Genomic DNA, 277,431 nt, shown 5'->3' on the forward strand with positions numbered 1-277,431 from the left:
TTATGGTAGAGAAATTAACATTAATTTATCTGGCAACAACTCTGGTGGACAGTCCTGCAGTCAGAATGCCAATTGCATGCTCCCTCAAAACTTGAGAAATCTGTGGCATTGTGTTGTGTGACACAACTGCACATTTTAGTGTCATTTTATTGTCCCCAGCACAAGGTGCACCTGTGTAATGATCAAGCTGTTTAATCAGCTTCTTGATATGACACACCTGTCAGGTGAATGGATTATCTTGGCAAAGGAGAAATGCTCACTAACAGTGATGTAAACACATTTGTGCATTTTTTTGGGGAGAAATAATGTCTAGGATCTTTTATTTCAGCTCATGAAACATAGGACCAGCACTTTACATGTTGCACTTATATTTTTGGTTAGTGTATATTATTTGTTTTTCGGCCGTGGCTGCGGATCTGTCGGTAACCGCCCCGTTTCTTTACACACGCATTGTTGTGGTCACCCTCCCTTCCCATCTTCTTTGTTATGTACAGTGTTTTGAATTATGCAGGTTAGAGTGAGCAAATGTTTGAGCTGTGTTTTGTTTCAATCAAAGCACATATTTTCCCCAGTGGCGTGCTGTTGAGTTGTGGAAGTATGCACAATCATCCTAAAATCTCATAAGATATTGTGTTTGACTTACAGTAACGTTATGCTATTATATTGGGTTCTGTTATGTACAATACTATCATTATGTGATCTTGCAGACATTGATTCAGCTTTGATCTAACTTTATTAGACGAGCAGCATTCACCAGAGTAGCCTGTTCTCTAGAGCACAGACTGCGTAAGTAGAGAATCCCACACATGCGCAAAAGATTTGGGACCTTAAGACCCCAGGAAGAAAGGTCCAGAAAAGTCAGATCCGCAGCCATTCTGTTTTTTTGGGGTCGGGTGCCCCCTAGCAGCCCTAAACCGGTCACTTATGCCCAGGGCCAGCCCCGCCCTAGGCTTACAAACATCAATTTCCACAAAACACACCACTGTTACTGAATTCACAATAATGAACATAGACATTTACTCAAACTGACAAACACAAATCACAAAACAACTCCATGCTAAGTACACAACTTGAAAGTCATCCATCATGTTGAGTGATTTTCATAATCAGTACCCTCTAGTCCCTTACAGCAGAGGACACAAAAACACAAGTAAGCCAACCAATGGTGCCAGATGCCACCTGTCTGTTTATTAGGGACGTTGCATTCTTTCTCTCTCACACACACACACACACGTTCAGAGTTCATATGAGAAATTTTATAGCCCTGGGATATTGTACATTTAATATATATTTCATAGTTGTTGCCAAAATTTCAATTTGTACATGTTTAATGTTGGCTACATTTCAATGAAGTTGATACAGCAAGGCATGCACACAGCACCAGTGGTTATAGTTTTAATGGGAGACTTTGGCGAATGCATTTCCAGTAGACTCAATGGGAAAACAATCAGTACAACCACAACACAGGCTTTGGCAGACCTCTAGACCTGCTGCGTTCCTCATAAAGAGAACAGTCTTTTCCTTAACCTCTCCACTACTGGTCATTTGGAAACATTTTTGTTTTTAAGACAAGACTGATTTATTTAATCATCAAGAACCAGAATATACAAAGCAGTGGTTGAAGCAGCCAAATAGCAATCATGAAATATAACTGCACAAGAAGAGACTAAGAACACCAGGGTGGGAATGTTGATAAAGACCGTTGTCGACACAATTTCTGAGTCACCGACATAACATAACCTAAAATAAAAACTAAAAAACAAACCGTATCTTGGGTACAAATGGTACAAACTTGTGTGAAATGCATACGGAACATGACCAAAGCCTTAAGATTTAAGAGGGGGTAATTAACATTGCAGAAGCCAGCCCCCCAAATGGGGTCAAGCGTCTTTAATCATAGAGGCGTGGAGGCGTTTTATCATGAAGGCCATCTGTTGTGTATGGTAGCAAAATTACAAAATTATGTTATAATACTGTTTATGCACCCGAATGGTTGTTTTATGCAATAGAGTAAGGTTCTTCGAACTCTCTCTCCCTTTCTGAGTGAACTGAGAGGAGTCTCTGAAGCTTGGGCTGGCATCTGATTAAGTGATGGCTATAAAACCAACAGCCACATTCCATTCTGATTAGTGGTGCAGGAGAGGGAGATGTCTCCGGCCTGACTGAGCCTGCATTCCAAAGATAAGATGTGGTGGTTGTGTCTTGCGATAGAGATACCCTGGAGGAGTAGAGCAAACATTTTATTGTGTTAACAGATCAGCCTGGCAAAGGATTAACTACTAGCAGCAGTAAACAAAAAGGATTTAAAAAAGACCAAATTAATAATGCTAACAATAGTCCATTAGCCCTGCTTAAAACTTATATTTGGTCTTCATTGAGTCTGAGATGTCACCCTGAACATGTGGAGAAGGGTAGAGCTGTCTGCCTCGGAATCAGCTGGTCAGCAGTTAACTATGTAGAGAATGTGCTCAACTCATACAAAATAACAAAACTGATAAAAATAGCACGGATTCTATTTACAAAGGTTTTAATTTTTTATTTTGCGTAAGAAACCAATAAATAACAGTTTATAAAAAGAGAGGACGGGCCTCTATGTTTTAGCACTCTGGTGCAATGTAATATCTTGGGGACAAACAAAATCAAATAAAATTTTATTTGTCACATGCTCCGAATACAACAGGTGAAATGCTTACTTACAAGCCCTTAATAACCAACAATGCAGTTCATGAAAGAGTTAAGAAAATATTTACTAAATAAACTAAAGTAAAAATAGTAAAATAAAAAGTAACATAATAAAAATAACAAGGCTATATAGAGGGGGTACCGGTACCGAGTCAATGTGCTGGGGGGTACAGGTTAGTTTTAGTTATTTTGTACATGTAGGTAGGGGTGAAGTGACCATGCATAGATAATAATAATAAACAGCGAGTAGCAGCAGTGTAAAACAAAGGGAGGGGGTGGTCAATGTAAATAGTCCGGGTGGCCATTTGATTAATTGTTCAGTAGTCTTATGGCTTGGGGGTAGAAGCTGTTAAAGGAGCCTTTTGGTCCTAGACTTGGCGCTTTTCAGTCTCCTGAGGGGGAGAAGGTGCTGCCGTGCCCTCTTCACGACTGTCTTGGTGTGTTTGGACCATGGTAGTTTGTTAGTGATCTGGACACCAGGGAACTTGAAACTCTGGACCCGCTTCGCTACAGCCCCATCGATGTTAATGGGGGCCTGTTCTTTGATGTCCTCTCTATAGACTGTCTCATTGTTGTCAGTGATCAGGCCTACCACTGTTGTGTCTAGAGGTCGACCGATTAATCGGAATGGCCGATTAAAAGTTTTCATAACAATCGGTAATCTGTATTTTTGGACAACGATTTGCAGATTATTTTCTACACCTTTATTTAACTAGGCAAGTCAGTTAAGAACACATTCTTATTTTCAATGACGGCCTAGGAACGGTAGGTTAACTGCCTTGTTCAGGGGCAGAACGACAGATTTTTACCTTGTCAGCTTGGGGATTCGTTTTTGCAACCTTCCGGTTACTAGTCCAACGCTCTACCCACCTGCCGTACATTGCACTCCACGAGGAGCCTGCATGGCAGGCTGACTACCTGTTACGTGAGGGCAGCAAGAAGCAAAGGTAAGTTGCTAGCTAGCATTAAACTTATCTTATAAAAAACAATCAAACTAAACATGGTTGATGATATTACTAGTTTATCGAGCGTGTCCTGCGTTGCATATAATCGATGCGGTGCCTGTTAATTTCTCATTGAATCACAGCCTACTTCGACAAACGGATGATGATTTAACAAGCGCATTTGCGAAAAAAGCACTGTCGTTGCACCAATGTACCTAACCATAAACATCAATGTCTTTCTTTAAAATCAATACACAAGTATATATTTTTAAACCTGCATATGTAGATAATATTGCCTGCTAACATGAATTTCTTATAACTAGGGAAATTGTGTAATTTCTCTTGCGTTCCGTGCAAGCAGTCAGGGTATATGCAGCAGTTTGGGCCGCCTGGCTCATTGCGAACTGTGCGAAGTCCATTTATTCCTAACAAAGGTTGTAGTTAATTTGCCAGAATTGTACATAATTATGACATAACATTGAATGTTGTACAATGTAACAGCAATATTTAGACTTAGGGATGCCATCCGTTAGATAAAATACGGAACAGTTCCGTATTTCACTGAAAGAATAAACGTTTTGTTTTCGAGATGATAGTTTCCGGATTCGACCATTTTAATGACCAAAGGCTCGTATTTCTGTGTGTTATTATGTTATAATTAAGTCTATGATTGATTTGATAGAGCAGTCTGACTGAGCGATGGTAGGCACCAGCAGGCTCGTAAGCATTCATTCAAACAGCACTTTCGTGCGTTTTGCCAGCAGCTCGTCGCTGTGCTTCAAGCCTTGAGCTGTTTATGACTTCAAGCCTATCAACTCCCGAGATTAGGCTGGTGTAACCGATGTGAAATGGCTAGCTAGATAGCGGGGTGCGCGCTAATAGCGTTTCAAACGCCACTCGCTCTGAGACTTGGGGTAGTTGTTCCCCTTGCTCTGCAGGGGTAACGCTGCTTCGAGGGTGGCTGTTGTCGATGTGTTCCTGGTTCGAGCCCAGGTAGGGGCGAGGAGAGGGATGGAAGCTATACTGTTACACTGGCAATACTAAAGTGCCTATAAGAACATCCAATAGGCAAAGGTATATGACATACAAATCGTAGAGAGAAATAGTCCTATAATTCCTATAATAACTACAACCTAAAACTTCTTACCTGGGAATATTGAAGACTCATGTTAAAAGGAACCACCAGCTTTCATATGTTCTCATGTTCTGAGCAAGGAACTTAAACGTTAAACGTTAGCTTTTTTACATGGCACATATTGCACTTTTACTTTCTTCTCCAACACTTTGTTTTTGCATTATTTAAACCAAATTGAACATGTTTCATTATTTATTTGAGGCTAAATTGATTTGATTGATGTATTATATTAAGTTAAAATAAGTGTTCATTCAGTATTGTTGTAATTGTCATTATTACAAATAAATGAATAAATAATTTTTTATTTATTTTTTAATCGGACGATTAATCGGTATCGGCTTTTTTTGGTCCTCCAATAATCGGTATCGGCGTTGAAAAATCATAATCGGCCGACCTCTAGTTGTGTCATCAGCAAACTTAAATGAGGGTGTTGGAGTCGTGTTTGGCCACGCAGTCGTGGGTGAACAGGGAGTACAGGAGGGGACGAAGCGCGCACCCCGAGGGGCCCCAGTGTTGAGGATCAGCAGTCTTGCTCACATGTGCTACCGAGAGTGTGATCACACAGTCGTCCGGAATGGCTGGCGATCTAAGGCATGCTTCAGTGTTGCTTGCCTCGAAGTGAGTATTAAAAGGCATTTAGCTCGTCTGGTAGGCTCGTCTGGTAGGCTCGCGTCACTGGGCAGCTCGTGGCTGGGTTTCCTTTTGTAGTTTGTAATAGTTTTCAAGCCCTGCCACATCCGACGAGCGTCAGAGCCGGTGTAGTAGGATTCAATCTTAGTCCTGTATTGACACTGCCTGTTTGATGGTTCTTCTGAGGGCGTAGCGGGATTTCTTATAAGCGTCCGGATTAGTGTCCCGATCCTTGAAAGCGGCAGCTCTAGCCTTTAGCTATCCATGGCTTCTGGTTGGGATATGTACGTACGGTCACTGTGGGGACGATGTCGTCGATGCACTTATTGATGAAGCGGTATACTCCTCAATGCCATTGGATGAATCCCGGAACATGTTCCAGTCTGTGCTAGCAAAACAGTCCTGTAGCGTAGCATCCATGTCATCTGACCACTTCCATATTGAGCGAGTCACTGGTACTTCCTGCTTTAGTTTTTGCTTGTAAGCAGGAATCAGGAGGATAGAATTATGGTCAGATTTGCCAAATGGACGGTGAGGGAGAGCTTTGTATGTATCCCTCTGGTTGCACATGTGACATGCTGGTCAAAATTAGGTCAAACGGATTTAAGTTTGCCTGCATTTAAAGTCCCCGGCCACTACGAGCGGCGCTTCTGGATGAGCATTTTTTTCTTTACTTATGGCCTTATATAGATCGTTGAGTGCGGTCTTAGTGCCAGCATCGGTTTGGGGTGGTAAATAGATATAGATGAGAACTCTCTTGGTAGATAGTGTGGTTTACAGCTTATCATGAGGTATTCTATCTCAGGCGAGCAGTACCTCGAGACTTCTTTAATATTAGAAATTGTGCACCAGATGTTATTTACAAACCTCCCCGCCCCTTGTCTTACCAGACGTAGCTTCTCTGTCCTGCCGATGCACGGAATACCCAGCCAGCTCTATAGTATCCTTGTCGTCGTTCAGCCACGACTTGGTGAAACATAAGATAGTACAGTTTTTAATGTCACGTTGGTAGGATATTCTTAAATCGTAGATCATCCACTTTATTTTCCAGTGATTGCACGTTGGCCAATAGTACGAATGGTAGTGGAAGTTTACTCACTCGCCTACGAATTCTCAGAAGGAAGCCCGACCTCCACCCCCTTTATCTCCGTCTTTTCTTCTCGCAAATGACAGGGTTTGGGCCTGGTCTCGAGAATGCAGTATATCCTCTGCGTCGGATTCGTTAAAGAAAAAGTCTTTGTCCAGTTCGAGGTGAGTAATCACTGTTCTAGAAGCTGTTTTCGGTCAAAAAAGACGGTAGCAGCAACAATATGTACAAAATAAGTAAAAAAATAAGTTAGAAACAACAAAATAGCACAGTTGGTTAGGAGCCCGTAAAATGGCAGCCACCCCCCCGGTGCCATTATTTAAAGCATACATAAAGCACAAGCTCTTCAAGGTGAAGTTGAACACGCCATGTAGACAGCGTTGCGGAGGAGTACATACTCCGCACATTATGTCTTCACTTCAGCTTCCTTTGATTCACCGTTTTCTGTTTTTTTCTTTCCACTTGTTCCTCCTCATCAGCTGGGCGCTTCACAGGGTGGTTAACCTCCTCATCAGCTGGGCGCTTCACAGGGTGGTTAACCTCATCAGCTGGGCGCTTCACAGGGTGGTTAACCTCATCAGCTGGGTGCTTCACAGGCTGGGCAACCTCATCAGTTGGGCGCTTCACAGGGTGGTCAACCTCCTCATCAGCTGGACGCTTCACAGGGTGGTCAACCTCCTCATCACAGCTTATTCTGCATCCTTAGCTGCATCCAGTCCCTCTCCATCCTCCTCTTCCTTCTCACCCTCAGGGGTTTCTTCAGAATCATCTGCACAATTGGTCTTCTTCTCTGCACCATTTGTGTGTGTTCCATTGCTGTTGGCTGGTGCGTCCCGACTGCCATTCTCCTTCTACTCCACCTCCTCTTTCCTCTCTTTGAGCTCCTTTTCTGAAATCTCGGTGGTTGTGGTCGTGTCTACTGCGGTATCAGCCATATTTAGTTTAATATAAGGGTATAATATGTTTCAGAAATAAATAGTGTTTGATGCCTCTTCTTAGTCTTCTTCTCTGCTTCTTCAACATCTTCCTCTTCTCTGCTTCTTCAACAACAGCTTCCTCTTCTCTGCTTCTTCAACAACAGCTTCCTCTTCTCTGCTTCTTCAACAACAGCCTCCTCTTCTCTGCTTCTTCAACAACAGCCTCCTCTTCTCTGCTTCTTCAACAACAGCTTCCTCTTCTCTGCTTCTTCAACAACAGCTTCCTATTCTTCTGTTGCTCTTTTCTTCGCCTTCTCTTTTATCATCCCCATTGTGTTCCACACCTCATCCAGTTCTCCTCCATCTTCTTTTACTTCCTCCACATCTCCGTTCACTCCTGTACTGCAGCATAATGCAGGAAAATCACATTTAAAAAAAAATATTAACAGCAAATGACAGTTAACATTGTTGTTTGACATTATTGTTATGTCAATTTAAATGAACTACTCTATCATAGTGTATAATAGTGTAATAAATAAGTAAATATATGCATGTCAGATGTTATAAAAACCCTCTAACAGCTCTGTAATATCACAACATTAAAAACTAGCAAGTCTCAATTTGAAAGTCAAACAGATGACAAAGTATTGCACTTCACAAAGTCTAAAACATAGGCTGATTCATTGCACTTAATTCTCCCCTACCTCGAGATCTCTGTTGGACAGAAGCACACAGTTGAGTCGTGACTTCATATACACCTGAAAGGGAGACGAAGAGAAAGAACCTCAAACTTTTACTGAACACAATTATTCAAAACTGTGTAGGAGGCTTCACTAATGATGGATTATGTAGCTGGCTTCAAGTGTGCGGAGAGTGTAAGTGTGTGTGTGTGTGTGTACCTTGTTCCGTAGAGAGCGGTCCTCCAGGCTGTGTACCCTCAAAGTGATCCAAACCACAAGAACCCACCAGAGGGAGAGAAGGGTGGGACTGAAGCCCCCACACCCCTCCTGCCAGCCCCTTTAAAACACCCACACACTCTAGGCCTGCAGCGAATGGAGAGGAGAAGAGGAGGAGGAGGGGTTAGAGAAAAAAGAGACTGTAGTCAAGGGGAGAGGATCTCACAGAACACAAAGGCATGCAACATGCACTCACATACACAAAAAGCTTAATCGGACTATCAGAAGATAATTATTGCTGCTCCAGGCAAAACAATTCAGTTAAACAGAAGCTTCAAAGAGCACATATAGCAAATGCATCTCTAATGTAGCACAATGGCAAATACAGTTGAAGTCAGAAGTTTACATACACTTAGGTTGGAGTCATTAAAACTCGTTTTCAACCACTCCACAAATTTCTTGTTAACAAACTATAGTTTTGGCAAGTTGGTTAGGACATCTACTTTGTGCATGACACAAGTAATGTTTCCAACATTTTTTTTACGGACAGATTATTTCACTGTATCACAATTCCAGTGTGTCAGAAGTTTACATACACTAAGTTGACTGTGCCTTTAAACAGCTTAGAAAATTCCAGAAAATGATGTCATGGCTTTCGAAGCTTCTGATAGGCTTATTGACATAATTTGAGTCAATTGGAGATGTACCTGTGGATGTATTTCAAGGCCTACCTTCAAACTCAGTGCCTCTTTGCTTGATATCATGGGGAAATCAAAAGATATCAGCCAAGACCTCAGAAAACAAATTGTAGACCTCCACAAGTCTGGTTCATCCTTGGGAGCAATTTCCAAACGCCTGAAGGTACCACGTTCAGCTGTACAAACAATAGTACGCAAGTATTAACACCATGAGATCCCGCAGCCGTCATACCGCTCAGGAAGGAGACGAGATTAACGTATTTTGGTGCGAAAAGTGCAAAATCAATCCCAGAAAAACAGCAAAGGACCTTGTGAAGATGCTGGAGGAAACCGGTACAAAAGTATCTATATCCACAGTAAAACGAGTCCTTTATTAACATAACCTGAAAAGCCACTCAGCAAGGAAGAAGCCACTGCTCCAAAACCGCCAGAAAAAAGCCAGACTACAGTTTGCAACTGCACATGGGGACAAAGATTGTACTTTTCGGAGAAATGTCCTCTGGTCTGATGAAACAAATATAGAACTGTTTGGCCATAATGACCATCGTTATGATTGGAGGAAAAAGGGGGATGCTTGCAAGCCGAAGAACACCATCCCAACCGTGAAGCACGGGGGTGGCAGCATCATGTTGTGGGGGTGCTTTGCTGCAGGAGGGACTGGTGCACTTCACAAAATAGATGGCATCATGAGGAAGAAACATTATGTGGATATATTGAAGCAACATCTCAAGACATCAGTCAGGAAGTTAAAGCTTGGTCGCAAATGGGTCTTCCAAATGGACAATGACCCCAAGCATACTTCCAAAGTTGTGGCAAAATGGCTTAAGGACAACAAAGTCAAGGTATTGGAGTGGCCATCACAAAGCCCTGACGTCAATCCTATAAAACATTTGTGGGCAGAACTGAAAAAGCGTGTGCGAGCAAGGAGGCCTACAAACCTGACTCAGTTACACCAGCTCTGTCAGGAGGAATGGGCCAAAATTCACCCAACAATATTGTGGGAAGCTTGTGGAAGGCTACCCGAAACGTTTGACCCAAGTTAAACAATTTAAAGGCAATGCTACCAAATACTAATTGAGTGTATGTAAACTTGGGTCACTGGGAATGTGATGAAAGAAATAAAAGCTGAAATAAATCATTCTCTCTACTATTATTCTGACATTTCACATTCTTAAAATAAAGTGGTGATCCTAACTGACCTAAGACAGGACATTTTTACTAGGATTAAATGTCAGGAATTGTGAAAAACTGAGTTTAAATGTATTTGGCTAAGGTGTATGTAAACTTCCGACTTCAACTGTACATACATGGACAAAAAGATAAAGAAGCTGACATGGAAAAGTACTGAAGCAGGTCACTAAGCAACTGCACAATCATTACAACAAGTGGAAAGAGACATCGACTCCCACATTCCCCTTTCCGCAGACCTGCGGAAGATGGCGAGTTGGTCATGCGTGTTGCCCACTGTAACACTGTCTTGGCTGGCAGGGAGGGAGAGGGCTGTGGGGGGGGTACTCCCCAAACTGCCTCTAGAACAGGACGCCTCTGGGGAGAGGCTGGATCATACTCACACCTAACAGCGGGGAAAAAACAATTAAATCAGTAAAACATAGGTTGCTTTTGTTACGTTGTTAGATAGATGAATAAGGCAAAGAGACACGAGTCAAATTAAGATGTTGAATGGTTTGCTTATGTAGCAGTGATACAAACCATATATCAGGGTACTTGAACTTGACCAATTAAGTGATAATGCCCGAGAAGACGGTGTTTGGAGGATATATTGGCACGGTTGTTGTTAAGCTCAAGACAAAGTCCTGGGCATTATCACTTTTATACAATGGTTTACCAACATACTCAAATTATGACTGACATATTTTCATTAAAAACATTATTTTGGGGCCTCCCGGGTGGCGCAGTGGTCTAGGGCACTGCATCGCAGTGCTAGCTGCGCCACCAGAGTCTCTGGGTTCGCGCCCAGGCTCTGTCGCAGCCGGCCGCGACCGGGAGGTCCGTGGGGCGACGCACAATTGGCATAGCGTCGTCCGGGTTAGGGAGGGTTTGGCCGGTAGGGATATCCTTGTCTCATCGCGCTCCAGCGACTCCTGTGGCGGGCCGGGCGCAGTGCGCGCTAACCAAGGGGGCCAGGTACACGGTGTTTCCTCCGACACATTGGTGCGGCTGGCTTCCGGGTTGGAGGCGCGCTGTGTTAAGAAGCAGTGCGGCTTGGTTGGGTTGTGCTTCGGAGGACGCATGGCTTTCGACCTTCGTCTCTCCCGAGCCCGTACGGGAGTTGTAGCGATGAGACAAGATAGTAATTACTAGCGATTGGATACCACGAAAATTGGGGAGAAAATGGGATAAAATGTATTTAAAAAATAAAAATAAAAAATAACATTATTTTGATGAATTTATTCATACTATTTCATCCTTCCACAAGACAGAGTCCCGGGTTGCTACCCAAGCCGGCTGGTCGTTCGTTCTGTCGGTTGCTAGAGACTCGAACCAGTCGTTCAGCCTTTTTGTTCTGTATCTATGGATGTGACCCTGTCGTTCGTTCCATTTCCATACATGGCTGGCAACGTTCTGCTTGCTAGCTAGCCAACTACGGCTAACTTACAGTCACGTCAAACAGTGAAGCCAGAATAATAACAGTAGCTGCATTTGCATAAGCTGTTTTCTAGTAACATTTATTTGGATACATCCATAACAATGAGCTAATGAGGCGCAATTTCGCCTGGCATAGAAAATGTGCTCTCTCCTCAGGACACTGTTGTTCAGAGGAGCTAGTCAACAACACAGCTAACACAATCACTTCAAAAAGGAGATGCTTTTTATAGTGGAGATCAAGTTTATACATTGCCTGGCTGGGCTGATGAGACAGTGGATTGCGCAGTCAGATGGAACAGAGTAAATAGACTTCATAGATTTAGCTGGTGGTAACTTGTGGAATAGACACCGTCTGGAATGCGGTTTTAACCAATCAACATTCAGGATTAGAACCACCCGTTGTATAATATGAATTAACCTTTAAAAGGACAGTTTCATCCCCCAAAAATGTACTGAGCTGAGCCAAACCCAGTGTGCCAAAATGTACTGCGCTGGCCTGGTTGCGTATCTAACAAAATGCGTCAAACTCCTGGCGAATGTATCGTTTGAGTACGGGGAAAGACTCCAAGGCTGGCTGAGAAGACCAGCAGACCCAGTCTAAGAACAGGGCTTGTACAGGGAAAGACAGACAGACAGACCTGGTGTTGACCTGTGCAGGTGTCTATCTTGTCTGAGTCTGCGATGAAGGCCATGTCTCGAACCCACTCTGGCACCCGCAGGTCCAGCCAGTCATTACGCACCTGCAGCATAAAGAAGCTGTGTCAACGCACCCAACACCGAAACATAACATACTATGTAGACATTCCCACTGTAATTCCTTGAAATGTAGTTGTTAGACTCTTACATTCTTGGATGTGAAGACCGGTGTTCCAGGTCTCTCCGGATCCCAGGCCTTCAGGCCGTTCTCTTTCCCTCCTGCAGCCACTTGGTTGCACTGCGAGGGATTCTGTCGCATCCAACAAACATTTTTCCCAACATTTATTCCAACCTAGATATAGGGACAGGGGTTATGTTCAAGAAAATGTCAGTCAACGTCAATCATTCATAAGTATATAGTATCCATCTGCAATGTAACAACCTCTAGGAAGCCTGAGTGGTATTCTGGCAAAAATCAATCAAAGGTTATTTATAAAGCCTTTTCTACACCAGCAGATGTCACAAAGTGCTGTACAGAAACCCAGCCTAAAACCCCAAACAGCAAGCAATGCAGATGTAGAAGCACAGTACAGGAGTTGTTGTTCATTCACTGTGTCTGTATTGCCCTCCTGCCAGACCCTCAGCAGTCCTGTCTCCACACACGTGATCAGAGCACTGCAGAGACACAGGGAGAGAGTCGTCCAGTGTCTACATCAGTATCCACAACACATGACCACAGAGCTGCTGGTGTGTAATGACAGTGTGCATGAACAACAGCTCCTGTACCGTGTTATGACCAGTGTCTTTATCTACACAACTATACCGGTCTGTGACGGCGAGTCCTGTGAACCTGCCCTGGTTGCTCTCCCCACACTGTCTGGTCTCAGTAATGATGTCCTTCTCTGTGCTGAACCTCTTCACTGTGCCATTCACAGACCCCACCAGCACCTAGAACAGACAAAACAGGTAAGTAACACAATGACCCAACCACAACGCAAGCATTCAGACCTATGTGCACTCTAAACACATCAATGACCAACAGATCAGACATCATCAAGGGCTCCATTACTCTCTATAGCCCCCACACACACACCTCAGTCTCCTGTGGATCTCCCCAGCCCAGGACACACACTTCCTGGTCCCGACTGAGGCAGTTCATCTCACAGAAGTTGAATGCCTGTTTTTTGGATAGGCTCACACCTAATGAAACAAACACACAGTGTAAATGATAGCCATTTAAATATCCTGATAGTGTACATGGCCATCATTCCTAAAACAATCTGTGATGCATTAGGGAAAAGTACTGTCAAGCTAGGGAAGTTAGCTAGCAAACACGTGGGTTGCTAGATAGCTAGCTCCAACAAATTGCACACACAACAAAATGACAGCATGGCTAATTTACCGAGTTACATAATTTTTTACCTTTCAATATCCCTGTTTCTGATCCAACCCATACTGAACAAACTTGACTTATGTCTTCCATGAACAAGAAAGATTGTCAAGAAAACAACAACAAATGTTCTAACACGCTATGACGTGTCCAAAATGTCCTCCGTAGGGATACACTACTCACCGGAATTCTGTTACGACCTACATTTTCATATATAAAATATGCAGCAGATGGTGCTCTTGAGCTTTACATTTTATATCAGTCCAAGCTATCCAAAATCCACAGGCATTAATGCACACAAATAATATTAGTCAGACTGATATTTAAGAGCCATACAGTACATACATACCGTGCACAGAAAAACCCCACAAGACACCAACAAAGAACAAATTCATTTTGTTGTTGTTTCTACATTATGTAAGATTCCATTACTTCATTTTCAAAATGTGTTTTTGTTTAATTTCCTTGTTGTATGATTTTTTTTCACATTTTCACATTTGTAATCATTGAGGTAGAGTAGGGGACAGGCAGAGGAGAAGGTGGCTAATCAATCAGAGGAGAGTTTATGAGTCTTCAGGTCACCCTGGGGGATTTACCAGAGATTAGCTGTTGGGACGGATTTAGTGGGTGACAAAAGACGGGCCAGGGATGGGGATTACGGGGAAACAGCATGGGCACTTTAAAATCAAAAGCCAAAGATTTGTGGGAATTAAAAAAGTGTTGAAATCCTCTCAAGAGAAGCGTGCCAGAGAGACTGACAATGTCAGGGTAGAAAGGGATGAGAGTGAAAACAGCAGGACCACAGAAAGAGAGAGGTAGCTTGGAGAGAACAGAGAAGGGAGGGAAAGAAAGTAACAGAAATAATCCCATAATTACAAGAAAAGAGTGAAAGCCTTTTCATCTTTCTCAAAATGACTGAAGAATAGGACACCAGTGTCATGACAAAGGGGAAGAAGGAGTGAGAGTGAGAGAGAGCAAGAGATGAAGAGAGAGAAGGAGACATAAAGAGAGAGCGAGCGAGAAAGAGAGAGAGAGAGAGGAGACAAAGGGAGAGCGAGCGAGAAAGGGAGCAGAGGGAGGGATAGATAGAGACAAACAAGGGAAGCTGACAAAAAAAGATTCAAAGCTTTCCCTGCCCCCTCGTCCATATCTGGGGAACAAGGGAATACGGCAACAGATAAAAGCCAGGGAGAGAGGGACCTAGAGAGAGAGAGACTGTTGAATGAACTTGGCCATTATATTCTGGGGAGATACAAACATTTCTTTATATCAGACAGTCAGAAAGAGAAGAAGAAGAAACTGAGGAGAACAGAAGATGAGGAAGATTCTTTCTTCAAAATCGTTCCATTCTTTTTTTAGAGGAAGAAAAGAGAAAGCATAAGGGGGAGTTTTGGAGAGAGAGAAGCAAAAGAGGAGGGGGGGGACGAGATAAATAATTAATTAACTTCGACTTCAAGGGCTGTGGAGATGTTTTCCCTTTCTTGAGAAAAATAATCGTACCAAAATAACAAAAAACGTCTTAACATCTGACATTGTTGATTCTCTAAATGTAGTTTTTTCACCCTGCAAGTGAGCAATGGAAAGCATATGCGTGAAGAAATCTCATGGACGCGACTGAGATGGATAGAGAAAGGCAAGACAGAAAATTCTGACATGGTGTCAACCCATATTGACAGAGACAAAGTGTGGAGAGGAAGAAGTGGGATATTCAGTGACAGACGCATCTACCCCCAGACACAGGTACACTCTGATCAATATTAAGATCAATCGAAATATCCATTGTTATCATCACAGATGATATTTATCCTGATACATCATTCATCAGTCTTTATTTCTTCTAGACTTCAGCATGGAGTGCCTAACAATGATATCGTATTTCAGTTTGTTTATATTCTACTCTACACATTACAACACCATTTATCAAATCATTTCAAGCTATTATTGTTAAAGTGATCATTTGATTGTAAGCTAATAATCTTTGCTCATTTTGTTATTATAAATTATCACTAATAGCTATCATTGTACGAATATTTGTTTAATTGTACTTGTATGAATTGCTGTTATTGGATGAAAAGCAAAATCCTTCCTCTTTACATGTGTGGAAAATTATTATATGACTCTAAAAGTATAAACAGTCATCGCTTGAAATATCAGAATAGAATAAAAAACATCTCTTTTGAATAATATCTAATACCATTTACCACCATTTTTCCTATTACAGATGTTTAATAACAATTACATTGTTCTTGAAATATGTGCCATCTTCAGTGGCAAAGTGGACATTATAAAAGGGAGTGGGGACAGACACGTTAAGTGCACAAAAATCCCTGTCTGTCAGAATCAGAGGAGGCTGGGACCAGAGGAGAGAGCATTGCTCAACTGTAGCTGTTCTCCCTGAACAAATGTGCCTGTCGACCGCTTTACAAAGTCTATGTGTGAAAAGCCTTTGCACAGACACATGAAAAGGGAAGAGGAACTCAAGAAGAAGGACCAACTGTGTAACCTAGATAAGCTGAAATAGAAAGACCACAGCAGACTGGAGAGCGGAGTAGGATTTCTTTCTTCCAGAACTTCTGCTCCTCACTTGGACAATAAGGGCTCTCAATACAAGGAGGGAGGGCAGTAGAAAGACCACAGCAGACTGGAGAGCGGAGTAGGATTTCTTTCTTCCAGAACTTCTGCTCCTCACTTGGACAATAAGGGCTCTCAATACAAGAGGGAGGGCAGTCAGAGAGTCAGGGGGAGGGAGAGAGGAAGAACAGACAATAACCTCCTGAGAGAAAGGAGGGATAGTGCGCAATAGAGAGAGGAGGGGAAAGTTCCCACTCTCTCGACCCATCTCATCGTCAGGCTGGCTGGTGCAGCCACGGCTTTCACCTTCGCGGCCTTCTGCTACATGCTCACCTTAGTGCTGTGTGCTGCACTCATCTTCTTCGTCATCTGGCAGGTGAGTTGAGCTCACACACACACTCATCTAAACCATGTTTTTAGACTCTGGGTGATCGTGATTCTCACCTAAACCATGTTTTTAGACTCTGGGTGATCGTGATTCTCACCTAAACCATGTTTTTAGACTGGGTGATCGTGATTCTCACCTAAACCATGTTTTTAGACTGGGTGATCGTGATTCTCACCTAAACCATGTTTTTAGACTCTGGGTGATCGTGATTATCACCTAAACCATGTTTTTAGACTGGGTGATGGTGATTCTCACCTAAACCATGTTTTTAGACTGGGTGATGGTGATTCTCACCTAAACCATGTTTTTAGACTGGGTGATCGTGGTTCGGCAACATTCTCTTGTGTGCATTGTGACTCATACCTTAAATAAAGAATTGGTTGGTCTGTAACCAAGGTGAAATACTCTAAGAAATATATATAATTCCAGGTGATGACTAATAGTAGAATGAGACAATACAATAAGTGTAGCGTAGCCATTGGTTGGTGTGAATGTGTGTCCATGTGCCCATGTGTGACTCATTATTTTTGTTATTTATATCAGTACTGTAAGTCTGTGTGTGTGTGTGACACCCAAAACCGGAAGTCTATTATTAATATGAGCTAGTCTCCCGATGGGCTCCCGAATGGCGCAGCGGTCTAAGGCACTGCACCTCAGTGCTAGAGGAGTCACTACAGACCCTGGTTCCATTCCTGGCTGTATCACAACCGGCCATGATTGGGAGTACCGTAGGGCGGTGCACAATTGGCCCAGCGTTGTCTGGGTTTGGCCGGGACAGGCAGTCATTGTTAATTTAAAAAAATTCTTAACTGGCTTGACTAGTTAAATAAAAGGTTAAATAAATAAACAAATATAAAATAAAATAGTCAAAGCTAGTCATAAAGTGTCTCAGTAGAGCATTGGGCCACCAGAACAGCTTCAATGCGCCTTGTCATAGATTCTAGAACACTACTGGAAGGATGCAACACCATTCTTCCACAAGAAATTCCATAATTTTGTGTTGTGGTGGCGCAGTGGTCTAGGGCACTGCATCGCAGTGCTAGCTGCGCCACCAGAGTCTCTGGGTTCGCGCCCAGGCTGGGCTGGGTTCGCGCCCAGGCTCTGTCGCAGCCGGCCGCAACCGGGAGGTCCGTGGGGCGACGCACAATTGGCATAGCGTCGTCCGGGTTAGGGAGGGTTTGGCCGGTAGGGATATCCTTGTCTCAGTATGTAAAAATGTAATATGTAAAAATGTAAAATGTAATAAAATGTATGCACTCTACTGTAAGTCGCTCTGGATAAGAGCGTCTGCTAAATGACTAAAATGTAAAATGTTGTGTTGATGGTGGTGGAAAACGCTGTCTCAGGCTCCGCTCCAGAAACTCCCGTAAGTGTTGGGTTGAGATCTGGTGACACACACACACACACACATGTTCCTGTGAGTCCCCTCTTTTATAGTCACTGAGATCTCTTTTTCTAGCCATGGTATCCAAAATAATGGGCAACTGGGCATCTTTATACACCGGGCATTTAAAAAGAAAGCAGGAACCACACCTGTGTGGAAGCACCTGCTTTCACTATACTTTGTATCCCTCATTAACTCAAGTGTTTCCTTTATTTTGGCAGTTACCTGTATATTTGTGTACCAGCTTACTGACTGCAGAATGATTAATGGAATTTGTACAGGCGTCACTGGAGACCTCTGCACAATCAGTATTCTACATGTCTAAAGAATCAGACACAGACTGCACAATAGCCAGAGCCCATCTATCTCAGCTGTAGCCTTCTGTCTAGGGCAGGGATAGGCAACCCTGTACCTGGAGAGCCGCAGGTACTACAGGATTTTGTTCCAACTAGGCACCACACCTGACCAACTGAGCTAACTGATCAGTTCAGTGATTGCCTAAATTCAACACACCTGGTTTTCCAGGTTGGTTAAATAAAACAAACATGAAGTGCCTGCGTCTCTCCAGGACTAGGTTTGCCTACCTCCCTAGACGGAGACATTGTTCATTTGAAATTCAACACAGCATTATCAGATCAATACAAAAGACTGGCTTGAAATAACTAAAGTATTGACTAATGAATTGACTAGTGGGTGAGAATGCACTACATATGAGTCAGTCAATGTGTGAGTCTGTGTTTGTGAGAGAGATGGGGGAGGGAAAGAGTCTGTCTGTCTCTCTCTCTGTGTGTGTGTGTGTGTGTGTGTGTGTGTGTGTGTGTGTGTGTGTGTGTGTGTGTGTGTGTGTGTGTGTGTGTGTGTGTGTGTGAAGAGAAGGTGAAAAGGGGGAGAGAGAGTGTGTGTATGTGTCAGCAACAAACCATGTTATTGAGAATGCTTATCAAATTATAATTTTGTTCCACCCCTTCCCCCCATCTGCCTCCATCCATGGTCCCCCCCCCCCCCCCCCCCCATTTCTGTGTGGCTCTCAACCAATGACACGGCTTGTTCACTTTTATAGTAACCATGGTGCCCACTAAGGGATCATCGGATCACCATGGAAACTGCATCTGTTTACAACAGAGAAGAGCATGAAACAGAGAAGGGGGGGTGACATAGATCGATAAAGGTATTGTTGAGAGTAAAAGACAGATGTGGAGATGGAGATTGGTCTCTGAAAGGGAAAGATGGATGTCACAGGGAGAGAAGAATGTTGAGAGGTGGAAAGGGATGCTTAGATGGAGATCTCAGAGAGAGAGAAAGAGAGAGTCAGAGTATGCGAAAGGTGCAAAAGGATGATTGGAGGTATGGGGATGGAAAACTGAAGATGATAAGAAATATTGAGAAAAAAAATAAGCTAAAAGGTATGTGATTGGATTGAATGAGAATAACACAGTGAAAGAACACATTTAGATATATCCAATGGCAGAAAGTTTACCCATATACACTGTACATGTCTTTTTAGATTATTGCGTTTGACGAGCTGCGCACAGACTTCAAGAACCCAATCGATCAGAGCAACCCTACCAGAGCGGTAAGGCCCCATGGCTTATGAGAGGGATTGGAGTTCTGTGAAGTGTGACCCAGTTCTGTCCGTGTCCACCTACAGTCACTTCCACTCAGCTGTGAAGAGCAGAGCACCGTAGACAGACAGGCACACATGGACCATGGACACTTATTCAAATAGAACATTTTTGTTTATTTTGATTGGTTTATTTATCATTTTTGATCTAAAGCATTTACTCAATGTAACGTACCTTCTATTTTGCCAAGTATATTTTTGCTATACTGTACACAAGAACATTCTCAAACAGAGCCAACACTAGGGAAGTGTGGTTATTACTTTTGTGAGGGTGTTTGGCAAAACTATTAGCTAGATATCTGACTCTCCTTTCTCTCTGTTCACTTTTCAGAGGGAAAGAATTCTGAATATTGAAAGAATCTGCAACTTGCTGCGGAAGGTGAGTGAGTGGCTCCCAGCCCACGTATACACACACACACACACACACACACACACACTGCTCACCTAGTGGTGGAGTGGAGGATGAGAGTGACAGAAGGGCATCAGAGAACCTTGAAAAAATATATATGCATCTAGTTTGAGGACTGAGATCGATTGATTCACATCTCCCCTCCTTCCTGTAGTCCACCTCAATCTCGCTCATTCTCTCAAACTCACAACAATCACATACCACACACCAGCCTGGTCTCATAGACTAGATGTAACATAATAATGTAAATCCGGGACACTCAAATTAGTATGATATGTTGCGTTTGGTATGGTAAGTGATGGAAAAGTACCCAATTCTCATACTTGAGAAAGTATAAATACCTCAATAGAAAAAAATTCCTTATATTAAGCAAAGCAGATGGCACCATTTTCTTGTTTTTAAAATGTATGGACAGCCAGGGGCACACTCCCACACTCAGACATTATTTACAAAATACGCATTTGTGTTTAGTGAGTCCACCAGGCCAGAGGCAGTAGGGATGACCACGTGTTTCTTGATATGTGCTTGAATTTGACAATTTTCCTGTCCTGCTAAGCATTCAAAATGTAACTTTTGGTTTTCAGGGAAAATGTATGAAGTAAAAAGTACAATATTTTCTTTAGGAATGTAGTGAAGTAAAAGTAAAGATATAAATAGTTTAAAAAAAAAGTAAAGTACAGATACCCCAAACATCAACTTAAGTAAAAAAAATACTTTATAGTACTACTTAAGTATTTTACACCATTAGGTATGGTTACATAAGACAGATGGGAACTTGTAACGTGAACATATAACGCAAACGTCTAGCACTAGGGAACCCGAATGTCTAGCAACCCAAATATTGCGAGTTCGAATCTCATCACGGCAGTTGAGGCTGCTGAGGGGAACACGGCTCATAATAATAGCTGGAACAGAGCTAATGGAATGGCATCAAACACATGTATTTTATGTATTTGATATCATTCCACCGATTTAGCAACTTTAACTACTTAATACTTTTGAGCTACTTTGCAATTACTTAGCATTTTATCTAACCCTTCACATAACCATAACCTTTTTAGCTAACCCATCCCCTAACCTTAACCCTTTAACCTAACTCCCAACCTTAACCCTAACCCTAACACCTAGCCTAGCTAACATTAGCCAGCTAGCTAATGTTAGCCACTTAGCCACCTAGCTAGAATTAGTAACATATCATACATTTTGCAAATTCGTAACGTACTGTACGAAATGGGTGATGGAAATCCACAAATGAATACATACCATACGAAACGTAACATATCATAGTAAAGGTAGTGTCTCGGATTTACGTACAGAATAATACGAAATGCTCTGAGACCAGGTTGCACACACACTATAATTAACTGGCTTTCCATACTGCCACCCCACCCTCATTTCCTCTGTCAGTGTTAATGGGCAAGCTATAGAGCCAATGAGGGGAGATTGAAGGAGGGAACACCTGGAGGTCTGCAGGCCTGCATTCTTTTAAGAAAATCATAACTAAACTCTATCACTCTCATTCATATGAAAATTGCAGCTTTTTCAAAGCATTTTGTCGTGAAGTGTTTATGATAATGACAGAGTTTGCATTTGTGTGGCCATGTGCACCCTAACGGTCTGTATTATTCCTAGCTGGTGGTGCCAGAATACTCCATCCATGGGCTGTTCTGCCTGATGTTCATGTGTGCTGGAGAGTGGGTCACCCTGGGCCTAAACATCCCCCTGCTCTTCTACCATCTTTGGAGGTACACAACACAACCAACTTCCAGCATTCTATCTCAAGGCTTTTTAGTTGTATCTGTTGTAAGAACGCTCTCTCTCGTCAGGTTTTTCCATCGGCCAGCAGATGGGTCAGAGGTCATGTATGATCCTGTCAGTGTGATGAATGCTGACATCCTGAACTACTGTCAGAAGGAGTCTTGGTGTAAGCTGGGCTTCTACCTGCTCTCCTTCTTCTACTACCTGTACAGGTGAGGTCCTATTAATAAAGCCATCTCTCATCAGTCCAGCCGGTTCATTGGTGAACGTTGATCTGTATGAATGGGAGCCTCCTCTTCTTGCTGCACAATAACCGCTGTCAGTTGTTATTGCTTGGCAATGTCACATTCCTTCTAACACTGGTGTCCTCCTGTTCTCTCTTCTGCCTCTCTCTCTGTCCTTGACAGTATGGTCTATGCCTTGGTGAGTTTCTAAAACACAGAATAGAAGACCAAGAGGAGATTGAAAGACAGAAAAAGAGAACGAGCAGGACCAAGACCGGGTGATGTCACTCACCCCTCTTTCTCACCACCCATTACGCCATCATCACAGACCATGATTTGCTCTCCTCAAATCTTTGGATGGAGGGACGAACCTTGGAGGACATTGTGAGGAAATAAGGCAAAGAGACGTTGTTGAGCTCAAGACTGCAATCCATCTAGAAGAGGAGGAGACATGGAAGAGCCACAAAGGAGGAGGAATGAAATAAAGAAGGGAAAGAGAGAACACATCTCAACTAGTATACGTGTTGCCTTGATCTGACCACATCACTTCGCAGGTCGCCTCTGCTATTCTTAGTGATAGTCACTCAACTGTGAATTTATAAACTTTGTGTTGCCTAAATCCTAACGTAGATGTTGCAGATTCATATCCTTCCATTCCAATAAACTATTTTAGAAAAGAAAGTACAAAATGCACAAAACGTATTTAGTTCTTCTACCGACTTGGTATTTCGATAATTCAGTAGTTGTGGTAGATCATTTTCTGAGGATAGGAAAAGTTGTTTCATCAGATAAATACACCATTCAATGCTACTATTTCAAACCAGAGTGATAGTAATTGTGTTATTCACAAATATAAAATGTATGAACTCATAAATTACATGCGATGGGCATAAGCTTCTGTAAAGGATCGTGGACACCCTGGAGCAGTGTTTGAGTCTAGGTCCATCCCAGTCAAGGCACTATCTCCCAGACCCCAGTCCCCACCCAGGGAAAACAGGCATTCCAACACATAATTATTCAGGGTTGAAGGGGATGTTTTGGCTCTGGGTGACTTGGTACTTGGGTGTTTAAGTATTCTGTGTTTGTCTGTTCTGTTCTAGGCAGGAAGGGCTGATTTCACCTAGACTTTCCAAAGAGCTCTGCGCTCCATGATTCTAGATCATGGGAACCTCATTCAAGAAAAGCCATTTTAAATTCACAACAACAGCAATGTGATCATAGCCTAGGAGAGATGACTGTACATGGGATCGTATTTCCTCTGTGGAATAATACTGTGTGACACAAGTAGCAGACAAGGCTGCTGAAGATGACGTTGATAGATCGGTTTGCTGTGATGACTATGTCAAGCGCAGTAAACCGTCTCACATAGAACACTATGGTTGGACTTACATAACTGTTCTCACTCAAGTGTTACAGTGAATGTTGGCAGACACTTGACTCTTGGTTCATTTCAAAGCCGTGACTTAGCTGGTGCTGCCCTCATCATCATGTAACCATAGCTCTGTGTGTAGCTCATTGATAATGATCACACTGTGTGATTTTAAAATCATTAGAGAAATGGGTAATACTGGAACTTGAAAAATACTGTGTGATCATGTGTTAACCATAAACTGACCATAATTGTAGTAATTAATTGTTTACGACAAGTCCGATAGGTTTCATGTTGGCATCTGAAAACAGCGCCCTGCATTATAGTGGAGCCACTCACATTTGAGTAATGTGTCAATGTTGTTCAGCTAGGTTTCTTGTGTCAAGACATACAGTGTGTTCTGTTCATCATGACAGTTCCCTCCAAAACATGACTTCAACCCTGACAACAATGTGAGTAAATCACAGACAATCACTAAAGCACAAAACGGGGGGTCACAAAGGAGAGGAAATATAGCTAGGTTGACCATTAATGAATGTCATAATGCAATTTATCAGAATGAATTAATTAATATACAGTATATTGAAGAATAACTATTTGATACTGTCTTTTACACATCTCTCATCACTGTATGCTATATTTGTTGGTGTGCTAGTTTGTATTCATTATAATACAATATGATATACAGTACACAAACAGCAATTCACATATTCTAATAAAATAGCAATGTGTTGCAATATTATGTGGTACAACTATTATGTTACTATATACAGTACCAGTCAAAAGTTTGGACACACCTACTCATTCAAGGGTTTTTATTTTGACTATTTTCTACATTGTGGAATAATAGTGAAGACATCAAAACTATGAAATAACACATTTAATCATGTAGTAAGCAAAACAGTGTTATACAAATGAAAATAGATTTTATATTTGAGATTCTTCAAAATAGCCACCTTTTGCCTTGATGACAGTTTTGCACACTCTTGGTATTCTCTCAACCAGCTTCATGAGGTAGTCACCTGGAATGCATTTCAATTAACAGGTGTGCATTGTTAATAGTTAATTTGTGGAATTTCTTTCCTTCTTAATGCATTTGAGCTAATCAGTTGTCTTGTGACAAGGTAGGGGTGGTATACAGAAGATAGCCCTATTTGGTAAAAGACCAAGTCCATATTATGGCAAGAACAGCTCAAATAAGAAAAGAGAAACGACAGTCCATCATGACTTTGAGACATGAAGGTCAGTCAATACTGAAAGTTTCAAGAACTTTGAAAGTTTCTTCAAGTGCAGTCGCAAAAACCATCAAGCGCTATGATGAAACTGGCTCTCATGAGGACCCGCCACAGGAAAGGAAGACCCAGAGTTACCTCTGCTGCAGAGGATAAGTTCATTAGAGTTACCAGCCTCAGAAATTGCAGCCCAAATAACTGCTTCACAGAGTTTAAGTAACAGACACATCTCAACATCAACTGTTCAGAGGAGACTGCGTGAATCAGGCCTTCATCAAATCAAATCAAAGTTTATTTGTCACGTGCTCCGAATACAACAGGTGTAGACCTTACAGTGAAATGATTACTTACTGGCTCTAACCAATAGTGCAAAAAAGGTATTAGGTGAACAATAGGTAAGTAAAGAAATAAAACAGTAAAAAGACAGGCTAGAAAACAGTAGCGAGGCTATAAAAGTAGTGAGGCTACATACAGACACCGGTTAGTCAGGCTGATTGAGGTAGTATGTACATGTAGATATGGTTAAAGTGACTATGCAAATATGATGAACAGAGAGTAGCAGTAGCGTAAAAGAGGGGGTGGTGGGTGGTGGGTGGCGGGACACAATGCAGATAGCCCAGTTAGCCAATGTGCGGGAGCACTGGTTGGTCGGCCTAATTGAGGTAGTATGTACATGAATGTATAGTTAAAGTGACTATGCATATATGATAAACAGAGAGTAGCAGCAGTGTAGAAAGAGGGGTTGGGGGGGACACACAATGCAAATAGTCCGGGTAGCCATGTGATTACCTGTTCAGGAGTCTTATGGCGTGGGGGTAAAAACTGTTGAGAAGCCTTTTTGTCCTAGACTTGGCACTCCGGTACCGCTTGCCATGCGGTAGTAGAGAGAATAGTCTATGACTGGGGTGGCTGGGGTTTTTGACAATTTTTATGGCCTTCCTGACACCGCCTGGTGTAGAGGTCCTGGATGGCAGGCAGCTTAGCCCCAGTGATGTACTGGGCCGTACGCACTACCCTCTGTAGTGCCTTCATGGTCGAATTGCTGCAAAGAAACCACTACTAAAAGGACACCAATAATAAGAAGAGACTTGCTTGGGCCAAGAAACACGAGTAATGGACATTAGACCGGTGGAAATCTGTCCTTTGATCTGATGAGTCCACATTTTAGATTTTTGTTTCCAACCGGCATATCTTTGTGAGACACAGAGTAGGTGAACGGATGATTTCTGCATGTGTAGTTCTCACTGTGAAGCATGGAGGAGGAGGTGTGGGGGTATGGAGGTGCTTTGCTGGTGAGACTGTCAGTGATTTATTTAGAATTCAAGGCACACTAAACCAGCATGGCTACCACAGCATTTTGCAGTGATATGCCATCCCATCTGGTTTGCGCTTAGTGGGACAATCATTTGTTTTTCAACAGGACAATGACCCAACACACCTCCAGGCTGTGTAAGGGCTATTTGACCAAGAAGGAGAGTGATGGAGTGCTGCATCAGATGACCTGTCCTCCACAATCACCCGACCTCAACCCAATTGAGATGGTTTGGGATGAGTTGGACCGCAGAGTGAAGGAAAAGCAGCCAACAAGTGCTCAGCATATGTGGGACATCTTCAAGACTGTTGGGAAAGCATTCCAGATGAAGCTGGTTGAGAGAATGCCAAGAGTGTGCTAAGCTGTCATCAAGGCAAAGGGTGGCTACTTTGAAGAATCTCAAATATATTTTGATTTGTTAAACACTTTTTTGGTCACTTCATGTCTCAAAGTAATGATGGACTGTCGTTTCTCTTTGCTTATTTGAGCTGTTCTTGCCATAATATGGACTTGGTCTTTTACCAAATAGGGCTATCTTCTGCATACCACACCTACCTTGTCACAACACAACTGATTGGCTCAAATGCATTAAGAAGGAAAGAAATTCCACAAATTAACTTTTAACAAGGCACACCTGTTAATTGAAATGCATTCCAGGTGACTACCTCATGAATCTGGTTGAGAGAATGCCAAGAGTGCGCAAAGCTGTCATCAAGGCAAAAGGTGGCTACTTTGAAGAATCTCAATAGTAAAAATGAAGAAAAACCTTTGAATGAATAGGTGTGTCCAAACTTTTGACTGGTACTGTATATTTGTTAATAATTTGATTCGGTGATCCGGTAGTGGTGCACTGGGTGTGCATAGTTAAAAATGCAAGTGATGGAAATTCAAGGTTTGATTTTGTCTCAGCTGTAAGTAACAGGTGATCAAGAGAAAATTGGAAGAAGGGAAAGGGAAAGTATAGTGCAGCGGAAGCAGCCAATACATTGTGTGTAGTTAAAGGTTACACAGGTTTGAATTCTGAAGGCCATACCTTTGTTATGTCTCTATCCCAAGAAATTCCATCTGCTATGGACTGGAGGGAACATAGAGTGCAGGGCACACACCATGAGAAGAATACAATATACAACAGCTCAGGATTGTACATCTACAAAAGAGCCAGTATGGTGGAGGAAGTGAGTGTGTTAATTATGGGGGTTGGAGGGGCTGGGGGCAGAGTGGGTGAGGGAGAGTTGGAGCGGTAGAGACAGACAACCTGACATAGAGTGAATCTCATTCTCCGGTGTCACCATGGCAACCAAATTGAGTTAGGGTGAGTCAGTAGGAAACTATCTTTTCCTCACTCTATTGCTCTTACTCAAAACTCTGCTAAGTGTGTGCTAAAGCTTGGAGAATAAATTCACTATGGAAACACATAGAACACTTAAATGGAATGGTAGAAGTAGAGGTATATACACGATATAGCAAATAGATTATCAAATCGTATCCTTATCAAACTCAGACACACAGCAAAACATCTCTCTACATCACACACACAAGTCGTATTATATACACAACACATGTGTACGTAAGGATTCACATAAATGCACCCCCCCTTCTCAGATACTAATACCACATCTTTAATTCATTCTATGGCTCTTCCTTTTTTGCCCCCTCTAAAATAATAATTTTCTCAACTCTGTCACTGCACTCTCTCCCTTCTCTCTGCCTCCAGGGAGATGTTTCCATGGAAACTGGTTACAATAAATATGTTTGAAACATAAAGTACGTGATTGGCATATGCACATGCATGCATGCACGCACGCACGCACACACACACACACACACACACACACACACACACACACACACACACACACACACACACACACACACACACACACACACACACACACACACACACACACACACACACACACACACACACACACACACACACACACACACACACACACACACACACACACAATAATATCTAGAACAAATTAAAAATACTCTGTTCGTTTATGCACTAGGATGTCTACTTGGTGCCTATACTGTACTCGCCTCCTTATAAAGTGTAAGCAAGACATCAAGCAATGTTAGGACTCAGACATAGTGTGTCCACGCATGCAGGGAATAGTGCAAGTAATTGGTGGTATGTAACGCCCACTGATGTATAGTTGACAAAGAGGCTAATTAATACTTTACAAAATTCTTGGGTTTCTAGAAGTGAACCCATCACCTATATTTGGAAGTCATTTCCACGAGCTAAGGTAGAGAGTCAGAGAGCAGGGAGGGGCATTGGAGAGAGATATGAATTATACATTAGAGAAGATTTCAGATAATTATACCTGGCCAGAAATAAGAAAATACCTTAGCTGGAAGGGAAGGAGAGATGGGGAAATGGATAGAGTGATGAAATACTGGGGATTAGGAAAAAAGAGGGTGATGTGGAGATAGCTGGGTGAGCGAGACAGGGGAGTCTGGATGGGATTATTAAACAACTGGGCATGGACTGCAAAGACAAACGAGAGTATTAAATACTGTCCATTTGGGTTGTGTCAGTTGAGGATCTGTCATGACGTGACAGCCTATATTTAGACTGCATGCAATCTACGAGCATGCATGTGTGAGATGAATGGACTGAACTGGTGGATACAAGACTCAGTAAACTGAATATGTACGTATGTCATGTAGTATGTTCCCAGTGAGTCCATATGGCTAGAGACAAGCCTGGCTCTCTGAATAAGAAACACAGCCTATGCATAACATCTGCGTATCATCCTTTTTTTGGGCAGCGGTAAGGCTATGGCTAACTCACAAATAGATTTCCCCAATCTGCAGCCAAATCTGCAACATACAGTTGAAGAAGCAAGACTTCTACACTGGAGCTTATTTTCTACTAAATCTCACAGTAAAAGGCACATGCACACTAATATGTCAATAAAGGTATAAGCGAATGAACACAATGTATACCCTCCCCCCTTCTCTCTCTCCAAGGTTACTCTCTCTCTCTATTTCTCTCTCACTCTATTGCTCTCTCTCTCTCAAACACACACACCTGCTTTGTTTTGATGGCCAACTTGCACCCTAAAATGCATTCTGAATAGAGCCCAGATCCATAAATGAACATGTTGTATGTGTCGCAGATCATGACAAACATAGTTGAAAACAAGTAAAGACATGTCTTCCCTCGCTCTTAGTCTCATCTCTTTGCTGCTGTGTCAAGCTGTGAAATATAACACTGAAACAGCTGGGGAATAGGGACCACATGTTGGTGTGAAGAATGCTACAGATTCTATTTTTTGAGTGATGCACAAACACATGATGATTAATATTCAAGAATACTATAACACTTTCTGACAAAAAATGTACTAGAACAAAATTAACCATGCAAACAGAGTGGTACGGGATTTAAGCCCCAAGCAAACAAAGAATGTACACATGGATGTTCACGCTGAAGCACATAGCACCTTCGGGAAACACGGTGTCATGGCAACGGGAACGGGCATCTGCAAGCGTTACTGTTGCAATCTGAAAGGAAACGGATGGAGGATAGGACAGGGTGGGGCTAGGGGTGGATAGAAGTGTCGTTATTGACTGAGCTATCAATGAGAAAGGGAAGGGGGGAGAAAGAAAGAGGGGAAAATGGGATGTGCTGTTGTGTTACACGTCCCACTGGGCACACCGGTCGAATCTACGTCGTTTCCACATCATTAAAATGAAATTACGTTGAACCAACATCGAATAGACGTTGAATTGACATTTGTGGACAGTGGGATAATTCTTAAAGGTCAGAGTGTTATGCATAGGGCTAACAAATATTTAGGAAAAGAACGACAAAGTAAAAAGGACTGGGTCTAGAAAACTGTCTTGAGACATACATTTGTTTAATTTAATTATCTTAGAAAGCACTGAAGCACATGGCCTCATCATTTACAGCAAAATATCTTTTTAATAAAAATGTATTTATATTTTACTCAATCAAGGAAAAGCAGATCTGTAAGACATCAGATATCTTAGATTTTATACACAATTTACACATATAAGACAAAGTGTATTATCAGTGAATCACCTTCAAACAGTAGCTAACTAAAAATGTTTCAGGGTGGTCTCTGGTTTTACAATTGCCCAATGTCATCCATTCTAGCAGAGTTAGGTGCCTATTTTGGTGCATAATATCACAGTAGGACTGAGTTCCACTATATAATTAGCTGGCACTCAACCCTGACAATGCTCTCTCTTTGCACTCTACATAATATGAATACATATTATCAGCACTTACAGAATCAACACTTAATACACACCCACACACTGTGACTCTCTCTCACACACACACACACACACTGTGACTCTCACACACACACACACACACACACACACACACACACACACACACACACACACACACACACACACACACACACACACACACACACACACACACACACACACACACACACTGTGACTCTCTCTCTCTCTCACACACACTCACACACACTGTGACTCTCACACACACACACCCACACACTGTGACTCTCTCACACACACACACACACACACACACACACACACACACACACACACACACACACACACACACACACACACACACACACACACACACACACACACACACACACACACACTGTGACTCACACACACACTGTGACTCACACACACACACACACACACACACACACACACACACACACACACACACACACACACACACACACACACACACACACACACACACACACTGTGACTCTCTCTCTCACACACACCCACACACACACACACACTTTCTGCCAATGTGCACACAGGAGATTTTCTATAGAAATAGTGAACTAGAACAATAGTATATGACAATGAAGACGCTACTTGACTGACACCTGGTGGTAAAAACTGCACAATTAAGCGCATAGTACGTGGTTTCTAATACGCATCGACAAATCAGTGTTAATCGTAATAATACACAGTATTAAATTGAAGTTAAAATAACATTAATATAAATATGGTCCACTTTTGGAATTAAAATAGAAAAACTTGCTTTGACGTCACATTACTCACCTAAAAAAAAGCTGCACAAGGAAAAGTAGATTCAGGGTTGCCATGTTCGCAGCTTTCAAAAAATGTTATACTTGGAAAACAATGTCGTTTTTCAGCTACTACTATATTGTACCACGGCCAACATGGCATTTCTCATATATATACACACTACCGTTCAAAAGGTTAGGGTCACTTAGAAATGTCCTTGTTTTTGAAAGAAAAACACATTTTTTATTCATTAAAATAACATAAAATTGATCAGTAAAACGTTTGGAAACGCCCAATCATTCAATCATTTATTTCTAAAGTGTAGAATAATAGTGAAGACATCAAAACTATGACAAAAACACACATGGAATCATGTAGTAAGCAAAAAAGTGTTAAACAAATCAAAATATTTTTCATTTTAGATTCAGCAAAAATAGCCAGCCTTTGCCTTGATGACAGCTTTGCACACTTTTGGCATTCACTCAACAAGCTTCACCTAGAATGCTTTTCCAACAGTCTTGAAAGAGTTATTCTGAGTTATCCACATATTCTGAGCACTTGTTGGCTGCTTTTCCTTCACTCTGCGGGCCAGCTCATCCCAAACCCTCTCAATTGGATTGAGGTCGGGTAATTGTGGAGGCCGGTCATCTGATGCAACACTCCATCACTCTCCTTCTTGGTCAAATAGCCTTTACACAGCCTAGAGGTGTGTTGGGTCATTGTCCTGTTGAAAAACAAATGATAGCCCCACTGTGCGCAAACCAGATGGGATGGCCTACTGCTGCAGAATCTTGTGGTATCCATGCTGGTTAAGTGTGCCTTGAATTCTAAATAAATGACTGACAGTCTCACCAGCAAAGCACCCACACCTCCTCCTCCCGTGCTTCACGGTGGGAACCACACATGCGGAGATCATCCGTTCACCTACTCTGCATCTCAAAAAGACACTGCGGTTGGAACCAAAAATCTCAAATTTGACACATCAGACCAAAGGACAGACTTTCATTGCAGTTCCAGCCGCCGTGTGTCTTTGTGAGACGCAGAGTGGGTGAACCGATGATCACCGCATGTGTGGTTCCCACTGTGAAGCATGGAGGAGGAGGTGTGATGGCGTGTGGGTGCTTTGCTGGTGACACTGTCAGTGATTTATTTAGAATTCAAGGCACACTTAACCAGCATGGCTACCACAGCATTCTGCAGCGATACACCTCCCATCTGGTTTGCTCTTAGTGGGACTATCATTTGTTTTTCAACAGGACAATGACCCAACACACCCTCAGGCTGTGTAAGGGCTATTTGACCAAGAAGGAGAGTGATGGAGTGTTGCAGCGGATGACCTGGCCTCCACAATCACCCGACCACCCTCTCAGGACCCAGAGCCTGAGCAGGGAATTTGAGGTTTCGAATGACTGAAGGAGCGGGAATATACAGTACCAGTCAAAAGTTTGGACACACCTACTCATTCAAGAGTGTGCAAAGCTGTAGGGTGGCTACTTTGAGGAATCTAAAATATATTTTGATTTGTTTTAACACTTTTTTGGTTAATACGTGATTCCATATGTGTTATTTCATATGTGATATTTCATAGTTTTGATGTCTTCGCTATTATTTTACAATGTAGAAAATAGTACAAATAAAGAAAAACCCTTGAATGAGTACGAGTCCAAACTTTTGACTGGTACTGCACATTATTATTTTTTAATTACATTATTTTGTAGTTTGTGTTGATTATTGTAACCTTTTTCTTCCCCCTTTTGGAAGTGACTTTATCTTCTTTTTTTTATTTTTTTTTATTTTATCCCATTTTCTCCCCAATTTTCGTGGTATCCAATCGCTAGTAATTACTATCTTGTCTCATCGCTACAACTCCCGTATGGGCTCGGGAGAGACGAAGGTCGAAAGCCATGCGTCCTCCGAAGCACAACCCAACCAAGCCGCACTGCTTCTTAACACAGCGCGCCTCCAACCCGGAAGCCAGCCACACCAATGTGTCGGAGGAAACACCGTGTACCTGGCCCCCTTTGGTTAGCGCGCACTGCGCCCGGCCCGCCACAGGAGTCGCTGGAGCGCGATGAGACAAGGATATCCCTACCGGCCAAACCCTCCCTAACCCGGACGACGCTATGCCAATTGTGCGTCGCCCCACGGACCTCCCGGTCGCGGCCGGCTGCGACAGAGCCTGGGCGCGAACCCAGAGACTCTGGTGGCGCAGTTAGCACTGCGATGCAGTGCCCTAGACCACTGCGCCACCCGGGAGGCCCGACTTTATCTTTTTTAAATGTTTCACCCCCGTCCAGTGGGTGGCGACTATACACATTTTTGGTGTGTAGTTCGCCATAAAACTTGAAGAAAAATGGGTCCGTTTTACCGGTTGCATCCATTTCCGGTTTGAGAAACGTTTCAAAACTCTGGTCGAAGAGGTTTGGTCGTCACTATTTACCACAGCCACAAATAAACCCCGCCTATTAACCCTCCTGCTGTGTTCCGGTCGAATTGGACCGATTTCCAAATTTTCTCTCTGAAAACTGTAGTTCATTTAATCTGATTGTCATAAGGTTCCATGACTTTGTCCACACTGGGCATCTGAACACACAACATACATTTTGATGATTTTCATAACATTTTGGGTGTTTTATTTAACTTTTGTACACCTGCGGTGTTCCTGGTCAAAAATGACAAGTCATTATAAATTAATGAGTGAGACTACAATTAGTGTATAAAATTGAGTTCAGGCACATTCCCATTCATCAGATGGACACACTTCCTCTCCCGGACCTGCACATGCATGTGTGTTTGAGCACACACACACACAAACACACCTCACTCCCTTCTTGGCTTCCATTGCAACCCCCACAGGAACCTTTCCCCAATATAATCTTTCCCCCACGGGAATCACACCTGTCGGCATTCTCACAAACAATCGCCACATTGTTTCAATAATACATAAACACTTTTCTCTTTGAGGCCTTGCTCACAATTCATTCTGTGGCAGCACAATGACCAAACGATATACTGTATGTGAGGCTCGTGGTCATATCTTTGATCATGACACTGGTGAGGAGGAGAGAGTCCTTGTTAAACTTTGACACAAAGTAGTCTGTGATAAATAGCACAATATGTTTCATCTGAGTATTTGTTATTGTCAAAATAATCCATACATTATGCTTTTTTTTAAACTCAAAAACGAGTTGTATGAGCTCAGGTCAATGAGGCCTACAGGCCATAAATATCAAATAGAAGTTCAAAACTTGTAATGTTCATGATAACTTAAGTTGATAAAAAGATCTAAACACAACATTAGGTGATAATATATGTATTATTATGAATTTATAATCAGCAATAATGGGGTGGTCATTTTGGACCGGGAACACAGAATGAATTAACATGAAACAAACACAACAGGAGGGTTAAACAAATGACACATTTTTATGATATAAACTATTTTGTGGCTGTGCGATCTAGTCAAAACCAAGAGGTTGCAGCAGTTAAATTTTTAAGCACAACACGTGCAGTGCCCGTGGAATAATGATATCTAAGTTATAACTGTCGCAGGTATAATGTAAGTTTTAGGAAAGAGCAGTTATAGTTATTTGTCAAGTTAGCTGCTTGGTAGTAATCATCACATCAAGCAAGCTAGCATAACGATACGTCCATAGACTTTGGCAACGTCAACACCAGAGCCAGTATCCGCACCACCGGGCCCAGTATCACCGGCTGCGGGTCAAATGTTTGGGAGCTGCTGGAGTTGTCGGATACTCTCGGGTGGAGGTTTGCTGTTAGTAGCTGGATACAGTGCCTTGCAAAAGTATTCATCCCCCTTGGCGTTTTTCCTATTTTGTTGCATTACAACCTGTAGTTTAAATTGATTTTGATTTTGATTTCATGTAATTGACATACACAAAATTATCCAAATTGGTGAAGTGAAATTCAAAAAAATTACTTGTTTCAAAAAATTCTAAGCGGAAAAGTGGTGCGTGCATATGTATTCACCCCCTTTGCTATGACGCCCCTAAATAAGATCTGGTGCAACCAATTACCTTCGGAAGTCACATAATTTGTTAAATTAAGTCTACCTGTGTGCAATCTAAGTGTCACATGATCGGTCACATGATCTCAGTATATATACACCTGTTCTGAAAGGCCCCAGAGTCTGCAACACCACTAAGCAAGGGGCATCACAAAGCAAGCGGCACTATGAAGACCAAGGAGCTCTCCAAACAGGTCAGGGACAAAGTTGTGGAGAAGTACAGATCAGGGTTGAGCTATAAAAAAAAATATCAGAAACTTTGAACATTCCACGGAGCACCATTAAATCCATTACTAAAAAATGGAAAGAATATGCCACCACAACAAACCTGCCAAGAGAGGGCCGCCCACCAAAACTCACAGACCAGGCAAGGAGGGCATTCATCAGAGAGGCAACAAAGAGACCAAAGATAACCCTGAAGGAGCTGCAAAGCTCCACAGCGGAGATTGGAGTATCTGTCCATAGGACCACTTTAAGCCGTACACTCCACAGAGCTGGGCTCGGAGTGGCCAGAAAGAGGGGCCAGAAAAAAATAAGCAAACATGTTTGGTGTTCACCAAAAGGCATGTGGGAGACTCCCCAAACATATGGAAGAAGGTACTCTGGTCAGATGAGACTAAGATGAGACTAAAATTGAGCTTTTTGGCCATCAAGGAAAACGCTATGTCTGGCGCAAACCCAACACCTCTCATAACCCTAAGAACTCCATGCCTACAGTGAAGCATGGTGGTGGCAGCATCATGCTGTGGGGATGTTTTTCATCGGCAGGGACTGGGAAACTAGTCAGAATTGAAGGAATGGGCCTCCCGGGTGGCGCAGTGGTCTAGGGCACTGCATCGCAGTGCTAGCTGCGCCACCAGAGTCTCTGGGTTCGCGCCCAGGCTCTGTCGCAGCCGGCCGCGACCGGGAGCTCCGTGGGGCGACGCACAATTGGCATAGCGTCGTCCGGGTTAGGGAGGGTTTGGCCGGTAGGGATATCCTTGTCTCATCGCGCTCCAGCGACTCCTGTGGCGGGCCGGGCGCAGTGCGCGCTAACCAAGGGGGCCAGGTACACGGTGTTTCCTCCGACACATTGGTGCGGCTGGCTTCCGGGTTGGAGGAGCGCTGTGTTAAGAAGCAGTGCTGCTTGGTTGGGTTGTGCTTCGGAGGACGCATGGCTTTCGACCTTTGTCTCTCCCGAGCCCGTACGGGAGTTGTAGCGATGAGACAAGATAGTAATTACTAGCGATTGGATACCACGAAAATTGGGGAGAAAATGGGATAAAAAATATAAAATAAAAAAAAGAATTGAAGGAATGATGGATGGCGCTAAATACAGGGAGATTCTTGAGGGAAACCTGTTTTAGTCTTCCAGAGATTTGAGACTGGGACGGAGGTTCACCTTCCAGCAGGACAATGACCCTAAGCATACTGCTAAAGCAACACTCGAATGGTTTAAGGGGAAACATTTAAATGTCTTGGAATGGCCTAGTCAAAGCCCACACATCAATCCAATTAAGAATCTGTGGTATGACTTAAAGATTGCTGTACACCAGCGGAACCCATCCAACTTGAAGGAGCTGGAGCAGTATTGCCTTGAAGAATGGACAAAAATCCCAGTGGCTAGATGTGCCAAGCTTATAGAGACATACCCCAAGAGACTTGCAGCTGTAATTGCTCCAAAAGGTGGCTCTACAAAGTATTGACTTTGGGGGGATGAATAGCTATGCACGCTGAAGCTTTCCGTTTTTTGGTCTTATTTCTTGTTTGTTTCACAATAACAAATATTTTGCATCTTCAAAGTGGTAGGCATGTTGTGTAAATCAAATGATACAAACCCCTGAAAAATACATTTTAATTTCAGGTTGTAAGGCAACAAAATAGGAAAAATGCCAAGGGGGTGAATACTTTCGCAAGCCACTGTATGTGTTCCTAGCCGCCCGAAAGGTGATGCGCCAAGGTGGGACAACCTCTATGGGAAATGTCGCACAAATCGCGTTTGCAGCAAGTGAGTACCTGCTGCAAAATACTGTCAGTATTTCTAAACATATTCATCTTTCCTGTTTTGTAGTAGTAATACCTGATCCACCACAACTGCACAGGTGAAGCATGGCTATCCTACATGACTACCTTTCAGAGCTTGAGACATGACAGAGAGTATTAAGAGTAAGAACATGGCCTTTGTGTTGGAGGTGCAGTCATAACTCAATATTTTTGTTTCAGGTTTGGCTGCTTGGGGAATTGTTGTCATATCTGATCCAGTGGCGAAATCACACAGGAAGACGTGATGATGCCCTACTGTCAGATATGTTTTTTGAAGCTGCTGAAGTATAATCCATCCTCCCTGTTGGATATGGAACCATGGTCATATCCAAGATCACTTTGGCAGATAAGAGTGATCAGGGCATACTGGATAAGATAAGGCCAAAGACTGTTCTCATATCATCTGTCAGTGTGACTTGTAAACGTTGTCCAATACATGAAATAAATTGAGAATGTGCATTTGAACTACCTTGTGTTCATGCCAGAGTCCATTTCCTCACTGGTTCTTAACCACGATCAGAAGGACATCCTGTCATACAACTGCTCTATTTTCCCAATGTAATAGAACTATCAAATCGGTGCAGAGTACCACTTTCTGTCCTCACTGTTTTATTGTATTTAATCACAGTGAATATCAGCCCAATTCCAAATGTAATTCCAAATGTCAGAACTTGGTCCAAGTCCATTGCTCACACAGTGTGAATGGTCATGTCAATGTTCGACTGGTGAGGCACAGCAGACAGGCTTTGGGGGAAATAGTTTGATGAGTTGGCGTTTGGTCCCTCCTTGCTTAATTTTGGTACCACATTCACAAAGCGCCCGTTATATTGGATCTTTGTTTTAGCCTACAAGTCTTAATTCTTCTCCTGCTTGTCCACCTGTGAGAATGGTTACAAACAAAGGGTCAGAAGTGTGGCGTCTTCAAAGCAAACTTGCCAGAAGTGCAAATCATGTTGAATATGCCACATTCATTTTAGTAGTTAATTTAATTTCTATTAAACACAAAAGCCCACCTTGGGAGTATGTCCCCTGACATTCCATGCTCTGGCCAAGGAGCTTGGACTGGGATAGGAAAAGGAAATGGAAAAGATGAATCAAAGTAAGCCCCTCCAAATAATCTCTTGAAATAATGGTACACAAATAAATGGCTCAGACCTGAATAATTTCACATATTTACGGTAATGTTCTAGAATGTTTAAAGCTAGATTCTTAGTTGCTACATCATTTTTTTGGTAACTTTTAAATTAATGATATATACCCATTGATTCTGGAAAAATATAACTTATAAAACGCCCAGCCTGGTCTCAGACTAGATGTAACATAGTAAATATAAATCTGGGACATTCAAATTAGTATGATATATTACATTTAGTATGGTTACATAAGATCGATGGTTACTAAAGGCAAAAACGAAAGTAGGGTGGTTTGTCGAGGTGGATGGGTCGCCGAACCCTTTAACCTAACTACTAAACTTAACACTAACCCCTAGCCTAGCTAACGTTAGCCATCTAGCTAGAATTTGTATCATATAATACGTTTTGCAAATTCGTAACATATAATAAGATTTATAATTCGTACATCGGTAGCCAAGTGGTTAGAGTATTGGGCCAGTAACCGAAAGGTAGCTGGATCAAGTCCTCGAGCTGACAAGGTAAGAATTTGTCGTTCTGCCCCTGAACAAGGCAGTTAACACAGTGCTCCCCGGTAGGCCGTCATTGTAAATAATAATTTGTTCTTAACTGACATGCCTAGTTAAATAAAGATTAAATAAAAAATAAAAATATATCATACAAAATGGGTGATGAACATCCACAAATTAACACATAACATACTAAATGGGGTGTCTTGGATTTACGTACAGAATAATACGAAATGCTCTGAGATCAGGTTGCAGTGCTTCATGAGCATAGTTCAACTCCTACCCCATCAGTACCCAAAATGTAAGCTTTTTTTTATTCCAATGTTTGTAAACAAACACTGTATAGCCTCAAAACATGGTTAAAACTATCATTTTTATATCATACTGTAGATAATCAGTCCTTGCGTCCATAGCTGTCAATGAATTTGAGAGTGGTTACATTTCTCCAGGCACATCCCCCAGCTTTGAACCAAAACAGAGGTGGGGTGACCATTTGGTTATTGTTTCAATTAAGGACTAGATTTAATTATTGATTACTTGCCTCCCAACAATCCGGGGGTAACATCAAGTGTGCTGAACTCCAGTGCAGACTGGCTGATCACAGCATTGTCCTGCAGGGGTACACCACCTGGTTATCACAGGACAGTCCTTCCAATTCCTCAATATGAGCCTTGGGGAGAAGGGAAGAAAATAAAGAGCTGAATACCTTTCAATAACCAGTTTTCCATCCAAACATTTAACGCGGATGACTTACGTGATGCATGAAAAAAGTTGCGACCGGGCTGATGGAAACATGAAATGCTGGTACAATTTTATAAATGCCGACAAACCATTTGTTCGTTCGACACAGTGGGATCTTTTTATGTCTGTAAAATGTATTATTCTAGAAATGGCGGTGGAAACGCCTTTATGTGCAAATATTGATATAATAACCATCATATTGAAGTAATAAGTTACACTACATAAGCAAAAGTATGTGGACACATGCTCGTCTAACATCTCATTCATGCTGCTATAACAGCCTCCACTCTTCTGGGAAGACTACCAATTAGATGTTGGAACATTGCTGTGGGGACTTGCTTCCATTCAGCCACAAGAGCATTAGTGAGGTTGGGCACTTGGGCACAAGTTCTTCCACACCGATCTCGACAAACCATTTCTGTATGGACCTCGCTTTGTTCATGGGGGGCATTGTCATGCTGAAACAGGAAAGGGCCTTCCCCAAACTGTCGCCACAAAGTTAGAAGCACAGAATCTTCTAGAATGTCATTGTATGCTGTAGCATAAGATTTCCTTTCACTGGAATTAAGGGGCTTAGGCTGAACCATGAAAAACAGCCCCAGACCATTATTCCTCCTCCAAACTGTACAGTTGGCACTATGCATTGGTGCAGGTAGTGTTCTCCTGGCATCCTCCAAACCCAGATTAGTCCGTCAGACTGCCAGAAGGTGAAGAGTGATTCATCCCTCCAGAGAACGCGGTTCCTCTACTCCAGAGTCCAATGGCGGCGAGCTTTACACCACTCCAGCCGACACTTGGCATTGCGCATGGTGATCTTAGGCTTGTGTGCGGCTACTCTGCCATGGAAACCAATTTCATGAAGCTCCCGACTAATAGTTATTGTGCTGACCTTGCTTCCAGAGGCAGTTTGGAACTCCGTAGTGAGGGTTGCAAACGATGACAGACGATTTTTATGCGCTATGCGCTTCGGTGGTCCCAGGTAAGCCGTTGTTGCTCCTAGACATTTCCACTTCACAATAACAGCACTTACAGTTGACCGTGGCAGCTCTGGCAGGGCAGACATTTGATGAACTGACTTGTTGGAAAGGTGGCAGCCTATGACGGTGCCACATTGAAAGTCACTGAGCTCTTCAGTAAGGCCATTCTACTGCCAGTGTGACTGAAATAGCTCAATCCACTAATTTGAAGGGGTGTCCACATACTTTGTTCAGTGTACTAATAACAAAGGGACTCAAGTTTCATGATATTTTAAATATCGCCTATTAAGAAGTTGTCTTTGTTGACATTTAAGTCGGCAGGAAATATCAAGAGACTCTGGCTAGTCAAATCAAAGTGTATTTGTCACGTGCACGGGATACAAGAAGAGTGGAGGCTGCTATAGCAGCAAAGGAGGGACCAACTCCATGTTAAAGTCCATGATTTTGGAATGAGATGTTTGACAAGCAGGTGTCCACATACTTTCGGTCATGTAGTGTATGTTACAACACAGAGTTTAAATGTATTTTATATCTCACCAAAAAGTCACAGGTCAGCAAGCGTGCCACCTGTCATCTGGACCAAAAGGCCATATTAGCACGGGCAGCAAGCACCATTGAGGGCATCTACCATTTTAACACAGACAGATTTTAATGTAGCCAACTGGGCGGGACTTCCAACTTCATTGGCTGATCCCTCCTGGTGACAACGACGGAGTCATGTCCAACTGGGTCATAAGGAGGGATGAGCCAATCGTGAAGAGGAAAATTAACAACTTTAAAATGAAGATAGCCTCAATTGCTGTCACAAACGCTATAGTGGCACAGATACAAAGACGAGTCCTCTATCTCTATGGTCTTGACTAAAGCTGTGTTCAAATACCCATACTAACATACTGTACACTATTAAAGAGTATATTTTACATTTACATTTTAGTCATTTAGCAGACGCTCTTATCCAGAGCGACTTACAGTAGAGTGCATACATTTTATTACATTTTTTACATTTCATTACATTTTACATACTGAGACAAGGATATCCATACCGGCCAAACCCTCCCTAACCCGGACGACACTATGCCAATTGTGCGTCGCCCCAAGGACCTCCCGGTTGCGGCGGCTGCGACAGCCGGGAGTGGCTACATACTACATACTATAAGTAAATGTTAGTATACTGTAAACGAACGGTATCCTTTCAGTTGAGCACACTAGCGCTTTGCCTGTCTACCGGAAGTTGATGCTGTTGCTATGCAACCTACTTGTAAATTCAACCTGGAGTGCCAGAGTGTGCTAGTTCATAAATTCAAAGCGTTTCGCTCTCGAGTGTTCAGAGCGCACACTGGACGCTCTGGCAGAGGAATAGGGTTGTTCCAAGCATTCTGACCTCACAATGGCAGTCAAGCACCCAAGCTAACTGGCTAGCTACTTCCAAACACAAATAAGAGAATACTTCACTCTGATCATTTTAATCGCCCTAGCAGAGCTGGTTAGGCAGTTTATCCAGAGCATTGGTGACTGTAACTGTGTTGCTGGATTTTTTTTGCCAACTTTTACTGATGCAGGCCACATTTTTTTACATGTATTTTTATTTAACTAGGCAAGTCAGTTAAGAACAAATTGTTATTTACAATGACAGCCTACCACATCCAACCGGTGTTGAGCGTTTGTAAATTCATCGGTTGTTCCTATGAATGACGTGAATAATCAAGTCAATAAATGTTGGGTAGTTAGTTAGATAGCATAAAGTAAATACACTGGCAAGTTCGATGTACTAGTAGCCAACTAACGTTACAATAGGTAGCTAACATACCCGGTACATACTGCTGTAATGATATGCTATGCGGTTCCTAAGGATAGCGTAGCTTACAAATTGTCAGCCAACATAACGTGTAACGTAATTTACTTTATTACATTGTTCAACATTTTCTTAACATTTGTCATAATTAGTTAAAGCAACGAATTCATATCTGCTCTCGTTGGACTCCGATTACTAATGTCATACTAACTATATCCATACTATGACCAATAAGCATACTATATACTCAATTTACGTCACAAATAGTACTGTTAATATGAGTATTCGATCGCAGTGCTAGCTGTGCCACCAGAGACTCTGGGTTCGCGCCCAGGCTCTGTCGCAGCCGGCCGCGACCGGGAGGTCCGTGGGGCGACGCACAATTGGCCTAGCGTCGTCCGGGGTAGGGAGGGTTTGGCCGGTAGGGATATCCTTGTCTCATCGCGCACTAGCGACTCCTGTGGCGGGCCGGGCGCAGTGCGCGCTAACCAGGTCGCCAGGTGCACGGTGTTTCCTCCGACACATTGGTGCGGCTGGCTTCCGGGTTGGATGCGCGCCGTGTTAAGAAGCAGTGCGGCTTGGTTGGGTTGTGTTTCGGAGGACGCATGGCTTTCGACCTTCGTCTCTCCCGAGCCCGTACGGGAGTTGTAGCGATGAGACAAGATAGTAACTACTAACAATTGGATACCACGAAATTGGGGAGAAAAGGGGGTAAAAATTAAAATAAAATAAATATTCCAACCCAGTTTATGAATGAAAAGGACGTATTTAACTGCGCATACCTATGACGTTGTATTCTCTGATCCCGCCCACGTGTGGTGGTCTAAAGAAACATGTCGCTCCCCTTCATACACAGATCCGCGATGTTATGCAGAGGATTTAGGGCAAGTTTAAATCTTTACGACCACACGACAACGATACGATTACGAGTGAGTTGGCTGTTTGTTATCAATATATTCATAAAAAAATATATTTACATGGCCGAAATGTTGGTCAAATCGAAGTAACAAACGTTAGCTAGCATGAAATCAAGGATGCTAGCTAGCTCGTGTCAATGTCAAGCAATAAGCAATGTGTGGAATTGGGATGGATTGTTTTTTTTCATTAATGAGTTATCATGGGTATGCAGGAATACATTTCTCCCTGTCTCTTCCCCTTCAAAAACAGACATTGTGTAGCTCAGTTGGAGAAGCAAATACTGGGATATTACAATCTACAGAAGAATACAAATTTGTGGAACGACTGATCCCACCTTCACGAGTGCCCATTCCCCCTAAACATGACGGTCCTTCCCCATCTGGCTGGACTCCTCCATCAGGTAAAGCTTGACACCGGAGATTGATAGCTAATTAGCATAGGTATTCAACTGTCTTCCGTCTGTTTTCCGTAAACAAGCGCTGTAAACGTGCAAATATGGCCAATTGCAGCCGACAGTATATTTTTCGGTGATATGAAAGACAAGGTCCTTATGCTTCCAAAACCATACCGCTAGTGATTCATGTTAATGTTCAGACCGAGCGTCGGGGCTCTTATTAACAAAACCCCCCTCATACAGAAGACGCCTTTGTCCAATGACTCTTATGTGTAATGGAACTAGGTTAATCTTTGATCATGACTTATCAGGTGCTATTTACGGTTAACCGCAAATGTTTTTCCATCTTTTCCTCACCCCCTTTAACCCAACATTTTATAGAGGTGCCTCCTGCTTTGCCATACATGATCCGTCGCTCCCGAATGCACAATGTTCCTGTCTACACAGACCTCACCCATGGCAGCCGCAAAACAACCCTAGTACGCAAGGTTGAAGGGGACATCTGGGTGAGCGAGACAGAATTTCTATGGTTCTTCTGTCAAGACATTTTTGTAACATTGGCGGAATTGCAAATCAGTATGGATGACTGACGAAGTATAAGAGCTTTATTTATCTAGCAAACCCTGGGTTGAATTATGTTTCTGTCAATATGCAATTGTTTCCTCCTAATTAATGGTGCTACTTTCTCCTGTCAGGCTCTTGAGAAGGATGTTAAGGAGTACCTGCAACAGCTTACTGGCAAAGACCTGCCAACACAGGTCAATGAGGTGACCATGACACTTCGGGTCAAAGGTCACTTTGATACAGAGCTGAAGGAGTGGCTGGTGGAGAAGGGATTCTAACTGGACCGCTGGCAAACTGTTGCAGAAGAGTTGTCAGAGAAAGAGTGCATACTTTTCTACATGAAACCCAACAATTTGAAATGCATCCTGTATTGAAATAGAATAGATAATTAAGAGACAGTTGTTTGTAGATGTGCTCCATGTCAATTATATTTGTATGGAATACCTTACGCTCAGCTTATAAGCATACTTGAAAGTTGAATTATTAAATGGCCCTTTCCTATGGGTGGGGGGGGGGGGGGCTGCTTTACCCACTTACTCTATTTTTATTTGATATCCACAGGAACAATATCAGTTGTAAGTTTGATTCATGAGTTGTATTGCTATAAAATAATATCACCATTACCTGTTTTAGTGGTGTAGTCAATACTGACAAATTAATTTACGATTTGGTGTATTACACATTTTTCATGGTGTTTTTTTTTATATATATAGGAAGTATACTTGAGGGAAGTATCTCGAAGATATTGTGATGTTTATGTAGACAGGTTTCCATTGGCACAGGTTTATTCGACAAAAGCAATGTCAAAATCAAAAAATCCTTGCAATGCTCATGGAAACTGCAAATAGTTTTCTGAAGATCGATAATATTTTTATCGATAACTTTCTTATTGCGACATGATGAAATGTGTTTTCCGAAAAGTAATTATTGACGACTACATTTGAAGGTACGTGGAGCACATGATGTCATCACTATAAACTCAACATTTAATTAAAAATGCCTAATGCTTTCAAAAAAAATATCCTGACCTTCAAGAATGCCTGAATTGGTTGGCTGAAAAGTTACCATGCAATTACTTAAGATCTACAGGAGTGCACGTTTTACCATAGAGTGGACTCGTGGCGATCGTTGACACATGAAAACTATTAAAATATGGCAAATATTAGTCAATTATCACATTCTATCCATGCTGGTTTAGGTGGGCTACCTGAAATATAGGTGTGAGGGCATACACGCTGGCGCCAACTTAGTAATGGGAAATTTTCCTAAATGGGTGATGGAAACACTTGTCATTCGAAACTAGGTTTTTGCGAGAAAAAACACTTTTATATAGGTGTAACGTCATTACATCCAGCAGTTTATCAACCCAAGATAGTTGAATGGAAACGCACCCTAGCAGGCAATTACCGTATCTATTTTCTACGCGAACTTTCTAAATGTCGACAAAAAAAGTCACTGGACAAGTTAATGGAAACACAGCCTGTGACTGAAACACACCCCATTTCATAATGCATCTTCCATGTCCGCCAGTTAGTTGCTTTTGCGATCGTTTTACGACGGATATGCGACAAACTCAGAAACCATTTAGGGTAGGAGTTAAGTCTCACACTTTTAATTCTTTGACAGTTTGAGGTTGATAAAACACCGAGCTAATTAGAATTACTGTACCATATCGGAATTGGCATGTGTCTGACGATGTACTGATACTTATGGTACGGCCCCAGTGAACCAAGTTCTCTCTCACATTGAATGCTGTGAGTGAACTCGGATGCAAAAATATCTTTCCTTCCAGGCAAATTGGACGTTCATCGTTTCACTCAACATTATGCAATCAGAATTAGACACTCATTTGCCCACCCAAAATAATGAATCCAATACTTAGATAATCCCTCCATCTGTGAGGAAATTACTGACTGACATTGGACCAAGGGATCAGCACCGAATGGACTGACATGGAGTCTGATACTATCACTAGAGATGGAATCGAACTTCCTGCCAGAGTAATCACCAATAACAGTGATTTGACACCAGCTGCAGGGAAAGAGAATGGAGATGCTGATCATACAGATACCACAAAGCAAAGTGTGCAGGCTGTGCTTATCCAAACCCTCTTGCTATACCTGTCCACGATACAATGAACCTAACTGTGGACTGGAATACTACCGCACTACAAATCATTCCGTGTGCTCAGAGGAATTCTATAAGGAATTTGTTTTACAGAAGCTTTACAAATGGGAGATACAGAGAGTGGGGGGAGGAATAAGATGCAGGATATTCTGCTTAGGCTGAAACATGGGACAGAGGGAGGGATGGAGAGTGTTTTAAAGGCTGTTGAGGAGAAAATGGGAGGTAGTGAGGAGACAAAGGAAAGAGCACAGGTTATAGAGCTCCTCTCCAGGTTAGCAGAAATTCAGTCATCTAGGGAAGTGAGTGTGGAGGAGATTAAAAACATTTTAACCAAACTCAAATAGTTAGGAGACGAGGATGAAGAAGCAGTGCAGGTGGTCGCTGCAAATATTGGAGTACATGGAGAAGGGGTTTGAAGACAGTGAGGAGCTGGACTTTCTGACAGGCTCTCCAGGCTGAATATCGCTGCTTTCTCTGAAGAGGCACTGTGGGACCTGTTGAGCAGCCAGGAGGAGAAGTTTAGGAATCTGGTGAAGGGTGGGGCTGTAGGTGCTCTGGTCCCCCTGTGGAAACCCTAGTGGGAGCAGCGCAAGGAGGGGGAAAAGCCCAGATGGAGCTACTGGAGGAGATGATACCGCAGGACAGGCAGGGAGCAGTACAAGAGAAGCAGTGAAGACAGATGATAAAGGACAGAAGGGGCATGTTCATCCAGTTGTGAAGAAAGAGTCTAAAAGTCAAATTGTGGTCATCGCGGATATCGAAGTCAAGGATTCTGGGGAAGGACTTGAGTGTGGGTAAATCAGTGAAAGAGCAGGGACAGAGAAAGGGTAAACACAGAAAGGAGGTGAGGAAGGCCAAGGGGACAAAATCAACCTCTAATGTGCCTCCAGTCAATGACAAAATCCCACTGAGCTCCTGGTCTTCCCATCCATCCAACCCCTCTTGTTGCAATGGCTTGGTCAATGCTCTGTTTGGCAACACCTTCGCCCTATGCCTGATCAATGGTGACATCGAGTCAGACCTAACACAGGAGTTCTGCCAGATGGTTCTGACTGTGTCTGAGGCTCTGAGCTCAGGCAGGGTGTTCAGCTCCCTTCGGGGGGCCCTGCAGGGAGGCGAGGCAGCCATTTTGTCCAGGGGGTTATTTTGACCGAGAGGACCCCAGCCAGAGCTGTGGAATCCGTGGCTCATATTCTGACTGGGAGAAGTAAGCAGAATGATGTTGGATATTGCTTGGCAGCTTTGAGACAACTCCGTACTGTGCTATCCCAGGCCAGCTCTGCCCGAAGGGGATATGAGAAATAAGTATTTCCTGGCTGGGAATAAATGTGAGTTCTTTCAAGCTTGGGGGTCTGACAATACCCAGGAGGTGAGAAGACTGGCTGCTGAGTTATGGAGAGAGCACAGGAAGAGGGAGGATGAGATGAGTGCTTTGGAGAAGAGTTGAAGAACGCTGGAAGAACGGAAGAAAAGTGAAGGATGTGTTGATTGAGAATGTTTTAGTATTCTATAACAGTTAATAAAGAGACTCATATTTACCCATCTTATTTTCAATTCAAATTCAGGGCCAGACTGGTATTATTTGTTTGTATACAATTTTGTAAACATTTATTCTGACTGCAATTTCTATTGTTTATTGGGTTTCTTTTGTTGTAAAAATTCACAACAAAGTTATGCAATAAAGTTAAGGCTTCAATTTCAGTTTTGAAATATTAAAGAAACAGGCTAACACTCTGTCACTATCCAAATATCGTCCAACATGACCATTTCAATACATGCATACATTTTCCTGATCATTTGAATATCTTTCAGATCAGTGCTAATACACCACAGTTACTGACATGTGACTCATTTGAAATAAAGTGTAGGGCTGGTTTCCTGGACAGAGATTAAGCCTACTCCTGGGCTAAAATGCACTTTAAATGGAGATTACCCATTGAGCATGCTTTTTAGTCCAGGACTAGGCTTAATTTGTGTCTGGGAAACCAGCCCATAGTGTCCAATCTTGAGGAAGAATGGAAAGATCAGTATGAAAGCTAATGCTCAAGATTGATCATGCTTGAGACTCACTAGAAAGACATCACTACTGTGAACAACTGGTAAAGCTGCTGGGCCAAACTGTCAGCTTGTCTGGACAGTTTATATAGTCAGAAGTGCCATTTTCTCCACAGTCATCACGTATAAAGTACATATTCATTATGACAGTGAAAAGACAGTATTTCAGTAGTATTTGTTCAGTCTAGTCTGTTGAGGTTCAGAAAGTGCACTTTATACAACACAGCTGGCTATCATATGCAGTGTACATCCCTTGCATGCTCCCGGGCCACGGCTCTGCCCTGACTGCTTCGGTCGAGCTTAGCTCAGTAGATATAGGGGAAGATCCTGTAGGGCACACGCCTGCAGTAGCTGTCCCATGCCAGGCCATACTTGGCCCTGCAGTGCCTCTCATCACGGGCCTCTCGGTGAATCAACAGGACAGTGAAGTACACAACATAAAAGTAAGGTAGAAGATGGTTGAATCCTGGAACAAGACATACAGTACATGATATCAGAATACAGTGCCTTCAGAAAGTATTCAGACCCCTTGACATTTTGGTACGTTACAGCCGTATTCTAAAATTGATTTTTTTTTAATCCTCAGCAATCTACACACAATGCCCCATAATAACAAAGCAAAAACAGGTTTAGACATTTTTGCAAAAGTATTAAAAATATAAAACAGATACCTTATTTACATAAGTATTCAGACCCTTTGCTACGAGACTCAAATTGAGCTCACGTGCATCCTGTTTCCATTGATCATCCTTGATGTTTCAACTTGGAGTCCACATGTGGTAAATTCTATTGATTTGGAAAGGCACACACCTGTCTTTATAAGGTCCCACAGTTGACAGTGCATGTCAGAGCAAAAACCAAGCCATGAGGTCAAAGGACTTGTCCGTAGAGCTCAGAGACAGGATTGTGTCGAGGCACAGATCTGGGGAAGGGTACCTAAACATTTCTGCAGCATTGAAGGTCTCCAAGAACACAGTGGCCTCCATCATTTCGATGGAAAAAGTTTGGAACCACCAAGACTTCCTAGAGCTGGCCACACGGCAAAAATTAGGAATGGGGGGAGAAGTGCATTGGTCAAGGAGGTAACCAAGAACCCAATGGTCACTCTGACAGAGCTCTAGAGTTCCTATGTGGAGATTGAAGAACCTTCCAGAAAGACAACCATCTCTGCAGCACTCCATCAATCATGCCTTTATGATTTATGAGTAGCCAGAAGGAAGCCATTCCTCAGTCAAAGGCACACGACACCTCGCGTGGAGTTTGCCAAAAGGCACATAAAGACTCTCAAAACATGAGAAACAAGATTCTCTGGCCTGATGAAACCAAGATTGAACTCTTTGGCCTGAATGACAAGCGTCACGTCTGGAGGAAAACTGGCACCATCCCTACAGTGAAGCATGGTGGTGGCAGTATCATGCTGTGGGGATGTTTATCAGCGGCAGGGACTGGGAGACTAGTCAGGATCGAGGGAAAGATGAACGGAGCAAAGTACAGAGAGAGCCTTGATGAAAACCTGCTCCAGAGCGCTCAGGACCTCAGACTGGGGCGAAGATTCACCTTCCAACAGGACAACGACCCTAAGCACACAGCCAAGACAATGCCGGAAGGGCTTTGGGACAAGTCTTTGAATGTCCTTGAGTGGCCCAGCCAGAGCCCGGACCTGAACCAGATCGAACATGTCTGGAGAGACCTGAAAATAGCTGTGCAGTGACGCTCCCCATCCAACCTGACAGAGCTTGAGAGGATCTGCAGAGAAGAATGGGAGAAACTCCCTAAATACAGGTGTGCCAAGCTTGTAGCATCATACCCAAGAAGACTCGAGGCTGTAATTACTGCCAAAGGTTCTTCAACAAAGTACTGAGTAAAGGGTCTGAATTCCTATGTAAATAAGATATCAGTTTTGTTAGTTGTAAAAAATGTACCAAAATGTCAAAAAACTGTTTTTGCTTTGTCACTATGGGGTATTGTATGTATTTTTTATCCATTTTAGAATAAGGCTGCAATGTAACAAAATGTGGAAAAAGTCAAGGGGTCTGAATACTTTTCGAAGGCACTGTATAGTCAGTAGCACTGTTCAGGTACAGCCACTGGTTATGGACACGTGCCGGCTGGATGCAGAGAGGGTCTATTTGATCTGTACTTACCACACGGCAGAGACCATGCCAGGGCCATGAGAAGGTCTCCTAGGTAGTTAGGATGGCGTACGAGGCCCCACCAGCCAGACACCAAAAGGCGCTTCCCAGTTGCTGTGGCAATAGTCTCCAGGTCTACAGGCACGGGGGAAGATTATATATATTTTTATTTCGTTTTGGACGTGGCATTACCTTTATTTAACTAGGCAAGTCAGTTAAGAACAAATTCGAATTTTCAATGACTGCCTAGGAACAGTGGGTTTAACTTCCTTGTTCAACGACAGCTTTTCACCTTGTCAGCTCGGGGATTCGATCTTGCAACCTTTCGGTTACTAGTCCAACACTCTAACCACTAGGCGGTAGCGGTGTGCCGCCCCATTTGAGAGAGATCAGACTGCAAATTATTCACACTCCGACTGCTCTTTCTGTTGGGGCCAGATTCTACTCTGTGGTGCCTCCTACCTTCCACTGTATTCATTATGTACTTTGTTCCATTATGGAAAACAAAATTTGAAACAGCCAGTAATAAAGATGTCATCAGAGAGATGGCCCAATTCTATCTATCCTCTCAAAACTGTTAAACTGATTTAAGAAAAGTGTATTAATTCAAAACGTGTGTAAGTTGCCATGACAGGAAATCGAATCAAGAAGTTGAATACTGACTTGCAACACTGGGATGCGTAGGGTCCCGTCTGAATTGGTTCTTCTGGGAGTTTGATTTTCTGAAGATATAATACCCAGCACCTAATGACAAGAAGAGATAAAATACATTCCATTAATAAGGGGACAAACAAATATAACAAATCTTTAAGAGAAGAATGCACACTTCCCCACCCCACATCTTGAAACATGATTTACCATTCAATGTGACTATAGCGGTGGCTCCTAGAAGACTGAGGGACTGTGGGTGCACGACCAGGAAGGCAGCTTGCAGGCTGTACGTAAAGGGAACCCAGGCCAGGTCCCCAAAGACCAACATAAACCCAAAGCCATCATGCACTATGTCCATGGTGGTCAGCACAGCCTCCTGCAACATCACAGAGAGAGCATCAGTCAAAATATATTCCACTGTCAAATGAAACATACAGCACTGCAGAAATGAAATGAATTTTAGGGCTCAATATACATCTGCAGTGTAACATCACAACACATTCAATTGGCATCACTGTTACCGCTGCTATACCACTGTTATTTCCTAGCTATTCCTGTGGACTGTCCTCTCACCTCATTCCACAGAGCATCCGCCACGTAGAGCAGCTGGAAGCTGTTGACCAGTATCATGGCCAGGGAGGCAGAGTCCCGTAGCTCCACCTCTTTCATTAGCATCCCGAAGTTAATCACCACCTAATTGGAAGAGAGTATGTTCGATCAGATTTTTTTATATATATATCAACACAATTGTATTTTACTTCATATAATCTAGTCACCCTTGCTCCATTTCCACTCACCCAGCCAATCAGACCTGGTCTCAGCTCACAAAAATATTTCAGATCAAAGCTTCCAATCCGTGGGTTCAGCTCTCGTCCCATAAAGAAATCATACAGGGGGTTTCCTGTGTGACATATAGCAGGCGTGAGCCTATACAGGAAAACCTCTAATACATTTTGATGTATGTTGTTTACTTGATATTTTATGTTACTTCTCTAATCCTGCATCACCCTTACCTGTGTTTCCCCCCTGGGCGAGGGCATGGTGAGGGGCCCAGAAGGAGCATATGTAGAGGTAGAGGGAGAGGATGAATGACACCCCAATAGCACACACTGCCAGGGGCAACAACAGCTCAAAGAGATACCCCAGAGGCATCCCCAGCCATAGTGACAATGTCAACAGCACAGCTGTGATGCAAAGGGCATGAAAACCTGTAGAGGGAGAGCGAAATAGAGAAAGATAGAAACAGAGCTAGAAAGGGCGAGGGAGCAGGTGGGAGGGATAGATACAATAGATAATTAGTTGGGAGAAGGAATCATTAAAAAAAATGGTTGAGTTTGGACTGAGTAGCTTGCAACAAGATAAATCATTGTGGACTAATGGCCTGCATAGCTCAAGGTCAATGACACCTGCAGTAAATTAAAGGAAAACATAACCAGTTAACTCTTCACACCCAGCTCAAATTAAACCTGCCTAAAATTGAAACTGTACACATTGGAACACACTACTTCAAAGCTTTATTTCTGCACCCGCCAACCCTACAATACCGTTTATGGGGTACTTGAGTCTCGAGCCATCTTTTAGCACCATCCCCTCAGACACCTGCAGGTAAGACAGAGATATGTGTATCAGCCGAACCTCACATGACAACGTGACAAGGACTCCAGAACTCAAAGGTATTCATAATTAACAGCTCGTCTCACCTTCCCCATAGGCAGCAGGTAAAAGAAGCTCTGGAGGGCCATCCAGCCCAGTATGAGAACAGGGGCCAGGGGGTCCCATAGCTGGGCTGTGGGGGGCAGGACAGGGGGCCACTGGAGCACGCTGGCCACAGGGGAGCGACATACACAGAGCAGGTAAAGTACCGTCAGGGGCAAGAAGACAGGGATACAGGTGGCACCTTCAAGGGAGAAGAGGAAGAGAGACCAAGGAAGTGAAGTTGGTAGAGAAGAGAATGGGTGGGAGATGGGATTGCAATATGCCTATTTAAACTGAACATGCAAAATGTGTTTTCTTTTTAATAAAGCAAACAAACTTCGACTCACCCAAAGTCCCCCCAAATTCCTTTTCTGCTTGTGGGGATTTTTGTTTGTTGAACTTCATTATCTGTCTCCTGTGAAAATGTTAAAATGAGGACACTGGTAGAGTGCACGCTCAAGACAAATGTGTATAGGCAGCAATAAAGACCTTTATCTCATATTCTCTGAATGAACTAGACTAGTATAGACTATAGTGACTACTATAATGTTCTACTTTATTGTTGATGTTGAGAAATAAAAACATAACTCTGCCAATATAGATATTCTCTAGCGTAACGAGGATACGATTCGGTTGAATTACACAATGTAGACAGATACTACAACATAGACAGGTTACATCACAGAAAAACAATTACATGCGCATTAATAGATAACAGCAAAAGAGAACATTTTTGCGTTGGACGTAAACCAACAATATTAAAATGTTTTTTTCCAACATCGCATAATTTATAGCGTCACTCACCTTTATTCCTCATGTATACTCACGCCAAACAACAAGTACAGTGCGACGATAAGAACGCGTGCGTAGAACTGCCCCAAAGCTACCCCCCTGACATGACCCATCTCTAAACCAATGGGATTAAGCCATGGTCATCAGAAGAGCATGGAGAGGGGAGCGTTAAACCAATCAAATTTACGCTGGGGCGGTAACCACATATATCATAGGGCCGAGAAAAATGATGGTCAAATTTAATGTACACCTTTTTACTCTACAGCGCTCTTATTGGTTGCTAGAGACGGGACTCTTGCTTATGACGTGAAAAGGACTCACGCAACACCTACGCAAACATTATTTCCATAATTGATTCAAAGTATGATGATTAATCAATCATGATTCAAAATTAATTGAAACACAAAGTTATTACTTAGAATACTGACACTTTATATAACATACTTTACAGAGATTATTAATTGTAACATAATTATTCTAATTTAAATTGTAAGAATAAGTGTGCAAAGGGAAAACAAGAGAAATACAAATAATTGAGATCACATGTCCTTGAATTTAAATTGCAGAATTAAGTGTGCAAATTGAGATCACATGTCCTTGAAGGCAGGAGGCGCAACTCTGCTTTATATCCGTTTATGAGTTAGATTTTTTAAATTAAATTCATATTACCATATGATGTTTGTAATTACTAATCAAATTAATATAGATGCATCCCACCCAAACATCATTCATAATAACATTCATAGTACGGTAACCTCAATCCCCCTCCTGTCCCACATTTACATCATGGGAATCGAGAGTATCAAGTAAAAGCCCTCTTCGTCCAATCTTCAATGTTCAGTTAACTTCAAGGTATTTTGTTGGTTTTAACCTGTTACACACTCTTCAATTTCACCATCACAATTCACCAGTTCCTCAACCAATGTGACCTCTGGCCTTTAACCTCTCTCACAGATGACCTCAATCACGCTCTGCTCCATGGGAGCGGGGTCCAGGCAGCGGTGGGCAGTGCTGCCCACAATCTCGTCAAGTAGGAAGTGGACCAGGTTTTCATCGGAGACGAAGCGCCACAGATACATCTGCAGGTAGTTGCAGTCAACCTGGATCTGCTGCAGGCCGTAACGACCAAAGGTACGCAAGCGGACACACTCCAGGAACGTCTTCAGACTGATCTTTATGATTCCTGTCAACACAGAGACCTGAGAGAGGAGATTAAGACTGTCAAATTGGGGGGTGTAAGAGACAGTCTCTACGCAAGGGGTCTCCAACATTTCTAGCATGAAAGCTACTTTAAAAAAAATGTTACTCATTTTTTTTTATAGCTTTCAAATAGGCACATTCTTCTCTTCTCCTCTACCCTGCAACTCTTCACCAGGTCCTTGTAAAAGATATGTGTTTTCTGTTTTCTGGTAAAATAATGGTTAATAAACACCTCTAAGGGGCCCCATAACATTTTCTATTGTATTTTCCAGAATTCAGTTCTGTTTTATTTTCCCTGGTTTTGGATTTTCTTCCCTTTTTATTTTTTTTTATTTTTTATAAACTCTCCATATTACAATTACTTATAGAGAAACAATGAAAATGGATGTTCTGAGTCCATGTCAATTCTCAAATCACATCCGAAGACCAATTTTAATGTCTGAAAAAATTAAAATAACAATGTTTGATTTGAGTGTAATTCCCCTTTAATTGTGCATTTCATTGCTCAGTCTAGCAATGTTTCTGTTAGGCCTACTGCTGCAACATGTCATGGCTGAGTTTGCAAAAACAATGGCCACCCAATTGATACAAATAATTATGATATCTGTCAGGTAAGCCTACTTTGCAGTCAACGACCTTCTCAAATGTTATCATCGCTAACTGGCTACTTACGGAGTGAGCATAGACAAATGCACGCACCAAACAGACAGAAATGCAATATTGCTGCAAATTAATTGGCAGATATTGTGTTCCATTTGGATTTTAAAGCCAAGAGGCGCTAAACAGGGGTGGGATAATGTCAATGTTGCTTTGATTGGATAGTAGCCGGGAGCTTTATGTTTATGACAGTTTGCGACGGAACACCTGAAAAAAAATTGCCTGTACTTTTAGAATTGCTTTGCGAGCTACTCATAGGTGGGCAGCGAGCTAACAGTTGAAGAACCCTACTCTAGGCCCTCAGCTACCAGAGCTCTGTGATCCCTCCCTACCCACCTTGTTAAACTCCACAGGACTGAAGATGTCGATCCGCTCAGAAAAGAGCTTTTGTATATTACTCAGGAGATTGGTATCCATAGCAGCACTGCAGGGAGACAAAAACCGTTCATAAGCCATTAGGAAAGATAGCCATCATACTAACATTAGACTGATCCTGCCTCTGCTAAACATCCACACATTGTGATGCAGTGTTAATGTATTATGTTGTTATGAAAGGGTTGTGTGGTAGGCGACTGTAGTTATGGTACCTGGGTGTGTAGCTGGGGGCGTAGCGGGTTTGCTGCCTAGAGCCGCTGTAGACAGAGAAGGTCCTTTTGCTGGAGTCACTGCTGTGGGCTTTCCTCACCCCCTCCTCATAGAGAAGACCCACCTGTAGGGAAACACAAGGAGAGAGATCAGGGGAGGGAGTAAAGCTGTTTAGATTCCTAGCACTGATGATGCTTTTGTCCACTCACATTTATACAGTGATTACAGTTTTCCTACATGCCAAAGGGTTTTATATAGATAACGGACATTACCTGCACATCAATAGAGGTGGTGTCCTCCACCACTCTTTTCATCACAGCACGGACGTTCCGTGGCTCGATAGTGTTGACCCAGTCTCGTGTCTCCACACTCTTTCTCAGCATCTGGGATATGATCAGGCCCTGAACCTATCCACAACAAGAGAGAAGGGGTCAGCATTGAAATAGAAGAAATAGGCCTGAAATGGCCAGTCGCAGCAATAGTAATTTGTTGGTAAAGTGGGAAAATGTGTACTTCCGAAAGTATTCCTACCCCTTGACTTATTCCACATTTTGTTGTGTTACTGCCTGAATTCAAAATTGATTAAATATATGTTTTTTTCTCACCCATCTACACACAATACCCCATAATGAGGTCAAAACGTATTTTCAGAAATGTTCAGAAGTATTCACAACCTGAGTCAATACATGTTCGAATCACCTTTGGCAGCGATTACAGCTGTGAGTCTTTCTGGGTAAGTCTCTAAGAGCTTTGACACCTGGATTGTACAATATTTACAAATTATTTTCAAAATTCTTCAACCTCAAATTGGTTGTTGATCATTGCTACACAACCATTTTCAGGTTTTGCCATAGATTTTCAAGCAGATTTAAATCATAACTGTAACTCAGCCATTCAGGAACATTCATTGTCTTCTTGGTAAGCAACTCCAGTGTAGATTTGTCCTTGTGTTTTAGGTTATTGTCCTGCTGAAAGGTGAATTCATCTCCCAGTGTCTGGTGGAAAGCAGACTGAACCAGGTTTTAGTCTAGGATTTTGCATGTGCTTAGCTCCATTACATTTATTTTTTATCCTGAAAACCTCCCCAGTCCTTAACGATTGCAAGCATACCCATAACATGATGCACCCAACACCACCATGCTTAAAAATATGGAGAGTGGTACTGAGTAATGTGATGTATTTGCCCAAAACATAACTTTGTATTCAGGACAAAAAGTTAATTGCTTTTTGTTGTTGAAAACAGGATGCATGTTTTGGAATAGTTTTATTCTGTACAGAACTCCTTCTTTTCACTATGTCAATTAGGTTAGTATTGTAGAGTAACTACAATGTTCTCCTACCACAGCCCTTAAACTCTAACTGTTTTAAAGTCACCATTGGCCTCATGTTGAAATCCCTGTGCGGTTTCCTTCCTCTCTGGCAACTGAGCTAGGAAGCACGCTTGTAGTGACTGGGTGTATTGATACACCATCCAAAGTGTAATTAATAACTTCACCATGCTCAAAGGGATATTCAATGTCTGCTTTTTATTTTTAACAATAGGTGCCCTTCTTTGCGAGGCATTGGAAAACCTCCCTGATCTTTGTGGTTGAATCTGTGTTTGAAATTCACTGCTCGACTGAGGGACCTTGTAAGTGCGGAGCACAGAGATGAGGTAGTCATTCAAAAATCATGTTAAACACTATTATTGCACACAGAATGAGTCCATGCAGCTTATTATGTGACTTGTTAAGAAAATGTTTACTCCTGAACTTATTTAGGCTTACCATAATAAAGGGGTTGAATACTTACTGACTTAACATTTTTACATGTTAGTCATTTAGCAGACGCTTTTATCCAGAGCGACCTACAGTAGTGAGTGCATACATTTTCATACTGGTCCCCTGTGGGAATCGAACCCACAACCATGGCGTTGCAAGTGCCATGCTCTACTGAGCTACACATTTCAGCTTTTCATTTTTAATGAATTAGTAAAAATGTCAAACATTATTCCACTTTGACATTATACGGTATTGTATATAACAAAACGTGGAAAAAGTCAAGGGGTGTGAATACTTTCTGAAGGCACTTTACCTTAACATAATGGTTCAGTAGCTTCTGTGCTGCCTCTCTGGCCTCTCCACATAAAGCTGCGACTGCAGTTACAGGAGAGCGATGCTGTGAAAACGAGAGAAACAAGAGGATATAACAGCATGTGATACACATTTCTCATGACTAAAGAGGACCTATTATTTGGACAGATATTCTTACATTCCCATCAACAGCATTGAAGAAGTGTTCAGAGTCTCATTGGCATATTTACCTGCACGAGGAACTGCTCGTCTGTGAGGGTGAGGATATAGGTGATGGTGGAGGTTTCATAGTTCAGGCAGAGGCGTGACAGCAGCAGTAGGAGGGCAGGGGGTGTAGAGCCGCCCCTGTCTCCCGCACTCTCACAGAACTGACGTGAGGACTGGCACACAAACTTAATGAAGTTAACCACAAGGCTCTCACGCACACCCTGGCTGCAAAACTCCCCCTGAAATAGAGAGGTGAAAGAGAGTTGTCAATGAAATAAATAGCATACCAAATTCAGAAAATAAGGCATACTATCAGAGCAACTCACAAACTGAGGGATACAACTAACCCACAAAAGCATCAGTATTAATTTCACCTTGAAGTAAGGCTTATTGGAGAAGGTGATGTCCTTTGCGGTGAAGAGGTGCACTGATGCCAGCACTGACTTGATCTGATTGAGAATGGAGGCAGACAGAGAGGAGAGGAGCTCTGGCAGGCTGGCGGGAGCATCTTTCCCAGTGGCTGGTCCCGCCAGATGAGAGCCACCTCCAGCTGAGCTTCCACCCAGCCGAGGGGCTGCTAGGGCCTGCCTCACGTCTCTCAGGCTGTCTAGGTAGAAGCTCTGCAGGGCTGCCAGGTACTGCTTGATCCTCTCCCTGGCTGCTCGCACCACGATCTCAGTCCCTTGGCTGGGCACAGCAGACCCAGGCAGCAGTTTGGCTACGGCCTGGAGCCTGCGGTGGAAACGGTCCAGAGCCCGGACCAGAAGAGAGTTGTCTCCAACACTTTTCTCCTCCTGTATCCTCCTCTCCACCAGCGAGAAGTAGCAGGTGGCCAGGGCATCCACGAAAGCATGCAGCTTGCCAATAGCCATATGGGGGATGTTTTTGGAGGCCAGATTACCCTCTTGCGGACGGTTGACAAACAACTCTTGGTACGAGGCAATGGCCAAGCAAAGGCTGCTGACGAATTCATTGCAACCTCTGTCTATGAATTCCAGAATATCAGTCCTTGAGCTGGGAGAGAGGAAGGGATTGCCTGGAAAGGTGGGGTCAGCGGGAGATCCAGCAGTGGGTGCAGCTGACAGTCTGCGGGCAGGGCCAATGGAGGGATCTATCACTGATGTGGGTCCAGAGGACAATGGTGGTCTTAGCTCCGCCTCCAGTCCTCGGAGGTTTGCTTCCAGTCGTGACTGGGCGTGGATCAGGAACTTGTCACACAGTTCCTCTGCTGGCTCATCCAGCTGCAGCAGAAGCTCCACACACTCTGAAAGGTCCTTCGCACTCGAACCTCCATCTCTGCAAACACAGTCAACACCTAGCAGAGGTAAGGCATCCATGCAGAGGCATAATGTATTATTACTATAGAATATGAACTAGAAATGAAAATTCAAAGAACCTTGTTTTGCAGCCATACTAATCTCAGTTAACACAGAACTAAAGTCTCAGGTAATTGGTCAGCTTCTCCATTAAGTTCTGGGTCCATACATGTTAAGAGAAGAGATCAAGAAATGCTAGAAGGAGCGGAACGAGGATCTCCACCCTTTCTCTTTGCAATTTAGGGGCCGAATGTCCCCTTCCCTTCTGAAATTCAAATGATGTGAACACCTGTGAAATCATGATTTGTCCAAATCGCCAGTGAGGAAAAACCAAACACCGGATCTACTGCTGCTCGTTATCCTAGCATCCCATTCAGTCCCGACAGATTCTCTCGGTTTGCACGCAGAATCTTTCCACAAGTGACTACTTCTCCTACCTGAACTTCTGCCTAAGCTCCTGTGCCAGCTTGTCCATGATGGCATTACAGTCATCCTGGATGCCCCTGAAGGAGGGCATGTGGCTGTACTGCTGCAGCACGCAGCGGGCACGACGATGGGAGCTCACCGCCTGGGAATAAGCCTGCAGCTCCAGACACTTATTCAGCCTGGCAGGCAGCTCAAACAGGAACTGCAGCTTTCGAAGGAGAGTGTGGACTCCTGGGTGGGGGGAGGGAGAGGAAAAGTTTGAACAAGTAATCTGACAATGATAGGTATATGACCAACAAATACGATTTGTTATTTAGTTTATTTCAGGCGATGGAGGCGTGTCACCACAGGTTTCATTACAAACCTGACAGTTTGGTTATCTGTGCATGCTGGTCCTGAAGAGTCCCACTGATGTGTGCACTGAACTCTGTGATAGCAGCCATGTTAGTAGAGAGACAGTCCATTTCGTCCTCCATCTTCTTAAAATCATTCTTCATTTTTCTGATTGTGTCTAGTGGGAGGAGATGAGGGCATTCATTCATTACATGGTATGTATACTGAACAGTGAGTGACGCAAACATGATCCAATGTAATAACATGATATCCAATGCACTGCCTACACTGTCCCCGATTTGCTTACCTGTGGCAGAGATGAACTTGTTGTAGTTCTCATACACCAATGTCTGCATGTCACTGTCCAAGGAGCGGATCTGCTTCACCATGCAGCTCTCCTGGTCCATCAGCTCTCCAAGGGAACATTCTCTCCTAAGCTGCAGCCACCAATGACATGAAGGTCAGTTTTGAAGACAAGACAACTAACAGACATCACTGAGCGACTGTACTACCTGAGTGACTGACACCAATGCCAGATAAGCAGTTGGCATTGGCTCTTGTACATACAATCGTTTGCCTCTGGATTTCATTTGTTGTCTTATGGTCAAAGAATAGCTAACTATATGTGTCGCATCCAGACACAGAAATTGGATTTTACCTTATTGAGATAAACCTCAGGATCGAAATGCGTGCCGTTTATATCGCAAGGATTCATCGACTCTGCTTGATCCACGGTCTTTCCTTCCTCGTTCAACCCATAATAGAGCTTCAACATACCGTGCACTCGGCGCTTCCGCGTTGGGTCGGAGTCAGGTGGTGTGGTGGCCGTAGCGGTAGCACAAATATCCCCGTCCATTTAGACTAAATACCAGCGAAATTGTTATGAATTGCAGGACAGACCAAAGAACAGCTAAATGTAACCGACAGCCAGATAAACAGACAACCAGCTATTCGCCACTAAAGCAAACAGAGAAGTTACCGTACATGTCCCGATGAGAAGCCCGTGATGGAGAAACGAGCCAGTAGGTGGCAGCAATGACTCAAAGAACAAAGTCAAGGAACGGAGAATCTGATATTCAAAAATTTATTGATCAAATATGGACAAAAAAAACGTTGATAGTAAGGTTTAAAACACAATTATAACAAATCTTATAGTTTTGTCAAAACAGTACAAAGCTGAATAAAAAAACGTTTTGTGGGTTTAACTAAACCTAGTCAGTCACTGGTTAAGTTTGGTAGTGCACATTATATAAATTACAAAGGAAAGAAAACAGTGAAGTTACAGGGTTCGATATATTTTAGTGTCTACGGCTGCGTTTACACAGGCAGCCCAATTCTGATATTTTGCCCAAATATAGGCAAGATAGCTTATCTGATTAATTGTTTTTTTTGACCAATCAGATAAGCCATCTTGCCTCTAATTGGGAAAAATATCAGAATTGTGCTGCCTGTGTAAACACAGCCAACAGAGCAGATCATGTTTGACAAACAAGCCTACACGTTTACCAGGTAAGTCTCTCAATGGCCAAATTAATACTGAAAGAAACAAAGGCACTTGGTCTTTTTATCCAGACTATTGCTTCATTTGAGTGTGAGAAACAGAGACAGAAACAGAGAGACAGAAACAGAGTCAAAAAATATTAGTCCAAGTTATTACTCCAATAATAATACTAAGAATACAAATAATGACCAAAGGTAAAAACGTTACAGTATTTCTGATGTATCAATAGTGCATGTCTAAGATATTGAATGCTGTGCATGTACAGCAAGTGAGTACACTACAATCTTTTTAAAAAGGAATACCACATCCATAGATCGCGTGCCTTAGGAATTATGAATCGGAACATTTTGTTGTCTTTGCATCCACGTTTGCATAATTGACAATATCAGTTATAGCATAGTGGAAACCACGTTCTTCAGCTTATGAACACTTAATTGCATCAGAGATATACAGTAGAATCGCTCCTCTCATACTGAAGAGAGGCCAGCAGAAGAACTGTCATCAGGAAACACATCCTCTTACTGAATGGTCAGCTAAGTGGGTGAGACTAAATGGACTTTTCTGATGTGCAAACCGACTAGCCAAATCTAAAACGGACCCTTACCTTAACCCAGACCCACATTTAACCAATTCTAAAAATAAATATCGGTTTACACATCAGAAAATTCCCTTTAGTCGCTCCCCTCCCAAGTCAAGCTGCCCTTGCATGGTGTACAATATAAACAATAACAGTGCTAGAATGCTAGGCCTTGTCATTTCTGGGAGGGGGATGCAGATAAAGTCCATGATAACCATGAGACTCTGAATCTGAGTGTTTAGCACAGAGCGGCAAAGACTACCACAAGATACACGTTTGTTTTGGTACAAAGACTGAGGTTTGAACAAGATAGTTGCAGAGCCTCCAATATCGCCCTCCATTCAGATAATACAATCCCCCCCCGTGTTGTTTGGTTTCCAAGAGCGTAGCATACATTTCAATGAATGATACACTACATGACCAAAAGTATATGGACACCTGCTTGTCAAAAATCTTATTCCAAAATCATGGGCAGCTTTAAAAGCTTCCACTCTTCTGGGAAGGCTTTCCACTAGATGTTGGAACATTGCTGCGGGGACTTGCTTCCATTCAGCCACAAGAGCATTAGTGAGGTTGGGCAATATATTTGTAATTTTCTTTTAAAGGGAAAGGGAAGGGAATGCATTCAACTGAAATGTGCCTTCCGCAGTTAACCCAATCCCTCTGAATCAGAGGTGCGGGGGGCTGCCATAATCGACATCTACGACTTCGGCGCCCGGGGAACAGTGGGTTAACTGCCTTGCTCAGGGGCAGCATGACAGATTTTTACCTTGTCAGCTCGGGGTTACCGGCCCAGCAACCTTCCGGTTACCGGCCCAACGCTCTAACCACTAGGCCACCTGCCGCCCCCCCAATTAGGCCTGGCTCGCAGTCGGTGTTCCAATTCATCCCAAAGGTGTTCGATGGGGTTGTGGTCAGGGCTCTGTTCAGGCCTGTCAAGTTCTTCCACAACGATCTCGACAAACCATTTCTGTATGAACCTCACTTTGTGCACGGTGGCATTGTCATGCTTTAACAGGAAAGGGCCTTCCCCAAACTGTCATCACCACAAAGTTGGAAGCACAGAATCGTCTAGAATGTAATTGTATGCTATAGCGTAAAGATTTCCCTTCACTGGAACTAAGGGGCCTAGCCCGAACCATGAAAAACAGCCCCAGACCATTATTCCTCCTCCATCAAACTTGACAGTTGGCATTATGCATTTGGGAAGGTAGCATTCTCCTGGCATCCTCCAAACTGAGAATCGTCTGTCGGACTGCCAGATAGTGAAGCGTTATTCATCACTCCAGAGAACACATTTCCACCGAGTCCAATGGTGGCAAGCTTCACACCACTCCAGCCGACCCTTAACACTGCGCATGGTGATCTAAGGCTCATTGGCCACGGAAACCCATTTAACGAAGGTCCGAACAGTTCTTGTGCTGACATTGCTTCCAGAGGCAGTTTGGAACTTGGTATTGAGTGGTGCAACGGATGACAGGTTATTTTTAAACGCTACATGCTTCAGCGGTCCATTCTGTGAGCTTGTATGGCCTACCACTTCGCGGCTGAACCGTTGTTGCTCCTAGGCGTTTCCACTTCACAATAACAGCACTTACAGTTGACCAGGACAGTTCTAGCAGGGTAGAAATTTGACAAACTGACTTGTTGGAAAGGTGGCATCCTATGACGCTGCCACATTGAAAGTCACTGAGCTCTTCAGTAAGGCCATTCTACTGCCAATGTTTTTCTATGGAGATTACATGTCTGTGTGCTCGATTTTATACACCTGTCAGCAACGGGTGTGGTTGAAATAGCCGAATCCACTAATTTGAAGGGGTGTCCACATACTTTTGTATATATAGTGTACATAGTCATTGCACATAAACTCCATCTGAAGGAGAATTGTAATAAAGGTCCCCTATCACAAGGGTAAAATCTAAAAGGTGGTGCTACTGTCACTGTTACCACTACACATCAACAGTTTCATATTAAACTCCAACTTCTCCCAAATAGGTAGCTGGTTCAACTTGACCAGTGAAGCAATGCCACTTTCCAGCACCTAAAGAACGTAACTTCATATACACAACATTTAACCATAAATATTTATCCACACTTAAATCCTACTCTTGGTCCATAGTATTTTTGCAATCAAGAAGATAAACCTCTCCAACTCCCTACATATCTTTTAGTCTTAATCTCAACTTGCATGTTCAGTTTTGGTCTCCAGTTAGCATAGAGCAGTGCCTAGATCAGAGATGGAGGCTCAACCTTGCTCCACCTGTACTGATGAGTATGTGGGTGGCTGTGCCTGCCTGGTGAAAAAGGAAGCAGCTCTCTTTGGCTTCAAGCGTTTGATTTCTTTACCTGCCCGGAGGACAACAAACACATTTAACAGTTCGTTTTACAACCTAACCTGATAAACAAATGAAGCTTATATGGATGGTTAATACTGAGGAAATGAATGACATGCATGATGATGGCCTCTCCCCAGACTCACCGTTGTCCACGTAGCTGATGGTGTTCAGTGTATGGACCCGACTGCACACCACACTGCTCTGCCTGCGCAGTTTCCCTCGCCGACCGCCCCTTCCTCTGTCACTGTTCCCTGCCTGTCCAGCAGGCTGATGGGATAGACTGACATCACTGTCCGTTTCCGTCGCCGCCCCTCCTTCGGCTGCAGACTGTAGCTCCACACAGAACTCAATAAGGCCGCTCATAAGCTCTGCCTAGAGAAACGAGGGAAGAAAGAACAGTAGCAACTCTGGTCACTTCAATGGCATCTATGACCACCACCTAATGAATGTTTATTTTGAATATATATATATTTTTTTAAAGGTAGGTTTAGGTTTCATTACTTGTTTTGAATAGATCTTCAGTAACTTGTTGACAGGGGTGCCGGCCTCCTCCCCATCGAATTCAAGCCACAGGATGTGCGAGTCACCTTCCCCCTCGGGGTAGCTGTGGTCCCAAGACAACTCACTGAAACGCAGTCCCAGGAGAACATGCTGTCGTGGAGTAGGAATGCACCGGAGAAAACAAGGCAGAAAGGTAGAGGGTTGGGTATTCAGTGAAGTCTTTTTGCATTGATAAGGTACACATCTTACTCAATCACACACAGTAAAATAGGTCATATTCTGCTAGTAATGTAGAGGAGTTATCATTTATTTAACAAGGCAAGTCAGTTAAGAACAAATTCTTATTTACAACGACGGCCTACCCCGGCCAAAACCGGACGACGCTGGGCCAATTGTGCGCCGCCCCTTTGGGACTCCCAATCACATAAATCAAATCAATCACGGCCGGATGTGACACAGCCACTCACAGCTTGACATTTCAGGTCTCACCTTCTCTTTGATGTCCATTACATACACCCCCTCCAGACTAATCCCCACATTGACAGCTTTCCGTCCTGCTCTATGAAGAATCCCCTGAGCTGGCTTGTCAATCTCCCCCGAGAAGAAAGCACACCTGGCCAGACAAGAAACAAACATGATGCAAGTGACATGTGAAGGAGATCCAAACTGTGAATGTGTTCCATGCAGTTAAGTTGAGGCCATTAGTTTTGCCTGTTCCTTACCCATAGTAAGGCAGAGAGTGGCATGTGCTGAGGTACTGGCGTAGATGCTGAGTGGGCTCTGGGGGGGTGCTGCCTAAGGTGCTGATCTTACGATACTCCTCCAACAGGTTGTGCTCCAGCCCTGCCTGACGGCCCCCTTTTCCCCTCAAGGTAGAAAACAGCCCTCCACCTCCCCCTGATACATGTGCAGGCAGGAAGGATATCAGCTTCTTCTCTCTGAGGGAGTTGGGAGAGGAGAAGCAATAGTCTGGGTATGCAGCCAGCTATTGGGAAAAATTACGCATAATTGGCCCAGCGTCGTCCGGTTTAGGGTGGGTTTGGCCGGTAGGGATATCCTTGTTCCATCGCGCCATAGCGACTCCTGTGGCGGGCCGGACGCAGTGCATGCTGACCAGGTCGCTAGGTGTACGGTGTTTCCTCCGACACATTGGTGCGGCTGGCTTCCGGGTTGGATGTGCGTTATGTCAAGAAGCAGTGCGGCTTGGTTGGGTTGTGTTTCGGAGGACGCATGACTCTCGACCTTCGCCTCTCCCGACTCCGTACGGGAGTTGCAGCGATGAGACAAGACAGTAACTACTACTACCAATTGGATACCACGAAATTGGGGAGAAAAAGGGGTAAAAAAATTAAAAATAATACACAACGTCACCAAGAGGCAGACGTTCAGATGCCTGGCATAGTTTACCTTAAAGCAGCAGTGGCTTTCTGGTCATCCAGACCTACTCCCAGTTCCATAGCAAAAGAGAGTGCTCCCAAACTCGTCCAGGTTTCAGGGTCACAGGGGAAGCGGCCAGCGAGGATGTTAACCCGTGCCTCGTCGTAAAGTAGTCTCAACACCCCCTCGTCATCAATCTGGAGGGAAATACCATGCAATGAAATGTGGAATATAGGAGGATGAAATGTGGCAATGAAATGTGGAATATAGGGGGATCCAAACACAGGGGCATGTAGGTGCGGGGGGGCCCGAGGGACAAACATAACCTTTTGTCTTAGGGCTGGTGCTAGAGTGCTCTGGGGTATGTGTCTACAACCAGGAAAGTATAATCTATCCATTTGACACAACACAACTTGACTGATATTTCCCCCCCCCCCCCCCCCCCCCCCAACAGCTTCATGTTAAGTTTAAGGAGAAAACAGAACAAGCAGTACCTGCAGCTCTTTAGACTTGGGATGAAACACATTCCTTCTGTACTGCAAGCATGGCTCATCTGGAGAAAAAAAAGGAAAGTACAGCATGGAGGGTATTACTGAACATTTTTATATGATGGCAGATGTACGGCTTAGGATTAGTGATGTTGGGTCAGTGGCAACATGAGGTCAGGTTGACAAAGCAATATGAATTCAGCAGTGGGGATGAAAAAAAAATTCTAACAGATGTGAGACAAAAATGTTCATCTGCCAAAAATACAGAAACAAATAGAAAAGATTACAGAAACACACAAGCTCATCCCTACACACAGAGACACAGGCAGTCTCACCTTGAGATATGTCCTCCTCTGAGGCCTCAGTGAAGCGATACAGCAGGTCCTGCCACTGGCGGCACAGTTTGTAAGGCTGATGCTTCGGCTTTAACTGCAGTTCTGAGAGAGGAGGAAAAGGCAGGGAGTAAGCAACGATGTGATAATTAATGAGAAGGATGATGAAAAGCATTCTCATGGCATAACAAAGAAAGGAATTTGGCATGACAAAGCATGCTAATCTATAGCACCATATCCACAAGCCGTAGACTTGGCCTACACTCATTTCGCTGTAGTGATCCCTTCCCTATTTTACAAACAATGCCAGTCGTTCAGCAAGACAGTAGTTCAAAAGAGAAGCATTCAAACTGTCAAATGTTCCTCTTATGGCCCAAGGGCTCTCTTCAATCACCACCAATACATGATACAATGAACCAGACCAGCCTCAGACAACCCTATCCCTTTGTAATACATATCTGCCCTTCTCCCCCTGATCAAATCAAGAAACTGTCAAATGAATGGCCAAGTTGCTTATATTAAAATAACATCATGGGGCTAGGGGAGGAGGAAGGGGGAGGTGCATACAGAGAGAGCTGTCATTACCGAGCAGAGGAGAGCTGAGCCAGAAGGCAAAGGCATCCATTGCAGAATCAGGAATGTGGAGAGCCTCCCGGACACTGCGGCCTAACTCCTGGACACTCACACAGGCAACCCCCTCCACACACAAGTGTACCGCACTGTCACCCACCAGGTACACAAGCACATCTTGAGCTGTAGGAGAACAAACACAGGGAGGACAGTTGACATAATAATCTAATGCAAAACAGAAACATCTTGCAAGCCACGATGATGTCATGAGCTTACATGAATCCGTTTGATATATACACAGGGCTATTAAACACCAATGTTCCAAATAAGAAAACACACAGAGACAAAAATGTTATATTGTAAACACCAGACAAAGAAAAAAGGGAACTGACCGCGGGTGACAGAGGATGCCACACTTCCTCTCTGTGAGCTCCCCTCCGATGGTTCTGGAGGAAACCCCCCACACTCATCTACTTCCATCTGTGTGAGACACACAAATCAAGATGAGTTTTTCGAAAAATATATGTTATCCACTAGCAAATTCACTGTGACATAGCTAGCTAGCCACCTCCGTGAGTAACGTTAACAATAGCTGTAGTGATGGTGGGGATCGATACAGTTGTTCTCCATCTTCTTTTTAAATAGTGAGCCAATTTGTTTTCAGCAGTTTTATTCCCTGACTGATGATAACCCGTTTTCTCATGGGTCTCACTTGTCCCTCTGCAGCATACACATAGTGAGCAATATTTGGAAAATCGAATCGCAATACATATCTAATTTAACTATAGAATATATATCGTATCGTGAGGTGCCTTACAATTCCATGTCCTAGTTATCTATAATTATGTTCAATATCAAGGCTTTGATTTTCTCGTTGTCAAGTCGTAATAGTTTTTACTGAAACGACATTTCACATCTAAGTAAGCTGGTATCCTGCCAACAAACTGTAGACAGCTCAATTACGAATATTATGCTAACGTTAGCTACTAGCTAGCTAGTTACCAAGCAAGAAGACAGCGGTGGGCTAATCCGGTGAGATGACATTCAATTACCTTCTTTTACTGAAAATGTAGAATTGACAGTCCACAAGATAGTATAAAAATAAAAAACTCCGTATGAGAATATATTTTGTCAAAACAACAACTTCAACAGTTTACCAGCACACTGACAACTGCCTAGACTAATGTACTGCGCCCTTTGTGCTTCTTCTTCTGTGGGTTTATGGCAGACTACAATCCCAAAATGTGTATTACCACCACCAACTGGACGGGGTTAAAAAAAACAAGGTCAAAATAAAACCCATACGTGATAGGGAGAACTAACTTTATCCACCCAAATAAAACAATAAAAAAACACATTGACAAAACCAAACTCCCACTTCTTCCTTGCTTCCAAACTCCATGACCTGAGAGGGTGTTACGGCTTGTGACGATACTCCATGCAACTACTCCGCTAAGAAGTCTTTCAGTCCCAGGAACCGTTCCACAGCATCCACAATGATATCTATTTTACTGGACGTCCTCTCCACCTTGGCAGTTCAATCAATCACCATAGCTATAAAGGCCACAAAGCCCACCTTCTTAAACTTTAACATATCTGGATCCTGCTGTTGAACGGCAACCCCTGCAGCCTTCAGTGAAGCCCAATCCACCACCATGGACTCTTCAGGAGCACCATTCGAACCCTCAACACTTTTAACAGCCGCTGCATATGAAATGCTCTGGAGAGCCCTGACTTTGGCCACATCATTCTCTTTCACCCTTGTTGGGCATTCCAAAAACGTGGCTTCATGGTTCCCACCACATTGCAACATATCACATTTTCATCACTTTTAAAACACATATGATCTTTTCCACAACTTGGACATCTTGGCTTCTCCCTTCTGAAAAGACTTGAAACATGTCCAAAAACTTTACAGTTATCACACTCCATTGGTCTTGGAACAAATGCTCTGACTCTGTAGTTGCCCACACCGCTGTAAAACAGGCAAGAATAACTAAGTACTTCTGGGTCCCGGATTTTGGGAAACCTCCAGAATTAGAGTCTGTTCTGTTTACTTCGTAAATGAAATATTCTGGTAAAAATGATAGTGCACAATTATCGATATATTTTATACTAGTTATCATAGAAATAATCATTAAAAGGATTTATATGAGATATGTTTTTTGTTTTTTCAAGCCTAAATGGTCAACTGTTTTTTGTGTGTGTACTCCTATCATTTATTGCACCGTACACAATTTTCTGTACGTTGTGTCGCAGTAAAAGGGTCCATTCTACTCAGGAGCACTTTTAGTTTCCAAGTCCACAGAGTTTACACCCAGAGGAGCATTGCTGCTCATTTTGTGGCCCTTAAAGAGTGACCAATCAGCTTAAAATGATACTTCGGGATTTTGGCAATGAGGCCCTTAATGTATCATTTACTCATGTTATAATGCGTGCTACTGGTGATTTCTGTCCTTTGGTGGGCAGATTTCATAATTTGACTCAGTACATTTACATAAACGGTGGCTTTGATCACAGTTTTGAGGTTTAGGTTGCTTAATGTAGGCCGTCATTGTAAATACGAATTTGTTCTTAACTGACTTGCCTAGTTAAATAAAGGTTAAATAAAAAATAAATAAAACATTTTCATAGCTACAGTAGCTAGCAGCACAAGCATATACTGTTGTGAAAATCTCTTTTCACCCACCATCAACACCAACAATCTCTGCAATCTTCCTCCATGCCATTGACCTTATGATTTTGTTTCTGTATTTTAGCAAAGCAAAATCAAGACAGGCGGAACAATGTTTCATGAACCGAAGATCTTCAAGCAAACATCTGCTCCTCGCCTGATTGGTTAACGGCAGCCACGTGCAATTTGCATAAAGTAGAGCAGTGCTGAACTTTTTCAGGTGGCTCCCATAGCATAGTTCAAGCTGCTCACCTTCCCACAACCTCTTGCACATTGCTCCGTGTGTTCTCGTTGAAAATGAATTCGGAAGTAGTGGAAACAGTACATAACGCAACAAAAGACGTCTGCTGCCCCGCAAACAACTCCATCTACGCATGTAAACACGCCTTAAAAAAAACGCCAGTCTTCTGAAAGCCTATCCCTGGGATAGTTTTATTTTTCAGCTGGACAATTAGACACATTTTCCTGCCAAAGACACACCAGAATGGCTTTCCAAGAGGTGTTGGGCGTTCTTGAGTGGTCTAGCTGCAGTTTGAATATTGCTGCCCATCAATGATTCCCAACCAAATGTACAGCACTTGAGCAATTTTGACAAAAACAATGGATATGTTACAGTAAGAGTTCTGCAAAGTTGGTTGAATCTTATTCAAAATTATTTACAGCTGTAATGGTTGTCAAAGGTGCTTCCACCAAGTATTAACTCTGGGGTGTGAAGGATATCTTATTTATACTTTTTTGTACATTTTCTATAATCTTTCTTTCACTTTGAAAATGTGGAGTATGTTTTGTAGATCAGTAGGAAAAAAACAATGAAGAATGCAAGGGGTGTGTAGACTTTCACTAGGCACCATAGCTGCGGGAAGTAGTAAAAAAAAAGAATATGATTAATACAACAAAATATTTTTCTTCACCAAAAGTAGTGCACTGGCCCTTTACTAGTATTAGCGGACGGATGTAGAGGTCTATAGTGCGGGCAAAAACATTTATTCAGCATATCTGCTTTGGCAAAAAAAAGTTGAATAATTAAGAACAGTATCTTGTAGGATTCAATTGTTGGAATTGAAAGAGTTGTAGCCTTGTCCCGTTCTCTGTGATTGTCATTCTAATTGAATCCAGCAGGAACAAAACCCTGTCCTCAAACATTTACATCCAAAGGTGCAAAGTTATGGGCAAAGACACAAAACATTTTTCTTGATCAAATAACATGGAAATTAATTGACCATCCTTACAACTCACTTAATGTACATTACTGTATTCTACATAGGCCAGTCATCTAAGTTCGTACCTGTAGACTTTCCATCACCATGAATAGAAAAACAATGACCAATAGAATTGAGTACATTGAGATAGCAAGCGGTTTGTGATGATGTGGCTCAAGTTGGTAGAGCATGGTGCCTGCAATACTTGGGTTGTGGGTTTGATTCCCACCAGGGGAGCAGTATGAATAGGTATGGAAATGTAGGCACTCACCACTGTAAGTTGCTCTGGATAAGAGCATCTACTAAAAGGAATTAATAGACCATTTCAGTTCTCACATAGAAATAAAGTTGCTTTGCAAAGTATTTCAAGAAACTGGAAAACATATCAAGCAAGTAACTTTATATTCCACAATATTTTGTATGTTTTGTACAGAGCAGTTCTGAGATACCAATAAAGTAATCATCTTCCCCTCAAGAAACAGAACACTTGCAAGAGTCATCATTATCTGAGGACAGAAAGTAGCTATGTCAAACCATTCAATTCTTTTAAAATTGATCGGTCCCGTGTGGCTCAGTTGGTAGAGCATGGCGCTTACAACGCCAGGGTTGTGGGTTCATTCCCCACGGGGGGACCAGGATGAATATGTATGAACTTTCCAATTTGTAAGTCGCTCTGGATAAGAGCGTCTGCTAAATGACGTAAATGTAAAATCTGATGTGAAAAGTAACAATATGACATGTGTGTTCATAGATCATTTCAAACAGTTAAGTCTTTACAAAGAGCATAATTTAATTGAGAAATGTGAATAGTACAGCAAAACAAAATTGGGGTTGTAAGTCAGCTTTATCAAAAGGACATATTGCTCCAAAATAAAAATACAGCTTCTTACATTGACAGAACTGTCTTCTGCAGAGTAAGCATCAGCAAGAGAGATATTTTTGAAAGTGTAATTTTTCACAAAAGTGCAAAGATAAGAACAGCAAATTGATATTGTGTACTGTAGACATGTGATTTCAATACATAACATTTAAAAAGAGAGGTCCTATCAACACACCTACCCACTAACACATTTTGTTTTTGTAAAATGGCAAGTTAAATGGTCAAAGAATTATCCAAATATTACAACCAAATTTGAACCACAGCAATGCGCAGACACCTTTAGTAACACTTCAAACTCAAGAGAAGCAAGTTAAGGATCTTTGAAAGTAGACCATTCTGTCAAACATAGTGTCTGAGCACACAGCCTGGCCTCAGACTATATGTAACATAGCGAATGTAAATCCACAACCCTGAAAATAGCATGATACGTTTAGTATGGTATAGTTACGTAAGACAGATGATTACTTAAGGCAAAATTGGAAGTAGGGCGGTTGGTCGTGGTGGATGGGTGCGATTTCCAATCTCATCACGGATAACTTTAGAATTTTAGCAACTTTACAACTACTTAGCATGTTAGCTAACCCTAACCCCAGGCCTAGCTAATGTTAGCCACCTAGCTAGATTTCATAACATATCATACGTTTAGCAAATTCGTAACATGTCATGAAATGGGTGATGGACATCCACAAATTAATACATACCATATGAAACATAATAGTAAAATGGAGTGTTTCGGATTTACATACAGAATAATACAAAGTACTCTGGGACCAGGTTGGGGCACAGGGCACTTGTGGATTTTAGAACACTATGTTATTTTAATGCTATACCAAGATGAACAATGTCCCCTGGGTTAACAACCACTCAATTTTAATATCCTCAGACTATCTGTTCAACATTTTCTTTGTCCAAAGATTACAACTTATATTGCATTCAGAATTTGGGAGACAATTGGTAAGAAACATTTATTCCAGTTCAACACAAAACACACCGCATTTCATTCAATTTCTATATTTACATACTTTAAGATTTAATCAACATACAAAAACAATATGTGAATGTCAGACACAGCATTCTTCCAGTTCAACACAAACCGCACACTCACTCAAGTAACTTGAAAAACTGTTATTGATGCCCACTCCAAAAATACCTTTGTTTTTAGCAGATGTTGCAACAAGCCATATTTGTGTGCCATACATAGAATACAGTATTTCTGTTTTCCCATCACCATTACCAACACTGCAATCTCATTTAAAGTAACTGTCCAGTGTTTCCAGATTTATATTAAATATGACCTATAACTAATTACAATAGGAGTGAAATAGTTCCTTCCTTCCCCCCAAAAAAGGTAATTATGTTAAAAAATATTAATGCAAGTAAAGCGCTGATTGACCAGCTCATCCTCAGGATGACATCATCCTCTATGAGTAAATAGCTAGCATTTTTTAAACGGCCTGTTTGAGATACAAGTTTGAGTTCAGTTTGAGTTTGTTTAAAAATAAAAAATAAAAAATCTCCAATTTATGCTTTGGCCACAAATATAAGTATAGGATGAGTCAACAACATTATTTGGGTATAAGTTAAACAGAGTATGAACTTAAAGTGAGATTTTCACTGTACAGTTACTTTAATGTACAGTGGGTCAAAATATATTAATTTGACATACATCTCAAAGCAATGTAAATAATTGAATGTGTTCACACACACACACACACACACACACAGGTTATATAGCCCATTAGTTCTTAGTAGTAGATGAATAGGAAATTTGCAACTGCCTATCCCAAAGAGGGGAAAAGGGTGTAAGGTTGCTATCATTTCCAGGGCAAAAACGCAACATCCTGTCCTCTTCTTTCATCTCCGAAAGAGAAGATGCCTCTCTGCCTCTACTGGTCCCACCATCTTAGATGGACTTAGATCGGCCCCATGTTCAACACTCACCAGGACATGGAGTTGGGTGCTGGTCAGTTTTTGCCCACTCGGATGTTGGGGTTTAGTAGGGGGTCTAAGTTGGGGTCGGAGTCAGCTGAAGCACGGCCCAGTTTAGCCATAATGATAATCAAGGTAAAGAATCCCAGCACTCCAACCAGAAGGAGCATGAAGACCCTCTGCTTCCAGGACAAGCCTGTCCTCTTTGAACCCGTCCGGTTTCTGAGAACACAAATAAATGTATATCTTCAGAGTTAAGAGAAATGGGACTCCACCTTTGGAAACAGAGTAACTGATAAATAAGATCTATAAAAATGTAAGATAACGGATAAGTTGTTTTTTTACAACCAAATCTCTGTTTTTGATGTAAATGGAATGTTGTTATAGAAGAGTCCAGACATCTTTTTTGTGTGATTTCACTTGTTTTTGAGAGACTTACCCCAAACAGCAAATCAATTCCTGATACTCGTTGTGTAGTACGGGGGCCCAGAAAAACCATGAACAAACGCTCCAAAAACACCCAAATACGTCCTTTCAGAAATGGCAAAGCTCTCAGTATAGCGATGCAGGTCTTTAGATGCTGTACACATGAAATTGTGTCATTACGAACTTTATCTGCAATGTTATATTCAGTTTTGTTGCAACTCTCTCAGTCCATTATACAGGTAACTGCCAAAAATAAATCAAATAAACACTTAAGTAAATGAGGGATACAAAGTACAGTATATTGAAAGCATAGGGTGACTCCACACAGGAAGTTCCAGACACTTCCAGAATCTATGCCAAGGTGCATTGACGCTGTTCTGGCGGCTCCTAGTGGTCCAACACCCTATTAAAACCACTTTATGTTGGTGTTTCTTTTATTTTGGCAGCTACCTGTAGCAGCAGGCTACATGGAGAATGAAACAGCTAGATAGGGGAAACAGCTCGAGTCGCACAAAAGGGAATAAAACGTTGCGGATAAAGTTCGGAATGACACAATTTCATGTGTACAGCATCTAAAGACCTGCATCGCTATACTAAGAGTTTTGTTGTTTCTAAAAGGATGTATTTGGGTGTTTTTGGAGCCTTTGGCCCCCATATTACACAACAAGGAAAATAATTGCTGTTTGGGGTAAGTATATCGAAAACAAGTGAAATCACAAAAAAGATGTCTTGGACCCTTCTATAACATTCCATATACATAAAAATAGAGATTTGGTTCTAAAAAATAAAACTTCTCCTAAATAGTTCAATAATGGTTAAATAAAAATAAAAAGTACTGTTGTCCATATGCAATGTAGTTTGCTCAGAAAGGTGTACTTGCTGTGCAATAACTAAATGAATAGCACCTACTTGAAATAACTAGTAACACAATTCAATTACTGACTTGAGAATCTGTGCAAACCAGCTGAGTGCTGGTCGTCGCCGGTACTTGTCGTCGTCAAAGTCAATCTGTGTCACAGAGCTGTGTCCAGAGCTGTAACCAGAGCTGGGACCAGAGTCCCGTGTGTCATAGACTTTCCTTGGGGTTGATGCTGGAAGCAAAAATAAACATCAAATGAATAACCAAATATGAGGATACATTACACACATGCATCTACGTGAAGAATATCAGATGCGTTATCAAAAATGACAGGAACTAAGATCAGATTTGAGGCTAAGGTTTGGACTAGCCTGTACAGCATGACAACACTGTATGGTTAATAAAACTGAGGATTAGTACAGTTCCTACAAACCAGAGTAACATTCATAGTCCTTTACCTGTGTGTAGGGTGATTGTGTCACTAGTGGTTGCAGTGATCATGTTGACCCCAGAGTGTTGTTCTTGTGCTACCATCCCTCCGTTGTTGTGGAGATTTCCATGATCTTCCTGTACTGGAGGTGGAACTAGAGTAGGGGCCGGGCTGGGGGTGTAGGGGTGGGTGGGGTAAGCTTCAGTGGTCTCCAATGCTGAGGCTAGCACAGTGGGGGAGAAGGTAAATGTTACAGTAACCTTTCTGATTCGAACAAACAAACCAAACATTTAGCTTAGCATTATGTCATGATGCCTTTGGCTGCAATGCAGGCTCCCGTTATTGTAGACCAACAAGGCAGTAACAGACCAGAGACAATGACTCACCATCAAATGTGGACCAGTCAGCATAATCAGTGACATCCTGTGTGCTGTCTTGAATAGCTTCTACAGGTTCTTCAATCTTGCAGTGGAGAGAGTATGTGCATGTTAGATTTGAATTGTCACAGACTACTTGCCATCTCGCTGTAAGACACACTTGATTTCTGGGTCCTAAAACATAATTAAAGCCTTAAAAATATTTTACACTAATATCATACACAATTTAATGTCGGTACCCAGCATCTCAACCAGTATATCCCTGTCACCATCACTATTCAATTTCTCTAACCGCTAGTGTGACCCATCCCAACCCTATTCCTCACCAGAGGTAGGCCTAGTCCAGCTCTTGCCCAGTTGACTAAGGAGAGCTGTTCCCTCAGCATGTCAGCTATTGGGCTGGCCAGGTTGGAGGGGGGAAACACTGGACCCTGACAGCTGGGGCACTGGTATCCCGCAGGAGCAGTGTGTAGGGGCAACCGGGCTGCCAGGTCATGAAGACAGGCCCAGTGGAATACATCTTGGATAGAGAGACAGGGCAATGATCCAGGTGGGTTTGTGCAAATTCCACAGAGCAGTAATATCAAGCAACAACAATAATATGGAGAGTTCCTCTCAAAAAATAACACTACTATACCAAATTCAATAAGAGCACAAAGGATAACAAATCCAAGATGTTGACAATCTTACCATAGCAGACCAATCTGACAGTATCCTGGGAGATCAGTGGGTTATTACACAGTTGACAGTTAGGGCTGTAGTCACTATCCTGAAGCCACTGGAGGTAGGACTGCACTATACACTGGTAATCAGAATGGAGAGAAAATACTTCATAGTTTAGTGGCAAACACAGCTACTATTAGTCCCTTTTAGAATCCGAGAGTGGAAGACTTATATTCTCGTCTCTAACATGTAAGCTCAACATTTCCGAATAGTCCCATTACAAGTCAGAATGTTTAACACACTTCATCTGGACTTACTTTACCTGTTGGCAATAATTTTGTCCTTATGTCGGAGGTAATCTGAGACAATATATCCACAAAGAACTGCTACCAGTCCCACCTTCAGTACGCCGATTTGCACATGGTTCTGTCGGCTGACACCTCTGGCCCGTACCTCCAACACCGACGCAATGCAATTTTCAAGGGATTGATAAATAAATCTTAACTGTTTGGTCATAATATCATCACCTCTTGAAGAGCATAATCAGAACTACAAATGTCAGATTATTACATGCAAAACAATTGCGCACATTTAGCTCTATCCGAGTTATACAGCAGGTAACGGCATGCTTTTCAGTAAACAATTGTATCATGCAATTTCAAATATGTGAGAGTAGCCTCAAGATCTCTCAATATTGGCCACCATGAATTGGAAATTTGAGTGATATAAAATAAAAGTGAACTATACCTGACAAGTATGAATGTTTTTTTTAGGTTAATTTCCCATCCTTTGAGGGCTCTGCCTGTCAAGCAGCAGAAGGGCGCATTTACCGATGTACAGTTAACTGATAATGTTTACTTTGCAAGCTACCAGTATAAACTTCGTACAGTTGGCTAAACATTGCTAGTGGTAAGTAGACCTAGCTAATATACTTTTTTGCTGCTGACAAACATGATAGGCTACATTGATTGATGGATCACGTCAAATTAACTAGCTAGCTAATAACATATCACGTCAATATAACCTAAGTTTCAGAGGATAAATTAGATGGCTATATCCAAATATTGTTTGATTTTCTTGCCATCTATAGTGGTGATGACAGAAGTCTGAAAGGATGAGGACGTGCCGATGTCAAGCTCTTTCCAAAAGGATAATCTCTGATGAAGCAAGCTAAATGACACATGCTGATTGCTTAGCTAGCTAGCTACTAGCCCAATATATACTCTTAAGAAGCCTATCGTTACTCCTTAAGGTCCAAGGATAGTATATGTTATTTCCAGAGGTGGACTGGCTCAGGCAGCCACAAACTCAATCTTCAAGTGAATCGATTCTCAATTGCGATAAGGTTCTAGAAACATAAAGCCCTTTACTTTCATGTCACATCAAAATAATTTCACAAATGCAAAATATACACATACTGTACACTGTTTTAACAGGCCTTATCAGAGTTGCAGCCAACAATATGTTTCAGTGACAACACGTTTCTGGTGGCATTCATCCGTTACACACAGGTGTTCGGAGCATGCTAGGTAGCACATGTGGTCCCACCATCTTCCGTAAACATGCGCTGTAACATGGAGATATGGCCATGTGGGAACACTAACCCTGTATCAATGTTGTACATAAATATATTTTTTGACATTATTTCTCGCTGATATGATAAAGTTCCTTACGCTTCCAAAACTGTACCGCAAGCGATACATAGTAATGTTCAGAACGAGTGTTGAGGATCTTAACATTCCCCGGTACAGAAGACACCTTCGTCCAATGTGTAATGATCATGACTCGCCGTTCCATTACAAAGGCAAGCTAGCTACATGCCAATCGGATTGGCTACCCTCACATATCTGAAATTACATGATAATTGATGTTTACTGATCATGAAACGCATGCAGTTACTTGCTGCATTACTCTGATGATAGTTACACTTGAATAATCGGAAATGTGTAGTTCTGACTATGCTCTTCAAGAGGTGATATGAACCAAATAGTTTATTTAACAATCCTTTGAAAACGGGACGTAATTCTCAATGGTTTTAGCGGAGTTGGAAGTCTCCTTTCCCTCCAGCAGCCAAATCGAACGCTCTGCACCATATTGTGACGTTTTATTGTTAACGACCTATATGATCTATATTTCATTTCACATTACTTGAATATTTAGAGCTGTCCATCCACTGACCTTGTTGTGGTTGGAGACCAGGCAATGCTCACAAACATTCACCCGATGTTCAAAGCAGAACAGGTTGGTCACCTTCCTCTTAGGACACTTGCACAGACCCATGGTCTGTCTGTAGTACTGTACACACAGATTCAGACACAAGTGACCACCAAAACAAGCTTCAGCAACGACATCATAGTTATGGGTATTATCTAAGCAATGTTCTGATATCCCAGTCAAATCTACTCATGGATCAAATTAAGTTTGATGATTACATATGGGTGTGTAAAACACTGCTTTCGTGTATTGATAGATATAGCTAGTTCACTAGCATCAGATGTGTTTCGGGTGGCCTTAATAAGTTATCTCAAACTTACCTGTTACGCAAGCTTTCTCCTCGATGCTTTTTCGTATGAAGGAAGGGGTTGTAAAAATACTGATGTTCTGCCCTACCAACTTGGTCAGCTAAATCTAGAAAATGCGAATGTTTTCAGATGCTGACATTTTGCCACGTCTCTTCCGGTAGAGTCGCAGAATAATGATGTCACGTGAGCACGGCACAGCTGGTCCAAGATTAGGAGGAGGAGAAGATGGAACTAATTGAGTTACAAAATAAACTGGATAATATATATAGATTAAAAGCAGAAGGAGCCTAGATCTAGGAAAAAATGGATTGAGGGAGAACAGAATTCATCCTATTTCTTTAGACTTGAGAAATGTCACTCTAAAAATAACACTATCCATAAATTAAACATTGATGGTGTTATTACAGATGACCAAAAATGAATCGCTAAATACTGTAGCAATTTTTACAGAAAATTGTATAGCTCTACGTACTGTCGGGAATCCACAGATATGTTTTTTAACTCACTGAATAATGTTCACTCTATCAGTGATATAGAATCTAAACAGTGTGAGGTTGTCAGGTTAAAATTGGTTTGGCGAGAGCTGATCAACGATCAGATATTATCGTAAAATATATTTTTTAAATGAAGTGGGCGGAGAACAAACCATTCTTCACATTGTTTAAAGATAGAATTCTAAATTATTAAGAAATGATCAGTAAGTGTAAAAACAAAAAAGCAATAACGTTACGTACCATAAAACCTTTTGACAAATTGAAAATGTACCTCGATATGTAATACTGTCTGTTAGGTTGATGTACTCTTGTTTGTATATTTCTGTTTTTGTATTTGTTTTGTTCATAATAATAATATTGGCGCGTTCTAGCACGTAGTTGCATATTTTCGCCTACTCTATGACGTGCACGTGTGTATTAACTCAATTCGCCCTTTCACTCCTAAACAACGCAATTTTTAAAACTTTGGCACAGGCTAAAATTTACAAAACTTAGTCCACTCTGTTCGTAACAGGTTTTAGTTTTGGGAATATACAATTATTGTTTTGACAATAGAAAACGGTATTATTAGCATAATTAGAACATTTGCATAATATCGGCCAAATCCATCTCGCGCCATCCTTTCCCACTGAGCTTCCTGTCATCACCATATTCGGTAGTGAGTGGAAACGCTAACCGGATGCTTCAAACGTATACATCCGGTGAAATATCTAGCAAATGTTTATCGTAGGTTTTCTTCTTTAAATTTGTATTTGTCGGATTGCAACAAACTGAAAGGTGTATACTGGAGTGTTAATCTATTTATTTGATCTAGCCCTGTGTTTCCGCCTACTATTCTGGAGTTTATCATAGTTTAGCTGCAATCGCACATTTATCGTTAATGTAGTACCTGTGCAGTACTGAAGTAAATTGTTGTGGAGAAAGACGTAAACAACGGACAGGAAGTGGCAATCTAACACTTCCGGTACTTCCAGGCGGGCAATTTTGAAACATGTAGGACTTCAGCTAGGGAGTTCAAGCAAAATAAACTACTACAGTAGCTATCTAGCTAGCAAGTTATCCACTCGCAATATTGCATTACATCGGTTTTGCATTAGTTATTAGGGGACTAGTTAGCGTTTTATATGTATTTGTTAACTATACAATTGTCTTTGTTCTCATTTCGTAAGCTAGCTTGTTAGCTACTGATTTTATATTGGTAAATCAAGCTTGACAGGCGGCAAGGATGAGCAACGAGACACCACAACCCGTTTTGGCAGGTCAGTATTTTTTGTTATTTTGTAAATTATTTCACACCCGCTATATCCGAAAATGTTCCTCGGGATTCTTCAAAGTAGCCACCCTTTGTCTTGATGACAGCGCTGCACACTCTTGGAATTCTTTCAACCGGCTTCATGAGGTGGAATGCATTTCAATTAACAGGTGTGCCTTGTTAAAAGTTAATTTGTGGAATTTATTTCCTTAATGCGTATGAGCTAATCAGTTGTGTTGTGACATGGTAGGGGTGGTATACAGAACATAGCCCTATTTGGTAAAAGACCAAGCCCTTTTTTTTGTAACTAGGCAAGTCAGTTAAGAACAAATTCTTATTTTCAATGATGGCCTAGGAACAGTGGGTTAACTGCCTTGTTCAGGGGCAGAACAACAGATTTTTACCTTGTCAGTTCGAGGATTCAATCTTGCAACCTTTCGGTTACTAGTCCAACGCTCTAACCACTAGGCTACCGTTCAAATAAGCAAAGAGAATCGACAGTCCATCATTACGTTAAGACATGGTCAGTCAATGTGGAAAATGTCAAGAACTTTAAAGGTTTCTTCAAGTGCAGTCGCAGAAACCATCAAGTGCTATGATGAAACTGGCTCTTATCAGGACCTCCACAGGAAAGGAAGACCCAGAGTTACTTCTGCTGCAGAGGATAAGTTCATTAGAGTTATTGCAGCCCAAATAGATGCTTCAGAGTTCAAGTAACAGACACATCTCAACATCAACTGTTCAGAGGAGACTGCGTGAATCAGGCCTTCATGGCCGAAGAGACTTGCTTGGGCCAAGAAACACGCGCAATGGACATTAGACCGGTGGAAATCTGTCCTTTGGTCTGTTGAGTCAAAATTTGAGGTTTTTGGTTCCAACTGCCGTGTCTTTGGAAGACGCAGAGTAGGTGAATGAATGATCTACGTATGTGTGGTTCCCACCGTGAAGCATGGAGGTGGGGGTGCTTTGCTGGTGACACTGTCTGTGATTTATTTAGAATTCAAGGCACACTTAACCAACATGGCTACCACAGCATTCAGCATCGATACGCTATCCCATCTGGTTTGGGCTTTGTGGGACTATCATTTGTTTTTCAACAGGACAATGACCCAAAACACACCTCCAGGCTGTGTAAGGGCTATTTGACCAAGAAGTAGAGTGATGGAGTGCTGCATCAGATGACCTGGCCTCCACAATCACCTGCCCTCAACCCAATTGAGATGGTTTGGGATGAGTTGGACCGCAGAGTGAAGGAAAAGCAGCCAACAAGTGCTCAGCATATGTGGGAACTCCTTCAAGACTGTTGGAAAAGCATTCCAGGTGAATCTGGTTGAGCGAATGCCAAGAGTGTGCAAAGCTGTCAAGGCAATGGGTGGCTACTTTGAAGAATCTAAAATATATTTAGATTTTTTTTTAAACACTTGTTTGGTTACTACATGATTCCATATGTGTTATTTAATAGTTTTGATGTCTTCACTATTATGCTACAATGGGAAAATAAAGAAAAACCCTTGAATTAGTAGGTGTGTCAACTTTTGACTGGTACTGTATATATATGCTGTATACTGTCCTTTTTGCCATGAATGTGTTATTCAATGCGTTTCTATGGGCTTTAGTAGTAAGGCCAAAGTCAATATTTTATCAATTTTTTTTGATACCTAAACTTCTTAGCTAGCAAATGTGTGGTTCACTAAATCAAACTTAATTTTTTTAACATTTCTATGGTGAGATGAGTGTCAAATGTTATCTATTTTCTAGACTTAGTTAGACAGCTAACTATATGCCCCAATCTCAAATCAATGCAAGATCATCTATCTATTTCCATCATTTTGATGTCTATCTTGAGAAGGGTACAACTGCAGCCTGCAATTCAGGGCGTCCCTGCATGTGGGCATTACTACATCTGCAGGAACCAGGGACTGAACACCCCTCTGCAACTGGATTCTGGACTTCCTGACGGTCCTCCCCCAGGTGGTAAGGGTAGGCAGGGGGAACGCCCTGAATTGCAGGCTGCACTTACAAACTATTGCCTATCTTCCCCATGCCTTTACATATTAAAGCATACAGCTGGATCTTCACAACAGATGGCTTTGGACATGGACTCATCTTGACATTAGACTAAAAACAACTGTCACTTCAACTTTACCAGTCAAGGGTCTTTACCAGTCAAGTCATGTTGCTACTGGCTACAAAGATTACACACAATTGTTAAAAAAACAATTGTTTTAACCTTTATTTAACCAGGTAGGCTAGTTGAGAACAAGTTCTCATTTACACCTGCGACCTGGCCAAGATAAAGCAAAGCAGTGTGACACAAACAACAATGCAGAGTTAGACATGGGATAAACAAACATATACAATAGAAAAATCCTATATACAGTGGGATAAGGGAGGTAAGGCAATAAATAGGCCATATTGGCAAAATATTTACAATATAGCAATTAAACACTGGAGTGATAGATGTGCAGCTGCCGGTTGTAAGCTGCCATTGAGGTAAAATTGTTGATGGTTGGACCATTCTTTGTCTTATACCAGATTCTACCAGCCAGCCACGAAGGAGGTCAATGCGGTTGAGCTCTCCAAATGAAAATGTCCCCAACTCTGTGAGTAGTACCTTTGTCAGCAGCTAGAACTGAACACCACCAGTCCTTCAGAACTACTAACATTTCAATTTACCTATTGACATAGTCAAACTGCATCCTGCAAACATCTTCAGTCATTTCAGTATTTTGTCGAATTATGTTACTGTAATCCACAGGCTCCTACAGATGCCGTAAAACGCCGCATCACTGTGAGGAAGATTGCACCCAGGAAAACACAAGTCAATGTGAGTTGAAAGAACACATCAAATCGGTTTCCATAATAAGCTGCATAGTTTTAAAATGTTTGGTCCTTCTGCTATTTCATATCAGCCCAGTCATATGTGCACAATTGATTTTGTTTCAGGTCCCCTCCGAGGAACACACAGAAAATGAACAAAGATTGCTTGAAGGCAGTCGGAAGAAGTCACAAATCTATACCCCAGGACCTGCCCAGGTCCCTCCGCCAAAAGCCACCATGCTCTCCCCGATCTTGGCCCCCTCACCACCCTGTCCACAGGCTGCAGCAAACCCAGAAGACTCAGCATGGTCACAAAAGGTGCGGAGGTCCTATACCCGCCTAAGCCTAGGGGACCCTTCGTTTGAAAGTCACCAGGCCGTGTACTCCCCATCTCCTCAGCGTCGGGAGACCCTGTTTGGATTTGAGAAGCTTCAGACACCTCAGGTTCTCCGCAAGGTGGAGCAGTTCAGGGTGGGCCCTGAAGCCTCCAGGTCTCTCTGTGGAGTCAGCTCCTTCACCCTGCTGGAAGTGGACAACAGTGCTGCCGCTGCTCCCGACCCAGAGCCAGATGTCAACATCCCTGGTGTCGCTGTGGTAAAGGAGAAGAAGAGGAGTAAGAAGGTTCCTCAAATAAAAGTAAGTGAGGACAAATGATGTCACTGTTGACAACATTGATGGACAACTAAACTATAGTATACTACAGTGTACTTTATCACTTAACAAGATATGAAAACCAGCGCTTACCAGCACGTACACTACACGCATTTGTACCTTTGTTGATCTACTTTTCAATTTCCTTCCTAACCAGCTGGCAGAGCTGGATGACCTTGCGGCAAAGATGAATGCAGAGTTTGAAGAGGCAGAAGGATTTGAGTTGTTGGTGGAATAAACTCATGGGTCATCGACAAAGACTTTGACATGTGACTAGAAAGACTTGTTGCCAATACTGGAGAACGTTAATGTTTTTAATTTCATTATTGATTTACAAAGACAATGAAGAGTTAAGGTTTTATTTGCATGAAAAGGCCGCCTATGGGAAACCAACAGGATTAATTTACAAGACAGAAATGTTGATTTTTATTTTATTTTTTTCCAGTTGGAAATGTCAGATTGGTATCATCAACAGTGTATCTCAAGAAATAATTCTAGCTTCAAGGATGTTCCTGTCACTTTGAAATGTTGATAGTTATTTGTTTTTTGAAATTACAACTTCATTATGTCACTGGGACATACATTTGTGTTGATGAGCACCCTTTATATTTAAAATGATTTGCTAAATCATTGTTGGATTACAGGTGTGTTTTAACCGATCACATTTTGTTCCCTAGAGGTTGCGCTCACCCTCTCATTGTGGCTTCTTCCATCACTGTTATTTTCTTTTGTGTAAATGTAATTAGTTTCTTTATTCCACTCATAGATGATAGTTTAGATGTTAGTGATTAAGACTTTTATCTGATCACTACTCCATATCAATTGGAAACGCGTTCTTATTGGCTGACCATGTCCGTTACTGACTCAAGTCTATCATATGGTTGAAGACGTCTCTTTGCTTTGTTTCGTTTTTTTTGTAAGAAGTAATGTTGCTTTTTAGAATTGTTCTGCTATCATGAATATAATAAATAGTTTGTTATTCTGTGTAACTCTTCCAGTTTGTTTCATACAGTAATTATTCAAACTAAGTTAGATTTTTTTTCTCCCTTTGATCTATGCGTTTGTTATAACAACTGTGCTACATGATGCGTTCATTATAGTCATTCATTTTTATCTTTTAAAGATACTTTTTGAAGTAACATTTTACCAGGCCAGTGATTTTAAAAATGTCCATTTTGTTTATATTGAGTATCAATGTTCTAGGTCTCCTAAATAACATTGTCCTTTTAGAATTGAAGGAGAAAACACTTGATTTCTGAATTATATAACCTGTGGGCTGGGTTTCAGCCGCACACTGCTTTGACCTTCCATTCTCTTTGCTGGAGGGTCACATCAGTGCAGTGCTGCCATTGATTGCGAGTGGAGGGCTGTGCTGTATCACACAATTGATAATCAATTCAGGGAAAGGGGCTGCGGGCGATGGACAACTACAGACGCTAGTATTGTATGGCTATAACCTCAGAGAGACAGGAGACAAATTATTGTCTATATTACTGGTGTCAAACATCCCAGAAGCCATTTTTATGTGTACCTCTGTACATAGCTGTCAGGGTGTAGTGATATGGGATTAAGATGTGATCATTCACGACAAATAATCATGTTTCTTGGGTTGTGGTTGCTTGTGTCATGCCATTGGAATTAAATAGAATTCTCAATGTCATTCCTTTTAGTTATCATGGACTATTGCAAATCAAATCACATTTTATTGGTCCATATCATGGTGGATATTGCAGTGACACAATAGGTGCAGGTAGGTCAATAGCAAGCTGGGCATTAATAACCAGGCAATCTCCTAAACACTGAAGTCCACACTGTTTAATTGTATTCATAGAAAACTTAAAGGGCAACATTATTTGATCAAATTCAGAGATATATTTGGTTTCAGTTTAAGCTTAACATAAACAATGAGTTCTTAAATATAATATAAACTACATCTCCCAAGCATGTTGCACAAATGACACGCGTTTTAAAATGTAACATTGCCCATACCATGTCACTTGAATAGACTAGCTGACCAATGTTTTACTTTATTATGCATCACAAAAATAGGAAAAGTTTGTGTGTTTTGTCTATTATTAAGTAGCTTCTACATGTGTTCTGAAATAGCCTGGGGCTAATGGGTGGCTGCAGAGAATTTATTGATGTTTCTGTGTGGCGTGTTTCATGCACGCTCCAGCGCAATTGGAAAATGGTTTCATCAGATGGAGAGTGCCAGCAGAATCCTAGTACAAAACATCAATGAGCATCTCAGCCTGTGTCATTCTTGTGGGTTCTCTGACAGAGTATGTGCTGGCCCTCACTGCTTATGTGGTTTAGGATAATATCTGAATTCATTAATAAGATCAAGTTCATTAATCCTGATAAGGATTCTTGAATTAATGGCACATCGAAGTATTTTCAAACCATTTTTCTAGGTAAGTCTGACTGATTTGATCTGAGATTGATTGTATTTGCTGATATGTTTTTCTATTTGTGTTGACCTCTTAAAATATTTCAATAATAACGCAACATGTTATTAGTTTAGTAATAAAAATAGTTGTACTTGATGCAAGATAATGTGGTAAATGGCCTGTTTTAAGTCAGCATAACTATTGCGCACTTATGAATGTGCTCAGTTTGAATTAGCTCACATGTACTAATGTCCTAACTTTGCTATAATTATATGGCATTTTTCCAAACAGTTGAGTTCTGGTCCAGAAAATATTTTTGAATCATCAGAAATAATCAAGAAAATACACCCATTACACAGGGAGAGGAATAGTTCAAAGACAGTTGCAGACTGCACAGCAAGTAAAAGAACAGATTGGTCCTGCACCCAGGACTACCACACGGACGCAGTGGAGTGGGAAGCAGCAGGTGATGGAAAAGTACTTCACTCCTGTGCAGCTTAAGCAGGGGACCAGGGGCCACAGGCATGGCAAGCCCCACCTCCATGAGCATCAGGAGAGGGACCCCAAGCATGGCAAGATGGCTGACCAAAAAACGTATCACCACAAACACCATCCCCGCCACCACCACAACCATGATCATCATCACCATCCTCATCCTCACCAGCAAAAGACAGATTGGTCAGAAGATCAGAATGATCATGGGTATGTTTGATTACATTACTTTATTAGTTAACTAAGTTCTGAAAGTTTGTCTGGATGGAACTGTAATTTCTTGTTTTGGTATTCAATATTTTGGAAATTGTGCATATTTTGATCAATATTATGCAGATGTGACAAAATTATCTTGTCCTAGTTAATTTACCAACGCTGCATTATAGTAAAGTGTGTAACTCAGCCTAAGAGTATGGTCTCTGCCTCAGTGAAATACTGCTCAATTCTGTCATTGTTATCTCCTCTTGCAGTAGCAACCATTCAACATCAGAGGGCAGCATTGTCCACCACCATCACCATGGCCACAACAATCACCCTCACCACCACAATGAGAAATCTCATCCCTCTTCCCCTGACCATCCTCATCATCACCATCACTGTCTGCATCACCATGCTACAGATGTGACCTCCCACCCTCAGGTTGCAGCCACCTCATCCAGCTCCTCCTCTGGTTCCTCATCATCATCTTCATCCTCTTCCTCCTCTTCCTCAGCATCATCCTCTTCCTCCTCGTCATCCTCTGGCACTTCCTCCACCTGGTCCTCTCAGACTAGTATTAATGAGTCCGTGAAGGATAACAAACATCCACTGCAAAAGCCCAAGTACTCACAGTCCTGCACTGACATCTACAGGGGGAGGAAGGCCTATGACGAGGAGGAAGATGAGGAAGATGACACATCTCCTTTGATAGATGATGAAGGCCACCTCCCAAGACAGGAAAAGACCCTGAAAGAAAAAAAGAAAAAGAAAGCAATGTCCTCTCATCAGACCCCTGCCAATGTCATCCTGAAGAAGCAGGAGAGTTCTGAAGGGGCAGGAATGGCTGGCAAATTTCGCAAGGCAAAGTCAATGGAGGCACTGTCCCATTGTAAGGACAGGGATGGAGATGCAGATACCATTGTAGACAAGGAGTTGGAGAAAAGAGAGCAGGTAGCTAAGAAGAACTTAGTGCAGGAAAAATTGAAGTTCTCTGCCTTTTTGAACGAGATCACCAGGCAGGTGTTCAGCCCGTACAGACTCACCTCTCTTGGGGTCACAGCTGCGCACAGGCCCAGCAGCCCCGGACAAGCCTCCCTGAGGTCCCCCAAGATGGAACACAGAGGGGAGGAGAGGAAAAGACAAAAGAGTAGTCGGCCTGGCAGTGCAAGCTCTACAACCTTCAGTGTCCACTCCCATATCCGCAGGCAGTTCCGCTCCAGCAAGCACTCTCGCTCCCATCTCGGCAAACACCAGGACCACCAACACCATCAGCCTGCAAGAGACATACACCACAGTCCCAGCAGCCACACCGATGACAGCACTAGCCCAGATAATAGCCCCTCCTCATCAAGACATCCCTCCTGTCATTCAACACCACACCACCATCACCAGCATCGCTCCCATTCTCCATTTCACCACCATCACCATCACGGTCTTCACAGTCCATCTCATCACCATGGAGACCACCACAGCCCAAGCCATCCCCATCGTCATGGAGAACATCACAGCCCAACCCATCACCATGGAGACCACCACAGCCCAACTCATCCCCATCCCCATGAAGACCACCACAGCCAAACTCATCCTCATGGAGAACACCACAGCCCAAGAAACCCCCATCAACATGGAGACCTCCACAGCCCAAGCCATCCCCATCGCCATGGAGACCACCACAGCCCAAGCCATCCCCATTGTCATGGAGAACATCACAGCCCAACCCATCACCATGAAGACCACCACAGTCCAACTCATCCCCATCCCCATGAAGACCACCACAGCCCAACTCATCCCCATCCCCATGAAGACAACCACAGCCAAACTCATCCTCATGGAGAACACCACAGCCCAAGAAACCCCCATCACCATGGAGACCACCACAGCCCAACTCATCCCCATCCCCATGAAGACCACCACAGCCAAACTAATCCTCATGTAGAACACCACAGCCCATGCCATTCCCATCACCATGGAGACCACCACAGCCCAACTCATCCTCACCACCATGGAGACCACCACAGCCCAACCCATCACCATGGAAGCCACCACAGTCAAACTCATCCCCATAGAGACCACCACAGCAAAACTCATCCCCATAGAGACAACCACAGCCCAAGCCACCTCCATCACCATGGAGACCTCCACAGTCCCAGTCATCCCCATCACCATGGACACCACCACAGCCCAACTCATCCCCATTACCATGGAGACCAACACGGCCCAACCCATCACCATCCCCATGGAGACAGCCACACGCAAACTCATACCCATGGAGACCACCACAGCCCAACTCATTCCCATCACCATGGAGACCACCAAACCCCAAGCAAACCCCGTCACCATGGAGACCATCACAGCCCAACGCATCCCCATCACCATGGAGACCACCACAGCCCAACTCATCCCCATCACCATGGAGACCACCACAGCCCAACTCATCCCCATCACCATGAACACCACCACCATCCTCTCCACCCAGATTCTCACCATCGCCATGGCTCCCATTCAGAATTACACCACCACCATCATCTGTCCCACCCTGAATCCCACGATCACCACCGCTCCCATCCAGAATCTCTCCATCACCAGGGCTCCCTTCCAAAATCTCTCCATCACCATGGCTCCCATCCAGAATCTTGCAACGACCATGGCTCCCATCCAGAATCTCTCCATCACCACGGCACCCATCCAGAAACTCTCCATCACCAGGGCTCCCTTCCAGAATCTCTCCATCACCAGGGCTCCCTTCCAGAATCTCTCCATCACCATGGCTCCCATCCAGAATCTTGCAACCAACATGGCTCCCATCCAGAATCTCTCCATCACCACAGCTCCCATCCAGAATCTCATGATCACCATGGCTCCCATCCAGAATCTCTCCATGACCATAGCTCCCATTCACAATCTCTCCATCACCATGGTTCCTATCCAGAATCTCTCCATCACCATGGCTCCCATCCAGATTCTCTCCATCTCCACGGCTCCCATCCAGAATATCTCCATCACCATGGCTCCCATCCAGAATCTCTCCATCACCACCATAGTTCCCACCAAGATTCTCACCATCACCACCACCCCTCTCATTCAGAATCTCACCATCCACACTCCCATTCTGAACCCCATCACAGTCCTAGCAACCTAGAACCTCATCATCACCACCAACCTTCCCACCATGAATCTCATCACCACCAACCTTCCCATTCTGTATCTCACCACCATCCCTCCTCACCTGCAGACACACACCACCACCATCATCACCATGACGATCACCACAGCCCATCAAGCCATTCTAAGGAGAACTCTCCAGTCAGTGTATCAGCTGCAGAGCTGGAGTCATTGTCCCATTCCAGCAAGTCTTCCAGGAATACCACCAGCCCCACGAATCAGGACGAGCAGCAGACAGGCTACATCGGCTCAACTGCCTCTCTACATAAAGTATGGCTGCTCCTGGGGTTGGGTTTATTACTATTGCTAGTTATGTCATGCATTATCTACTGTGCAATGTATATTTATTAACCAATTTGTACCGTTGCACTTGTTTTACATTCTTAATTATGTAAGAATGTTCCATTAATTTGCTTTTCATTGATTGTGGCATTAAACATGCAGGCACCTACCTACATAATCATGGATGACACATCAAAATTATCACACAACGTGTCACTATTGGTTATCAATGTCTATTAACTGGAAGCTGCAAAATCCATTTCTATTTATGAAATGCACGTTGTTGACTACTGTAAAAATCAATTTTGGTTTTGTCCTTCCCATATAGGAAGGATCCGAGGTTGATCGAATAATGTGAGTTTGATTTTATGTTTCATTTGATCTCTGTCTTGTTGCTTATCGGGGGAATAATAAAAATTGGGAATGTAAAATAAAAGTTTTTGTCACGTGTTCCATATTATTGTTGTTTAACAAATGAATAAATGTTTCATTAAGATACAAATTATGATCTAACTGAGCACTAACCCCTCCGCCCTCCTCTCTCCTACTCCCTTCAGGACGCTTCAGGAGCAAAATGAGGATCTGCACCACAGTTTGCTCCAGACTGCCGTGCGAATGGAGTGCATGGGGACCGAGTTTAAGAGCAGTCACCAGCTCCTTGAGTCAGAACTACAGAACACGCGCGTGGAGCTGAGTAGCCTCCTGGACAAATTCAAAAGGTCGGGGGAGGAGTTATAAATCATTGGGATGGGTACCTCAGAATTAAAAGGGGGGTTCAGGGAGGAAAATTAGTGTGGCAGTTACAATGTTCTTTTATTTGCCATTTATTTTGAGTTGATATGCATGACATTGACAAGCTTAGACAGTGTTATTACTGTAACTCTGACAATCCTCTCTCTCTCTCTCTCTCTCTCGCATTTCAGACTTAGGGATAACTACTCCTACACTCAACAGACCAATAATCTCTTGGAGCGGAAGCTTCATTCAGTGGTGAGGCACCAGCAGATGGCTCATTTGACTTTTTGAAGTCGATAGAAGTACATTGTTTACGTATCTGGAAAATTGTATTACAATTTTTAGTCATGTTTATGTGTGTTTTATGTTATGTGTTATCTGACAGGCTCAGAGTATGGACGGGGAGCGTGAGCATCTGAACCAGCGCATCACAGCCCTGACAGATCAGCTGTCCTCAGCCAAGACCACCATCCACAGCATGGAGACTATTAACGTGAGAACTCCTGATGAACAGATCTAGCCGAGACAAAAAGACAACCTAAAACGTGCGCAAAACCAGATCAGAGTGGCCAAGTACAGAGAAATACTGCTAGTACAGGTCCTGAATCAAACCCGCCTGACCTTTATGATCCCCTGACCCTCAAGCCCCAACCTTGGAATGCGTTGCAATAAGAATTAGCTGTAGTGCATGGCATGCACTTACACAATGTTATCCCTTTACATTCGTACCCGTATACTGGTTGAAAATGGCTTCTAAATTGGAACGTAGTGGCTGTACAGTAACACGCTCTACATTATGTCAGAGCTCTGTATGGGTTTTGACTGACAGCCGATCTGAACTTGAGCACTGCGCGACAAGAAGTTACCCCACCCCACCCCGCCCCGTAATTGGGCAATTTTTACCGTTTTTTAATTGTCTGAGCGAGGGAAATGCTGTAAATTAAGATGACTCGATGTATTTTGAAAGATAAGACTTTGTGGATTATAATAAATCCCGCTTTGATGTCAAACAAGCAAGCCAAACACCTTAGAGTCCAAATGTGCACTTCACTTCTCCAAATCCTAAAACGCATGTCATATACAGATGTAGGATCTTAATTTGATCACTCTTTTGTTGCTCATCATTTTCATGCACAGCAGGAAATGCAAACTTGTAGTGCATTCAAAGTTTAAAAAGGCTTCTGACGTTTGTAATTTCCACTTTAAAATGTCAGACTTGATTTGCCCCAACGACAAATTAATAAACTCCTAAAACAAAATCCATTCATTATAATCACCATAATAATTCACATTTCCTGTTTCTGCAGGATTATTTCCCTGTTGTAGCAAACTGGCTCAAATTAAGATCCTACATCTATCTGTACAGGGACAACATTTATGATCACTCTGTATGATGTACAGTTACAAGATGACATGGCATCATACCCTGGGTTGTTCCGAACAGAATGAGCCTATCTTTGTTTATTTTGAAGAGATTTGACACGGCACACGCACCTGAATGCACTCAGGACTCCTTTCTATCTGCTGCAAAAATAAAATCTGCTTCTCTGAATTGCCTTTTGATGCCTAACACTGCAAGATAGTATTTTATAACTTATGTTGGCAATAGAAGAAGATTTTAAATCATGCCCACCTGACCCAGATTGCGATTTAAAAATGTATGTGGACACCCCTTCAAATGAGTGGATTCGACTAATTCAGCCACACCCGGTGTATAAATTCGAGCGCACAGCCATACAATCTCCAAAGACAAACATTGGAAGTAGAACGGCCTTACTGAAGAGTTCAGTGACTTTCAACGTGGCACTGTAATAGGATGCCACGTTTCCAACAATTCAGTTCATCAAATTTCTGCCCTGCTAGAGCTTCCCCGATCAACTGTAAGTGCTGTTATTGTGAAGTGGAAACGTCTAGGAGAAACAACGACTCAGCCGCAAAGTGGTTGGCTACACAAGCTCACAGAATGGGACTGCCGAGTGCTGAAGCGTATACAAATCCTCTGTCCTCGGTTGCAACACTTACTACCGAGTTCCAAACTGCCTCTGTAAGCAACGTCAACATAATAACCGAGCAGCCGCACACAAGCTTAAGATCACCATGCTCAATGCCAAGCGTCGGCTGAAGTGGTGTAAAACTCGCTGCCATTGGACTTTGGAGCAGTGGAAACGCGTTCTCTGAAATGATGAATCACGCTTCACCATCTAGCAGTCCAACGGACTGATCTGGGTTTGGCGGATGCCAGGAGAACGCTACCTACCACAATATATAGTGCCATTTGTAAAGTTTGGTGGACGAGGAATAATGGTCTGGGGCTGTTTTTCATGGTTTGATCTAGGCCCCTTACTTCCAGTGACGGTAAATCTTAATCAAACTGGGCTCGCCCATCCGCATCCTGTCAGCCAGTCTGGATGAGATTCCCTCCTCCAGGAGACATAAGCATAGGCAGGAGGAGCAGCATGACCAGCTGAAGGGCACAGAGGCCATGATGGACCTCCACCAACCAGAGGACGGTACCATGGACGACTCAGAAGATGAGATCATCCGTAACTGGAGGACAAGGAGCGAGGACATGGGTGTGGATGTCAGGGAGGTAGATCCTGGCAGCAGGTTGGACAACCTGCAGTTGGCCCAAAATATGCTCAACCACTTAATCTGCCAGCTGCAGCCCAGTGTGGGGGAGGGGCTGGACTGGAGGGGTGCCAGACGAAGTGCTGAATTCCAGTAAAGGGAAATCTTAAAGCTACAGCATACAATGACATTCTAGACGATTCTGTGCTTCCAACTTTGTGGCGACAGTTTGGGTAAGGCCCTTTCCTGTTTTAGCATGACAATTCCCCCGTGCACAAAGCGAGGTTCATACAGAAATGGTTTGTCGAGATCGGTGTGGAAGAACTTGACTGGCATGCACAGAGCCCTGACCTCAACCGAATTGAACACCTTTGGGATGAATTGGAACGCCGACTGCGAGCCAGGCCTAATCGCCCAACATCAGTACCCAACCTCACTAATACTCTTGTGGCTGAATGGAAGCAGGTCCCCACAGCAATGTTCCAACATCTAGTGGAAAGCCTTCCCAGAAGAGTGGAGGCTGTCATAGCAGCAAACGGGGGACCAACTCCACATTAATGTCCATGATTTTGAAATGAGATGTTAGACGAGCAGGTGTCCACATACTTTTGGTCATGTAGTGTATGTTCCTCTTTGTATAGAATGTCTCCTTCCTTCCACCACCCACGTCTCCCATTAGTTTGACCTTTTGTTTATTCATCAAACCCATTTTAGTTCAGAGTGAAACCACCAATAGAAACCATTGTTTTTGCTTTGAGCTGCGTGTAGTTAGTAAATGCTGTTTTACATAGCCCATTCTTTCTGAAGCCCATTGTTATAAAGCTATGAGTTGTCTTTTAGTCTTGACTCAGCTTTTTTCTTGATGTACTGTTGTTCATCATTCATTGTCATAGCAACATAACTGTATTCTGTTCTGTGTCGTCTATTTTCATTCCTTAGGTAACATCCTTGCTACAGGAAGCCCTCGACAAACATTTCCACCCAGATGATTCTGTCAATCAATTCCTTCTCCCTGTTGCCCCCCCTCCAGTCCAATTCATGGATAGTCATCATTATGGAAAGGTCACCACCAAAGGGGAAGACCTATCGCTGGGAACATTGCCAGAAGAGGAGGAATCTGATTGGTCAGAGATGGGGGATGAGGCTCCAAAATGCGTTCTGAGGTCAGCGGGAGGTCATCATGGTGGCACAGCGTTTCAACCGTGGAGACAGGAGCGTATTTGCTGGGCAGGACAGGGAGAGGGAGACACAGAGAGTGAGTCAGGGGGTGAGGAGATTGTCAGACAACACCCTCCCCCCTCCCTACAGATCCCCCATCTCCATGTCACCATTCACTCTGAGACCTTACCAGCCCCCATGGATGATGTCACCCTCACCACCAGCTTCAAGAACTCAGCTTATGGCCCAACAGAGGAGGACGGGTACAGGGTCACTGCGAGCCGCAAACTGGGCTCTCCCATCCGCATCCTGTCAGCCAGTCTGGATGAGATTCCCTCCTCCAGGAGACAGAAGAACAGGCAGGAGGAGCAGCATGGCCAGCTGAAGGGCACAGAGGCCATGATGGACCTCCACCAACCAGAGGACGGTACCATGGACGACTCAGAAGATGAGATCATCCGTAACTGGAGGACAAGGAGCGAGGACATGGGTGTGGATGTCAGGGAGGTAGATCCTGGCAGCAGTTTGGACAACCTGCAGTCGGCCCAAAATATGCTCAACCACTTCATCTGCCAGCTGCAGCCCAGTGTGGAGGAGGGGCGGGGCTGGACTGGAGGGGTGCCGGATGAAGTGCTAAATGGGGAGAGAACACAGCTGTGACACCTGATCTCTTCACAGAGACACAGATGTGGACAGGTGTCGACTGGGTTGGTGGTTACTGAAGTAAGCATGATTTTGATAACATTTGATATTCATAATTCACGTTTGAGTATGTTGTATTTTGAACATAAAGCAACAGAATTGACCACTTGAATAATAATACTTTTAATTATAATTATTTAAATTTTCATCTGATTTAAAACGTTTTCAGGGGTAAATAACAGGGCCCCAAAGAGTATTCATCATTAAAAACAAGTAAGATAAAGAAACTGTTTCAAACATAGTGTTTTCCTCTTTTTGAAGATATTAAGTAATTAACGCCTGCTAAGAGCTGTAATGGCAAGCGGCCCAAGTTGGAGATCCTCAGCTCCACATTTTAATATTTGTGATATTTTTCTCGATTCATAATCAAAGACATGTCCTGAGGTCTTTTTTTCCAGTATGCAGGGATTTGGCTTTGATGTCCTCCAGAGGTAACATCAAACAAAAAGCATGTGGCTTTGATTTTCCCTGTTCCCTCACTCTGGGAAACCCTGTCCTAGGCTTCACTCCTGTCTCATCATAGCAGACCACAGCCGAATCCCACCCTTGTCTCTGGATTATATAATAATAGATCCTTTCAGAACCTCTTGTGCATAATTCATTATAATGGTTTGTGTTTTTCCCTCAGTGCATGTTAGATAAGAAGAGGAGTGTTTCATAGAATTTAGGTCCTTAGGTAAGATGTAAGACATGCTGATAGACTTTGTTTATCCTCATAAGTTAATTCACCTGCAGATATAGAAATAATACCAGGTCTAATCTCTACAGTGTATAGTCAAATATTTAATAACATACAGTATAAATAGTGTCCGTTGGATCGTCACTGTGGATGGGAAACAATATATTTTAAGTCAGGTTTTAATTGATGGAGATAAAATGAAAACAGAACCATTTGATACGTTTTTATGAATTTTGCCGATGGATCTGTGTGCTCTGGTGTGAATGGTTCCAACTGCTAGATAGTTTCCTCCTTCCATGGGGAAAACAAAAAAAAAGAAACATATTTATTCTTCTTGCATGAAAACTATGTTTTATCTTGAAAATATTGATGTTTATGTACATGCAAACTACAGTATGTTTTATATTTTAATATTGATGTTTGTGTACATGCTGTAGTCTCCATATTGATATTATGGCAAAAACCACAAGACAAAATGTAAATCTGAATCACCATTTCTCATTGTGGTCACCACAGGCATGCAACAGTCAGTTGAGAGATGTATGATATAAGCAATGTTATGCCACATGAAATGTCAGTTTTGTCCTGTAGGGGATTTTCCTCTGGTAACCATAATAAAAAACACTGAGCGTACAAAACATTAGGAAACCATACTAATATTGAGTTTCACCTCCTTTGGCCCTCAAAACAGCCTCAATTCGTCAGGGCATGGACTTTACAAGGTGTGAAAGCGTTCCACAGGGATGCTGGCCCATGTTGACTCCAAATGTTCAAAATTCAGAAGGCACTTGCACATCTGAGCAACCTTTTTTTGCAGGTGCATGGTAACAGTTGACTAAAATGAGAAAAAATGAAGAAACCCGCACACTGCTCTTTAATAAGGTCCACGTACCGGCCTCAAGGCCCTCCAATGCTTCCCACAGTTGTGCCAAGTTAGCTGGATGTCCTTTGGGTGGTGGATCATTCTTGATACACACAGGAAACTGTTGAGCGTGAAAACCCCAGTAATGTTGCAGTTCTTGACACACTCAAACTGGTGCGCCTGGCATCTACTACCACACCCTGTTCAAAGACACTTAAATCTTTTGTCTTGCTCATTCACCTTCTGAATGGCACCCATACACAATCCATGTCTCAATTGTCTCAAGGCTTAAAATCCTTCTTTAACCTGTCTCCTCCCCTTCATCTACACTGATTGTAGTGGATTTAACAAGTTGCATTAACAAGGGATCATAGCTTTCACCTGGATTCACCTAGTCAGTCAAGGAAAGAGCAGGTGTTCATAATGTTTTGTACACTCAGTGTATTGAGATGGATCGGAAGGGGCATATAGAGAGAGGGTGTGTCGGGAATATATATTGATATTTTGAACCAAAATCATAGTCAGTGTGTCACGTGTCAAAACGTAATGAAAGCACAGTGTGTTGTGATGACTGTACTGCCATGCCTCCTTCTGCCTCCCCCTCCAATCCATACCTCTATCCTTAATGGTGTATTGCAGGACCAGTAGTTTGTGATAGAGTTCCACTATATAGATTACGTACAATAATGTTTGTATATATTACATATTTATTATTTAGAAATAGCTGTTGCTTTCACCATATGTCTCCCTGTTCTACATCCCCAGGTTGAACTTCATTAACCATGCACGATATTACAGAGCTGTGTAGAACTACTACTGTCTGTGTTTGTTATCCTCGTGTTGTGTACTGCACATGTGTCTGAATGTTGTCAATAAATATAGTCATCTATAATGTACTAATTTAACATGAGTTAAAACAAATAATGACACACAAAGTCGAGTATAAATAATTCAGTCGAACACGTTACACTGTTGTGTTTGATCGTCGGCGACGGTGTTAGATTGAGGGGAGGAGAGTCAGTCAGTTATCACAAAGGGGAGAAACTCTTTGATTTATGGGTTCTCCTCGGCGTGCAGCAGTTTTACTGAGATATGAGTAGTATACGAGTATATGTATTTCTACCCACTTCTCAGGCCATTTTAGTGGCCTGTTAATTTAAGGGTTGGCTTGTCTTGTCAAATGCTGTTTCTAAGGCTTCATTAACACTAATATACTGCCATAAGGTCATGTCAGTCCACCTTTATGTGTCACATCAATGAATCAAGGTGGATTCAGTCTGAGTTGTCAAGAGCAAGCCACTTCATAGCAGTTTAACATGGGTGTTGCTGTCACAGAAAACACCCAGTTAACAGAGAAGTCAATGTGCTCTATGTACTGGATCTTAGGTTTTTAGGCTGTCAATGGTTTTCCATGTTAGAGTTTAAACTCACCCTGCTGAGCCTGTTCTAGGAGCTTCAGAAAGGATAATCCTCCGTTTCCCTCTCTCTCCCTGGAACTCTTGCCTTCTCAATTCAATTAAAGAGTAGCCTACTACAGTATATCCTCGATGAGTTTATTACCAGGATGCTTGTACATCATTTTCACTCCAGTTCTTACTGTAATCCTTTTCTGGCCTTACATTATCTGTCTGATATGGATTTGGGGTCTTGAGATTTGACTATATCAATCTACAAGATGAAATATCTGTCGACGTGCCCTTGAGCAAGGCCTAATTTGCTCCTGGGGCACCGTACTACTATGGCTGACCCTGTAAAACAACACCCCTATCCAGTGTGACAATAACAATTTAAAAAAAATCAAATTTGATGTCAATCCCGAATAAATGTTCACCTGCAGTGCTTGAGAGCAAGGCCATACACCGTTTAAAAAACAATTCTCATAAGCTTCATGCTAACATTTCAGAAAGGTTAGGAAGAGTTATAGGAGTGGCCGACGTATCAGTGCCCATGCTTATATCAATCGCCCTGTCATCTTCAATTTGGTTTGTCAGAGCTCATCCATGTCCCCACCCCTGCTTCAAGGGAGGCTACCTTTGCTGACCAGACAGAGGCCTGAATTCCAATTGGAAAGGCCGTTTAATAGGATAGGTGAAGGATTAGTGCTAAGACTCTCTAGACGTCCAACATTGTCCAAATCCATTGTGTCTCACCTACCTAAGCATGGGCACACAGGTGCTAGAACAGGACTGAAGGGGCATCTGGACTATCTTTAATACATTTTTGGGGGGATCAAGCATGTAAACGTTAACACACCTCCACTAATGAATCCAGAAGATACCAATTAAGTTTTTTGTGGCTTTTATTTCTCCCCACAGATTTTTTTCACAAACCATTTGGTTGTATTATTCCTTATTTACTTTTGGATAACAAAACCACCTTTCTTCAACAAGAATTATCTTACTGTCTCTCCTTTGAGAAACACTCATCAGAATACTCCATCTCCAGTTCAGAATTCTACCTGTTCCGTTTGAAGTTTTTCCAGACTTACTCTTCTTCACCTTTGACCCGATCCTTTCTCAAGGCCGCCTTTCTCAGATCGCTCCAGCAGTCTGTTGCTGCACTCTCCTTCTTCCCCTCAGATCCCTTCATCACCACATTCCTCATCCAATTCTCACAGTGACCCTCGGAGCCTCCGTGGGCTCCCACTAACACCATGGTGCTGATGAAGATGAAGTTCCCTTTTGAGAAGAGAATGAAGCTGGCCCAGGGGCTGTGGCTGCTCTCCTGGATGGCCACACTGGCCGGAGCGTTGACTTTCACCCTGGGCTGCTTCCTCAAGACCGAGCTCCGCAGGAGGGCAGAGGTACCACAATGCTCTACAGCTTTACACTGTACACAACACCACTATGATTCTTGCAGTACAATACATATTACTTATCCAGAAGCCTCACTTAATCAAATTTCTCCTCTGGTGTTTAGGGTTGTATTCAGTGAAGTTCTACAGTAGAATGGAATGATACTAGTGAACTTCTGGTCATAAACTGCATGAAAAGCATGAGGGTGAAAACGGGGGAAATTCATTCTTCGAGTGTATTAGAGCTTAAATTAAGATTTATTTTTAAGTGCTTCAAGACATGACATAATAAAATGCATTGGAGGGTTGACGATAATATCTCATGCAGAATACAGGAGCCTTTGATAATGCTCTTATGAGTGAGATTGTGATGAGGTATTTATATTTGATAAGGGGTTAGGTGTGGACATTATCAACAGGGGGCAATTGTCTCTGGTCTGAACATACGGGTGATAAACTGAGAATAGGGATAAGATTAACTGACCTACAGAACGCGGAGTGAAATCAAATGTTACTTGTCATATACAACGGGGTGTAGACTTTACCATCTATCTCTTGAGATTTCAGAATTTGGAATAATATACTATCAACTATTGCACTTGTTGAATACATAAATAGAAACAAAATGAACCTCAATGTAGCCTCTACAAGGCTTTCACCTCAGAGCGAGGCCTGGAAGTCAAGGCTTCCCTCAATGCAGCCTTTTTGCAGCAAATATAGTTTTTATGTCAAATTCGGCATAGAAGTAAAAACGACCTAATTGATTTCCTCAAATACATAATTATGTTTCCCACTTTAAAGTATGAGATAAATTACCAACCTCTACACATTCAATATTACTCAAATATGGGATCAATGGGTTGAGAGCCTAACATATCAGTTTATACTGTATAGTTTGCAGTATCACTGATGCATGAGGTTCTTCTGCCTACAGGTAATGGATAACACAGAGATTCATGCTGTGCCCAACACCCTGATGATAGTGGGTCTGGCCTCTCTGGGTATCAACTACTTTGCTGGCCGTATGTGCCAGGATGCCCTGGATGCCGGACGCTTCCCCCGCTGGAAGACCTTCCTACAACCCTACTGGGGAGTCTCCCTCTTTTTCACACTCCTCATGCTGTCGACTGTGATCATGAGCTACGCTATGAAGGGGAATCTGGAGTGGTCCCTGAAGATCGGCCTGAAGAACGGCATCCGATTCTACAAGGACACAGACACACCCGGCCGCTGCTTCCAGAAGCAGACCATTGACCACCTGCAGATGGAGTTCCAGTGCTGTGGAAACACCGACTTCAAGGACTGGTTCGAGGTCCAGTGGATCAGCAACCGCTACCTAGACTTTAGCTCTAAGGAAGTGAAGGAGTGAGTACTGGCAGAGACTATTAGAGGACAGAGAGCAGTCTGACAGTCTTTGGTAAAGGAATAATCCCATGTCAGATTATAATTTAAATAAATCCTTAAGGTTATAGGAAATTATGCAGTTGAGGTGATACAAAGTCATGATGCAGACTGTTTATTCTCTACATACTTCCCCATCTCTTCTTCTTTAGCCGTGTTAAGAGCAACGTGGACGGGCGTTACCTGTTTGATGGGGTCCCTTTCAGCTGCTGCAACCCCAGTTCCCCAAGGCCCTGCATCCAGGACCGCCTCACCAACAACTCAGCCCACTACAACTACGAGCACCAGACCGAGGAGCTCAACATCTACATCCGCGGCTGCAGGGAGGCTCTGGTCAATTACTACATGGGCCTGATGAACACTATTGGTGCTGCGGTGCTGTCCATCTTCCTGGTCCAGGTACTGTGCAGATATATATATCAATCTAAAAACCTAAAAGTGAGATAATGTCCTGTGTGGCAATCAGAGGGTCCCCGGAACAGGGTCCCCGGAACAGACTCCTGTGAGTGGCCACAATTATACTTGTAGCTCGCTGTTGAGTAATACAGTATGCCCATCCTCCTGTATAACCTTTCTACCTTCTCCTATCCTTCCCCCCAGTCATCAGTGTTGGTAAGTCTGCGGTACCTGCAGACAGCCATGGAGGCGGTGGCAGGGCAGGAGAACACTGAGATTGAGACAGAGGGCTACCTGCTGGAAAAAGGGGTGAAGGAGACGATCATGGAGTACGTGACTCCTGTGCTGGTTTTTCTTCAGCTGAACCAGGTGGGAAGTGAAGACGCTGAAGCTGGGGAGACCCCCGCCAAATAATGCGGAGAAATCAAAATGTTTCAAACCGGGTGGTGTACAGGGCAAACATGACACTTTATTGGGTGATAAATAATCTAACTAGACACTGATCAATTCATTTGGTATTTCTTTGATATCACAATCCATTCCAATGCTGATATATTTCTGTAATGTTTTACCCCAAATGAGTGATTTGAATGTTGCAATCTATTTCAGTCACTTGAGGGCAAATATATTTTTGTATCAGTTGTCCCAGTCTGAGTTTTAGGTACCCATGGCCACGCTAACCACAAACACACGCACACACACACACACACGCGCGCACCACATACACATTAAACACATTAACGTCACCCCAAGCCCTCCATAATCCTTTCATGATTAATGAAGCTATTTGATGTTCAGTCAATTCCATGTACTCCCCAAAGGAGAAATAAAGAACACATTTCTTTTTTTAGAACCGGCGATTGACATGTACTATTATTTCTGCGGTCCACAATCCACCTTGATGGAAAATTTGGCTGTGGTTCATTGAAAGATAATTGAAAAAGAAAAATAGAAAAAGATACAAAACCAGCGGTAACATGGTCATGACATGAATTAGTTGGATATGTTCAATTACTTCACAATTTCAGTGTTCAACAGTCAATACCACAATAATATCATGGTTGACACTTACAATGTAAAGATATTTCCAATTACTGAGGGATAGAGCTATATCAAATTGATAAAGACACAAATAAAAAAGGTTTTTTGAGGAATACTTGCAATGTAAAGCTGACTGTAGAACAATACACTGCTCAATGTTCTGCTACTTAACACGTAGCAAAATGACATACACAGCACTGTATTACAGAACTATTATGACAGAGAATCTATTAAAGTTTACCATTTTTAATTGCTTTGTGGCGTTCTGTCATTTTGTCTGTAATTTTTTTGTTGTTGACCAGCTTCCCTTTACCATTTCATTCTTTCTCTGCCTTTCACTAAACCCCTCCTCACCTCTCTAAGTGTCAGTCAGTGGGAGGAATAGGATTATGAAGATGATGATTGATGTCAGTAATGCAATGAAAGCTGTGAGTCTGTGTCCTCTGTCCTGACACCCTTCACAACTCTGCTAATCGCAGGGATAATACTCCAACTGCTGCCCCAGCAGTCGTCATACAGGAAGGCCATGAAGTCCCGTGTGGCTCAGTTGGTAGAGCATGCTACTTGCAATGCCAGAGTTGTGGGCTCGATTCTCAAGGGGGAGCAGTGCAAAATAATAAGAAATAATCTATATATCTTTTAAAAAGTATGCAAATGTAACACTGGATAAGAGTGTTTTGGTTTTTGCCTTAGCACTACACAGCTGATTCAAATAAGCAAAGCTTCATTTTAATCAGCTGTGTAGTGCTGGGGCAAAATCCAAAACGTGCACCCGGGGGGACAGTGTTCGGGAAACCCTGTGCTAAATGACAAAAATGTATGTGGAGAAGGGGTAAATGTACTGTTCACATACAGTATATGTGGTTTATTATGCAAACCAGAAATACAACCAACATTATATGGAATAAGATTAAACAAGTGGAAATAATTAGGTGTAGGCCTACTAGATAAAATTACTGAGTAATTATAATTAACTATGATCCAGGCCGTGATTAGGAGTACCATAGGGCTGCCACAATTGGCCCAGCGTTCTCCGGGTTTGGCCGGGGTAGGCCGTCATCGTAAATAAGAATTTGTTCTTTAACTGACTTGCCTAGTTAAATAAAGGTTAAATAAAAAATAAAAAATAATAGCTGATAATTCATCAATATAAAATAATAATAATCATCCTCATTAATATCAGCAAAAATGTCACCTGCTGCAGAAACCAACTTCAGAGGTCTAACAGGTATCTCCAAAAGTTATAAAAGCTGTAACATTGCGGCTTCCGTACTACGGAATCCCAGCCATAACATCAACTAGCTAGATAGCTAACCTACCGGTAGCTATTTTTTCAGTCATTGTTGTCAAATGAATTGGACACATAAGGGGCATATCTTAAGCGCGAGTCACATCCTATCCGGACGAAACCGGATAAAAAACCTATTCGCGACATGCTATCAACAGTAAGCTTGCTATGAAATTAAAATGAACCGATTGTCAGCAGGCAGGCTAGCTATCTCTGACAAGATAGCTAGCTAGGTGGTGAAGTTAGCGAGCATTTACATAGCGTTGGCGTTGTGGTATTACTGAAGTTAGTTGTAATTGTTTCTTACTGTTTTGCTACAAATGACTAGTTAGTTTCAGTTTGTCAAAATATATTGTTGCAAAAGGTAGCTAGCAAGCAAGAGATAGGCTACTATGTAGCCAGCTTAACGCTGTCTGGTCAGATCGGCGCTACATTGTAACCAGGTCAGCGATAGAGAGATCAGCAGCAGTCTGTCTGTCGTAATAGGAAACAACAACATCCTCTTTATTGGCACAGTTCGTTAGCTAGCTACAGATTGACGACAACTGGTTGATTATTACAGTGATAGTTATATTTGGTAGATGGTGATAGTATTTGCCCTTCAGTACAAGTAAAGCCTTGCTTTGTGATTTCTGACTCAGACGATCATCATTGTCGTGTAGTGGAAATCAATGTGTGCCTGAAGATTAGGCGGAACAGCAGGATGTCTAGGGGATTTAGTGCAGCAATGATATTGTTTAGATAACACAACAACACAACCATGATCACAATACATACAAAAGCCCCCAAATGAAATCGTATAAGGCTCAACTTTTCTTTTTCTCTGACTATACATCACATCTGGTGCGTCTTAAGTTATAGAACACAAATACGAATATTGCTAAATCGGTTTATTTAATTTGAAGAGTAGCCAAATAAATATTTGATATGTCTGGGGACGGCTCGGATAGTAGTAGTAGCAGCGATGACTCCGATACAGGGATCCGGAGAAAAGCCTGCACTGTCAAACATGAGATTACCAATGGTAAGTAACCATCAACGTAACTAGCGCTTTGCCTGATTAATCAGACTGTGCTACACAATGGAATTGGTATACAGTCTGAAACATAGGAGTACAAAATAGTGGAATGTCCCTTACAAGCCAGAATGTTTAGTGCAATTACATTTGAACTTACTCTACTGCTTGTCTGTAAGGTTGGTCCTTCAGCTGCTCTACATTTTAGACAAAGTATCAATCAAGTTTATCAAGTTTATTTTATATAGCCCTTCCTACATCAGCTAATATCTCGAAGTGCTGTACAGAAACCCAGCCTAAAACCCCAAACAGCAAGCAATGCAGGTGTAGAAGTACGGTGGCTGGGAAAAACTCCCTAGAAAGGCCAAAACCTAGAGAGGAACCAGGCTATGAGGGGTGGCCAGTCCTCTTCTGGCTGTTTCCCGGGTGGAGATTATATCCACAGGAAAGTATTGTTTATACAACTTTTTAGACTAGAGCACCAGTACTGTAGTTTAAATTTCTATCACCTGGCACATGCACAAAACCACAAACACCCGTGAGACTTTGGTTAGTATGCATGCACTTCTGTCTTGTGCACGTGTTTGCTTATGACCGAAGGCACATCTTGATCACCACACAGACCTGGGTTGCGAAGTCAGTTTAATAATACTTTCCTGGGGATATTTTGTCTTACATTTCTAGCAGTTGATAGTCCAACAGTAGAGTAAGTTCAAACGTCATTTTATTAAACATTCTAGCTTTCTAAAGAACATGTCCACGATTTTGCACTCCTGTTTGACTGTATACCAATTCAGTTGTGTAGCACAGTCTGATTAATCAGGCAATCTAGCTCTGCACTGTTTCATAATTGATTATTTGAATCTGCCAAAGGATTTCAAGATGTGGTACACTTTGGGTAAATATTGCCTTCTGTAATTTAGCTATTGTGCTAGGGCTCTATGTAAGCTGTTTGGAGTTAAAAGTGATTGTTTGGAGTTTCTGTAATTCTGTGTGGATCAATATCTGTTTCCTGACACAATTGCATCCTGACCTTGACTGACACAGCAATAGCAGAAGTAGTAGTGTATGTTCAAGCTGTGTTCAGTTGTCTTCAGGTGCAGATTGATGTGCTATATTTTTGTGAGTGGTGGTGTCTCAGGGAACCATGACACCTGGGAACACAGCCATGGACGAATAGGAGCAGACCGTCAATCATGTTTGTTGTGTTGTCACAAAATATTCAGTTTACTGTGCTCTGCTATGTTTCGTGTGTGTGTGTGTGTGTGTGTGTGTGTGTGTGTGTGTGTGTGTGTGTGTGTGTGTGTGTGTGTGTGTGTGTGTGTGTGTGTGTGTGTGTGTGTGTGTGTGTGTGTGTGTGTGTGTGTGTGTGTGTGTGTGTGTGTGTGTGTATATGTTTGAACATCTTGACCATGTTCTGTTATAATCTCCACCCGGCACAGCCAGAAGAGGACTGGCCACCCCTCATAGCCTGGTTTCTTCCTAGGTTTTGGCCTTTCTAGGGAGTTTTTCCCAGCCACCGTGCTTCTACACCTGCATTGCTTGCTGTTTGGGGTTTTAGGCTGGGTTTCTGTACAGCACTTCGAGATATTAGCTGATGTACGAAGGGCTATATAAAATAAACTTGATTGTGTGTGTGTGTGTGTGCCTGCCTGCCTGCGCGAGCGTGTGTTGTGTGCGTGCAAACACTAATACTGTACTCTCCCCCCGCCAGCGAACCTCACAGGCCATTCTGAGAGAGTGGGCATGGAGAACTTTGAGCTCCTCAAAGTCTTGGGCACAGGAGGTGAGGCTCACTGCTCCGATCTTGGGTCGATTGCTTATAAACTGACTATACCAAACATTAGAAATGCCTTCCTAATATTGAGTTGCACTCCAAGCCCCCCGAAAGCGTTCCACAAGGGATGCTGGCCCATGTTGACTCTAATACTTCCCACAGTTGTGTCAAGCTGGCTGGATGTCCTTTGGTTGGTGGACCGTTCTTGATATACACGGGAAACTGTTGAGTGTGAAAAACCCAGCAGTGTTGTAGTTCTTGACACAAACCGGTGTGCCTGGCACCTACAAGCATACCCCGTTCAAAGGCACTTAAATCTTTTGTCTTGCTCATTCACCGTCTAAATGGCACACATACACAATCCATGTCTCAAAGCTTAAACATCCTTCTTTAACCTGTCTCCTCCCCTTCATCTACACTGATTGAGGTGGATTTAACAAGTGACATCAATAAGGGATCATAGCTTTAACCTGGATACACTTGGTCAGTCTGTCATGGTAAGAGCAGGTGTTCATAATGTTTTTTTATACTCAGTGTATATATTTATACTTTTTAAATTGAACCTTTATTTAATTAGGCAAGTCAGTTAAGCTCAAATTCTTATTTACACTGACGGCCTACCCCGGCCAAACCCAGACGACGCTGGGCAAATTGTGCACCGTCCTATGGGACCCCCAATCACGGCCAGATGTGATACAGCCTGGATTTGAACCAGGGACTGTAGTGACGCCTCTTTTACTGAGATGCAGTGCCTTAGACCACTTTACCAATCGGGATAGCGCCATAGTATTACTGGAGACCTGGATAACTCAATTTTGCTGTCTATTTTTTTGTGGAACATTTAGAATGAAAAGTTAAGGTTGTAAATGTGGTGGGTGGTAGGGGCTCCAATCAAATGTGATAAATGTTTCCAACCTTTCCTCTCTGTCTCTGTCTAGCCTACGGGAAAGTGTTTCTGGTCAGAAAGAACAGTGGTCACGATGAAGGGAAGCTGTATGCCATGAAGGTGAGTCTCTGTATCGTCTTTGACATTGGTCCAAAGACAACCCAAAGCGTTGACATTGTCTGATGTGGGGAGAATTCATGGACGGGTTGACCTACCTGTTGATGATAACGTCTCAGGTGCTGAAGAAAGCAGCCATTGTTCAGAAGGCGAAGACAGCGGAGCACACGCGTACAGAGAGACAGGTGCTGGAGCACATCCGCCAGTCCCCGTTCCTGGTCACACTGCACTACGCCTTCCAGACCCAGACCAAGCTCCATCTCATCCTGGGTGAGCGCTGGATCAAACAAACCCATACGTGGAACTCTCTGACTATGACCTTGGAAGTGCTGGTAGTGTGTCTCTGTGTGTGTATAATGTGTTTCTGCCTGAGTGTGTTTTTTTTTTTTTGCTTGGTTATTCAAGTGTTATCTGTATCTGTCTGTGTATAGACTATGTGAGCGGAGGGGAGATGTTCACACACTTGTACCAGCGGGATCACTTCTCTGAGGAAGAGGTGCGGATCTACATCGGGGAGATTATCCTGGCTCTGGAGCACCTCCACAAGGTATGTTATCGAGCCTTTCTGTTTTTTACGTAACCTTGCTGATATTCCATTCCTTAATTGTATCTGTGGTCCTCTTACATGATCAAATTTAGGCTGGATACTTTGCTCTTATCTGTTCATGTTATCCTGTGTATGTAACTTCTTGCTCGGTATGATGTGTACAGCTAGGCATCGTGTACCGGGACATAAAGTTGGAGAACATCCTATTGGACAGCGAGGGACATTTGGTGCTGACAGATTTTGGGCTCAGCAAAGAGTTCCTGGAGGAGGAGGTACGACAAAAAGGAAGACCTTTTTCATTGATGCCTCTATTTGTGTGAACGCAATCTGTGCATGTATGCATCCAACCATCCATCCATGCATATATTGTTGTCACTACAGACTGAGACGTGCGTTTTATTTCCCCCCACTACAGAAGGAAAGGACGTATTCGTTCTGTGGCACCATAGAGTACATGGCTCCAGAGATCATCAGGGGGAAGTCTGGTCATGGAAAGGTAAGAGTTAACCCATCACTCGGAGCATGGCTATGAGCTACGGCGGTTCATTAGACATCAATTACTGTAGAACACAAATGTATTTTTTTTTCATTCTTCCTTTTGACCCTTTTCTCCTGCCCACCCCAGTCGGTAGATTGGTGGAGTTTGGGTATCCTGATGTTTGAATTGCTGACGGGGGCGTCCCCATTCACACTGGAGGGGGAGAGGAACTCCCAGAGTGAGGTGTCCAAGTGAGTGCTGTGTGTCATCCACCCCTCCTCACACACACACCATGGTTCCATCCAACTCTTTCATCATTGCCCGTGGCCCCCGGCTACTTATCAAAATAATGACATCTATTGCAATGGTGGCTTCTTTCTCCCTCTCTTTATCTCGCTGTCTGAATACAATAACAAATAAATGAGTTGTGCTGCGTCCTATGTGTAACATAAAGCCTGCAGCCTAATTAGACATTCTGGTAAGCTGTTTCTTTTCAATCATGTTCTGTATGGCCATAATGGTTGTCTTGTAATGAGGGCTGTGTTCACACAGTGCCTTCAGCAAGTATTCATACGCCTTATTCCACATTTTGTAGTGTTACAGCCTGAATTCAAAATGGATTTCTCTCCCATCTACACACACTACCTCATAATGACCAAGTCAAAGCATGTTTAGACATTTTTGCACATTTTATTGAAAATGAAATGCAGAAATGCAGAAATATCTAATTTACATACAGTACCAGTCAAAAGTTGACACACTTACTCATTGAAGGGTTTTTCTTTCTTTTACTGTTTTCTACATTGTAGAATATTAGTGAAGACATCAAAACTATGAAATAACACATATGGAATAATGTAGTAACCAAATGTATTTTATATTTCAGATTCTTCTAAGTAGACCCTTTGCCTTGATGACAGCTTTGAACACTCTTGGCATTCTCTCAACCAGCTTCATGCGGTAGTCACCTAGAATGCATTTCAATTAACAGTTGTGCCTTGTTAAAAGTTAATTTGTGGAATTTCTTTCCTTAATGCGTTTGAGCCAATCATTTGTTGTGACACGGTAAGGGTTGTATACAGAAGATAGACGTATTTGGTAGAAGACCAAGTTCATATTAAGACAAGAACAGCTCAAATAAGCACAGAGAAACAACAGTCCATCATTACTTTAAGACATGAAGGTCAGTCAATCTAGAACATTTCAAGAACTTTGAATGTTTCTTCAAGTGCAGTCGCAAAAACCATCAAGCGCTATGATGACTGCCACAGGAAAGGAAGACCCAGAGTTACCTCTGCTGCAGAGGATACGTTCATTAGAGTTACCAGCCTCAGAAATTGCAGCCCAATTAAATGCTTCAGAGTTCAAGTAACAGACACATCTCAACATCAACTGTTCAGAGGAGACTGCGTGAATCAGTCCTTCATGGTTGAATTGCTTCAAAGAAACCACTACTAATGTACACCAATAAGAAGAAGAGACTTGGGCCAAGAAACACGAGCAATGGACATTAGACCGTGGAAATCTGTCCTTTGGTCTAATGAGTCCAAATTAGAGATTTTTAGTTCCAACCGCCGTGTCTTTGTGAGACGTAGACTAAGTGAGCGGATGATCTCTGCATGTGTGGTTCCCACCGTGAAGCATAAAGGATGAGGTGTGAGGGTGCTTTGCTGGTAACACTGTCTGTGATTTTTTAATTCAAGGCACACTTAACCAGCATGGCCACCACAGCATTCTACTGCGATACTCCTTCCCATCTGGTTTGTACTTAGTCCCACTATAATTTGTTTTTCAATAGGACAATGACCCAACACACATCTAGGCTGTGTAAGGGCTATATGACCAAGAAGGAGAGTGATGGAGTACTGCATCAGATGACCTGGCCTCCACAATCTCCCGACCTCAACCCAATTGTGATAGTTTGTGATGAGTTGGACCGCATAGTGAAGGAAAAGCAGCCAACGAGTGCTCAGCATATGTGGGAACTCCTTCAAGACTGTTGGAAAGCGTTCCAGGTGAAGCTGGTTGAGAGAATGCCAAGAGAGTGCAAAGCTGTCATCAAGGCAAAGGGTGGCTACTTTGAAGAATCTAAAATATATTTTGATTTGTTTAACACTTTTTTGGTTACTACATGATTCCATATGTGTTCATAGTTTTTATGTCTTCACTATTATTCTACAATGTAGAACATAGTAAAAATAAACACCCTTGAGTGAGTAGGTGTGTCCAAACTTTAGACTGGTACTGTAAGTATTCACACCCCTGAGTCAATATTTTGTAGAAGCACCATTGGCGACAATTACAGCTTTAAGGACGTCTTGGGTTTGTCTGTATCAGCTTTGCACATCTGGATTTGGGGATTGTCTTCCATTCTTCCTTGCAGATTTTCTCAAGCGCTGTTGTTAGATTGGGAGCGGCAGTAAACTGCAATCTTCAAGCCTTTCCTCAGATTTTCAATGTGATTCAAGTAGGGTTGCACATTTTGGAGAATATTCAGAGGTGGAGACTTTCCTTGGAAATTAATGGGAATATATGGGAATTAACGGAAATATATGCAAATTAATGTTTTTTGCATTGAATATATTTACCATATCATATGGAGACAAACATAAACCTTTTACCTTATAAGTAGACATAATTGCAAATGATTAAATCCTTCCAATAGAAATAAAGAAAACAATTTAGTTATGAATTGAACTTTAATTAAATTAGTTGACTCTTCACATGGGAGCTTTTCACTGAACAACAAAAGGGAATATTGAATGATCCCAATGATCTATCGCATCTCCCAAAAACGTTTTCAACATACACTATTGTACAAAAGTTTGGGGTCACTTAGAAATGTCCTTTTGTTATTTAAAGAAAAGCAAAAAATGTTTGCCCATTTTTAAAATTACATAAAATTGATCAGAAATACAATGTAGACATTGTTAATGTTGTAAATGACTTGTAGCTGGAAACGGCAGATTTTTAATGGAATATCTACATAGGCGTACAGAGGCCCATTATCAGCAACCATCACTCCTGTGTTCCAATGGCACATTGTGTTAGCTAATCCAAGTTTATCATTTTAAAAGGCTAATTGATCATTGGAGAACCCTTTTGCAATTATGTTAGCATAGCTGAAAACTGTTGTCCTGATTTAAAGAAGCAATAAAACTGGCCTTCTTTAGACTAGTTGAGTATCTGCAGCATCAGCATTTTTGGGTTCGATTACATGCTCAGAATGGCCAGAAACAAAGACCTTTCTTCTGAAACTCGTCAGTCTATTCTTGTTCTGAGAAATGAAGGCTATTCCATGCGAGAAATTGCCAAGAAACTGAAGATCTCTTACAATGTTGTGTACTACTCCCTTCACAGAACAGCGCAAACTGGCTATAACCAGAATAGAAAGAGGAGTGGGAGGCCCCGGTGCACAACTGAGCAAGAGGACAAGTACATTAGAGTGTCTAGTTTGAGAAACAGACGCCTCACAAGTCCTCAACTGGCAGCTTTATTAAATAGTACCCGCAAAACACCAGTCTCAACGTCATCAGTGAAGAGGCGACTCCGGGATGCTGGCCTTCTAGGCAGAGTTCCTCTGTCCAGTGTCTCTGTTCTTTTGCCCATCTTAATCTTTTCTTTTTATTGGCCAGCCTGAGATATGGCTTTTTCTTTGCAACTCTGCCTAGAAGGCCAGCATCCCGGAGACTCCTCTTCACTGTTGACGTTGAAACTGGTGTTTTGCGGGTACAATTTAATGAAGCTGCCAGTTGACCAACCCACTCAAGTGACACACCCCCCCAGTAAGCCAGTGACTCAGCCCCGTAATAGGGTTAGAGCCAGAGAATCCCAGTGGAGAGAGGGGAACCGGCCAGGCAGAGACAACAAGGGTGGTTCATCGCTCCAGTGCCTTTCCGTTCACCTTCACACCCCCGGGCCAGACTACACTCAATCATAGGACCTACTGAAGAGATGAGTCTTCAATAAAGACTTAAAGGTCGAGACTGAATCGGCGTCTCTCACATGGATAGGTAGGCCATTCCATAAAAATGGAGCTCTATAGGAGAAAGCCCTGCCTCCAGGTGTTTTCTTAGAAATTCTAGGGACAATAAGGAGGCCTGCGTCTTGTGACCATAGCGTATGTGTAGGTATGTACAGCAGGACCAAATTGGGAAGATGGATATGAGCAAGCCCATGTAATGCTTTGTAAGTTAGCAGTAAAACCTTGACATCAGCCCTAGCCTTAACAGGAAGCCAGTGTAGAGAGGCTAGCACTGGAGTAATATGATAATTTTGGGGGGTTTTAGTCAAGATTCTAGCAGCCATGTTTAGCACTAGCTGAAGTTTATTTAGTGCTTTATCCGGGTAGCCGGAAAATAGAGCATTGCAGTAGTCTAATCTAGAAGTGACGAGCATGGATACATTTTTCTGCATCATTTTTAGACAAAGTTTCTGATTTTTGCAATGTTATGTACAGTTGAAGTCAGAAGTTTACATACATTTCTTGTTAACAAACTAATGTTTTGTCAAGTCGGTTAGGGCATCTACTTTGTGCACGACACAAGTAATTTTCCCAACAATTGTTTACAGACAGATTATTTAACTTATAATTCACTGTATCACAATTCCAGTGGGTCAGAAGTTTACATACACTAAGTTGACTGCCTTTAAACAGCTTGGAAAATTCCAGAAAATGATGTCATGGCTTTAGAAGCTTCTGATAGGCTAATTGACATCATTTGAGTCAATTGTAGGTGTACCTGTGGATGTATTTCAAGGCCTACCTTCAAACTCAGTGCCTCTTTGCTTGACATCATGGGAAAATCAAAAGAAATCAGCAGAAAAATAATTGTAGACCTCCACAAGTCTGGTTCATCCTTGGGAGCAATTTCCAAACGCCTGAAGGTGCCACGTTTATCTGTACAAACAATAGTACGGCCTAGGACGCCTGTAAACAGTAGCTATAAAAAGTGATTGCGTAGGCTGCATAGATTTCATGACTAGAAGCTCAAAAGATGAAAACGCAGTGTTTTTAAAAAATGTATTGAAAAAAAAAAAAATGACAAACACCTTTGCCTTTGCGGGATGCGTGGGGGATATGGTCGCTAGTGTAACCAGGAGGAGAGGCCTCATTTAACACAGTAAATTCATCAGGCTTAAGCCATGTTTCAGTCAGGCCAATCACATCAAGATTATGATCAGTGATAAGTTAATTGACTATAACTGCCTTGGAAGTGAGGGATCTAATATTTAAGTAGCCCTATTTTGAGATGTGAGATATCACAATCTCTGTCAATAATGACCGGATTGGAGGAGGTCTTTATTCCAGTGAGATTGTTAAGGCGAACACCGCCATGTTTAGTTTTGCCTAACCTAGATTGAGGCACAGACACGGTCTCAATGGGGATTGCTGAGCTGACTACACTGACTATGCTAGTGGTAGACTCCACTAAGCTGGCAGGCTGGCTAACAGTCTGCTGTCTGGCCTGCACCTGATCTCATTGTGGAGCTAGAGGAGTTAGAGCCCTGTCTATGTTCGTAGATAAGATGAGAGCACCCCTCCAGCTAGGATAGAGTCCGTCACTCCTCAGCAGGCCAGGCTTGGTCCTGTTTGCGGGTGAGTCCCAGAAAGAGGGCCAATTATCTACAAATTCTATCTTTTGGGAGGGGCATAAAACAGTTTTCAACCAGCGATTGAGTTGTGAGACTGTGTTGTAGAGCTCATCACTCCCCCTAACTGGGAGGGGGCCAGAGACAATTACTCAATGCCGACACATCTTTCTAGCTGATTTACACGCTGAAGCTATGTTGCGCTTGGTGACCTCTCACTGTTTCATCCTAACATCGTTGGTCCTGACGTGGATAACAATATCCCTGTACTCTCTACACTTACCAGTTTTAGCCTTAGCCAGCACCATCTTCAGATTAGCCTTAACTTCGGTAGCCCTGCCCCCTGGTAAACAGTGTATGATCGCTGGATGATTATTTTTAAGTCTAATACTGCTGGTAATGGAGTCGGCCTCTGACTCCGACTCGTTGCTTAATGGGGAGAACTGATTGAAAGTTTATTTCGGCTGAATGAGCGACACCGGTTGAGCATTCCTACAGGTCATTTGCACTTTGAAGCAGGCTCTCATCAAGGACTTGCCTGTATTTGACTTCTTTCATTGTTCCTTCTCTCCTTACCAGTCTTGCTTCACGGTAGGGATGGTGTTAGATGGGTGATGAGCTGTGCCTAGTTTTCTCCAGACATGGCGCTTTGCATTCTGTCCAAAGAGTAACATTTTTGTCTCATTAGACCGCAGAATCTTATGCCTTATGATCTGTCTTTCACTTGCCTTTTTGCAAACTCCAGGCATGCCGTCAGGAGTGGCTTCCGTCTGGCAACTCTCCCTTAACGCCCAGTTTTGTGAAGTGCTGTAGAGACTGTTGTCCTGGTAGGTTCTCCAATCTCAACCAAGGAACTCTGTAGTTCTGTCAGAATTGTCATTGGGTTCTTGGTCACCTCCCTGACCGACGTCCTTCTTGCCCTGATGCTCAGTTTGGTCGGACGGTCAGCTCTAGGCAGAGTCTGGGTTGTTCCGTATGTTTTCCAAGGAGATCACTGTGCTCTTGGAAATGTTCAACACTCTAGAAATGGTTTTAAACCCTTCGCCCGATATGCCTCGTCACAATTGGGGATCTACGGACAGTTCCTTGGACTTCATGATATAGTTTCTGCTCTGATATACACTGTCAACTGTGGGACTTTATATAGACAGGTGTGTTTCTTTCTAAATCATGTCCAAACAGTTGAGTTGGCCACAGGTGGACTCCAATCAAGTTGTAGTGACATCTTAAAGATGTTCAAAGGAAATGAGATGTACCTGAGATCAATTTGGAGTCTCATAGCAAAGGGATAATTATTTTTTAATGTTTCTGCATTTCATTTTCACTTTGTCATTGTGGGTTATTGTGTGTAGATGGTTATTGAATCCATTTTGAATCAGGCTGTAACAACAAAATATGGAGTAAGTCAAGGGCTATGAATACTTTCTGAAGGCACTGAAGGCAAAGTGATTGCTCTTCCCTGTTTCTCTTCTTCGGCCCGCCCCCTCCTGCCCTCCTCTCAGGCGTATCTTACGCTGCGAGCCGCCATTCCCCTCTATGATCGGAGTCGTGGCTCAGGACCTGCTGAGGAAGCTATTGGTTAAAGACCCCCACAAGAGACTAGGCTCGGGGCCACGAGGGGCCGAGGACATCAAGAGTCATGCCTTCTTCAAGGTGCTCCTCTTCTCTCCTGCCGCTCTCTGTCTCTAGGCCCATCCTCTCTCTCTCCCAACATGCTCACACACATACACACACACACACTCTGCTCACCATTCTCCTCCAATTGCTCTATATTCATAGGGTCTCAGTTGGTCAGACCTTGCTGAGAAGAAGGTAGTCAGCCCATTCAAACCAGAGATCAGGAGCGAGCTGGATACAGGGAACTTTGCTGAGGAGTTCACTGGCATGAATCCTGTCTATTCTCCAGCCAGCACCCCACCAAGCACTGACCGCCTGTTCCAGGTATGTTAAATACACATTGTGTGCTTCCACTGTCACAGAAAAACACCCTACATACACAAGAGTCTTGTCTTCCATTTCAGGGCTACTCCTTCGTTGCTCCCTCCATTCTGTTCAACAAGAACGTGGTGATGGGTGACTTCATGGAGGGCCAGATGGGAGCAGACCGGCCAGGCTCAGCCACTGTCCGTCGCAGTGCTATGTTAGCGGTATGGAACTAGTCCTCTCATGGCCTCAGGATAGACGAGGTTCGGTGAATGTATCGGTGTTAATGTTGGCACTTTTATTTTTTATTTAGTCTTAGTCATTTTGTATAAAATATCATTGTCTTAGTCACATTTTTGTCATTTGAATAATTATTTAGTCTAGTTATTGTCAAAATGATAAACAGTGGGCCATTTTAGTCAACTAAATCCCTTCATTTTAGTCACTTATTCATTTTTTTGTGCCTCATTAACCTATAGTAAACACAAATCACTGACTTCCATGTGCACAAACATACATAGCCTTGTCCTACCAACATATTTTTCTGCACAACATCCTATCGCATGATTCTCTACCCAACAGCCAAGTTGGCAGAAGAACACATTACTCTGCAGCAGATAAAAATCCCACCCCTTGACATACTGTAGCTATACTGTAATGTAAGTTCTGTCATCAGTAGTGGTCTGACAGATTGCTTCAACCTATCTAGCTAGGATTGTCAATCTGTTATCTGAGTTATCAGATGTCTCTTGAAGTTGGTAGTATTTTATTCCCTGTCGACTTGTGGGTGCGAACGCTGTGGAAACGTTGCATTCGGTCTTGTTTGAATTGACAAGATGGCTCCAAACATCGCCCCTTTTTCTACCGGGAGCTTGTACCACCGGGAGAGTAGCCACGGCGTGTGCCTTATTTGCAGCAATGATTTGTGTTGCCAGATTGGATAACGGTTGCCGGGCAGAGAGGTGAATCATGAATGACCTGAGCATGGTATTTATTTCCCACCAATAACCGAATTGCAACATTGCATTGAGAAAGCCTTTACAATTCTGCTAATGTCATGTTTTTGATTGAACAAAACAAATAACACTAAAAAGCTCTCAATCTCTTTAAAAATGTTTTTTTTCCAGTTCACTTACTAGTCATATTTTAGTCACAGAGATAATTTCATCTCGTTTTCATCAACCGAAATGGGGAAAAAAAAAAAAAAAAAAAAATCTGGGTCTATTCAGTCAGTTAGTGTCGTCAATTGCCACTGGAAAATAGGCGTTTGACAAATCACTATCACTGGAATGTATCCAGAGAGGGTCTTATGTACAACACTGTTTGACATGAGCTCAACCTGTGCTTCATTAGTAAAAAAAAATCTATGTGCAACATTTTCACACTTAGCAAGGGTAGGATTTGGACATTTCCTGCAGTGGAGCACATTTTGACACATTTCACAGTTTCCTGTGTAGTTTGTACTTGACTTCCCTCTCTCTTGTCCTCTGCAGGACTCGACGTTCTTCCAGCTGTATGAGCTGTGCCTGCAGGGGGCGCCCCTGGGCGAGGGCAGCTTCTCTGTGTGCAGGAAGTGTCGACACCACCAGAGCGGCCATGAGTACGCCGTCAAGATCATCAGCCGCAGGTGAGCCGGGCGTGGCGCTGGCTGAGAGACTGTCACGCACTAATGCAATGTGTCATTGTTACAACAGCATGATGAATTACACACTTCACGCTGCTGTGTTTTAATATATTCTATTCCAATGCATTACCATACCTGTTTGGTGCACTGAGGTGGTTTGTGTTGTTGACCTTTAGTGCATGAATGCCTTTGAACTCTGTCGGTCTGTCTTTCTGGCTGTCTGTCTCTCTGTCTCTCTCTGTCTCCTGTGTCACTCTCTGTCTCGTTAGAATGGAAGTAAACACTCAGAGGGAGATCGCTGCCCTCAGGCAGTGTGAGGCTCACCCCAACATTGTCAAACTGCACGAGGTCTACACTGATCAGGTACACAATGATGGTAGAAATGCCATCAGCAGACACACACTCAAGCACTGACAAAACTGTCAGGTGTTCTTTCTCTTCTCATTGGCTGTGTTTACTTACAAGGTGGCAGGACTCGAATCACAATAATGTTTGACATTTGGGGAATATATTGGGAAACTTAAGCAATCATGCAGCAATAAACAATTTTCTCATCACAGACATAACCTTCATCTTCTCTCTCTCTCTTCTCCCATCTCCCTCTCAATCACCCCTGTCTCTTCCTCCCTCTCTCAGTTCCATACATACCTGGTGATGGAGCTGCTGCGTGGGGGGGAGCTGCTGGAGAGGATCAAGAGGAAGAAATTGTTTGGGGAGGCAGAGGCCAGTCAGCTTCTCAGGAGCCTGGTGTCAGCTGTCGGCTTCATGCACGAGGCTGGAGTGGTGCATAGAGACCTCAAACCAGAGGTGGGCCAACAGACTGACTCACAGAGAGGGAGTCTGAATATATTCTAGAATCTATAGAAATATATGGCCAGGAAGAAGTCACACATTGAAATAGCTGCAATATTACACCGACCACATTTTGCAGGCAGTGAGTGTAATGAGATCAAGGTGTTTAGCAATGCTGTAAAAACCACTAAGCATGGCCTATTTTATTTTGTTGGTTCAGGGTGAAATAAATTGACATTTGTTGCTCCATTACATCAGCCAATGAATGTAACCTGCTGTTGACGGCGTTGTTCCTGCACTACCCACTCACTGCTCTCGCTCTCTCTCCGCCTGGCAGAATGTGCTGTTTGCAGACGAGGGGGAGGACTCGGTGCTCAAGGTGATAGATTTTGGTTTTGCCCGGCTGTGCCCTGCGGGCAGCGCACCCCTGCAGACTCCCTGCTTTACACTGCAGTACGCGGCTCCTGAGCTCTTCCACAGCACCGGTTACGACCAGGCCTGCGACCTCTGGAGCCTTGGGGTCATCCTGGTACTTACACTACTAACTGACTCTGTAATGTGTCATTAGTAAAACGAATTATCGTTATGTTATTGATGATGTTTGTGTTTTTCTCTGGCAGTACACCATGCTGTCAGGACAGGTGCCCTTTCAGAGTGAGCAGCAGCAGCGGGCGGGGATGACCTCATCTTATGCTGCCGACATCATGCATAAGATTAAAGAGGGTGACTTCTCATTGGCTGGAGAGGCTTGGAAGGGTGTATCAGACGAGGCTAAAGAGCTTGTGAAAGGTGTGTTGTGCATCCCTCCTTATTCACTCATTGACATTGAGGCAATTCATAATTTTTTCCATCTGTTCACTACATACAGAAAAGTGTTCAGACCCCTTGACTTTTTCATCATTTTATGTTACATCCTTATTCTAAAATGGATTTAAAAAAAAAAAAAAAAAATTGTAATGGAATCCTCAGCAATCTACACACAATGGACAAAGCGAAATTAGGTTTTCAGAGATTTTTACAGAAGTATTCAGACCTTTTGCTATGAGACTCAAAATTGAGCTCAGGTGCGTCCTGTTTCCATAAATCATCGTTGAGATGTTTCTACAACTTGATTGGAGTCCACCTGTGGTAAATTCAATTGATTGGACTTGATTGGACATGTTTTGCAAAGGCACACACCTGTCTATATAAGGTCTCACAGTTGACAGTGCATGTCAGAGCAAAAATGAGGAGTCGTCCGTAGAGCTCTTAGACAGGATTGTGACGAGGCACAGATCTGGGTAAGGGTACCAAAAAAATTCTGCAGCATTGAAGGTACCCAAGAACAGTGGCCTCCATCATTCTTAAATGGAAGAAGTTAGGAGCCACCAAGACTCTTCCTAGAGCTGGCCGCCCGGCCAAATTGAGCAATTGGGGGAGAAGGGCCTGGTCAGTGAGGTGAACAAGAACCTGATGGTCACTGACAGAGAGATGGGAGAACCTTCCAGATGGACAACCATCTCTGCAGCACTCCACCAATCAGGCCTTTATGGTAGAGTGGCCAGACGGAAGCCACTCCTCAGGCACCATAAGAACTCTGACCATGAGAAACAAGATTCTCTGGTCTGATGAAACCACGATTCAACACTTTGGTCTGAATGCCAAGCGTCACATCTGGAGGAAACCTGGCATCATCCCTACGGTGAAGCGTGGTGGTGGCAGCATCATGCTCTGGGGGTGTTTTTCAGCGGCAGGGACTGGGAGACTAGTCAGGATCGAAGCAAAGATGAATGGAGCAAAGTACAGAGATCCTTGATAAAAACCTGCTCAGGACCTCAGACTGGGGTGAAGGTTCACCTTCCAACGGGACAACGCAGGAGTGGCTTCGGGACAAGTCTCTGAATGTCCTTGAGTGACCCAGCCAGAGCCCGGACTTGAACCCGATTGAACATCTTTGGAGAGACCTGAAAATAGCTGTGCAGTGACGCTCCCCATCCAACCTGACAGAGCTTGAGAGGATCTGCAGAGAAGAATGGGAGAAACACTCCCAAATACAGATGTGCCAAGCTTGTAGTGTCATACCCAAGAAGACTCGAGGATGTAATTGCTGCCAAAGGTGCTTCAACAAAGTACTGAGTAAAGGGTCTGAAATACTAATGTAAATGTGATATTTCTGTTTTCAATTTAGAATAAATTAGCAAAAATTTCTACTTGTTTTTGCTTTGTCATTAGGGGGTATTGTAATAAATAAATCTACACACATTTATTTATTTCATTTTAGAATAAGGTTGTAACCTAACAATGTGGAAAAAGTCAAGGAGTCTAAATACTTTCTGAAGGCACATATATATATATACACACACACAGTTGTATGAAAAAGTTTGGGCACCCCTGACAATTTCCATGATTTCCATTTATAAATAATTGGGTATTTGGATCAGCAATTTCATTTTGATCTATCAAATAACTGATGGACACAGTAATATTTCAATAGTGAAATGAGGTTTATTGGATTAACAGAATGTGCAATATGCATCAAAACAAAATTAGACAGGTGCATAAATTTGGGTACCCCAATAGAAAAATCACATCAATATTTAGTAGAGCCTCCTTTTGCTAAAATAACAGCCTCTAGATGCTTCCCATAGCCTCTAATGAGTCTCTGGATTCTGGATGAAGGTATTTTGGACCATTCCTCCTTACAAAACATCTCCAGTTCAGTTAGGTTTGATGGTTGCCGAGCATGGACAGCCCGCTTCAAATCATCCCACAGATTCTCAATGATATTCAGGTCTGGGGACTGGGATGGCCATTCCAGAACATTGTACTTGTTCCTCTGCATAAATGCCCGGGTAGATTTTGAGCAGTGTTTTGGGTCGTTGTCTTGTTGAAATATCCAGCGCCGGCGTAACTTCAACTTTGTGACTGATTCTTCAACATTATTCCCAGGAATCTGCTGATATTGAGTGGAATCCATGCGACCCTCAACTTTAACAAGATTCCCAGTACCGGCACTGGCCACACAGCCCCACAGCATGATGGAACCCCCACCAAATTTTACTGTGGGTAGCAAGTGTTTTTCTTGGAACGCTGTGTTCTTTTGCCGCCATGCATAACGTCCCTTGTTACGACCAAATAACTCAATCTTTGTTTCATCAGTCCACAGCACCTTATTCCAAAATGAAGCTGGCTCGTCCAAATGTGCGTTTGCATACCTCAAGCGACTCTGTTTGTGGCGTGTGTGCAGAAAAGGCTTCTTCCGCATCACTCTCCCATACAGCTTCTCCTTGTGCAAAGTGCGCTGAATTGTTGAACGATGCACAGTGACACCATCTGCAGCAAGATGATGTTGTAGGTCTTTGGAGGTGGTCTGTGGGCTGTTTTTGACCGTTCTCACCATCCTTCGCCTTTGCCTCGCCGATATTTTACTTGGCCTGCCACTTCTGGCCTTAACAAGAACTGTGCCTGTGGTCTTCCATTTCCTCACTATGTTCCTCACAGTGGACACTGACAGATTAAATCTCTGCGATAGCTTTTTGTAGCCTTCCTCTAAACCATAATGTTGAACAATCTTTGTTTTCAGGTTATTTGAGAGTTGTTTTGAGGCCCCCATGTTGCCACTCTTCAGAGGAGAGTCAAAGAGAACAACAACTTGCAATTGGCCACCTTAAATACCTTTTCTCATGATTGGATGCACTTGTCTATGAAGTTCAAGGCTTAATGAGCTCACCAAACCAATTGTGTGTTCCAATTAATCAGTGCTAAGTAGTTACAGGTATTCAAATCAACAGAATGACAAGGGTGCCCACATTTTTGCATAGCCTATTTTTCACATCTGATTTAATTTCATACAACTTAATATTGCTACACTAAAAATCTTTGTCTGGACAATACCCCAGTACTCAGCTTTTATTAGAAAATGAATGGCATGCCACTGTGATCATTTTCTGTGACGACAGAGTAAATTATTATGCAGCCTCAGAGGGGTGCCCAAACTTTTTCATACGACTGTATATTTAAAAATAATGAAATCCCTTTATCCGTCACTCCCTTACCGTCTTGTTTTCTCTGCCCCTCCCTACCCTTCCTTACCCCTCCCTGTCCCACCTCTCATTTTTGCTCTCCTTCCCTAAATCTTCTAAACCAACCCCCCTCCCTGTTTGTGTTCAGGGCTGCTGACGGTGGATCCAGAGCGGCGTCTCAAGCTGTCTGCTCTGAGAGAGAACAGCTGGCTGCAGGGCGGGGCCATCGTATCCTCCACCCCCCTCTGCACCCCAGATGTGCTCGAGTCCAGTGGCCCCATCGTCCGCTCCTATGTCAACGCCACCTACAAGGTAATGGAACTCTTAATATCTTTTTTTTTAAACTCAAATCCAGTGCGGAAAAAGTAGTTTGCATTCCTTGTGTTCCTTTTAACTTTTTGATTTAATTGTTCCTACTCTCCCTAACCAAATCAAAGTCAATTTGGCATTTGCAGAGTACTGCGTATTGTACAATGAAGTGTTTACTCGCAAGCTCTTCTCTCAAACAGTGCAACATTTATAAAAAAGTATTCAATAAAAAAATCTAGTGAAAAAAATATATGAGTATTTATACAACGGGTGGGTCTAATCCTGGATGCTGATTGGTTAAAACCGTGTCCCAGCTGTTCCACAAGTTACCACCGGCTAAGGCTATGATGTTGGAATGCCTATCTACTGTTCAATCTCCCTGTGCAATCAATCCACTGTCTCATCAGCCCAGCCAGGCAATTTATCAACTAGATCTCCACTGTAAAAAATAATCTAGACATTATCTTCCATTTCTTTTAGACTAGCAATTGATTTTCAACAGCAGAGACGTGTATAAACCTTGCCATCTGTCTCTGACTTTTGCAGCAATGTTTCAATATTGAAATTCGATCTCCAGCTGTCCCACACAGTAATGAATGTGTAGGGACCAGACAGACAGACAGGCAGCTTCTCTCAGCCAGTCGAAATCATGAATTGGTATATTGTTTTTATAGATACAGTACCAGTCAAAAGTTTGGACACACCTACTCACTCAAGGGTTTTTCTTTATTTTTACTATTTTCTTCATTGTAGAATAATAGTGAAGACATCAAAACTATGAAATAACACATATGGAATCATGTAGTAACCAAAAAAGTGTTTAACAAATCAAAATATATTTTATATTGGCGATTCTTCAAAGTGGCCACCCTTTGCCTTGATGACAGTGGTAGCCATGCTGGTTAAGTGTGCCTTGAATTCTAAATAAATCACAGACAGTGTCACCAGCAAAGCACCATAACACCTCCTCCTCCATGCTTCACGGTGGGAACTATACATGCAGAGATCATCCGCTCAGCTATTCTGTGTCTCACAAAGACATGGAGGTTGGAACCAAAAATCGCATATTTGGACTCATCAGATCAAAGGACAGATTTCCACTGTCTAATGTCCATTGCTCATGTTTCTTGACCCAAGCCTCTTCTTCTTATTGGTGTCCTTTAGTAGTGGTTTCTTTGCAGCAATTCGACCATGAAGTCCTGATTCACGCAGTCTCCTCTGAACAGTTGATGTTGAGATGTGTCTGTTACTTGAACTCTGTGAAGCATTTATTTGGGCTGCAATTTCTGAGGCTGGTAACTCTAATGAACGTATCCTCTGCAGCAGAGGAAACTCTGGGTCTACCTTTTCTGTGGCGGACATCATGAGAACCAGTTTCATTATAGCACTTGATGGTTTTTGCGACTGCACTTGAAGAAACTTTCAAAGTTCTTGAAATTTTCCAGATTGACTGACTTTCATGTCTTAAAGCAGGGGTGTCAAACTCATTCCACGGAGGGCCTAGTGTCTGCAGGTTTTTGGTTTTTCCTTTCAATAAAGCCCTAGACAACCAGGTGTGGGGAGTTCCTAACTAATTAGTGATGTTAATTCATCAATCAAGTACAAGGGAGGAGCGAAAACCCGCAGACACTCGGCCCCCCGTGGAATGAGTTTGACACCTGTGTCTTAAAGTAATGATGGACTGTTTCTCTTTGCTTATTTGAGCTGTTCTTGCCATAATATGGACTTGGTCTTTTACCAAATAGAGCTATCTTCTATATACCCACCCCACCCCTACCATGTCATAACACAACTGATTGGCTCAAACACATTAAGAAGGAAAGAAATTCCACAAATTGACTTTTAACAAGGCACACCTGTTAATTGAAATGCATTCCAAGTGACTACCTCATGAAGCTGGTTGAGAGAATGCCAAGAGTGCGCAAAGCTGTCATCAAGGCAAAGGGTGGCTACTTTGAAGAATCTCAAATATAAAATAGATTTTGATTTGTTTAACACTTTTTTGGTTACTCCATGATTCCAAATGTGATATTTCATAGTTTTGATGTCTTCACTATTATTCCACAATGTAGAAAATAGTCAAAATTAAAAACCCTTAAATGAGTAGATGTCCAAACTTCTGACTTGTACTGTATATGCAGAGAAATGTCAATAGAAAAACAGGTCAAATGAAATGCAGCTATTTTGCTGTCTTTCCAACAGTTTGAATCATTGTGTTAGCTGTGTAGTTGGCTAGCTCCACTAAACAGTGTCCTTGCAAAAGAGCCAATTTTTTTCTATGCCAGGCAAAATCGCGCATCATTAGCTCATTGGTATGGATGTATCCAAGTAAATGTCACTATTAAGCAGCTTAAAGAAGCGCAAATGCAGAAAATGTTCGATTAATCTGGCTGCAATGTTTGACGTGACTGTGTTAGCCCCAGTTGGGAACATTTAGAATGAACGACCATAGATGTGGAGTAGAAACTTCAGGACTTGGTCTCTGGCAACCTAACCGATAGAATGAGCGACCAGCCAACTTGGGTATCAACCCTAGATTTGCGTTGGAACTATAACTCATGGAAGGATGAAATAGTATGAATAAATTCATCAAAATAACATTTTTAATGACAAGTATGTCAATCATTATTTGAATGTGTTGGTAACCCATGTAAAAGTGATCATTCCCTCGAAGCTGGTTTTTGGAGGATATATTGACTTAGTCTCAGGCCTAACAACACAATATGACTATAATATATTAATATAATAAATGGTATGTGCAATGTAACGACAATAGAGAAATACACTTAGTGGCCAGTTTATTAGGTACACCCATCTAGTACTGGGTCGGAGCCCCCTTTGCCTCCAGAACATCCGGAATTCTTCAGGGGAATTGAAACATTGCTCAATTGGTATCAGGGGACCAAACATTCCCCCCACCGTTACACCACCGCCACCAGCCTGTACTGTTGACACTAGGCAGGACGGAGCCATGGACTCATGCTGCTTACGTAAAAATCCTGACTCTGCCATCAGCATGACGCAACAGGAACCCGGATTCGTCAGACCAGGCAATGTGTTTTTTCACTCAATTGTAAAGTTTGTGATTGCGTGCCCACTGGAGATGCTTTTTTTTTCTCGTCTACTGCAATAGCCCATCCATGACAAGGACTGACGAGTTGTGCGCTCTAAGATGCCGTTTGGCACACCACTGTTGTACTGGGCCGTTATTTGCCTGTTTGTGGCCCACCTGTTAGCTTCTTGTCATTCTCTTTTCACCTCTCATCAACGAGCTGTTTTCGCCCACAGAACTGCCGCTGACTCAATGTTTTTTGTTTGTCTCTCGATTAACCCTAGACACTGTCGTGCGTGAAAATCCCAGGTGGCCGGCCGTTTCTGATATACTAGAACTGGCGCACATGGCATCGATGATCATACCACGCTCAGTCACTTAGGTCAGTCTTTTTGCCCATTCCAACATTCAATCGATCAGTAACTGAATGCCTTGATGCCTGTCTGCCTGATTTTTATATAGCAAGCCACGTTACTCACTGTCTGTAGGAGCGAAGCGTTTTCGTGAACAATGGGGTGTACCTAATAGACTGTCCACTGAGTATATAATGGAGGTGTATGTGTAATGTAATAGAATAAGTAGGCTATATTATTGTATGTACATCCTCTCCATTAGGCCTTCAACAAGGGGAAGAGGGAGGGCTTCTTTCTGAAGAGTGTCGACAACGCCCCCCTTGCAAAGCGACGCAAGCTCAAGATGACAAGTACAGGTGTGGAGACTCGACGGAGCTCCTCTTCCTCCTCCTCGTCATCTTCCTCAGCTGCCTCTGCCGCTACAACAAACCTAAAAACACAGCCACCACACCAAACTCTGCCCCCGAAGCTAGAAAAGAGCTAGCAGCCGAGGAGGGGAGCAAGAGGAGTGGGAGGAATGGAGTTAGGAGAATAAAGCACATTAATTCAGCTATGACAGATTGGAATACTGGCTCTGAAAGACCAGAGATGATTCAATTTGTTATATCCCCTCTAAGTCCAAAGTCATATAGAATCTCCAAATTCTAAGATCTTATTTATGAACAAACTAAGAGACTAGTCCAATACTTAAGATCAAACGAAAGGGTTCACGTCCCTGTTTCCTTTGAAAGAATATGCTGAATGGCATTTTGCATTATCGTAATGATGCAAGGACTTTGTATGTATTTATACCAGCTGCAGTACACTGCAGTAGCTTGTCCCATCTCATATCTTTTCTCAAGAAATGAACTAACGTGTCATTTCTTGAATGGACAAAGCTTTAGACTATTGTTTTCTAAATTCCGGTCAGAGGCTTTACATCAGTATGGTAAGTTATGGAAGACATTTTCGTCGGCTTTAAGATCATACTTATGAAGTTTTCAGTCACTTTTTTAGCAGGGTGACGATGAGCACGCAGTTGGAGATAATGCTGACGTTTTGCATGTTGTCAGTACCTGAGGTGAGGAGCCCTGTCGTAGAACGAGTCAGAGAGTCCTGAAGGGGGAAATGCAGAGCCATGAATGAGCACAAGCCATATATACACAGGGAGGTCATGGCCTCTACAACAGAGCACTTATGGATCGATACACAGTGCTCATCGCGTGGCAAAACAGAGGCAGTGGTTGGGAGTCTGTTGGAAGTCTCGCTGTTTTTAATGATGTGGTTGAGGTTAAGAATGTTGGACAGCTGTTCAAATTAACTTTGACCTTGCGGGATGGTCCCAGTCCATGGGACGCTGTCTTTGTAACCCAATGGTTCTAGTCACATACTGCCAATTTACAGGACCCTTAGAATCATTTCCTTTGGCTTGAGATATCAGCCTTCTATCGACGTTGGTGTCTGTCTGCATAGTTAACTGGTTCGCTGAAGTTCACCTGAGAATCAAATAACGGCATCCATTGTTCTGTATGCATAAGTGTGCTTCATTAACAACCATCATGATTCTGACAGGGAAGACCGGGAGATGGAACACTTGGTGATAGACATTCTGATTTGATACCATAGTCCCATACACAGTGCCCTAAGGCTTATGATGTACATTTCTGAGCAGGGCAACTTTTCATTATATTGTGCGAAGGGCCAAATGAAAAAAATGAATTATTTTTTACTGTGAGTAAATATTGTCACCCTGATTTAGAGGTTAGTGTTTTTGTAGACGTTTAGGTGTTTGATCATTGAATGTCAGTTACACTGATCATTTACTAATCACTTTTTTTACCGGAATATATTGACTGTTGATTTGATTTGTACCTGGATATCACACAAATGTAGTCATTTTAATCAGCGATACTTATTTCAGATTTAAACAGTGCTTATTTTAGTATTTATTACATGTCATGTGTTTTTATAATGCTGTGGTAATGGTTGTCATGTGCGTGTGTGTGTGTAAGTGCGGCGTGACTGGTTCTGGGGATTGGATGTGCTCTTCCTTATTAGTCTTCAGGTAAAGTATTATTGCAAGTTACTGTAGTAAATAATTGTTTTGATCACATCTTTTATTAGTTACTCCTAAACATTATTTTGTCGGGAGCTTTTGTCACAATGCTATTGTTTGGCTGTTGATGTCGTGTGTTGTCTTTTTTTAATGTTATGAATTTGACTTTTTTTAATGAGCTACTACCCACTTCATGTTTTGCCGTCCTATTTTGCCCAACATTTTCAATTCTTTCTTCAAAGCATATCATGACGTTGAGATTCCCTATGTCACGATAGCTTGTGATGCTTGGTTTGGGTCAAGAACACTTCAGTCTGGAGCAAAATAAATGACTTTTCTCTATCTGCTCGTAGTCTGTGTTACTAGTCTCAGACATCAATTTAGTATGATGACCATTTTATGTTTTTTAAATTCAACGGTCTTCTTGGTATTAATTTTGAGGATCCAGGAAATATGTGTGACATACATTATCAATTGTATTATTGAGAGTTGACAGATGGCTTGTAGTATTATTACGCTGCCAGCAGGGGACAGTAGGCTGCTTACCAGTACCAGGCCAACAGGCACAATGAGCCATTGAAAACCAATGGCTATAATGTGACTCATTGTGCCATTAATCAAAACGATCCTTGAGTGGATCATTTGCATAGGAAATTGTGATATATTGAGCATGACACAGATGGAACGCTAAATCAAAACCATTCCATCAATTACAATCTGCAGCCTTGGAAGTGCCCCAAGAGGCCTGAGCCTGCCTTCGGTGGAGAACACACACACTGGAATGGATTAAATGTATACGTGAGCAGATACACCAGCCCTTTCACACAGATACACACAAACTCTTGGCAGACCCGAAAGCCCTGCGAACAGACCACACATACAGACTTCGTCTCGCATTCCTCCACCAAGCTTTTAAATAAGGAACAGTAGAGAAGGGCAGCTCTACCCGTGTCAGTCAAGGCAGTGAGGTTGATTTCATGGCAGATGTACCGTCAAAATGTAACTTGCTTTCCGACAACTCCTGTTAAACCTAAAGATGACCTCTGCGCACCATAGGACTCGATGAGGTAACATTCCATCACCAGCATGTACTATATGGAGCCCAAGTAGTTCCTGTCGTAGGGGGTAGAAAGGGCCAAACCAGAAATCATGTGACTGTAGAGGCGAAGAGGGTGTCCGCATGCAAGGTCACTGGTGGTGAGTGCTCATTTGTAACTCCAAGCACTAGTCACATTGACTGATGTGTTGCTGGCGCAGAGGGGAAACAAGGAAGGAATGTGTGTGTGTCTCCATACAGCAAGTGCGGGGTGGCAGTGTCAGTGTCCTTCTGCTTTGGGAGATGGCTTGCTGAATACTGCATTAGCCAGCTGCCACGAGGAGGTAAGAGTGATCCTCTGTGTCTCTCCCTCTACCCCTTTACCGCTCTCCACCTCTCACTCAATGACATTTACGCAATACACTATTATTGCAACAGTCAAAATCTGAGTAGAGCTGAGACATCGGACTCAGAGACTGCAGTTTACATAGGCTGCCCAATTCAATTTGTTTTCTTTTTTACTAATTGGTATTTTGACCAATCAGATCAGCTCGGGAAAAATATCTGACGGGAAAAGATCTGTTATTGGTCAAAAGACCAATTAGTGGGAAACATATCAGAATTGGGCTGTCTGTGTAAATGCAGCCACAGTGTGTGGGCACACACACAATGACACAGTCACACATTCGCTCGCTTGCATCTTCCTATCACTGCAGTGAGCGTCCACTTCAACACTGGCAGTTAAATAGCTTGAAAAATAACAAAATGATCGTGCATTGTTTCAAGTGGATACTTTTTAAACAATGATAGATGTTTCCTTTGAACAGCTTTGTTGTTGAGAGCCTTGGATTATTGAACAGTATTGAATATTTATATCATAATTATAGCAGGCCTAGCCTATGCTGGATCCTCTGTGTTCTTTCTACAGTAATTAGAATGTTGATTTGGTTTGTGACTGGTGATTGTTGGAGGTCATTGCTTGAAACACTCAGTTGGTGGTCTTTTTGTGCTAATTAAAAGCTGTTTCCTTTTAAACAAATTAAAATCATTCCTTTAATAAGGACATATTCCTCTTTAGTTGGCTCCCCTATGTCCTCTGCATATGATTTTCATTGCATGCCAATGAAAGAGATTAGAAGCGTGCATAGTCTTTGCATAAACTCTCACAGATGTATCGTAAATGATTCATCCGTTGTTTGTTTATTGGTAAAAACTCATCTTGTAAAACCAATTAATTCCAAACTCAGCATTAATTTGTCTGAGATGTGTAATGCAAAGCGAGGCAACTACAGCAGTGCATCGGTTTCTGGCCTAAAATACATTTATGCGATTGTTGACATTTTAGTTTCTAATTCCTTGAATATTAACAGCGGTTTCCTGCAGTTTCTCTTCACCCTGCACCCATTCACCCCGCACCCATTCACCCCTATACCACGAGTCATAAGTACCCGTCTACCCCCATCCCCTACTGTGACAGGCTCTCAGACAGAGAGAGGCTATGCATCGATTCAGTGGCTAAAAAGGCATTTTGAATTCACATGCCATTTACCCCGCCCCCCCCCCCCCCCCCCCCCCCCCACACACACACACACACACTTTACTCCTGCAATTCCATTAACCTCGCCCTCCCCTCTGGCACAATCCCCCTCTTCTATTGCTCTCTCTTTCCCCCTGTCCCCTTTTTTCCTAACCCTTCATTTCTGGTTCATTTGAGAGAGAAAGAGTGAGAGAGAGGGATGACCCCTGTCTTTCTTACTCTCTCTGTCGCTTGGCTGTGATGTTACATTGACCCCCACCCTTAACACCAATTATCTTCATCCTGCCCCTCTCTGCCCTGACCGACCACCAGCCATCTCTCTCTCTCTGACCGGTCAAATGAATGAAATGCAAACTGATGTTATCACTAACGGGAATGTCCCTTAAACACTGATTAATTCATATGCATATTCATACATTCCGACAAATGCACCAGGTGGGGCCTGCTGCGGCTGACACACTGACCCAGTTGGCCGAGGAAGTGTAGTGTGTGCGTGAGGAACAGACACAGAATCATGGCTGTAAAAGAAAGAAGAGGGATACATTTAGCTGGAGGGTATGAAAAAGCACTAGGGCCATAACCGAGGAGAGGATGAGACGCCAGCTGAAGGTGCCAAATATGTCAAATTAGAGGAGAAGAGGTGAAGAGGAAGGGCACAAAGTGAGAGGGGGCTTCAGACATATGCCCTTTGGTTGGTATAATTTCTAAATCATTTCCACGAAATAACGACTCATATCTGTCTCTCTGTCATTGTTAAGTGCACCTCCCCCAGTATCTGATCTACAGGGCCGTGAGCAGTTTATTAAAAAGTGAAAGTCATTCTAAATGAGCTTATAATGCTCACCCCTCTCTGGAAACAGCAGACAGACACTAATGGGATGCTGCAGTGCATCTCTGACAAGGTTAAACACAATGGGACGGACAGTCGGGGGGAGATGGGGGATGTAGGACTGTAGGGGGTGGGATGAACTAGCCAACACAAACATATTTCTGTTCTCAAATAAATAAGCTGCCCCACCCATTTAGTACTTTATGAGTAGCCTACTGTCCCTTATGTGGGCGACCGTTGAGGGGAACTCAATGCAAGCCTGACGGCATCAGACACTGAGGCTGTGAAATGGTCGGCCTGTCTACTGGGACGAGGAGCATTCAAAAGGATGAACCGTCATGAATTATCGTGTCCATCTGTGATTTAGGTCAAGGCCATCTCTCTCATGTGTGTGCATTTTAAGGGTCCAGTCCGACGAGCACAGAGACGACTCGTGTAGGGCCACCGTTTCAAAGGCAGCACAATCAACTGCGTTGTGGAGACACTGCTGCTCTTATTAGCGTCCTCTCTCTCCATCTCTCTCTCTATTGATCTGAAGCTGAATTGTATTCACAGTGCATAGAGTCACTGAGTCCTCACAGGCCTGATGCCTTTAATAGGTTGCCTGTGTGCTGGAGCTAGCTCAAACCACTGAGAGATGCACTGACTACATTCTCACCCTTCTGCACAAACAGAGTGTCAGTGTAGCATCATGATTACCATTGAGGGGATTCACACCATGGTTACGGGGCAGGGCGGAGTGGGGAGTAGGGGAAATGTAGAGTAGAAGGGAACCATGCCTAGCAAACAGTTGGAGTGGAGTGCAACCTCATCGTTCAGAACCAGTCAATCCCCCCCTCAGCATCATTATCATCGTTGTCTCTGCTCTCACAATCTAGTATGTCAGGATAAAACCGTTTGGGGCAGTCATCATAACAGTTGTGCCCAACAGGAAACAGGTCAGAGGGATTTCAGACACTCCCTCACTCTGCCAGCTAGGACTGCACTCTGAAGGACTGAAACCATTGGAGCGGTTGTGTCGTCTTCTCAATGGACGTCTTTTTTACCCTACGTGGTACAGTATATGTCCCTCCTGTCAATCCTGTTGTGGACTGTATATCTGAATGCATTCAAGTGCCATCATCGGAGAGGTTTTCTTCTCAACAGATACACACAGCACGTCTAACCATATGTATCTATGGCAACACCTCCAACCTTCTCCACCTCCGATTTTTCCGTCCCCTATGCTCCGTGACGGAGTAAGTCGACCCAGTGGTGTGGAAAATTAGATCTCTAATTGGGAATCTTCAAGAAGGAATCCTTGATTAGTAATTTCACACGTCTTTGGAGTCTGTGGGGGATGAGCCCTGTGTTGAGAATAACTCACCACCCAGACAGGCGAGTGGTGATGATAACCCACAAACACACAGGGTGTGGTGACGATAACCCACAAAAACACAGGGTGTGGTGACGATAACCCACAAACTCACAGGGTGTGGTGACGATAACCCACAAACACACAGGGTGTGGTGACGATAACCCACAAACACACAGGGTGTGGTGACGATAACCCACAAACACACAGGGTGTGGTGACGATAACCCGCAAACACACAGGGTGTGGTGAAGATAATCCACAAACACACAGGGTGTGGTGACGATAATCCACAAACACACAGGGTGTGGTGACGATAACCCACAAACTCACAGGGTGTGGTGACGATAACCCACAAACACACAGGGTGTGGTGACGATAACCCACAAACACACAGGGTGTGGTGACGATAACCCACAAACACACAGGGTGTGGTGACGATAACCCACAAACACACAGGGTGTGGTGACGATAACCCACAAACACACAGGGTGTGGTGACGATAACCCACAAACACACAGGGTGTGGTGACGATAACCCACAAACACACAGGGTGTGGTGACGATAACCCACAAACACACAGGGTGTGGTGACGATAACCCGCAAACACACAGGGTGTGGTGACGATAATCCACAAACACACAGGGTGTGGTGACGATAACCCGCAAACACACAGGGTGTGGTGACGATAATCCACAAACACACAGGGTGTGGTGACGATAACCCACAAACACACAGGGTGTGGTGACGATAACCCACAAACACACAGGCGAGTGGTGACGATAACCCACAAACACACAGGCGAGTGGTGACGATAACCCACAAACACGCAGGGTGTGGTGACGATAACCCACAAACACACAGGCGAGTGGTGACGATAACCCACAAACACACAGGCGAGTGGTGACGATAACCCACAAACACACAGGCGAGTGGTGACGATAACCCACAAACACACAGGGTGTGGTGACGATAACCCACAAACACACAGGGTGTGGTGACGATAACCCACAAACACACAGGCGAGTGGTGACGATAACCCACAAACACACAGGCGAGTGGTGACGATAACCCACAAACACACAGGCGAGTGGTGACGATAACCCACAAACACACAGGCGAGTGGTGACGATAACCCACAAACACACAGGGTGTGGTGACGATAACCCACAAACACACAGGGTGTGGTGGTTCTGAGATGCATGTCTCTCTGCACCTCCACTGTCCCCTCTACCCTGTGCGTCTCTCTCTCCATTTTGCTGGTTCTCTCCTTTTCTGCTGTTTGTCTGCTTGTACCGACCTCAGGCCCTTCTGTCTCTGTTGTGTCTTCACTCAATGGCTATGTGGATGCTGCATGCACATGTCTGATTCATGTTAGCCTCTGTGTGATGATTGGTGGGTTCGTATAAACTGCTAGGGCCTCCTGAGTGGTGCAGTGGTCTAAGGCACTGCATCTCAGTGCTAGCTGTGCCACTGGAGATTCTGGGTTCGAGTCCAGGCTCTGTTGCAGCCGGCTGCGACCGGGTGACCCATGGGGCTGCGCGCAATTGGCCCAACGACGTCTGGGTTAGGGGAGGGTTTGGCCGGCAGGGATGTCCTTGTCCCATTGCGCATGCATTAGTGACTCCTGTGGCGGGCCGGGCGTAGTGCTCGCTGACACGGTCGCCAGGTGTACGGCGTTTCCTCTGACACATTGGTGCGGCTGGCTTCCGGGTTAAGTGGGCATTGTGTCAAGAAGCAGTGCGGCTTGGTTGGGTTGTGTTTCGGAAGACGCAAGGCTCTCGACCTCCACCTCTCCCGAGTCCGTACGGGAGTTGCAGCGATGAGACAAGACTGTAACTACTAACTGGATACCACGAAATTGGGGAGAAAAAGGGGTAAAAAAAATGACAATAAAAAATAAACTGCCAGGCAAGACTGACTCAACACAACTTCCTGTCCCCCTCAGCCCCCTGTCCCTACCTTACTATAGCAGTCCCAGTGTGACGCCTTTTAATCTCCCCCAGAAACAACAACAGCAGGAACAAGAGTTCTAAGGACAGACACAATGGACCTGCTGGGATGAATGATATCATTGGTTGGTTGGTTTAATCATACAGTATCATATATCACACCAATAACACAGATGACATCACCAAGGCTGCATACTAAACAGGTATAAAATACTTTGAACGTGTTGCTAGTTATCTGTTCATCTCAGTTCTGTATTGCTCATTGGAGTGTTTCCTGTCAAGTCAAATGTTCATTTGACTTCTGGCACCAGATTTGATCAGAGTGGTTCAGTGATATTGCTCAGTCCCCTCCGGTCCTCTAAAAGGTCTGCGGCGTAACAAAATGATGATGAAAGGGGGAGGCGTGTGATTTTATTGATTGCATTGACAGACAAATTAGATATTAAAGCAGGAAATGAAAAAGGAACTCCTCTCCTCCTCCGCCCCTTTCTGGCTGTCCTGTTCCTCTGCCACGACGGCTTATTTACAACCTCGTTCCACTCCTGTTTACAGCATCGATTGGCCCTGTGTTTGTTTTACCTGTCACCTAGGCCATACATCAACAGAGCGTGAGCGAGAGAGTGTATGCATGTCAGAGAGAAGGTGTGAAAGGGAGAGGAAGTGAGATAGCATTAGCGAATTGTTTGCTCATCAATTTGATTGAGATGGAAATGTGTACCGCACATTCAGAGTGAACAGAATCACTCAGTAGTGCTGTTGTCAGTTATGTCTCAGCACCAATTCAAATTGAAACATCAAGGGCATGTGTGCGGGTGCAGATTTGCTTGCAGAAGGCCAGTTTATTTATAATGCAGCGAGTGGTTTTACTTTTGTTGTCAGTGGTGGTATGGGACCGCGAGATGGCCTCACCAGTATCGCCACTCCCCATTGGTGCTCAGCAGAGCAGACACACTGACCATACAGTGCCACAAAAGCATCCCTGGCCTCATTCCCTTTGGCTATCTGCTCATTTTACCCCTGCCGTTCTCTTTCACTGTCCTGCCTCCCCCTCAGCCCTGTCTCCTCTCCTCCCATATTTTTTTCTCAGGTGACCAGCCAACGAAAAGAGGCAGATATGAAGAGGAGAAAAGGCACTTGAGTTGAGACCAGAGAATAAAAGAGATAAATAATTAAAATTATAAAAGGATGGATTTGGTGGCCTTTCTGTCTGCCTGTCTGGGAGCTTAAATACCTCCCCTCTTTCTGCTTCCATCCGAATCCATTCAAATCCAGACCTTTCGTGACTTAAGGGGTTGTAATGCTTTTCTGAGGGGGTTTTCCCTCAAAGCTATCCATAACAATGAAAAAAATGTAATATCAAAATGCAGTCAACGGTAGAGAGTGCATATTTCAATGCAAAGCACGCTGCCTATAAGAAGTTTTGCCACAAGGTAAGTTAGGTGTATATATATATAGGTACATATTGTATATTTGATAAAAAATGTTTTATTCATGTTGGTATGTTGATTGTTTCACCACTGGAATATAGTTTTTTTTAAACAGATTACAGTAGATGAAGGGAATGAGAAACAACTGTTAAAAACACTGAGGTGGACAGATGAAATGCCTGGGTTGATGGAAGGAGCTATAGACTAACGGGAGGAGAACAGTTTACAGAACTCATTGTAACAATACAACAGTGTAACATGACAGACAACAAAATAACAATACCACAGCTCTGATCTGCATTTCATGAATGACATTATAGGTGTAGGACCTTAGTTTGATCACCCTGCTGCAGGAGAACATTTTATACTTGTAGTGTATTTGAGGTTTAAAACGGCTTCTGAAGTTGGTTATTTCCACTTTGAAATTTCAGACTTAAGAAAAATGTATCAACCCCTACAAAAATGTCCATTAATTATAATCCACATAATAATTCACATTTCCTGTTGCTGCAGGATTATTTTCCAGCTGTAGCAAACTGTGTCAAATTAAGATCCTACATCTGTATTTGTCTCCACACCCCTTCAGAACTTTAAGAGTCCTCTTTCTCTTAACAACATTTAAATGTGTAACATCATTGATGTTCTCTGCTTTAGAAGGGGTTTCATTCGAGATAAGTATATAGTTAAGTGTCATAGCGGGAGGCATTGAAAAAAAAAAATATATATATACAGTACTAGTCAAACGTTTGGACACACCTACTCATTCCAGGGGTTTTCTTTCTTTCTTTTTTCTATTTTCTACATTGTAGAATAATAGTGAAGACAACAAAACTATAAAATAACACATATGGAATCATGTAGTAACCAAAAAAGTGTTAAACAAATCAAAATATATTTTATATTTGAGAAAAGTAGCCCCCTTTGCCTTGATGACAGCTTTGCACACTCTTGGCATTCTCTCAACCAGCTTCATGAGGTAGTCACCTGGAATGCATTTCAATTGACAGGTGTCCCTTGTTAAAGGTTCTTAATGCGTTTGAGACAATCAGTTGTGTTGTGACAAGGTAGGGGTGGTATACAGAAGACAGCCCTATTTGGTAAAAGACCAAGTCCATATTATGGCAAGAACAGCTCAAATAGGCAAAGAGAAACGTTAGTCCATCATTACTTTAAGACATGAAGGTCAGTCAATTCAGAAAATGTAAAGAACTTTGAATGTTTCTTCAAGTGCAGTCGCAAAAACCGTCAAGCACTATGATGACACTGGCTCTCATGAGGACCGCCACAGGAAAGGAAGACCCAGAGTTACCTCTGCTGCAGAGGATAAGTTCATTATTAACTGCACATCAGATTGCAGCCCAATTAAATGTGTGAATCAGGTCTTCATGGTTGAATTGCTGCAAATAAACCACTACTAAAGGACACCAATAATAAGAAGAGACTTGCTTGGGCCAAGAAACATGAGCAATGGATTTTTGGTTCCTACTGCTGTGCCTTTGTGAGACGCAGAGTAGGTGAACGGATGATCTCCACATGTGTGGTTCCCACCGTGAAGCATGGTGGAGGAGGTGTGATGGTGTGGGGGTGCTTTGCTGGTGACACTGTCAGTGATTTATTTAGAATTCCAGGCACACTTAAACAGCATGGCTACCACAGCAGCGATACGCCATCACATCTGGTTGCGCTTAGTGGGACTATCATTTGTTTTTCAACAGGACAATGACCCCGCACACCTCCAGGCTGTGTAAGGGCTATTTGACCAAGAAGAAGAGTGATGGAGTGCTGCATCAGATGACCTGGCCTCCACAATCACCCGACCTCAAACCAATTGTGATGGTTTGGGATGAGTTGGACCGCAAAGTGAAGGAAAAGCAACCAACAAGTGCTCAGCATATGTGGGAACAACTTCAAGACTGTTGGAAAAGCAATCCTCGTGAAGCTGGATGAGAGAATGCCAAGAGTGTGCAAAGCTTTCCTCAAGATTTTGAAGAATCTAAATTATATTTTCATTTGTTTAACACTTTTTGGTTACTACATGATTCCATATGTGTTATTTCATAGTTTTGATGTCTTCACTATTATTCTACAATGTAGAAAATAGTAAAAAATTAAGAAAAACCCTTGAATGAATAGGTGTGTCCAAACTTTTGACTGGTACTGTATATATATATACACTACCATTCAAAGGTTTGGGGTGTCCTTGTTTTTGAAAGAAAAACTATTTTTTTTGTCCATTAAAATAACATCAAATTGATCAGAAATACAATATAGAAATTGTTAATGTTGTAAATGACTATTGTAGCTGGAAACGGCAGATTTTTTAATGGAATATCTACATAGGCATACAGAGGCCCATTTTCAGCAACCATCACTCCTGTGTTCCAATGGCACATTGTGTTAGCTAATCCAAGTTTATCATTTTAAAAGGCTAATTGATCATTGGAAAACCCTTTTGCAAATATGTCGAAAACTGTTGTTCTGATTAAAGAAGCAATAAAACTAGCCATCTTTAGACTAGTTGAGAATCTGGAGCATCAGCATCCCGGTGTCGCGTCTTCAATGTTGACGTTGAGACTGGTGTTTTGCGGGTACTATTTAATGAAGTCAAAAACAAGGACATTTCTAAGTGACCCCAAACTTTTGAGAGAGAGAGAGAGAGAGAGAGAGAGAGAGAGAGAGAGAGAGAGAGAGAGAGAGAGAGAGAGAGAGAGAGAGAGAGAGAGAGAGAGAGAGAGAGAGAGAGAGAGAGAGAGAGAGAGAGAGAGAGAGAGAGAGAGAGAGAGAGAGAGAGAGAGAGAGAGAGAGAGAGAGAGAGAGAGAGAGAGAGAGAGAGAGAGAGAGAGAGAGAGAGAGAGAGAGAGAGAGAGAGAGAGAGAGAGAGAGAGAGAGAGAGAAAAAAAGAAAGAAAAAAAACTTGGGGATACGTTTGTGTTAGGCCATGAGGGCATTCACTGATGTTAATTACACAGACAGTAGAGAGACCAGACTCCAGGTCCCCTTGATGATTTCATTTTCATTTTCATTTTTTTAGTCATTTAGCAGACGCTCTTATCCAGAGCGACTTACAGTAGAGTGCATACATTTTATTACATTTTACATACTGAGACAAGGATATCCCTACCGGCCAAACCCTCCCTAACCCGGACGACGCTATGCCAATTGTGCGTCGCCCCACGGACCTCCCGGTCGCGGCCGGCTGCGACAGAGCCTGGGCGCGAACCCAGCCCAGCCTGGGCGTGAACCCAGAGACTCTGGTGTTGCAGTGCCCTAGACCACTGCACCACCCGGGAGGCCATGATGAATGCTGTTTGTTTCTCTCTCCGTCTCTCCCTGCTCCACTGGGGTGAGCCTTCCGGTGGTACACAGGTTGGTGCAGGGACCCCTATCACCATGAACACCCAAAAAGTAATCAACACAAGACCAGGCCCCTCCTGCCTTTTACTGCCTTTCAACTCTAAACTACAATGTCTCCCTGCTGCACATACAGTATCCCTCCTGCTACCCTCCTGCTACCCTCCCACTGCCCCTCTCCCTCACTAGGAGCAGCCCCATGCTGCGACCCAGCAGTGGTACAACACCCTCCAGGGGCCACCAGGCCTGCTAACAGACTGACAACCCTCCCTCTCCCCATGCTCAGCCCAGGCTCAATCCATGCTGACACCAGAACAGAGAACACCTACTCTACATGTCACGTCCATGTCTGACACAGGATATCTTGGGACCAGTTCTCTCGACCCAGATTAAGCTCACTCTTCGACTAAAAAGTATCCTTCCTGAATGGAGAATCTACCTTCTCCTTCTTCCTTAAAGTAAAGGATGGTTATCCCCAGTCTAGCGATACACCATGCATCTCCCACTCAAAAGTCTATTAGACACAAACACTCTGGGAGCCCATGGAAAACACACAACATGAGTACATAACACTCTCGCTTTCCCCCTGGGGACAGAGGCTCTCTGTAGATATGAAGTCCAAACACTAAAAGGCTGGACTGACGACACCACTTAATGCCCAGACAGAGTGCCTCTCTCTCATGTTGTTCGCTCTGGCCTCCGTGGTGGATGGGGGTCCTCTGACTGTCAATATTGAGTGTATGAAGTACTAACTCCCACAGCAAGACTACCATTAACCACAATGCTAATGGCCACAAAGTCATTGATTGTTTTGGAATCACATTGATAGAGCACGACATGTTAATAACTCATCTTTAACTCCATTATTGCTTTCTGTAAAAATACGCAGAGGAAGGTATTTTTAAAGCAGAAAATAATGCCTTGAATATGGCCAAAGCGTTGTTCAGAGTGAAAGGTGTTGCATGTGTTTTAAGTGGAGAGCTGAATAATGACCAGACATTGCGCTCATCCCACGCCCATTATTGATCTGTCTGTAGCTAAACGTGGCGTTTGACGTCATCGAACACAGTGTCTGAAATGTCATTGCATGCCATCCAGCTTGTCACAATGGAGATGTTGTTAACGGGTGATAATGAAACCTAAGAGGAGTGGTGTGAAGTAACTAAGTAAAAATACTTTTAAGTACTGCTTAAGTTGTTTTTTGGTGCCATCTCTACTTTACTAATCATATTTTTGACAACTTTTACTTTTACTCCACTACGTTCCTAAAGAAGATATCTACTTTTTACTCCATATATTTTGAATGCTTAGCAGGTCAGGAAAATTGTTAAATTCACACACTTATCAAGATAACGCGTGGTCATCGCTACTGTCTCTGATCTGGTGACTCACTAAACACACATACTTTGTTTGTAAATCATGAGTGTTGGAGTGTGCCCCTGGCCTCCATAAATAAAATCAGATTTTTTTAAATCGTCCTGTCTGGTTCGCTTAATATAAGGAATTTGAAATGATTCATAGCATTTACAATTACATTTACTTTGGATACTTAAGTACAGTATATTCAAAACCAAATACTGTTTTACTTTTACTCAAGTAGTATTTTACTGAGTAATTTTCTATTGTTTCTTTACTTTTACTCAAGTATGACAATTGTGTACTTTTCCCACCACTGCACAGCAGTCAGCACACAAACACCACATACTTTCCAGGGACATGAATGAATGAACAGATTTACGGGTCATGTTAAAGTAGATCATTTGGGTTATTTTCCTTTCCACTAAAGCTCGGTGGCCAGCTGTAGGTGTGCGTCCTACGCCACTGATTCCAATTGGTTTCAATAGAAGAGTAAAGTCCCTTAAAATGTCCTGTGGGTTGAAATCTTTCAATAGAACTGAAACATTCAAAGGAAAAGGCCTAAAAAATCTGAAACAGATTGTTAGACCTCTTAAAGTATAGTAGTGTGCAGTGTGTAGGGTTGATACTATAATATACACTGAGTGTGAAAAACATTAAGAACACCTTCCTAATATTGAGTTGCAACCCCCCTTTGTCCTCAGAACAGCCTCAATTCGTCGTGGCATGGGCTCTACAAGGTGTCGAAAGCATTCCACAGGGATGCTGGCCCATGTTGACTTCTGGCACCAGACAAACCCAGCAGCGTTGCAGTTCTTCACACAAACCGGTGCGCCTGGCACCTACTACCATACCCTGTTCAAAGGTACTTAAATATTTTGTCTTGCCCATTCACCCTCTGAATGGCACACATACACAAGCCATGTCTCAATTGTCTCAAGGCTTAAAAATCCTTCTTTAACCTGTCACCTCCCCTTCACCTACACTGATTGAAGTGGATTTAACAGGTGACATCAATAAGGGATCATAGCTTTTACCTGGATTCACCAGGTCAGTCTATGTCATGGAAAGAGCAGGTGTTCATAATGTTTTGTACACTCAGTGTATGCTCTCTCCATCTCCCTCTCTCTCCCTCTCCCTCTCCCTCTCCCTCTCCCTCTCTCTCCCTGGGGTGGGGGAGCTATAAATTAAAGTGGGGGAATTACTGCTAACTGTTGGAATAAATTAAATAGCTTTTTCATCTGTAAACACAGTCTGACTGTGTAATTACTGCACACTCCCACTGAGAGACGGAGGAGAGAGAGAGAGGGATGAGGGAATAAATAGGATAGGAGGGAAAGAGAGGGCAGTGGGGGAAGAACATGAAGGGGGAACTGACTCGGGCCTTGTGAGTGGGCATTGGATAGTAGATTTATTCACTAACTTTGTTTATCTTGTTGTTGAGTATAAATGAGAGCTGAGTAATGTTGTTGATTTATTTGCGCATGTATCTGAGGCTTCTGTGCAGATGTGTACTCTGCTTTATATGAGTTATGTCAGATGTGAGGTCATAATAAAAGGCACAGATTCATAATGTCAATATTGCACCCATTAACAACAGCTGTGTCCTCACTGTTTATGGAAAAGAGGGCTACTGCCTTGTGTTGGTTTAGCCAGACATTCATGGGATCCAAACAGAGGAAACTGAGCCCCATGTAAAGTAACTATAAGCATCAGCTGCCAGAGCAGCTCACAGATCATTGCACCTGTACATAGCCCATCTGTAAATAGCCCATCCAACTACCTCATCCCCATATTGTATTTTTTTTAATTTTTTTGCTCCTTTGCACCCCAGTATCTCTACTTGCACATTCATCTTCTGCACATCTATTACTCCAGTGTTTAATTGCTAAATTGTAATTACTTCGCCACTACGGCCTATTTATTGTCTTACCTCCCTAATCTTACCTCATTTGCACACACTGTATATAGATGTTTTTCTATTGTGTTATCGACTGTACGTTTGTTTATTCCATGTGTAACTCTGTGTTGTTGTTTGTGTAGCACTGCTTTGCTTTATCTTGGCCAGGTCGCAGTTCTAAATTATAACTTGTTCTCAACTGGCCTACCTGGTTAAATAAAGGTGAAATAAATGTTTTTTTTTTAAAGTGTAACATTTATGATGTGTTTCTTTTTACTGTGATTGGCCAGGCACATTTTTTGGGGGGTGCAATTGATCTTTGCTGGCCTGCAGGTAGAATCATAGTTTGATATAATCAGGCAGGAACCAAAGGGCTTGAGCATGCTCAATCAGTAATCAAAGAGAGAATTATTCATGTCACTCACACTCCAAGGATAATGATGACAGCCAATCAAATAAGATATAGTTCCATCAGGCTGACTAGAGGGGGAGACCCCAGGAAGACTTGAGGGAGCGATAAGATGAGGATGAGTTGATGTAGTACACTCTTAAAAATAAAGGTGCAAGTTAGAACCAAATAAGATTATTGAGAGCTATGTCATAGGGAAACCATTTTAGGGTCTCTGAAGAACCAACCATGAATGGGATGGTTCTTTAAGGAATCATAAGAAAATCCCAAACTAGAAATGTTTCGGCCGTCCAGGACCGGATTTGAATAGCCCTGCTGTTTAAGCCTTACACGCTGACCACACCACTCGTGTTGCGTTGCAAAATAAATGTACACATTCACATTATTCAATTGTTGCAGCCATACTGCGAGCGTCTGCGTGGCCAGGCGCTAAAATAGCAATTGGTTTTATTTGTGGCGCTCAACGCCGCTGCAAGTCCGGCCTCTCCCATCTCATCATTGTGTTTTAGGAGCATATACCCACGTGGGTGATTGAAAGATGAACTCAGGTCCACACTCCGGTCAGTTGTAGTAATGTTGTAAAGTTGGTTGCCAACCGCCATATAAAGTCCAAAGAAGAAAAAGAAGCCTGAAGGAAGGAGGAGAATTCGGTTTACTGTTTTATCTGTGGATTAATTGTCGGAGTAGAGGACCTTGTGCATTTCAGGTGAAATAACAACCCAGGACAAATTAGCTAGCCAGCTAAATTGCTATAAATGTTTCATGCTTTTTGATCGGAACCCAAATTAATATAATTGGTTCAACCTGTGTGTTTCAACCTGGTGTGGGTGAACAAACAACTTGCGTGTGTAGTTTGGTCAGCATGTTACTTGCATGTTTCCCAGGGTGCCTTTCGAGTCTATTTTAGTGTTACCAGTACCACCCATGACCGTGTTTGCTAGTGACAGAGAGATGGTTGTTGCGTTCATTCATTTTTAGTCCAGCAGCCTTCAGAAGTGAGATCCTAAGTGAATACGTTGTCATTAAAATTAAGACAATTAATAATGTGCAGTTCGCGAACGATTCACGACTCTTTTTATTGACCTGAGACTCATGTTTTTGTTTTCAAGTGACTCATTAATTTAAGTAATTTTCTTTTGACATGCTGGCCGCAATGAATACATGTCACGTTCGTCATAATGATGACAGCAAGGCACAGCGTGAGTAGAGTTCCACATAATTTTAATAAACTGAAACTCACCTAACAAAACAACAATCAACCAAACGAACGTGCCGCTACTGATGTGCACTAAGGCAACTATACATAGACAAGATCCCACAACACAAACGAGGAAAATGGCTACCTAAATATGATCCCCAATCAGAGACAACGATAAACAGCTGTTTCTGATTGGGAACCATATCAGGCCAACATAGACATACAAAAACCCTAGACATACAAAAACCCTAGACATACAAAAACTGGCGTACCCACCCTAGTCACACCCTGACTTGACCAAAATATATAGAAAAACAAAGATATCTAAGGTCAGGGCGTGACAATACAGTAGGATTAACACTCATACTTCCGGCTCAGCAGCTCCAGACTAACATATATAAGGAAAGAAAAATGGATCATGCAGGCAGCATAGAGAATAAAAATATATGATCATATACATTAATTGATCGCATGGTGCAAGAATTAATGCAATTCATTGATTATTTAATGTTATCGATGGACAAAGCTTTGTGGAACCAAAACCTATAGGCTGACTCTGTTTAACAAGCTCGAACTCCATAACGAATCATTCGTTTTGCGGGGCTGCTGCAGTTCGCAAACGATATTGTGCTAATCTCCCTCACCGCAGTCAAGCAATTGCATTCTGACAAAAATTGTTCACAATCTAGTCCGGCTGCGGCTGCAAATAGACCTTGTTTCAAAGGTATCAAGAACTAATCTTATTTGTATGCCTAGCAATCACAAACGTGTATTGTTTGATGCACACTTTTATAAATAATTTGTTATTTTGACTGAACGAGTTGGAAAGATCCAAGTCAGTAAAGATAGTTGAACTTCCCATCACTAAAGACAGCACTATACATATTTAATAAAGCCTTCATTTAAGGGCCTAGTTTTACCTTAATACAGTGGCATGGAACTCATAGTTTAACAGGCCACACCAGGCCTGCAAGTCACATTATGCTGGCTTGCAAAGTGATGTCTAATTACTATCCAGCCAGAGTGAGGATATTCAACACTGGGGTTCTTTTACACCACAGTGTTAATTTAACTACTGAATCAATGCTAGAAATGTTTCACTGAAAAATCAACACTAGTTAACACTGGCCAATTTGCTGTGTGCTATGAAAGGGACACATTTGCAGGCTTCCACAAATTTCAAGAACCTTTTAGAATTCTGAAGAACCGTAGATGCCACGTCAAGAACCCCACACTTAACTCAAAAGTTATTTATCGGGCAAGAGTTCTCCAAGGAACCTTAAGAGTTGAGAAAGAGCCATTTTAAGAACCTTCATTTTTTTCAGTGTACGTGAACAAAAACACAGTGGTATAAACATGGCAAGGATGAGGAAAAATCACCACTGCAAGTAAGAGCAAGAAGAAAGACAATAAAACTGGACGAGAGCGACAAATACAATTGGGCATGTAAAAAAAAGTTTATAAAATGGAAGAGACAGATTATCTAGGGGGAAACAGCGAGCGAGGGACCTGTGGGGTGTAGAGGACGGAGGGAGAGAAAGGAAGAGAGAGCAGACATGGTAGAGTTGATTGAGGGGCTGTGCAGTGTGGCGCTCAGTGAGTCAGTGCGAGAGCAGCGGTGGCCTTGGGGATCATGGGCTTCTCTGTGTCACACACATCCTACACCTCCGATTCACACACACACACACACACACACACACACACACACACACACACACACACACACACACACACACACACACACATATATAAACCCATACACACAGGCTCATTAGCAGGTGCAAATAGGCCAAGCACTAAAGTAGCCAACAAGGCCCGGAGCCTGCAACCAGTTGTGAGACCTTATTTATAAACCTGGCACACACACATACAGTGGGGAGAATAAGTATTTGATACACTGCCGATTTTGCAGGTTTTCCTACTTACTAAGCATATAGAGGTCTGTAATTTTTATCATAGGTACACTTCAACTGTGAGAGACGGAATCTAAAACAAAAATCCAGAAAATCACATTGTATGATTTTTATGTAATTCATTTGCATTTTATTGCATGCCATAAGTATTTGATCACCTACCAACCAGTAAGAATTCCGGCTCTCACAGACCTGTTAGTTGAAGTGTACCTATGATAAAAATTACAGACCTCTACATGCTTTGTAAGTAGGAAAACCTGCAAAATCGGCAGTGTATCAAATACTTGTTCTCCCCACTGTATATATATATATATATATATATATATATATATATATATATTATACATATTTTCTACATTGTTTTCTACATATTTGCTATTGTCTGAATAGTTTGGCTGTCGGTGCCAACATGTCTTGCAACTTCACTCTGTCTCTCTCACAGACTAGCTCTCTTTCCTCCCACTCTACCTTTCATTCCCATCCCCTGTCTCTCGCTTCATCAGGCATACTGTATCCCTTGGAAATGCTCTCCTCTCTCTCTGTCCCTCAATAATTAACACCAAGGTTCTATGCTTGTCTGCTCTCAGCAAAACCCAGGAGGACATGAGAAAGAGAGCGAGGGATGTGGGGATGCTGTGCTTTTCACTCCGTCTCCAGGTACATGACCAGTAACCATCAAGGCATTACTGAAACGCGTGATGTTGATAAAGTACATGTTCCATCAATAGAAACGTCAGTTCAAATGCTGATCTTTTCCCCTCTGAACAGAGAATACTCATACAGTCTCCGTCAGTGAGTTTGCTTGCTTAGATATATGGGCAGAATGGAATGTGCATGGGCTTTTAGTAAGACGTCTAACTAGAAAGCCCGTACTGTCTGTAAATGTGACTTAATTACGAAACCTCGGAGGCACAACAAGAGTCTGAGTCACAAATGGAAACAGAAATCTATACAATTGGCCACAGTAACGTCAGGAACTGAAACAGAGCTCGCTTTGAAACATATGGTCACAGTTACTGACAATGACCATCGCAAACATAGACACAAATAAGGTCAACGTACTGTATTCAAAAAGCCTGCAGTGTCAAATCGCCTAGGCACTGCCTCCCAGATATCACTCCTGAAAAAGAGCAGCATGCTCTTGGATGCCTCTTCAAGGAGTTGACTCACTATCTTACTGGCACACTGCAGAGCACCACCACCATGCCAGTGTTCACTATTCCCACCACTGGGTTCCAAAGACAAACTCCCCGCAGCAAAATAAATAGAAATGCATCTGCCATTGCAACAGTATCTCTGCAGTAGCCAAACATGCCAGGATGTAAGGCAAGTCCAATAAACGTAGCTTTCCTTCACCAATTTACCAAATGAGAGTTTCGACATGACGAAGTTGAGAACATACTTTGTCTAGAGGAATTTCTCAATATTTTTTTGGACATGGTTTGTTGCTCTATTGGCAAAACTAAGTTGACAGGCTAAGATAAATATAAGTGAGAAGGTCAATGAGAGGCAGAAGCGAGGGAGGTGGTGGAGGAGGAGGAGAGTGATGGGTTTTGATGAATAGGAATTAGCAGCGCAGATTTATCACTGGTATAAACGTGTACGCGACCAATAACATTTTATTTTATTGATTAGCACACAGCATGGCACTTAACAGCCCCCCCCCCACATACACACACACACAACACCCCAAAGAGTACTGAGTCAACACTCCGCTATTAATTAATACTTACACAGCGTTGCGTTACACCCATAAATTACACAAAAGAAGTCGCTGCTGCACAGATGCATCACACATGCTCTGTCTCGCTCTCTTTCAAACCTACAAATACTGTAAACCCACACACATAAAACCCACAGGTGCAAATAGAGCGGTTGTTGAAAGCTTGTCTACTCCCAAGATATGTGTTCATTCATTGCTAATGCACATTTATATAGCCAGGCACATTGGTTTGCCATATCAGACACACCATCATCCTTGCACCTCAGGCAAAGCCATGTGTAGAACCTACCAGTACGCATGCTAAAGGAACAGAATAAAATGAAGAGGAGAGCGAGCCACACAGTAACTGTGACATAAATAAAAGTACAGATACACTATATCTGTACACCCTTCAAATTAGTGGATTCAGGTATTTCAGCCACACCGTTGCTGACCAGGTGCATAAAATCGAGCACACCGCCATGCAATCTCCATAGACAAACATTGGCAGTAGAATGGCCTTACTAAAGAGCTTACTGGCTTTCAACGTGGCACCGTCATAGGATGCCACCTTTCCAACAAGTCAGTTGTGCATATTTCTACCCTGCTAGAGCTGCCCCGTTCAAGTGTAAGTGCTGCTATTGTGAAGTGGAAACATCTAGGAGCAACAATGGTTGCAACACTCACTACCGAGTTCCGAATTTCCTTTGGAAGAAATGCCAGCACAAGAACTGTTCGTTGGGAGCTTAATGAAATGGGTTTCCGTGGCTGAGCAGCCACACACAAGCTTAAGATCACCATGCGCAATGCCAAGTGTCGGCTGGAGTGGTGTAAAGCTTGCCACCATCTGGCAGTCTGACGGACTAATCTGGGTTTTGGAGGATGCCAGGAGAACGCTACCTGCCCCAATGTATAGTGCCAACTGTAAAGTTTGGTGGAGAAGGAATAGAAGGATTGTTTTTTTCATGGTTTGAGCTAGGCCCCTTAGTTCCAGTGAATGTAAATCTTAACTCTACAGCAATGACATTCTGGACAATTCTGTGCTTCCAACGTTGTTGCAACAGTTTGGGGAAGGCCCTTTCCTGTTTCAGCATGACAATACCCCTGTGTACAAAGTGAGGTCCATACACTAATGCTCTTGTGGCTGAATGGAAGCAATCCTGTAGCAATGTTCCAGTATCTAGTGGAAAGCCTCCCCCAGAAGAGTGGAGGCTGTTATAGCAGCAAAAGAGGGACCAAGTCCATATTAATACCCATCATTTTGGAATGAGATGTTCGATGAGCAGGTGTCCACATACTTTTGGTCATGTAGTGTAGCACATGCATCATTGACCACACTAGCTTTGATATACACTATTCATGCAGAGTTTGATACTCACTATCATCAGCCCTACTGGCTTTACAGCATGTCCTTTAGAAATGTCATTCAGATGTCCTAACTGTGGTCATTAAAGGTCCCTTGACAGGGAGGAAGGGTGTTACAGTAATCAAGACCCCCTGGTTTACTTCCCAATCTAGCCATCCACATAATTGCTGTACCTTTGCCAGCCAATCAGCGACTAGTTCAACAGCTGTGTATCTGGTGCTCTGATTGGATTCCCAGCCTCTGTAACCCTCCACCCCCCTGGTGAACACTTCCTTTAACAAAACCCCAGATGAGATGTAGAGTGGGGTACATGAAAGAGATGGAAATAAAAATGGACTGACATCATCCTTTATCTAGCGTCGTCCTTTTGATGTCATTTTTTTGCATAGCCACCGTGGCCACTATGGACCCTTTGTATGGAAATACACAACATTATGTAACCTAGACACCAGAGAGAAGATAGTGAGATTATATACACAGATTCGTACAAACAAATAACATCCATGGACAATAATACTATCATGATAATTTGTATTTTACTTTGAAGTTATGCTCTAGTATAGTTCAAAAGCCCATGTGCAGACAAACACGACCCAGTGTATAATAGGCTGAGGTAGACGTTGACCTATTGGAGCTTTGCAGAGATTCAAACCTACATGAGTCCAAAGACTAGGCTTGGGTTTGATGTGTTCTGAATCCTTATTAAAATGATTGGCAGACTACAAGTGTGTTGGTGTGTACGTGCAAGTGAGTTTTCTGTGTGTGTGTGTGTGTGTGTGTCTGTGTCTGTGTGACAGGAATCAAAATAGAGGGGGGGGGGGGGGGGGGGGAGTGTGATAGAGACAGGGAGGGAGTATCCAAGCACATACACAGTCAGACACACAGATGAAAAAAATTGGGGATGGGGTAGCTATGGCAACGGCGAGGCCTAAAGGATAGCCACTGAAACCAAGTTAATTATGGAGAGGATGGAGATGTATCTGTCTCTGGTGGCACCTCTCTTTCCCCCTTCACTCTGTCACAGCAATACTGACAAGTGGTAAAAAATGGTTTAAATGAATGAAAGGAGCGATGAAGACGGAGACAGAGGGCAAAAGTACAGACTGAGTAAGAGGGAGAGAGGAAGATGATGAAATAAGATGCTGCTATTACCCTGGACATGGAAGGCCATCTCACAGCATGAACTGAGGGTCTGAATGTACTCAACAGTGTGCAGATTTAGCATTTACATGTACTGTTTCAGAAATGAATAAGAAAAGCATAGCTAAACCATGAAACTGTCTTTATTTACACTTAACTTTACGTAAGACAATTATATTGGGGCTTGTTGTTTAGGCCCTTGTGTCAATTTCTCTCTCCCTCTCTGTGTGTGTGTGTGTCTGTCTCTCTCGTTCTTTCTCTCCCTTTTCTACATGCCCATTGAGACTATTACCAAATGTTCCTGTGATATAATATTTATAAGTCCTAGCCTCCGTTCTTCCATCCATCTTTTCCTCCTCCCTCTGCAGCTGCTGCTACCGCTCTCAGCTTAATTGCTTGCATTGTCAAGTCCACTCTTTAAGTTCTGACATAACAGGAGGAAAAAAAAAATGTGCCACAGCGAATCTTTTCTTTTCCTCTCTCTTTTCCTCCCCTATGCATTCCTACTGCAGAGAGAAACAAGCAAACAGTGAGAGAAAGAAAGAGGGAGAAGAGACAAATGCATTTATATAATCACTCAGGCAAACAGGCTGATGTATCTGAATGTCTCCCCATTGGACTACATACTAGGCAGGCCTATGACATAGCTAACAGTAAGTGCTTGCAGCACATATACTGTTAATCATTCAAATGCTATGGGAAAATATGGCATGGGTTACATTTGACTTGTAACGTAGATGGACATCAAGTGAAGCATTGTAAATTACGTGTACCCCTCTGGGTTACAACAGCCAACACAAACATATTTTCAAAGCTTTGTAATGGAGGAAAACTTATACAGTGTCCCATTGTGACTCTACTATGCCATAAAGGGTTAAAACCATGTTAAAACCAAGATCCTCATACTTCGTTTCAATTGTATGTAACAACCAGAGCATTCAATCCTACTAACTGTAATTATATGCATATTAAATCCCTTAAACTGTGTGTGTGTAATATTGAGTGTAATGTGTTAATCTTGTCATGTGTGTTTATCTCTTCTCATTCTGAATATTTCATCTGTAAATTGAATTCTTGCATTTCAATGTTGCATAATAATGGTCAGCGCTGTAATTATTCATGAATATATCTGATGACGTTCTATTACAGGAAATTAGTCATAGACTCCAGCAGTAACAGTATGCATGCAATATGCTCTAAGGATATTTTAGGAACGCTATGTATCTTATTTCCAGACAAATTGCATCAAAACTGCCCCGTCTCAAGTTGAAAGCAGGAACATGCAGTCACACTGTCTGGGCTGGATGGTCGTCAATAGATACCACAACAACAAAGTCACAATGATGTTGAACCTAGCTACAGATTTTTACACCAGATAATGTGATTTAACTAAATATGTTTGGTATCATTACTGGGAGTACTGATAGGTTCTGTTTGGTGTAGCACAGAGAATTGTCGACCAACCTTATCTTGGTGATACTGTCTTTATCCTAGATTTGTGGAAACAGGAGTCTCATAAAATGTCTGTGTCCAGTTATCCAATCGGATTACTTTTGATTTACAATAGGAAAAAAGTAGTTCCATGGGATTCTGATAGAGGTGACACAAATTCTATAGGATTGCAAGAATCCTATAGGGTCTAATGGGATAGGGAATAGGATTCTGATAGCAGTGCGAATAAAAACATGGCCCACATCTACCGCTGGTAATGTATCAGGTATTGAAGCGTTCACTCAACTGCAAAGAAAATGCTGTGTGAGCATGCTGCCACCTGTGGGGTTCACAACATACACTTTACTCGAAAGCTCAGCCCACCTGGTGAGCCAAACAGAGTCTTCGGTGTTCTGAGGTCCAACCCAATCAGGGGACTGCAAAATATGTCCAACCTCTCTATTAACCTCGAAAACACCCTTTTCAAGCTCTGACTGACCGCCATGGTGGTGAATCTATCATCCACATTCATCATCCACAAGGGACCTGTTCTGTTCCAATGCTCTCAAACTGCACCTTTCCTTTCTTCCTTCCTCTCTAGATATGTGAAAGCTAGTTTACAATGTGAAGTTTGTGCTTTATTATCAAAGAAAAATAAGGCATTGTTGTGGTTAGACATAACAAGATATTATGGTGTGCATGTTTTTAGCTTTTATTTTTTTATTTTTTGTAATTTCCTTCTGAAAATAGCAGATGCAAACTTTACTCAAGTACAAACGCGTGTGGGCCAGAGGTTAGTGCTAGCCTTGCGCTTTATTCATCTGCGTCTATGTGAAAGAAAACTAGAGACATGGATATGATTCACAACATTTTGCATGTCTTTTCGTGTGTGTGTGCGATAGAGAGAGGTCACATCTGTTTTCAGGCACAGAACATGGGCTTTGTCAAAAGCACTCTTCACTCTCCCTCGAAGGCATGCTGAGAAGTCACCTCTCTCTTTCGAGTCCCCCTCTCCTCGCGACAGCAGAGCCGCTTTTGCTTTCCTTCAGCACCACTTCCCCTCCTATTCTCTCGCTCTATCCCCTACATCCCCGAAACGCTTACCAGCGAGCGTCAGCGCAGAGAGATGACGAGCAATTTGGGGAAATAAATCACGTTTCAGTGCAATTTATTCCTTCGAAAAATAGAGGATGATGAGAACATAACATAGGCAGTAAAGAAGGAAAAGGAGGAATCACAAATTATTATAACCTAACGCACAAGTTCGTCAGCGGTCCAGCTGTCGGCATATTTCATTTATTTCGGGTTAATTGCACATTTACTGTAGACTAGCTATGTCGCAGCGTGAGGATATTGAAAAAGGCAGAGGGGGGTAGGCTGCTGAGAGAGAGGGAGATAGCCTTGGCAGCACATTATTATAATGATGCTGAGTGAGTGACTGATCCACGCATTCAAATTGCGCTGGCGACTTTAATTTGGAACTACAATTCAGCAAGGGCGATATTGTATTTTCGTCTCCTTCTGGAAGGCATCGGGAGGAACCTGCAAATTGCCCGAACAATGCTCCAAGTGGCGCCTTTTATCAGGCTCGGAAGAAAGAAAGCGGAGCAAAGGACAGCATCGAGGTAAGGTGAATGTTGATCGTTTTGCCAGGGGAGGATTGTCAGTAGCCTAGCTTGGTACTTCATTGTGGATTAGTTTGGGTGAGGCTTGCGTGCAGATAGTCTAACAAGTCAAAACTACAGTGTTGTCTAAAGTAGGTCTACTAAATGCACAAAACTTGTTTGGAAGGTAAACATCCACAAAAAAATAATGTGGAAGGTAAAAAAAATCGATAAGGTTGTAAATGTGGTTAGCTTCTCGGTTTTGCATTCCCCCAAAATCAAGCGATTCTTTCATATGAATAGCATACTAAAGGAACATAGCCTACCAGAGGACCAATTGATGGATGCACTTTCAATAGCAAATTTAGGCACACTTGAATTGCCTGTAGAACGTTGGAATTAGGCTACATTTCGTGCATTTAGCCTATTCAAGTGCTAATGGCAGAGCTAACAGGTTGGGAGAGTGGTTACTTCCCGTGTAAGTTACCTGTGCGTGACACATTCTGCTTGTGTGTTTGTGTTTGCGTGCGTGAGCCAGTGTGCGTGTCGCTATAAATGCAGAACATTAGCAGATAAGACAGTCAACCAGGGTGCTATAGCCTATGGATAAAATGTATTTGGTTGTGGCACTAATTTTCAGTGATACTGCTGTATTGTCTTTTTCTGGCATTCTCCCCTTTATGACAGGTGTGATATTAGGCCCTTTGGGTAGGCTATACTAGGGTGCCAGTAAAGGTTGAAAGGCTCAATGAAGTGGGTCTGCCCACAAAGTACCTTTACAATATCGCACTTACACATGTTCTGGCCAGCAAAACCCCAAATATACCTTTAACAATTACCTGACTAAACCAACTAACTAAAATATCAATGTATAAATTATGACAAATACCAATAAGCTCTTGGCGACTAGGCCTATCCGATGGATTCCCTAGGCTCACTTTCGGTTTAAAGATTACCGTCTCTATATATTTCAGCCTCACACAATATCTCATCTGCTCAGTCAGTCCCACCCCTTAATCAGACATTTGTGCTATTTCCTCGACTTGGCACAACACATCGGGGAGATTGACTGACACTGACTCCACCGGTTTAGCTTTAGAAAACAGGGATACAGCCCAACGAGGAACTCATTCTTTGTGAGATTGCTTTTCCTTGACATTTTTACGTCGCATGTGGCGCGAGCTTAGGCGCTTCTTAGGTTTTCCATCACAACAGAGCAGCTCTAAATGCCTGTAGATGTATTAGAGTTGCAGTGTAATGATTTATATATCCTTTTAGAGGCTGAGTTCCCCCCTGAGCCCCCTCTCTCTACTGGACCCATCAGCCTACCCTCTCCATTTCCCTCTTTCTAATTTGCTCTACCTCCTTTCGTCTCTCCTCTCTCTCTTTACCTCTGTCTTTTTCTCTGTCGATGGGCACATGCATCATTTATGGCTGTTGGAGGATGGTCTTAAAGTCAGAGAAAAATTCCCCAGGTATTGACAATGACTTAAGACAGAAGTATAGCACCTCATCCATTGAGGGGCAGAACAGCAGGCACCATTATGAGTGATCAATCACACTCTTTTCTTCCTTCCTTACATAAATGGAGTATACAAGGATCTGGTTGGAGGCACGCAGGAACGAATGAATCATTTGGGAATGGGTCTTGATTTCTTCATGCAAATACATACCTTGCTTAACTCTCTGGCTCTGAATATGCACTGAGCAAAAATATAAACGCAACTGTGTTGGTCCCATGTATCGTGAGCTGAGATAAAAGATCCAAGACATACGCACAAAAAGCTTATTTCTCTCAAATGTTCACCTTGTGCCACTCTAAAATGTGCAGTTTTGTCACATAACACAATGCCACAGATGTCTCAAGTTTTGAGGGGGCGTGCAATTAGCATGCTGACTGCAGGAATGTCATTCAGAGCGGTTGCCAGAGAATTGAATATTCATTTCTTTACTATAAGCCAACATCGTTTGAGAGAATTTGGCAGTACGTCCAACCAGCCTCACAACTGCAGACCACATGTAACCACGCCAGCCCAGGACCTCCACATCCGTTTTTTTTCACTTGCGGGATGATTTGAGAACAGCTGATGAAACTGTGGGTTTGCACAACCAAAGAATTTCGGCACAAACTGTCAGAAACCGTCCCAGGAAAGCTCATCTGCGTGCTCATCATCCTCACCAGGGTCTTGACCTGACTGCAGTTAGGCGTCCATCCGACTTCAGTGGGCAAATGCTCACCTTCGATGACTACTGGCACGCTGGAGAAGTGTGCTCTTCACGGATGAATCCCAGTTTCAACTGTACCTGGGAGATGACAAACAGCGCGTGGGCTAGCGGTTTGCTGATGTCAGCGTTGTGAACAGCGTGCACCATGGTGGCGGTGGGGTTATGGTATGGGCAGGCATAAGCTACGGACCACGAACACAATTTCATTTTATCAATGGCCTATTTTGAATGCACATAGATATTGTGACAAGATCCTGAGGCCCATTGTCATGTCATTCATCCCCCGCCATCACATCATGTTTCAGCATGATAATGCACGGCTGCATGTCGCAAGGATCTGTATATAATTCCTGGAATCTGAAAATGTCCCAGTTCTTCCATGGCCTGCATACTCACCAGACATGTCACCCATTGAGCATATTTGGGATGCTCTGGATCGATGTGTACGACAGCGTGTTCCAGTTCCCGCCGATATCCAGCAACTTTGCACAGCCATTGAAGAGGAGTGGGACAACATTCCAAAGGGCACAAACAACAGCCTGATCAACTCAATGTGAAGGAGATGTGTCGCGCTGCATGAGGGATATGGTGGTCACACCAGATACTGACTGGTTTTCTGATCCACGCCCCTACCTTTTTTTAAAAGGTATCTGTGACCAACAGATGCATATCTGTATTCTCAGTCATGTGAAATCCATAGATTAGGGTCTAGTAAATGTATTTCAATTGACTGATTTTCTTATGAACTGTAATTTTGATATTGTTGCATGTTGTGTTTTATATTTTTTGTTCAGTGTAAATTCATCCCATTTTTAACTGGGTTATTATGGCAGAGTTTTCCTGGTGTCATTTGAGGAAAAACCTTTTTTTAAGAATCCTGGGCTTTTCTATTTATACAGAGAACGAAGCCAAATGTATTCTTGGGCAGTTTATCCTTATTACTCAGTGAAGTCATTTGAATATGGCATGGGCACATTAACGGAGAGAGGTTGAACACGTACTTCCTCTGCAAACACAGTGATGAAAATGTGTGCATAATGATAGTATATTGTTATTATCTTTACTGAGGGCCTCTGCAAACATGAACGTACAGTATAATCAGCATATGCATTTACCAGCCACCCTAATTACATTACTACTCAATGTTCAGTATTGTTGTCATTAGCATATGCATTTACCAGTCCTATGATATGCTAATTACATTACTACTCAATGTTCAGTATTGCTGTCATTAGCATATGCATTTACCAGTCCTATGATATGCTAATTACATTACTACTCAATGTTCAGTATTGCTGTCATTAGCATATGCATTTACCAGTACTATGATATGCTAATTACATTACTACTCAGTGTAGTGGTTAGAGCGATAGGCCAGTAACCGGAAGGTTGCTGGATCGAATCCCCGAGCTGACAAGGTAAAAATCTGTCGTTCTGCCACTGAGCAAGGCAGTTAACCCACTGTTCCCCGGGCGCTGAAGACGTGAATGTCGATTAAAGCAACCCTCCGCACCTCTCCGATTCAGAGGGGTTGGGTTAAATGCGGAAGACACATTTTAGTTGAAGGCATTCAGTTGACTAGGTATCCCCCTTTCCCTTTCCTTTTCACTATGGTTAGCATTAGCAATAGGCAGTTGCAACTTTCTGTCAAACCATTCTTTACCCCCCCCCTCCAACCGAAGCATCCGGTTGGCGTTTCCACTCACTACCAAGTACTGTATGGTGATGAGATGAAGCCCAGTGGTTGGCAGCGGGAGAAGATGGTGAGAGATGGATTTTGGCCGACATTCTGCACATTTTTTCATCGATGAAAGATTTGATCTCAATACAGTTTTCTGTTTCCAAAACTAGAATCTGTAACAAACAGGGTGGACTGCAAAGGCATTAGCCTTTGCCAAAGTTTTTTATAAGTGCATTGTTTAAGAGTGCAAGGGTGAATTGAGTTATTGCACACGTGCACTTCACAGAGTAGGTGTTCCCTAACGGAAATATTCAAATAAATGCTAGAATGCACCAATAGGATCTCACTAGTTCGTGCTTGGCTCTGCCCACTATGATTAATTTACTCCCATTGGAAAGGACAGGCTCTGGTGTATCTGCCTTTGAGCAGCCATGTTGCCTATGTCATCAGGAAGGGAAAAATAAGAGGCAAGAGAGAACGAGAGCCTTAGGGTTTGTGTCCTCACATTGACACCCCTCCCTCGATCCCTCTCTTCTCCTCCATCCTCCTCTCTCACTCAGTGACAGCTGGCAGCCAGTAGGGAACAGTGGACATGCCAGCACAAGTGCAGACATTTGCCAACTCACAGAGACATACATATAGAACATGACTAATTCACACACAGCTCTCTCTCTTTCACTCACTCTCCCTTTTTCTCACACACACATACCGTACACACTCAATGGAGCGTACATATACATATTACGTAAAGCCCACAGTCAATACGTTGCACCATATTGAGAAACTGGATTATAGTAACAGGATTCAGTGTACTCTAATTGTTGCTAATAATGCAGTCAGGGTATTAAGACCACACTAGCTGAGCTGAGCGTCCCCTTCCTCCTAAAGCCCTGACAGTGTACATTGCTCTCCTGGTCTAGTCCTTTAGAGCATTGACCCCATTTAATTCAACAATTTACACAAGGAACACGTGCTCCGATCACTTTAGCATGCTACCGGCCATTCTGCACATCATGTAGTGTCTCGGGTCCTTGAAGTCCAACAGCACAGTTCTTTTTAGGTTATTCCACAGCCATCCTGGTTAATTGGTACAGGAAAGTCTGACTTTTGAAGAATGCACAATAACTTTTGATTAAGTGTCGGATTAAAAAAAGAATCTGCTGTTGGTTGTTTATTTTTAATTGGTGTGTCACACTTACAGTCACAATTCTTCAAACCTCTGCGCTGGTTTTAAGAAGACTTTCGGGAAATAGTGTTGCCAATGAAAATGAGTGGGGTTTTGTTTTCGGTGGATGACAATTACCAAACCATCATTGCTGCTGCGGAGGTGAGAATATATTTCCATAATTAGCCTAAATGCATATCAGTGGTGCATGTTGGCCTGAAATGGTAATTCAGCACTTAAGGCATTTTGACTCTGAAACCCTCAAGTGTTTTGAGACTTGCATACAAATAAGAAGAAATACTTTATAATAGCATACTATTTTAGATGCTCCTGAGTGAAAACAAAAAGTGAGAAGGCATTTCTTGATATAACACAGCAACAAACAGAACCAGTCAAAAGTTTGGACACACCTACTATTTCAAGGGTTTTTCTTTATTTTTACTATTTTCTACATTGTAGAATAATAGTGAAGACATCAGAACTATGAAATAACACACATGGAATCATGTAGTAATAAAAAAAAAGTGTTAAACAAATCAAAAGATATTTAGATTTTAGATTCTTCAAAGTAGCCACCCTTTGCCTTGATTACCGCTTTGTACACTCTTGGCATTCTCTCAACCAGCTTCATCTGGAATGCTTTTCCAACAGTCTTGAAGGAGTTCCCACATATGCTGAGCACTTGTTGGCTGCTTTTCCTTCACTCTGCGCTTCAACTCATCCAAAACCACCATTTGGGTTGAGGTCGGGTGATTGTGGAGGCCAGGTCATCTGATGCAGCACTCCATCCCTCTCCTTCTTGGTCAAATAGCCCTTACACAGCATGGAGGTGTGTTTTGGGTCATTGTCCTGTTGAAAAACAAATGATAGTCCCACTAAGCGCAAACCAGATGGGATGGTGTATCGTTGCAGAATGCTGTGGTAGTCATGCTGGTTAAGTGTGCCTTGAATTCTAAATAAATCACTAACAGTGTCACCAGCAAAGCACCCCCATACACCATAACACCTCTTCCTCCATGCTTCACGGTGGGAACTGCACATGCAGAGATCATCCGTTCACCTACTCTGTGTCTCACAAAGACACAGCGGTTGGAACCAAACATTTTGGACTCATCAGACCAAAGGACAGATTTCCACCTGTCTAATGTCCATTGCTCATGTTTCTTCCGAAGAAAGTCTCTTCTTTCTTATTGGTGTCCTTTAGTAGTGGTTTCTTTGCAACAACTCGACCATGAAGTCCTGATTCACGCAGTCTCCTCTGAACAGTTGATGCTGAGATGTGTCTGTTACTTGAACTCTGTGAAGCATTTATTTGGGCTGCAATTTCTTAGGCTGGTAACTCTAATGAACTTATCCTCTGCAGCAGAGGTAACTCTGGGTCTTCCTTTCCTGTGGCGGTCCTCATGAGAGCCAGTTTCATAATAGCGCTTGATGGTTTTTGCGACTGCAGTTCTTTAAATTTTCCGGATTAACTGACCTTCATGTCTTAAAGTAATGCTGGTCTGTCGTTTCTCTTTGATTAGTTGAGTTTGATTAGTTCTTGTCATAATATGGACTTGGTCTTTTACCAAATAGGTCCTTGTCACAACACAACTGATTGGCTCAAACGCATTAAGAAGGAAAGAAATTCCACAAATTAACTTTTAACAAGGCACACCTGTTAATTGAAATGCATTCCAGGTGACTACCTCATGAAGCTGGTTGAGAGAATGCCAAGAGTGTACAAAGCTGTCTTCAATGCAACGGGTGGCTACTTTGAAGAATATCAAATATATCAAATATATTTTATTTGTTTAACACTTTTTTGGTTACTACATGATTCTATATGTGTTATATCATAGTTTTGATGTCTTCACTATTATTCTACGGTGTAGAAAATAGTACAAATCAAGAAAAACCTTTGAATGAGTAGGTGTGTCCACACTTTCGACTGGTACTGTAATACATTCAGAATCAGACCTTTACTAAAAAACTCACACAAAAACCAAGAAGAAAAGCACAATGAGATGTTTTATTAAAGATTAGAAATTACACTGAGCAAAAATATAAACACAACATCCAACAATTTCTAATATGTTACTGAGTTATAGTTCATATAAGGAAATCAGTCAATTTAAATACATTCATTAGGTCCTAATCTATGGATTGGGGCGGGGGCGTGGACTGGGGCGTGGATCAGAAAACCGGTAAGTATCTGGCGTGACCACCATTTGCCTCATGCATCGCGACATATCTCCTTCGCATAGAGTTTATCAGTCTGTTGATTGTGGCCTGTGGAATGCTGTCCCAATACTCTTCAATGGCTGTGAGAAGTTGCTGGATATTGGCTGGAACTGGAACACGCTGTCGTACATATTGATCCAGAGCATCCCAAACATGATCATGGGTGACATGTCTGGTGAGTATGCAGGCTATGGAAGAACTGGGACATTTTCAGCTTCCAGCAATTGTCTACAGATCCTTACAACATGGGGCCGTGCATTATCATGCTGAAACATGAGGTGATGACGGCGAATGAATGGCGCGATGATGGGCCTCAGGATCTCGTCATGGTATCTTTGTGCATTCAAATTGCCATCGATTAAAATGCAATTGTGTTAGTTGTCCGTAGCTTATGCCTGCCCATACCTTTACCCCACCGCCAACATGGGGCACTCTGTTCACAACATTGACATAAGCAAACTGCTAGCCCACATGACCATATCTGCCCAGTACAGTTGAAACCGGGATTCATCCGTGAAAAGCACACTTCTCCAGCATTCCAGTGACCGTAGTAGGTGAGAATTTGCCCACTGAAGTCGGTTACGACACCAAACCGCAGTCAGGTCAAGACTGTGGTGAGGACGATGAGCACGCAGATGAGCTTCCCTGAGATGGTTTCTGACAGTTTGTGCAGAAATTCTTTGGTTGTGCACACCCACAGTTTCATAAGCTGTCCGGGTGGCTGGTCTCAGATGATCCAGCAGGTGAAGAAGTCAGATGTGGAGGGGCTGGCGTGGTTACACTTGGTTGTGAGGCCGGTTGGACGCACTGCCAAATTCTGGAAAACAACTTTGGAGGCGGCTTATGGTAGAGAAATTAACATTACATTGTTTGGCAACAGCTCTGGTGGACAGTCAGCATGCCAATGTTGTTGTATGACAAAACTGCACATTTTAGAGTGGCCTTTTATTGTCCCCAGCACAATCTGCACCTGTGTAATGATCATGCTGTTTAATCAGCTTCTTGATATGCCACACCTGTCAGGTGGATGGATTATCTTGGCAAAGGAGAAATGCTCACTAACAGGGATGTAAACAAATTTGTGCTCAAACATTTTAAGAAATAAGCTTTTTATGTGTATGGAAAATGTCTGGGATCTTTTATTTCAGATCATAAAATATGGTTAAGTTTCTTTGATCAAACCTGCAGACAACTCTGTAAAGGTATCGTCAAGGAAAGGTCTCCACAGACTCTTTCTGGTTCTAATAATGATATTTCATCAACACTTCATGGCAAAGTTTTCATATCAAAATTCTGACAGACTGTTGATTTCAAATTCCCAGAGATATGTTCGAGCCCTCTTCCCCAAATGGGACATGACATTTGGGTTGGTTTGATGTCTGTGAGGGGGCTGGAGGTTTAAAAAAAAAAAAAACGTTGATCTGATCACTCTGGGCTTTCTGGAGGGCTGGGTTACAGACCTCTCCACCAGATTATGAAAGTACAGATGCCAGCCTTTGCAAACACATGAGATTATGGCTACGCAAATACAGAGCGGGCACAGACAAGATTATAGTACAAGATTAGGACCATGCATGGTCTCACACACACTTTCTCTCACACATATAAACACCCCTACCCATTTTTACAGTTGTGCCCGGAAACACATCTACGTGAGATTCCACATATAAAACGCACACGTAAACACATGCATTCAATAGCTATGTGTAATCCGGGATTATCACGGGCAGTGCTTGTCCAACACTTCATATTAAAGCCACACACAATGCAGTAGCAGATTAGAGGGAGGCAGAAATAGAAAGAAAATGAAGTAGACGGACAGGATCAAGCTGAAGATGAAAACACAGGGACGAGAGCGTAGATACAGTAATGAATAGAGAGGGAGGAAGACTTGTTGTGAGAGAGAGAGAGAGAGAGAGAAAGAGAGAGAGAGAGCAGGATTTGTCAGGGCTCTGTGGAAGTGTGAGACAGTTTGCATGCCTTCCAGCCATCCTATCAGATGGATTTCTTTGTGACCGCTATTTTAATCATCAACATTAATTAATGACAGGCGAGCTGGCATGTTTGCTCTAATTTGGCTTGGTTGGTTTTCTGATGTTGTGAGTTGCATCATGGACTTCTCCCGTGAGGCTTCCAGTTCCTCTACTCCTTGAGGGAACTACAGGTTTTTGGGTTAAACATATAGATCAAATGCTGTGTGTTTACAACTCTGACAGGTCAAAACGTAAAGGATGTGTTCATAAAACTAATTTACTAAGTATTTTTGTTTTCTTTCGAAGGAAATGGTAGATTAATAATTTATTCCTCTGTGCCTGGTTATAAAGTGTCTGGGAAAGAAGCATTAATCCAATCACAAAGTAGATTTTTCTGTATTCTCTTAAATCAGGTGAGCAATGTAGCACAATGGTTTCTTGGATTCCGTCAGTTCAGAGCCGCCGGAAAATGTGTGGTGAGACAGAATTTGCCCCAGTACCTTTTCAATCTGGTGTGGCGCACCACTTTCAAAGCAGCAGCACCAAAGTCGTTTACCAGACATATTCATTAGTTCATGTCATACAAAAACATAGAAAAAAACGTGTTGCAACGGAAAAGAAAGCAGGCGTTTCTTATTGGGCAAGTTGACAGAGTATCTCCCCCAAACTAGCTGTTATTGGCAGAGAGGTTTCCCACTGGGCACATATGTCAGTTCAAGGTCTAGTTTTGATTTACATTTGGTTGAGTTGTCAACTAACGTGAATTCAAGGTGAAATCAACAAAACATTTCACCATGTCTTTGGATTTAAGTTAAAAGTTGGGTGAAAAAATAATGACATTCCCTTACATTGATGACTTTTTTCAAATGCTATCAGTTTTCCACATTGATTCACACGTCACATGACGTGGAAACAACATTGATTAAACCAGTTTTTGCCCAGTGGGTTGTAACTCTCTTTCTTATTGGTCTATTAACTGTGATGTCACCGGGCAGGCCAAAACTCCATACCACCAAAACAGGCTGAAATTTCAGGCAGTCTTTTCAAACAGCTCTTACACTAAAAGGGCATTATCATCATTTTCATAATTTCACACTATTGTTCCAACCTCATAGTGTGTAAATACTATATATATAAAACACAAAAAATCACGTTTTTGAGTGCACTGGGCCTTTAAAGACATTCTTTGCATATTGCTCAGCTCTGCTATAGTAGTTCACAAAACTACAGAGTATATGTTCTCCATTGAAGTTGTCTTTGGCTTTTTTATATATCTATATCAGATTCAGAATGAATATTAACAAGGTTTGTGGTAGTTTGAAAGGGCTTGATCCACGTTAGGCCAGGAGTGTTTCCAATTCACATGACCCGACAAGAAAAACCTCAGCCCTATAGTCACAGCACAGATAAAAAGGGAAGCTATCGATACTAATAATATTTTGTCATAGCATACGAATAGGACCCAGAGTTTTACCTTACCAGGTCACGAGATCAGGAAAAACTCCAGGCCACAGAAAAGACACTTCCAAATTTTGCCACAACACTTTTGAAACTGTGGTGCCACCTCTGTACCGGTTACCCTATATAGCTGGTTATTTTTCTACCATTTTCCAGAGAGACCCGTTCTGAGTCACAGTTTGAGGATTTGACAGGAGACTGAGTGTAGACTAAAGAGATATTCAGAGGTAACTGAGCCCACAGCCAGTCCCAGCTGTTTTATAGCGCCCCTGAGACGTCTGTGTGGATTACCTCAAATGATGCCCTTCATCTGAACTCTAAAGAACTTAAACCCATACTTGTGTTTTACTAGCCATATGGGGACATTTTCTCCATCAACCGACCAATCAATCAATCCTTCAATTCAACCCCTCGATCAATCATGTCTTAGTGGATGATGTGCGTTAAGCGGCAGACGAGCCGTCACGGGGATCTTAACGTAATGAGATAAGGCAGAGGACCACACCTAATTGGATTACATTAGCAGACCGCATTCACAACAACAGAGGAAGGCTTGAATTAAATAAGTCCCATTTAAACACACATACGGTTTGTTGTAAAGATGAGACTGGATCAGGTGCAGGTGGATGGCCTTCCAGAAAGCTGCACTGGGAGGTGTGTGTGTGTGTGTGTGTGTGTGTGTGTGTGTGTGTGTGTGTGTGTGTGTGTGTGTGTGTGTGTGTGTGTGTGTGGCGAGTACAAACAGGCCCATGTGCACACAGACCTGTCTCTCCAGCAGCTTGGACAGGTTCATCCCTCTCTCCCTCCCTCCATCCCTAGTTGCCTCCTGCCACTGAGAAGTCCTCTCTGTGCTTCAGGCTCTGTCATCTCATTTGTGAAATGAACTACGATCATCAGTTGTGCTGGGGTTCAAATAGAGTTTTGTTGAGTCTCCTGGCTGTTTTTTTGTTCTTCTCTCTGTCCTTGTATAGCCAGAGTGCAATTTTAACAAGGCTTCTGAATGAAACGTCTAACCACTAATTGTTTCTACCTCAGTCTGTTGCGTTTCTACGGTAGTCTGGCTGCTGCCTTTTCTGTTCCTCTCAGGCCGTGAATAGAGTTAATACTCAAACACAAAGGTTCCAGTGTGTAGTCGGGTTCAGGTGACGCATTGGTAAAAACCAAACGTGGATCAAAATAATATCTATGAGAGTGTATTGTACAGGCCTGTCACTGTGCCACTCATCTTGCTGGGAAGGGGAGGGGGCGTTGTCTGAGGAACAGACGTCTTTTCACAGTTCTACTGAAATAGTACAGAAGCATTGTGAGAGTGCCACCTTGAATTCTTGATATGCAATTTTGCAAAGTGTCTGACAACTAGAAGGCTTCAGTGGAGGACACTCATAGGGAACCATATGGGTGTGGATTTGTTCCAGCATACACGCCGTCTGGAAAGAAAGGAGAGAAAAAAGGGAATTTTCGAGAAATACTGGCTTGGCGAACATAGGAAGTTGTCTCAACACGGAAGTGAAGTTATTGCCCTATGTGGCGGTGTTATTAAGGGAGTGGGTTTATGACGAGCAGCTTTTGAAGGGCTAACGGGAGACAATGGAAGCTGCACTCACTTTCAATTGTAAAATAGGCAATATAGCTAATGGAATATTGCCTTGTGGTCAGTTTGGGAAAGGACCCACAAGATGAAGGTTGACACAGAGAGAGAGTGTGTGTGCGTGCATCTGTATGGGTGTTGAGGTAGAGCGGGGGATTGGTGGAGTGGACCGCAGAAAGAAAAGCAATTGAGAGAGAAATAGGAAAAGCCAAGGGAACAAGAGAAGAGACCGAGGGAGAGTGACAAATTCAAAATCAAGTGGGAATGTGGAGACTGCGATGTAGAAGAAACAGCATTAGAGATGTTCAGCCAAAGAGAGAGAGGATCAAGACCTCGAGAATGAAATGGGAACTCTGCCAATGTCCCCCTCTTCTCTCTTTACTGCCGTCTCCTTCCATTTGTCTCTCTCTGCTGTCTCTTTCTATCCCTCATTCTCTTTCTCCATTAGCGTGTGTATGTAGAGTATGGTGGCTCAAGTGGCCCAAAGCCTATGGGATGTGTCAACATGCGAACCCATTAAATCATTAGAGTCTATTTATTATTAACTCAGAAGCACACATAACTGGGGCTGCAACCTTTTAATATTCATGCAGTCTGACTGAACAGAAGTGATACTAACAGGGGGAACTGGGATGAGAGAGACACACACACACACACACACTTGCAGAGCATCCTCCATCGACTCAGCATTCGGAGGTTGGTGGGGTTGATGTGGGTGGTTAGCTCAGACTGGGTGGTTGTTTGTGCCTTTGTTGTCAGAGCTAGCTGCCTGTAGGCTTTCAGAGGTTGGAGGCTAGCACAGTTCATTGGGCTGAGTGGTTAGGACAGGGTGACCCATCATTCAAACTGCGGAGACTTTTTAAATGGAAGTCACAGACCGAGTGCTGCTCACTCAGCTCTCCTCCCTCTCTACCTTGCTGCACCATCAATCAAAGCCGCCATGTCATTTTTCACACCCTCCCAAATGTGGAATTGGCCAAAAACAGAGTCTATATTGATCAAACAACCCGGGAACAGAGGTGGCGACTATGGTTTAGTGTATGACACCCTGTTGCCCTCCTGAGGGGTTTAAAGATGTCATTTAAAGGTGTCATCCAAATATGAGTCACAGATGAGATTAGCCTGTGTTCTCTGATCGCCCTCTGTCCCTCTCCCTCTCCCCACGTTTTCTCTGTGCATCTACCTTGTCCCCCCTTCCTCCACTTGTGTGTGACTGTGGGACTTCTGCATTAGATAATGGAGGGAGAGAGGAAGCATATAGGCAGAGATAGGGGGGAGCAGAGAGGAGGTAGAGGGGGGGGGAGCAGAGAGGAGGGGGAGAGAGGGGGAGCAGAGAGAGGGGGGAGCAGAGAGGAGGGAGAGAGAGGTGGAGCAGAGAGGAGGGAGAGAGAGGTGGAGCAGAGAGGAGGGAGATAGAGATGGAGCAGAGAGGAGGTAGAGAGGGGGGGAGCAGAGAGGAGGGAGAGAGGTGGAGCAGAGAGGAGGGAGATAGAGATGGAGCAGAGAGGAGGTAGAGAGGGGGGGAGCAGAGAGGAGGGAGAGAGGTGGAGCAGAGAGGAGGTAGAGAGAGGTGCAGCAGAGAGGAGGGAGAGAGGTGGAGCAGAGAAGGGGGAGATAGAGATGGAGCAGAGAGGAGGTAGAGAGAGGGGGAGCAGAGAGGAGGGAGAGAGGTGGAGCAGAGAGGAGGTAGAGAGAGGGGGAGCAGAGAGGAGGTAGAGAGAGGTGCAGCAGAGAGGAGGGAGAGAGAGGTGCAGCAGAGAGGAGGTAGAGAGAGGTGGAGCAGAGAGGAGGGAGAGAGAGGTGGAGCAGAGAGGAGGTAGAGAGAGGGGGAGCAGAGAGGAGGTAGAGAGAGGTGCAGCAGAGAGGAGGGAGAGAGAGGTGCAGCAGAGAGGAGGTAGAGAGAGGTGGAGCAGAGAGGAGGGAGAGAGAGGTGCAGCAGAGAGGAGGGAGAGAGGTGCAGCAGAGAGGAGGGAGAGAGAGGTGGAGCAGAGAGGAGGGAGAGAAAGGTGGAGCAGAGAGGAGGTAGAGAGAGGGGGAGCAGAGAGGAGGGAGAGAGAGAGAGAGAGCAGTGAGGTGTCCAGCACTTAAATTGCTGTTTATTTCCAGTCATTGCATCAATTACACTGATACAGAGAGCAGGAGAGAGAAAGGGCAGAGAGAGTGTGTGTGTGAGTGTGTCATGGACATGTTTGTATCTGAGTGTGTTATCCAGAAAGAACACAAGGAGATAGAGGATAGAGAAGAGGGATGTGGTCCATATTTGTTTTGTTACGGGGGAGACATGAAGAGGATATTATACCATGTGCAAGAGGGGGTATAGAGGGATGATGTGGTTAGGTGGTCAGTGCACTGATGCACACAGTGTGTGTGTGTGTGTGTGTGTGGAAGGGGTGCCAGTATGTGGATCGGCAGCAGAATCTTTCCTCTCGGGGGAGAAAGGGGCGTGTCTGTGCCTGTGACAGGCTCCAGTGATTAGTGGAGCTCAGCAGACAGAATTGATCAAACTCAGCTGAGGGCACGAACAATTTCTGCCTGCAACTCTGCCATCTGTCTCCCACTACACATCATAAGATAGGGACAAATGGGGATTGTGCACTTTCCAGCCATATGAATTCTTACAGCTTTACATGTATGACTGGTAATGTCCTTTTTCTCATGTACTTAGCAACATATCTGTTTATGTAAGAACATGTTGATGATAATTGTTGTTGCTATAGTGTTATTACAGTGGTACTACACAGGTAGAAAAACAACTGCATGTAAAGTGAATGGTGATTCTTTTAAGTCATATTCTGTGACAGGAAGAGCTGAACCCATCATCTAGGGATTGTTAATGAATACTCTTGAATTACTTTGCTGAGTGCAGGACCGAGTTTGGGAAACCCTGAACTAGTGAATAGCCAATCCTGTAAAATGGAGGTAAAATGCTAATTTGATTAGAATAAGAGTAGCTGCTGCTTCTGCAAAAGCTAATGGATCCAAATGAGCAAATAAAAACAAGTAGCCGTGGCAACTTGATCACATGCTTGGAGCGAAGCTATCACACACTGATCCTTATAATAGGGGGGTGGTCTCTTCAACCACAAATCTTACTGGTACGCTCACCTCTGTGTGCACCCTATATTAGCGTGTGGCACATGGACAGTTGTGTGTGTGTGTGTGTGTGTGTGTGTGTGTGTGTGTGTGTGTGTGTGTGTGTGTGTGTGTGTGTGTGTGTGTTTAGTGACCTGTCCTCGTCCCCCAGGGACGGCTCACACAGCCCTTTTATGACCAGTGAAATAATGAAGCATCTGATCATGAATCTGAGAATGTTATTCATTAGAGCTCCATCACAAGGATGCACGTTTAAAAATCTCTCCCTCCATCACCCCCTCCGATTCTCTACCCTCCTATCTATGTCACCGTTCTCATTTCCTACCTTCCTCTCTCATATCCTTTAAAACATGGCCTGTCTGTCCTCCTTGATCCTACACACCCACATCATTCTCTGTCCCTCTTTTTTACCCCCCCCCCCCCCTTTATATTGTCCCTCTTCTCTTGACATTAGTCTCACTTGCTACTCTATTTGGCTCAGTTCGCACCAATATTTGTATTTCCGATGAAGACCGCTTTCCTGCCGCTATCTCGTCACTTAATATTTCCCCCTCCTTTTTTGTTTTTTCACATTTCCCCTGCAACCACTTTCTTCTTCACCCTCTCTCCTCCGCCTGAATAAGGCAAGTCCAATCTCATCTAGTTAAGCATTTAGAGAGACGGCTGATCGCAGAATAGAGAACTGTCTGAAGGGCTCAAAATGGCACCGGCACAAAAGGGTAGATGAAACAGAAAGGCCAGACTGCAGACAGAGCAGAGGGATGGAAGGAGAGATTTATGGAGAGAAATCCGCAAATGAGGAGAAAGGGAGTCACAGAGAATGATTTTGAATGAGATTAGAGGGAGGCAAAGCTGGGGAGAGACAGAGAGAATGAGAGAGACCGAGAGAATGAGAGAGACAGCGAGAATGAGAGAGACAGAGAGAATGAGAGAGACAGAGAGAATGAGAGAGACAGAGAGAATGAGAGAGTATGAGAGAGAATGAGAGACCGAGAGAATGAGAGAGACCGAGAGAATGAGAGAGACAGCCAGCGAGAATGAGAGAGAGAGAGAATGAGAGAGAGAGACCGAGAGAATGAGAGAGACCGAGAGAATGAGAGAATGAGAGAGACAGAGAGAATGAGAGAGGGTAAATTGAGCATCACATGCTGCATATGGGTCTCTTAATTAACTGTGCTAAAAGCTTTCTTATTAGGACTGATGCTCTACAGTGGAGGGAGGAAGAGAAAACACTCTCTTTCAGCTGCCCGCCGAGCCCAGCCTCAGAGACACAGAGACAGGGAATAAGGAGGAGTTTACTGTAAATGTTGTCCTAGGTGTGAAAGAAGAAAAGTTTGGGGCCATCTGATAATGTGAGTTAATCTCACATACTTTCTCTCTTCACTCTGTATTTATAATTGTTGTTATTCCCCCACTCCGCTGCGCTCTCTCTCTCTCCCCTCTCTCTCTCTCTCTCTCTCTCTCTCTCTCGCCACTGCCAGTGAATAGATGTTATGTGCAGCACAGTGTTAAAAGTCCAGTCACATCGCACCGTGTCTGTGCGAGAGAGTATGTGTGTGTCCAATCATTTCAGGTTACTGCGTCTCCGCCGTCTCCAGTGACTGATTCACGTTAAATCAGAGTGACTAACAAACGGACACACACTGTATTGTATTCTACGTTTATGTACTCGACACATCTTTGTCAAAACAGTATAGGATTTTCCTTTCTCTAATACCTTTGGGAACAATAAAAGACAAAATGGAAAGAGTGGAAGAGGAAGGCAGGCAGAAGGGAAAAGGGCTGTGATGCTTCAATGCAATTTTAATAATAGAATAAGCTAATAAACACAGAGCAATACAACCGGCTCATCTTCACATTTGACTGTTGACTGGGGACTGTTGGCAGTCTCTTGGTGGCTGTTCTGCATCCAGTACCCACACATCATACCCATAATTCATATGCTGACAGATGGCCTAATTCAGCCGATCACAACATTATCACATTCATGTATTCACAAATCACATGAAGCTGCAGAAGACCCACGTGGGAAAAAAGATGCAAGCGTACACAGCATCTGATCACACATTCCGAGCACACACACACACGCTCAACAAATACAAAAGCAATAATCCTCAAAATCACATTCATAATACCCTTACACACACACACACACACACACACACACACACACACACACACGGCCATACGTGTTGGGGAGGGTTTGTGTTCGAGCATGCTTGGGTTCTCCTTAGGATTGACCAGTGTCCCTTCCCCGTCACTCGTTGAGTTCAGCCTAATTGAACCGTTGCTCAAGGCTGACAGTAATTCCTGCTTCCAACCTATTCTCCAATGAGTTCATGACCCCTCCCCTCCTCTCCTCTCTTCCCTGTCATCTCCCTCTCCCTCTCTCTTCCCACCTCCATCTCCCCATCCCTCACTAAATGATAAATTGAGAGGCAGAGATGAGGTGATGGTGTGTACAGAATAGTTGAAGAGCTAGGAGGGAGGAACACACTGAGCCGCACGCACGCACGCGCACACACACACACACACACACACACACACACACACACACACACACACACACACACAGCTATAACCCTACATAAATGTAGTATTATTCACACAGAGATTTCACACACCCATATGTGAATGTTATTCACACTTCAGCAAGGTCTCTCTCATACTTCCCACTGCTTAGGAAGGGTGTTATCACAGCTGTTTTTCTCACACATCACGACAGTCCAATGTGAGACACAGGGTCTACATTTTGCATACATTTGAATGTTAATCCTCCAACGTGCTCATCGTTCCTCACCCAGCATGACCCATTGGTGCGCAGGCTAAATGCTGTTGAACGTATAAAAAGGTGTATGAAGGGCGTTTATGTGCATTTACGTTCTACTAAATCCCTGAAGCATAAAGGACATACCTATGTGATGAGATTGTGATTGTTGTTGTATCCCGGCTGTTTCTGCTCTCACATCAATCCTCCAGAGCTCTGTATGTGGTATTATTAGAGGGTGTTATAACGGACATCTGGAGAGTTTACACTGTCAATCACGGTTGGGGTCAATTCCAATTCGAAACACTCAACTCTGGAAGTGAACTTAAAACTTAAATCGTTTTAAATGAATCCTTTTCAGTTTATTGAGAAACCACTGACAATATATGTCTTTTTTCCCCCCAATTATTCAATTGGAGTTTTAGTTTACTTCTGAATTGACTGACAATTCAAATTGACCCCAACCCTGCTTTAAATACAACCGATAGATACTGTACATATTGATTCATGAATGGATGGATAGATGGTCAAATTATTCCATAGTATTTATTCAGATTGATGCGGCATCTCGTTCTGCTTTTCATCATTCATTAATCATAGCGACACATCATGTTGTCACGATAAACATTATAACCTGTGACCCTTTCATCAAGTTCAAGTGTTATTTATCATGACTGTACGCCATTGTTACTGTATTTATATGATATGGTTGTGCCACGCCCTCACGCATGGCTTTTTCTCTTTCCTTCACAGAGAGTAACTGTGAAAGGCTGAGGCTACAGCGGAGCACCAAACGACAGGTGTGACTGGAGAGGGATTTCATCCCCTCTGATCAACACAGAGAGGAATCTGTCTCTACTGACGTCAGAACAAAAGATTTTCAAAAGTTTCAAGAACGCTACCCTCAAAGAAGCAAGGCTGGAGTCGGCATGAAGATACCGAGTCTTTGAATGGGACTGAGTATCATGTCTTATGATTGGCCTCAGTTCATTCTTTTCAAACACCAAAGCCTAATAATGGTTGACACGGTTTAATGCTCGCAATGTTGTTTGTTCAAGAACACTTTTCTGTCTCCTAGAAGACTAATATATTTGGTGGGATTCAGTTTTGGTAAAGGAACTGAGGCATAGAATAGAATAGAATAGAATAGAATAGAATCTTAGACTAAACCTACTTTTATTCTTTTTAGATCAGTGGAAATATTCAGTCTCCTAAGTATATTCCATCCCATTCTGCCCAGCTCTGAGAGGGAAACGGCTAAGATGATGTGGACTCCGCTCCGATTGGGATATGGCTTTGAGATCAGACATTCCGGGATTCGAAGCGAGGGCTCTACTGAGATAGAGTGCACTCTGTTACTCCCACAGCCAGCAGCATTTTCTCTGAAGGATTTTTTTCTTGGGAAAATCCAAGCCCACACCAAGGCCTAAGGCAAGTGTACAGTAGGGCTGCCTGGGAGCAGTCTGAATCCTGGAGGTGTGCTGTATCTATTTATCCACTGCACCAGGACCCACAGGCTTCAGGGGAGACAGACTCACAGCTCCAGCTTGGACAAGACAAGGTGAGAGAGCTGTGTTCACATCATCTCCACTAACAATTAGCCACGGATTTAATTAGCACTTTCTCCCTACCACAAATCTGTATAATTTACAACACAAAGGGCCTTTTTTATTCAAAGTAACACATTTAGATAGCACATCAGCCTGTAATAGGCTAACAGATTGATGAATTGTGTTGTGGTTTCCTGATTGGTGCAATAATAATTAGTGTACGGGACTGGAAGAAATGCTGAAGGTTATTATCCAGCATTTGTTTATTGGGAGGGTTTGTCAGAGAGAGGGTTTGTCAGAGAGAGGGTTTGTCAGAGAGAGGGTTTGTCAGAGAGAGGGTTTCCATGCTTTTTCTCTTTTAGGTATTCATCAGCTGAAGGAGAAACGGATAGTAAGACGGGATTAAAGAGGCACCGCCGTAGACCAGAGAGAGAGAGACAGAACGAGAGGGAGAGAGAAAAAGAGAGACAGAGAGAACGAGAGGGGGAGAGAAAAAGAGAGAGAGAGAGGTACGGGAAGAGAGGAGCGAGTAGTGCACTGGTCACACACCAAAGGATGCATAGAAATATGCAGAGAGAGGAAGAGGGACAGATGAAATGGAAGAATCAAAGGAAGACGAGGAGTAGGCGATAAAAAGAGCGACTTACTCATAAAACAGAGAGAATGAAGGATTAAGACATGTTTTGATATAAATACATAGAAGTGTAGGGAGAGGAAGAGGGAACGGTGGAAATAGCAAGCGTAGGGGAGAGAGGGAAGAGAGGTTGTGAAACAGGGAAGCATGGTGAAACAGGGAGAGAGAGCGAGAGAGAGTGAGAACCAGGGAGAAATTGTGACTCAATCAGCCACCTCATTGCTCACGCAGGGCACGTGCAGGAGAGGAGTGTGACAAGGAAGGCAGAGGGAGAAAGAGAGGGAGGAAAGGAAAGAGAGAGAGACGGTGTCTTCACTTAGACATGTTACACAAACCTCTCTCTTTATATTGCACATTAGAACATTGGCTTGAATCCTCCCCACACATGCATAAACAACGGCAAATATGTGCATGCAGATGTAGACATACAGTGGAGGCTTGCAGGAGGACTTATAGGAGGACAGGCTCATTGCAATGACTGGAATGGAAATAATGGAATGGAGTAAAACATGTGGTTTCCATGTGTTTGATGTGTTTGATACCGTTCCATTGAGTCCATTCCAGCCATTACAATGAGCCCGTCCTGCTATAGTTCCTCCCACCAGCCTATGACATACACACAGGTCATCTCCTGTGTAATTTGTATGTCTATTTTATCTCTAAATTGGGCAGTGTACTGTATGCCAACAGAGATGGGGAGGGAGGATGAGCAGGAGGGGGGGGGGGGGGGGGGGGGGGGGGGGGGGGGGGTGGCTTATAGCCTCAACAGATGATACAAGCTGGTTCTGCCTGGCCTCTGCACGTCCATTTCAACCGCTCCAAACCACCATGCTCAAACTGAGAAGCAGGGTCAGAGTGACGGCAGCATAAAACTATTTCATGTACAGTAATCCATCTAAAAGATATATTCTGCCCCATCCGACTATTACCCAGTGTTAGCTAACCCCCCCCCCCCCCCCCCCCGTCCCCCCCCCCCCCCCCGTCCTGAAATCTAAATCGTGGATTTGATTTATTAATGGGTATTCTCTGCTTTTAATTTCTACTTTGGTTAAAAGTGTTGACAACTCAACTAATAAAAAAATGTACTCCCGGAATAGAAGTATGCGAGACGGAAAGAGAGATATAGAGTCAGAGAGAGAACTTGAGAGTTTTAAATCTAGTCTTTCCTGTAATTGCCAAATAACATAAGTGGATAAAAAAAAGTTCATGCATAGACATTGAGTTTTCTAAAAACCCTTGTTTGTGCAGTATTGCCTTATAAGCTAGTGGAATCTATAGCAGGTCGTGTGTGTATCCACTACAGTACTTCTAGTCTGGCTGGGAAATGCAATAACAGAGAGAGTGAAGTGCTAACATGGCAAAACGTCCATGATGATGTAGTACCTCTTTCAGATCTAACAGCCAACCTGGACATATCACAGTCAGGAATTCACTGAAATCGTCAACACCAGAAAATCACATGCACCATTTCATATTCATATATTCCTATTTTATATAATCTGATGTATTTGCTATTCGTCTCTGCTCATGTGTCAGAGTGGCCCTCCACTCCATGCGGCAGCATTTTGCTGCAGGGGGGGCCACGACTCCTCTGTTAATGCTTACAGGATTTACTTTTAATCTGGGGTTCCTGGGGAAGAGACACGGAGCCAAATTAATTCATAGAGCGGCAGCAGCGACAGTAGTAACAGCAGCAGCAGAGTGGGTAGGGAAATGGACTAGCCACAAGATGGATGCTGTCTCAGATCCCAGGTGGAACATGCATAGTGGTGTAGTGCTCACATCAAGGCACTTAACCTCAATGACTCATGGGTAACATTCTAACCTAACATTCACCGCTGTTACTGAAACGTTCACAGAAATCATGTAGTACTGTCACTGGGAGATTTGACTTAAAGTTGAATGTGCGTATCTCATGTTAGGATTTGGCCCTAAGTTGTCAGTATTCAGATGAAATGTAAGATATGGTAACAGTACCGTCTGTACGTTACTTTCATTTTAAGCCTCTGCTCTGAATTTATAAATAGAGTGGATTAGATACGTTCATGTCATTATTTATGAATTGATGTGTGCATCTTCCAAGCCATTAATAATGATATATTTTAAATGTATTTAATACAATCATGTGTTTTTGTAGAGTCACGTTCGTTTGTAGACTACAGGACCTTTTGAAGGCAGCTGATTCAGATTTACTAGCAGTAACATCAGTTCAGAGCTAATGACTCTGAAGAGGCCTAGGGTCTGTTCCAGACAAGCAATGAAGCTCACCGATTGGACTCTGCTGACTCAAGCACAATCAATGGGGTTCTAATAGTTTCTCTCTCACAGAAAATACTATATACACTGTAAATTACTGCCAAAGACAAGGCCTTGCAGAATGGTTCATTCATCCTATATTGAGATACATACAAACAATAATCTACGGGCATTACATGTTGGAGAGTTGATAGTACAAGGATGACTGAATCGGGCCATATTGTAGCATAGCAAAAGTATATGGGGAATGTTTTTTTCTTCTCAGCCTCCTCTATTTTGACCATCCTTTGATTTATTTATTTCCTTCATCACCTTGGCCATCTCTTGTTTGCATCACGCCTTCCTCTGCACCAATCCCTAAATTTGAAATTAGATTCAAGGACATGGGCATGTATGATAAGCTTCGTGCCAGTATTATCTCCACTCTGCCATCAACCGAGGGGATTTCCCGATACACTGCCATCGTCTTTGGTTATCATTCCCAGATTTTCCTTATCATGAATATGTGGATGTGAGTGCTGCTAGATATGGTTTCTGTGGGGGATATCATGGTGAAGATGGCAACAGTCAATGCGCTTATTCTAGAACTGCTTTCTCTCTCCCTCCTCTCTCCCTCCTATGTCTCTCTCTCCTATGTCTCTCTTTCTCTCTCTGTCTCCCTCCTCTCTCCCTCCTATGTGTGTCTGTTTCTCTCTCTCTCCTATCTCTCCTTTTTCTGTCTCTCTCTCCTTCCTCTGTCTCTCTCTCCTTCCTCTGTTTCTCTCTCTCTCCCTCCTCTCTGTCTCTCTCGTTCTCTCTTTCCCTCCTCTCTGTCTCTCTCGTTCTCTCTCTCCCTCCTCTCTGTCTCTCTCTCTCTCCCTCCTCTGTCTCTCTCGTTCTCTCTCTCCCTCCTCTCTGTCTCTCTCGTTCTCTCTGTCTCTCGTTCTCTCTGTCTCTCTTGTTCTCTCTCCCTCCTCTCTGTCTCTCTCGTTCTCTCTCTCCCTCTTCTCTGTCTCTCTCTCTCTCTCCCTCCTCTGTCTCTCTCGTTCTCTCTCTCCCTCCTCTCTGTCTCTCTCTCTCTCTCCCTCCTCTGTCTCTCCCGTTCTCTCTCTCCCTCCTCTCTGTCTCTCTCTCTCTCCCTCTGTCTCTCTCGTTCTCTCTATGTAAATTGATCCGGCTGTCCTCTCCATCTTGCTCCAGTTCCAGTATTGGAAAGTGTAGGGCTGTTTTGTGTACTGTACCCTGCCTTAGGCGACTGCCTGTCTGGCCAGCCCATTTCCACACAAACACCCTCCCCATTCCCTTCACGCAGCCCCACATTGCCTGACGTCTCCCGAATACAGATGACTGTAACTTTGACTGCAGCAACGTGTGGGGACACATGCAGTACGTGTCTTGTACAGCTTGGCTCATGCTCACACACGTCTATAGACATCTGTGACTGTACACTGCCACACAGCTTGTACCCCTACAATTATACACAGACACACACACAGTCTCTCACAACCTTAATGCATCTGTACCCTAGCTGTAAATTAGGTAATTGTCTGTGGATTGGACCAGCCCTGAAAGCATAAGCCAAATGAGTAACCATGGAATGAACAAACTAATGTAGGAAGTGCTTAAGATAGTTTATCTATGTGCCATTCTTTCTGACGCCTGCTTAATCCACCCAATCACAACTCAATATGTTCCCCTAATCCCTCCCACTCTCTCTGCCACATCAATCAATCTTGCCTTTAAAGGGACTGACCCAAATACACTCTGTTTGACAGGCTTATTTGCACAGCTGCTCAGACTCAAAAATATACACAGTGACTCGCTCTACACTGCCACAAACACATACTGTACACTCATGCTTATATACACACATATATATACACACACACACACACACACACACACACACACACACACACACACACACACACACACACACACACACACACACACACACACACACATGGAATAGTTCATGTAAAAACTGTGAGATGTTCTGTTTACACAGACTGCTTGGACAGTGCGCTCTGGGAGAATTCAAACAAATACACTATTGTGTATGTTATAGGGCCAGGAGATGTCCCTGAACATGTGGTCAGACCAGCAATAACAGGCCCTAGTTATTGGATTTAACCAGGCCCGGTTCTTTCAGTAGACAGATCACAAAACTGTATAGATTGTGTTGTAATTTCCCTTTACTGTCTGACTCAATTTCTCAAAATGATTTGATATATTTGATATATTTCATTGTGTCTTTTACTGAAATTGATTTCAAGAAAAATACTCTCCTCCAACTCCTGCTGGAAGCAGATTACAATACTGCCACTTCACCATGACAAGGGGATTGAAGTCGAGATATTAAAAGGGATTAGTATACTGTAGCAGTTCAATTTCCATGTGACCATGAATCATTTGTTGGATGTGGTTTAGGCAGAATTAAATAAGGGTACATTGTCAAGCTTGTTATATCCTGGCAATTTGAAGTGATTTTGGAATTTCAATGAAACCTTCTTAGTAATCTGGTCACTTGAGCGGATTGTTAACTAAAACCTGTCTCCTTTTCATTCTTTCTAGGGCTGAAGGAGCCGGCCTGATTTGAGATCATCGTTAGGATTCAAGGAGCTAAGACGTTGAGACCGAGAGGAAGGGAAGTTGACACCGAGAGGAAGGGAAGTTGAGACCGAGAGGAAGGGAAGTTGACACCGAGAGGAAGGGAAGTTGAGACCGAGAGGAAGGGAAGTTGAGACCGAGAGGAAGGGAAGTTGAGACCGAGAGGAAGGGAAGTTGAGACCGAGAGGAAGGGAAGTCGATTATCAGCACCATGGCGCTGGAGGGAGTGGCCGAGCTACGTGATTGGCTGTTCCTGCTGATGCTCTGCCTGACTCTGTTGGCCGAGGTGCTGGAGGTTGCTGCAGCCACAGGGTACGATGAGGAGGAAGACTTGGTGTGCCCCTCAGTGTGCCGATGTGACGAGGACTTCATCTACTGCAACGACCGGGGCCTGAGCTCTATCCCCCCTCTGCCCCCCTCTGCCACTGTGCTCTACCTTCAGAACAACCACATAGACAACGCCGGGCTTCCCACCTCCCTGGAGCGGCACCTAACCGTCCGAGTGGTCTACCTGTACGATAACGAGCTGGATGACTTCCCCATGCACCTGCCCCCTTCCCTCCGGGAGCTGCACCTGCAGGACAACAACATCCGTACGCTTCCCCGCGCCACCCTGGCCCGCATGCCACTGCTGGAGAAGCTGCACCTGGACGACAACTCTGTCTCCACCGTCAGCATCGAAGACAAGGCCTTCGTTGACAACCCGCGGCTGCGTCTGCTCTTCCTGTCTCGCAACCACCTGTCCAGCATCCCCTCTGGGCTCCCGGCCTCTCTGGAGGAGCTGAGGCTGGACGACAACCGCATCTCCACCATCCCCACCCACGCCTTCCGCGGCCTCTCCTCCCTGCGACGTCTCGTCCTGGACGGAAACCTCCTGGCCAATCAGCGCATCGCAGACGACACCTTCTCCCGCCTCTCCAACCTGACGGAGCTTTCCCTGGTGCGTAACTCCCTCCTGACCCCGCCACTCAACCTGCCCAGCACCCACTTGCAACGTCTCTCCCTGCAGGACAATGCTCTGATCCACATGCCCCGTGGCTCCTTGGACGGCATGAGGAGGCTCCAGAGACTAGACCTGTCTGGCAACAACCTGACCACCCTGCCTCGGGGCCTGTTCAAAGACCTGGACAGCCTGGGACAACTGCTGGTGCGGGGGAATCCCTGGCACTGTGGCTGTAACCTGCGCTGGCTACATGACTGGCTGCACGCTAGGGGTAACTCCATCACGGTGAGGGGCCTTACCTGCCAGGCACCAGAAAAGGTTAGAGACATGACCCTCAAGGACCTGACCAGCCAGATGGAGGAGTGTGAAGTCACAGGGGTAGTGCCTGCCGGGGCCGGGGCTGGAGCCACAGGCAGTGGGACCAGAGACAGAGTGGGTGGAGTAGGAGGAGTTGTCGCTAGCTCCACCACCCTTTCCCCTCCACAGGGCTCCCTCTTCACCCTGCGCTCCAAGCGGCCCGGCCTGGGGCTACCAGACTCTGGTCTAGACTACACCCTGGGTAGCAGTGGAGTGGGTAAGAGCCTGGCCCTGAATGTCAAGCCCCTGGCCCACGACAGCATTCGTGTCACCTGGAGTGTGGCCCAGCCCACCTCCTCCTTCAGACTCAGCTGGCTGCGGCTGGGCACCAGCGCTGCCATGGGCTCCATCACAGAGACCCTGGTGAGAGGAGACCGCAGAGAGTACCTGCTCACCTCCCTGCACCCCCACTCCAGCTACATCATCTGCATGGTGCCCCTGGCGGCCAGCTCCGGGGGTAAAGGAGCCATGGCAGGCGGAGACACTGACTCAGATGAAGCTCCAGTGTGCGCTAAAGCTGAGACGTCAGACCCCAGTCAGCCAGATGTGGGCCAGGAGGACAACCAGGACCCTGAACACATGGCTACTCTGCCTCTGGCTGGGATCATTGGTGGAGCTACTGTCATTGTTTCTCTGGCCCTCATATTCGCCATCTTCTGCTGGTACGGGCATCGGGCCGGACGCCTGTCTTCTCGTGATCAATACAGCCGTGGCAGCTCCAGAAAGAGCAAGCACTACGATGACTACATTGAGTCAGGCACAAAGAAGGACACCACCATCCTGGAGATCCGAGGCCCAGGGTTCCAGATGACGCCCATGGTTACCCACCAGCCGCCCAAGCCCCTCCGGGAGGATTACATCATCCACACTATATTCCCCTCCAATGGCACCGGCCTCTACAAAGGTGCCCACCAAGTGTCCAATGCAGGGTATGGCACCAACCGTGGCTATAGAGAAAGAGGGATCCCAGATATAGACTACTGTTACACGTGATAGACCTGGCCCGTTCCACACTGTTCTAGATGTACTGTATGGATACTGTATTTTGTCCGCATGGGTTCTTCTGAAGAACCACTCTGTGCCTTCCTCTTCTAGTCTCCCATTCCAGCTAAGCCAGCTGTTCACTGCACTGACACTATTTGAATAATTGGCTGGGATGCCTGCAGGAAACAGCTAGCTGGTACACAGCAGCAGGAGCGAACCAACGGCCCATTACAGGTGTTGATACAGACTGCTTCTTCACACCCTTAGTAATGATCAGTGGATGTTTTCCATCACTGCTCCCTCTCTCAGTGAGACAAGTGAGAAGAATGTGCAATCTGTGTTGAAACTGCAGGATATTTTCACTTACAGTACAGTTCCATTCCAGGGCTTATGTTTGGCAAGCCACATGAGACACCAAGATATAAGGTTAAAAAGTCCTGAAAGGGTCAGAGAGACAAACTTCTTAGATACGCATCACTTGCCCACTGGCCATATTTTGCCCTCTTGTCTCATCCGTTTAAATGCCTCAACTATCCTGATGTGCCCAGTTTGTCCTATCAGTTACCTGAAGACAAGGCTCTGTAAAGCTGTGAATAGTTCTCTTTCAAACAGCCCACATAACCGCTTGTCTTAAAGCAGACTAGTTGTGGCCTGATCCAGTGGTTCCACAGGGTGAGGGTCTTGTCAGGGGTGAGGGTCTTGTCAGGGGTGAGGGTCCTTGATGATATCCTTGATGACTTTCGCAAGGTTCTATAACGGAACAATGCATTGAATTCAATGCAGCCCAGGCTTGTAGACACTTTACTTAGATAGACATCCACTGGACTGTGTTTGGAGAAGTCATTGTTCCCTGCTTGTTTCTCTGATCAGTCCCTCACTGCTACCCTTATTTATTGGTTTTGTTTTTTGTGATTTTTTTGGTGGGGGGGGATGACTCACACTGGACCTTGACTTTTGTGATGGGGAAGTTACTCCTTTCTTTTTTTGAGCAAGAAGAAGATACAAAACACCTCCTGAGGTCCAACTGATGGTTAACATTTTCTTGACTGCACCAGCTTGAATGTTTATGTACACCTCTTTTTAATTAAACTATCTGAAGCAAAAGAGACATTGTCCGATTACAATACAGAAGTTGGTTAATAATAGAGCCCCCCCCCCATTCTCAAATCACTCCTTTGCAACATACGAGTCCAACCTCCATTCTCCCTCTTGTGCCTGTGTACTTATCCAGTTACCTTAGAAGGTGGTGGTATTCGGGTGAGAAGGGGAGCCTCCCTCACTAGATGGCATTCTGTGTTGTTCCCCAGTGGGCCGATTCCCAACAGGGCAGAGGACTTCTGTGGAGCATCCTGTGGACAGACACAGCAGTCATGTAAATGTGAATCGGGAAAATGAGTGTGTAAACAGCGAGATATATCAGGTAGATGATCAAAACCGTAACACTGTGGACCTGCACTGTGGGAGGGGGCGAGGGAGGTGGAGGATCTGAGGTGGGGGTGAGACGACAGTGGGGTGAGTTCTATTTTACTTTGTGTAGGCACTAGTGATAGTCCTCAACTCAGTCCACTTCTCCTTCCAAGTAGCACTACAAATGTAAATGAATCAGCACTTACAGTAACGTAACAGGGAGGGAGGGGGGCAGAGAAATAGACCTTGAGAGACACAGAGGAAAAGCGAGAGACACATTCAAATGCAGAAGACGGCACAGAAATGATGGCTCTGGAACGACGGAGTTCATCCGTGCATAAACCTATTTGTCATACCCTGCTACTCCACATTGCTGTAATATTTTCCATTGCTTGTTTATCACTTTACTGTTTCCAAGGTGGAAACGAATCGTGTTTCCTTGGCTGTTCTGTCTGATAGGATTTCATAGTAGGCTGACTGTCAGACAATATGTCTGAGGAGTGTTCATTTTATTTTAAATACAAAATGTGAAACTGGAACAACCAACACTGTTGGTAGCAGGTTCATATTTTGGAAAATGTTGATAGAAATTATAGCAATTTAATGTTATTCATTTTATGCTGTTAACATGACAATCACTCATTTCCACTTTGAGATACCATTCACACCCATCTCTACAGGAAAAACAAAAATACTGAGCCTACAATTTTTTGTGATAGTGTCCATGTTAAGTGTACACCTGCTTAGAAATCCATTCTTGCAGAGGAGTCACAATTAAAGTTGAATCGATCACATTACAGCAACAATGTCGCCATTTCACCTCATGAGTACAAAGAACTGTTTAAATATTGTTTTCCTGATCTGAAATTAACCACACATTGGGGTATTAGTGAGGGGAAGAATCATATCACAGGTAACCAGCTTACATACAGAAACCAGGCCTGCATGTTTCACTGTTAATTCCCAGTCGCCTCTATTACTCCACCACTCTCCTATAAAACACATTGCATTTCTTTGGTGTGCAAATATTGTTCCTAGTTGAGCTTGCATGCCTAGATGTGTATGTTTGGACAAAATTGAGAGAGAGAGAAAGTACCATTTCCATTTTAGCTGACACTTTTATACATTTTCATATTGGTCCCCTGTGGGAATCAAACCCTCAACCATGGTGTTGCAAGCACCATGCTCTACCAACTGAGCTACACAGAGCCTTAGTAGGTATGCAGATTGTGTGCATCGCCGTAAGAGCAGGCAGCACTTGCGGTCATTTTGTTTAGTTATTTTGACCATCTGCATATTTGACTGCTCCTGCTGACTGGACCAGCAGTTGGTGTGTGTGTGTGTACTGTGTGTGTGTGTGTGTGTGTGTGTGTGTGTGTGTGTGTGTGTGTGTGTCAGATCGTGTGTCTCCTGACGAATCAGAGTAGCAGTAGTTCCACCTGCAGCCCATTAACACAGACGTCTCCTCCCCTTGCTCTAGCTTCACAGAAAGACCTTGTTTGCCGAGTCGGTGTTTCTGTCAAAAGAATATACTTCTTCTGTCTGTGCTCAGACCGATGCGAACCGCACAATAACAGAGAGCGCAAACGGGGTCAGCTTGGGAGTCGTCACCCAGCACACTTTTTTTAAGCTTTCCGGGTGAAATGGTGCTCTCATCATTTATCATCATTATCATCCTTTATTGCACATTTAAATCCACATTCAGCGCGCCCTCTTCATGCCCCTTCGTGGAGTGCCCATCACCCAACCCACACAGGAGGTGGATGCCTTTGGTATGCTGAGTGGATCCAGGTTTCAGGCGCCAACTAACACATGGGTCTGTGGTTTGATGGTTTAAGAATCAGAGCAAGGAATTATTTGACTGTTATCAGTAGTGTGTGTTCTGTTCTTTCTTTTGGTCTGCCCTTCCATATTTTTCCTGTGTACTTTTTGTAGGTTGCTGCTGTTGAAACATCCTCCTTTGTTGGACTCTGTGTTATACTGAGGAACAATTAACTATTTTGTATAAAGATGTCTCTTTTCTATGTGAATAAAGGAGACGTGCAAAGCCTTGTGGAGTCCAGAGCCCGGTTTGTGTGTGTGTGTGTGTGTGTGTACCTGTTCCTCATTAAAGTTGTCTACCTAGCACAGTTGTTCTGTTAGCTGTGGTATAGATGTGGTATAGATGTTTTGATTTCCACTGCTTCTGCCCCCTCATATCCCACAGGCAAATACACACACACACACACACACACACACACACACACACACACACACACACAGCTGATAGACCCACAATGATTACCATTACTCATGGTCCTCTGTTCTTGATTTCCTCTGTTCAAACACACGCAGCTCCTAGAACAGACGTTAACCTGTTCTCACTGGCCTGTTTATGAGCGTCTTTAAACTACGTCTAAATGCTACTGGACTCCCTAATACTGAAGGGACATTATCACAGCAATTCTGCTGACTATAAGAACGTGAAAAACAAGGGAATTAGTCTGCTGGGACAATAAGCTGCTAAGAACAGTAGGCACCTTCCAAGGAACTAATTTAGCTCAGAAAATAAATGTCTCTTTCCTCGGTTCTGTGCTTAGCTGTCCGAAGAAGGAAGTAACCATTTTGTATTTTATCATCTCAGGCAGAGATGTACACTAGCATATACTGTATGCATTCCTGTAGATTTAGTCCATTTTGATGAACACACTTGACTGGAAAGGAAGGAAACAGACTTGTAGGCCCGGGGAAACAATCATTTGTCCCCCATCCCCCCCTCCTCTAGAGGACAGACTAAGTGCTCCAGGCCTCTTGTCTTTCATAGGATTACCAGGATACCATATTAAATAGAAACATGTCACAAGGTTGGGGTGAGACGGGCGAGCACAATGTCACTGTATTTCGATCTTTATTGGGAGTGACACAAACAGCCCTCCCCTTTACCTCACCCCCCCCCCCCCCATCCCCCCTGTATTGATTAGCTGAGAGTAGAGGTGAGGTCAGCAGGCATGAGTCTGAGTTTCTTTCCCTCGTGTCTCTCACACTCCATTTGTCTCTGTCTCTTTCTATACCCCACCACCCTAATCCACTGCCTCTGCTTCATCCGTCCACCCATCCGTGATTCCCCTCCTCTTTCCCTCTCTCGCTCTGCATGGAACTTCTCTGTCTGTGTGTCCTTCATTTGACATACATAAATCAATCAGTCAATCCAATGTCATTCTGCTCAAAGCCCAACGGACTCGACTTCGAGCCCTAGCCCTGGAAAAGTAACGGAGCCCGCCAACTAATTACATTACAAATCATATTACGATAGTCATTGTGGATTGAATTAAGATATATCATTCTGTTTGATTCTTACATACAATGCAGCCAATTAGGTGCAAAGAAGTCCAGTTAGGAGAAATGAAGCACAGGTACAAGTTCTCAACCGCATCAAATGCGATTGTCATAATAAGCATGCAATCAGCTCTGTGTTTGTCTCTATTGTGGGTTAAGGCCACCCGGCACAAGCAGGCAGTCTGCATGGGGACTGACTCATTGGGAAGCAACTGCTGTTGCCTGCTCTGACTGCACACTGATTTAGACAGCTCATTGCTACTGCCTAAGCACACACACCCAAACACACCTTGTTGTACATAGTTCATGTGTCTTGGGCCCATGTGGATGCTCAACACCACACTGATTTAGTGCCAGCCCCTCTCTCCCCACTCCAGGAACCCCATTTATTACACAAGCCAGTGCCTTAATCCTCATGCTTTCCTTCACGGGACAGGGCTGTCGGTTGATCGATACAGCCGGAATAAATCAATCGATGCCTCCGCCACACAAACTGACTCTCCGTCCCCCCCACCCCTATCCACAACCTTCCCTGTTATTCTTCCTCTCCCCATCTCCTCAGCTCTCAGGCTGACCTCCCCTCTACCCCTTTGTCATTAGTCTTTAGAGTCCCTCCTCCTACCCTGAAAGCGCCACTCTTTCAAAATCCTCTATTCACCCTCCGTCCTCCTCTCTGTGATTCATGTGTTTGCTTCATGTCATTAGATAGCACCACATCAAATGCCACGTAATTTCACAATTGCTGTTGTGTTTTTCTAACACATACTGTGTCTCTGTCTAAAACGAGGTATACATATCACATATCTTTCCTCCCATACTTACCCCTTCTTAGGGTGTTGCCCTCTTCTTTTCTGGCTCTGCCTCTCTCATTTTTCTCTCATTGCTGTCACCTCTTCTGCAGGCAATCTAGCTGTGCAGTGAGCTGTGAAAGACTCTCCCTCACTCTCCATCACTCACAAACACACGCACATCAATATGCGCACGTGCGAACACATACAGGAATATATATATATATATACACACTTTTATGCTGACACTCTCACACGCGTACAGTATGCTCTACAAATTCATCGACTATCGCATACAAATAGTGTGATTCAAAGGTGACTGAATAAGGTTTATGGGAAAACATTTTTAAACTAAATGTTACCTCCCTGTAAGTGCAGTTCTGTAGGTTGATTCAGTAGTATTTGGGGCATCGAAGTGATGGGACATATGACATTTTAATGCAGTGAGTCATGGACAAGTCAAGCTTCTTTTTTTTCTTTTCTTTTTTGCAATATTCATCTCATGCAGAGCCAAACCCAATACCCTGTCTGTATTCTTCATCTCTGCAGTTCTGTAATTGCCATTGTCATTTATTTTTTCTGACAAGCTATTCAGTGGGTTTTTGAAAGTGCTTGGAATGACACAATACATTTAGGATGGGATCATTTAGACTACTGACGTATAGCAGCAGGAGACAGCCTCGTTCATGGTTTATGTCCCCCTCGCCCCAACTTCGCACAGACACATCTCCTTTGGCCCTCATTAATTAATTCAGCAAGGCAGTGTGTATGCTGAGCTCTTGCTGCCATCTGCTGACCATACAGGGGTAACTGCAACTCAGCAGCAAGGCATCGCAAAGGATCAAATATTCTTGATCAGGACCAACCTGGTCTCAGACGAGACAAAACATAGTAAATGGAAATCTGAGACACTTAAATTAGTATGATATGTTACGTTTGCTATGGTTACATAAGACAGGTTACTTAGGTTGGTTGGGGTGGATAGGTGGGTGTATAACACAAACGTCTAGCAACCCAAAGGTTGCGTGTTGGAATCTCATCATGCACAATTTTAGCATTATAGCTAATTAGCAACTTTGCAACTACTTACTACTTTTTAGATACTTTGCACGATAGCTAGCCTTTCTCCTAACCCTTTAACCTAACCGCTAACCCCTGGCCTAACTAATGTTAGCCAGCTATCCACCTAGCTAACATTAACAAAAAAAAAAATTGGAATTCATAACACATCATACGTTTAGCAAATTCATAAAATATTGTATTGATTGCAATTTTTTAAATATAAGAACATATCATACAAAATGGATGGACATCCACAAATCAATAAATACCATACTAATTAAAGTGTCACGTCTGGTCCTGAGTCCATGTTGCAGCCCAGCAACAGGTGCTGTGCAGGTACACAACAAGTGCAGGTACACTTAAACTGTGAGAGACGGAATCTAAAACAAAAATCCAGAAAATCACATTGTATGATTTTTAAGTAATTCATTTGCATTTTATTGCATGCCATAAGTATTTGATACATCAGAAAAGCAGAACTTAATATTTGGTACAGAAACCTTTGTTTGCAGTTACAGAGGTCATACGTTTCCTGTAGTTCTTGACCAGGTTTGCACACACTGCAGCAGGGATTTTGGCCCACTCCTCCATACAGACCTTCTCCAGATCCTTCAGGTTTCGGGGCTGTTGCTGGGCAATAGGGACTTTCAGCTCCCTCCAAAGATTTTCTATTGAGTTCAGGTCTGGAGACTGGCTAGGCCACTCCAGGACCTTGAGATGCTTCTTACGGAGCCACTCCTTAGTTGCCCTGGCTGTGTGTTTCGGGTCGTTGTCATGCTGGAAGACCCAGCTACGACCCATCTTCAATGCTCTTACTGAGGGAAGGAGGTTGTTGGCCAAGATCTCGCGATACATGGCCCCATCCATCCTCCCCTCAATACGGCGCAGTCGTCCTGTCCCCTTTGCAGAAAAGCATCCCCAAAGAATGATGTTTCCACCTCCATGCTTCACGGTTGGGATGGTGTTCTTGGGGTTGTACTCATCCTTCTTCCTCCAAACACGGCGAGTGGAGTTTAGACCAAAAAGCTCTATTTTTGTCTCATCAGACCACATGACCTTCTCCCATTCCTCCTCTGGATCATCCAGATGGTCATTGGCAAACTTCAGACGGGCCTGGACATGCGCTGGCTTGAGCAGGGGGACCTTGCGTGCGCTGCAGGATTTTAATCCATGACGGCGTAGTGTATTACTAATGTTTTTTTTTGAGACTGTGGTCCCAGCTCTCTTCAGGTCATTGACCAGGTCCTGCCGTATAGTTCTGGGCTGATCCCTCACCTTCCTCATGATCATTGATGCCCCACGAGGTGAGATCTTGCATGGAGCCCCAGACCGAGGGTGATTGACCGTCATCTTCAACTTCTTCCATTTTCTAATAATTGCGCCAACAGTTGTTGCCTTCTCACCAAGCTGCTTGCCTATTGTCCTGTAGCCCATCCCAGCCTTGTGCAGGTCTACAATTTTATCCCTGATGTCCCTACACAGCTCTCTGGTCTTGGCCATTGTGGAGAGGTTGGAGTCTGTTTGATTGAGTGTGTGGACAGGTGTCTTTTATACAGGTAACGAGTTCAAACAGGTGCAGTTAATACAGGTAATGAGTGGAGAACAGGAGGGCTTCTTAAAGAAAAACTAACAGGTCTGTGAGAGCCGGAATTCTTACTGGTTGGTAGGTGATCAAATACTTGTCATGCAATAAAATGCAAATTAATGACTTCAAAATCATACAATGTGATTTTCTGGATTTTTGTTTTAGATTCCGTCTCTCACAGTTGAAGTGTACCTATGATAAAAATTACAGACCTCTACATGCTTTGTAAGTAGGAAAACCTGCAAAATCGGCAGTGTATCAAATACTTGTTCTCCCCACTGTAAATTAAGGCATGATATGTATTATGATCAGATGATAACCTCCCAAAACATACACATTCAAAACATTTAGTGAAAGACATATCAACATTACTTTAAAATGTGCTCATCAACATGTTGTCCCGAAACTCCTGGAGATGAGTCTGATTCAAGCAGAATATGTTGCATGTAAGGAGCCACTCTGCCGATAGTATTGATTGGCGCGGGTGAAATTAAAGGCCTGTGCTGCCAGTAAGCAGTATGAGAAACGCTGCAGCTCAATCAGGCAGCTCTGGTGCTGCAGTGGTCTCCTATAAGGGTGGGTAATCATGATGTGAATATGGAAGAGGCATCAGGATATGACCATTACAGGGTTGAGTTTAGTAACGGGAAGATCAACTTAATAACCCTTACAAGCTGGCCAGACCCCTCGCGTGCGTGTGCAATCGTGCCCATGTTGATTTTGTCCACCCACACCAGAAGCGATCAGAACACGCAGGTAGAAATATCAAAACCAACTATATGAATTAGGGGACAGGTCAAAAATCATTAAACATTTATGGCAAATTAGCTCGCTTGCTGTTGTTAGCTAATTTGTCCTGGAATATAAACATTGGGTTGTTATTGGACTGGATTGTGGACCTTAGTTCATCTTTCAATCACCCATGTGGGTATATGCTCCTAAAAACCAATGAGGAGATGGGAGAGGCGGGACTTGTAGCACATCAAGCCTAGCAACCAAGTTCTATTTTAGCGCCTGGCTACGCAGACGCTCGTTTATGCGCGAGAAGTGTGAGTGCAATGATTGAATAACATTTATGTGTACAATTAATTTGCAAAGCTCGTGCACGCGACCCGAGCAGTGTGGTCAACATGTTACATTAAATATTGATGTAGGCTACTTGTTTACCTATTATGTCTATGTGACACCAAAATACAAAATCCTTACCCCTTTGAGTTCAAGTTGATTATACTGTGAGTTCCATGTCACTGTGGATTTCATTTCTAGTGTAAATAGGATATACTGTACACCCATCAGAAATATTGAAGACAGTATGATAATATTAATAGATTTGTAATAATGCTATTCTAAGTATACATTCAGATTAATTAATGAATTTAAACAACTTTAATGTTTTATAACATTAGAAGATTTAAAGCAATATTCTAAAATAGTTTCAGTACTACAATATTTTCTCATGTTCATTCCTATTAATGAATGTATTTGGTTACATCAATAGGAAAGGAATCAACTATTAATTTGTCACATGCGCCAAATACAACAAGTGTAGACCTTACCGTGACATGCTTATTTACAAGCCCTTAGCCAACAATGCAGAGTTTTTCAAAAAGTAAGAAAATATTTGCTACTTTTAAAAAAAGTAACACAATAAAATAATAATGAGGCTATATACAGGGGATAGCAGTACCGAGTCAATGTTCGTGGGTACAGGTTAGTCGAGGTAATATGTACATGTAGGTAGGTAGGAGTAAAACTACTATGCATACATAATAAACAGCTAGCAGCAGCAGCGTAAAAAAGGGGTTCAATGCAAATAGAGTAGCCATTTGATTAACTGTTTAGCTTGGGGGTAGAAGCTGTTAAGGAGCCTTCTGGACAAAGACCTGGCGCTCCGGTACCGCTTGCCGTGTGGTAGCAGAAAGAATAGTCTATGACTTGGGTGGCTGAAGAATTTGAATATTTTTAGGGCCGTACTCTGACACCGCCTGGTATAGTGGTTGTGGATGGCAGGAAGCTTACGCACAACCTTTTGTAGTGCCTTGGTGTCGGATGCCGAGCAGTTGCCATACCAAGCAGTGATGCAACAAGTCAGGAGGCTCTCGATGGTGCAGCTGTAGAACTTATTTGAGGATCTGAGAACCCATGCCAAATCAGTCTCGAGGGGGAATAGGCGTTGCCGTGCACTCTTCAAATCAAATAAAATTATATTTGTCACATGCGCCGAATACAACACCGTGAAATGCTTACTTACAAGCCCTTAACCAACAATGCAGTTAAGAAAAATGTTAATAAATAAAATAAAAAATAAAAGAGCAACAATAATTAGGCTATATACAGGGGGTACCGGTACCGAGTGAATGTGCGGGGGTACAGGTTAGTCGAGGTAATATGTACATGTAGGTAGGGGTAAAGTGACTATGCATAGATTATAAACAGCGAGTAGCAGGAGCATAAAAAGGGGGGGTCAATGCAAATAGTCCTGGTAGCCATTTGATTAGCTGTTCAGCAGTCTTATGGCTTGGGGGTAGAAGCTGTTAAGAAGTCTTCTGGACTTAGAGTTGGCGCTCTGGTACCGCTTGCCGTGCGGTAGCAAAGATAACAGTCTATGACTAGGGTGGTTGGAGTCTTTTGATCACGTTGAGGGAGAGGTTGTTGTCCTGGCACCACACTGCTAGGTCTCGGCCCTCCTCCCTATAAGCCCGTCTCATCGTTGTCGGTGATCAGATCGACCACCGTTGTGTCGTCAGAGAACGTAATGATGGTGTTGGTGTTCCTTTTGTCCAGGTGGGAAAGGGCAGTTTTGAGAGCAATAGAGATTGCGTCATCTGTGGATCTGTTGGGAGGGTGTGCAAATTGAAGTGGGTCTAGGGTTTATGTGATGATGGTGTTGATATGAGCCATGACCAGCCTTTCAAAGCTCTTTGTGGCTACAGATGTGAGAGCTACGGGTCGGTAGTCATTTAGGCAGGTTACCACGACTGTCTTGGTGTGTTTGGAACATCATAGTTTGTTTGTGATGTGGACACCAAGGATCTTGAAGCTCTCGATACGTTCCACTACAGCCCCGTCGATGTGAATGTGGGTGTCTTCGCCCCTCCTTTTCCTGTAATCCACGATCGTTGAGGGAGAGGTTGTTGTCCTGGCACCACACTGCCAGGTCTCTGACCTCCTCCCTATAGGCTGTCTCATCGTTGTCTGTGATCAGGCTTACCAACGTTGTGTCGTCTGCAAACGTAATGATGGTGTTGGAGTCATGCTTGGCCACGCAGTCGTGGGTGAACAGGGAGTACTGGAGGGGACTAAGCATGCACCGCTGAAGCGCCCCCGTGTTGAGGATCAGCGTGGCAGATGTGTTGTTGCCTACCCTTACCACCTGGGGACGGCCCGTCAAGAAGTCCAAGATCCAGTTGCAGAGGGAGGTGTTCAGTCCCAGGGTCCTTAACTTAGTGATGAGCTTTGAGGGCACTATTGTGTTGAACGCTGAGCATTCTCACATAGTTGTTCCTTTTGTCCAGGTGGGAAAGGGCAGTGTGGAGTGCAATAGGGATTGCTTCATTGCGAATTGTAATGGGTCTAGGGTTTCTGGGATGATGGTGTTGATGTGAGCCATGACCAGCCTATCAAAGCACTTCATGGCTACAGATGTGTGCTACAGGGCGATAGAAATTTAGCCAGGTTACCTTGTTGTTGGACACTGGGGCTATGGTGGTCTGCTTGAAACATTGAAAATGTTGAAAATGTCAGTGAAGCCACTTCAAATCACATTTTATTGGTCACATACACGTGTTTAGCAGATGTTATTGTGGGTTTAGCGAAATGGTTGTGTTTTCTAGCTCCGACCGTGCAGTAATATCTAACAAGTAATATCAAACAATTTCACAACATATACCCAATGCACACAAATCTAAGTAAAGTAATAGAATTAAGTATATATAATTATATGGACGAGCAATGTCAGAGCGGCATAGACAGATACAGTAGAATACAGTATATACATATGAGATGAGTAACGCAAAATGTAAACATTATTAAAGTGGCCAGTGATTTCAAGTCTATGTATATAGGCAGCAGCCTCTAATGTGCTAGGGATGGCTATTTAACAATGATGGCCTTGAGATAGACTAAAAAACAGCTTCTCGGTCCCAGCTTTGATGCACCTGTACTGACCTCGCCTTCTGGATGATAGCGGGGTGAATGGGCAGTGGCTTGAGTGGTTGCTGTCCTTGATCTTTTTGGACTTCCTGTGACATCGGGTGCTGTAGGTGTCCTGAAGGGCAAGTAGTTTGCCCCCGGTGATGCGTTGTGCAGTCCGCACCACCCTCTGGAGAGCCCTGTGGTTGCGGGCAGTGCAGTTGTGATACAGCTCGACAGGATGCTCTCAATTGTGCATCTATAAAAGTTTGTGAGGGTTTTAGTTGCCAAGCCACATTTATTCAGCCTCCTGAGGTTGCTGTTGCGCCTTCTTCACCACACACCTGTGTGCGTGGACCATTTCAGTTTGTCAGTGATGTGTACGCCAAGGAACTTTAAGTTGTCCACCTTCTCCACTGCAGTCCCGTCGATGTGGATAGGGGAGTGCTCCAGCAGCTGTTTCCTGAAGTCCATGATCATCTCCTTTGTTTTGTTGATGTTGAGTGAGAGGTTATTTTCCTGGCACCACACTCCCAGAGCCCTCACCTCCTCCCTGTAGGCCGTCTTGTCATCGTTGGTAATCAAGCCTACTACTGTTGTGTCGTCTGCAAACTTGATGATTGATTTGGAGGCCTGAGTGGCCACGTAATCATGGGTGAACAGGGAGTACAGGAGGGGGCTGAGCATGCACCCTTGTGGGGCCCCAGTGTTGAGGATCAGAGAAGTGGAGGTGTTGTTTCCTACCTTCACCACCTGGGTCCAGGACCCAGTTGCAAAGGGCAGGGTTCAGACCCAGGGCCTCGAGCTTAATGATGAGTTGAGGGTACTATGGTGTTGAAAGCTGAGCTGTAGTCAATGAACAGCATTCTTACATAAGTATTCCTCTTGTCCAGATGGGATAGGGCAGGGTGCAGTGTGATGGCGATTGTATCGTCTGTGGATCTGTTGGGGCAGTAAGCAAATTGAAGTGGGTCTAGGGAGACAGGTAAGGTAGAGGTGATATGATCCTTGACTAGTCTCTCAAAGCACTTCATGATGACAGAAATGAGTGCTATGGGGCGATAGTCATTTAGTTCAGTTACCTTTGCTTTCTTGGGTATAGGAACAATGGTGTCCATCTTGAAGCATGTGGGGACAGCAGACTGGGATAGGGAGAGATTGAATATGTCCGTAAACACACCAGACATCTGGTCTGTGCATGCTTTGAGGATGCGGCTAGGGATGCCGTCTGGGCCGGCAGCCTTGCGAGGGTTAACACGCTTAAATGTCTTACTCACGTCAGCCATGGAGAAGGAGAACCCACAGTTCTTGGTGGCGGGCCGTGTCGGGGCACCGTGTTATCCTCAAAGCGGGCAAAGAAAGCGTTTAGCTTGTCCGGAAGCAAGACGTCGGTGTCCGGGACGTGGCTGGTTTTTCTTTTGTAGTCCATGATTGTCTGTAGACCCTGCCACATATGCCTGAACCGTGTCTGAGCTGTTGAATTGCGACTCCACTTTGTCTCTATACTGACGTCTTGCCTGTTTGGAGGGAATAACTACACTGTTTGTATTCTGCCATGGTTAAATGCGGTGGTTCGTGCTTTCAGTTTGCGCAAATGCTGCTATCTATCCACGGTTTCTGGTTAGGGTAGGTTTTAATAGTCACAGTGGGTACAACATCTCCTATACACTTCCTGATAAACTCAGTCCCCGTATCAGTATATTTGTCAGTATTATTAATCAGAGGCTACCCGGAACATATCCCAGTCCGCGTTATCAAAATAATCTTGAAGTGTGGATTCCGATTGGTCAGACCAGCGTTGAATAGTACTTAGCACGGGTACTTCCTGTTTGACTTTCTGCCTATAGGAAGGGAGGAGCAAAATGGAGTCGTGGTCAGATTTCCAGAAAGGAGGGTGGGGGAGGGCCTTGTTGGCATCCCAGAAGTTGGAGTAGCAGTGGTCGAGTGTTTTAGCATTGAGTACTACAGTCAATGTGTTGATAGAACTTCAGCAGCCTTTTTCTCAAATTTGCTTTGTTAAAATCCCCAGCTACAATAAATGGAGCCTCAGGATATGTGGTTTCCAGTTTGCATAAAGTCCAGTGAATTTCTTTGAAACCGTTGTGCTATCGGCTTGAGGGGGGATATACACGGCTGTGACTATAACCGAAGAGAATTCTCTTGGGAGATAATATGGTCAGCATTTGATTGTGTGGTATTCTAGGTCGGGTGAACAAAAGGACTTGAGTTCCTGTATGTTATCGCAATAACACAATGAGTCGTTAACCATGAAACATACACCCCCACCCTTCTCTATTTATTCCTGTTTGCGCAATGAACTGAGAACCCAACTGGCTGGTCGGACTCAGACAGTATATCCCAAAAGAGCCATGTTTCCATGAAACAGAGACTGAACATTGGCGAGTATTATACTTGGAAGCGGTGGGTAGTGTGCACGCCTCCTAAGTCGGACTAGAAATCCACTCCGAGTACCTCTCCTTCACCGGCGGTGTTTTGAGTAGGCTTCTGGAATCAGTTCAATTACCCTGGGGGTTGCGAACAAAGGATCCGATTCGGGAAAGTCGTATTCCTGGTCGTAATGTTGGTCGTGCTGGTGAGTTACCGCCGCTCTGATATCAAATAGTTCTTCCCGGCTGTACATAATAAACACAAAAAAATTCTGGGCTAATAATGTAAGAAATACATAAAAAACTAAATACTGCAAAGTTTCCTAAGAGCTATATGCACGGCAGCCCTCTCTGTCAGCGCCATTTTCAGTCAACATGTCTCATGTTGACTGTTTCCTTGCCAGTTGGTCAGCGCAAGCTCTAGGTACTCATCCTGGATATCCATCTGGCCCTGCAGCCTTGTGAATGTTGACCTGTTTAAAGGTCTTATTCACATCGGCTACAGAGAGTGTGATAATACAGTCGTCCGGATCAGGTGGTGCTCTCATGCATGGTTCAGTGTTGCTTGCCGCAAAGCGAACATAGAAGGCATTTAGCTCATCTGGTAGGCTTGTGTCACTGGGCAGCTTGCGACTGGGTTTCCTTTAGTAATCCGTAATAGTTTGCAAGCCCTGCCACATCCAAAGAGCGTCAGAGCCGAAGTAGTAGGATTCAATCTTAGTCCTGTATTGACGCTTTGCCTGTTTGATGGTTCGTCGGAGGGCATAGCAGGATTTCTTATAAGCGTCCAGATTAGAGTCCCATTCCTTGAAAGTGGCAGCTCTAGCCTTTAAATCAGTGCAGATGTTGCCTGTAATCCATGGCTTCTGGTTGGGATATGTACTTATGGTCACTGTGGGGACGACGTCATCGATGCACTTATTGAGGAAGCAGGTGACTGATGTGGTATACTCCTCAATGCCATCGGAAGAATCCCGGAACATATTCCCAGTGGTGGGAAACGTAACAAATTGTGATTCTTAAGTAAAAGTATAGATACCTTAATAGAAAGTCACCCAGTAAAATATTACTTGAGTAAAAGTATTTGGTTCTAAATATACTTATTATCAAATGTAAAAGTATAAATCACTTATAATTCCTTATATTAAGCAAACCAGATGGCACCATTTTATTGTTTTTAAAATTTACGGATAGCTAGGGGCACACCCAAACATGCAGACATATTTGACAAATTATGCATTTGTGTTTATTGAGCCCAGCAGATCAGAGGCAGTAGGGATGACCATGTGTTCTCTTGATAAGTGCATGAATTTTACAATTTTCCTGTCCTGCTAAACATTCAAAATGTAACGAGTACTTTGGGTGTCAGGGAAAATGTATGGAGTAAAAAGTACATTATTTTCAAGGAATGTAGTGAAGTAAAATTAAAAGTTGTCAAAAATAAATAGTAAAGTACAGATACCCCAAAAAACGACATAAGTAGTACTTGAAATTTACTTTACACCACTGCATATTCCAGTCTGTGCAAGCAAAACAGTCCTGTAGTCTGACCACTTCCGTATTGAGCGAGACATTGGTACTTCCTGCTTTAGTTTTTCCTTGTAAGCAGGAGTCAGGATAGAATTCCGGTCAGATTTTCCAAATGGAGGGCGAGGGGGAGCTTTGTATGCGTCTCTGTGTGTGAAGTAAAGGTGGTCTAGAGTTCTTTTCCTCTGGCTGCACATGTGACATGCTCGTAGAATTTAGATAAAACGAATTGAAGTTTTCCTGCATCACATGTATATTCCATTCTTTATTATATATTCAGGGCTTTCTAAGAGGAGATTTGGCTCTAAATTATTTTGTCCATTTGTTACTTTTGTCATATCAGGACAACATATCACACGCAACTGATGATTGATAAGAACCACAAGTATTTAGCAATACGTCTAGATAATTCCATCTTGAAATAATTAGGATATTGACCCGTTTAGGGAACATTAAAAAACAGAAAGCAAAAATGTGCCCTATTTCACCTCCCTCCTATCCGGCACAACTAGTGAAGAGGTTCCAGATCCCTAAATAAAAGATCAATAGAAAACATCTAGTTCACAGTCGTTAATGTTATTTTTCTATTGTTATTTATTTGTTTACTTTAGTTTATTTAGTTAATACTTTAACACTTATGCACAATTGGCCCAGCGGGTTTGGCCGGGGTAGTCTGTCATTGTAAATAAAAATTTGTTCTTAACGGACTTGCCTGGTTAAATAAAATAAAAAACCTACAGAGCCTTCTAGAACTAGGTAACTTGACGCTTGTTTTACTCGTCGTACTCAACGCGAACTAGCCTCTGGTTTGCTGAGATTTCCTCGATTCACTAAACTGAACCAATCATACATCGTAACGCAATATTTCAGAAATATATGGGAAGGCACTGGCGTTACGATGCATACCAGAGTGATCATAGGATTAGTGTATGAGCACAGTTTGGTTCTCAATCTAATCTATAAAAACACTTTTTATATTGATACATGTTATAATACATAGCTACATACCATATAAATAAGACAAACCAATTAGAGGAAACTGAGACTTTTGGATAGATTTAGACAAGTAAAAATTATCTGGCAACCTAGATTCATATTCTGCAGGGGGTGGAGCTCATCCTGTCGTCTCACAGTAGTTTCTGGAACCTCATGGTTACAACATGGAGAAAGTGAGTATCAATTGAGTAGCAATTGTCATCAATGTTATGGTCAAACTATTTTCTCTGTGAGATGTACAGTATTGTGGCACCGTTTATAACGGTATTGGTGGTCAATAAGGGGTGTTTGACTTATTTTAAGATTGACAGAAAGCAGTAGCTAGATATTTTACTATGCGGACTCAAGTGCTATTGTTAGCTAACCGGTAATGTTACTATAATATTAGCTGGCTAACAATTGAGTTAAATTGTATCTACAATCGAATCTAATTTAGACGGCAAATATTTTTGTCCAGAGCGAGTGTCATTTACAGTGAGTATAACCAGCCGATTAGATAGTTAGCTAACTAACGTTACTGATAGCTATGTATGTACCTAGCTATTATAACGTTAACTAGCTAACATAGGCCTGTTCTGTCGATCCGGTGCAGCCACGATGACTTTATGCTCTGAAATTGCTAACATTACTGCTAGCTAGGTAGCTCGCTAATTCAAGTTTACTAACGTTAACATGACTATCAAGCTAGCTAGGGTACTGGTTAGCTAGCAAGAGGACATGGCTGACAAGTTAGCTAGCTAGCTAACAGTTCGCGTTGGGCAGGACTACAAGACAGTCAGAAATCAAATTTACTAGCTGGCTATCATATAGCAGCAGTTCACCTCAGTAAATCATCTTTCAAATGTGCGTTAACCTACATGGTTTAGCTGAAACATAGCTAATATGCATCATGGTAAAGGATAGGTTTCTGCGTTCATCCTCATGGCATATAAGTGTCAGGAACAGGTGACTGGCTTGGGACGGGTTAAACCTTACAGCTAGTTCCTACAGACCCTGTCTGCTTTAGGAATCAGATTGATGTTTACAGATCTCAAATAGGCCAAATCAAGATTGCGTTTTTTTCACTAAACTGACAAGTACTATACCGGGCAATATGTTTACAATTTTGCTAAAGTGAATTTATCAAAGTCCATTTTTCCACTCACAGGTGTCACAGTTGAAAGATCAGGGCAACAAGGCACTGAGTGCAGGGAAAATTGACGAAGCCATACGCTGCTACACCGAAGCATTGGCCCTCGACCCCTCAAACCATGTCCTCTTCAGCAATCGCTCAGCTGCCCATGCCAAGAATGGTAACTACGAGAGGGCTCTGGAGGACGCCTGTCAGACCATCAAGATTAAACCTGACTGGGGAAAGGTGAGACGACATCAGTTGTCCAGAGGGCGTCGTAGATTTGTACTAGCTGTTGTCAAAAGTGATATGCCTCCATTGCCATGACCTTTGTTTGCACAGGGGTACTCAAGGAAAGCAGCAGCCCAGGAGTTCCTTGGAAGGTTTGAGGATGCCAAAGCGACTTACCAAGAGGGATTCAGACAAGAACCCACTAATCAGCAGCTCAAGGAGGGACTGCAGAACATAGAAGCCCGGCTAGCAGGTAAAAACATTTGAACGGCACACTCCCTCACATGATTATAAAGAAAACAATGGGATCTTGTTTGCGCACCATTCTTTATTTGGCCTGTGGTGAATTTCACCTCATCTTGCCTCACCAGAAAAAAAGATGATGAACCCCTTTGCCATGCCCAACATGTTTGCGAAGCTGGAGAGTGACTCTCGAACCCATGCCCTGATGAAAGATCCAGAGTACAGAGCGCTACTGGAGCAGCTCAGGGATAAACCGTCTGAGCTTGGCTCGTGAGTGTTTCCATGGATACCACTGGTCTTGTTGCACTACATCTGTACATTTAGAAATATACTGCATACTTTGATGCAGTCCCCTTCCTAATGCAAAATTAATTCAGCACAAAGATCATCATGCCAGACTGTCTGACTCTAGTAATATGCCCCAGAACACTAAATTAATTTGTGGCTCCTATTACTTTTCTGTGATCTGAATCAAATACTCTTTGCCTCTGTCCCTCTTCCTGTAGGAAGCTCCAGGACCCGAGAGTAATGACCACCCTGTCAGTCCTGCTGGGGTTAGACTTGGCAGGCATGGATGAAGACGACGAGCCCATTCCACCCCCTCCTCCCAAACGCAAAGAGACTCAGCCACCTACTCCCAAGGAGGAAGACTTACCCGAGAACAAGAGACAGGTAAATAGATGGACCAGGGGTATTCAACTCCTACCCTACAAGTTCCGGAGCCTGCTGCTTTTCTGGTCTACCAGATAATTAATTGCACACACACCTGGTGTCCCAGGTCTAAAGCAGTCCCTGATTAGAGGGTAACAATTTATAATAAAAAAAACAACCTAGTGGAACTGGCTTCGGGGTCCAGAGTTGAGTTTGAGGGCTATAGACCTTCAGTCTGAGGGAAATAGTAATTAATGCATGCATCTCCTCTCTGCACCCAGACTGATTTGCAATATTTATTGCCCTCTCAGCACTTTGTCTTTTACAGCTTAAATGTCCATTCTGCTTTCACAGGCTCTGAAGGAGAAGGACCTGGGGAACGAGGCATACAAGAAGAAAGACTTTGCCACTGCACTGAAACATTATGAAGAAGCCCTCATGCACGACCCAACCAACATGACATATATTTCAAACCAAGCAGGTATAGAATTATCACTACACACAGACAGACAGAGACCATAGTGTGTGAGTGAATTCTAGAATCTTCTACAACTCGCTCTAGCTGCCGCCTTAGGTTAAAATATGGTTTTAGGAGAGGCGTTAATATTTCATGACTTAAACTAGTTTTACCATTTTAACTATCCACAGTGATGCATTTCTCTGAAGTCTGTATAGTTAAAAAAAAAAAAAAAGTCATTTTATCCATGATAACTAATTGGCTGTGGAATTATTTGGCTTAATCAGAATCATGTGATTAACTGAGTGAACATTTCTACCCCTTAATAAAAATGTATATTTCCATACGGTCAAGGGCAGATAAAGCAGCATAACATTTAATAATTTTATGTGGGTCCTCAGCAAGTGATTTTGCAGAATAGTTTTGTCCGGTTTATAAGAATTATTGTCAAAAGGCTATACAGTCTACTCAATAACACTCCAAGTGAGAGCTTTTCCTACCATGGAAATTATCTCGTGGCAGCATCATGCAGTCAATGTAATGTAGTATGACTTTGATTTCATGATCTTTAAAATCGGATTGATAATGAGCTACCCGTAATTTCCGGACTATAAGCCGCTACTTTTTCCCACGCTTTGAACCTCGCGGCTTATACAATGACGCGGCTAATTTATGGATTTTTCCCGCTTTCACAAATTCATGCCGCCAAAAAACTGAGCACTGTCACTTCCCATCATTCTGATTACGGTAGTCATTTTGTCACCCTCATCATGGCAAAGACACGGAGAAATGCATATGATGCAGCTTTCAAGTTGAAGGCGATCGATCTGGCTGTTGGAAAAGGAAATAGAGCTGCTGCACGGGAGCTTGGCCTTAATGAGTCGATGATAAGACGTTGGAAACAGCAGCGTGAGGAACTGACTCAGTGCAGAAAGACAACAAAAGCTTTCAGAGAAGAAAAGCAGATGGCCCGAACTAGAAAATGAGCTTGAAGACTGGGTCAACACACAGAGAGCAGACGGCCGAGGTGTTTCAACTGTGCAGATCCGACTGAAAGCCAAAACAATCGCCACCGCAATGAAGTTTGAGGATTTTAGAGGTGGACCATCGTGGTGTCTAAGATTTATGAGACGTAAAGGCCTGTCCATCAGGGTACGGACGAGTCTGTGTCAGCAGCTCCCTCCCGACTACGAGGAAAAAGTTTCAAACTTCCGCAAATTCACTGATGCAAAGATAGCGGAGCATTCCATCGGCCCGCACGACATCATAAATATGGATGAGGTTCCTCTGACGTTTGACCTGCCTCTCACTCGGACTGTCAACAGGAAAGGCGAATCATCCATCACGCTGAAAACTGGGCATGAAAAAACACACTTCACCTGTGTTTTGAGCTGCACGGCATCGGGAGAAAAGCTTCCACCGATGTTGATTTTCAAACGCATGACGATGCCAAAAGAAAAATTCCAGAGAGGAATTGTTGTGAAAGTCAACAAGAAAGGATGGATGACGGAAAGCCTAATGCATGAATGGCATACGGAGTGTTACGGCAAGCGACCGGGAGGATTCTTTCACAAGAACAAGGCATTGCTCGTGTTGGACAGCATGAGGGCCCACATAACAGATTCTGTGAAAGAAGCCATCAAGAGGACAAACTCAATTCCAGCTGTGATTTCTGGGGGCACAACAAAGTATTTGCAGCCACTCGACATCAGTGTAAATCGTGCATTTAAGGTGGCGCTCCGTGTTCAGTGGGAGGCTTGGATGACAAGTGGGGAGAAATCCTTCACTAAAACGGGCTGCATGCGAAGAGCAACTTATGGTCAAGTCTGCCAGTGGGTCCTGACAGCGTGGAGCATTGTCAAAAGATCCACTATCATCAACGGGTTTCGAAAGGCTGGACTGCTGCGTGTTGAAGAGGGCAGCATGAGCTCAGCGGGGAATTTGCCTCCGGATGAAAGTGACGAGAGCGACAATGAAAACGATCCAACATCGGATGAAGCAATTCTGAGGCTATTCAACTCCGACACCGAAGGAGATGACTTCAGTGGTTTCAGTGCACAGGAGGAAGATAGTGACCAATGACTTTCTTGGTAGGCTACTGTTTACTGCAATTTTTTTTATTTTTGTTACAAGCCGTGTTTCGTTTAAAAGCCTATTTATTTTTGTTACAAGCCGTGTTTCGTTTAAAGGCTGTGTAAAGTTCATTTGTTTCAATGTACCGGTAGGCACCTGCGGCTTATAGACATGTGCAGCTTATTTATGTACAAAATACATTTTTTTTTAAATTCAGTGGGTGCGGCTTATATTCAGGTGCGCTTAATAGTCCAGAAATTACGGTAGTTGCATTGGTTTCTAAAGTATCTCCTCTCTTTTTCTGTGTCCATCCCAGCTGTGTTCTTTGAGAAGGCAGAGTATGAGAAGTGTAGGGAGCTGTGTGACAAGGCCATCGAGGTGGGCAGAGAGAACCGGGAGGACTACAGACAGATTGCCAAGTGAGTTCCTTCTCAATTCACTGAAAATAATTATACATGCGAGTCACCCTCTAGGGTATAAACTGCTAGGTGTCTGCTGGGGACAAACAATCATGGGATGAGGGAAGAGGAGGTCTCCTGAATAAGCAGCCAATTAAGTCGTATTCACCATTGCCAGGTCACATTTGAGTAACGTTGGGCTCTGCTACAAACCAGGGAAATGTACATGTCAGCATGAGTCATCCAGCTTTCTAATTTTAAGTGCATACACTCCATGCTTAATGTCTCTTTATCCCTATCCTCCTCTCTCAGGGCCTTGGCTAGGATTGGCAACTCGTACTTCAAGCAGGAAAAATACAAAGAAGCAGTCCAATTTTACAACAAGAGTCTGACAGAGCATCGCACCCCTGATGTCCTTAAGAAGTGCCAGCAGGTACAGAAAGTGTTGCCCGTATTGAATGAGGGCTGACGGGATACATTGTTCTGGGGTAGATGACCAATCCGACCAATCGTTGCTCACTATCCCGTTGTGTCTGCAGGCGGAGAAGGTATTGAAGGAGCAGGAGAAGCTGGCCTACATCAACCCAGAGCAGGCCTTGGAAGAGAAGAACAAGGGCAACGAGTCCTTCCAGAAAGGTGTGCGTTTTGAGCTACAGTTTTTGAAAGTGTGTCATTCCTATTGGTGCGCTTAGTGGTACGGTTTCTCTAGTTGTCTGCGTACCATTTTAGATTATCAACGAGCAGTTGTACAGAGCTGCGAACTCTCACGCATTGGCCGTGACACACGTTTGACCGTTCTCACGCCACCTCTTATAATCGCATGCATTGGAAAGTACTGCTTTTTTATTTGTCTCATTAGTCCATTGTATATAGTGCGTTTAACTTTTCAACTGTGCTCTAAATCGTTGCGTCTGCTCCTGCAATTTAACATCACGAGCGGAACCTCATTGTCCTGTCTTGCCACAGCACTGTGAACCGCGGCACATTGAAGAATATGATTGGTCTAGTTATGTAAGGGATCAATGGGATTGGAAGCATGTTTTAAAGAAACGCCCCTCAAGATTAGAATGGAGTTTAATGGAGAAAATGAAAACGTTCTCTGCTGAGTTTATAAAACTGTAGAAAGAACAGCACGGTAGCTCTGTTTTATGTACAATGTTGTCAACAAAATGAGGTTGCTGTAACTCCCGTCCCTATTGCAGAATGCAGCCTTTTGATAGCATGTACTAAAGTCGATTTAATACACATTTACATTAGTCCCCTCGTTTCGAGATTGGCTTTTAGACTGTGACAATGAAAAGGCAGCAGACAGACCTACAGTACGTTTTAGTAGGGAAGTTTGGCAGGGTGATCTGATTTGGAACTATGAAAATAATTTTTGTCAAACATTGTGAACCCAAAAGTCTAAGTTTGATTATAGAGGGAGAGGGATAAATAGACAAATAATTTGGTTAGATGTAGGGGAAGATTGGTAATCTTGTCTTCAGGAGATTTTTATCTATACTGAACAAAAATATGAACGCAACAATTTCAGTTAAAGTTCACAAGGAAATCAGTCAATTGAAATAAATCCATTAGGCCCTAATCTATGGATTTCATATGACTGGGCAGGGGCGCAGCCATGGGAGCCAGACCCACCTACTGGGGAGCCAGGCCCAGCCAATCAGAATGACTTCATCCCCAAAAAAGGGCTTTTTTTTTTTACAAACGAATACTCTTCCGTTTCATCAGCTGTCTGGGTGGCTAAAATCTAGGGTAATTACTGTTGTCAGCAAGAACACTTATTCCCCACACTTGTCTTATTATTCCACTACCCAATTTTGCCAGTGTATCAGCTCATACACGCATCATATTTTGTCTATGTAGAGTACGATGAGGACAAGGATCTTTAACTTAAAGGCATCAGCCACCTGAATATTGATATTGATATTTTCTCGAATCAAATCAAAGTTGTCACGTGTGCCGAATACAACAGGTGTAGACCTTAGTGAAATGCTTACTTACAGGCTCTAACCAATAGTGCAAAATAGGTATTAGGTGAACAATGGGTAAGAAGTAAAAAGACAATGGAAAAACAACAGTAGCGAGGCTACATACAGACACCGGTTAGTCGGGCTGATTGAGTTAGTATGGTGGGTGGCGGGACATTGCAGATAGCTCAGTTAGCCAATGTTCGGAGAGCACTGGTTGGTCGGGCCAATTGAGGTAGTATGTACATGAATGTATAGTTAGTGACTATGCATATGATAAACAGAGTAGCAGCAGCGTAAAAGTGTTGGGGGGGGGGGCACAATGCAAATAGTCTGGGTAGCCATTTGATTACCTGTTCAGGAGTCTTATGGCTTGGGTAAAAACTGTTGAAGCCTTTTTGTCCTAGACTTGGCACTCCGGTACCGCTTGCCATGCGGTAGTAGAGAGAACAGTCTATGACTGGGGTGGCTGGGGTCTTTGACAATTTTTAGAGCCTTCCTCTGACACCGCCTGGTGTCGAGGTCCTGGATGGCAGGCAGCTTAGCCCCAGTGATGTACTGGGCCCTACGCACTACCCTCTGTAGTGCCTTGCGGTCAGAGGCCGAGCAATTGCCATAACAAGCAGTGATGCAACCAATCAGGATGCTCTCAATGTTGCAGCTGTAGAACTTTGTGGATCTCAAGACCCATGCCAAATCTTTTGAGTTTCCTGAGGGGGAATAGGCTTTGTCGCGCCCTCTTCACAACTGTTTGTGTGTTTGGGCCATTCTAGTTTGTTGGTGATGTGGACACCAAGGAACTTGAAGCTCTCAACCAAGGTTGGGTTGAGTGATTGAGAAAGGTTGGTCTGATTGAGAAATGTATTCAAACACCCAGCACTTCAGAAACAGATCAGGGGTGGCCAAACCTCCTGGAGAGCTAGCAGGATTTTCTTGAAGCCTTAATTTAAGAGTTCAGCCAAATTACTAAATATTGAAGGCAGTCTATGGACAAGGAGACTGCAATCTATGATTTGGTTACCAACTGCCATCAACCATTAATGATTTTCCTGTGCAGAGCCTCAGTGTAGTGGTATTACATTCCCCAGCAAGAAAACCAAATGTCTCAAACAGAAGAGGGGACTAAGTCACAGACCAAAATGAAATAGATTTGACTAGCAAGAAAGTTGCTAGTCAAGAAAGTTGACTAGCAACAACTGGGAGTGGAAAGACATCCACCATGAGCACCCACTAAATCTGCCCAAGAAGAGGCAAACAAAATTAAAATCCACACCAAACTTAGACAGGAGAAATGGGAGCAACAGAAGACATCAGATGAAGGATTTGTTTTTCTAGAAATCAAATGGGGAGAGCCAACTAAAGGTGTTAATCCTCCACATCTCTCAAGACTGGAGCACTGGCCAGCCACTCTTAAATATCCTCTGGGCCAGCGCAGGTGAAACACCTTCCCACTAATGAGATGACAAACCAGCACAGGTGTAACACATACTGACTAATGAGGTAACACCAATTGTTGAGCTCTGAGTGCTAATGTCCAACCAAAGCCTGTAACAGTGGTAACACTGCCGGGACATGTCGCATACAACTTTCCACCTGAGAACTGGGATCAATTCCTGCTTCCAACCTTCCCACTTTTTCTAGCATTTGCCGATCTACCCCATCTCATTACTATCTGAATAAAGTGTCAAACCACCAAAAAAAAATGTTTTTGAAATTTATCCGCCAAAATCTAAAAGTAACAAGGTTGTCAAATGTTTTTTGTTCATTTATTGTTCAAAGTATCCTGAATACACCTGACCTGTGGTTAAAAATATAAACTCAGCAAAAAAGGAAGCATCCTCTCACTCAACTGCGTTTATTTTCAGCAAACTTAACATGTGTAAATATTTGTATGAACATAACAAGATTCAACAACTGAGACATAAACTGAACAAGTTGCACAGACATGTGACTAACAGAAATGGAATAATGTGTCCCTGAACAAAGGAGGGGTCAAAATAAAAAGTAACAGTCAGTATCTGCATTAACTACTGTAGTACATCTCCTCCTCATAGACTGCACTAGATTTGCCAGTTCTTGCTCTGAGATGTTACCCCACTCTTCCACCAAGGCACCTGCAAATTACTGGATATTTCTGGGGGGAATGGCCCTAGCCCTCACCCTCTGATCCAACAGGTCCCAGACGTGCTCAATGGGATTGAGATCCGGGCTCTTCGCTGGCCATGGCAGAACACTGACATTCCTGTCTTGCAGGAAATAACGCACAGAACGAGCAGTATGGTTGGTGGCATTGTCATGCTGGAGGGTCATGTCAGGATGAGCCTGCAGGAAGGGTACCACATGAGGGAGGAGGATGTCTTCCCTGTAACGCACAGCGTTGAGATTGCCTGCAATGACAACAAGCTCAGTCCAATGATGCTGTGAAACACCGCCCCAGACCATGACGGACCCTCCACCTCCAAATCGATCCCGCTCCAGAGTACAGGCCTCGGTGTAACGCGAATCCGACCATCACCCCTGGTGAGGCAAAACCGCGACTCATCAGTGAAGAGCACTTTTTGCCAGTCCTGTCTGGTCCAGCGGTGGGTTTGTGCCCATAGGCGACATTGTTGCCGGTGATGTCTGGTGAGGACCTGCCTTACAACAGGCCTACATGCCCTCAGTCCAGCCTCTCTCAGCCTATTGCGGACAGTCTGAGCACTGATGGAGGGATTGTGCGTTCCTGGTGTAACTCGGGCAGTTGTTGTTGCCATCCTGTACCTGTCCCGCAGGTGTGATGTTTGGATGTACCAATCCTGTGCAGGTGTTACACGTGGTCTACCACTGCGAGGACAATCAGATGTCCGTCCTGTCTTCCTGTAGCGCTGTCTTATGCTTCTCACAGTACGGACATGGCCATTTATTGCCCTGGCCACATCTGCAGTCCTCATGCCTCCCTGCAGCATGCCTAAGGCACATTCACGCAGGGACCCTGGGCATGTTTCTTTTGGTGTTTTTCCAGAGTCAGTAGAAAGGCCTCTTTAGCGTCCTAAGTTTTCATAACTGTGACCTTAATTGCCTACCGTCTGTAAGCTGTTTGTGTCTTAACAACCGTTCCACAAGTGCATGTTCATTAATTGTTTATGGTTCATTGAACAAGCATGGGAAACAGTGTTTAAACCCTTTACAATGAAGATCTGTGAAGTTATTTGGAATTTTACGAATTCTTTGAAAGACAGGGTCCTGAAAAAGGGACGTTTCTTTTTTTGCTGAGTTTATATATATTATATTCCACCCTGGTCTTGGGCCTAAGCCATGTCAAAATACATAGCATTGCAGGAAATTAGCTTTAACACAGTAAAATATTCTGGTCTAGGGGTTGTGCCAGGGGGCAATGAAATTCACATAGCAAATCTCACTCCAAACCTTCTTCAAATGTTGGCAGCCCTGAGTTGTGTGTGTGTTCCAAAGATTCCCTGGTAGTGTGAGGATATCTGACATGCTGTGTTTATCCTCTCTGTTCTACAGGAGACTATCCTTCAGCCATGAGACATTACTCAGAGGCCATCAAAAGGAACCCCAATGACGCCAAGCTCTTCAGCAACAGAGCTGCCTGCTACACGAAGCTGCTGGAGTTCCAACTTGCCCTGAAGGTACAGCACACTTCACTACAGTCGTGCCATGCATGTATGAGCTTCATCCTCGCCATTACTAATTTATAAACACCAGCTTGATTTTCTTGTATATTATATCCACTGTAGTACTTCATCAGTCAAAAAGGACTGACTGATATTTTCTTCTATCTTTTAGGATTGCGAGGACTGTATCAAACTTGACCCTGCCTTCAGTATGTATTGAGCTTTGAAACTGCTTTATATTTGTGTTAAAGATGCGTTATTAAGGTTTTGTCGACTTTCAAGCCAGTAGTTTTGAAAGTAGCACTCAAGACCCAAAAAGGGTCTCTGAAAATTGTGAATTTTGTGTAACACGTTGTGGCTCTCTAGCCCTGCCAGTGTGTGCACAATGAGATGTTTTGGGCCCACCCCACAACCTCATTGGACATTACTCGGCCGACTTTAACCTTGCAACCTCATTGGGCATGATTCCATCAGGTTAGGTTGACGTAGGGTACTAGCCAGCGAACGAGCGAGGTGACTGGGAGTTGTCAATGTGATAATGTAATTTTGTAGGCTACATTGGAAAAGGTATAGGCTACTTCTATGTTTGCATCAAATACCCTACTCTCTGCACGTCTGGTAGCCTGTATATTATATATTATAGAAGCCTTAGGCTACATGATGGACAGCTGGGGCAATCGATAGCTGCAGTGTGTTTTGGACTACCATTGGATAGCCGTTTGGTGTTGATAAACTCACAAAGGACAAATGCAATTATTGATTTGGGTTATTGACATTACAGGAAGGTAGGCCACAATGTTATAATCTATAAAGGGGGGAAACACTTCTATAGCCAATACATCTAAATGGATGGAAGTAAGCAAAATCCTTAGTACCCAAATTCATCAAGACACGTCAGTGATACCATTTAGGAAGCAAGATTGTGACCACAATGCTTCTGATCGGGTTGAAATGATCTTTTAATGTATTTGCGGCTGAAATGCCAACTCATCTGTAGCCTACATATTTGCTGGTCCAAAAAGCATATTTTTTTGATTGGGCTACTTTGTGTCCGGATCAATGCATTGAAAGATAAGTGACATTAACTGTCAAGGTCTACTATATCCAACTGTTAATTTGTGATGCGTTCAACTTTGGATGCATTCATATAGTTATATTGATTTTTTTCTCGCTTTCATTTAAAAAAGCATGCAAGCAACTCCGTTTTGCAGAGCGCGCAGCAGTAAATTAAGGAACGGGCTTAGCTAACGTGCACGAAATCCCGTAAGAATTGAATGTACAATTTTGGGGATTCATAGGCTAGGAGATGACTACAGATGGTTTATAATGCATGTATGGACCATACAGCGTCAAGTCCAAAATGGGGGGGTTTGAAATGTACATAAGTTGATTTCAAACCTCGATAATACCTCTTTTGAAGGAGTATTTTACTCAAACTCTTGTCAGTCCACCATTCTTTTAGTTTGCACATACAGGTCCCATAGCTTTTCTAATAGCAGGCCTGTTTACTTTTTTGCTCTTACTTGATTTTGGGCATCAGGAGACTGAAAGCAATAGGCTGTGTCTTGAGTACTTGAATGCTGACGTGCAGTTGTTTTGAACTGTATCGAACGTGGGCCCTTTAAAAGCATAGACCTCATTTAACGTCTCTCTCCACAGTAAAGGGATACACACGGAAGGCAGCAGCTTTGGAGGCCATGAAAGATTTCACTAAAGCGATGGTTGCCTACGAGAAGGCTCTGGAGCTTGACTCTACCTCCAAGGTACAGTATGACAGATTTATATTGGTATACTAGCAGGATCTCCTTTACTCTATTTTAACAAACATAACGCAATGGTAAATCTAAGCGCTGGCAGTAGCGTTACAGGTCTAGGGGTGTGTCAGAAATATTTTAGTAGCTTTCACAGCCGTTATTATGAGCACAATAGCTGTTGGTGGTGCGAAAGAGCTGGGCCACTCACTGGCCAATCAAGGTGTTCCATGGCTTAATACTGCATGTGCTTGTCTCAAGTTCTGTAGGTTATTGACGGGCTTTGTGTTGTCATCAATTTAAATTCGGCTGGGGGCACGGAATTTTCTCGTCCTAGTCCACTGTGGACTGATATGACAGTTTATTAAATAGCATAGGCTACAGTAACAAGTGATTTAAAGTTAAAAAAAACATCCAGTGTTTGGATCACTACTGGCTGTAAGCGAACGAGTAATGCGCATTTGGAGCAATACTAGTGGCTGTATCCAAGGCTCAGCCAATCGTTCACATAACAACAGAATGCAGAGCAGCACTCGACTGAAGAAAGAAGAGACAACTCATTTACTAGTTACAGCATAAGTGCGCGCTAACTCACTTTTGTACATCACGCTGGTCCGCACAATTGACCTTTATTTTAGCGCCCAAAAAATGTAATACTTCCAGATCAACTGTAATATCAATACCATTGTAAAGCACAATTTCTCCCCTTTCCAACAAAATCAATGACGAGACCTTCATGATGCCCATCGCTTTTTAAAAATGGCGGGTGGGGAAGCGAAACTAATGCGTGATAGTGAGAAGGAGAGATGTCCTGTGGGGAAACAGATTTTTTTCACTCGATCTGTCCAACTTATCACCTTATCACCTCTAAAATGTAAATAAAACACTATAAAGAGTTTATATAATGTGTCGTTACATACCTATTTTAAGTTTTGTGTCGAATTTGAATCGAGTTTTTAGGGCGGTGCTAAAGTGATCTTCAGAAGTAAACGGCGGCTTTTGAGAGTCATGATAGCTTGCAGTGATGACGCAAAAAATTACTAGGTATCCCCCTTACCCTGTTCCTTTTATGTTTTTAAACGGTGAGAGAAGTGCTACACCTGGTGGAGAGAGGCTGTAAGCAGAATTTGTTGCTTTATGCGTGCTGTACGTTATGCCATGACACGTCACGATGTAACGTACAGCGTCGGAGGGGGCAGTTTTTTTCAACTTTTCTCCAATACTATTGAGCCATTACCATGTCAGTCAACGCTTGAATAGAAACGTAGTTCACACCCCAGATTTTGAAGTCAACACCGTCGCTACAGTCCCATTTAGTTTTCTTTGCAGCCTCGTTTGAATGTCGCGGTTGCACACATACGGAATGGGGTTAGCGTACGTTACGTCATGAGCTGTAACTGAAAAACAACTGGCATTTGGAAAGTGGTGGTGAGGTGAGGGAGAAAGTATGGTGGAACAAGTATTAGCATTGTTAAGTATCTTGCTAGCTGGATTGATTTATCCGTTAGCTAGTCAGAGTAATGTTGAGCAACATTAGCCAATTTAACGGATCAAATAATTGAGTTTATGGTGTGAAATTAGCTTGCTAATAAAGTCAGATGACTCAGATGAGCTAACGTTAGTAACCTAATTTTAACTAATGTTTTCCCTCAACAGTATGTGGTTAATTTTCAATCCCGGTAACGGGATGATATGACAACAGCCAGTGAAAGTGAAGGGCGCCAAATTCAAAACAACAAATCTCATAATTAAAATTCCTCAGACATACATGTGTCTTATACCATTTTAAAGGTAATCTTGTTAATCCCACCAAAGTGTCCGATTTCAAATATGCTTTTCAGCGAAAGCACTACAAACGATTATGTTAGGTCACACCAAACCACAATAAGCACAGCCATTTTTCCAGCGAAAGATAGCAGTCACAAAAAGCACAAATAGAGAAAATGAATCACTAACCATTGATGATCTTCATCAGATGACACTCATAGGACTTCATGTTACACAATACATGTATGTTTTGTTTGATAAATCTGAGTTTAGATTGGCGCGTTACATTCACTAGTTCCAAAAACATCTAGTAATAGTGCATAGCCACATCGTTTCAACAGAAATACTCATCATAAATGTAGATGATAATACAAGTTATACACATGGAATTATAGATATACCTCTCCTTAATGCAACCGCTGTGTCAGATTTCAAAAAAACTTTACGGAAAAAGCAAACCATGCAATAATCTGAGACGGAGCTCAGAACAATAGTCAAATTAGCCGCCATGTTGGAGTCAACAGAAACCAGAAATTACATGATAAATATTCCCTTACCTTTGATGATCTTCATCAGAATGCACTCCCAGGAATCCCAGGCCCACAATAAATGCTTGATTTGTTCGATAATGTCCGTTATTTATGTCCAATTAGCTACTTTGTTTAGCGCGTTTGGTAAACAATTCCAAAGTCACAAAGCGCGTTCACTAAAACGTGACGAAACGTCCAAAAGTTCCGTAACAGTCAGTAGAAACATGTCAAACGATGTATTGAATCAATCTTTAGAATGTTGTTAAAATAAATCTTGAATAACGTTCCAACCGGAGAATTACATTGACTTCAGATGAGCGATGGAACGCAGCTGCCTCTCGTGTGAGCGCGCATGGTCAAAGAATGTTCACCTCATGGCAGTGGTGACTCATTCCAGTCTCATTCGGCCCCCCTTCACAGTAGAGTCATCAGACTAAGTTCTACAGACTGTTGACATCTAGTGGAAGCCATAGGAAGTGAATACTCATTCATATCTCGCTGTGATTTCAATGGGATCTTGGTTGAAACTCGACCAGCCTCAGAATTTCCACTTCCTGTTTGGATTTTTTCTCAGGTTTTTGCCTGCCATAGGAGTTCTGTTATACTCACAGACATAATTCAAACAGTTTTAGAAACTTCAGAGTGTTTTCTATCCAATACTAATAATACTATGCATATATTAGTAACTGGGACCGTTTACTTTGGGCACCTTTCATCCAAGCTACTCAATACTGCCCCTGCAGCCATAAGAAGTTAAACAAGTGGATTCAGGGATCAAGTGTAGCTGGAGCTGGGCCTGGCTTAAGCTGGATGCCACTATAGAGGTGGAAGGAACACCACACACTTTCCCTCTTTCTCACTTCTTCAATACAGTGGATAAAAATGGGTATGCCAGGTGTACACTCTGCCTGAAAGAGATCAATTATGCCAGCAAAGGGTATCATGCTCTGCTGGCACATTGTAGAACAGATGTCCACAGGCAGAACGTGTACAATGTAATAATGTGTAGCCCAAAGATATTGTTTTTGTTGTGTTGAACTTGACAGTAACACGTGTGAGTGAGGGGGGATTATAATTTTTAAAACTCTGTGACCTTTATTTTTGCACACATGTAGCCTTGTGCACTTGATCGACGTCTACTATAGTGGCCACTATAATAGAGCAAAAATAGAATGCCTGTTTGTTTCATTCTATTTCTACTTTAAGATGTTTTTTTCCCAAGTGAAATATTTAGATGTGTGTGTGGTCACAAGCGTTCTATTATAAAGGCTGTCTTGGCTAACTGCAATATTAGTGTGTTGTTCTTTCTCAAGACTTGAGTGTCATTTGCAGTAAAGTCTAGAAAACAAATAACATCGGGTTGCTTTCTTTACATTTTTTAGCTGTGAGTTAGGTTAACATTAACCACTTTATTTTACACACAGACTGATCATGTAGATCATATTCTTTGTTGTTTAATTAGTTAAAACCTGCATTTCCCCCTAGCAGTTTTTTTTTTTGCATGTGCAACAAAATAAAGTGTCACCTTTTTTGGGCCCTCAGCAGGTTGCATCCCTGTCTATTGTTCCATGTGCATATGGGTACTGTGCGTCGCGGCTGGATAGGCTGCGCTTCTGTTGTCAAAATCCATGCGTTACCTCAAAGACCAGCTTTCGGTTGGTCTTAAAAAAAAACACCAGTGCGTACTGAAATTGGTACTTTGGTGCATGATTTTAAGGACACAACTTAGATATTTCCACCTCAGCGCAAGCGAGCTCCTAATAAAACAAGTAAAAACAAATCCTGACACTAGGGTTTGAAATTAGGAGCGCCGGCTTTAACTGGTCAAATTGCAAACTAACGTGCGTTTGACAATTGCGCCGACTTAACGCCAAAAGTAGAGCCCTAGAAATATCTATTAAATATGAATCCATGGCTTTTAGTTCTTCTACCTTTTTGTTGTTGTTGTTGGTGTCACTGACAAAGCTGAGGCTAACCGTTGAACTATCTGGCTCTCCATTCCGGGTGCAGGAGGCCACAGAGGGCATTCAGCGCTGCCTGATGAGCCAGCACGTGAGGAATGACGACAGTCCAGAGGATGTGAAGAGGAGGGCCATGGCTGACCCGGAAGTGCAGCAGATCATGAGTGACCCAGCCATGCGCATGATCCTGGAGCAGATGCAGAAGGATCCACAGGCACTCAGCGAGTAAGCGGGCCAGCTCTGTGCATCATCACACGCACATGTACACACTCACTACACAGTATACAGCACATGCACCACAATCACACACTAATTGGCGAAATTAGTTTGAAAATAAGTTAATTGGTTTTCCCTCCCTTATTTCTCCCTCTCAGTCACCTTAAGAATCCAGGCATTGCTCAGAAGATCCAGAAACTGATAGATGTGGGACTTATAGCCATCCGGTGATGAGTAAGGAGAGAACAGGCCCAGACCCATGAAGAACAGCAAGACCACAGTGGATCAAGATTCCATTCCCTCCAGTTATAACAACACTCCCCTCTCCCTTCCACCCTCAAAATTATACTGTACGCCATCTTAACAAAACTTCAACCAACAAAGGATTTCATTTTTACTTTGTCCATCTTATGGCCTTAATGAAATTGTACTTAATCTATTCCTCATCAGAGAACTCTCTGAAACAAATAATTGAATTAGGAAAAGGTATCAAAGCCCTGTTAAAGTAGCTGAAGACAAGGCTAGAGCTTTGTTTGGTACGATGATACTGCAGCTAATAACAAAAGTACTTCAGCTAATAACAAAACAAGTAATGCTCTATTTTGTGGTCTCTGTTGGGTGTTCGAACAATGTCAAGGTGCAATATGACTGCTTCGTTTTTCACTTCCTTTGCGTATTTAAAACTGCTGGTTCCTGCTTGGATCAGATAGCCAGTCAATATCTATGTAGGGCGCCTGACTATGATGACCCACCCCCCCCCATCTTTCATAACTTGAGGTCAATGTAATTTTGCTACCGGTGTACAGAGACGGGCTTACAATCTCACATTACTGTGCTTTCCAGATCTTTAGAATTAAATGTTGTTCGGTCTTGTAAGTACTGATCTTGGGATCAGGTGTTCAAACTGGATTAAAGGTGATTGAACGTTGAATCTCTTCTCCCTTCATTAAACCCCTTTGACTGACAATACAGAGCTGGGGAAAGTAGCCTCTGTAGTTGGTGTTTTGTATAAAAGCTCTTCTACTTCACATGGTGCACAAAATGGCTGCCAGCCAACAACCGCAGGACACCGTTTCCTGAAGGTCTGCGATGTCATACCCATGGATGTTTTGTCTGGTTTCAAAGAGTAATGGGGGGAGGGTTGTGTTTACAATATATGTACTGTTCCCTTCCAAGCTTTTTTTTCTTTCATTTCTGCATCTCACCATAGCCATTGGTCTGCTGGAGTTCATGACACTGGATGCCACTAAATTGAACTAGAGTAGAAATATGGGAGATTTGATCATATTTTAGTCCTATGATTACACAACCAGCCCATTCTCAGAAGTGGCACTCTCACACATGATGTTAGTCACACACAAAGCCCAATAAGTGCAATGTACAAGTGAAATTAATCCTGTTATGCAAAATGTTTCTCAAAGGCAAAGTCAGCAAAAAAAGAAACGTCCCTTTTTCAGGACCCTGTCTTTCAAAGAATTCGTAAAATTCCAAATAACTTCACAGATCTAAATTGTAAAGGGTTTAAACACTGTTTCCCATGCTTGTTCAATGAACCATAAACAATTAATGAACATGCACCTGTGGAACGGTTGTTAAGACACTAACAGCTTACAGACAGACGGTAGTCAATTAACGTCACAGTTATGAAAACTTAGGACTCTAAAGAGGCCTTTCTACTGACTGAAAAACACCAAAAGAAAGATGCCCAGGGTCCCTGCTCATCTGCTTGAATGTGCCTTAGGCATGCTGCAAGGAGGCATGAGGACTGCAGATGTGGCCAGGGCAATAAATTGCCATGTCTGTACTGTGAGACGCCTAAGACAGCACTTCAGGGAGACAGGACGGACAGCTGATCGTCATCGCAGTGGCAGACCACGTGTAACACCTGCACAGGATTGGTACATCCGAACATCACACCTGCGGGACAGGTACAGGATGGCAACAATAACTGCCCAAGTTACACCAGGAACACACAATCCCTCCATCAGTGCTCAGACTGTCCGCAATAGGCTGAGAGAGGCTGGACTAAGGGCTTGTATGCCTGTTGTAAGGCAGGTCCTAACCAGACATCACCGGCAACAACGTTGCCTATGGGCACAAACCCACCGTCGCTGGACCAGACAGGACTGGCAAAAAGTGCTCTTTACTGGTGTGTCGCGGTTTTGTCTCACCAGGGGGTGATGGTCAGATTTGTGTTAATCATCGACGGAATGATTGTTACACCGAGGCCTGTACTCTGGAGCATGATCGATTTGGAGGTGGAGGGTCAGTCATGGTCTGGGGCGGTGTGTCAGCATCATCGGACTGAGCTTGTTGTCATTGCAGGCAATCTCAACTCTGTGCGTTACATGACCCTCCAGCATGACCATGCCACCAGCCATACTGCTCGTTCTGTGCGTGATTTCCTGCAAGACAGGAATGTCAGTGTTCTGCCATGGCCAGCGAAGAACCCGGATCTCAATCCCATTGAGCACGTCTGGGACCTATTGGATCGGAGGGTGAGGGCTAGGGCCATTCCCCCCAGAAATGTCCGGGAACTTGCAGGTGCCTTGGTGGAAGAGTGGGGTAGCATCTCACAGCAAGAACTGACAAATCTGGCGCAGTCCATGAGGAGGAGATGCACTGCAGAACTTAATGCAGCTGGTGGCCACACCAGATACTATTACTTTTGATTTTGACCCCTCACGGGCACATTATTCCATTTCTGTTAGTCACATGTCTATGAAACTTGTTCAGTTTATGTCTCAGTTGTTGAAATCTTGTTATGTTCATACAAATATTTACACATGTTAAGTTTGCTGAAAATAAACGCAGTTGACAGTGAGAGGACGTTTCTTTTTATGCTGAGTTTATTTCTATATTGATCTGTGTCTGTGGTTATGCATCCTTCTGCTTCTATTTTCTTCCTTTCCAAACTGGGAAAACCCTTCAAGCATGTTCCACTTTTGCTAATCAGCATGGCTTTGCATACTGCTTGGTTAAAGAAAAGTTAATGTACTTTCTAAATGTACGAAAAGTATTTCCCTACAAACCTTGCATCTCATGATTAACCTGTAATTGACCACTAGAGGGTCTTCCTCACAAGCCCTCAGGAGTGTCTAAACTCCACCGACCCATTAACAGACTACGTTAGTGATGCACTAGAGCTTTGGTATCATTTTTGCCAGTAGTTTTGTAAGTAGTGCTCGAGTCAAAAACGTGTCCCTGAACATTGTGTACTACGCCATCCATTTTGTATGATATGTTACGTCCTGCATAGAATATGTTACAAATTCCAATTCGTACAATATTTTAAATGTATAAGCGCTTAAGATCCTGGATTGCATCTTTAACTATCCATTATTTTTTTTTTATTAATTTTTATTGTAGAATATTTTTTTTTAGATGGCAACTAATCAAGTTGTTCTTATAACTATCCCAATACCAATATGTGTTTACACATATGGAAAATTATTCTTGCATGTTTGTCAATACAATAGTTGCTCAGCAACAGTATCTGATAACTCCCCCTTTAAAACAAGCACCTACAGCCCTGATGTTATGTGAAAGAGGAACAGTCCTCCATCTCTTGACATTTACACAGGATAAGACCGCAGACACTAAGACCGAGAGGGAGATAGACAGGAGGAAGTGACTGAGATATTTCACAAGCTGCAAAGACCACCAAACAGTGGTAGAGACTGAGGGCACCTGGTGTTTGACTCTAAAGAACATTTTGTTTGCGACTACAACTAGGTAAGGGAACAACAATGTCCTCCCAGGGCAGAGACTATAGAGACACTGATAGAGATACTCTATGAAAATGGAGACAGACAGGGTGATGTTGAGGCACAGAACAGAACTAGAATTGCCCAAACTGAATAGTGGCTTACTGGGGTAACGTTTTATTATTCCTATGATAATCTAACAGTCCAATTGGTCTTGTCCTAAAAGGAGGGGCAGATATAAAAGCTTGGATAGGGGGTATTGGGGTTATTGAACAGATGACTATGAAAGGGCTCATTAATTTACAGGAAGTAATATGATCTTGGTCTTATTATAATGTGTTGGTGGAGTACAATATTACAATATATTTTAATGTGGGGAATGGCCAAGACTAGGGTCGGCCTAATATTTGACCTGTAGTTTGATTCAGGGCATTACCATGTTCCCCAGATTTGTCTGTTTATAAATAACCGTACACTATCAGAGTTCAGCATTTTACTTTCCCCCAAAAGTATGAATTTTTGCTTTAATTGAAAAATGTGTTAATGTGTGTTACTATCTTAAATGTGGCATAACCCGATGGTTGTATTACCACTTTGCAGTACAGCGTCTTCAAACGAGAGTTTATTGTTAAAGCCATGATGTAGCATCACTTATCACAATTAATACCAATAATAAAAGATGAGTGATATATTTTCCCTCTGTAAGTATGGCTGCTTGGGATCTGTCTGTGACAGTGGAGGAGCTTGGCCCAGAGGCCACACCCTTCAAAGTTAGCGTGACCTCAGACCTGCACATTGGTGGTGTCGTACTCAGAATTGTGGAGAAGACACGTGAGTTCCCTACCAACGTACACTTCAACGTCCATCTTGGGACTATATTTAAGATACAGTATATTTTTAGATTGTATATGAGTATCTATTTTGTAATTTCTCAGGGTTGTTGATATCTTAATCGTGGGGTGTAGTAAGTTATTATAGACACGTACTCCACAATATCTGTAAATCAGAACATGAATATTGATTTCAAAACAAGATTCAAAGTATCTATGAGACACACCATAGATGTGTTAATATAAATCACCGACAGACTCCTCTGTCCACCCCAGAGATAAAGAAGGACTGGTCAGACCATGCCCTGTGGTGGGAGCAGAAGCAGCAGTGGCTGCTCCAACTATCCTGGACCCTTGAGAAGTATGAGATCCATGCCGATGCTCGCCTGAGCCTCACCCCCCAGCACAAGCCCCTGAAACTGGGCCTACCCAACGGGACCACTCTGAGGCTTCAGGCCTGCTTCTCTCGTCCAGTCTTCCAAACTGTTATGGGGGTCTGTCGTCTGCTGAGTAAGTACATGTATGAGAAGTTCCTACCTAAATAAAAGTAAGAAGTTATTGTTGCAGATATTATTGTAATTGGAACACATAAAAGCGGAGCATTATCTACAGTAACAAACATAACACAACATCAGGTACAATAACTAAATTCCCCTGTTACACTTGGGCGCATCAATTAAGATTACATGGGTACTATCCTATGGAACCGCTGGTGGAAATTAAGGACAGAAACAACACAATAGAATAGGGGCTACATTAAGTTCTCAGCAGAGAGGTTACTCTCAAAGTAGTCGAGGAATGGCTGCCAGACCTTATAAAACTAACTTTTGAGTGGAGCCACGGGTGAAATATTTTAGCTTTGAGATGGGCCATAACATTCCATAACCCAGTGAGCTTGTGATGGCTGGGTATCGGACTTCCAATTAAAAACAATAAGGCATAAAAATGGTGGTAAAATCAACGATGTATATAAACCCTGGATTGCTGATGCTATGTATTGGCCAATTAGTTACATATAAAACATTCTGGTAAATGTTTTTATACACTGAACACAAATATAAAGGCAACGTGTAACAATTTAAAAGACTTTACTGAGTTACAGTTCATATAAGGAAATCAGTCCATTAAAATAAATTCAATAGGCACTAATCTACTGTGTGGATTTCACATTTCTGGGAATACAGATATGCATCAAATAGTCACAGATACCTTAAAAAAATGGCTTCAATGGCTTTGTGCTGGATAGTTGCTGGATATTGGCGGGAACAGGAACACGCTGTCGTATACATCTATCCAGAGCATCCCATACATGATCAATGGATAACATGTCTGAGTAAGCAGGCCATGAAAAAACTGGGCCGTTTTCATCTTCCAGGAATTGTGCACAGATTCTCATGACATGGGGCTGTGCATTATCATGCTGAAACGTGAGGTGATGGCGGCAGATGAATGACACGACAATGGGCCTCAGGATCTCGTCAAGGTATCTCTGTGCATTCAAATTGCCATTGATAAAATGTAATTGTGTTTGTCTGTAGCTTATGCCTGCCCATATCATAACCCCACCTCCACCATGGGGCACTCTGTTTACAATGTTGACATCAGCAAACCGCACGCCCACATGACACCATCTGTCCGGTACAGTTGAAACCGGGATTCATACTTGAAGAGCACACTTCTCCACCATGCCAGTGGTCATCGTAGGTGAGCATTTGTCCACTGAAGTTGGTTACATTGCCGAAATTCGGTCAGGTCAAGACCCTGGGTAGGATGACGAGCACGCAGATGAGCTTCCCTGAGACGGTTTATGACAGTTTGTGCAGAAATACTTTGGTTGTGCAAACCCACAGTTTCATCAGCTGTCCGGGTGATTGGTCTCAGACCATCCCACAGGTGAAGAAGCCGCATGTGGAGGTGCTGGGCTGGCGTGGTTACACGTGGTCTGCGGTTGTGAGGCCGGTTGGACGTACTGCCAAATTTGCTGTTTAATCAGCTTCTTAATATGCCACTCCTGTCAGATGAATGGCTTGTCTTGGCAAAGGAAAAATACTCACTAACCGGGATGTAAACGAATTTGTTCACAAAATCCAAGCAAAATAAGGTTTTTGAGCATATGGAACATTTCTGGTATCTTTTATTTCAGCACATTAAACATGGGACCAACACTTTACATGTTGCGTTTATATTTTTAGCTCACATAATATAATTTGTATGTTTTTTCATGTATTGTGCCAAGATGGAGGCGCGGTGGCTTCAAACCAGCGCTGTCAGCGCTGTCTGTCAGAAATCTAGTGTATATATAAAACATTGGGTAAAATAGACACAATAAAAATGAACATTCTTCCACATGTTTTTTTATTTTATTTAACCAGGTAGGCCAGTTGAGAACAAGTTCTCATTTACAACTGCGACCTGGCCAAGATGAAGCAAAGCAGTGCAATTAAAAACAACAACACAGAGTTTCACATAAACAAACGTACAGTCAATAACACAATGGAAAAATCTATGTACAGTGTGTGCAAATGTAGAAGAGTAGGGAGGTAAGGCAACAAATAGACCATAGAGGCAAAATAATTACAATTTAGTATTAACACTGGAGTGATAGATGTGCAGATGATGATGTGCAAGTAGAGATTCTGGGGTGCAAAAGAGCAAGAGGATAAATAGCAATATTGGGATGAGGTAGTTGGATGGGCTATTTACAGATTGGCTGTGTACAGGTGCAGTGATCGGTAAGCTGCTCTGACAGCTGATGCTTAAAGTTAGAGAGGGAGATATAAGACTCCAGCTTCAGTGATTTTTGCAATTCGTTCCAGTCATTGGCAGCAGAAAACTGTAAGGAAAGGCGGCCAAAGTAAGTGTTGGCTTTGGGGATGACCAGTGAAATATACCTGCTGGAGCGCGTGCTACAGGTTGGTGTTGCTATGGTGACCAGTGAGCTGCGGGGCTTTACCTAGCAAAGACTTATAGATGACCTGGAGCCAGTGGGTTTGTCGACGAATATGTAGTGAGGGCCAGCCAACGAGACCATACAGGTCGCAGTGGTGGGTAGTATATGGTGCTTTGGTGACAAAACGGATGTCACTGTTATAGACTACATCCAGTGTTGGAGGCTATTTTGTAAATGACATCACCGAAGTCAAGGATCGGTAGGATAGTCAGTTTTACGAGGGTATGTTTGGCAGCATGAGTGAAGGAGGCTTTGCTGTGAAATAGGAAGCTGATTCTAGATTTAATTTTGGATTGGAGATGCTTAATGTGAGTCTGGAAGGAGAGTTTACAGTCTTACCGGATACCTAGGTATTTGTAGTTGTCCACATATTCTAAGTCAGAACCGTCCAGAGTAGTGTTGCTAGTCGGGCGGGCGTGTGCGGGCAGCAATCGGTTGAAGAGCATGTATTTAGTTTTACTAGCATTTAAAAGCAGTTGGAGGCCACGGAAGGAGTGTTGTATGGCATTGAAGCTTTGTTAACAGTGTCCAAAGAAGGGCCAGATGTATACAGAATGGTGTCGTCTGCGTAGAGTTGGATCAGAGAATCACCAACAGCAAGAGCGACATCATTGATATATACAGAGAAAAGAGTCAGCCTGAGAATTGAACCCTGTGGCACCCCATAGAGACTGCAAGAGGTCCAGACAACAGACCCTCCGATTTGACACACTGAACTCTATCTGAGATGTAGTTGGTGAACCAGGCGAGGCAGTCATTTGAAAAGCCAAGGCTATTGAGTCTGTGATAGAATACGGTGATTGACAGAGTCGAAAGCCTTGGCCAGGTCGCTGAAGACGGCTGCACAGTACTGTCTTTTATCGATGGCGGTTATGATATCCTTTAGGACCTTGAGCGTGGCTGAGGTGCACCAATGACCAGCTCGGAAACCAGATTGCATAGTGGAGAATGTACGGTGGGATTCGAAATGGTCGGTGATCTGTTTGTTAACTTGGCTTTCGAAGATTTTAGAAAGGCAGGGCAGGATGAATATAGGTCTATAACAGTTTGGGTCTAGAGTGTCTCCCCTTTGAAGAGGGGGATGACCGCGGCAGCTTTCCAATCTTTGGGGATCTCAGACGATACGAGAGGTTGAACAGGCTAGTAATAACGGTTGCAACAATTTCGGTGAATCATTTTAGAACGAGAGGGTCCAGATTGTCTAGCCCAGCTATAACATACCTCCTCAGTGTAATCCCTCTCTCCTTTTCGGGAGAATGGTTCAAGAAGTTCATTACTTTTTTCAGGAAGTTTCTCTGGAGAGAGAAACAAACCCCCTTGAGTCAGCCAATCAAAATGATCAATGGACAGAAATAGAGGTGGCCTGGGCCTTCCTGATATTCAGAAAAACGATTTGGTATTTAATGCAAGGTACACTCTTAAATGGGCTTATAACAACGATCCCACTCCTTGGGAGGTCATAAAACAAGAGGTCTTTGACATTAACATATGTTCGTTGTCTCTTCGGGCCCTGTGGTACAATCCAAAATACTGGGAAGGGATAAAGAATCCCATTTTAAAATGTTCCTGTGAGATTGCTTCCAATTTGCATACAACTTTGAGCTTTGTTGGAAGCATTCATCCCAAGCCCCTCTTTGGTAAAATGGGGGTGTATTGAATAATGGAAAACCTTGTGGTAAATAGAGAATGGGAAGCTAAATGTATTTCCATGGTCTCTGATTTGTTTGATGACAACAATATGGGATCATTTGAACAAATCAGAAATGAATAAAATTTTCCCAATAAAGACTTCCTACTCTACTTACAAATAAGGTCACATTTTTCTAAACATGTGGGAGAGAAGATCTCCAAAGTCTACTGAATTAGAAAACTGAAATGTTTAAGTACAATAGACACTTAGCCAGTCAACTTTATAAACTCCTTACTAACTCCAGATCTTGTGTATGCCACGTGTAGAATTGTGCTGGGGCAAGGATTTAGGTGTCCACCTTTCTTCTGAAACATGGGAACGTATCTGGGAAAAAATTATGTTTTGAAAATTGTATCCATTTCAAATGTCTGTATAGAGAGTATATCTGACCACTAGGAAATTGAACCTCATGCAACCTTCTGTGTCTGACAAATGTTGGCACTGTAGTGGGGGCAATGGACAATTTATACACATGGTCTGGAAATGCCCTAAATTAATTCGATATTGGTCCTAAGAATTGAAATAAGTTTTAGTCATTACCAGTATACAGGTATACAGTGCATTTGGAAAGTATTCAGATCCCTTGACTTTTTCCACATTTTGTTACGTTTACAGTTTTATCCCCTTGATGATTACAAAGCGAAAACAGGTTTTCAGAAATTTTTGCCAATATATTAAAAATAAAAAACAGAAATACCTCATTTACATAAGTATTCAGACCCTTTACTCAGTACTTTGTTGAAGCACCTTTGGCAGCGATTACAGCCTCGAGTCTTATAGGGTATGACGCTACAAGCTTGACACAACGGTATTTGGGGAGTTACTCCCATTCTTCTCTGCAGACTATGGAATAAGGCTGAAACGTAACAAAATGTGGAAAAAGTCAAGGGGTCTGAATATTTTCCAAAATGCACTGTATCTGGAAACAATCTGGCATGTATACTCCTGCTAAAGTGTAGGCAATGAAATACTTTAAACTGTAGTAACACATGTCTAATGCAGATAGAGGATGAGTGTATCCTGTCAATTGCAGAATGCCAGGTGATATCAGAAATCTCACCTCCAATGAATGCTTTACATGGTCAAGAGTGGGGCATATCATATTCTGAATAATGTCTTACACCATAGAAAGACTGTATGTCCCTTTACATACGGATCCAGGTTCAAACATTCATCAAGCCAGCTGGTGATTGGGAGAGATGGGAAAGAGGGGAAATCTTTTTTGTAAAGTTGCGATTCTGCAGGTACCTGAAGAAGTGCGTCTGGGCTATACCGTGCTCTCTAACTAGAGGTTCATTGTTGCAGGTGTTAATCAGTATCCCCTCACACTGCTTCTTCTCAGACATGCGTCACCCAGAGGAGCTGTCGTTGTTACGGCCAGTGGAGGAGAAGAAAAAGAAGAAAGACACAGAGGAGGAAGTAGTAGTATATGATCTAACAAGCCTTCGGATCTCATCAGGTAGGTCCAGTGGAATTGGTGGTACACTTCAAATTTCAAAATGGATGGGCAACATTAAGTACAATAGCTTTCACTGTACAGTACATACCAAATATCATGTAACATATCCTAACTGCATGTGTAATAACGACAGGTCCAGCTCACACCCTGTCCAATGGCATGCCTGTGCACTTTGCTGACTCACCCCAGACTGAGGCTGTGTATAAGATGTTGTCTGTCAGCCTACCTGCTCCTGAGACTATCACCAAGACGCCCCGTCCCACCAGCCTTGTGGACAAGGCCCAAGTTCACAGCAGGTGAGTGTCTGTGTGTTCACAACACACATAGATATGTTTAGGTATGCGTATGTTACTCTGTGTATTGTTAGTGAAAAATAACGGTGTGTAATTCAATTAATTACATGTGTTTTATTGTGGACTTTAGATGGCTGGATTCGTCTCGTTCTCTGCTCCAACAGGGAGTGCAGGAGCATGACAGACTGCTGCTACGCTTCAAATACTACTGCTTCCATGACCTGCAGCCCAAGGTAGGCCTGCAACATGCTCTCTGAGGGGCTATCGATTATTTCCTTCTTCTACCTCATGGTGGCCATGAATTGTGCTATGTGTAATCGGTCACTTTATCTACCTTGTCTCCGTCTCCAGTATGATGCAGTCCGTCTGACCCAGATGTATGAGCAGGCTCGCTGGGCCATCTTGTTAGAGGATGTTGGCTGCACAGAGGAAGAGATGATGCTCTTTGCTGCCCTTCAGGTAAACAAACAAGAACTGTCCCCAAAGGTTATTCTCTGTCTATGACACATTGCTTCCCTTCTCTTTCACACTGTTATACGTTTGTGTGTGCGCTATCCTCAGCACCACATTGGTAAGGTGTCTCTGTCAGAGCCCCGGCTGATGACATCATGTCCTGCCATGGATGACCTTGACTCCGCCCTTCAGTGTTTGGAGGTGAAGATGGATGCAGAGGAGTGCAGTGCTGAAGACATGCTGGTTAGTCCCTCTGATTCTCCACCATACTGTAGCAGTCTGTAATGTGAAGATGGATGCAGAGGAGTGCAGTGCTGAAGACATGCTGGTTAGTCCCTCTGATTATCCACCATTCTGTAGCAGTCTGTAATGGTGATCAGGGCTGATTTGTAAGGAAGCAAAAAAAGTGACATGGAAAAAGTTGAATTGCAACCGCACATGACACAAAATAGACACAGGGTTTTATCTCTTCACAGGAAACAATGACGGTAGCACCAGAGCTGCATGACTACTTGAACATCTTCAGGTAAGATGGGTTGACAACATACATCACTGCTGGCTGGCTGGCTGAACGCCCTCTGACTCACATCCATCTTTCTGCCGGTGACCACCTTTTCCTGCCATGGATTTTAGATTGGATATCGATCACACAAGATATATGAGACTCTGATAGTCTGGATGAGTGTTTATAGACACACACACACACACACACACACACACACACACACACACACACACACACACACACACACACACACACACACACACACACACACACACACACACACACACACACACACAAGCAAACACACACTAACCGCCGCTACGGTTTTATTGACATGCTCACTCACACAGACATACAACTGCGTACCCTTTCCAATGTTGCTGAAAACCCTTAGCATTCTAGTTTGTTTCATCTCACTCTCTCCTAGACCAAAGAGACTGACACTAAAGGGCTATAAGCAGTTCTGGTTCACGTTCAACAACACATCCATCTCCTACTACAAGAGTAAAGAGGAGAGCCTCAAGGAGCCCATTCAGCAGATGAATCTCAAAGGTCAAATGTACTGACATTCACTGTGGTGAAAATGCCCACCCACATGCACATACTCTACATTCAGCCCACATTTTCACATAGAACCACAACCACACAAGTTGACACGAAGATGTGTAGTACATAGAGCATCAGAAAGGACATTCTAGATATAATGACGTTTCTTCACTGGTGACTTTAACAAGCCAAATGAGTCCAAACTGGTCCCATAAGGAAGTGCTGTGCTCCCCAGGCTGTGAGGTGGTCCCAGACGTTAGTGTGGCTGGTCAGAAGTTCTGCATCAGACTGCTGATTCCTGGGGCTCAGGGCATGAATGAGGTCTACCTACGCTGTGAGAATGTAAGGAACTCAACTCTCAGCTCACTCTGTTCGAAGCACTTTTCCTATAAGTAAAAAGCTATTCGAATTTGACCACTGGTTTGTGTACATGTATATAACATGTCGCAAAGAATAGACCCAACTGCTATAAGAACAGTTTCCTCTTCAGTGTCACCCTGACCCTACATATAAATGTGCTATATCCCACTATGCTATGCTATGGTTTCTTTCCATCTTTCCATATGTCCATTCCTCCCCCTTCCACTAGGAGCTGCAGTACAGCAGGTGGATGGCAGCTTGCCGTTTAGCCTCCAAGGGGAAGAGTCTAGCAGACAGCTCCTTCTCTAATGAGGTGCAGAATATCCAGTCCTTCCTGGACATGCAGCGAACCACCCCCGGGGTCAATGCTGCTCAGACTGATGACATCATCAACACACACGGCCTTGTATCCCCACGCTACCACAAAAAGTACAAGTCCAAACAGGTAAGAGTCATGTGATCTGGACGGAACTCGAATGTATGGTAAGAGAAGCAAACAATAAGATTCAGTCTCCAGTGATTCTAACCATTCCTCTGCTCGGTCAGCTAACTCCCCGCATCCTGGAAGCCTATCAGAATGTGGCCCAGCTCCCTCTAACAGATGCTCTCCTCAGGTTTCTTCAGATCTGGCAGGCTCTACCTGAGTTCGGGGTGTGTTATTTTGTGGTGAGGTGAGTACATGTCTTTTTGTCAAATAGTCAAATCAAATTGTATTTGTCACATGCGCAGAATACAACAGACCTTACAGTGAAATGCTTACTTACAAGCCTTTAACCAACAATGCTTTAAGAAGTTAAGAAAAAAATAAGTGTTTTGTAAAAAATAGATAAGTAGAAAATAGAAAATAAAAGTAACAAATAATTAAACAGCAGCAGTAAAATAACAAGCGAGGCTTTATACAGGGGGTACCAGTACAGAGTCAATGTGCAGGGGCACCGGTTAGGCGAGGTAATTGAGGTAATATGTACATGTAGGTAGAGTTAAAGTGACTATGCATAGATCATAAACAGAGAGTAGCAGCAGTGTAAAAGAGGGGTCTGGGTAGCCCTTTGATTAGCTATTCAGGAGTCTTATGGCTTGGGGGTAGAAGCTGTTAAGAAGCCTTTTGGACCTCGACTTGGCGCTCCGGTACCGCTTGCTGTGTGGTAGCAGAGAGAACAGTCTATGACTAGGGTGGCTGGAGTCTTTGACAATTTCTAGGGCTTGATATGACACTGCCTGATATAGAGGTCCTGGATGGCAGGAGGCTTGGTTCCAGTGATGTACTGGGCCGTACGCACTACTCTCGGTCGGAGGCCGAGCAGTTGCCATACCAGGCAGTGAAGCAGCCAGTCAGGATGCTCTCGATGGTGCAGCTGTAGAACCTTTTGAGGATCTGAGGATCCATGCCAAATCTTTTCAGTCTCCTGAGGGGGAATAGTTTACAGATATCTGCCCTGTCAACATAGCACTAAATCTGATCTCACTTGAAATTACCCAAATTCGACACATTTCCTGTATAAACACAGGTTTAAGGGATGCCGTAAAGATGAGGTCCTCGGCGTCACCAACAACCGTCTCATCCGCATTGACCTCGGCACCGGAGATGTGGTGAAGACGTGGAGATACAACATCATGAAGCAGTGGAATGTCAACTGGGATATCCAGCAGGTACACGTCTCATTTTTTACCTAATTATGTTTCTTCATGTATCTGTTACTTGGTCTGTATTATATCAAATATGTAATAATAATAATATTTCATTTGTAAAGTGAATTTCCCAGGCTCAATGCGCATAAGGTATAAAACAAAACACACAAAAATGAATGTGCAGGTAGAACATTCCAGAGCTGAGAGGCCACGTGAAGGCCCTGTCACCCATGCTGCACAGATTTGTGGACCGGTGTGACCAGGGCCTGGTTTCCCTATAGCGATGGAATTTAGGCTTAAGAGTATTTTAACAATGCAGCTTTCCTCTAACGGCCAAAGATGTAACACGTGTTACCCAAAACACCATGCAGAGAGGACGGTCAGTCGCTACGTGCATCATTAAGGCATGTGTCGATACTGATAGGATCGAAAGAAAAGCAGTGCTGCTCTCAGATCCGCTTTATCCATTTAAATCTTACCTTAATATTATTCCACAATACTGACGACGGATCAGCTCCTAGAGAGATATTATCACCTATGGCTGCAAATATTGAGGCGGCTTATTCTAATGCTTACCTTATAATAATGCCCTTAATCAAGATTTGGCACATCATTGCGTACGTTAGGCTACATATCATGAAATATATTGAGGCAAAAAGGGTAGGCCTTATCAAAGAGGTGGGGCTTTAGGAGAGACTGAAAGATAGTGATGGACTCATGGAGGGAGGGAGTTCCAGACCCTACCGAGTGCGCGTGTGGGTTGGTAGGGGAGATGAAGGTCTGAGAGGATCTTGTAATCAATGCGTTGGGAGACAGGGAACCAGTGAAGTTGACGGGAGAACATGGGTGATGTGCTGCCAGGACTGTGGGTGAGGAGTCGGGCTGCAGGGTTTTGAAGCATTTGGAGCTTATGGAGGGAGCTTGAGTTGATGCCGGAGAGTAGCGAATTGTAGTAGTCAAGACGGGAGGAGATGAATGCATGTATGAGGGTTTCAGGGGCAGGACGAGAGAGGGAGGACCTGACTTTGGCAATGTTGTGGAGGTGGAAGAATGAGGATTTGACAGTCTCTTATGTGGAGGTCAAAGGAGAGGGTGGATGACGCCAAGGTTGCGTGCGTGGAGGGAGGGAGAGACAATGGTGTCATCAATGATGAGGGTGAGGTTGCCAGCTTTGGTGAAGGTGGATTTGGTGCCTGTGAGGAGTTCCATTTTATCACTGTTGAGCTTGAGGAAGTTTTGTTGCATCTATGTTTTTATTGAAGAGAGGCAGGATTCAATGTGGGTTAGAGGTGGGTTGACAAGGACTCCCGAGTGGCACAGTGATCTAAGGCACTGCATCGCAGTGTTGCGGCGTCACTACAGCCTTGGGTTTGATCCCAGGGAGTGTCACAACCGGCCGTGACCAGGAGTCCCATAGGGTGGCGCACAATTGGACCAGCATCGTTCGGGTTAGGGGAGGGTTTGGCCGAGGGGGCTTTACTTGGCTCATTGCGCTCTAGCGACTCCTTGTGGCGAGCCGGGTGCCGGCAGGCTGACTTCGGTCGTCAGTTGAACAGTGTTTCAACTGGGTTAATCAAGCAGGTGTTTCCTCAACCTTTGTCTCTCCCGTGCCCGTTGGGGAGTTGCAGCAATGACACAAGATCCTAATTGGATATGACGAAATTGGAGAGAAAAAGGTGGTAAAAAAAGAAAGTAAAAAAAAAAGAAAAGTTGTGCCTCCCGGGTGGCGCAGCTAGCGCTGCGATGCAGTGCCCTAGACCACTGCGCCACCCGGAAGGCACAACTTTTATTTTTTTCACTTTCTTTTTTTACCACCTTTTTCTCTCCAATTTCGTCATATCCAATTAGGATCTTGTGTCATTGCTGCAACTCCCCAACGGGCACGGGAGAGGCAAAGGTTGAGGAAACACCAGAGACTCTGGGTTCGCGTCCAGGCTCTGTCGCAGCCGGCCACGGCCGGTCATAGGATGCCACCTTTCCAACAAGTCAGTTTGTCAAATTCCTGCTCTGCTAGAGCTGCCCCGGTCAACTGTAAGTGCTGTTATTGTGAGGTGGAAACGTCTAGGAGCAACAATGGCTCAGCTGCAAAGTGGTAAGCCACACAAGCTCACAGAACGGGACCGCCAAGTGCTGAAGAGCTTAGCTCATAAAAATCATCTGTCCTCGGTTGCAACACTCACTACCGAGTTCCAAACTGTTTCTGGAAGCAACGTCAGCACAATAACTGTTCGTCGGAAACTTCATGAAATGGTGTTCCATGGCTGAGCAGCCGCACACAAGCCTAAGATCACCATGCGCAATCCCAAGCATCGGCTGGAGTGGTGTAAAGCTCGCCGCCATTGGTCTCTGGAGCAGTGGAAACACGTTCTCTGGAGTGATGAATCACGCTTCACCATCTGGCAGTCCGACGGACAAATCTGGGTTTGGCGGCTGCCAGGAGAACGCTACCTGCCCAAATGAATAGTGCCAACTGTAAAGTTTAGTGGAGGAGGAATAATGGTCTGGGGCTGTTTTTCATGATTCGGGCTAGGCCCCTTAGTTCCAGTGAAGAGACACAATAACACTACAGCATATAATGACATTCTAGATGATTCTGTGCTTCCAACTTTGTGGCAACAGTTTCACGAAGGCCCTTTCCTGTTTCAGCATGACAATACTCCCCTGCACAAAGCGAGGTCCATACAGAAATGGTTTGTCGAGATCAGTGTGGAAGAACTTCACTGGCCTTCACAGAGCCATGACCTCAACCCATCGAACACCTTTGGGTTGAATTGGAACGCCAACTGCGAGCCAGGCCTAATCGGCCAACATCAGTGCCCGATCTCACTAATGCTCCCCACAGCAATGTTCCAACATCTAGTGGAAGGCCTTCCCAGAAGAGTGAAGGCTGTAATAGCAGCAAATGGGGGACCAACTCCATATTTTAATGCCCATGATTTTGGAATGAGATTTTCGATGAGCAGGTGTCCACATACTTTTCGTAATGTAGAGTATTTTTGTGTGTCATCTGCATAAATATTAAAGTTTCATCCAAATCTTCGGATTAGTATACCAAGTGCTAGCATGTATATAGAGAACAAGAGTGTCCCCCAGAACAGAGCCCTGTGGAACCCCTTGAGTGACTGTGGCAGGGTTGGATTTATAATTACCAAGAGTCACAAATTCTTGTCTGTCAGTCAGTTTTACCCAGAAGTAAAAGGATGCTAGTGTCTCCATCATCAGCTGCCATCAACAAGCTATTTGTTACTTTTACCAGGGCTGTCTTTGTTCTCTGCCATGCACAGAAGCCGGGCTGGAAGGGTTCATGCAGATTGTTGGTTGAAAGGTAGTTATGTAGCTGTATTGAGACCACACGTTCAAGGACCTTTGATAGAAATGGCAAGTTGGAAATTGGTATGTAATTGCTTAGGGTGTTGGCGTCCAGTCCAGGTTTTTTCAATGTTAGTATAATGGAGGCAGTTTTCTGACAAGAATGAGGCTGGATTTTATGATTGCTGTTAGAATAGGGACCAAGGGGCAGATAGTTTAACTCATATTTTGGACAATTTCAGAGACAGATGTTGGGGTTGTCAATTAGAATTTGTTTAAACTGCAGCTGTGAGGCTCAGTATGAAGAAGAGGGGCAGGTCCTAATCAAGGTGTAGTTTGTACAGTGCAGTAGATGTCCTTGATTTTGTATTGGGGAAATTAAAGAAAACTGTTGCATTGCTCAATGGAGGGGGTAAAGGATCTGGGGTTTTAACTAATTTCTTTACAACAAAAAATCTGGGGTTCCACTCACCATTTGCAATGAGATTGGTATGTTATGACTTGTGTACAGTGTTCAGTGTCTCTGTGTATGCAGTCTGATGATATGCCAGGGCCTGGTCCAACTAATTATGACTTAAATGTTTATCTGAAGACCATTAAAGAGATACTTCAGGATTTTGGCAATGAAGCCCTTTATCTACTTCCCAGAGTCACTCGTGGATACCATTTTTATGCTTCTGCGTGCAGTTTGAAGGAAGTTGCTAACTAGCGTAAGCGCAATTGCAAACTAGCGTTAGCACAATGACTGGAAATCTATGTTAACTGCTTGCATGGTAGTAGATACCATATACTTCTAGTAATTGTGCTAACGCTAGTTAGCATTGGCTCGGAAAACTACCTCTAACTTCCTTCATACTGGATGCAGAGATAAAAATTTTATCCATGAGTTTATATGACTCTGGTGATGTAGAGAAAGGGCTTCATTGCCAAAATCCTCTATTCTTTATTCCAGGTGGCCATCGAGTTCAATGCTAATGTGAACATTGCCTTCAGCTGTGTGACTGCTACCTGCAAGATTGTGCACGAGTACATTGGGGGCTACATCTTTATGGCCACACGCACCAGAGAACAGACAGAGGTGTTGAACCAGGAGCTCTTTTACAAGCTGACTGGTGGCCATGAAGCCCTCTAAATATCCATGAGATGAACATCTGGATCTCTCTTTATGGTTTCATGATACTGTCATAGACAGCTAGCTGGTCTGACTAGCATGGTCTAGCTGGTTATGTTTGTTGTCCAGCATAGTCTAGCTGGTCTGACCAGCTTGGTCTAGCTGGTCATGCTTGTTGTCCAGCATAGTCTAGCTGGTCTGACCAGCATGGTCTAGCTGGTCTGACTAGCATGGTCTAGCTGGTTATGTTTGTTGTCCAGCATAGTCTAGCTGGTCTGACCAGCATGGTCTAGCTGGTCTGACCAGCATGGTCTAGCTGGTTATGCTTGTTGTCCAGCATGGTCTAGCTGGTCTGGCCAGCATGGTCTAGCTGGTTATGCTTGTTGTCCAGCATGGTCTAGCTGGTCAGACCAGCATGGTCTAGCTGGTTATGCTTGTTGTCCAGCATAGTCTAGCTGGTCTGACCAGCATGGTCTAGCTGGTTATGCTTGTTGTCCAGCATGGTCTAGCTGGTCTGACCAGCATGGTCTAGCTGGTCTGACCAGCATGGTCTAGCTGGTTATGCTTGTTGTCCAGCATAGTCTAGCTGGTCTGACCAGCATGGTCTAGCTGGTTATGCTTGTTGTCCAGCATGGTCTAGCTGGTCTGACCAGCATGGTCTAGCTGGTTATGCTTGTTGTCCAGCATAGTCTAGCTGGTCTGACCAGCATGGTCTAGCTGGTTATGCTTGTTGTCCAGCATGGTCTAGCTGGTCTGACCAGCATGGTCTAGCTGGTTATGCTTGTTATCCAGCATGGTCTAGCTGGTCTGACCAGCATGGTCTAGCTTGTTATCCTGGTTTACCAGCATAGTCTAGCTGATTACCCATATGGAAAATAATCATGAAAATCAAATAAGAATATTGTATGGCAGAAGAAGAGTATTTGTACCAATATCTAATAAGTTATCTAGGATCTGGTAAGATTTTGTATGTTTTTTCCTTTTCCTTACAGTGATGTACTTGTATATGTGTTATATGCCTTATATGACATACACTATTGAATACATGATTGTGGTGAATTTCCAACATAGATATGGTATGATATATTTGAGTAAAATATATTAATTATAACTCATCTATGAATATTATAAGGTGTATGCTCTACAAAATAAATGCTTTCCTTATGGGTTTCACATTGTTTTCTTTACAAGTCAACATATAAGAAAGACTGAAAATTACTATAAGAAAAATACAATATTTGTATATACATTTTCCAGTATGAGTTTCCATAGTTAAAGCTGGGCAGCACCTCCTATCCAGGGTTTTAACCAAGCCCAGCTTAGCTTTGATATTTGTCACTGACTACTACCAATGTGCTATTGTGAGAATGATAGTTGAGAGATCACCACTATCTAAATAGATTCACTGCTGCTATCAAAGTCATTCTTTCCCTTCCTCCTCCTCCTGCTTTCCCCCGTCCCCTTCCTCCTCCCCCTGCTTTCCCGTGTCCCCCTTCCTCCCCCTGCTCCTCCTCTTCTCCCCCTCCTGCTTTCCTCCTTCCTCCTTCCTCCACCTGCTCCTCCTCCCCCTCCTACTTTCCCCCATCCCACTTCCTCCTCCACCTGCTCCTCCTCTTCTCCCCCTCCTTCCTCCTCCTCTTCTCCCCATCCTGCTTTCCCCCGTCCCCTTCCTCCACCTGCTCCTCCTCCTCTTCTCCCCCTCCTTCCTCCTCATCCTCTTCTCCCCATCCTGCTTTCCCCCATCCCCTTCCTCCACCTGCTCCTCCTCCTCTCCTCCCCCTCCTTCCCACTCCTGCTCCTCCTCTTCTCCCCCTCCTTCTGCTTTCCCGCCTTTCTTCCTCCTGCTCCTCCTCGCGGCGGACTCTCCATCTTTCTTGAATTAGTGTGTCGTTGCGTGCGCTAGTGACGTCAGACAGTGGCATGCAAGTACTTTGAATGTCCCATATGTGAGACCTTAGAAGGTTAAATTAAAATGTCTCTTGTATGTTTTTTATAGAATACACTTCAAATGTATGTTATGTCTAAATGTTACCCACCCATATACTGTAATTCAGATATTACAAGAATCTCCTATGAATATTGTAAGTATATTTGCTGCCATATGTATTTCTTACAAGTTCCAGGTAGAACATATAAAATATTGTTAAATTCTTCTATATCTTTTCCATATGGTTATGCTGGTATGTCATTTATTGTCTTAAGTAATTCCTATTTTAGATGTCTTCAGCTGTGTGACTGCTACCTGCAAGATTGTGCACGTGTACATTGGGAGCTACATCTTCATTGCCACACGCACCAGAGAGCAGACAGAGGTGTTGAACCAGGAGCTCTTTTACAAGCTGACTGGTGGTCATGAAGCCCTCTAAATATCCATGGGATGAACATCTGGATCTCTCTTCATGGTTTCATGATACTGTCATAGACAGCTAGCTGGTGTGTCAATCTAAGTAACATAGACAGCTAGCTGGTGCGTCAATCTAAGTAACATAATAAAAACATCCCCATCAAAATCCTTCAGTTTAAGCTACAGATATCAGTTTTGCGTGGGCTGCGTCTCAATCCACCGCGGCCTCCTATGTCAGCCTTCCGCATCTGCGGTGGAAGGTGGCCGTGTGTCACGGGACTCGTCTGAAGGTAAGCCATACAGACAAATGGAGGTAGTTTTGTGTCCCAAAAAAATGTGGGTTAAATATGTGTTAAAAAAATATATATACAGTATATATATTTCCTGAGCATTCACAGATGTAGGAAAGACACTTCAAAAACGTATTCCCTATGATCATTTTTTTTTACTGTCTATTTTGCCATTTATGTATGTGTTATTCACCATTTATGTATGTGTTTCTATGGGCTATAGTAGCACAGACCAAATTCAATATTTCATCAAATAATTTAGTCATATTATTTTTGGAAACGTACATTTTTGGATACCCCCCCCCCCCCCTAGAGCTCTGACTTTTAAAGGTTAAACAATGTGATGCTGGTTTTTGCTGGTGGCCAGTTTATGCTGGTACACTGCAGAATCACCAGCATACCAGCATCAAAGTGTCTAAAACACAATGAAGGCTGGTCACCAGCAAAACCAGCACATGTTAGTTACCCAGCCTGGCCTCATAGACTAGACGTAACAAAGTAAATGAAAATCCCGAACATTCAAATGAGTATATGTTACGTTTGGTATTGTTACATAAGACAGAAGGTTACTTATGTGAAAGTCTACCAACCCAAAGGTTGCGTGTTTGAATCTCATCACGGACAACTTTAGCATTTTAGCTAATTAGCAAAAATACCAGCATCACCAGCTTATCCAGCTAGTCGACCAGCCTAACCAGTCTACATTTACATTTACATTTAAGTCATTTAGCAGACGCTCTTATCCAGAGCGACTTACAAATTGGACCACCCAAAGGTTGTGTGTTCAAATATCATCACAGACAACTTTAACATTTGAGCTAATTAGCAACTTTGCAACCATTGTTCCCCCTAAACTGCGTGTATGTCATGACTGCCATGCAAATAAATATCAGCCCGCGCAGAGAATCACAAGAACTTCACTCAGCTTTCTAGAGTTTTCCCACTATAAACGTTTCCCTTTACTGTGGCAATTGTGATCGAATCAATATTAGCCACCTTCAATGCAACATACCGAAACTAAACGAACTATGCAAGACTTAGTATGCACAACTAACTATGCAAGAGATTTTGTTGTAAGCAGAGCGCATTGGAACAGGATTCTATTGCATTGACAGGCACAACTCATGCCTATAGTTTACACGGACTAATGCGCTATAACCAATCAGAGCTGCAGTAGGCTTATATGCAAATAGACCATTGCCATATATGGATTTGTGCCATTCACTGGACTGTTTTACAGCATGAGCTGTCGCGATTATTACGCGCTTGTTTTGAGATCAACGCGAAAGTTGCATGTAGCCACATGCGCACATTTGTTAATATTCTTTGCTAGTTCGTGAATTATTAGCCCAGATACGAACTTCTACAGATGCACCATTGAGAGCATCCTGTCGGGCTGTATCACTGCCTGGTTTGGCAATTCCACCGTCTACAACCGCAGAGGGTGGTACGGTCTGCCCAACTCATCATCGGGGGCACTGACTGCCAGGACATCTACAGCACCTGCTATCACAGGAAGTCCAAGAAGGTCAATCAAGGACCTCAGCCACCCAAGCCACGGCCTTTTCATCCCGCTTCCATCCAGCAATGTCAGTCTGTAATATATATTATTCCGGACTCTGACATCTGACATTGCTCGTTCTGATATTTCATAATTTTTACTTTTTGAATTATGTGCGTATTGCTAAGAATTATTACTGCACTGTTAGAGATAGAAACGCAAGCATTTCGCTGCACCTGTGATAACATTTGAAAATCTGTGTATGTGACCAATACACTTTGATTTGACTATGCATACTACTCGTTTTAGTTTAAGACTGGGGACATGGTTCTTGTGATTATGTACATGTAGCCAGTACTTTTAGTAGTCTTCCGATGATAGTGAAGTAAACGACCAGCATCAATGCTGCGTAAACAATTGACTCCCTCGAACATACCCAGAACCATTGAGCAGGCCATTTTCCCATAACTACTTGCGCGCTTCTATATTGTACGTTCGCAGATGACCAAAATGGCGGATTCGTCGGTGGGTACTCGATAGTCCCAAGTCATTATACAACTACAACGTTTATATCCAGATGTGTACTCTCAACTTTCGTGAATATATATTTTCAATATCTTATCTTTCGACAGGTCGGTGTTGTCGAGGGCTGTAGGCTCCCTGTTCTTAGAAAAAATCAGGAAAACGAAGATGAGTGGCGTGAGTATCGTCCTCTTGGCTACCACTAGGGTAGCTGGCGCAAACGTTAATAGCTGCTTAATAAAACAACTGTCATGACTGAATGTTTGAAAACACAAGCGGCTAGTTACGGTAGTGGCACATAGTAAGCAAAGGCACTGGTGACGTTTAATGGAGATTTCAATTGTTTACTAATTGTCTATCAGTTACGAAAGCATTAACGTTAGCTAGATACATATTTTGATTCTGTAACTATGCTGAAGTTAGCTCCATTTAACGTAACGATGTTGTGTTTTGTAGACAAAAACTTTGCTAGCTAGCTTCGTAGCCAATGTATAAATTCAGATAGCGAAGAGACCCACAGATTGGATAGGTTTCTAGATCTGTCATGTCGTGTGATGTTTTTCTTGCAGCCTTGGCTGAAATTCTCAGTGTGAAAGAGATCCCAGGGAGAAAACTCTACTATGTCCACTATATTGACTGTGAGTATCCTATACTTCATCATGTAAATGTGAGTGTAAAACTCCAACATTGCCATCAGTGATATTGACAGAAGACGCAGATATGTGTAAATGTCAAGTTGGCAAACATTTGACTAGAGATCAACTCAGGTGTGTGTATATGTGTTTGTGCCTCTGCTTGTTTAAAGTCAACAAGCGTCTGGATGAGTGGGTTACGCCGGACAGGCTTGACGTGAAGAAGCTCCAGTTCCCTAAGAAGGAAGCTAAAACGCCCACTAAAAACGGGCTTCCAGGGTCGCGGCCCAGCTCCCCGGAGAGCGAAGTGGTAAGAGCGGCCGGAGCTGGCCCCCAACATACCCCCAGCAGGCCCCCACAGCCGCAAGCCCAGCAGAAGTCTATACCCACCAAAACTTCTCTACCAGACTTTCAAGTGTTGCAACAACAAGCTCAGGTTTGGTAGTAGTGTCTTAAGCCCAATCCTGGCAATTGTACCCTGTTGCTTGCCATCTACATTATAACCAATGTTCTTTTCCTGCAGTTGTGGTTAATACTTAATGCTGAGATGTTGGAAAGCTATTTTTGTTAAACAACTATTCTACTATACAACCCAATTGTTATCACCACCATTTGGTCTGCAGTCTTTTGGAGCTATGATATTTTAGTTAAATTAGACCAATGAACATGATGAAATGATAGACCTGGCAATTTGTGCTTCATGAATCATTTCAAAGATCTGTGAAATGCTACTTCCAGTAGCTTAATTCAAGATTTATATGAAATAACGTTTCTCTGGTCTTGCCTTCTGTTGGCTGATATACAAATGCATTTACATATGTTTTAGCCTAAGGCCAGACAAAATTGATTCACTGTTTAACGGATTTTCCCCCAGAAAAGTGAGGCGAGCAAGCAAAAAAACAAAACAAAAAAATAGTTACGGTGATAAGGAATAACAGTACTTTACCACATTGTGGTAGTCTTAACAAATTCAAGAATAATTAACCATTACATTTTTAATTAAATTAAAATGTTGATGCATAATAATGAGTTCATTACCTGAATGCATCTCTATAGCCTATAGGTGTTATCAAAATATTCATACAAATATGATTAGGCCTCTCATAGACTAGGCCTTGTAGAAAGAGGGTCAATCAAGTTAGGTCTGCCAAATGAATGTAGCATTGGAAATATATACAGAAATCCAGCCATAGAGTATAACCTATCATCATTAAAAAAAAAGTTGTTTATAACATGCACAATTGGAAGCATCAATCTATATAGATCAAGCGTGACTAAATTCGAGCCCAGTAACTTTGCTCACCGCATCCTCCTTCGATTGTCTCGTCTGGCTGCCACGAAAAGCCCCCACCTGCTGATCTGTGTGCGTGCCACTGGCGATGTACTTTACTGGACATGTTAGCTGTTCTCGGCGGTTCATCATCACTTCAAACACATTCCGTCGTGGTGTTATCGGTTGGCCTACTACTACTGGTAGTACCGGTAAAATGTAAGTTATGAATCGCAAATCACCATACAGCTGACACACTTCGATTTCATCGATCATTTTGACACTCAATTTGGTTGTCCAAAATACTATCAGCTTGCACTGCGTCTTTGCTGATGAATACCCTGATCTCTAGCCAGTCAATTGGTTAAATTATATTGTTTCATCTATTAATCGCTTCCGATAGATCTGAAAAATGATGCAATAACCATGGATTTAATTGACTGTTTGTTTATAATGAGGGATGTCCCACGTTTAACCTGGACACATAAATAGTAGGACTTTGCGCTGACTTCTGTCATGAGAGAGAAATTAAACATCTGCACGTCGCCTGCCGGTGCCAGCGTGTGTCTTTCACTGTCCAATCCGAGGCTCGAACATGATCTCAGGCTGTTTGGTCTCTTGGGCATCAACTTGGGAAAGCCTCAAGGGAGAACGGACAGTGCATTATAAACAAAGAGCCGCATACAGTTGAAGTCGGAAGTTTACATACACTTAGGTTGGAGTCATTAAAACTCGTTTTTTCAACCACTCCACAAATTTCTTGTTAACAAACTATAGTTTTGGCAAGTCGGTTAGGACATCTACTTTGTGCATGACACAAGTAATTTTTCCAACAATTGATTACAGACAGATTATTTAACTTATAATTCACTGTATCACAATTCCAGTGGGTCAGAAGTTTACATACACTAAGTTAACTGTGCCTTTAAACTGCTTGGAAAATTCCAGAAAATGATGTCATGGCTTTAGAAGCTTCTGATAGGCTAATTTACATAATTTTAGTCAATTGGAGGTGTACCTGTGGATGTATTTCAAGGCCCACCTTCAAACTCAGTGCCTCTTTGCTTATTATTTTTTTATTTTGGGGGGGGTGTGGAGAAAAGTGAGGCGGGGCATCCATTAAACAGTAATTCAACTTTGTCCGGCCTAAGTTTATTATAAAACATAAACAGGTTTGTATTGTCTTGACCTTTTATTAGGTCATTCTATTTTTAAATCATGTTCAGTCTCTGCAAACTGTATGTTTTTGTTTTGATCTACTCAAGTGTATGCTATCTTGACTGGGTTATTGATTAGGCTTTTATTACAATGTTCAATGAATAACGTAAGTTGAAGTGATAATACAGCGCATTGTTTGAGTGTGACTGTCAGTTAATCCGCCTTCTTTCTGTTCAAATTCAGAGGAAGAGTCTAGACCTCAACCTTCAAACTGCCACAGCTCCTTCCAGAGGCAAAACTCTCCCCACGCCGGTACAGCATCGATTTACCCATTCTACACAGCCATGATTAAGACCTGTTTGGTCCACAAAGTCAGAATGGGTTCATAGCTACATTTGAATAGTAACGACAACAAACACATTTATGTAAGAACTCCTACAGTTGTATAATTCTAAAATGAAGGAGAAACATCTTAAAGTAGGTGATTTCTAGTGATATTGATAACTGTGTGGGGGGGGTTTGTCCCGGACCTAGTATATAACTGTCTGGTCATGTAAAATATAGCTAGAACACCTGTTATGCCTGTGGTGGGGTTGGGATTTGAAATCCCATCAACATAATCTTTAAATATTCATTATTTTCAGTTGCTCCAAAGCTTTTTCTCATGTCTGCCCATTTCTCATCTCTCATACAGAAGAGGAAAGCAGAGTCTGTGTCCCTGGCAACACAAGTGTCCCCGGCAACCCCCGTGCCATCCTTGCCAGGTTCGGTTGAAGCCTCCCAGGCGTCTGTTTACCCTGCTGTAAGGGACACCAACACCTTCAACCTCAAATCCAATGCTCGCGATGACCATGAGCAGCTTACCTCTCTCACCACGGTAAACCAACATTTGATAACTTTGTGTTTCGGTAATGATCAATCGCTAGTCTCCCACTATTACTCTGTTGGTGTTTGATTTCTTAATTCCCCCCTTTTCAAATGATCCCAGAATGGTACTGCCCCTCGCCCCATGCCCAATCAGCCAGGCAGGAAGAGGAAGCAGCCCCCCAACTGCGGGGGAACCGATGAGGTATGGAACACTTTAGGGCTTATGGGCATGGCTTCTTTAACCAAGTCATTATTTGCCCTCATTTCAACTGTAGACCACCGTATCTTCTCCCATCATTCACATTTGTAGAGTAACACACTTTAGCAACATACTGGCATCAACAAGTCATTCTTCTGTTTTTAGAAATTGCGTCAGCATCCTTTTAGCTTGAACACGTCTAAAGGAAAACAGATTTTAATACAGGACAAACTTGTTATGGATGTCACTAATACCCAGTTAGCGATAGGGCCCTTACTATACTAGATTAGCGTTGACTAACAGGATCGTACTTTCCTAGTCCTATACGTTTACCTTTCATGGTTATATGCTTTCAGTTAGACAGTGATCTGAGCAAGTTAATTCAATGTTGGTATCAGCACAAGCACATTTTCAACCATGTTACTTGCAGCATTGTAGCTAGTGATAGTGTGAGAAGGCGAAACTGCATTTTACATAATTGTGTGTGAATTCTGGAATTATTAACCTTTGTGAATTATTGCCTTCCCCTTTCTGTTTTAATGTTAAGATATCCCTCCCAAATTAACAAAGAAATAAAGAACAGGTCAATATAATATATGCAGAAATCTCCCTGGTGACCTTTAACTCCTGAATCTTCCCACATTGATAAAATTAGTATAAACAATAATAATTTTCCTTCCCTCTTAAATCAGTGTCCAAAAGCCCTCGTCCGCTTGTGTTTTTCTGCTAGATAATAAAGGTTTTCCAGTATAACAACAGCCCTCGATGTGCCAATGTCTATCTGCAGCCAGGAGAGGTCCGTCTCATTTCCTTTTCATTGCCTGTTTGCCTGTCTCTCTTTGTTTATGGAATTATTTTAAAGGTTATGGCCTTCAATCAGACCTTTGGTATTTCATGTGAAAGCTTTGTAAGGAATGCTCCCTATTTTTAATCAGTTATTTCATCTTTATTAGTTGCCTTTTATTTTGACAAGATTCTAAGCGATGTATCAGATAATGGAATAATATCATTCTCTTCCTTTCTGCTGCTCCCTTCCTACCATCTTGCATCAGGACTCGCAGGACAGCTCTGATGGCATCCCCTCCACCCCTCGCATGACTGGCAGTCTGGTGTCAGACCGTAGCCATGACGACATTGTCACGCGTATGAAGAACATTGACTGCATTGAACTGGGCCGCCACAGGCTGAAGCCCTGGTACTTCTCGCCCTACCCACAGGAACTGACCACATTGCCTATTCTCTACCTCTGTGAGTTCTGCTTGAAGTACCTCAAGAGCCTCAAGTGTCTGCAGAGGCATCTGGTGAGACACTAGATTGGAATATCTCAATGAAATGTATGTAACACCAATACAAGAGCCAGAGGGGAGAGGGTTGCTGTGCAGTCGTAGTATTGCGTTTGAGCTGCAGAACATGTCATCACGTATTATTCTCCTCCTCTCATCCAGACCAAGTGTAATCTTCGGCATCCACCTGGCAATGAGATCTACCGCAAGGGCACCATCTCCTTTTTTGAAATAGATGGCAGAAAAAACAAAGTGAGTAATGTCCATGATCCTCCCTGCTGCCTGGTCACACCTCGTCACTGTAATGAGTTTCTCGCTTAACAACTCTTGTTTCTTTCATGTTTGCCAGACATACTCTCAGAACCTGTGTTTACTGGCCAAGTGTTTCCTGGACCACAAGACGCTGTACTATGACACAGACCCCTTCCTCTTCTACGTCATGACAGAGTACGACTCCAAGGGCTTCCACATAGTGGGCTACTTCTCCAAGGTACATTAAATGCTTCTTATCACCTGGTGCTTGCAGTTAAACCCGTTGCTCATGAAGATAAGCAATTATACTGTGTAATACTTGACATTACAACCAACCCTTTAGACATGTTGAAAATGCAGCTGACTTACTCTCTTTTTCTGTGCGCAGGAGAAAGAGTCGACGGAAGATTACAACGTGGCCTGTATCCTCACCTTACCTCCCTACCAGCGGAGAGGCTACGGCAAATTGCTCATTGAGTTCAGTAAGTGAACCAGTAAGAAGTTATTGACTTTAAAACGTGGATTTTAATTTTGGATCTAGAGCGTTCAAACCCACTGGCTCCAGGTCATCTATAAGTCTTTGCTAGGTAAAGCCCCGCCTTATCTCAGCTCACTGGTCACCACCCGTAGCAACACCCACCCGTAGCACGCGCTCCAGCAGGTATATTGCACTGGTCATCCCCAAAGCCGAAACTTCCTTTGGCCGCCTTTCCTTCCAGTTCTCTGCTGCCAATGACTGGAACGAATTGCAAAAATCTCTGAAGCTGGAGACTTATATCTCCCTCTCTAACTTTAAGCATCAGCTGTCAGAGCAGCTTACCGATCACTGTACCTGTACACAGCCAATCTGTAATAGCACACCCAACTACCACATCCCCATATTATTACACCCTCTTGCTCTTTTGCACCCCAGTATCTCTACTTGTACATCATCATCTGCATATCTATCAGTCCACTATTAATGCTAAATTTTAATAATTTTTGCCTCTAGGGCCTATTTATTGCCTTACCTCCCTACTCGTCTACATTTGCACACACTGTACATAGATTTTTCTATTTTTCTTTTGTGTTATTGACTGTGCGTTTGTTTGTGTAACTCTGTGTTGTTTTTGTCGCACTGCTTTGCTTTATCTTGGCCAGGTCGCAGTTGTAAATGAGAACTTGTTCTCAACTGGCCTACCTGGTTAAATAAAGGTGAAATAAATAAAAAAGAAATCTGTACAAACAGTGTGTGTTAAAATGTGGCCATTCATTATGCCATAACTGAAGGTGTTGTCTTTTGGTCATCAGGTTATGAGCTGTCTAAGGTAGAGGGGAAGACGGGCACACCAGAGAAGCCTCTGTCTGACCTGGGGCTGCTCTCCTACCGCTCCTACTGGTCCCAGACCATCCTGGAGATACTCATGGACCTCAAGCCTGACAATGGGGAGCGGCCGCAGATCACCATCAAGTACGCCTCTGTCCTGTTGTTCTCCCAGCTTGTTCTCTTTTATAGCTCAAGCTGCTGTTATTTCTGTAACCTAATATCATGCGTCTTGTGTATTTCCAGTGACATCAGCGAGATCACCAGCGTGAAGAAAGAGGATGTCATATCTACACTTCAGTACCTTAACCTAATTAACTACTATAAGGTGAGGGATACTAGTGCAGGGAACAGCACTTCACTTTTTTTTTTTTTAAATGAAAGGGCAATCTTGATCAGCATATTTGAACCTCTTCTCTCCCTGTGGCTTCTCAGGGCCAGTATATCCTGACTCTTTCGGAGGACATAGTGGAGGGGCATGAGAGGGCAATGCAGAAGCGTCACCTGCGCATCGACTCCAAATGCCTTCACTTCACCCCCAAGGACTGGAGCAAGAGGGGCAAGTGGTAGGACCCTATCTGGTTCTCCTGGTCTCTTTCTCTCTTACCGCATACTTTCCTGAAGCACTCTGTGTGAAGAGCACCACACAGGTCTCCTCAGAGAGGATCAAAGATTTACAAATGAACAAGAACTGTGTTTATATTCAGCCTCATTTTTCTGAATCATGTCCATCCTCCTATTGCCCTCACCAGATTCTCTCTGTCATTAGCAACAGTAGATCCATTTGCTTAGTCTCAGTAGTAGGAATGGTCATCTATTAATGTTGGATAGGTGACTCCTACCATCTGTTTCTTTGCCTTCCTGGTATTTGTCTTACTCAGCTTTCAACACTCTTGGACTAGTCAGTAATTAGTTAGTTATTTTCACCTACAGAAGCACATAATACTATTATTGTTTTGGATGTGATCTTGAATAATGACTGCACATATCCACAGTCTCATTGATCCAACGCACTATGAGAATTACAGATCTAACCCCTAACTGCTTGTGAACAGTAGTAATTGTATATACTGTGATATATTGTTTTATAAAGGATTTTTTTAAAGGTGTGATGCATTTCTGTATGTTAAATGAGATGTGCGGGGATGCTCAGTACAGAAATTAAGCCATGTTGAACTCTTACAAGAATGTATATTTGGATACCTGTACAGTTGTCTGTCCTTTAAAAAAAAATGGAATGTAAACTAACACGTTTGGCACAATAGCGTGCCATTTAAGTTAATGAGACTATTTACTGTACATTTGTGTCTGTTCATTTGTAACAAGTGATTCATACTTTGTTATTGTGTTCAATGGTTAGACAGCTATTCTATTTCCCTTCATATTTAAGTGTAAATTCTACATAGAGTCGTCTTCTCTTTGTAAGTGGTTTAGAGTTAAGGAATGGGTGATTCAAATTGTTGTATTAGATGTTTGGCTCTATATTGAAAAAGACTATAATTCTGACCAACAGATGAGATTTGATGTAAGAGCCTTACAGAGAGATGGCTTTACACATCTAATAAACCAGGACACTTTTACTGTGTTTCATGGCTTTAATGAGTTATCAAATGATAAAATCTGACTGAGTTGTCATCACTCACATGGAGAAATATGGTTTCCTTTAAGTTTCACCCATGTTATTTCTCTATTTGTGGTCATTCCCCTGAATGTCCTCATTTGACTGAAAAGGAGGTCAAAACAACGTAGTTTAGGGACTGAATCAGAAGATCTATTCCTGGGCTGTTTAGACATTCTTAGGCAGCAGACACATACATTTATATGGAAGTAAAATGTATCTAGTGTGCTCTGCTGTCTTTGTACACAAAGAAAAGAACGCTTAGTCTCTTACCTCTTTCCATACTTATTGTCACTGTAGGTCAATTTGAGGAACTCAATTTCATAGAACTCTCGTCTGTGGTTTACTGGAGCTCTATAGGCAGGTAACGTGAAGGGGAGACAGTTCGGTCTTCTGCCTATTGGTTGCATTTAGCCTCACCCACGTGCTATGGGAGCCTTTTGAAATTGTAGGACCAACCTAACTTCTTCATTGACTGCATCTCGTCCTCATATAAGCTCAGCAAAAAAAGAAACGTCCTTTCACTGTCAACTGCGTTTATTTTCAGCAAACTTCGTGTAAATATTTGTATAAACATAAGATTCAACAACTGAGACATAAACAGAACAAGTTCCACAGACATGTGACTAACAGAAATGGAATAATGTGTTCCTGAACAAAGGAGGGGTCAAAAGTAATAGTATCGGGTGTGGCCACCAGCTGCATTAAGTACTGCAGTGCATCTCATGGACTGCACCAGATTTGCCAGTTCTTGCTGTGAGATGTTACCCCACTCTGCCACCAAGGCACCTGCAAGTTCCCGGACATTTCTGTGGGGGAATGGCCCTAGCCCTCACCCTCCGATCCAATAGGTCCCAGACGTGCTCAATGGGATTGAGATCCGGGTTCTTCGCTGGCCATGGCAGAACACTGACATTCCTGTCTTGCAGGAAATCACGCACAGAACGAGCAGTCTGGCTGGTGGCATTGTCATGCTGGAGGGTCATGTAAAGCACAGAGTTGAGATTGCCTGCAATGACAACAAGCTCAGTCCGATGATGCTGTGACACACCACCCCAGACCATGACGGACCCGCCAAAACGATCCCGCTCCACAGTACAGGTCTCAGTGTAATGCTCATTCCTTCGACGATAAACGCGAATCTGACCATCACCCCTGGTGAGACAAAACCGCAACTCGTCAGTGAAGAGCACTTCTTGCCAGTCCTGTCTGGTCCAGCGACGGTGGGTTTGTGCCCATAGGCGACGTTGTTGCCGGTAATGTCTGATGAGGACCTGCCTTACAACAGGCCTACAAGCCCTCAGTCTGCGGACAGTCTGAGCCCTGATGGAGGGATTGTGCGTTCCTGGTGTAACTCGGGCAGTTGTTGTTGCCATCCTGTACCTGTCCTGCAGGTGTGATGTTCGGATGTACCGATCCTGTGCAGGTGTTGTTACACGTGGTCTGCCACTGCGAGGACGATCAGCTGTCCGTACTTTCTCCCTGTAGTGCTGTCTTAGGCGTCTCACTGTATGGACATTGCTGTTTATTTCCCTGGCCACATCTGCAGTCCTCATGCCTCCTTGCAGCATGCCTAAGGCACATTCACGCAGGGACCCTGGGCATCTTTCTTTTGGTGTTTTTCAGAGTCAGTAGAAAGGCCTCTTTAGTGTCCTAGGTTTTCTTAACTGTGAGCTTAATTGCCTACCGTCTGTAAGCTGTTAGTGTCTTAACGACCGTTCCACAGGTGCATGTTCATTAATTGTTTATGGTTCATTGAACAAGCATGGGAAACAGTGTTTAAACACTTTACAATTCTTTATTCTGACATTTCCCATTCTTAAAATAAAGTGGCGATCCTAACTGACCTAAAACATGGAATTTTTACTAGGATTAAATGTCAGGAATTGTGAAAAACTGAGTTTAAATGTATTTGGCTGAGGTGTATGTAAACTTTCAACTTCAACTCTAGGTTATTTACTATAGGTTATTTACATCCATTGAAGTGCTATGATGAGAAATCAAACAGGGGTGGTCGGTCTGAGTAATGAGTTAAGGCTGGAAGACACTCAGCATCCTACCGGATGGTACGCAAGACCCGGAACGCTCAGATGGTCTAAACCCCTTTGAAGATTTTGAGGAAGACTGTGGATGCCTGGCCTCCACTGGAGCTCCCTACTCAGACTCAATGAGTGGCAGCAGTAAGTCAACAAGGCTCATGATAATGATGAAAAAGTCAGAGGGAGAGAGAGAAAGATAGGCAGAGTTCAGAGGAGAAAAATAGAAAATAGGTGAAACAGTGGGACACTCTTGTTGTTGTAAAACATTGGTGAGGGTTTTGCGACTGCCCCCAATGCAAACAGCTACCAACCAGGTCATATCAGGGGTTTTTGAAGTAGAGTCGACCCCAGACAAGCATTTTCAAGCTTTCAGCACACATTCCATTAAATAGATTACCAGGGAAGCAGGAACTGGCTTGTTGTGAGCCTACATAACAGATCATGAGTGATGATGGTCGTACAGTAGACATGCAAACACAACAGTGTGAGAGGTTTTATGACAGTGTGAATTGTAAATACTGGATTCTGAAGTCATTCTTCCATGTAAAAGTAAAATGTTGTAGGTGAGTATGTAAGCTAAGTGAGTGCTCACAGGGTTATGGGGAGTCTTGACCTTTCCAGTCACAGCCTGTATGTTAGTGACGGTTGACGTTCCATCTTGCACTCCAGGCTACACACACACACACACCGCAGAGAAGAGTACCAGAGTATCATGAAAACATGATCAAACCTGTAATCTCTTATTGTAACAACCTCTAATGCTACTGATGCCATGGCCACCAAAAGGGTCATAGTGGGGAACCTTGAGCACTTTCTGATGGCAGCACAATTATATATTGTATTGCTAGACTTAGAGGAACTTAATTTGTCCCAGGGGAACATTACTTCATGCCATTACTACTTTATCTTCACAACAATTACCAGTTTCATTACAAACACTTGTAATTAAGGCATCTGTCAAATATTCATGAATACAAACAAGAAACTAAGCATTTACCCGATTGTCTGGGAAAATATGAAACCTTCAGCATGGAGGTATGGTACAGAAAGCCACTGGAATACATCAGTGCTTCATCAGGATTTATTTATTCTCAACACTTCTTTGACCATTCCTTCTATTCCATGCATTCAATTCTACTCCACTATGCTCAAGGAGTAGTCTTTGCCTTTGGCAAATGACAGGAGTGGCAAGGATTGGAATGTTAGCAAAAAAGACTGGTGTCCAGGCTACTCAAGGAGGGGGGGAGTTCCCTTTTCTGGGGCGTAAAGCAAGCGGCAGCAATTTGTTTTTGTACCACAAGGGCGCGTGATGATACCAGTGTAGCTTACAACAATTGTTTTCAGTTGATATGAGAGGATCTCTTGCGGCCAAAATGGATGAAGGACTCTTCCCTGGCTTTTTATAAGAAGCCATTTCAATTCCAACCATTTACATTTATTTTGGAATAGCGTTAAAAAAGTAGGGCCTACTTATGTGCCAGATTTCCAACATATTTTGAAATGGTAATATGGCTACATTTTCAAATGGATAATAGGCTAATCACTACGTTTTATGAAAACGTGCGTATTTTCGTAAATATAGGCAAAATACTTATTCCTGACTTTTTTTTTTACCATAAGAATGCCCCTTCTGTCTGTAGAACGTATTAGAATTTAATAGAACGAATTTCGTATTATTCTGTTCGTAAATACGAGACACTCCATTTAGTATGATACAGTATCATATACATTTTAGTGTCCAGGATTACGTGTACTATGTTGTTTATAGTCTATAAGACTAGGCTGAACTAAAGACTAACAGTTATCATATTGCACCTTGCCCCGCTTCCCCTGAACTTGAACCTAATGACCACTGTCAAGGTCGATGCATAAAGTTGGAAATTGATTTGTCGGTTGGGCACATTCTATATCAAATGGGGACATGGCATTGACCATGTTTTTCAATTGTCTATCTATCATATCACAAGTAGACCTGATCCATCAACTCTACATAAAGGGCATATTTGGGGATTTGGTGTTGGCATGTATGGAAAGTAGATGTTGCAGAAATGGATGTAGCCTAACAAAAAGTAAACACATTAAGATATTTTATATAATAAATACACAATTGCAGAGTAGATTTATATTTTATTATTTTAGGAAGAAGTCGGCATGATAGTATTGTGTTTCAAGGAAAAGTATGACAATTTGGTCAGAGGTCATTTGAGGCAATGCGTAATTGTTTTTTATGTCATTGCTCACATCAACCCAGTCAAAAGCAACATGATTAATACAAATCTGGGCAGATAAATAAATAAACAAATACATTATTAAATTAACAAATCAATAAATATCAAATAAATAATCGATTATAGATAAATATACATTTGTAAAAAATAAAATAAAAAAAGAGAATACATTTACACAAAACTGTACTATTCAGGAGGAACATTTGTGATTTCACATCAAAGAGGTTTGTCCGTTTGCGAGGTGAAACAAATGTTTACAATAACTCTGTCCAAACGGAATGAAGTCATTAATGCCGAAGCAAAAGCCTGAGGTCATTAAATAGTTTGGGACAAAACTATCACCTGTCTGCGCTCCGTTGGGTGATACTTGTTGATGTGTCTGGTGAGGCCAGGAGAGGAGAAGAAATTATCCCCACAAAATCGACACGGAAACACCTCTCCTGTCACCTTTGTGATGCGCTCGGTCCCTGCGTATTTGGCGGAGGGCTGGGGTGATTCCCGGCCGGACTCGAGCGGGCAGCTGTGTTGTTGGTCTGTGACTATGGCCAAAGGAGAGGAAGGAGTCTGATTCTGGGGATGACTAGCTGCTTTCCTGTTGTGCAAGGCCAGGTGTTTCCTCAGGTACGCTTGTTTTCTAAATTTCTTTGAGCACTGTGGGCAGCTGAACATAATTTCTTCATCAGAGCCCGAGTCTGAGGGTGGCGTGGAGGGTGGGAGCGTATATCTGACTGTTGGTGTATGAGGTCGACTCTCCTCTCTTTGTGACGAGACTCTCTCCACTTGGAAACCCTTTGGCTTGTGCCAACGTCGGTGGGAGGCCAGGTTAGCGGGACAACTAAAAACTTTGTCACACTCGTCGCAGCGATATTCGACTCGGACGATGCGAGAGCACTTGTGGAAAGCCAAAGTTAGAGGGTCCGCGTACCGCTCCTTGCAAAGCTGACAGATGAACTCTCCAAGCGGACTACTGGTGTTGGAGCGCTGCTTCACCTCATCCTCTGCCTCCTCCGTAATGCGCAACCCGAGGACGGGAGATGTGGTTACCTCATGTCGGACGCTGGACCTCTTCTCTTGGTTTGGGGAGCTTGAGGACTTGCGCTTTTTAGAATTAGTATGGGGAGATCTGGCGTTGGAGGAGGCAGGCCGCTTCACTGCTGCATATTTAGCATTCCCGCACATGGTGTCCAGTCTGGTGGTCATCTCCGGAAGAGACGGCGACACTGGGGAGCCATCAATGGCGAAGCTTCCCAAATTTGCCTCTGGAAAGGTATCTGCTGGAGCAGGAGAAAGAGAGCTGAGCATTTGATGAGCGGCGTCCGCTGGTGGGTACTGATATCCCTCGCTGTCAGGTCGGGTCGGGCTCAGCGAGGGCGCGCAGTGAGACTCTGACATTCCACCGAAAATAACCCGGCTCGGAACTCTGATAAAGTTGTGGCACACCGAGGGCTGTGCATGAACCAGGGCATTCTCGACTAGCGGTGAACAGTTGGCGACCAGCGCCAAGTCCTCCTCGCGCATCCTGTATGAAACAGGACCAGCCTTTTTAGAACGTTTTATAAGGAAACCCTTTGGCATGGTGACTGTCAGAAAGCACACACGACGCGTTATCTTCAACCTCAATACGTTTTCACTGTTAAAGTCGAGGCCAGGGATTGTAAAGAGGCGTGCGTAATCGTAATGCGTCCTGTTCTCTCTGCGGTACTTGTCCACACTGGCCCTCTGTCGTTTGTCTCGGTCTTTATAAAGGCCCCAAGCTGTCATTGTGCGTCAGTTAGGACGCAGATGGCAGCAGTCCAGCCGTCAATAGAAAGGCCCGGCAACATGATCCAAAGGGAGTCTCTGAGGAGCACAGCGGCAGATGTCAGCCTCCCACATTGCCTAGGCCCCTGTCTTCCCCCGCCCCACTCCCACCCCGACCACTTGCCCCGTCCTTGACGGTTCCTAGCCATTATGTAGATTACACAGAGCCATACCACACTTATCCAGCCTTTATCTTCCCATGTCCTCTGAGACTCTATTCAACACACACGTGCCACAGCCGTCCGTCCATTCATCGAAACGCACGAATCAAGAGGAGGGGAAAAGTGCCTGCGGGGAGTCAGGTTTGTGTCAGTTTGGGGGCAAAGAAGCAGAGCAGACGAGGCACAGCACCAGTGAATCTAAGCAGATCAGTGTTCAATGCTCTGCTCAAATGCACCTTAGCCTACATTTAGGCGTCCAGGGGCATTCAACTATTTGAACATGTTAATTTCATTTAAAAAAAAGTGTGATTCAACATTATGAGAAGAAAAAGCACACACAAAATAACTCCATATGATTTGTTCGGTCCCTGGTGTGAAGGGGATCCTAATTATTTTAATAGGCGTCATCAACTCTGCCTCATCGTTGGGGCAAACCAGAACCCAGAACCAATATCCTCACTATCAAACGTCTCGACTCAACAATGGAAACAGTCTGTCGTGTCACTGTCAGCGAAATTAACAATTTCCATCACATGCCCACAATCTGGCGTAAAAGCACATCACATATACAGACCCACCCAACCCCCACCTTTCTAAAACTAAATATTATTAGTGATACATTTGGAATAGCAGCAGGGCTATCTGCATCAGGGTTATATTGTAAAGGCCAACAAAACGGTTGAAATCAATCAACGGTAACGGTCACAGACCAAACATCTTCCTGTAAACTATGGAGAGAGGTAATGTTGGCTCTTAAACAATGCACATAATTTTAAGAAGTCAGTTGCATTGATTAATGTTTTGTAGCTTCTTTTGGGCTTAACACCAACATTTTGTGTATGCATATTGTCGCAATTCTATAAGTTCCTGAAATAAAAGGCAATAGGATATGTTATTGCAACATCCCCATTTCCTGTTTTGATAGAGATATTAGGCCTGTCAACTCAGGCAAAATAATACATTTTTACCTGTTTTCTTATAGGTCTACTTTTCTTTAGCCTACAACTTGTCACCACTGATTTAAAATAGACATCAGATAATATTGTTATGAAAAATAAGCATGTCCCATGCAGAAACAGACATTGTCTTGTCCTCCGCAGCAAACTAATTTGGAATATGCTCAAGGCGCACACCCACAAACGCACGCACGCACGCACGAACACACACATCCCCCAGCCGTTGTGCGGTGTCGCCCAACCGGTCTGTTGTCTCCGGGGAGCGTTGATTGTTATTGGATTTTTTTTCGTCCTTTGGGGATAGGAGACAAAAAAAAGTTAGAGCGCGAGAAGGATTGCGGTATGGAGGGGCGAGGGGCGTGTATTTGTATATGTGTTGGGGGTCGAAGGGGGACATTCCCAATTCTTTTACTTTCCGCCTTTGTTGGAATTGGAAGTTTGAAGCGTGTGCCTTTGGAGGCACAAGCCACGCGCCCGCCCTGACCTCTGTGACACCCTATTTGCATAAAGCTGGAGAATTGATTTCGGTCCTATTCTTTGACGTGACCTGCCTGACTTACCCCATTACTGGCGGCTCAGACGCACAGCAGCGGCATAATTAAACGGAATCACAAATGTGGCGCTTTTAAACTAACGGAATACCTATCTCCACTGAGGCATATGAAGAATAACACGTATTAAAAAGGCGCCATGGCCACGCACAATATAGCCTATAGACTCGTCAACCTGTTCAAACGAATCCCGTTAATTTAAATTAAATACTTCTGATACAACTAGACAATGTTTTGAACATGTAGCCTAATCAAAAAGAGCAATGCGCTGCATGGCCCCTCAGGTTGTGTTTATGAGCCATATCTTGAGCTACATTAGACATGTGAATTCAGCCCCAGTAGGTAAGGGTTATTAGAATAATATAGAAACTTGTTTGAACATTCAGGCTAATAAGAACACAATCACAACCAGGGAATTAAACGTCTCAGACATGAGTCACAAATAGATGAGAGCAGCACCTTTTGAGAAACAGAAGTTATGAAGATAATGACTAACCACCTCTGTAATGTTAATCGTGGTCAGAACTTGCTCCATATTAGGCTACCGACTAGACCTGTAATAATAATATCGTCATAGCAGGTTGACGTTTATTGTCATGAATCTTGCCATGGGGGCAGATCTGAGCGACTTGATGGGCCAGCTGCAAGTCAAAATAGGCTATTCCGTCAAAATTCATGAAAATAGTCTTCATTTAAGGTTAGGTTTAGGCATTAGGGTTAGCATTAGGGTTAGCAGTGTGGTTAAGGTTAGGGTTAGGTTAAAAAAATCAGATTGTATGCCTTTGTGGCTGTGCCAGCTAGTGACCACAATTCAGAGCTACCTACACGAGTCGTCCCAATAAATGCCAACTAGCATCATGCTCACGCACATCACTGATGATTCGACATAATAATCTTGGATTATTATGGATATCCTATCCATTGCCTGGCCTACAGTAGCCTACAAGAGAGGCACGTCACCGTATAGGACTACCCTCCCTTTGTTCAGTGCGCAGCCTGGGCAAGAGGAATTCGGAATGTGTAATCTTGTTGCTACAGGGAAGGATGCAGGAACGCCAGCGATTGGCCGGTATCGCTCGTTCCTCGGCCATGTGCAGTTCGTGCTGTCTTATTTACATACAGCTGTACAGTATTTGCTGAGGACATGAATACACAGCCTCCCAGTCCCCAATAACAATAGAATAAACAAACATGCAGCTACAGCACCATGGTTCTCCAATCCCTTTTCAACCATTCACAGTCAGATTAAATTGGGTAAAGGCGGGGTGTATAGGGTGAGTATTGGTAAAGTGGGACACTTTCTGAAAATTCGTTTTCCGGAACACCTTACGCAGAAGCATCTCATTGTCTTAACCCCCAACATGATACAATTCTAAATAGCTTAAGAACTCTACTACACTATACATAAAAATTATAATATTAAACACAGAGGACTCTTCAAACATAAACCGTCCTGAGCCCAAATGTTTTAAGTCAATACTGGTAAATTGCGACACCTTGATTGGCAAAGTGAGACACAAATCTTTCTCGTAAAGAATAATAAATTAAAGAGTATATGAGTAATTTCAAAATGTTATTCATACAAATGAAATGTATTAAAACATTATTTATGTATTTTTGTGGAACATTAAGAAGGATAATTTATCATTCTTATCATTCTTATTATTATTATCATTATCATCATCATACTTGATTATAATTATATGATGCAGCCTATATGTAATTGTATAGCCTATTCATACAATAAAATGAACTTCATCTAGGCCTATCAGCTCAACATTCTCAACATCACACTCTTTTGTAGAACATTTTGTAGGACATTTTGTAGAACGAAACCAGAAAGACCTTACCTATCAAACATTTCAAAGACTGTTTTATTGTTACTATAGTCAAATACGGCAAAATAAAAAATGTTAGTCATCATATACCTTTATAGTTATGAATATAGCTTGCTAGGATGTTTAATGTTTTTTTTAGCAAGCTAGCTGATTTGCAGATTTGAGGAAAATGAAATTGAACATTTACATTTAAGTCATTTAGCAGACGCTCTTATCCAGAGCGACTTACAAATTGGAAAATTCATACATATTCATCCTGGTCCCCCCGTGGAGAATGAACCCACAACCCTGGCGTTGCAAGCTCAATGCTCTACCAACTGAGCCACACGGGACCGTGTGAACATTTGATCCTATTTAGAAAATAGATTTCTGTTTAGAAAACATGTATTTCATAATCCCCGGAAATATTTTTTTTTGCATTAAAATGGCCTAGAGGGGTGTCCCATTTTGACAGTAGGCGATTGGCATACTGGCACACTGTCACAATATCACTATTCTAAAAAGTGAGAGTAGTAAGAAAACCATTTACAGTCATTTTGATTTACAATTACATCCCATTACAACATATGTTGTAATGAGACACTGAAAATCATTTCTTAGTGTTTTATAACCTTAACATTATTTACCTCAGAACCCTATGTCAATTTACTTACCATTATGCCTCGAGACACGTGTCAATACACGGGAAGCCACGCCCACAACGATGATGCCATACCGATTTTTTTATCCTCACATACTTCCTCACTAACACACAGGCGTTATGTTATAGTACACATTTAAAGATATCAATTACAAAGCTTAAGTGTCCCACTTTGCCAGGAGTTCCACTAACCAATGCTCACCCTACTCTAAAGCCACAAATTGCATGATTTAGGAGGAGTAGGTCACATCTATAACACCCAGGCCTTCTCGACCCTGTTGTTTAAATTTTTTAATTTTAAATTTAACTAGGCAAGTCAGTTAAGAACTAATTCTTATTTACAATGACGGCCTACCAAAAGGCAAAAGGCCTCCTGCGGGGATGGGGGCTGGGAGTAAAAATACAAATACATTTAATTTAAAAAATAGGGCAGAACACACATCACGACAAGAGAGACAACACAACACTACATAAAGAGAGACCTAAGATGACAACATAGCATGGCAGCAACACATGAAAACACAGCATGGTAGCAACACAACATGACAACAACATGGTAGCAACACAACATGGCAGCAGCACAACATGGTAGCAGCACAAAACAGGGTACAAACATTGTTGGGCACAGACAGGTAGAGAGGTAGAGAGGTAGAGGTAGAGGTAGAGACAACAATACATCACACAAAGCAGCCACAACTGCCAGTAAAAGTGTCCATGATTGAGTCTTTGATTGAAGAGATTGAGATAAAACTGTCCAGTTTGAGTGTTTGTTGCTGCTCGTTCCAGTCTCTAGCTGCAGCGAACTGAAAAGACGAGTGACCCAGGGATGTGTGTGCTTTGGGGACCTGACTGGCAGAACGGGTGTTGTATGTGGAGGATGAGGGCTGCAGTATATATCTCAGATAGGGGGGGAGTGAGGCCTAAGAGGGTTTTATAAATAATCAACAACCAGTGGGTCTTGCGACGGGTTTACAGAGATTACCAGTTTACAGACGAGTATAGAGTGCAGTGATGTGTCCTACAAGGAGCATTGGTGGCAAATCTGATGGCCGAATGGTAAAGAACCTCTAGCCGCTCGAGAGCACCCTTACCTGCCGATATATAAATTATGTCTCCATAATCTAGCATGGGTAGGATGGTCATCTGAATCAGGGTTAGTTTGGCAGCTGGGGTGAAAGAGGAGCGATTACGATAGAGGAAACCAAGTCTAGATTTAACCTTAGTCTGCAGCTTTGATATGTGCTGAGAGAAGGACAGTGTACCGTCTAGCCATACTCCCAAGTACTTGTATGAGGTGACTACCTCAAGCTCTAAACCCTCAGAGGTAGTAATCACACCAGTGGGGAGAGGGGCATTCTTCTTACCAAACCACATGACCTTTGTTTAGGAGGTGTTCAGAATCATGTTAAGGGCAGAGAAAGCTTGTTGGACACTAAGAAAGCTTTGTTATAGAGCATTGTTCTGAAATTTTTCATTTGAATTCCTTCAAAATAGAAGCCCTTATGTCTTTGACATGTTTTTGTGTACATTTATTACAAAATACATGTAGGCCTATTCGACTTTCATGTCATTTTCATGTCTTAAAATCATATAGCTAGCTAATAGGCCTTCAGCTCACCTCGCCCAACTTTCAGGGCCTTATTCTAAAATTGATTAAATTCATATTTTTCCTCATCAATCTACACACAATACCCCATAATGACAAAGTGAAAAGAGGTTTCTAGAATGTATGCACATTTTAAAAATTTAAACAGAAATACCTTATTTACATATTTTTCAGACCCTTTGCTATGAGACTCGAAATTGAGCTCTGGTGCATCCTGTTTCCATCATTGAGAGGTTTCTACAACTTGATTGGAGTCCACCTGTGGTAAATTCAATTGATTGGACATGATTTGGAAAGGCACACACCTGTCTATATAAGGTCCCACAGTTCACAGTGCATGTCAGAGCAAAAACGAAGCCATGAGGTTGAAGGAATTATCCGTAGAGCTCCGAGACAGGATAGTGTCAAGGCACAGATCTGGGGAAGGGTACCAAAACATTTATGCAGCATTGAAGGTCCCCAAGAACACAGTGGCCTCCATCATTCTTAAATGGAAGAAGTTTGGAACCATCAAGACTCTTCCTAGAGCTGGCCCCCTGGCCAAACTGAGCAATTGGGGGAGAAGGGCCTTGGTCGGGGAGGTGACCAATAACCCAATGATCACTCTGACAGAGCTCCAGAGTTCCTCTGTGGAGATGGGAGAACCTTCCAGAAAGACAACTATCTCTGCAGCACACCGCCAAACAGGCCTTTATGGTAGAGGCCAGACGGAAGCAACTCTTCAGTAAAAGGCACATGTTTGCCAAAAAGCACTCTCAGAACATGAGAAACAAGATTCTCTGGTCTGATGAGACCAGAGAAGATCCTTGATTAAAACCTAATCCAGAGCGCTCAGGACCTCAGACTAGGACCAAGGTTCACCTTCCAACAGGACAGCCTTAAGCACACAGCCAAGACAACACAGATGTGGCTTCGGGACAGGTCTCTGAATGTCCTTGAGTGGCCCAGCCAGAGCCCGGACTTGAACCCGATTGAACATCTCTGGAGAGACCTGAAAATAGCTGTGCAGCAACGCTCCCCATCCAACCTGACAGAGCTTGAGAGGATCTGCAGAGAAGAATGGGAGAAACTCCCTAAATATAGGTGTGCCAAGCTTGTAGCATCATACCCAAGAAGACTCAAGGCTGTAATCGCTGCCAAAGGTGCTTCAACAAAGTACTGAGTAAAGGGTCTGAATACTTATGTAAATGTGATATTTCAGTTTTACATTTTTTATAAATTTACAAAAATGTCTAAAAAACAGTTTTTGCTTCATCATTATGGGATATTGTGTGTAGATTGATGAGGGGGGGAAACTATTTAATCTATTTTATAATAAGGCTGTAACGTAAAAAAAGAAAATGGAAAAAGTCAAGGGGTCTGATTTCTTTCCAAAAGGCACTGTATAATATATGCCTGCCTTTTAAACTAAGCAAATATGGGACATTATAACATCCCATAAAACGAGATCACCTCAGAATGATGTAAAACAAACAACAAAAACAAATCTTACACATTATATTTTTTTGTTTAATAGAAAATCAAATGAAAGTTTATTGACACCTGCCCAGAATACAAGTGTAAAATAGTACAGTGAAATGCATACTGGCAAGCTCTCTCTTTCCCAGCAATCTGTTGAATATCAAGGTAAGAGGAAATTATATAAAGTTTTTCAAAAACATGTGAAATAAGAAAAACATGAGAATGTAATTTCTATACTGTACATGCAAGGTCAGTACCATAGTTTCAATGTGCAGGGATACTGAAGAAGTGAGGTAAATAGGCTATGTACATGTAAGCAGGGGTAAAAAAAAGTGACTGTTAGCAGTAAGATAAAGTATAATAAAATTAACAATAATAATAAATAGTAGCAGCTGATATGGTGAGTGTTTGCATGATGGTGTGTGTATGTGTGTGTGTGTTTGGATGTCAGTATGTGAGTGTGTGTGTGGACGTCAGTATGTGAGTTTGAGTGTGTGTGTGCAAGAGTGTCAGTGTAGGTATGTGTGAATGGGTGGGTGGATACCAGTGAGTATGCAGTCAGTGCAGATAGACTCAGTGCAGATAGTTTGGGGGTGAGGGTGGGCAGCAATTGATTAGCTGTTTAGCGGTCTTCTTTCTTGGGGATAGAAGCTGTCTTGGAGCCTGTTAGTCCAAGACCTGATGCTCCGGTCCCGCTTGCAGAAAGAACAGTCCATGGCTGAGGTGCCTGGAGTCTTTGTACATCTTTCTGGCCTTTCTAGAACACCTTCCTTCCACGGAACCTTCTGATAATATAGCTAATGATGGCTAATAGGCCTAGAGAATTCAGAAAGGTCTCAAAATGGAACTTCACAAATTGACTTTCGCGATTCATTTAAACCAATATATAAATAGCCGCGGAAAGTAGGGGTGCTGAGGGTGGAGCAGCACCTCCTGAAAAATATGAATTACAAAAATATGAATAATAACAATAAAAAATAAAAAAAATCCCACAAAAGTACTGGGCCTTTGCTAGTCCTGTATTAGCAGACCGATATAGACATCTGTAGGGCGGGCAATTTTAATTTTTCCCACCTCACATTATTTTTTAAGCTATACAGTTTTTGTGTACAATTAGGGTACATTGTTTACAAACAATGGAGTAAAACAATCTTATATTTTTGGTTGTAATGGGGTAAGACAGTTGAACTAAGCTAATGAGGCATTTATACTATTATACACTGCTCAAAAAAATAAAGGGAACACTAAAATAACACATCCTAGATTTGAATGATTAAAATATTCTTATTAAATACTTTTTTCTTTACATAGTTGAATGTGCTGACAACAAAATCACACAAAATTATCAATGGAAATCAAATTTATCAACCCATGGAGGTCTGGATTTGGAGTCACACTCAAAATTAAAGTGGAAACCACACTACAGGCTGATCCAACTTTGATGTAATGTCCTTAAAACAAGTCAAAATAAGGCTCAGTAGTGTGTGTGGCATCCACGTGCCTGTATGACCTCCCTACAACGCCTGGGCATGCTCCTGATGAGGTGGCGGATGGTCTCCTGAGGGATCTCCTCCCAGACCTGGACTAAAGCATCCGCCAACTCCTGGACAGTCTGTGGTGCAACGTGGCGTTGGTGGATGGAGCGAGACATGATGTCCCAGATGTGCTCAATTGGATTCAGGTCTGGGGAACGGGCGGGCCAGTCCATAGCATCAATGCCTTCCTCTTGCAGGAACTGCTGACACACTCCAGCCACATGAGGTCTAGCATTGTATTGCATTAGGAGGAACCCAGGGCCAACCGCACCAGCATATGGTCTCACAAGGGGTCTGAGGATCTCATCTCGGTACCTAATGGCAGTCAGGCTACCTCTGGCGAGCACATGGAGGGCTGTGCGGACCCCCAAAAAATGCCACCCCACTGACCCACCGCCAAACCGGTCATGCTGGAGGATGTTGCAGGCAGCAGAACGTTCTCCACGGCGACTCCAGACTCTGTCACGTCTGTCACATGTGCTCAGTGTGAACCTGCTTACATCTGTGAAGAGCACAGGGCGCCAGTGGCGAATTTGCCAATCTTGGTGTTCTCTGGCAAATGCCAAACGTCCTGCACGGTGTTGGGCTGTAAGCACAACCCCCACCTGTGGACGTCGGGCCCTCATACCACCCTCATGGAGTCTGTTTCTGACCGTTTGAGCAGACACATGCACATTTGTGGCCTGCTGGAGGTCATTTTGCAGGGCTCTGGCAGTGCTCCTCCTGCTCCTCCTTGCACAAAGGCGGAGGTAGCGGTCCTGCTGCTGGGTTGTTGCCCTCCTACGGCCTCCTCCACGTCTCCTGATGTACTGGCCTGTCTCCTGGTAGCGCCTCCATGCTCTGGACACTACGCTGACAGACACAGCAAACCTTCTTGCCACAGCTCGCATTGATGTGCCATCCTGGATGAGCTGCACTACCTGAGCCACTTGTTTGGGTTGTAGACTCCGTCTCATGCTACCACTAGAGTGAAAGCACCGCCAGCATTCAAAAGTGACCAAAACATCAGCCAGGAAGCATAGGAACTGAGAAGTGGTCTGTGGTCACCACCTGCAGAACGACTCCTTTATTGGGGGTGTCTTGCTAATTGCCTATAATTTCCACCTGTTGTCTATTCCATTTGCACAACAGCATGTGAAATTTATTGTCAATCATTGTTGCTTCCTAAGTGGACAGTTTGATTTCACAGAAGTGTGATTGACTTGGAGTTACATTGTTTTGTTTAAGTGTTCCCTTTATTTTTTTGAGCAGTGTATAATCAATGGCTATATATCATTAATTTAAAAGTCCAAAATGGATGTACCAACCACAGACTAGCTTTAACTGTGTGTCACGCCCTGACCTTAGAGATCCTTTTTATGTCTCTATTTTGGTTTGGTCAGGGCGTGAGTTGGGGTGGGCATTCTATGTTTTTGTGTTCTATGTTTTCTTTTCTGTGTGTTTGGCCGGGTGGGGTTCTCAATCAGAGGCAGCTGTCTATCGTTGTCTCTGATTGGGAATCATACTTAGGTAGCCTTTTCCCACCTGTGTTTTGTGGGTAGTTGTTTTCTGTTTTGTGTTGCTGCACCTTACAGGACTTCTTCGTTCTTTCTCTTTGTTATTTTGTTTAGTGTTCTGTTTTAATAAATATAACATGAACACTTACCACGCTGCGCATTGGTCCGACTACTCTTCATCCGACGACGAAAATCGTTACACGGTGCTACTATTAGGCTACTTACTGTCAGTGTTTTTCATAGCCTATATTTTATAGGAAATAATTCACTAGAATTTTGGTAGTGTAGGCTATTACTTTCCATGGTCACATTTAAAATTATAAGGGATCTATTTTAACAAAACGTATGCAATGGTCAATCTTAGTGCTGGCTGTAGAGCTATATGTTGGGGATGTGTCAGAAATATTTTTGCTATTTTCACAAACGGAATTATGGGTGCAGTAGCTGGCGGTGGCGCGAAAGGCCTGGGTATTGAGGAGTATACAAGTTTTAGGTGTGTCGAGGCTTGACCCCTCACTGGCCAATCAGAACATGGTCCATGCATGGCTAAATACAGTGGGGAGAACAATGTGGTCAACTCCAAATCAAATGTTAGTCCATTATGGAATAGTTTGTTAAATAGCCTACAGAAAGAACAAGATGTGTGTAGGCATATCCTATCTTTGCTAAATATCTTGGAACATGTTTGCAGTCCACATTGTAAGAAGCCTAATTGCATGGCTTCAATATAGAAATATATTGTTACACAAAGCATTCACACTGATATAGGGACTAGGCTACTTTAAATTGCATTATGTCTGCCATGTCTGAGCCATGGACAAGCCAGAAGTTGTCAATAAGCAAGATTAAATTAATTAAAAAGAGAATGAATAATTTGAATACAATTGTAATTAAAACTAAACAAAAACGTGTTTTAAATAGGCTATGTCTAAATACAGTTACAGGCACCATACTTGCTGCCCGTGGGCATATAATATTAATGTAGACTATGGATGCTTTTACATACATCCAAAATAACAACGGGAGCACACTGTTTTGTTGCTCCCAAACTCTTTAAATCAAGCTTTGGTGATTAATATTTATTTCAAAGCAGTCTCATGAGCCAAACCCTTTATTGATAGGCTGCTATTTGGCGAATGGATTGGGCAAGACAAAAAAACTGCCTTCATTAATCCTTAAGAGTCTATTGACGCATCCGTGCTTCAATCCAAATCACATAATAAAAAAATCCCCATAAAAATCCGTCAGTTTAAACTAGAGATATCAGGTGTTTTGTATGGGCTGCGTCTCAATCCACCTCATCCGCTTATGTTGGCCTTCCGCATCTGCAATGGGAGTCATCTGAAGGTAACCCATACAAACAAATGGAAGTATGGAGGTAGTTTCAGGCTAACAAAAATAATGGGTTAAATATGTGTCCAAAAAAACAAAAATGTTTCCTGAGCTTTCTTATATCTCCTAAATATATGATAGACACATCAAAACCTTATTCCTTACGATACGTTGTTTGACTGTCTTTATTTAGCATTTACAAATGTGTTGTAATTCGATGCGTTTATATGGGCTATAGAAGTAAAGGCCAAATTCAATACCTTTTTTTATACCTAAAGGGGTCCTACAATTCAAAATCAAATAGCTAAGAGTTTTAGAGGTTCATTCAGAAGAGGGTAGGCTATGCAATATTTCTAAATCGGATGGGGTCAGAGGCATGATATCAAAAATCCCATCTCTAGTTCCATGGCACTGTGCACGAACCTAGGAGTACATCTCTCTATCTATCTCTCCATTTACGCGTCTATACAAAATACATGGCTCCTGTCAATTGTATTTTTGCCTGTGTGCGAGGCACATTCTTAAAAAATCTGCCGTTGATATGGCATTATAGAAGGAGTGAATAGTTTGGTGGAGCACGTCTTTGGTAATCGGACGAGGGGCGCTCTTTGAAAACGGGAATGTGTAGGCTACTTGAACAAGCAAAATGAAATATGCAGGTATATGAATTGGGAATCATGAAAAAGCACGAGGGCAAAAACCTCCAAAATATTTCAAGCCACTGTCAGTAGACCATAAAAAACCCTCTTTATTCATAGGCTACTTGGCTAATCCATGGCCAGGATGAAAATACGCACAATGCAAAGCTGCTAAGCTAGCCTTGATTAAGGGGAAGGTAGGCTTGTTTTTTTAATCAAATCAAATGAAATGGGGGGAAACCATTCCAAAAGGCACAACTCTCATTCCATGGGCACACAGCTGGATAGGCTGCGCTTCCGCTCTCAATATCCATGTCATTATCAACTGCGTTACAGTTAAGACCTGCTTTTGGTGGTTCCTAAAACTTCCCTTTAGCGCAGCATGAAATTATCACTTTTGTGCTTGTTTATATGGACACACCTCAATATTGCCACCCTTCCCCCTCAGCTGAAGCGAGCTGATATTAGACAGGTAAATTGCTGAACCTGGCGTAAGGGATGGAAAATAGCAGTGCGCCAGTTTATACATGGCGAAATTGCCAGCCGAAAATAGAGCCCATAGTGTTGTTATTACTGTGTAATTATTCTTATAAGTGCTGTATAACAAGTATTGGTTTTACTCACCGAGATTTGGACATGAAGCTAGGCTTAGGGTTAAGGGTTAGGGTTGAACCGGGATGTGGACATGAAGCTAGGGTAAGATTTGAGGTTATGGTTGAGGGGTAGGGTTGAGCCTTTTTTTTTTTTAAATAAGAAAAACAGCTACATTGGATGTTGTAAGTCCACAACAATGCTTAGACCCCATCAGGAGGCCACTTTTGAGGTCTGAGAATGTTTTATTTTATGTTTTATGTTTGTGTGTAGTTACCGTTTAATTCAAGTGGCACCTAGCAAGAGGCTGTTGTTTAGCGGTGTTTTTGTAGCGCACATGCTTGATAGTAGAGTTTGCAAAACAAATACCCACTGGATTGATTCAAATACTTATTACATCATTCTGCCAGGTAAGCATAGGCTACTTTGTAGTTAACGCTTAATTGACAAGGTTTTGGGGAAAGACTTTCCACTTTTCATTAGCATCATCGTTAATGCCTACACAAAGTGGTAGACGCTCGCACAAGGGGAATTCTCATTGTCTCTTCAGCAAGTTGCAGGAAATACGAATCACCAATTCATTCTGTTAATGTTGTATGATAAACGTGTACAAACGAATTAATTTTCAATACATTTAGTTGATTCCATACTAAGTTCAGTACATTTTCAATATTGTTGAATTCCGTTTTGATGTCTGGATTCCGTGATTCTGTCCGTGTTCTCCGTATCGCGGATTTTATAGGGCTCTACAGATGCAAAGTCTGGGACCTGGTCACAATTGCACACAAGGTTGTCTACGATGCAGTTTACCACTAGATGTCGCTGTATTACTGACTATTGCTGTGAGCTAGTATTGACAATTCACCAGAACACATAACGTGATATATGACAGCGCTAAGGACGTGGAAACCTTGTGTTAACATGTATTCACATGAAATGGGTAACAACAACCTATGCCGTTTACTTCAGTTCCAGAGCTGACTTTGTTTGGGCCTATAAGATAATTTGTATTCAGCATTCGGTGGAGTGTAGTTATGTTAGGCCTCTATCAATGCTAAAGCAATCCATCTACCTTTTCTTGTTCACAAAACACACTGACCAGGGTGGCGTTGTTGTTGCGTTGTTTGTTGGCAACCTTGTACTTTACATCGTTTTTGGAACAGATTCCTGTTGGAATGTTCCACAAATTATACCCACCCCACTGGCCAGGCAGCTAGACTAGGTAAAGCTGATAGATGCAGTAGGTTCTATCTAGCGCCATGGTATTAGGTTGGATAGTGTGACAGCAGTTGGAATTCCATTCAATCATTTTTTATAATAGAGATATAAAGTGAAGCATTCAGCTTCTCAGGCAGTTCATGGTTCTCTTACAAAATAGGAAGGAGAAGTAGTGCTTAGAATAAATGAACTGGGGCTAGGCTGGTCTTTGACAATGAAAACCACTCATACCAAGGAATAATAGGAACTAGAAAAAAATCTTTGTCTGATCCACAATCACTACTTACAAACTATTTTATGTTTAACTGATTGGACTTATGTATGGTAACAGTTATTCTAAATATATATTTAATCTACATTATGTAAAATATAGGAATTACTGAGGAAAAAGTTTGCATTGCCATGTGTAAAAATGGTAGTATGAACATATCTCAAATGCAAAATAATAATGAATGATGAAAAATATTAACATCAGGTGTCATTTGATGTATCCGCAATGTCATTCTAGTCTTAGGCTATACCTAAACTGCTATCACATGAATCTATTGTCTTGTGTATCCAAAACTATTATCATTGTTTCCTTGTTTTAATCGGTTTTAGACTCACTACCCACAACACATCCTCCTAGCCCCCACCCCCACGCCCAGCTCTGCTGTGGGCTTGACCAGAGCTGGTGACCTTTCAGGGCCATATGGTCAGGCGGGGGGGGGGGGGGGGGGGGGTGACTTCATACAGTAATTAGTGGATGGAGTCGGGCCCCAGCTCCAGTGCCACATTAGCTAAAGGGTTGTTTAAAGCTGAACTGGTAAGGCAAGTAGTCAAAACAGGCAGTCTCAGGCGCCTGAGTGTAAAGAAGCACATAACTGAGTATAGAAATCATGTACCAATGCCTACAATATACAACTATTTGTTGTGCTATTACGCACATATGGGATATGCCTATAATGTTATGAATCATGCAGCATACACTTCCATGGTGTTGTACTGTGCTTTCAACATAAGGATGCATTTGAGCGTGATGAGAGGTGGAGAACCTGGGATTAGGTGCCCAGTCTTGTTCTAGATTGAGATCCAAAATACTGTAGTTTGTGACTCTCTGTACCCCCTATTGAGAAAATCCATCTGAAAACCATCTGAAAAAATAGATAAATATTACTGTGCTGGCACAACAAAGACAAATTGAAAGGACCACAATCCTTAATGATAATGCTTTAATTTGCCACAGTAAAAGGCTCACAAAGAGCAGCAAAATTCCCCTCTTTCTCATAAACATCTCCGGTGTTCAGTCTGTGACTGACACCTGTGCTTTTGTAGGGTGTCATAATCACACCACGCCATGGCTGGACTTAGGGAGCCAAGGTAATGTCTATGGAAGTGCAGAACGGTTCATAATAATGCCTGGAACGGAGCAAATGGAATGGCATCAAACACATTGGAAACCATTTTGGAAGGTTAGGTGGCAGAGAACCTACTGGGCAGGGAGGGGAGGGGAGGGGAGGGGAGGGGAGGGGAGGGGAGGGGAGGGGAGGGGGAGGTGAACAGTGATGATGGCCCTCTTTAAAATTTTATTTAACCTTTATTTAACTAGGCAAGTCAGTTAAAAACAAATTCTTATTTACAATGCCGGCCAATCCCGGACAATGCTGGGCCAATTGTGCGCCTCCCTACGGGACTCCCAATCACGGCCGGATCTGATACAGCCTGGATTCAAACCAGGGACTGTAGTGACACCTCTTGCACTGAGATGCAGTGCCTTAGACCGCTGCACCACCCGGGAGCCCTCTGAATGGTTAGAGTCTAGTAAACAATGTACCATCCTTGTTGGGGAACCATTTAATTGTTTAGTGTGGCCCCCACCCATTGGTCCATGTTTGGGGAGGACACTACACATGCTCCTTTGCCCCCCAACCTTTCCTCCAACCAAACACGTAGAATGGCACGTTGTGGCTGACAGGCTAGATGCACTCATTGGTCGCTTAATCTAGTCACCCTAATCATTCAACCATTAGTCTTGAATACGGATTAGAGAGAGGGAGAGAAAGAGAGCACATCCTGCCTAGTTTGCTGTCTATTGCTGCCTCAGCCTCTCTTTGATAGAGCGAGAAAGAGAGAGAGAGAAGAGGGGGAGGAGAGAGATTGGGGATGTGCCGTGTGTGAGGGGAGGAGAAGGAGGGGTTTGGCTTCAGTGTGATGTGAATGAAATAGAATCAGAGTGAGGGAGGGAGACAGAACAAATCAACCTGCCTCTTTAGACTGAACAACGGAATGGAAGAGCTAAGCTCCTAGGCACACTGACCAGAGAGGAGTTTTATTTTGGGAGAGGGGAAGAAGGGAGCAGACGAGGGAAATCGAAGAGGGAGGAGGAGGAGAAAAAGCCTCAGCGTGGGGATAGATAGATAGCAGAAAAATGCTGTCATGGGGAGAGGGGGGAGGGAGGCTACAGAAAGGAACAGGATGATACCAGGCAGGGTGGAGCGGAGCTGAGATGTGGAGGTAAGCACTGTCTTTCTTTACTCAGAGCCTTCAGAATGCACACATTCCTAATTCCCTATATCCTATGTCTGGTGATGAATGTGATTGATTTGGTCAGGACACCCTCTATGTGAGCATGCATATGCTCTTGTTTCCTGTCGATTTCACCAGAGATTCAGATCAGAAGTGAGAGAGCAAAGGATGTGTCAACACAATGAACGGGCGCTTTGTCAGGGGTAGAAAATGATGTCTGAGCGGCATTCTGCTATCTTCACGCTCCCCCCCCCCCCCCCCCCCCCCCCCCCCCCCCACCCCTCTGGTGTTCTGGGCTCGTTTAAAAACTGTGTTATGACATTGACATGAAGTCACTGCAGACCTTGCTGTAGGGCGCTCGGGGCTGCAGGACCCAGAGATGTGGGCCAGGTGGAGGAATGGAGGGAGGGAGGAAGAGACAGAGAGCACGCCAAAGACAGGGAGAATGAAAGAGGTGAATAGACAGGAACTATAGTGACACAGAAACAAAAAGGTAAGAGAAATAGGATAGACATATATATGTATTTTTTTTTTTTACAGACTAATGTCTGCAGCCCCTGCCTGTTTTTGTGTGGGGGATGATAAAGAGGACTGAGAGGATACTGCATGTAATGTGCACAGACAATGATGGAATGGAAAATCAGAGCCGGGATCAGGGTGTTGTTTTCAAGGTGGCAAAGAAAAGGAGGGATGCGGGATATCCTTTTTTTCCCTCATTTTGGCAGTGAGGGGGGTTGTGCTTTTTGGGGGTTGGGGATGCAAGGGATTGAGAGGGCTGGTGTAGAAGAGAAAGGGGGAACAAGGAGGGAGATGAAGAGGAGAGGGACGAGGGACAGCTTACATAAGCTAGTGCACTAAAAGGACTGGCCATTTCATTTCTTTTGCGCCAGATGAATCCTCCTATGTGGTGTTGTCATTAATGGACAATGGTATTCCTTATGATGATGAATGCACCGGGACTTGACATGGTGAAGTCCTTGTTCTCTTTCCTGAAGAGTGTGGTAGGCCGTGTGCTTGTCTAAATTTGATGACAAGGATTGGCCAGATTGGCAGAGGGTGTGACGTTATCGGTCCTAGACTGTTAACCTAGATGGTTGGCCAGATGTGCCCATGGATATGTGTGTGTGTGTATGTATGTATGAAAGTCAATCTTCTGAAATCAAGCTCTATGAGAATGAATATACTGTATATGTGATAGGGGGTAACTGAAGCCAGATGATAACATCAGATTTGTTGGTGCCACCATGACACACAACCACTATCATTGCACACATAGCACATGGGTACAAGAGTCTGGTGACACTTTGAGGTCACACTGCCAACGATGGGGACAGATGCCGGTTTTATCGAGGGAAACGGACCCTACCACAGTGCTTAAATTCTCATTAAATGCTTCAAAAATATTCAAAATAATTGATCATGTAATAATAATAACAAAGTAATTACAAAATAGGATTACAAAAGGGCATTCAACTTGGGATCAAATGTATTGTTATTTTGAGTGTTCTTTGAGAAGGTTAGGCCAGATAAAATGTCCACTCTTAACAGACATTCAACTATTTAATGCAGCAATCCCAACCCGACAATTATTTACTTGTCAGTCAAATGTAGGTTCATGGATATACCCGCCAGTATTTTAGTGTTAAATAGACTCCCATGTACTCAAACTACGAGAAAAAAAGGTATATTGCCTATTATTTGACAACATAACAGGAAAAAGCTTTGCCCTCAGACTTTTATAGTTTGTGGACAGTAGGGAGATAGTTATATTATTGTAGGTATAGAACAATCAGATGTGTATCTGTGACAGAAATATGTCTGTTCTAGTTAAAGTCGTGAAGCACTCAGGCGCTCTCAAAGAGAACACTTTTTCTTAGAACATGTTAAAAATGTGGCGCTTTAAATATGCTGTTTTGACCCAAATGATGGGAACCTGCCGTTGGCGTCAGAGCATGTACGTGTCTATATTTGTTCATCTAGCTAGGACTAGTATTGTCACAGTAGGGAGCTATAAAAACCTGTGGGTGTCTGGGACTCTTTTTAAATATGAGAGGCTCTCTGTCAGTCAGCAGGGACCTGTGGCACAAATTCTTCAGCTGAGTGGGAGGAAAGGAGAGGCTGAACAGCTAGTCTCTGTGATCGATCAGGCCCACTTGAATTTCCTGCACAATCAAACTGCTACATCACTGTCCATTCCTACACCAGCCCCTGACCACAGAGGACAGATCTATTAAACAAAATTGTGTTCCATAGTAAGAGGCATCTGATGAATCAAGGGTGTACGTACAGAACCACTTGACCTCTTAAATGTATAGATGAAATGTAAAGGAACTGTTACATGTTTGTCCTTTGCCAGTTTAATAAGTGGAGATCCTTAAAACATTGAAGGCCAAAATGACTTATATGATGTTGATGGAAATAATAGTGAGAGCAGCGGTAGTACACATTTGCGCCGCAGGATGCTAGCAGAGCCCCGGGGCTGACAGACCCTGCTTGTCTCAGAGGTACTAAAGCTGTGTGTCACCCAGGATTTCAACTCCAGATCACACCGCTGCACTCTTTGCATACCAAATTGTATTTCAATGCCAAAAGCAACTCCTCTCCATTGGACCGCTGCAGCGTATAGCCTCTCAACAGTCAACCAACCGTCTTCACACAGCACAACATAGACAGGCGCCTGTCTGACAACAACCCGAGGCTTGTAAAAATGCTATTCAATCTACGTTGAGGCCTACTGTGCTCCACGAGAGATGAAAGTCACCATGGTGCTCCCGCCGTGCCGTGACAAACTGACCTATTTCTACTCTCATCTTTTATGCAAGGACAAATGACAAATCTGAGCGAGAATGACTAAGACTATAGTAAATAGATTTCAGTGGTGTCTTAGGAGAAATAATCAATATGTCCAATCAACATGGATCAATGTTACCGGGCAGATTATACTCTCCTCTAAAACATGAGTCAGCACCACACCATCTCCCTCATTTGGAGCCATTTTGGGTGACTAGGCCCAGTCTCTCTATCTCTCCTAGTGAGCAGTATGTCTGTGTGACTGAGGTAGGTTGGTGGCCCAGCAGTGCCACCCCCTCTGAGCAGAGCATAGGATGGTAGGATGGTGGATGGCAGTGTAAGCCACTGGGTGGATCCACTAATCGGCTTGTGCTCTCTTTTGTCACCTGTCCTCTGTGGCCATGCTCTTAATGGGAGCTCAGCCCTCTCTGGAGTGGAGTCACCCTCAGATTTATGTCCCTGGGCTCTAGCCGGCCTATAGCTCTGCTCTGCTGCACAGGACCTGACTGCACAATGAGCAGAACAGGAGAGGAGAGAAAAAGGAGAAAGAGAAAGTGATGGGAGGGAGGGAATGAAGGAAAGGAGAGAGAGGCAGAGAGGAGGATTGGAAAGAGAGATGGTGAGAAGTAAATCAGGTACTGTGTTTATGCAACTGGAAGGAACATGTTTCAACCTGTATTGGCTTGTTGTAAAACTTCTCTAAATTAACATGTTTCAACCTGTATTGGCTTGTTGTAAAACTTCTCTAAATTAACAAGTTTCAACCTGTATTGGCTTGTTGTAAAACTTCTCTAAATTAACATGTTTCAACCTGTATTGGCTTGTTGTAAAACTTCTCTAAATTAACATGTTTCAACCTGTATTGGCTTGTTGTAAAACTTCTCTAAATTAACATGTTTCAACCCATATTGGTTTGTTGTTTAACTTCTCTATATTAAGTCGTAATGCAGGTCGAAACGTGTTCTTTCCAGTCCCACAAATGTTTGTGTTTTATTTATAATTAGGATTGTGATAAAGATTATTTTAAGATGGCATAAGTTGAATGAAAGCATGGCTTCTGTAAATTTGAATAAATTCACACTAGTGGTGGTTGGTCATGTCACATGTTGATCCCTTGATACAGATTTGCATACTGTAAATAACCCACTAGTCAGAAATAGTGTAGGCAGTGTGTGTGGAGTTTACTGTCATCAGTATTATTAATCAACCAGTTATATCATACATACACTAAAAAACACACACAAACGCCTACTGTCCTCTTTGTTCCGATTCCCATTATAGGAGAAGTGCACTCAGTGACATTCAGTGGTGCTGAAAAGAGATCTAACTCAATACACTCCCACAACATCACTACTTCCCCATCCTGAGCAAAGATAGATCAAAAATGTAGAAAACAACCCTGCACGGAGAATCTGTCAGGGAAAAACACCACAGGAACATTACCACAATATCACATCAATGGGTAGATACATACAATATAGTGAAAATCATTACTGCTCTAGCCATGTGGAAAAAGCACTTCATAGTTTTTCTGTACGTCATGCTACAGTCAAGTAGAGGGAAATAGTCATTGTGAAACTGGCTGTGTTTGCATGTTAATGGCATTGGCAGTAGAGAGAGAGAGAGAGAGAAAGAAACAGAGTTACCAATGAGAAGGGTTAGCTGTGGCACTGGCAGATCTGTTTCACGCCTGTCTGTCCTGCCCTTGTGTGTGCCCCTGAGGCTCGGCTCAGACAGCCACCGCACAGGAAACACACAGACAGGATGTGACCTCACAGACTGAGGTGGGGGGCCTCATAGCTAGGTCAGAAACACTGAGCATAGTGCACTAGCAAGCTCCGATACTCTCCTTTAGTCATTATCATTACTTATCATCACTTAGTTTCTACACTGATCCTCTCCTTTAGTCATTATCATTACTTATCATCACTTAGTTACTACACTGATCCTCTCCTTTAGTCATTATCATTACTTATCATCACTTGGTTAACTACACCAATACTCTCCTTTAGTCCTTATCATTACTTATCATCACTTAGTTACTACACTGATACTCATCTTTAGTCATTATCGTTACTTATCATCACTTAGTTACTACACTGATCCTCTCCTTTAGTTAGTCATTATCATTACTTATCATCACTTAGTTACTACACTGATCCTCTCCTTTAGTCATTATCATTACTTATCATCACTTAGTTACTACATTGATACTCATCTTTAGTCATTATCATTACTTATCATCACTTAGTTTCTACACTGATCCTCTCCTTTAGTCATTATTATTACTTATCATCACTTAGTTACTACACTGATCCTCTCCTTTAGTCATTATCATTACTTATCATCACTTGGTTAACTACACCAATACTCTCCTTTAGTCCTTATCATTACTTATCATCACTTAGTTACTACACTGATACTCATCTTTAGTCATTATCGTTACTTATCATCACTTAGTTACTACACTGATCCTCTCCTTTAGTCATTATCATTACTTATCATCACTTAGTTACTACATTGATACTCATCTTTAGTCATTATCGTTACTTATCATCACTTAGTTACTACACTGATCCTCTCCTTTAGTCATTATCATTACTTATCATCACTTAGTTAGTACACTGATCCTCTCCTTTAGTCATTATCATTACTTATCATCACTTGGTTAACTACACCAATACTCTCCTTTAGTCCTTATCATTACTTATCATCACTTAGTTACTACACTGATACTCATCTTTAGTCATTATCGTTACTTATCATCACTTAGTTACTACACTGATCCTCTCCTTTAGTTAGTCATTATCATTAATTAACATCACTTAGTTACTACACTGATCCTCTCCTTTAGTCATTATCATTACTTATCATCACTTAGTTACTACATTGATACTCATCTTTAGTCATTATCATTACTTATCATCACTTAGTTTCTACACTGATCCTCTCCTTTAGTCATTATCATTACTTATCATCACTTGGTTAACTACACCAATACTCTCCTTTAGTCATTATCATTACTTATCCTCACTTGGTTAACTACACCAATACTCTCC

At 43.1% G+C, this 277,431-nt stretch overlaps 14 protein-coding genes, 1 long non-coding RNA gene, 1 other non-coding gene and 1 pseudogene across 22 annotated transcripts; 11 read left to right on the forward strand and 6 right to left on the reverse strand.

Moving 5' to 3' along the window:
- Window positions 1-6,308: 6,308 nt before the first annotated feature.
- Window positions 6,309-13,159, reverse strand: LOC120056596. Of its 2 annotated transcripts, XR_005477815.1 has the most exons (7): window positions 13,056-13,159; window positions 12,441-12,584; window positions 12,235-12,336; window positions 10,417-10,562; window positions 8,295-8,438; window positions 8,100-8,153; window positions 6,309-7,797 (listed from the first exon to the last, which is right to left on the reverse strand). It is a non-coding gene; the product is annotated as an uncharacterized LOC120056596 (long non-coding RNA). The 2 variants fall into 2 exon arrangements; XR_005477814.1 differs by lacking the exon at window positions 13,056-13,159 and having other exon boundaries at window positions 12,441-12,703.
- Window positions 13,160-15,275: 2,116 nt separating this feature from the next.
- LOC120057553 (protein cornichon homolog 2-like) lies at window positions 15,276-22,585 on the forward strand. Its single transcript, XM_039006141.1, has 7 exons — window positions 15,276-15,362; window positions 16,426-16,569; window positions 19,470-19,538; window positions 19,918-19,965; window positions 21,628-21,740; window positions 21,822-21,965; window positions 22,161-22,585. The coding sequence occupies exons 1-7, from the start codon at window positions 15,276-15,278 to the stop codon at window positions 22,186-22,188; spliced, it is 633 nt and encodes a 210-aa protein (XP_038862069.1). The 3' UTR covers window positions 22,189-22,585.
- Window positions 22,586-42,773: 20,188 nt separating this feature from the next.
- Window positions 42,774-44,995, forward strand: LOC120056597 (39S ribosomal protein L49, mitochondrial-like). The gene is made up of 4 exons (XM_039004795.1): window positions 42,774-43,039; window positions 43,278-43,428; window positions 43,804-43,928; window positions 44,118-44,995. The coding sequence occupies exons 1-4, from the start codon at window positions 42,944-42,946 to the stop codon at window positions 44,262-44,264; spliced, it is 519 nt and encodes a 172-aa protein (XP_038860723.1). The 5' UTR covers window positions 42,774-42,943; the 3' UTR covers window positions 44,265-44,995.
- Window positions 44,996-46,470: 1,475 nt separating this feature from the next.
- Window positions 46,471-47,560, forward strand: LOC120057554 (annotated as a pseudogene).
- A 167-nt stretch (window positions 47,561-47,727) lies between these two features.
- Window positions 47,728-53,524, reverse strand: LOC120057250 (delta(14)-sterol reductase TM7SF2-like). The gene is made up of 11 exons (XM_039005796.1): window positions 53,451-53,524; window positions 52,994-53,061; window positions 52,652-52,848; window positions 52,496-52,550; window positions 51,965-52,159; window positions 51,749-51,852; window positions 51,525-51,644; window positions 51,159-51,327; window positions 50,964-51,044; window positions 50,313-50,435; window positions 47,728-48,634 (listed from the first exon to the last, which is right to left on the reverse strand). The coding sequence occupies exons 2-11, from the start codon at window positions 53,049-53,051 to the stop codon at window positions 48,474-48,476; spliced, it is 1,263 nt and encodes a 420-aa protein (XP_038861724.1). The 5' UTR covers window positions 53,052-53,061; window positions 53,451-53,524; the 3' UTR covers window positions 47,728-48,473.
- A 141-nt stretch (window positions 53,525-53,665) lies between these two features.
- LOC120057249 (vacuolar protein sorting-associated protein 51 homolog) lies at window positions 53,666-63,030 on the reverse strand. Its single transcript, XM_039005795.1, has 11 exons — window positions 60,893-63,030; window positions 60,542-60,671; window positions 60,266-60,412; window positions 59,913-60,132; window positions 58,534-59,455; window positions 58,183-58,398; window positions 57,954-58,037; window positions 56,153-56,287; window positions 55,883-56,004; window positions 55,632-55,719; window positions 53,666-54,637 (listed from the first exon to the last, which is right to left on the reverse strand). Exons 1-11 carry the CDS (start codon window positions 61,088-61,090, stop codon window positions 54,377-54,379), a joined length of 2,523 nt encoding a protein of 840 aa, XP_038861723.1. The 5' UTR covers window positions 61,091-63,030; the 3' UTR covers window positions 53,666-54,376.
- Window positions 63,031-64,063: 1,033 nt separating this feature from the next.
- Window positions 64,064-69,119, reverse strand: LOC120056598 (FERM domain-containing protein 8-like). The gene is made up of 11 exons (XM_039004796.1): window positions 68,969-69,119; window positions 68,309-68,396; window positions 67,932-68,099; window positions 67,350-67,451; window positions 67,021-67,079; window positions 66,557-66,723; window positions 65,872-66,087; window positions 65,639-65,762; window positions 65,150-65,299; window positions 64,792-65,020; window positions 64,064-64,658 (listed from the first exon to the last, which is right to left on the reverse strand). Exons 2-11 carry the CDS (start codon window positions 68,394-68,396, stop codon window positions 64,558-64,560), a joined length of 1,404 nt encoding a protein of 467 aa, XP_038860724.1. The 5' UTR covers window positions 68,969-69,119; the 3' UTR covers window positions 64,064-64,557.
- Window positions 69,120-72,347: 3,228 nt separating this feature from the next.
- Window positions 72,348-72,424, forward strand: trnav-uac. The gene has a single exon. It is a non-coding gene; the product is annotated as a tRNA-Val (tRNA).
- A 130-nt stretch (window positions 72,425-72,554) lies between these two features.
- Window positions 72,555-80,050, reverse strand: LOC120057252 (zinc finger protein-like 1). The gene is made up of 8 exons (XM_039005797.1): window positions 79,888-80,050; window positions 79,532-79,648; window positions 77,381-77,492; window positions 77,017-77,210; window positions 76,700-76,775; window positions 76,342-76,536; window positions 75,968-76,115; window positions 72,555-74,820 (listed from the first exon to the last, which is right to left on the reverse strand). The coding sequence occupies exons 2-8, from the start codon at window positions 79,631-79,633 to the stop codon at window positions 74,634-74,636; spliced, it is 1,014 nt and encodes a 337-aa protein (XP_038861725.1). The 5' UTR covers window positions 79,634-79,648; window positions 79,888-80,050; the 3' UTR covers window positions 72,555-74,633.
- On the forward strand, window positions 75,471-86,081 carry LOC120057253 (sororin-like). Of its 2 annotated transcripts, XM_039005798.1 has the most exons (6): window positions 80,690-81,146; window positions 81,543-81,628; window positions 84,157-84,224; window positions 84,380-84,448; window positions 84,568-85,077; window positions 85,250-86,081. In XM_039005798.1, the coding sequence occupies exons 2-6, from the start codon at window positions 81,595-81,597 to the stop codon at window positions 85,328-85,330; spliced, it is 762 nt and encodes a 253-aa protein (XP_038861726.1). In that variant the 5' UTR covers window positions 80,690-81,146; window positions 81,543-81,594; the 3' UTR covers window positions 85,331-86,081. The 2 variants fall into 2 exon arrangements, with proteins under 2 accessions (XP_038861727.1, XP_038861726.1); XM_039005799.1 differs by lacking the exons at window positions 80,690-81,146; window positions 81,543-81,628 and adding an exon at window positions 75,471-75,712.
- A 14,892-nt stretch (window positions 86,082-100,973) lies between these two features.
- Window positions 100,974-103,325, forward strand: LOC120057555 (peripherin-2-like). Its single transcript, XM_039006142.1, has 4 exons — window positions 100,974-101,123; window positions 102,049-102,479; window positions 102,668-102,914; window positions 103,116-103,325. The coding sequence occupies exons 1-4, from the start codon at window positions 100,974-100,976 to the stop codon at window positions 103,323-103,325; spliced, it is 1,038 nt and encodes a 345-aa protein (XP_038862070.1).
- A 1,925-nt stretch (window positions 103,326-105,250) lies between these two features.
- LOC120057254 (ribosomal protein S6 kinase alpha-4-like) lies at window positions 105,251-130,083 on the forward strand. 2 transcript variants are annotated; one of them, XM_039005800.1, is made up of 18 exons: window positions 105,251-106,264; window positions 107,970-108,041; window positions 108,971-109,038; window positions 109,155-109,305; window positions 109,467-109,582; window positions 109,747-109,854; window positions 109,998-110,078; window positions 110,208-110,311; window positions 117,155-117,305; window positions 117,432-117,593; window positions 117,674-117,799; window positions 119,069-119,202; window positions 119,469-119,562; window positions 119,836-120,006; window positions 120,329-120,520; window positions 120,612-120,780; window positions 124,141-124,304; window positions 127,969-130,083. In XM_039005800.1, exons 1-18 carry the CDS (start codon window positions 106,168-106,170, stop codon window positions 128,188-128,190), a joined length of 2,382 nt encoding a protein of 793 aa, XP_038861728.1. In that variant the 5' UTR covers window positions 105,251-106,167; the 3' UTR covers window positions 128,191-130,083. The 2 variants fall into 2 exon arrangements, with proteins under 2 accessions (XP_038861728.1, XP_038861729.1); XM_039005801.1 differs by lacking the exons at window positions 105,251-106,264; window positions 107,970-108,041; window positions 108,971-109,038 and having other exon boundaries at window positions 109,280-109,367.
- A 50,487-nt stretch (window positions 130,084-180,570) lies between these two features.
- On the forward strand, window positions 180,571-183,830 carry LOC120056599 (leucine-rich repeat transmembrane protein FLRT1-like). Its single transcript, XM_039004797.1, has one exon. It carries the CDS (start codon window positions 180,660-180,662, stop codon window positions 182,739-182,741), a length of 2,082 nt encoding a protein of 693 aa, XP_038860725.1. The 5' UTR covers window positions 180,571-180,659; the 3' UTR covers window positions 182,742-183,830.
- Window positions 183,831-199,828: 15,998 nt separating this feature from the next.
- On the forward strand, window positions 199,829-217,837 carry LOC120057255 (stress-induced-phosphoprotein 1-like). 2 transcript variants are annotated; one of them, XM_039005803.1, is made up of 14 exons: window positions 199,829-200,103; window positions 201,078-201,287; window positions 201,384-201,525; window positions 201,644-201,785; window positions 202,022-202,187; window positions 202,521-202,647; window positions 205,013-205,115; window positions 205,407-205,527; window positions 205,634-205,730; window positions 210,572-210,696; window positions 210,854-210,890; window positions 212,341-212,444; window positions 216,740-216,915; window positions 217,065-217,837. In XM_039005803.1, the coding sequence occupies exons 1-14, from the start codon at window positions 200,095-200,097 to the stop codon at window positions 217,135-217,137; spliced, it is 1,632 nt and encodes a 543-aa protein (XP_038861731.1). In that variant the 5' UTR covers window positions 199,829-200,094; the 3' UTR covers window positions 217,138-217,837. The 2 variants fall into 2 exon arrangements, with proteins under 2 accessions (XP_038861731.1, XP_038861730.1); XM_039005802.1 differs by lacking the exon at window positions 199,829-200,103 and adding an exon at window positions 200,150-200,194.
- A 1,818-nt stretch (window positions 217,838-219,655) lies between these two features.
- On the forward strand, window positions 219,656-236,912 carry LOC120057257 (fermitin family homolog 3-like). The gene is made up of 14 exons (XM_039005804.1): window positions 219,656-221,444; window positions 221,720-221,953; window positions 227,426-227,542; window positions 227,676-227,838; window positions 227,966-228,068; window positions 228,187-228,294; window positions 228,397-228,531; window positions 228,765-228,814; window positions 229,221-229,345; window positions 229,575-229,681; window positions 229,929-230,144; window positions 230,246-230,370; window positions 231,208-231,349; window positions 235,590-236,912. Exons 1-14 carry the CDS (start codon window positions 221,321-221,323, stop codon window positions 235,767-235,769), a joined length of 1,929 nt encoding a protein of 642 aa, XP_038861732.1. The 5' UTR covers window positions 219,656-221,320; the 3' UTR covers window positions 235,770-236,912.
- A 3,472-nt stretch (window positions 236,913-240,384) lies between these two features.
- LOC120057258 (histone acetyltransferase KAT5-like) lies at window positions 240,385-248,949 on the forward strand. Of its 3 annotated transcripts, none has more exons than XM_039005805.1 (15): window positions 240,385-240,408; window positions 240,516-240,582; window positions 240,975-241,043; window positions 241,211-241,473; window positions 243,709-243,777; window positions 244,160-244,342; window positions 244,454-244,534; window positions 245,262-245,327; window positions 245,584-245,832; window positions 245,977-246,066; window positions 246,164-246,304; window positions 246,455-246,548; window positions 247,357-247,516; window positions 247,616-247,697; window positions 247,805-248,949. In XM_039005805.1, the coding sequence occupies exons 1-15, from the start codon at window positions 240,385-240,387 to the stop codon at window positions 247,937-247,939; spliced, it is 1,773 nt and encodes a 590-aa protein (XP_038861733.1). In that variant the 3' UTR covers window positions 247,940-248,949. The 3 variants fall into 3 exon arrangements, with proteins under 3 accessions (XP_038861733.1, XP_038861735.1, XP_038861734.1); XM_039005807.1 differs by having other exon boundaries at window positions 241,211-241,347; XM_039005806.1 differs by lacking the exon at window positions 245,262-245,327.
- A 4,620-nt stretch (window positions 248,950-253,569) lies between these two features.
- Window positions 253,570-254,829, reverse strand: LOC120057557 (insulinoma-associated protein 1a-like). The gene has a single exon (XM_039006143.1). The coding sequence runs from the start codon at window positions 254,827-254,829 to the stop codon at window positions 253,570-253,572; it is 1,260 nt and encodes a 419-aa protein (XP_038862071.1).
- Between the last annotated feature and the right edge of the window lie 22,602 nt (window positions 254,830-277,431).

Source organism: Salvelinus namaycush, chromosome 12, assembly GCF_016432855.1.
Source record: "Salvelinus namaycush isolate Seneca chromosome 12, SaNama_1.0, whole genome shotgun sequence".
Lineage (NCBI taxonomy): Eukaryota > Metazoa > Chordata > Actinopteri > Salmoniformes > Salmonidae > Salvelinus > Salvelinus namaycush.

What these genes read in the sequence shown, in the direction of transcription:
- LOC120056597 (XM_039004795.1), top strand. Translation starts at nt 42,944, where the DNA reads ATGTCGCTCCCCTTCATACACAGATCCGCGATGTTATGCAGAGGATTT. An exon ending in CGACAACGATACGATTACGA is followed by an intron (nt 43,040 to 43,277) that starts GTGAGTTGGCTG and finishes CTTCAAAAACAG; the next exon opens with ACATTGTGTAGCTCAGTTGG. An exon ending in TGGCTGGACTCCTCCATCAG is followed by an intron (nt 43,429 to 43,803) that starts GTAAAGCTTGAC and finishes AACATTTTATAG; the next exon opens with AGGTGCCTCCTGCTTTGCCA.
- LOC120057249 (XM_039005795.1), bottom strand. Translation starts at nt 61,090, where the DNA reads ATGGACGGGGATATTTGTGCTACCGCTACGGCCACCACACCACCTGAC. An exon ending in GAGCTTAGGCAGAAGTTCAG is followed by an intron (nt 59,456 to 59,912) that starts GTAGGAGAAGTA and finishes CTGTGTTTGCAG; the next exon opens with AGATGGAGGTTCGAGTGCGA. An exon ending in CCACCTCTATTGATGTGCAG is followed by an intron (nt 56,005 to 56,152) that starts GTAATGTCCGTT and finishes GTTTCCCTACAG; the next exon opens with GTGGGTCTTCTCTATGAGGA.
- LOC120057255 (XM_039005802.1), top strand. Translation starts at nt 200,165, where the DNA reads ATGTACAGTATTGTGGCACCGTTTATAACG. An exon ending in ATATATTTCAAACCAAGCAG is followed by an intron (nt 202,648 to 205,012) that starts GTATAGAATTAT and finishes TGTCCATCCCAG; the next exon opens with CTGTGTTCTTTGAGAAGGCA. An exon ending in TCCTTAAGAAGTGCCAGCAG is followed by an intron (nt 205,528 to 205,633) that starts GTACAGAAAGTG and finishes TTGTGTCTGCAG; the next exon opens with GCGGAGAAGGTATTGAAGGA.
- LOC120057254 (XM_039005800.1), top strand. Translation starts at nt 106,168, where the DNA reads ATGTCTGGGGACGGCTCGGATAGTAGTAGTAGCAGCGATGACTCCGAT. An exon ending in GGAAGTCTGGTCATGGAAAG is followed by an intron (nt 110,079 to 110,207) that starts GTAAGAGTTAAC and finishes TGCCCACCCCAG; the next exon opens with TCGGTAGATTGGTGGAGTTT. An exon ending in GGCTAAAGAGCTTGTGAAAG is followed by an intron (nt 120,781 to 124,140) that starts GTGTGTTGTGCA and finishes GTTTGTGTTCAG; the next exon opens with GGCTGCTGACGGTGGATCCA.
- LOC120057553 (XM_039006141.1), top strand. Translation starts at nt 15,276, where the DNA reads ATGGTGTCAACCCATATTGACAGAGACAAAGTGTGGAGAGGAAGAAGT. An exon ending in GCATCTACCCCCAGACACAG is followed by an intron (nt 15,363 to 16,425) that starts GTACACTCTGAT and finishes AGTGCGCAATAG; the next exon opens with AGAGAGGAGGGGAAAGTTCC. An exon ending in AGAGCAACCCTACCAGAGCG is followed by an intron (nt 19,539 to 19,917) that starts GTAAGGCCCCAT and finishes TTCACTTTTCAG; the next exon opens with AGGGAAAGAATTCTGAATAT.
- LOC120057257 (XM_039005804.1), top strand. Translation starts at nt 221,321, where the DNA reads ATGGCTGCTTGGGATCTGTCTGTGACAGTGGAGGAGCTTGGCCCAGAG. An exon ending in AAAAGTACAAGTCCAAACAG is followed by an intron (nt 230,145 to 230,245) that starts GTAAGAGTCATG and finishes CTGCTCGGTCAG; the next exon opens with CTAACTCCCCGCATCCTGGA. An exon ending in TCAACTGGGATATCCAGCAG is followed by an intron (nt 231,350 to 235,589) that starts GTACACGTCTCA and finishes TCTTTATTCCAG; the next exon opens with GTGGCCATCGAGTTCAATGC.
- LOC120057252 (XM_039005797.1), bottom strand. Translation starts at nt 79,633, where the DNA reads ATGGGTCTGTGCAAGTGTCCTAAGAGGAAGGTGACCAACCTGTTCTGC. An exon ending in TGTCAGATTGGTCTGCTATG is followed by an intron (nt 77,211 to 77,380) that starts GTAAGATTGTCA and finishes TCTCTATCCAAG; the next exon opens with ATGTATTCCACTGGGCCTGT. An exon ending in CACAATCACCCTACACACAG is followed by an intron (nt 76,116 to 76,341) that starts GTAAAGGACTAT and finishes TTTTGCTTCCAG; the next exon opens with CATCAACCCCAAGGAAAGTC.
- LOC120057557 (XM_039006143.1), bottom strand. Translation starts at nt 254,829, where the DNA reads ATGCCAAAGGGTTTCCTTATAAAACGTTCTAAAAAGGCTGGTCCTGTT.
- LOC120056598 (XM_039004796.1), bottom strand. Translation starts at nt 68,396, where the DNA reads ATGGAAGTAGATGAGTGTGGGGGGTTTCCTCCAGAACCATCGGAGGGG. An exon ending in TAATGGACATCAAAGAGAAG is followed by an intron (nt 65,300 to 65,638) that starts GTGAGACCTGAA and finishes ACTCCACGACAG; the next exon opens with CATGTTCTCCTGGGACTGCG. An exon ending in CATCAGCTACGTGGACAACG is followed by an intron (nt 64,659 to 64,791) that starts GTGAGTCTGGGG and finishes TCCTCCGGGCAG; the next exon opens with GTAAAGAAATCAAACGCTTG.
- LOC120056599 (XM_039004797.1), top strand. Translation starts at nt 180,660, where the DNA reads ATGGCGCTGGAGGGAGTGGCCGAGCTACGTGATTGGCTGTTCCTGCTG.
- LOC120057555 (XM_039006142.1), top strand. Translation starts at nt 100,974, where the DNA reads ATGGTGCTGATGAAGATGAAGTTCCCTTTTGAGAAGAGAATGAAGCTG. An exon ending in AGCTCCGCAGGAGGGCAGAG is followed by an intron (nt 101,124 to 102,048) that starts GTACCACAATGC and finishes TTCTGCCTACAG; the next exon opens with GTAATGGATAACACAGAGAT. An exon ending in AGCTCTAAGGAAGTGAAGGA is followed by an intron (nt 102,480 to 102,667) that starts GTGAGTACTGGC and finishes CTTCTTCTTTAG; the next exon opens with CCGTGTTAAGAGCAACGTGG.
- LOC120057258 (XM_039005805.1), top strand. Translation starts at nt 240,385, where the DNA reads ATGACCAAAATGGCGGATTCGTCG. An exon ending in ACTGCGGGGGAACCGATGAG is followed by an intron (nt 244,535 to 245,261) that starts GTATGGAACACT and finishes TTTTTCTGCTAG; the next exon opens with ATAATAAAGGTTTTCCAGTA. An exon ending in TAGTGGGCTACTTCTCCAAG is followed by an intron (nt 246,305 to 246,454) that starts GTACATTAAATG and finishes TTCTGTGCGCAG; the next exon opens with GAGAAAGAGTCGACGGAAGA.
- LOC120057250 (XM_039005796.1), bottom strand. Translation starts at nt 53,051, where the DNA reads ATGAAGTTCAACAAACAAAAATCCCCACAAGCAGAAAAGGAATTTGGG. An exon ending in ACTCAAGTACCCCATAAACG is followed by an intron (nt 52,160 to 52,495) that starts GTATTGTAGGGT and finishes CTCCCTCTACAG; the next exon opens with GTTTTCATGCCCTTTGCATC. An exon ending in CGCTATAGTCACATTGAATG is followed by an intron (nt 51,045 to 51,158) that starts GTAAATCATGTT and finishes TCTTGTCATTAG; the next exon opens with GTGCTGGGTATTATATCTTC.
- LOC120057253 (XM_039005798.1), top strand. Translation starts at nt 81,595, where the DNA reads ATGAGCAACGAGACACCACAACCCGTTTTGGCAG. An exon ending in ATGAAAATGTCCCCAACTCT is followed by an intron (nt 84,225 to 84,379) that starts GTGAGTAGTACC and finishes TGTAATCCACAG; the next exon opens with GCTCCTACAGATGCCGTAAA. An exon ending in CCAGGAAAACACAAGTCAAT is followed by an intron (nt 84,449 to 84,567) that starts GTGAGTTGAAAG and finishes ATTTTGTTTCAG; the next exon opens with GTCCCCTCCGAGGAACACAC.